This window comes from Drosophila innubila (assembly GCF_004354385.1).
Source record: "Drosophila innubila isolate TH190305 chromosome 2L unlocalized genomic scaffold, UK_Dinn_1.0 4_B_2L, whole genome shotgun sequence".
Classification (NCBI taxonomy): domain Eukaryota; kingdom Metazoa; phylum Arthropoda; class Insecta; order Diptera; family Drosophilidae; genus Drosophila; species Drosophila innubila.
Genome location: NW_022995372.1, coordinates 10,904,661 through 11,193,018, shown reverse-complemented (window position 1 = coordinate 11,193,018; position 288,358 = coordinate 10,904,661). Strand labels below are relative to the sequence as shown.

Here is a 288,358-nt window from a genome sequence, read left to right as displayed (position 1 = left end):
GTAGGAGTCGTAATCATTGAATATTTGAATATGAACTAAAAATAAGCAATACTAATAAAAAGAACTGGTATTACATTTTATTTCTAGTTAAGGGATCAACTAAAAATCTGTATCTAAATTAAAAATTAATCTCTTGATTTGAATTAAACGTAACTCTATTCTTTTATTGAACTGAAGTGCCTACATACATAAATTCCTGACTTTATTTCTCGACCTAATTATAACACTCTTTTGCTCTAAAAAGGTTGCTATACATTTTCGAACTTTAATTTTTATGAAACAATCAACCTGATGTTGTTACTTTAAAAATATTCCGTATTAAAGGCCTGCTGTAATAGATTTTCTACGATAAATATTTCTTTAAACGCCTTACAGTTCTGAAGTCTTATTTTTTTTTAAAAATACAATTTTTTTATTATATTCCATCTCTATGCAGTCATCCCTCAGTCTTTTCAGCCTTGGCGAGTTCATAGAGCTTTGCAATTTTGATACCCTTTCGTTGTGAACTCAATTGTCAATGCCCCAGGTAGACAGTCTGGGCTATGTGCTTGTCTGGATCCCGCTTCACAAATTTGCAGCTACACATGTTTGGCATGCGTGTACGAGTATAAAAATTGTGTTGGAGTATTTAGAAATAGGGGAGTTATGGGGAGACGCGTAATAAATACGGCTGGTGGAGCACGAGATTATATCATGGCATGCATAGCTCTAACTGTCTGATCCGTCACCCCCTTTCCCTGCCCGTCTCACAATCCCTATCCCTTACCGCCTTATTGACGACGCGCAAGGTTTGCCAACTAAACAAGTTTTGCGCCTCAAATGAAATTTAGGTTGCAACTGAAGCCCAACAAAAGCCAAACAAAACAAAAAGCACCAACAAACAACAACAACGATGAGCAAAAAAAATTAGAACTTTTACGCTGAAGGAAAGTGAATTTTATTTGCTCAACTTTATTACGTATACGTGCCGTTGTTCCGCCTGTGTAAATAACCAAAATGCAAAACGTGCCCCCCACAACAACAACAACAATATATGAGAAACTTGGCTTAGATCTCTAACCGTCTAATGAAGACAGCGCCGCCAGGTGCTGCTCGCACTTTTATGTTCATGCATTGTGGGCTGTTTAACGACTTGGTCCAATGTCTAGCATGAGAAATTTATAAAAAATAATATAAGAACACAGAAACTAGTTGAAAGTGCTAGTCTAAAAGATACCCTAGAACGAAGTTGCCAATTTAACATATACAATTTTCGAGCATCTCCAGAGTTTTGTCTTTTTCTATCTGACAGTCGGCCAGTATGCCCACTTATTTTATACATTTTATGATTACAGGGTATTTTAAGCAAGAGAAAGTGGAGATAAAGCCAAGCACATACACAATACTCTCATATGCCTAAGCTAACAGACCGTAAATATTGTTGAAAACGGCAGTTTATTTTTGGGACTCGCAACCGCAACTGCACATCAGTCAATAGCAGGACAACATGGCGAGGACAGACGTACAGACGAGTGGACAGAGGAACAGAGAACGAACCGCTGATGGATGTAAACGGCAACAACAAAGAGACAGCTGATTCAAGGTGCACGACCAAACAAGGGAGAGAGAACAATGTTAAAGACTTTTTGGCCCACGTCCAAAAGCGTCGACAACTTAAATAAGTACCAAATAAACAAGAATATTTTCTTTTCTCAGGCGAGTGTGTGTGCATCAGCACGACTTATAAATGCCCTACACTACACGAAGGTATTGATGGGGAAATCTATGTTAAGTTTTCACTTGGAAAAGCTCAAAAATGCTTATATATATAGAATTTAAAAAAAAATTAAGATTTATACTCAAAATATAATTAATTACTGAGACGCGATTATTGTCATGCTTCTTAACAGATAATGGAAAACTGTTGATTGATATGGGTAGATTTTTAGTAGTATTTCTAGTCAAAACCTAATGAATTTTCTTAATAAATCCACTTTCATAAAAAGTTTGTGGTATATTGAGTAATTTCTGTTATAATGTAATTTCAAAATTTAGTAAGTAGTAAAATAAAATTTTATAAAAAATACCCCAATTGGAAAAATTTAATAAAAATATCACTCATATGAGTATAGAATTGTTGTGTGAATCTCGGTTTTTTAAATTAACAAATTCAATTCGAATTCTTTATAATTTAAAAATGGCATAAGTCTGCCAACAATTATATTTTACAGATAGTTGAAATGCAGTACCATTTGTTTCAATTTGTTTATATGGCAGCTGTTTGCTCCACATTTATTTCATGGACATTTGTAAATTAAAGTAAAAACATGATTTTTTGAGCCGTTGCCTGAGCTAGAAAACTAATATGCCCCGCAGCGAGGATTTCGCCTTTCCTTCACATTTCATCTCATGCATTATAATAATAATAATATATACACACACACAGTCGGACATATGCATAACACTCGGCACACACGCACGCACATACACAATGCAGTCATAAATAGAGGACCAACAAAGAGTTGTTTTACACATGAAAATACATATAACATACTAAGTTATGTTTGTGTGTGTGTGTCTGTAATGCGTGTTAGTGTGTCTCTTGCGTGTGTCGTCCCTATAGCGTCTTCAGCATTTAATGGCCTCATTAATTTTCTATGCTTGGCCTTAAATTATTTTACTAGACTGAGAAGGAGATTCACCGACTACCGAACGAAGCGTCGAACGCTTCTCGGCAATTCCATTAACTTGACTGAGGTACTTAGGCATTTGCCCCCCTTCTCACCACTTCACATCGCCCTATTCATCACTGAACTAACGGCAATGCCAATGCCAATGTCTCTTGCCAGTTGCTATCACATTTAATTTACATAAACTTAATTGTTTTATTTAATCAATAAAAATAATTAAATGCCATGTGCGTAAGTAATTAAAACAAATCGCTTTTATTGCGCAACAAATTGAAATTGCATAAACATAAACCGTTTGGAACGAAAGTGCCACTAAAATCGGAATTGCATGCAAGAAACTGCTGCAACAAGGAGAACTGTTCGATGTTCGTGCTTGTGTGTGTGTGTGTGTGTGTGTGTGTGTGTACCTATGTAATTATGGCACATCAAACATTAATCAGGCTGGCAAATGACAATACAAAATAGAATATATACACACACGCAAACATTGCATGCATTAAATCAGCGGCTAAATGATAATTCTGTTGCCAGCTTCTAATGCAAAAATACTAATAGCAATACCAACTGCAACAATAACTAAAACAACACCATTTGACGACTCAACCGCAATATGCCAAAAACCAAATTACTTTGTGAACCGAGCACCTCTCTCCCCTCAACACGCTTCCCACTCATCATCCCTTCCCAAATATGTTCAATTTTTCAGCATAATTTATGGCTCCACAAAGCGTAAAAACCAAAAAGCCCGACCGAAATCAGTGCGGGAAATTATGCAAAAATATTTTTCCAACCGCGGTCGGCCATAATCTCTATAACTATATCTATTTATATGTGTGTATGTGTCTATATCTGGGTGTGCATATAAACAATGCGTTGAGCAAGTTCCTAAATCTAAATCACAATTTGCAATAGGTAAAAGCGATTTAATGCAAAACACATATACACACATACAAACACATGCATGCATAGACAGTAGCACATACAAATTAAACTAATGCCACTGATAGATACATTTATATTGATCAGCAATTTAATGTAAATTATACAGTCTATTGCGATGGGTTATTGCCTTATGCTATTTGTATTTGTTATTGTTATTGTTGCTGTGTGTGTGTGTGTATGTGTGTGTGTGTGTGTGTGTGTGTGTGTATGTGTGTGTGTGCATGTCTGTGAGTCTGTGTGTGGGAGCATTATGCAAATAAGTAACTGTACAACTGTATCTGTTGCTTTTTAAAGGCATTTGTTTTATTACCATTTCACATGAGCAACAAACAAATAGACAAAGCAGCGAGTTCCTTAAAATATATGCTGGCATTTCCCATTATCCAGAAAGGCATTCTGATTTCGCAATTCACTTGAGAAGCTGAATAGTGTATTGAATTTTGCAATTCAAATTTGTTGATTTTGATATTTCCACAAAATGATATTTAATGTTGCAGTTAAAATAAATGAAGCTAAAATGAAAATAAAGGCAGAATTATGTCTCAGAATAAAAACATAATTTAACAAGTTTTGGAATTTATCTAAATTAATTAAATTATACATAAATTAAATTAAATAAATGCAAAATACTTATCTTAAATAAGTTTATTTTATGTTAAAAATACACCAATAATTAATAATGTTGTTGAAATGTGAAATAAATTTATGGCAGTCCATGTTTGTGGGTCCTCAAATAAATAAATAAATAAAATCTCTGACATTATGGGGAACAAGGATGTTTGTCATTAAATGACTCTAAAGATTTGAGGAACACTCGCACACCTGAATAATTGAAATTTTATTGATTGCCTGAAAAGAAAATTTCGCGCTTTAACTCCAATTAAAGAGCGAAAACAGCAAAATACAACAAGCCCTTGAAAGTATGCTACATCAGGATTTAAATGCTACCAACACAACACGTATACGCACCGTGAGCCACAACACTGAAATGGAATGGGAAAAAAAGCGGGAGCACAAGGCAAATCAAGATCTCTGCTTGTCTTATTAAAAATTCAATACAAAATACATTGGCAAAGCGAAGTTGTGTTTTGTATCTGCTTGTTATTGTTGCTTTAGTTAGGCAAAAGCATGAAGAGGCGGGGCACGCCCCTCAACGACAACGATTACATTTCCATGCAAATCAAATTGGAAATAAGCACAAAAGAGACATTGAAGAGGCTCCGAGAGATAAGCCAATGCCAAAAAATTATAAAAACAATTTGCAGTCGTTTGACAATAATATGAAAATAAAAAGAAAGAAATAAAGATAAAAGATATCGGACTCAGTTAGCATGTTGTTACAATACGGAATAATTAGGAGCGTTGCCAATTGTTGACTTTGCTTGTGGTTTTTATTGATTCATCAAGTTCAACGCGAGTTGTGACTGAAATTAAATAATAACAACTCCCTACAGGTTAGTCGTTTGCTTTGTGCGTGTTTGATTTGAGCCACGTGCATAAATTTATGACGTATCGATTGTTATTAATTTCAACGCCAACCTAGAATATTTAGTCAATTTGTCAAAAAGCTCGACACCCCACAATTACCTGACACTGATATTGGGGTACTGTGATTCCATCGATGAGGATAGACAGAGGGGACAGAGTGTAGTGCGGAACATAAAGGGGTTAATAATTCATTTATGTGCAATGTGCTGCGGTTCGACGACTTTCACTTACGGTTTATCATCTGTCACACCTCATCAACACCGTGCGTGCTCCTCCATATCTACTCATCTCACTGATTGACTGATTCACTCATTGACTCATTGACTGACGACTGGCTCGACTCTCGTACTCTCGTAATTACTCTCTGGCAATATAGTTAATAATTATCATCATATTTCACACAAAAATTGTAGACAAATGCGGCTCTGTTGAATGTTTGTTTTTCTTTTTGTTGTTGGTCTCTGCCACTGACAAATACGTGTTAATGAAAACGGAAAAGCGCATGAAATTCGACAGAAAGAGAAAGTGAGATAGAGGGAAGAGAAATTGACCGAGTCCAATTTACACAATTTGCGTATTATCCTTTATTATCTTCCGTTTGGGAAGCAGCTCATTAATTGATATTGATGATGATGTCTCATTGTGCTAACGGATTGCTATGATCAGGTCATAAATGACAGATATATGTTTGTCAACCAATGCGAAGTTGTAAGTACTCTGTATGAGAGACATGAGATATGCAATGGTTTAATCAAATGGAATTAAATGATTAAAGATTCTAATAAGATAAAAAAGGTAATGAGACTTTAAATCAAATTTTTTGAATTTTTCTGCAGAAGCACAGGTTTTACTGTTACTTGGGTACATATTTTTTTCAAGGGATAAGCATTTTATAAAGTTGACATTATTTCACAAAATCTCTTCTTGAATGTGAATTTGAGTGGATGTATAAATACATAATCGATCAATCATTCAGCATAAAGAGTTTCATATGTCGACATTACGCATACGCCTCATAAGTCCATCTGCTGGTGACATAAAAGTGTACAATGTTATGTTGTGGTTTACGTCAAAGTGTCAGTTACGCTAAACTCATTATATATTAGGCAATGAATGTTTAACATATATTATTTGAATCACCTTTAAGTGTCAGGACATAGATCATGTGAAGTATGTGTATGTATGAATTTTAACTTACTTGAAACTTCAGTGTTTAACCTTTAAAACGCTAGGCTGATTTGCTTGAAGTTCTCCATTATTGGCGAGCTCTCTTTGTATTCCCTCTTCTTCAACATTTATCATTATTAAGGCCTTTAATTTATGATACCCAACATCGCAGTGGTTGTCGTTTTTTATGGTGTGTGTTTTACATTGACTATAACATCGGGTCATATACTACACTCACATGTGCTGTTGTAAGTACGGCAGCTGCTGTTGCCTGTTGGCTGTTGGCTGTCGAGAAGTTCAAAGTACTGCCTGGCAGGCATTCAGGCAGTCAGGCAGTCAGGTAGCACTCCATGCAGCACACATAAAATCGATAAATCTTAAAAATTCAATAACAACCGCCGCATGCGACTGAGCCTGGCCCAAAAGGAGCGAACAGCGTTAACCACCCAGCTGGTTATAGACCGCAACAGAAAGGTGGATTGGGGAAGGGGGTGGATATGTCAAAATCAAAGGCGAGGGTCAATGGCAAATCGGATTGCGCTAGCTTGCTTTATTTTGTTGTACAAGAAATTAAAGATTTATCATGCGCCCGAAAACAGGTTGAGTTGTCAGAGCTCGTTGAGCAAAACTTTTAATTGACGGCTTTAAGGGATTACGTATAATTTCTGCTTAAACTCTGCTAACAACAAATACCCCCCGTAGACAGACTGAGAATAAGACCACACCCACATTAGCCTTCATCAATTCAAGAAGTAGAAGCTCGTTGAGACGGAGCCTCTTCAACATCGTGAAAAACTTTTGCTTTCATGTTGAAAAACTTAAAGTGAATTTCATTATTGGCCTTCTTCGCCTCTGCACTTTAAAAGGTAAGACCGAGCAAAAGCAACAATTAGAGGGATAGGAGGTTGTCAGGTGGGCAGCAACAATTAATTTTATAACAAAATATAGCGGCTGACCAACTGGCAGGAGGTCGGTCCTGTTTTTGGCCAGGCCAACAGACTCTGGCATGGCAACAGGCAACAGGCAACAAATGACGAGGACAACGGCATTTTTTTTATGATTCGCCACAAGGCTGCGTATATGTATGTGTGTGCGTGCACTTGTGTGTGTTTGTGTGTGGGCCACTCGCATTTCGTATTATTTATTGCCCATTCATACACACATACTCTCACACACACATGTATGTAAATGCATATAGTATTTGTTTATTTTGGTTCTGTACTGAGATCGTCCTTCATCCTGTCCTTCGTCTGGCACTTTGATGCCGCCTCGCCATTAAAGTTTCCATTTCGAGCGAATTTTTATTTTTTTTATTTTGCATGACCAAAAAGAGGGGCGTTAAATGGCACACGCCCCTCTGACACCGCAACGTTGCCCACAATCAACGGCTCTTTGAGTGCATTTACAGCTATAAGATACTTTGGTAACTCAATTAAGTTCCAGCCATCGTTGGACGAGTATCTCGGGTATATTTCCCACAATTAAATATGCGCCACTCTAAATGTTCTTTTTACCATCTAATTAAAATCCTATCTTTGAGAATGAAACCAAATTTTAATTACAATTTAATTGATACTCTTTGGTTGAAAATTTTCGGCTTCTTATGCATTTCAGCTAAGATTGATTTATTTTTAAAAGAAATTGCAATGTCAATATAATATTGATATCTAAGGAGTTCATTGCTCATATCAGACGAGCTAAAGGCATCTTCTTCAAGCTGAAGAGAAAGTTGGAAGATATTTATCCAATTTAATTAAAAAACTTATGATTAAAAAGATAAAATGGAAAGTATTTAAAAAATATTTTATTGATTAAACTTTCCCCACAAGCATTGTGGAAAACCTAGAAAAAACTCAATCAGATCCGTAATCTCTTAATCACAATAAAAAGTTTTTACTTATAAAAAAATTGTTTGCAATATATAAAAAATCTGAGATAAAATAATGAAAGAGAAATAATAATAGAGCATGCAAAAAATTTGATCTGTGCATTCATATTAAAAACTTCGATTTCTCTAAGCCGAAAATCGATTGTACTTCAGTTTCTGTCACATTATATTTATGAAATATTATGAATATTTCAGAGCTTATTAAATGTGAAAGAGAATGAGCAACAGAGCTGGAGTTCAAGGGCTATCATTGAATTATTAGTGCTTATTTTAGGTTTATCTCCAACTGGTTTTGTAAGCGCAACTTGTTTTTATTGTCAATGCTTTTTGATGTTCTTGTTGTTAAGTGTTGCTGTTGCCTGAGCCTAACAATTAAACCATTTGCAGTTTATAACCATGGCATGCCATTAAACAGAATTAAGTCAGTCCAGCTAGCAGGTTCCGCTTTCTCTCCCCCTACTTCTTCTTCAACTGCCATTCTCCCGGCCAGAAGAGTCAGTCAGTCAAGCGCGACACCAGAAACTGGAGTACCGATTCAAGAGAGCTTCGCCATAAATCGCTTATCACGCGACATTAAAACAACAAAAAAACAACAATGTTAACCCTGCTGTTGTTGTTGTTGATACTGTTGTTGTTGCTGTTGTTGTTATGGCCCGCAGCAAATGCCAAAAATTGCCGCACACAAAAACAATACAAAAACACAGTCAGAAAATGTAACAGCCACGGAGTTTTAATGTACTGCCGGTTGACTACACTTCCACTTCCCCCCCTCACACCACAATCAAACACCCTTCTACAGCTCATGAAGCGGGGCAGCATTGTAAGGAGGCTGCGCTGTGCAAAAGGAAACCTTGAAAAATGGCAACAGCAGATTAAGCGCATAAAATGATTCTCCCAAAAAACGTCTGGAGGCTGAAAGGGTGACGATGGGAAAGGAGAAGGAGGAAAGAGGGCGGGGTAGCCCTAGCGAAATTGGATTTTTGTAGGGCAACCAACAAGAGAGATGTCGAGGCTGAAATAAAAATTAAGACGTCATCAAAATGCAATTAAAAGTGTAGGTAAAATTGAGAATAGCCGCAGATTTATTTAAGCCCAAAACCCAAAACCGAAACATTAAAGAAGGACCAACAACTGGGCCAGCAAAACAATAACAATAACAGCAACAGCAACAACCACAACAACAGCTGCTGTGCATTGTTTAAGTAACAACCAAATAGATTTATTGTTGATGGCATTATTAAATTTCTTTATTTTTTATTATTTTTCATTACATTTTGTTGCCTTTCCCCTTGACTGCTGCTGTTACTGTCATAATAAAAAGGCAAGCAAAAAGTGTGATGATAGGAAAACCAACCAGTCGCTCGCTGGCTAAAAGGACATTCCGCTCTGGGTGCCAAAACGTTAAGCAGCGTCGGCCATATTGGAGGGCCATGGCTAACGCTGATGCTCCTCTCAGTGGAAAGATAGCTTGGGTTATTGGGAGGCAACAGCAACAGCGATGTCAGCGCACGACAACAACACGCCCCGGGGGCTACAGCAACAGCAACAGCAACAACAACAGCAACAACAACAACAACAACAACAGAAAATGACAAAAATAAAAAGATGGGATTTAAGAGCATTGAGTAAAATTGTTAGCCTTGAAATTAATGGTGAAGTTGACAACACACTATGCAAAAGTGGCCATGAACAGGGTTTAATAATGATAATAATAGACATAGATGTAGATGTAGATGTGGATACGTACGCATGTACGTATAAAGTTAGATGCTGTCATGGCGAATTGTAGTTAGCACTATGACATACACTTATACAAATGCCTATGTGTGTGCTTAAATATAAAATAGCTGAAGAAAGGGGATGGTGAATAAATGGTAATATTGATAATTTGTTAATATAAATAGTCATTTATTATCTTATCATTCAAATAAATCTTTAAAAAAAAATTTTGACTTTGATGATATAAAATCTTTAAACTTATCAGAAAGTACTTGTCAGATAATTGCTTAATCTATCTGAATAAGTAAAAAAAAAGTATTGTGTATTTGTGATAAGCCAAACTTCCGAGCACAAAAGGCATTCATTTCAAATGAAATAACGTTGTATGAATAAGTTTAATAAAAATATATATACAAATTTTCATGATAACCTGTTAAATATTATTTAAAATAATGATGCCTATTTTAAAATCAATATGCAATTAATTGTGACCTTTAAAACATAATCATCTTTTTGGATCAAAAATGAACAACAAGGCAGGCGAAGCACTTTCATTATCGAAAAGGTGTTAAACCTTATGTGAGACATGCAGACAGACTGACAGACAGACAGCAAGGACAGCGATAGCAGACGTTGACAGTAATCGCAATCTCGATAAGAACACACACAGCACACACACGCACTTGAATATGGTTACTATAGTCAATAAGAAACGTTTTCCAAGAGAGAATCTGTTGCAATCAGAGCTTCCCCCTCCCCCTGGGACAATATTCGCTAAGCAGCTTGGCAGTGTAAGTAATCTGGATTGTGTGATTGCATTAAAGCCAAACAATATTTAAAAACGTTGTACTCATTTGCCACGCCCCCGCCCGCCGAATCCTCCTTCAGCCATGCCCCCTCTCCGCTGAGCACTGGCAATTGCTTTCATGCCCCAGAGACATAACTGTAATTACAAGAGTACACGACTGACGCGCTTTACCCTATATAAAGGATATAAAGAATCTCAGCTTCCAGTAAAGCTGCTGTGGCTTCGTCGTCGTCGTCTGCTGCGAAAATGCCGCGAGCGTCTAAATCGAAAATACAACAACAACAACAAAAAGAAGAAAATTGTACACATATATATATATATATACACTGAAAAAAAGACCAACTTCTTAAATCAAGAACATTCACCTTAAATAGTTTGTTCTTAAAATAAGATTATTTAAAGACCAAATTTCTAAAATTTAGATTATTGATCTAAAAAATCTTATAAACTTATTATAAGAATAAAAATCTTAATCTTATATTAGAAAAGTATAAATAGGTACTATTTCGTACCAAACAAATGGTGGCCCTGTGGCGCTCTGGTTAGAGAAGCCGCTTCAGTTGTGAAGCAATAGGCGGCGGCTCGAATCCCACTCCGTAACAAATTAAAATAACTTACTAAAACAGAATAAAATGTAAATAAATCAAAATTAAAAAAAAAAAACAATATTATAAATATAACAAAATATTTTTATTTTTTTTATTTTTTAGTATTAATTTTAAGAACATTTATTCTTAAATAGGAGCTTGGTCTTATTTAAAATGTTTTTATTTTTTTATTTTCATTTTAAGAACATTTATTCTTAAAATAAGAACTTGGTCTTATTTAAAATGTTCTTAAAATCAAGATGTGCTCTCTTAATTTAAGAATTTTATGTTCTCGACGCATTTTTTAGACCAAAAATCTTAGTTCTTAGACCAAAATCTTGATTTTAGAACATTATTTATCAGTGTATATATATACATATATATATAAATTAAAAAACGAAGCATGAAATAAGAAAATTTATCAGAAGCAACAGCCGAGCAGAAAGGAAAAGCGGAGAGCCAAAGCGAGGAAGCCGCAGAAATGCAGTCAGAAGGCGGGAGGCGGGAGGGAGATGAGAGATGGGGGAGAGTTAGCTCAAGCCAAGCTGCTAGGTGAGCACAATTTAATTTCTCAAGTTGGGTCTCTAATCAAAAGGATTTTTATCGCCTTGCCAACGACGTAGAGAAAGAGAACGAGAGCAAGTGCAAGAGAGAGTACGAGTTCGAGGACGTTGCTCGCCTTTGATAGCATTTTTATACAGTCTGCAAAACGTTGACAGACACCAGCTCCGACTCCAGCTCCAGCAACAACTCAGACTTCGACTCTGACTTTGAGTGCGACGCTAACTGAGGCGCTGTGACAAGGACACGACAGATTCGCAGGAGTCGTCGTTGCCGCCTGTACGACGCGTCGCAGGCAGCACGCAAAAAGCCCAAACCAATGTCTGAGCCAGGCTGTGAGTCTGCCTGCTGCCTGACTGAAGTGTGTGTCACAAACATGACAGGCGACGTCAACCGCCGGCAGCTCAAAAAAAAAAAAAAAATTAAACGAGATGAAAAAATACTGAGTAAATCCTTTGGCCAAGCCAAGTGAAAAGCCGAGTTTTGCCCTTTTTTTTCCTCAGACATTTTTGCCCATGTTTAGCCCAGTACCAAAAGGTGCGAAGTTATATAAGTTTGAGACAATGTCTGTCCTTATAAATATCTAGATCTCAGAGACTATCCATGTAGCTTTTTAACATGACAAGAGAAAATGTAGGAGGTGGGAGGCTGGAGGATAATACTTAAATAGACTTCTAAAGACTCCACGCAGTTAAATATTGCTTTAAATTTTTGACACGCATCTCTCCGCCCCAAAAAATCGCGAAAAAGCACCACATTCATTTATTTAAAGTTATCTATCATTATCTATCATCCTACATAATCGCATCAAGATCAGTCAAACAAATCGGCGGAAATAGCTGTTTTAATTTTTAAAGCAATACAAGCTCCTAAAAGTATGTAACGGGTATACCTATAGTCGGTGTCTCGACTACAGTCTTTCCGACTATATTTTTTTATTTTATTTCATATTACATATTATCTTTTTATTTTTTAATAAAAAAATAGAATTTTGAAATTGTATCTTAATATAAAAAAAATATGAATATTTTAAATATACATATATATATTTTTTTTTTATTTGCGCTTACTGGGCATCTATCAGCTGAGCATCTGAGCTGTAGTGTTCATAATTATTTTTCTTAGCTTCGTCTACGTTCAAGGCGACAACTAATTAAATTAGGCAATGCTTGCGCAATCCTTTTCGGCTGCTGCGGCTTCAAAACATAAATAAATTAGGGCAGAAATTGGCGACGCCGACGCCGACGTCGACGTTGGCCGCTGCCGTCATTGGCTTCCGCTTCCGTGCCGGAAACCATTTTGGCGTGAACTCAGCCAAGTTCTTCTGAGAGTTTCTCATTTGCAGCGCATTTCGCTTGAATTTTGCATTAGCCGAGTCTGAATCAGGGGTTGGCGCTAAGTGCAGGCTCGTTTGAAATAAATATGCCGCAAAGCAAACAAACAATCAGCAGACGCAGCTGGTGGTGGTGGACGTTGTGTGGCATGTGGCATGCGGCATGCGGCGAAGCCAGGGTTGAAGTACGGCGGCAAAAGTAAACGACGCGTCAGGCAACCGCAGTCAAAAACAGCCGCCGGGAATGAGCAGAATCGGGAGCAAGGAGCCGGGAGCCAGGAGTCAGGATCCAACAGGCAGAAGCTAAAGGCCATCAGCCGTGAGCGAGTCCTGAGGCAGTCCGTTCATCCCGTTCTACTGTACAGTAAGCCCATTGAATGGCAACAGTTCTTACATTTGATGGTCTCGCTTCCGTCGCCATCAGTTGGCAAACGACGCGACGTCAACGGCCGCCATTTGCAATTCAATTGCAAAAGCGCCACCTTTTGACGAACGCCGGAAATCGCTTACTATGCTGCTAAGCAGCAAAAAGGCAAAGGGCAAAGGATTACCAATACTTACCACTTCCTCCATCTCCACCTGGTCTTCATTACAGTTTTAGTCATCCAAGTTGAATTGTCGCTCCCAGAAATTGCACAATAAAGTGCCAACATTGTGCCAGCAACATGAACTAATAACATGTATAAGCATCTATTATCATCATCAGACTCCGTTATTGATGTGTATATAGAAAATTTACAATAGTCTGATATAAAGAGGAGTTTAAATAGCTTGTCTTTCTGTCTGCCTCCTTCAGAGTATTATCATTACTCAGCTAATGAATGGAACTTGGGAGCCAAAAAGATTAAAATAATATTTCATTTTAAATTTCAAGTATATTGTTTAACAACTTTTATAAAAGTAAGCTCAATTAACTAAAGTATTAAATGCATGTAAATACTTTTGTCTCAAATCGAATCGAACCTTTTTCAATGATTTCCGTTGCCGCAAAACTAATCCTAAACATAAATTTGGCCTTCGTTATACTATCATTTCACGCTGCCATCTCAAGTTGACATTATTAAGGCAATGGCTGAGCAAAAATGCAAGTCAATTAAGTAGCAAATGGTTGAATGGCGTCCGAGCAAACAATCGCAGCGAGAAGCATTTCAAGCATCTTCTGCATAAATCGAGAGCAAATTGAGCCAATTCCTGTATAAATACTACGCACTAACGAGATGAGAGATGAGATGAGAATTGCAAGTCTCAAGGAGAAGACGTAGTATGAGTTTGAAGATGAGGATAAGGATATGGATAAGGATATGGATGAGGATGAGGAAGCAGTGGAGCAACGATAAAAACTGGCGCATTACCAGTAAAAGTGCCATAAAAATGTGTATTAAAATGAGTAAAAACATTTATTTGCATAAAAGTCGGCCAGTAGTGAATGGGACAGCAATTGACAGAGTGCAATGGAAATAGAGAAAAGAGAGTGGGACGGAGTAGAAAAAAGAAAAAATAAAAACTATTTCAAGTGGAAAAAGTTTTAGCTGCGTACACTTTTAGCTCCCGAGTCGAGGCTCTCGAGTATGCACTTGAGTCACGCATAAGTTGCAAGCAAGCAGGTCGAAGGAAACACTAACAAATGACAGCAGCAAGGATACTCGTACTCCGAGCACACAGACTAAATTGCAAGCTAAGCCAAAAGGCCAAACACACACAAATACACCCACTTGCACACATACAGAAATACTCGTAGAGCAAAGTGCGTTTCAGCGTTGCAGCAATATTTAGTCAAGAACCTTCTTATAAACCAAATAAAATCGAAATTTCAACTAAACTCGAGGCTTGTAACGTACTTTTGGATTACACATAGTATGTTATTTCAACATAAAGTCATACCTCAATATATGAAATAGTGTGATAGTCAGACATGTTTTATTAATCTCTAACAGCGCCCATGTAACCAGAAAGCAGTTTTCGGTGTTTCTGATCCAAGCAACCAATGCATTCAAATATTATAAAAAATTGAAATAAATTAAGCAGGGAATAATTCCGAAACCGGTACCGGAACCGATTACTGAAATTAACCGTTTCATTTTGAGCACCGGAACCGAAATAAATTTTTTTATAAAATCCGAAAATCGAACACTTTTTCAAAATTGATTTGTTGTTATCTGTATGTATATCATTTTGCATATTTAGCTTTCTATTATAAAGAACTTTCAATTGACAAAATACAAACATATAGTACGTACTACGTATGTATGTACAAATCTGTTAACATATTTTCGTTGCATAACATTTAATTGTTTTTTGCTTTTATATAATTGCTGTACCCGTATATACCGAAATATAACCGTTTACCAAAATAGTTGTATCGGGACGTACCGGAACAGAAACCGGAAATTTTTTAATCAAATAAAACATACCTAAAATTTACAATTTTAATGAAATTGGAGATACACTTCTTTAAGCAACTGAGCAAAAAATCCCTTGGGACAACTGTTTTCGATACGTTTTTTCTTTTCACTAAACTTCAAAACGTCATTATACATATTACACATTTGAGTCTTATACACTGATAAAAAGAATGTTCTAAAATCAAGATTTAGGTCTCAAAACTAAGAACTTTTATCTAATTACATTTATTCTGTTATTTATTCATTTTATTCTGTCTATGAAATAGCACATATTTATACTTTCCCATAAATTAATTTTTATTCTTGTATTAAGAGCTTTGATTTTTTAAATTTATACTCTTAGTATTAGTAAAATGGTCTTAAAATGTTCCTTTTTTAAAAACAAAATATTTAAGATGAAATTTCTTGATTTTTGAAGCACTTATGAGTTTCAGTTACATTTCTTGAGAAATCGGCAAAATATCATTTGATTTGCAAACATTGATTGCGCATATAAATAGCCTCAGCTGCGAACATTTAAGAGTTACCAAGACTATCTCTGCTGTTGCGTGTTGCATGCCCCAAAACATACCTCAAAAATTTCATCAATATATATCATTGCTAAGCAGCAGCTGAAGGCAGCTGAAAGCAATTTTGAGTAACTCTTCAGTTGGCAAGACGAAAATGAAATGGTATTGCTTTCAATGCCATACAAAATGAAAATATACGCAATCAATTCTGTTAACCCCTGCAGCTCTTTACGCGTGTGCGTGTTAGTGTGTGTGTATGAGTGGGTGCATGTGTGTTTGGCTGCCAAGTCCAAGTCAAAGTCTCGTCAAAGTCGTAAAGGCCAACGGCGATTAACTCAAGTCAAACATTGAGTGATTGTTTTGCAGTGCAAGAGGAACATCAACTTCAACGCCAACGCCAACGTCCAACATTGACTCTCGACTCTAGACTCTAGACTTGGCCAATGGACAGTCTGCTGTTGATTAAAGCATTGCTGCATTTGTTATCTGTTATTGTGGAAACAGAGAAACGGATGGCAGTTGGAGTCCACAGGCAGTCCGGTTGCAACGCGGTTAACAAAGTGTCTGCGAATGAGGCACGCAAAACGCGTCAACATCAACGACATGACGACATGTAGACAGAAGTGGTGAAGCGATAGCTGGAGCAGCAGATATAGGATTTCCGCGGCATCCGAACGGATAAAAATAAATTCAGAAATTGCTACCGCTTCTGCTCAACTCACAACCAAGATGAAAAAAGCAGCAGGAGCAGAAGCAACACCATCCAGTTGGCAAGGACAACTGGCAACTTTTGCTCAAGTGTCGTCAATGATTGTTTCCTCTCCTCTCCTCTCCTCTCCCACTTCTCCACCGCCATTTACTACATTACCTCTTTCTATCCTGTTTTTAGATCCGGCTTCAGTCAATGCGATGCGTGTGCTTTAAGTCCTTGTCGCAGCAGGCAAATTCCCAACTAAATCCCAACTCGTTTGCGATTCGATTTGCGTCGCTTTAACCTTTTCCTGTCAATTGAGTTTTGCATTCTATTTTTAGAGAGACAGACGGGTGCAAGAAAATTCTGAAAATGCTGTACACATCGAATTTTCACATTTCCAGTTAATCCCAGGAATAATTTTGACTGTGGCAATCCATCAAAGTTTTCTGGAAATTAACATCAATTAGTTTTGGCATTTAATATGAACCAGTACGTCGTTTTCATTTGTTTGTCTACCATCCGCTGCTGGGAAAAAGCCCAAAAAGCAAATGGAAAATTTTGTCAGGCATCCTAGTTAAGTTATTTCAGCTGTTGTAATTATGGAAGCTTGAAGTTCTCTTATACTTGAAGTCAGTAAAAAAAATATACTTCATTTGCCAAAGAGCTGAGAGTTGCTGCCTCTAGTGTTTCCCTTCCCCTTCATCGCTCTCTCCATATCTCACAGCATCCCCCTTAAATATAGCCATTGCGCTAATGATAAATGGACATTAGGATATTGTCGATGCGATAATGAGAGGGCGCGTGCTTTCTCAGTGTACGTGTGTATGTGTGTGTGTGTGTGTGTGTGTGTAAGTGTATGTTTGCAAGCTGAGTCTTTACATTAATCATAGCATACTTATGAGCGTCAAGTGTAATTGAAAGACATTAGAAAACTTGTTTTAATGGCGTCAAGTTTGTTTTATGGATTTATAAACATTGCTTACGGGTTTTCGAAAACGTTTTTATTATTGATAGTTAAACTTACACTTGCAGGTTCATTATACCCTCATTATACCCCATTGAATATATGTCGAAAAATCTATTATAATTTTGTACAATGAAATGTAATCTTCGACTCGATTAAGCCGAAACTAATATCACATATGCATATAGTCTTTAATATAAACTATCTACAAGTCCTGTAAATCTCAATACAATCGTATAATATGGAATGGAATTATTCCATAGGTTTGGAACTTTCTCTTTCATTCAACTAAAATTTGTTTTGGTCTTATTTTTTTAACCCATAACTTATATCTGCGATAGTTTGACTTAACGTGGTTTCATATGTTTTAAATTCTTATTAACGTCTCTTAGCAATGAGTATCTCGTAGTTGAGCCCTTTCGAATAGAGAGCTTTAACATGTTTTGGAATCTCTTATCAGGCTCATTGACAATAATGCTTAACTCATTAGGATTGGTACTATGTCAATAGTGCACAGATAAATACCCTCACGCACACCTACAGCTGAAATGTGGGACATTTGACTGTGAAATCAGAGACATTTATTAGTTTTGGTTTTAAGGCCTTGGCTGTCTCTATTTCCCTCTTCCTTTCAGTCTACCTCTTTCGGCTAAATTAAAATAAAAACCACAGTTTTCATTACATTTTATTTGACTAGCCCGCGAACGGAACACATTGCTGTGTACAGTGGAATACAGTGGTTGAGTGGTGCGCGAAGTGGTGCGGCTTTTGTGGCCTGAGCCACTGATTGACAGAAACGAATTGCACAAATTGCATCACTTTTTAATCACATTCAATATTTACAGTACTCTTTTGAGGCAGCATCGACGACTATTTAAATTACATATATTTATTTCGCTTTAAAAAATATCAATGCTGTAGATGGCGAAAAAGAAGTTTAGAAAATTGCAAAATACGCGCTCGCGCACCGTTATTAAAAGTTTATGCGTAGAATCAGCAATAAAGCTGCCCTCTTAACTTTAGATATAATTAAATTTCCTCAACAATGTGCCCCTTATAAACATACAAACAAGTAAATATGTAAGTTAGTATATTTACGTTAGTATATTTTATGTTCTTTTGCAGATATAATTTACCAAAGCTTGCGTTACGTTTATTCCTCCTTTTCATTTTTCCGCTCTTTTTTTCTGCCCTGTTTTGCATAAAGTACAAAGGGCAAGAGGAACCGGCAGCAAACTGTGAACAAGGCTAATATCTTTTTAAATCATAACTTGGCTTTTTACATACGTATATATGTACGTATAGAGGAAGGCCAGAGTAACAGGAACAAAACAGGTGCCCCCTGAGGGCCCTGGATGAGAATCATCGCTCCCTTTTGCATAAAGTCCAAAGTTACAGTTCCGTTGGCGTTTGAATAATTGTTTGACATTTTGAATAATTTAATTCAGCGACTGTTTTTAAGTGTTGTTCGAGCGAAAATGAAATTGAAAACCAGATTTTTCCCAAGCATCTCATTCTTCCCCAATCTCTCTTGCTCTCTAGTTGCCAGTTCAAGATTATGGCTTTGGGAATTTGGTGACGCCGTTGACAGTGACGATGATGCCAGTTTTTATTTGGCCAACAAAGCGGCAACAGACCAAACGACCCTCGAGGGTTGGCTTTGGGGCATGGCAGTGAAAGTACAGGCTGGCCAGGACCACTGCTCACTAATCGAGCAATTAAACACGTCTCGCATTTCGACGGACGACTTGGCCAAGTAGCGAAACAATTGCCAACTGCCAGCTGGCTTAACCAAGCTCACGCCGACCAGGCTCAAGCAATTTACAGTTCTACACTTAAACCACCGAACTCGACCACACTGATCGACAAACTTCTAATAAATACTCACAACTAACTGAAATTTGTGTACGCAAAACTGACATGAAACCGATTAAAATTGTTAAAAATTCAACAAATGTCAGAAGGTATTAAAACACAGGTTTATCTATTCAAATACCTTTTATTTAAATTTATTGCTGAAGGATTTTCAAATTATAAACATACAATTTAAGCATGAACAATTTTATGTTAGTACTCGTGTACTTGGTAAAGTTTTAAGTATGTCACAAATTATAATTTTATAAATAAAGCACGAATAAAAGTAAAAAAACGCAGAAATAGGTTATTACAAACAATTATTTTATGCCACATACTCGTATATGAAAAAACCTTGGTATTTTTTAAATAATGCGAAATGAGTAGAAATAGATTTTAAATCAAGTAATTTATGCGAGAAGAATCACATTTTTAGACTATTGTGAAAAGATGTTCACTCTTAATTTATCGAATTATCTTTTATGATTATTTATAGTATTTTGTTTTTAACCAATATGCAATCTTGTTGTCCAGTGTATCTCGTAGTGTGGTTTCTTTTGCCACCTGCAACTTCAAAACAACGCACAAAGGAAAACTAAAACAGTTTAAGTGGCACTTTTATGGCATTGTTGAGAGGCCGTCGCAGTCGCAGTCGAAGTCGAAGTCGAAGTCGACGTAAACGTAAGCGTTAGCGTTGGCGTCGACGCCTTTGCTCTGATAATTGCCACACGGTAAGGAAGTGGTTGAGCCCCTAAAGACATTTGCAGTGGCTTATGGAAGCGTATTAATAAAAGCAAAGCCTGCAAAAGGACTAAAGACTCGACTCGACGCATAAAACCTTGGTATAGGCCAATTAAAGGCCCAGTAGGAAATGGATAAAGTGCTTATTAATTTGTTGCTTTAATTTCTTCATTTGTTTCTTACCTGCAAAAAACAACAATACAAAAGACTCAAGCTGACAACATATTCAGCTCTTTGGCCATGCAAAGCCAATTGTGTGACTAAGTGTGCTCCATTTCCATTTCCATGACCATTTCCCTTCGTCTTTCTCTCCTTCCTACACGACTTCCCCTTTCGCTGTCGGTTCGGCGTCTCCGTTTTTCCAACTGTCGTACATTTGACTAATGCACAACAAAAGTGGAGTGTTACAGGATATGCATAATACATCGGGTACACTTGTAAGTGAGACAATAATAGAAAAGAAAAAGCGCTCCAGCGCACACAGACAGAGCCAAAAACACTGAGAGACATGGCAGGCTCAGTGCAAAAAAAAAAAAAAATACGAAAAAATGAAAAAGTTGAGAAAAGCTAGAAAAATGGCAAAGCAAAGGGAAAGCGTACAGAGACAAAAAGTGACGGAAAAAGGATGACAATACAAACTGGTGCCACTTGCCTCGCACGCAGTCGCTAGGCCAACATATTTCTCATTTTTCGCTTTGCCTTTCTATGTTTCTAGGATGAGTGCGGCTCGACGTCATCGTCGACGTCGACAGTATGCCTGGCCTGTCGGATAGCAACAACAACAACAACAAGGACAGCATAGCAAAGTCAGCTTTAACACCTGACCTGGTCCTGCTGCCACTTATGCATGACACAGACTCTGGCAACTGGCAAACTGGCAACACGCACACATCATTTTTTATCCAAATGCAGCCCAAAGCAAAGGCTGCTTGACCTATATTTGACAGTATGCACACCTAATAAGCAGATGCACATTGACCTTACCTTTGTTGCATTTGCTGCAAGCGAATGTAAAAGCATGAAAGCTAATTAAAGTCGACACACGTCGCGTAAACACAATTTGTGTAAAATAAGGTAATTTTGTTCACTGTGCTAATGAATCTTTATATAATGTTGACAATTTTTTTTAGCACAACTGTTTGTAATATACAATTCCATATAATTATTATAACCAAAAATAATTAATTTGAAATTTTCATTTGAAATGATTATATATTTGATTCTATTTTTTAACTTTGTTCTGCAAATTATAATAATTTACTGATGACAAAGCGACTCAATTTCCGTATTGATAATACAATTTTATATTTTACAAGAAAAAAATTCGATTATAGCATGGGGGAATAAACAAGCTACCACAATATTTCTACATATTTTTAAATTATGTATATGCTTTTCTATCAATTACATAACTTTTATATATAACCTCTTTCACAAATCAAATGCAGGTTATATAATTGCAATTTAAGTTATTCAAATACGCAAACAAAGTAATATCCACAGATTCCACGTCATTAAAAAACATGACATATGTATTTGCAATGCTATTTTGGCACTGGTCTAAGCAATTTGTGGATAGCAATTGACTGCTAATAAATATAATTGAAGTTAACAAAAAGGAAACCTTTAAAAAATAAGCAATGTAATAAATTTGTTCAAATCTATATCTTGGGAAACGGTCAATGGAACTTGAAGTTAAATCAAATTATTGATTAGTTTAATTCTTCAATGGATTACGCAACTGATAAGTGAATGGAATTAACTTTAATGACGCGGTACTAATCTTATTTATAAATATTCTAGTAAACATAATTGATAAGAAATGCTTTGACTTCCTTAAGTGTTAAGTGTGTGATAATGCATTTTTTTACCATAAGAAAAAACCATGGGGTGTACTTGCTATGATAAGAAAACAAATCAAAGTGTATGATTAGTCGCTTTTGAAACTTTGGAACGAACAGAACGTTAAAGCTAATCGGCAATGAACGTAACTTGGGATAGTAGGGAGAAAATCTGGAGTGGCCCTCCACGCACTTCCATGTACAATGAAGACACATCTCTGGGTAAAATTGTATTCAATACAATGAGAAATTATCCAAAGAACGTGATTCAGGTGAGCACAAAATATGAAATGGAGCATACAAGAATTTTCAGAAAAAAATTTAACAGATATCGGATAATGATGGCATTGTTGTTACCAATGAAATGGCCATCACGTGGGCCGTTCGCATAGCCCAGCAACTGAAGAAACGTGGCCTGGATCATCAGAGTGTTGTTGGCTTTGTGGCTAAGAGTTCCACCTATGTAATGCCAGTGGGTGTTGCATGCCTCCTGAATACCACACCCTTTCATGCAGTTAATCCAATCTTCGATGAAGGTAGATCACACCATTTCCTCTTGACTTTGAACCGCATTCGATTAATCGATTATTTCATTATCATGCAGCGACTCTAAAGTACATGTTTGAGATAACTAAACCAGCTATGATATTCTGTGATGGTGAGGTTTATGATACTGTCCGTGAAGCTACTAAGGACTGGTCACCCGAAATTATTATCATATCCCATCCAATTGATGGGTTGCCCAGCATTGAGAATATGTTGGCTCAAACCAATGATTTACCAGTAATGCTTTATGAGTAAGTCCAAATGGAAAATTTATGAGAAACTTATACAAAAAATATAAATATATTTATTATATTTATTTATAGACCGGAACCACTTAAAAATGGCAGTGATCAAACAGTAGCTATCTTATGCTCCTCGGGAACTACTGGTTTACCCAAAGCAGTCTGCATTTCAAACAGTGTGCTAATTCAGGATACAATGTGAGTAATAAAAAAAAAAATTTGTTTAAAATTCAAACCAAAAACTTCTACAATTTTTTTCAGGCTGGTTGATAGCGAAACGATCTTCTATATAACCAGCGGATTGGATTGGATTAGCGGCTTGTGGGCCTTCATGTTTTGCATTCTCTTTGGCAGCACTCGCATCATAAGTGAAAACCCGTTTTCTGCTGAGTACTTTGTGCATTTGGTGAAGAAATATAAGATCACTTATGCAACCTTGGCACCAATACATTTAGCTGCAATTGGCGCTTGTAAAGATGCCACACCCTTTGCTCTCTCTTCAATGCGGAATCTGAACTATGGAGGAGGAATTCTTTCGCAGGCAACATTGACACGCATTCAGGAACTATTTAAAAATGCTACTTACAATTCGGCATATGCCATGTCTGAAGCTGGCATAATGACAATGAATTTTGGCATTAAGAATGCAGCAACGGCTGGACGACCAAACCCCGGGGTGCGACTCCGGATTGTCGATGAGTCTGGTAACAATTTAGGCCATAATGAAGTGGGTGAGATCTATGTACATACTGGCAAGCCCTGGAATGGCTACTATGGCAATCCATTTGCAACCCGACAAATACAGGACTTTAAGGGCTGGATTCATACTGGCGACTTGGGATATATTGATGATGATAACAATCTCTACATTGTCGATCGCATGAAGGAAACTCTCAAATATAAGGGCATACATTATTGGCCCACCGAAATCGAGAATGCTATACTGGAGCTGCCACAGGTCAAGGCCGTTTGTGTTGTGGGAGTACCCGATGAAGTTCTTTGGGATGCCGCCGGTGCACTGGTACTGAAGAATCAAGGTTGTGAAATAAGTGCCAAAGAAATCATTGATCATGTAGCTAAACGATTGCCGGTGGTTTCAAAGCATATTCATGCCGGAGTTAGATTCACAGATAAGCTCCCCTTTAATGCCAATGGCAAGTATATGCGAAAGACGGCTCTCGAGATGTTTAAGGCGCTGAATTGATATTGATAAATTATTTTAATAAATTTTATAAACTGAAATAACGTTTACATCTATAGTCTTTTCAATTATTTTCTACCTCAGATAGTTTGTATGTTATACATATATATTTAGCTCCTACCTAATCTAAAAATTTAATATGTAACGGGTACTAATAGTTAACGGTAATCACATTTCGTAAAAAAAAACTGATCAATTTAGCGAGTTTATTTTTAACGCGCTTTGAGTAATCTTTTTCGATTGAAATTTAATTAAAAATCCCGTATATCTTAAAGTGTAAGATATGCGATAAATCAAATTTTTTTAATATAAAAATTAATTATTGGTTGTGCTCGCTTTATAAGAAAGTGTCACCCAAATTTTTCCATTAATCGCATTAAAAACTTTGGAACGAACAGAACCTTAAAGCTAATCGGCAATGAACGTAACTTGGGATAGTACGGAAAAAATATGGAGTGGCCCTCCACGCACTTCCATGTACAATAAAGACACATCTCTGGGTATAATTGTATTTAATACAATGAGAAATTACCCAAAGAATGTGATTCAGGTGAGCACAATATATGAAATAGAATATACAAGAAATAAAGAAAAATTAAATAAAACAGATATCGGATACTGATGGGATTGTTGTAACCAATGAAATGGCCATCACGTGGGCCGTTCGCATAGCCCAGCAACTGAAGAAACGTGGCCTGGATCATCAGAGTGTTGTTGGCATTGTGGCTAAAAACTCCACCTATGTAATGCCAGTGGGTGTTGCATGCCTCCTGAATACCACACCCTTTCATGCAGTTAGTCCAATCTTCGATGAAGGTAGATCACACCATATCCTCTTGACTTTGAACCGCATTTGATTAATCGATTATTTCATTATCATGCAGCGACTCTAAAGTACATGTTTGAGATAACTAAACCAGCTATGATATTCTGTGATGGTGAGGTTTATGATACTGTCCGTGAAGCTACTAAGGACTGGTCACCCGAAATTATTATCATATCCCATCCAATTGATGGGTTGCCCAGCATTGAGAATATGTTGGCTCAAACCAATGATTTACCAGTAATGCTTTATGAGTAAGTCCAAATGGAAAATTTATGAGAAACTTATACAAAAAATATAAATATATTTATTATATTTATTTATAGACCGGAACCACTTAAAAATGGCAGTGATCAAACAGTAGCTATCTTATGCTCCTCGGGAACCACTGGTTTACCCAAAGCAGTGTGCATTTCAAACAGTGTACTTATTGAGGATAATTTGTAAGTTATAAGCAGTTATTTCTTAAATGTAAAGAAAATCACTAAGATTTTTTTTCAGATTGGTCAATGGTGAAACGATCTTCTTTGTAAACAGCGGCATAGATTGGATTAGCGGCTTGTGGGCCTTCATGTTTTGCATTCTCTTTGGCAGCACTCGCATCATCAGTGAAAACCCCTTTTCAGCTGAGTACTTTGTGCAGTTAGTGAAGAAATATAAGATCACTTATGCGACCTTGGCACCAATACAATTGGCTGCAATTTGCGCTTGTAAAGATGCCACACCCTTTGCTCTCTCTTCAATGCGGAATCTGAACTATGGAGGAGGAATTCTTTCGCAGGCAATATTGTTACGCATTCAGGAGTTATTTAAGAATATTACATACACTTCGGGATACGGCATGACTGAAGCTGGCATGATTACAATGAAAATTGGCGTCCAGAATGCGGCAACAGCTGGACAACCAATTCCTGGTGTACGACTTCGAATTGTCGATGAGTCTGGTAACAGTTTAGGCCACAATGAAGTAGGTGAGATTTATGTACATAATGGCAAAGCTTGGAATGGATACTATGGAAATCCAAATGCTACACGACAAATACGGGACTCTGATGGCTGGATTCATACTGGCGACTTGGGATATATTGATAATGATAACAATCTTAACATTATCGATCGTAAGAAGGAAACCCTTAAATATCAAGGCATACATTATTGGCCCACCGAAATTGAGAATGCCATACTGGAGCTGCCACAGGTCAAGGCCGTTTGCGTTGTGGGCGTTCCTGATGAACTTATTGGGGATATCGCCGGTGCTCTGGTACTAAAACATCAAGACTGTGAAATAAGTGCTAAAGAAATCATTGACCATGTAGCTAAACGCTTATCTTTGTTTGCAAAGCACCTTCATGCCGGAGTTAGATTCACAGACAAGCTACCCTTTAATTCCAATGGCAAGTACGTGCGAAAGACAGCTCTCGAGATGTTTAAGGCGCTCAATTGTCAAGAATGATTGCTCCTGAATAACTTAAGTAAATTATATTTTTTGCAAAAAACAAAAATAAATTTATATTGTCCATTCCCATTCTAAGAAATAGGAATTTTATGTTGTCTATTTTCTAAGTCGACCTTCAAGTTTTATATTGAAGAACTAAACTATTCGACATTGGAAAAAATAATAATATTCTTTTATTTATAGCGTACTACAGTCCTTATACATGACATACAACCTTTAGATAAAACTAGTCGGCCGGTGCTACAGTCGAGCATACTCGACTGTCGGAGACCCCGTACTTACTATCCAAAATCAGTCACTTCTAAAAACTAAATAATATTTAAGATTAAGATCTGTTAAGTGCACACATACATACATATGTTGGCACGCGCCAAAACAAAAGAAGTTTCTAGCTAAGCATTCATATATATAAACATGCGTTTATGCATATTTGGCTATGTTAAGCATAAGTGAAACCTTAACAGAGAATAAATTAAAACTGCATGTTAAACATGCTAAATGTTAAATCAAATAGTAAAATAATTGAAAACCAAAAAAAGACAAATTTACTAAAAAACATAAATTTACACAGTAAATTTATAATAAACATGAAATTAACATAGAATTTTAACTTAACGTTTATATAAATACCAATGTAAAATTATTTAAATGAAATTTTTAAACATGTATTCAATATTAAATGTCAGTATAACATTCATAAATAACAATTTCAATAAATTGTAAAAATTAAAAAAAAAGCTTAAATTCAGCTGGAAAAAAAGTTGTTCCCCGGAATCAGACCCGCGACAAAATTGCAAAATTTTCAAAGACAAAGGCTCAAAGTGTTGAGCCACTCTCGCACTTATGTCTTTATCCTCCTAAATGGCCATATTGCTTGTTTTAGTGCTCAATTAAAAAGTAAAAGAAATAATTTATATTTTAACATTTAATGTTAATATTACATTTTAAATAAGCACTGAGTTTGTTTTAATATAAAATGAAATTGAATTCGAACATAAATAAATTGAAAATCTTTCGCCCACGGCAGGACTCGAACCCACGAGCACTGTCCGACTCCGCGACTCAGTACACTGCGCCACCGAAGCTCACGTCTGAATGGACGCCAATTTGTTATATAATATGTTAATATAAATTTTTTGTTTTATCAAGATATTCAAGTTTTAATTACTGCCAACGCGCCATCAACGAATTTAACAGCAAAATTTATTATTTGAATATCTTCGCTATTTACTGTGCGATCAGAATGAAATTTTCAGCAAAAATTTAGGACAATTATATCTTCATCTGTGCAAAATCTGGAGTTTCTGGCTTTCAAAATGCTCTTATAATTTGGATATGAAATTTTCAATGTCGATTTGCAGGCGGTTAAGGGGGCGTGGCTGATTTTTGAAACAAACTTGATCTGCCTGCAGTATAGAGGAACCTACATACCAAGTTTGGTGTCTCTAGCTCTTATAGTCTCCGAGATCTAGGTGTTCATACAGACAGACAGACAGACAGACAGACAGACGGACAGACAGACAGGCAGACGGACATTGCTATATCGACTCGACTATTGATGCTGATCAAGAATATATATACTTTATAGGGTCTGCCACGCCTCCTTCTACCTGTTACGCACATATTCGGTAAAACAAACCCAATAGACCCCTGTACTTTTTTTAAGTACGGGGTCTAAAAAATATTATTTGGTTGTGATTGATTGTTTTCGTTTTAACAAATACCTATTTTATTCTTTCTTAAGTTGTCATATTTTAAATTTTTGATCACAAATTTCGACTATTTATACCCGTTACTTAAAAAATAAATAAAAGGGTATATTGTGTTCGTTGGAATGCATGTAAGAGGGAGAAGGAGGCTCTGACCCTATAAACTATATATATTTGGCACACAGGATTCTATATACCGTACGCAGATCAAGTTTGTTTCAAATTAAAGCCACTCGTCCCCCCCTAAACCCACGCAAATCGCGAAAAACCACCACACCGACAGTTTTTAAGATTATACGTTTTTTGTGGTCATAAACGTAATCTATCTTTTAATATTATCTATTATCCCATTGAATCGCAGCAAGATCGTACAAGTAGAAAGGCAGTTATGGTGAATTAAGTAATTTCTTTAAGCTACTTTTATATATATTGAAATGTGTAACGGGCATCCTATGGTCGGGATCTCGACTATAGCCTTTCCCGCTTGTTTTCTATACAACATTCAAAAATGATGAGAAAACCGGTATTTTAACATTCTCCAAAATGAGACTTCTTGTCAGCTAGTGAAATTTTAATTGACAACATGTAATTGACATTGCAATTAAATGTAATTTTATTGACATCCGAAACCCCATTGCTCATCAGTGATTAATCCATTGCTACAAATTGACCATAAACTGCGTTGAATGCACACAAAGCATTTGGATGTAAATGTTATTTGCATTTATGCAAATATCTAATGTTTCCGATCACATTGAAGAGCATGTAAAAGACGCGTAATTTGATCATAGTACATACTTACAAACTGTAACTGTGTAACTTGAAATGCGCGACACAACACAAATCCTTTTGCCCACACAAAGGCACACACACACACACACAGACATGCTTAGAAACTCAATCCCTTTATGTGCAGTTGAGTCTTTTCAGGCCTAAACTCCGACACAAGTACGACGCAAATGTGTCTTAAAAAGAAGTAATGCAAAAGGTTTACCAAAGTTATGGGCTAGCAACCTTCCCCACCCCTAACCACCTCATCCCGCATTCCAGCGCTACTCACATGGTTGTTACCTTTAGAGGGGGGTACAAGAGACTCAGTTGTGAGGCAGCAAGGGAAAAATGCAAATATTTGTAAAATATATGCGTGTAAAAATTGTTGTGCTCCATTATCCTTTTAACTGGATATGGGCGAGCACATGCGGGACCTGAGCCAAGGCAAATACCAAATACCAGGAGCCATCAGCTAAGCAGGAGCAACAACACGAGCAAAAGCAGGAACAGATGACAGCGTCCCTTTTCCAGAGAAGTCAACTTGAAGGGGTTTTTCGCGCTCTCTCTCTCTCTCTCTCTCTGTCTTTTGAGAAGTGTGTTTGTGTGTGCGTGTGATTTGCTCAGCAGGAATCAGGACAGCCGGGACAGGTGGCCGTCGATCTAAGTAAGTGGGTTGTCAAAGCAAACAGCAACAGCAACAACATCAAATAATAATAAAGTTAAAAAGAAGGCAGCCAAGTGCCGCGTAACGAGGCAGCAACAGCAACAGCAACAGAGGCCGCAACATGACACTTTAAACGTTTTACTGTCCTCCAAATGGAGCGACCGTACAGGAGGAGCAGCAGGAAGGGGAGCAGGAAGGGGAGCAGAAGGGAATTTGTCACTGATTGCCGATATATGTACAAGCTTTGGGGGCGCATGCCATTAAATTACACACGAACTTGTAATCAATTGAAGTTATTGCATAATTTCGACATTGATAGAGTACGAAAGTCATTTCGTACTGATTTAATATACACGCACATACATGTAGTCGCACACACACACACACAGATACACACACACACACACACACACAGTTACAGATACAGAGAGACAGTTATACGCCTCGTCGCATAATGTGTCACATTTCATTTGTTTCGCTCTGCTGGCTTCGCAGTCAACGACAATGCCAACTGCGACAGCGACATCGACAGCGATAACAACAACAACTAGAGCAACAACAACAACAATGAGAATAATAATAATAACAACAACAACAACATGGACTGTACAAATGAATGCCGCAGCATTTCCATTGAGCTCTCAACATCACTTTCTCTAACTATCTCTATCTTTCTATGTTATGTCTCTGTCGCTTACAATAAATGCACATTGTACTAGAAACACACACATGTGTATATGTATGTGCACACACACTCATACACACATGCATATAGATGTCATTTCATATATGGTCTATGCTTACAGCTTCAATGCTTGTAATATGTCTATACACACACACACACACAAATGTACATATATATGTACATATTTATATATATATATATATATATATATACATATTCACACACACATACGCTCTCATATAGGTTCTATTGGTTTGTCCCTCCATCCGTCTGTCCATCCTGTTTGACAGTAGTCAATCAGATCCTGCGATTTCCAGTCGTCATCATACTCGACATCGACATCGCGAATGATTTATGAGTCGCTTCTTCTTCTTCGTCCTCGTCAGTTGCTTCTACTTATACTTCGTACTGTTGTTGTTATTATTATTGTTGTCATTTGTTGTTCCTGTTTTGTGCAGCATTTTGTCAGCTGCCGGTTGCCGTTTGCCTTTGTTTGTCTCTTAAAGAAATTGAACTGTCATACCCCTTAACTTGTAATCGGTTAATTCCTCCAACTGTCAATTTATGCGAATAATAAAATGATCCATCGGATGGGATCAGCAACAGAAATTGAAATGTTCTTTCCTAAACATCAAATAATAAACTATTGAGATTCAGCAACAAATAAATAAATAAACAATTAATTCCATTGATTACGAAAAAAGACAGTTGATAATTTTCCAAATTTAAAAGCTGGTTTCGATTGAAAGACAGTAGTAATTTTATAGAGAACAACTATTGAAATTCAGAAAAATAACTAAATACTTATTAATAAAGCTGGTTTCATTGTTTAACAAGCCAAAAAGATAACAATATATCACATTTGAATGCTCTTTATTATTGGCATAGAATAGTTATGTTATAGAAAATTAAAAAATTTTTTAAAATTTAGCAAATAAAAAAAGATAAATAACTAATAAACTTATTACTTATGATATATATATGTATATACTCTTCTCGTACCTGTTATCTATAAAAGTGGCAAACGTGCTATCAAAATTTCAATTAAATCATCCAAATTTTAAGTAATTTTCGGACCATCTGGCAACCAGGTGAATTCATGGTAGCACTTGATTAGTTAACTTATACTTTTTTAAGATATTGATGCAGATTAATTAGATTTGTTCGAATTATCATAAAAATAATTAAAACAAATTGTCTGGCATGTTAATTAGTTATTTATCTTTTTTTATTTGCTAAATTTTAAAAGTGTTATCTTTGTAAATCTAAACTAAAGTTCTGTTTTTCCAAGTACTTCGATTTACAGATTTTGCAGCTTAATAGGATTTATTCTCACGTTTGTGGGCTGTATCAATGCTTCAATGTAATTGCTGCCACGTACAGACCTTTATGTTGACCCCAAAGAGGCACACAGCAACATCAGCATCACAGGGACTTTTCACAAGCTCCTATACTAAACTCTTTCCCACACACAGAGCGCGTGCAGTCGGCATATTAGCCATTCATTGAGCTCGTTTATAGCGCGCTTTTGTGCGCCTTCATCATACACACACAGATACAGGCACACAGACACACACACGTGCTCGTTGAGAAAGAACCTTTTGCATTCAAAGCAAAAGGTCCTTTTGGCGGATTTACTGATTGATGGCTATTAATTTATTTGTTGAGTGCTCCTCCCATCCCACAGACTTGACAGAGTAGTGGAACACTGTGTAAGTTGGCAGGACTAAAAGGCTGGCAGGCAGTCAAGCCGTCAGGCAACAGCTTCACAAAATAGTCGAATTAATAAAGATTTAGACATTGTTCGCGCCATTCATTGTTGTGCCAGTCGCCAGACTTCGACTTCTCCTTTGCCTTCGGCTTTACCATCGTCATCGTGATCGCATTTGCCATCGCCGGGAAGCCATAATGCGCTTCCTTGCCGCCAAAGCCATTGAAATTGTTGTGCACAAAGAAATCTAGCAGACAAATTCATTGATAGAGCCAAGTTGTATTGTTCCTCTGTATATACTATATACATAGACTTTATTGCATTGATGTGCCACTAATCGATAAGGTAAAAGACACTGTGTACTTCAATATATTGTACAGCAGCAATTTCTTTCAATTTTCATTCGAATTGGCTTATTTTACTATTTTTATCACTACTATGTATAGCAATGCTATTCCATCCAGGAATGTCAAATTAGAGTTAAGAGTTGAAATAAATCATCTGAATGATTGAAAATAACCTTAGATATATAGTGCTATTTCAGAACTAAGTATCGTTGAGAAAGAATAAAATTTAATTTTTAATTTTTATCCTTAAAAAGAAATTTAAAGCTGTTGTTAACTTCTTTGGAACTCTTCTATATTTTTTTATTTTGATTATAATAAAATTTTACAGCCAGAAATCGAAATTACAAATTCAAATTTTATTTTGCCAATCAAGAATGTTTTTTCATCGCTTACCAACTTGCTTTTCTATCACAATTTAAGTATTTAATCTTAAATGTTTGTCTTCACTTGCATTTATTTCTAGTTATCAATCGTATGTCTCTAGTTTTAAAAAACGCCATGCTTCGGCTAAGAACTAATTTAAAGTGTATCTAATACAACATTATCGTATCTACTTGTGACTTTTTGTCCAATTTGCCCCAAGCCATTGACCTTTGCTGAGCTCCTCAACTTTTAAAACTTTGAAATTAGTTTGTAAGCGAAAAAGTAGAAAAACTGAACTTGATGTAAGTACAATTTTGTTAAGCTGTTTTGAAGAGTTCGAAAGAGACAAGAACTTGATAAATTAACTAATGCCTTAACACCAGCAATGAAAGCAGCTAATTTCATTATTATTAATAGCTTAAATAATAACTGCTTAAGTCGGCAAATTCAGCTGAATCCTTGAACTAGTTCATGTCGGCCCGCGGTCTATTTGCAAGCTGCGCCTTAAAGGTCAGCCATTGAGAGAGTTTTGCACTAATTACCTCTTGGCATGTGACTTATGACATTCAAAATCTGTTTTGATGGCAACACGCAAATGTAGGCGCGGCATGCCTCTCACAAAATAAAAAAAGAATTAATACTTAAAATGAAAAACCCTTTTAGGCGATTTTAAACTGAATATTCGAAACGTTTAAGCTTAAATCAAATGACACATTTACGGGAATGGTTAAAATTCATTTGAAGCATTACAGAAAGTCATAAATATTTGAATTGATTAAAGAAATCAATTTAATATGGGCGTTATGAAAACAGATAGACAGTGACAACAACAACAAGAACTACAACAACTGTCGGCTGTCGACGGAAACATCGTGACTTACTTTTAGGCGTGTTTCTATGTGGGCTGTTCCGTGTGCCGTCGCTGGTGTGTGGGTGTGTGTGTGTGTGTGTGTGTGTGTATATCTATCTGTTTGTGTGTGGCCATAGATAATCAAATTTGGCACTAATTCACAGCAGACACGCAAAGCATAAATAAACTTGCCAAAGTCTTTTTACTCTTTTTTTCTCTCTGCTGTCGATTTTTTGAAACAAATTTGCAACCGCAGCATGCTAAACTAAACCAAAATACTTATTCAATCTGCGTTCAATCTGCAGCTAACCGAAGACAAAATACTCTCAAGATAGTTGGCATATACCTACTAGTCAAAGTATCTGCAGACAGTTATAGATACGGATACAACTACGATTCCACGTGTGCGATAATTCCAACTGCGGCATATCTTTGTTGAAAATTAAGTATAGGCAATTTAAATACTTAATAAATTATTTTTTATGAGTTTGAATGAGCAGCAACACTCTTTATCTATGAAATAATTAACTAAGCTATTTATTATCAGTCATGTCCAAGGTCCAAATGCGCTCAAGTAGGTACAATACATAAATATTATATGCGATTAAATTGTGAATCATTGAAATTTTTGATGGATTAGATATATGGCACCCATTGAACTAATATTATCTCTAATAATTTATAAACATTTTTTCAGTTGCCGTAATCAAAGCTGTCAATGCACAATGAGTTGATAAAGAAAGCGACTAGTGAACAATTAAAGCTTATTAGCGGAAATTATACTGTGAGATACCCTGTACAGGAAGGTTAACTAACTTAATTAAAAAAATATTCTTAATAATATTTATCTTATTACGAATTTTAACAACAAGATCGATTGTAGGATAGACTAGTACTGGTACTCTCTATAACCCGACTGTATTATAATGACTTTTTATTATAATTAACAGGGTATACACACTTTGCAGGCTAACCAAAGTGGCCAGTGGATTCAGCATGCTTCTGCAAACATTTTATACCCTCTACACTCTCATCAAAATGGCAAACTCACGACGATAACGACGACAGCTGCTCTTCTGGTTACCCAGAGCTGGTCGTGCCAAATGCTTGGCCAAAAACAAATTGAAAATCGTGAACAATGCATAAAAAAAATGAAAAAGAAAAAAAGAAGAAATTGTGGTGGTTGAGGCGGTGGCAGTGGCATGTTTGAGGCTATGGCTCATTTAAAAGTGCATACAAATTTGCATGCCACAACGGGGCTCACATGGCGTATGAGTAACATACTCCAAATAGCTCAAACAACAACAACGACAAGGACAGCAGCAGCAGCAGTAGTGGGAACAACGACATGAGGAGATGCAGGCCACAAAACAACAACGAAAACTGCAGAATTATGCGCAAAATCCAAAAGCATAACAATAATTTGCTGCAAGCGAAACAAAACATAAAATAACAACTGCAATGGGAAAGCAAACGCAGTGAGGGAAGGAAGGTGTACTCAGGGTAGTCCTGTTGTATGGGGGTGTCTCGTGTCGTCCAAACGGCTTGAACAGCTACCATATTGTCGCCTTTCCGCCCCAGTTTGTCGGCCTGTCATTTTGGTTTATTGACTTTAGAAAATAGTTGGCAGCACAGGTAATAACATCAATGCAGTTGCCATTTTTTGCCCACTTCACCGTCTCAAAATGTAGTTGTCGCTTTTTTCTGCCTCGCCCTCCCCCCTTTTCCTATCCCAGTCAGTTGTGGCTAAATTTATAAGCCGCCATAACGCTGGGCGAGCCAGTTAAGGCAGATGGGCATTGCATTTTATTAGCAACTATTACACGTCCTCAGAGACCGCAAAGGCCGAAGTACGAAGTACGAAGTACGAAGTACATTGAGCCCCAGTGGCCGGTCATAAAGCCAAGAATTATTATAATGTGATTATTATTATGATTATGCGATCGTTATCGTAAATAATTTTCAATGCGCCGCGTGTGCTTAGACTTAGACATCGATATAGCTCTTGAAAAGGGAACAGAAATGTGAAGGAAAAACCACAAAGACCTTCTTATGGTAATTCTCTTGAATTCTCTCTCGCTTTGAGCAACTGCAGCTTTTGCCGCAATCCCTGAAAATTGTCGTCGCTGTTCGTTGATGACAAAAACATGGAAAATGTAACTATTGGCCAGCAAAATTATCACATACTAAGTCAGCTTGTTAGACCAACACAAAATGTATGCAACAGTTCATAAACCATGACGTAGCCTAAGGTACGAGTTTGAGGGGTTCTTTTGGTAGCTAAAACTCATCATATTTTCCATATTTTCTTTTTTTTCCACTGGGCCACAAAGCAAAATGGAAATGTCGTACGACAGAACGAAAAGGAAACTATGCAAATGCAAATTAGATGAACATAAAAATGAGTGTGGAGACAAGAGCAATGCGATGCGCAAGTTCCGCAAAAAAAAAATCTATGGAATGGAGTAGACAAAGGTGGAGGACATAAAGATAAATGAGTACTGAGTCTATAACAGAAGTTGGGAAATGACAGTAAATTCAACATTAAATAAGATAAGATAAGATAAAGAAATTTAATGACTAAAAAATGTGAGAAGCTTAATAAAATTTAAAAAACCAATAAATGAAAGTAATTGAATTACATTACACAAAGTATCTTCGCATATTAAAAGTAAAGTAAAGGAACTTTATCTATATTTACATATTTTATCTCATCTGTATCTATAATTTGACTTTCATGTGTCTATTAGTTATTAGCTTAAGTCACGCTTCCTAATAGATATTGAACATCCACCTATTTATATGAAAAATCGTAAATACTTATTAATAATTAGAAAGCTAATATTAAACTGGCAGTTTCGTGTCTTAATCCGGCATAAAAGATTACTTTCATTTTAGTTTCTTATTTTTTCTAACTAGCATTGAACATATTACAACTTTGGGCTTTGTAATTCGCCACACACACTCTCACACACGCACAGTTGTTCACTTTAGCCTGGTTACGTCATAAACTGAAAGGAGAAAATGGAAGCAGGAGCTTGGCATCGTCAACTAATCGCCTAATGGTCACTTTGCAGATAATTACCAAGGCTTATTGTTGCTTGTGGGATTAGGAACAGCGGCGAAAAGGAAAAAACACCAGGAAAATGTCCTTACATCCTTGCAAGCAACAAGCTGCTGATGGACATTCGCTCGCACATATCAAAAGGGTCATATCAAAGCTGAACGCGAGAAGAAAAGAAAGCCAGCAACAACAACAGAAACGCAAAGCACAAACACAACAGCTGAATAGCAAAATAAGTGTAAAAGAAATAGGAAAACTGATGCTGGAATTTATCAAGGAGTTGTATTTGGTTTCTATGTAGGAGCATATCCGTCAGCTTACGTCTGAATCCAATTAGTTCATATTAGGATTTTCATGGTTTAATTAACTAAAATTGACATTCAAACTCTTACGCGCCCACTATACCTGAAACCAGTGGGAAAGGCTATAGTCGAGATCCCGACCATAGGATACCCGTTACTTATTTCAATATATATAAAATTACTTTAAAGAATTTACCAATACTTTTACGTGATTGTATTGAAATAATAACTTTATTAAAACCTTTGGTGAGCTATTCCTCCCGTTCTACAATTCCAATCTTCCTGCGGTTAAATGATATTAGATAAAAAACTGTATTATCGCAAAAACGATGGGTGTGGTGATTTTTCACGATTTGTGGGAGCGAAAAGGGACGTGGTATACATTTGAAACAAACTTGATCTGCGTGGGGTCTATAAAAATCTGTGCCAAATTTGGTTACTCTATCTCTTTTAGTCTCTGAGATCCTTGCGTTTGTATAGACGGACGGATGGTTTTTCGCGATTTGCAGGGTCGGGAGGGGGCATTTCAAAAATTTAAAACAAACTTTACCTGCTCCAACGCCTTTGGAGTCTATGGGTGAAAGTTTGGTATCTCTATCTCTTGTAGTCTCTGAGATCTAGGTGTTCACACAGACGGACGGACGGACAGATGGCTATATCGACTTGGCTGTTGATGCTGATCAAGACTATATACACTTTATACGGTGGGAGATACCTCCTTCTTCTGTTACATACATTCCAAAGAGCACAATATACCCTTTTACTTATTTTTTAAGTAAAGGTTATAAAAAGCGGAACTGAAAGCGGAGATGATACAAATCAAACAAATAAAATCGAGTTGAATTTTTAATATAATAATGTGATACACTTGAAATTATATTACATAATGGAAGAAGTCTTATCCGGAAATCTTCCCAAACCTTTTTCTCTCACTGATTGGTTTAAAATCAGCTCTCTTTTATCTGGCATATTATCAATTTAAAGTGGTAATTTCTTGATTGAATTTATAAATTGGTTATTTAAAACATCTTTTGTCATAAATCGACAAATCAATTGTCAACAAAACGCTCAACAAAACACTTTTACAAACTTTGAACTGTAGGTAGAGGTATTTGGTTTTTGATTTTGATTTTGATTTTGGCCTTCTTTCTACCGCAGTGGGAACTCATGCTGAGGGCACCTGAGTATTTTGGCTGTTGCGTTGTTGGCAAAAACGCGTGCAACAACAACAAACAAAACGCCGAGCACGAAGAACGCCAAAAAGCGCCGAGCACAACGAACTACTCGAAAACAACTGTGCAAAGTGGACTTGAAAAAGTTCGAGCACTTGAGCGGCAGCATGTGTAATAAAGGTTATTTATGTATATTTTATCGCTTTCCACCCTCTAAAGAGATGGGGGTGTGGCAACTTGAAATTGGCCGGGCAGCGTAACTTTTTGAGTAGTTTTAGTCGTCGGCTAAGATTTATTTTGGCAGCACCCAAACAGCAATTAGATGAATGAAAAGTTACCCATATAAATGCTAATGTTGGTACGCCGCAAAGTATGCAATGCAAATAGCACAAAAGGCCAATGTCTAAATTGCATTTCTCATTTCTGGCCAAGGCCGAAAGCTCATTACAAGTCCACAAAGTAAGAAAACTACAGAAAACTACTGAATTAAAATGCAAAAGGTGATAGAAATTAAGCGAATGCTGTCAAGTTGCAAAGTGTCGCAACGGAAGTAATAAGTGATAAAACGGATGACAAAGTAACACTCAGCGTTGAAGTACGCCCACTTGAAAACCGGATGCGGATGCAGATGCTGGTGCTGGTGCGGATGCGGATGCTGATGCTGATCCAGAGAGTGAACTATTGCCAAGCTAATCGTGACGTGATGTGACGTGACGAGCCAAAAAGTTCTGTGCGGGGGCAACATGCCAATTGACATGCAGCTATCGACCTTTATTAAAAACTTTTCTCTCCCTTCTCAATTTGATACGTTTTTTCTGATATTCTTTTCTTTTTTTGTTTGTTAGCCCTTGGCTCGCAAAAGAAGCCGCGCCCAAGACGCAATATATGAACCCGCTCCTTTCCCGCGCCATCGCCTTCATAAAAACCTTTTCCAGCCAAGGGCTAGCAACTGGCATCCAATAGAAAAATGTTTGTTTGTGGCAGCAGCAGCCGTCGTCCTTCGTCTCCTGGTACTCGTCCTGGCTTTGGTAACTGTTACTGCTTCTCTTCGTTTCCAAACGATGACAAAAGCTTATTGACAGATTATTCAACCGTTGGCACATATTGCCGCCATAGTTTGCTACCATGCAACAACAATAGCAACAACGAAAACAACGACAACAAACAGAGCAACAACATCAACAGCTACAAATCAACAGCAAAGTTGAACAAATCGACCAACGTTTCAAGCAAATAATTAAAAAAGTTGCCAATATTAAAACGGAGCGACGAAACGTTGCCAAATTTCGATGTTGGGTATCAAAAGGGCATAACTGTGTTGGCAAATGCTATAAAATTACTTATTGTTATAGTTTGTGCTGAATCTGTGTTGAAAAATCAAAGTCCAAAAAGATCCTAAAATATAAATCGGTGATAAATAGTACTATAGAAAATATTAAACAAATGTTAAATATATCATAAAAAATATACTTACTTCTGCATTGCATCTTTAGAAATGAGAGAAATAATAAAAAAAAAACTAGTAAATAGTCTTACAAAAGCTATAAATTTTTTTTTAATTATAGCGCTATCAATATACTTTATTAAGCTTCCAAATTTTATCTTAATGTAAGAAATATTTAGAGAAAAAATGAAAAGAAAAAAATATTGTAATTCTTATACTAAATTCTAATGTAATTAATAATTAAAAAAGGGTTAAATATATAATTATCTTTGATTTTATTAGCTAACACCTTAACTAAACATAAAAATAACTGGGTCTTAATTAAATTGTTTTTAACTCTATAAATTAGACAGTGTATATTTTTTTTAAATTACCTTTTTTAAAAAAAAAAAAACTTAAGTCATCGATCCTACACTACGCTTTTTAAGATGAAATCTACTCAACTTCCAAAATAGCAAGATTTTACTAAATTGGTTTTTTTCAGTCGCACATTGCATTTTACAGCTTAACTAAGAACGTTCTACTTAAGTGTGAGTTTGAAATGTGTTTTCTCTCCTTTTATAGGGTATAATCGTAGCGACTATAATGCTTATTTAGCTCATACCATATCAATTCATTGCTATTGTTATAGCTCTTGCGTTGGCTTCTGTTATAATCGGTCAATTGTTGCGGCCAGAAGCGTCAATCGTCTGCTTAATGCTAGGCAACCCCACTTCCTCCCCCAACTCCACCATTACAATCGTTGGTACTTTTCCTCCGGGTGTCTATCAGAGTGCCTCCCACTTATCCACACATGGAAAATCACCGAAAACCTCAGGAACTGGTAACGCCCACGTTTTATTGCCACTGTGCACTCAAGGATTTACTTGTTTTCCTCAGCCAAATAAAAACATATGAGTACTTATAAAAAATATATAAAAATATATATATTGTAGGTATACTTTTATATATTGAACAATATGAAATATTCTGTGAATTGATTGTTTGTTTCTACTATTTGATACTTTTCGACTACCCTCGATATATATCGTGGCTTGTTCTGTGGCATATTGCACAATATTCTGGGGTAACTTGTAGATGTAACGAGTTTTGTTGAAGTTGCACTATCTGTCTGTACTTTAAAGGCCCTCTCGGCATATGCTTTCTTTTGCTGGGCTGCCAACAAAACTAGATGGGGGCATTCAAGCAGTTGATTCAGTTAGTAGATTGGGTTGAGGCTAATGGCCAGAAAAGTGAGAGAGGGAGGGCAACAGGTCTCACAGTCGGTGTTGCAACTGGCTTGATTCATGAGCCAAATCTAATAAGCATTAGGCACCGAGAACGAAAGAACATCACCAAAAAGCCATAGATCCATAGGACCACCACAAAGGAGAGCAAACCAATGCAAACCAAAAACCGACAAGAAAATAACAAAAAAAGAAAAAAAAAACAAAGATGAACCTAACCAAAGCAGTTACTGAGAGTTGCTGAGCGTGCTGCCACTTCTGTTTCTGACCAGGCCCAAACCCAAACCCAACCCAGGCCAAGCAGCCAGTGAAAAACAAATCAAGTTGAAGTTTTCTCATTTCCATAACTAATGCAAAAATCCAATTTCTTATGCAAACATAAAATTTTCCACTCGCAATGCTCAGGCGACAGCGACAAGGGGTGTGTGTGTGTGTGTGTGAGTGTGTGGTAAAAAGAAGAAAAGAGAGGGTGGTATGAAGGAAGGGGGGCGACTTGCATGCATACTATAAAATTCAGGTCAAGCAAACCATAAAATCATTCATCATTTTCGTGTAAGTGTTGCCACACGTACAAACACACAAACGCACACATGCAGAGCTCCTTGCCGTGCCTTCGTAATATCTATGTACCTATGCGTGTGAGTGTGTGTGTGTGTGTGTGTGTGTGTGTGCATGAGTAAGGTCCTGTGGTGGCTTTAAAAACGGCCGACGTTCGCATTCCTGCAATAAAAATCAAGAAAGCAGCCAGCAAAAATACTCAACACAAACAGCAACAAGCATACATACATATAAAACAAAATAAAAATAATAATAATAATAATAATAATGAAGCACAAAACCGAATGAAATGTCTGCATGCGTGAGAGCGAGACAGGTGACATAGCCTGGCCTAGACATGAGCCGCATTTGCATATTAAGTTCTACCAAAAAGGGCCTAAAGTAAGGTCCTTGGCACGTTTGTCTGGCAGATAGGCCAAAGATGGATAGGAGGGTAGGAAATGTTGTCGGGGGAGGGGAATTGCCGGCAAGGGATAAGTGTCAAAAGAATTTAACAATGCGCCGCTTCGCTTCAGTTGTTGTTGTTGTTGTTGTTATTGTAAATTCGGTTGCCTTAGTCAGTTTTTGCCCATTTTTTATGCATCGAGAAATGTTTTGTGCGTGTGTTTGTTTTAATGTTCTCTTTGACATGAACTGGCAGAATGGAACTGGCAACTGACAACTTTGTACTGCTCCTAGGTTCCTTCTTCTATTTTTTTTTGAAGACTTCTTCGTTGGTCTTTTCGGTTTTAGCGGTATTGCCTGCGTGGGCAATTTAAGCATTGCTGACTCGGCCAACAAGCAATACTGCTTTGCTGTATTTTTTATATGCCAAGCCACTTATTTATCAGAATTTATTGTTGTCTACCTCAGCGAATAGATAAAAAGTTCAATTTGAATTCGCTTTCGCTTTTCGGTTAGGGTCCCCCATCTGACCCAATCTTAATTGCCCTACAAAGTCAGAGTTTCGATAGCGAGTTGAAATTTATTAGTAAATCAATTTTAATGTATTTCTTTTCCTCCTCTGCAGAGCTATAAACAATGATCGTAATCCCCAAAAAGTAGAATAAAATATAAAATGAGAACTCATTGAGCATTTTAATTTTTAAAAATGCTTCGAATTCCCCACTTAACAGAATTCTCTAGCACACTTTTCAATACAAAAGCATTTGCTTTTAAAGCGTTTAAGAAGGTTTGTGAATTTGATGAAGAAATTTAGTTAAAATTGCATCTCCAAAAATTAATTCTTTATTATTTGAATAATTAAATTTTTTAATAAGTACTGAACTAATACAAAGATTTTTAAAGAAGAATTATAGCTTTAAAATATTTCAACTGAGTTGATATGTTCTGTTCTTAAATTCATTGGATTTAAATTTTAAATTTATTTACTCAAAATAAAATTAAATGAAATCTAAAATCTAATTGATTCATGACTTATTTTTGAAACTATAAAATTAAATATTGTGTACACAATCTTGCTTGTTTAAAATTTACCTTGTAGCTTTAGTATAAATGTTTTACAGCCTATATATTTTTGCATATATCAAAATTTATTTATAAATATAACGTAACGTTTTTTTGCCATTTTGCACAAGCTTTTCCAATCCAATAATTGAAATTTATTATGATGCTGCTGTAAAAAGAATGTATTTAAGAATATAACTAAGTGGTTTTTGTCCTTTTGCTGCTTCTTGGCTAATTGTGTGTATATTGCTTTGAACTCTATACACGTGTATACTATACACATGGCCGCAACTCAATTATTTCATTAGAGAGAAGGCCTAGACGGCGCTTGCTTTGTTTAACCGCAAGGCTCACTTTCTCTTCCTCTCTCGGGAAAACGAGCAACCGCAACTATGATGAGGACGCATGGCGAAGATTGATGGAAAAAATGCGTTATGAAATGAATTGTTGGCCAGACTCATACTCAGACTCAGTTTCAAGTCGCATCGAAGTACAACTATGCTTCACTCTGCCCTGTCGATCTTAAAAATGTAACCGCTACGCTGATGATGGCAGCAATTAAATGGAAAATGCTTGGGTAGAAATTCTAGAGAATTTGTGGTACAAAAATTCAATTAATTTTGGGCGATGCGCGTCCTTCCATAGGCAAAGGAATTAAAGGGAGAGGGCAAAGTGGATTAAGGGATGCGGCATTGTCATGTGTCTTTCTTGTGGTTAGAAAACTATAATAAATTATGCTACGACATCCGCTTATTTGGTATCTTGCCTCTTGATTAGCATAGCAATCGCTAATCCTTCCCCTTAAAACACCCTCAAATTAAACTAAAATCCTAAAAACAAAAATTCTGCGTAAAATTAAATAAATTGCTTTTTATAGGAGAAAGCTCACATTACCCACAACAAAGGAGATTTTCTGTATATTTGAGCAAATTAGTTGCCTGTATCTGTAGAAAAACCTCAGCATACTTCAAGGGTTTCAGCATTGGCATCGGATTATTGCTGAAAATTAAGTTATCAAGTTGTGTGGAAACTATAAATTAATGAGTTTATTGTGTTACACAATTAAAAGAAGGCGTGCGGTGAAGTTGGACTAGATAGTTTCATAGTGTAACTGTGTGTGTGTTTCTAGGTATAATGGAATAATCAAATGAATCCTAATTAAGACAGCCTTGCAATCATATGAAACTAAAGACGCTTTTGATCTGGCAGGCAAAATATGTTTATAAAAAAAAGACACTGTTCAACAATTCAATTTAGATTCAGTTATCTACTAAAGGTAGACGAAAACTTTAAGCACACTCTCAAAAATTTATGAAAGTTAAGAAATTTAATTAAAACTATACCGTACCTAAAAGTATACCACACAAAATTTCTGTTGGCAATATTACATTTATCATATCCATGAATCGTTGCCTTTCCCATTTGCTCTTCCCTTTTTCACATAGAAGTAAATACAACATAATAACATTACATAATGTTATCATTTATTTGTAAACAAAAAAAATGTATATCATGTACTCGTATTATAACAATAAACCCCACTTTAATATTTAAATTACCAAAAGAAATTTATATTTTACATTATTTTTGCTTAAACACCAATAAATTCAATATTTTTAATATTTAAATAAATACAAAAAATTGTATTTTTCAAACTAAATCATCTAAATGGTAAATTTCAAGATCTGAGCTATGTAAAATGTATCAACTGAAGCACGCATAATAACACTCTCTCTCGCAATTACTAACACTATTAATTTGGAAATACTTATAGATATACAGATATACAAATTTGGTAGTTGTCTTTCAGAAGGGGCGCAGAAAGCCATTTAGGGGCCCGGGGCAAAAAAATATTGGATACACTTTTTTCTAAATTTTTTTTTCCTTCTCTTAAATTAATTACAAAATCTCTCTTTTGACCTTCATGGCACTGAATTCTTCAATAATCTCCTCGTAGCTGTTTGTGCTGGCTTTCTCGTGATTTGTGGAGATAGTCCTTAAATGATTTAGCCAGTCTTCGCTAATCGTAGACCTTAAATCTATATTTTATTAGAGCTAATATGATGACAGCCCTTCCTTCAAAAGCCACACGTTCAAAATAAAAAAAATATATGACAAAATGCATGACAAAAATACAACAACTTTACTGAGCTTTGTGCTTTTGTGCCTTAAAATAATAGGAGTCCCGACATGGGGCCAACTCTAATTCAATCGAATTCCAAAATTTATAAATTGAGCGAGTACCAAATTTTGTTTTCCACTTTTAGCGGATTTAAGAACGTCCATCGGAGGCCCTCGTGGCGAATTTCCAATTTTGCCCCACCCTAGCTGCGCGCCTGACTTTCAGGCCAGGAGTTAAGTAAATAGTAATGCAAGCAAACTTGTCTCATCTTTTGCACAGCAAATTGGAGCATTTTGGCTAGTGTGAGTGTGGGAGAGTGCAAGAGAAAGGGAGAAGCAGGAGTGCCTAAGTTTTAGCAGTACAGACATACATACATTTGTATGTAGGGTTTGCTATCTTCAACCGCAGTGGCGTTGAGACCACTCCACGCATATGCAAAATATTTTGAGTGCAGCCGGCAAAGAGCAAAGCAAAGCAGCTAGATTCAGCCACGCCTCCTTTCCCGCCTCTATGCGTCTCCCAGCGCCTTTCCCCTGGCCGCAATCTGTGCATTTGCAGCACTCAAAAATGTTAACCGTCTTATTTTTGTGAGAATTCCAACAACGTTGCACACACTCGCGCACACACACACACACACTCGCGCTCACATATTTGGAGTGCTACACAAACATTTGCACAGTCAAACGACGCGAGTAGCGACAGCCTCGTCAGGCTTTCCAGCCTTTCCTTTGCTCCATCCTCCCTCTTCATCCCCTTTTTCCTTAACGTTAACTTCCGGCACCTTAGCCCAAAATGTATGCAGCATAGTCAGTATAATTATTGATGGAGTGCAGGGAGGCCTCTTTTGGCAAACGATGAGCACTCCTCTCATCTCTCATCTCTCAGCTCTCATGTCTCTCTCACTTAACTCTCATCATCATGGTACAACACTTCACTTGATGCTAGTTAATGTTGTTAGCAGGTGCTCGAGACATTTGCATGTGCTTGCGGTTCATTGCGAGTGCGAATCCATTAAAATTAAGTGAATACCCCTACCTACACTCCCACCCTCTCGCGATTCTCAAGTGCAACACTCTGGTTCCCGCCTCCTGTATCCTGTTGTATCATTTGCTCATTAGTCGCAGGCAATTTTCTAGTTTTTTGCAATAAATTCCAATGGTTTTGCAAAAAAAATTAGTAGGATTGTGATAAAAGCGGGTGCTCGGCAGGTAAATACCCTGTATACCATTCTGAGATGAGCTAAAATGTTGTCAAAGTCCTCATAGAATTATTTTTTGAGCAAAATTCGCAAAATGATTTTTCTGATTTGTGCAGTACTCGTACAGTTTTGGGTTTTACTAACCGATATTAATAAAATTTTCCGAATATATTTAAAAATATTTAAATAATGTAAAAATTTATTATCACTATAAATTATCTATATGGTATATTTGAATTATTATACTGATTACGGTGTCTGTTGCTCTCGAAATATTATACTGATTACGGTGTAGCTCTTATATTTTCAAAGGACTCAACAGAAAAGAATCTAAGCTGCTCAAACTTTGATCACTTCTGACATGCAATTGAACAAATCGATAAAAAATAAATATACTTGAAATAATATAATGATTATGGTGTCTTAAACATAGATAATTTCTTACATGCCATTCAACAAATCAATAATATGCTATTCCTCTGTCATTTTTCAATGTCTAGAGGGTATAAATAGTTGGAATTAAACATGAAAAACACACTGAACGGATGGCATGCGAAAAAAGTCAATATAAGGAAATTAATTTCTCAGAGGTGGATAAGACGTGGTAGAGATGGTAAGAAGGCGGGGCAAGTTGGATTGGTGACCAAGACATAAAATTCAATTAACCCGCACACACATACACACATGGAGTATCTTGAAAGCACTCGTCAGATTCACTTGAAGGAGTTACTTGGACTTTGGTCGCCATTTCTGCAGCTGCTTGCAACATACATAAAAGCAATTGAAAGAACATGCGAAGAACAATAAAAAGAAATTAAGGTAAAGTAGCTGCAAAGCAGGGGGGCAACAAGCTAAGGATAAAGTGTAGGGCGAAGAAGCAATGAGGAAGGGAAGGGGAAAAAAAGATAGAGGAAGAGGGATAGCAGAATCATTGAATCATTTAATTAGCGTTTAGATTGCGCACAAGGCACACACATACACACACAGAAACATGTGTAGTTTATCGAATGTACATACATGCATATATATATATGTGTGTGTGTGTGGTTGAGCATGTGTGGGTGAGACAACCACAAGCACAAGAAGCATTTTCAATTAGTTGCCGACCAATTTATGCGGCTAACTGCGAAGGGGAGAACCAGGAATGTGTGTGTCTGTGTTTGAGTGAGTGTGCTTTTTTGTATATGTATAGTATGTGTGAAATAAATTCAATGCCTTCGTCACATTTTCACTTTAAGAGGCAACCAGCTAGCCAGACAAACGCCAGCCAGGCAACCAGGCAGCTTCATCTTTAGCAAGGATAAAACCACAAAACCGTCGCAACAACAAAGGCCCAGCGGGCTATATGGCCCAAAAAGGAGGATTTGTGGGGGAGTCAGGTCAGTAGAAGTAGCAGTAGCAGGCAGAGGCAGAGGCAAAGATCCGACAGCAGCAGCAGCAACCGCAACAAGCCAAATAAATGTGCTCGCTTTTCTTTAACCATTTTAATTCTTCACTGGCCTTGGCACAAAGCAGCCGCGGGCATTTAACAAAAAAAAAAATATGTTTAAAATTTATGTTCTCACATATATATATTTACAATGTCTTTAGCATTTTATACGTACATATATACACACAATATACCCAGCACTTTATATAAATATAAAGTTATAACCAAAAAAAAAAGTAATTATTTATCTATACTATGCCCTGAAGAAATGCTTCAAGTGAAACTAATGGAAACAGTAAATGGCCAAGCGAGCATTTGGGTCGTGACAGCAGATACAATAATAATAATATTTTTTTGGTTTAATAAACAAAAAAACTTATACTTTTTCACAATTGTTTTCCCAATTTTAAGCCGATAAAATTATCTAATAACCAATCCAATATTACTTAAGATAATGTATTATTATTATTTTTTCATCATTTGAATATTAAGTTAAAGTAAACATAATGATAGTAAAAAATAAAAAAAATTATGAAATGCATGTAATTACTTTTATCCAAACAGAGCTTTACTTGTAAGGGGTAAATAATATTGCCTTTGCAAATACAACTGTACAAATATTAACTCTTATGGTAGTTGAATAATATATAATATTACCACTTACACGGTGTGGATGCGATTGCAAATCATATGCGATAGTATTATATATGCATAGCCTGGTCAATTTAAATGAAATTGGATTCTGTCCATTCGGCAGCAGAAGCAGCGGCAACATGACATCGAATATCGATGGTTATCGAATAAGGGGGGAGTGAAAATGGGGCTGGTGTTCGCCACTCGTGCCAGTTGAATGACACAAATTTTTATTGCCTTTCAACGTAGTTGCCTTGATGATACGAAGTAAATTAATGTAATGTGGCAAACGAGCTGCTTCTACCCAATAAAAATCACGCAAACTGACCAATTCAGACATGCGGGCATTGGCCAGGCCAAGAACAGGTGGGCAAACAGGTAGCCACAGCATTGTAGATAACCGAACGGACCATGGGACGTGACACAGCCCCAGACAATAATGCATAATAATTATATAATGGAGCTATTACCCGAGAGTTGCAGGCTCAAAATTGGCTACGATGTGTATAAGCCTATAAACCACTGCCACAATTTCCACTTGCTTGATGGACTTTCGATTCGCAAACGCATTGAATTATATGGAGAGATGGGGAAAATAGGAAGCCGAAGAGCTGGGGAATTTTGGTAGAACAACCAACCCAAAACTGTCACAGCAAATATTTCAATGCGCCGGAATCAGTCAAACGTGGCTTGAGAGCGTCCTTCAACGATACACACACACAAGCACACACACACACACATGGCAAAGGACAAGCCAATGGCCCAAGCACGCTAGGCTGGATACAAGTCGAAGAGCCCGATACAGTAAAGCTATTTTAACAAGGGCCACCCCAGAACACAAAATGGTAAGATAGGCAACAACAACAACAACAGCAACAACAACAACAACAACTACAAAACAGTCAAAAGAAAAAGAGACGACAAAAAGGGTGAACAAAAAAGAAAGAGAGCAGGCTCCATTTACGCTTGCTTAGTTCCTTTTAGTATAAAGTTTAAGCTTAATCCAGCATAAAATCAACTGGTAAATTTTTTATGTCGACTGCGCACAGCCGAAAAAAAGGCTGCAAGATTAAAGAGTTAAGCGCTAAAACCCGAACCCAAAATCCCAAACCCTCTTAAAGGAATAAAATGTAAAATAAGGCTCACACGGCGTGTCAGAAACTATTCACATCGATTATCGTAATGACAACCAAAAATAGTAGATGAAATGAGATGAAGGCGTGGCTTAAACCATAAACCAGTTATGATAAGGACGTACTTCGAATCTACATAAGCCGTATATATAACATTATTTATATTTATTTAGTTAAATATATATTTATACTCGCAGAAAGTGTGCTCTGGGCATTGTGCATGGAATGCCAGGTGCGTATTGCTAAAGCGGAAGCACGTCTGTCGACCATTTTGTTTGCTATTTGAAATTAAACCGGATGTGCTTAAATATGCAGCGTTGCCGGACACAGACTCTGACAGTCCAAAGCGTTGACAAGCAGACTTTATCAGTCATATTTAGTATAGTGTAAATCACATCTATTCTATTGAATACATATGCAAAGTATCTAACAACATTTAACAACACTTGTTAGTTCTTGTATAGTAGTTCAATTGTTACTCTCATAATGTTTAATGCTTGGCTGCATTTCTACAGCTGGCGTCATAGTTCACCAGGGCTGCGCAAAAAAATATGTGCAATAAATTATTCATTCAGAATAAGCGCGTTTATCATTTTATTGGCTCGTATCGTATTTTATAACATTAAGTCGAAGATTTGCTAAATGTTTAAATAGATAAGCGGTTCAAAAGAGTCTGCGTAAGTTATACGAATAATAATTGTTATTCTTGATAAAATGGATCTCATAATCTAAAAGTCTTGGAATTTTTTGATAATTAAAGTTAAATTAAGGAAAACAAATAAATATTTTCTGATCTACTCCAACATAAATGTTGTTTTTTTTATTTTAGTCTGTTTATAAAAATAAAAATATGTATCATACATATTAATCGACATTACTTTAAGCTTTGTTTTTTATATAGTCCGAAAATTGAAATTTTTAGAATTATAATTCCACATTTAAAAGTAACTAATAAATCCATCTAGTTCTGTTTAAATTGTTATTGTCATGCATTTTTCACACCATTTTCCGGTTTTGTAGTAAAACTATTCTCGATACGAGTACGTTCGACACTCAGTTAGTTCACATGAATTATTCTCTGTGATTCCGTTCAATATCATCAATCGCTTTCAGTATCCCTTACAATGCCATTTACTGACATTTACTCCCCTTTTGCTCAACTCCCGTCATCTTCCGTCTCGTATCTTGCCTATTGCTCAACACAAGTAAATATAATTCCATTGCGTTGCTTTCAGGCGAATCGTAAAAACACTTTCGACATCGGTGTATATTGATCTATGCAGCTGCTGTTGCTGCAGAGGCACCAAAAAGTTTGTCCTGACATCATTTTGCTTTTGCCTTTGCCTTTTTGCCATTATAAACTGATTTATTGGTTCATTTCCCAGTGCCCAGAGTGGAGTAAGTGCAACAGCCGAAGCTCAAAGTGACCTCTCAGTCAAGGGTTAAAGTTGTTGCTTCGTAGTACTTGCTTGCCTGCCACCTATTTGGCCAGGCCATTTTCAGGGAATCTGGAGGGGGAATGGAGATGAAGTCTGAGAAAAAGGAAGTGTTGTTGGCTACTCTAAATTGGATTTGCCATTACCTCCTGATGATGATGCATGCGACAAGTGACTTCAATTTGCTTCTCTCTTGTGCTGCATATATATTTTTAAGGCATAAGGTGGCACTGTAAAAACACTCGATGAAACTGAAACTTTAAGCTGATAGCAAATCTTTCAATAATTAATATTGTATTCACAAACACACTCACACGCACACACATTAAGGCAGACTCATAAATAAACAACACAGAGCCAGGCAACTGGTAACTTTTTCCACAGCTCACACACACACACACACACACACACACACACACAATCTCTCGCACACACCTGTACACACTGACAGAGCACGTTTTCATTTCCGGCTATAGCACTTACCGTGCATATCCTGGCAACAGCGAACTAGGCAGCATCCTTTGCCCAGCCTAAAATACAGCGCATTGTTAGATTTGTAATTGTTGTTATGCTTGTTGTTTTCATCGTTGTTGTTGTTGCTACTGTTGCCAAAGCTGTGTGCCAACGTCGATACACCAAGCTTTCAGATTTAATTTTAATTAGGTGCTATTGAATTTATAAATTTTTCAACTGCTGTCGCTGGCGCTCGTAAAACTTTTACACCAATCGAAAGTTTTCTGGGAAAATTCGGCTTGGAATTGGGGCTTGGGGTTTTAGGGTTTTGGTTTGGGATTTTAGCTTTAGCACACAAGCAAGCCGTAATCATAGCCTGTTGCCTGACACTAATAACAATAATCGCAAATTATATTTTCATGAATTTTCAACTCGTAATTACTAATATTTTCTATATAGTATTTTTGACGCCGCCATTCGATCGCGCATAATTAAAATTTCTTGTCCAGCGGGAATTATGGCACAGGAAAGGGGAAAAAAGAGAAGGGAAGTAAGTACAATGAATAACAATGTACATTAATTTTGTTTATTAATTGTTTATTTGCGTAGGCTGCATATTCATATTTTGCGGCCCACTTCAAAACAGATTACTTATATTTTATTGATTCGCAATGGGAAAACTAATGAATTTGCATATTTAAGATTTTTATAATTGGCAAGTGCCACTTAATTCAAAAAATATAAATAGTCAGTAGTATAAATTGCCACATATTTAACTCGATTGAAAGCTAGTTAAATAGCTTATAATGTTTTTAAAAAAAAATTTACAAAATGTATCAATTAATCTTTGAATATGAGTTTGAAACTGAATGGTTTAAAGTGTCGTTTTATACAAATTACGATAAAAGGAGTTGATTTAAAGTAAAAATTTGAGATTTAAATTATTGAATTTTCAAAGGGACTCTTACCATCAACATGGAACCATGGCATCGATAGTCGAAAAATAATTAAATTTTCTAAATGAACGAAATTTAAATACAAAAAGAATATAGAGTCCAAATCATGACCAAAATGACATTCCGCTTGAAAGTCGGTAGAGTTTTGCCAAAGTTATGATAGTTCGAAGTTGCTCAAGCCTCTGATTAAGCAATTTTACAAGCTAAAATATTTCTTAATTTTCACATGATTTTTTACAAGAAAATGAAAGGCTTCAGAATCAAGTTTAAAGTGTCGTTTTATACAAACTACGATAAAGGGAGTTGATTGAAAGTAAAAATTTGAGATTTAAATTTTTGAATTTTCAAAATTTCAAAGGGACTCTTACCATCAACATGCAACCATGGCTTCGATAGTCAAAAAATAATAAAATTTTCTAACTGAACAAAATTTGAACACAGAATGAATAAAGAGGCCAAACAATGACCAAAATGGCAATCCGATTGAAAATCGGTTTAGTTTTCATCAAGTTATGACAGTTGGAAGTTTGTTACCTCTTTGACCTAGCAACTTTACCACAGCCGTACAAGCGTTTCGCTTTTCTGTTCTTGAACGATAATTTTTTTTTTTTTAGTTACGGTTTCAGTTCCAATACTAAAACTGAAACGGTTAGTTTCGGCTAACGGTTCCGATACCGGTTACTGTGTTATTCCCTGAATCAAATAAATAATAATTACAATAAATATATCTGAAGATACTTTTTAACAAAGTTACAATAGTTTTCGTTGTCATTTACAAATAAAAATGTTTGAGTAAATCAAATGATATCCTGCAAAAGATTAATCTAAATAAACTAGAATTAAACTACATAGTTAACGAAATTTTAAAAATTATGCATAAGCCATGTTGGCTGCTTATGATCTCCAGTCTAAGCCTACTCCTATGTCTTGCCAATCTGGGTCCAGTAGATTCTCAATCAAGAACTGATGGCGAATTTGAAAATAAGTTACGCCTACGACTGTGGATTAATTGTACAGATCGCAAATACGAATCCACAAATTTAGTGCACTCTCAATATTGGGTAATGGCTAACTATATTCGGGCGAATCACGGTGATTTGCGATGTTTCTCGTCTGTAACCTACACCACACATGCGGACTATCGTTATCTGGACAATGTGGTGCAATTGGTGGATCGCTGGCGATCTCCAATTAGCTTAGCTCTTTATGCACCCGGCTTGGATTTTAAGCCCACTGTCATAGGCATCCTTTGGCTACGAAAATGTGATCCGCAACGTGAATTGATCCAACAGTGGGTTAGTTTTCATATATATTTTAATGTGGATCAAATACCAAGCGATATACCGAGAGAACGAACATTATTGCAATGGCAAGTAAATTGCAAGCAACCGGCGCCATTTTTAAATGTTCCTAAGACCAAACTCTATAGATGGGAAAAAAGACTTGACTATCCCGTGAATGTTGGACGTAATATAGCCAGAAATGCAGCTCTAACTCATTTTGTGCTGGCTTCCGATATTGAGCTTTATCCCTCACCGGGTTTGTCAAATGGATTCCTGCAAATGCTTACTCGTTATCCAGATTTGCTGAAGTCTAGAAAAAAAATTGTTTTTCCCTTAAATATTTTCGAGGTGCACAAAACAATTGCTGTGCCAAATACAAAGCCGAAATTGCAATATCTGCTTGCCAAAGGACACGCTCAGTCCTTTCATATCAGACTATGTGCTTCGTGTCACAATGGACCACGATTACGAGAATGGATCAATGCAATTGATTTATCAAATACTATTAAAGTTTTTCATGTAAGCAAACGGAGTGCGCAATATAATTATTGGGAACCCATCTACATTGGCACAAATAATGATCCTCTCTACGACGAGCGTTTCACTTGGGAGGGCATGTGGGATAAACTAACCCAAGCCTATGCCTTGTGCGTTTTGGACTATGAATTTCATACTCTGGATAATGCTTTTTTAGTTCACAAGCCAGGTATTAAAAAGAGCAACAGAAATTACGCAAGATTGGCAAAGGGCTTACGATCTTATCAGTTCATACAAAGAGAGATTCTTCTTGAGTTCTATGAGAAATATGGAAGGCATGAGAATTGCACTATATAGTGAAAACCGATAATAACGTTCATATACTCAGTGTTTAAAATAAAAATGTATCTTCTAAATTGAATAATTTTCGTTTGATTTTTATTAAAGTTTGAAATGCTTTCTAAATGTAACTTTTATATTAAATTTGAAGTCAGTCGAAGCATTTTTAAGAGAAGATTTTTAAATTGATTCTTTTTAGAGAAAAGACTGATATAATTTTGTTCAGTATGTATTCAAAAATCTTCTTACAGAAAGACTTTCAGAAAGCAGATGCATTGAAATGTAATCTTCCTCAATGCCTTTAATAAAGTTTGATTTAACAACTCCATTTCAAAGCAAACATTTGTTGAAATTCAAAATTAATGGGATTTCGAAACTGAAAATTTTTTAAGAATCATAGTTCAAACCAATTTTTTGCTATACAAAAATTAAATGCATCATGTTGCTCGTATCTTATTTATGTGTATTTTTAACAACAATTTCAACCACATAAAATATTGTAAAATATTTACTGCAAACCTAAATAAATATTGATTATTTGCACTGTTGTGTTTTATATACTGTGGAAGGCGATTGCATTGGATGCAATTGGTAGAGGAATGATGGTAAGGGTGATTGCCACGCGCTGTTTAAACAATTTGTTTGAATTGGTGGAGAGTCATTGGCATAATTGAATATCAATTCATTTTAAATGCGTGCCATGGGCGTAGAACGGATGTTAGGAAATGACTGTTCCCTTTATTCTCTCTTACCGCCATCGATGGTCATTGCAAGCTAAAACCTCAAATTATGGATATAATTGTGAAGTAGAGATAAGGAAGGGGAACTGCAACAGGAGATTCTGTAATATTTATAACATAAATTATTAGCATACAAAATGCAATTGATGCCCTCTAGTGATTAATTAAAATGTTTTACAGCACATATAAATTTATATTGTTTAATGCGCTATATATGTGCAGAAAAGAGCGGAGGAAAAGCTGTGTATAATATAACCAATAATTTGGCGGAGTTCAAGCGCCATTTTTGTGGTCCAGTGCACAGTAAAAACGAAACCGAACTCAAACCCAAAAAACCTAATGTAAATCCAACCAGACGCGGCACAGTCCGACCCAGTTTTAAGGGACATCACAATGACATGGCAACTTGGCGAAACAAAGTGAGACGAAAAGTTTTTGCAAGAGACAAATGACCCTTAAAGTTAAAACTAACAGTGACTAAATGGAGACAAGAGCAAAAAAATTTGTGTGTGCTCATCCTGAGGCAAAAGCAGAAGATGAAGAAGACGAAGAGGAAGAGGAAGCAACAGAAAGAGCAGCTCCATCAGTTGCAAGAACATGAAATCCTTTAATTGCTGCCACCAGTACCCAAGCAACCCAAAGCTTCCATTTATCTTTCAGTCAACTGCTGACGTTACTAGAACTCGCAATGAACTAGGATATTGGATTTGAATGAGTTAACAAAAAGTGCGGAATGGGAAATAGAGAGCAGGAAGTGGGTTTCCAGTTTTGAGGTCCAGATGCTGGCCGCGTGAAATTGCAAAAGAGTTTCACCTGAATGCATGCAGTCAGTGTATTTCCAGATGGCACCCTTAGTACATCTGGGGATTTGAAAAAAGAAAGTATAATACAATGGCATTCTCGTACATAAAGAACGTAATTCCAGTTAAATCTAGTCGAAGTTTTTATACACAACCCTTTGCGAAATAGTAATTATATCAGCTGTTTCTAAGAAACGTTGGCAAAAGTTGGGAATAAATAGATAACAGTTTATGAAAATATTGAGCAATGAGAAAGTGTAATAGGCTATTTCCACGACCATTCACATTTTCCACATTTGCTCACATTTGAATGTGGCTCATATTTGGCTTTCCACGACCAAATGTGAAACTGTTAAGACACCCAAGGAAAATCAGCTGTTTGGCTTCTGTGCACAAATTATAAAAAGCAGACAATAACAACATTTTAATATTTATTATGATATTATAATTGGCGCAAATTTAATGCCTACCGTTTATATTGATGAAAACAGCTGGTTAGGGTAATAATTGCTTTTTTTCACCAGCTTATCGATAAACATCGCGTGTTCGATAAAAAAAAATACTGAAAATCGCCGTGGCGAATGACAAAAAATCGACTCATTCATTATGAATAAGCCAAAATGATCATTCGGATTTTGTACTGAAATGAAGTCCACATTTGGGTGTCGTGGAAATAGGCTATAACATGCATAGTAAAAATTGTACATTTCTTACACTAATTACAAAAATTGGTTCTCAACTCATTTCTAAGTGCGTCATAAACATGAATTCTTAAAAATAAAGACTTACTTAATAAATTATATTTTATTTTAACAAGATATGTCATTTGTTTGTTTGTTCATAAAATGTTCCATTCCTTTGGTTTACTCCAAACGAATCGGAATAATTTAAGAACACATTCAGTATAATTACGTACCGAAGTGTGTGGAACGGAATAACTTTAAAAATATTTAAAAAAAAAAAAAAAGAAAACATGGGGTCATTTTCAATCATCAACAATTGTGCTTAATATGTTTCGTTTACTTTTTTTCTGAGTGTAGATATTCTACGACATCTTTCTAAAATATATCGTCAATTTTTGGATTAAACCAAATGTAAGATTTCATTGTTGAATCATAGAACCGAGTATATAAATTATCCAGAATTCAAGCCTTGGTTAGACTATGAAAAGGTAAGTAAGAATATTACAAGTAGCTCCAACTTTTCGACCGTACCCTAAAGAAAATGGGTATAATAACTACATATAAAAAGTGCAGTAGAATACAATGAGAATGCAAACAAAGGAAACAACAAAAACAATAACATCTAAAAATAAAAAAATTTCAACAATGGGCTGGGAGCAGACGTCAAAGTGAGCGATTGTTGAACCATGTCATGGGGCATCAATGGTAACGAAGTGGCTACTGGACGAGGGCAAATTCCCAAACGCATTCAACACACACAAAAAAGGAGCAACACAATATGAAAACAATAGAAAAAAAGTGGGAAAGGCTATAGTCGAGTTCCCGACCATAGGATACCCGTTACTTATTTCAATATATATAAAAATGTACTTTAACGAAATTACTAATAAATAAAAACTAATAAAAACTACTGCATACTTTTGGGTAATTGTATTGAAATAATAACATTTTTAATAACTTTGGTTAGCTATTACTTCGGTTCTACTTGTCCAATCTTGCTGCGGTTAAGTGAGAGTATAGATAATATTAATAGATAACGTTAGTTACCATAAAAACTTTGTTGTCTTAGAAACTGTTGGTTTGGTGGTTTTTCGCGATTTGTGGGGGCAGAAAGGAACGTTCCAAAAATTTTAAGCAAACTTGAACTGATCCAACGCATTTGGAGTCTGTGGGTGAAAGTTTGGTATCTCTATCTCTTGTAGTCTCTGAGATCTAGTTGCTCACACAGACGGACGGACGGACAGACACACATGGCTATATCGACTCGGCTGTTGGTGCTGATCAAGAATATATATTCTTTATAGGGTCGGAGATGCCTCCGTCTCCCTGTTACATACATTCCAACGAACACAATATACCCTATTTTTTAGTAACGGGTATAAAAATACGAAGCGAAGAGCACTTTGGATTGTAGCAGGAAGGATTATTAAATATGCTTTCAATGAAAATGGCAATGCATTGTGAATAATCCCGAAGCAACAGGAAGCATAATTTTCATTTGATGCCAAGCAAACTGTGGTCATCTCTGACAAACGACTAAAGAAAAACAGATGGAGGGATGGGAAACAAAACTCTCCATCAATTTTCAATTTGCCTATGCAAAGAATGACACTTTATACAGGGATGTCAATCAAAGAGGCGTCTATTGAAAAACGTTAAAAGAAAAGGCGCGACATAAAAAGCCAATGCAAACATGAAGTCAAATCAAAAGGGAACCTAACTCTGCATCTTTAGAGACTATACAGCATCTTAAGAAAATTGTAATTTTGATGTCAAACAGCGATTAAAAGAAACGAGATTACCTTTTGCATATTGCATGAGATGCATTTTCCTCTGTTTGCTTAGCATCTACTTACTCAAGATGTGTGTGAAGGTGTGTGTGTGCGTGTGTGTATTTACCTCATTTGCACTTTGGCTGACTGCTAAAAAAGAAAATGTGCTGTGTCAGGCAGGTGCAACTGATGTCAATGATGACGTTAACAAGTCCAATAACTGCTATGCACCATTTTGCATCCCCATCGATGCAAATAAGAAGCGAATGACACAACCGAAAAGCGACAAATCTGTTGCACAAACATACAGACGGATCGAGGGATTGACTTTCTATCTGACTGAGTGACATAAGCACTCAGCGCATATATATGTATTACATTCATATATATGTAGTATATACTCGTATATTGGTGCAGTTTAGTGACAGCCGCTTTTGGCCAACCGCACTATAGAAAAGCCGCACACGCAAAAATCTGTTAAAATTTCATCATATGGAGAGCAGGAAGCGACCACGGCAATAGGCGCTTAAAAAAGCTAATGGAACGTACTGCAATGACTGTCCAATTGAACACACACACACACCGTATAGTTATACACACACACTTGAATTGAATGTGAGAGTATCAGCCCCCAAGCCAAAAACCGCCCACTTATGCACTCTCCACGTACAATTTCCGGTTGAACACATTTTGTGGTCGGTCGCAAATGCATTTATATTTGAGCAGCGGCAGCTACAACAACATCAACAACAACAGCAACTGCACAATAAAAACAAAAACACCACTAACAACAACGATACAGAAACAGAAACAGAAGCAGACGCTTGGCTCAAAGCTTAAGCCATTTCATTTTTGGTTCGTTGGCGCTTGCAGCATTTGCTATTTTGCGCTGTTCCACACACACACACACACTCACACACAGTTTTTATAACCACAGTGGTAGAGTGGTGGGGTCAGCGGTGAGTAGGGGAGAAGGGGTCGAGTGGGGATCGCAGGAGGTCAACCACAGTGCGCTCATATTTCTTAGAACTCATATAAACACTCACAGAAACTAATAGAAAGCAAGTAAACCGAATAAACATTTTGCTGAAAACTAAATAAAAGCTATCAAGCCATGGAATGCCGAAACTTTTTTTGCCTTATATAATAATAATAAATAATAGAGAAAATATATTAAATAATAATAACAATAAGTATTTGTATTACATGCGATGAATTCTAGAAGTGCAAACAGCATAACATGCTACATTTAAATGTACAATAATTTACAAAACTATTTGGTAAATTGAAAAACTTTTGAATTTGGTCAAATGACAAGCATTTAATTTTATTAAATAAAATGTGTAGTGACTTAATACTAATTGTACAGCAACTACTTATTTGGAAAATTTGTAAATCAGTTGTGTACCTAAAAGGAAGCATTTCGGTTTTATATTTGACAATTAAACAATACTTTGAATGAATTAAAAATGTTTACAAATTGCATATGTAGAATAAACAACTAGTTGTTGAAAAACTACTAATTGGAAAATTGGGAAAACTGATGTTGACAAAAGAAGAACAATTTCGGTTTGATTATATACAGACATTACATAAATTATTATTAAAAATGTTGAGAAATTTGCACAGACGTAAGCACATTTTGTAATTTTTAATATCAATTTGACATGAAACTATTTGTAATTTTAAAAGCATACTTTACTCAAAAATAGCCAACATACAAAATACAAAATACATATTTTAATAACACTTTGCAGCAGAGGTGGGTCTTAAATTAAGCACTTACTGCCAATTATATTTGCATTAAGAATGAGCTTATATAAGATATAGTTTGGTTAAGGTTGACCTGTTTTATTTTAAAAATTATATTTACTGCTGCATTTAAGCAGAATTACTCGGGTATTAAGAGGAAACCAATTAAATAATTATTAAACTTATTTATTAGATTCTGAACAGAATTCTATTCAGTTAAAACTTAAAAAAAGTTTCAAATAATAAAAAATAAAACACGTTAAGAGGTTAAAAAACGTGACAGAGCGTATCTCTTAGTAGAATTACTTTTCTCCACAGTAAAAGCAGATATACTTTATGTGTTTTGGACGCGGCTCGCTGAGAGTGTTCGAGTTGCAAGTTCATTTGTAATTTATTAAACGCAGCTATAAACAAATCGAAAGCGAGTGGCCGCAATGGCAGCATGAATTTCGATTTAAGACTGATCCAGACGAGGCGGATGCGGCGTTGGCAACAGCAAAATGGCAACAACAACAAATGGCAATGGCTTGCCCGAGTCACTAAGTCAGTTGGTCTGGAGCTCCGGACAGCTTTAGCAGTAGCAATGGGATTGTGGAGCGTATTTGTGGGTTGCAGGCACGCACAGTACACTCCTCACCCCACACCACCGCTCCTCATCCTTCTCATGCGTGTCAGCTGTAAAACTTGAACTGGGATTGGTATTGGTATGAGAGCTACACATACATACTAACATAAATAGCATGCGACAGGCTGTGCTACCAATGGACACTAGGCTAATTTACTTCCCATTTGAACCAAACAAACCGAACATCTATGCACATACATGAACGCACAGAAATACAAACACACATACACATACATACATATACATAACGGACGGGAGTGATTTTCTGTGTCATTTGGTTGTAATCGTGTCTGTAGTTTGTTACTTATTACTATGTGAGTGTGCCAAATGGCATACATGAATGTCCATATATGTGCATGTATGTGTGTGTGTGTGTGTGTGTATGCAGTTTGACTTGTCTTAATGGTCATGTTAAACAAATGTTTATCAAGCCATGCAGCTGCTGCAACTGCAACTGCAACGACAACGCCCACTTTCCCCTCCTCTCCCATCCTGTTTAGGCCCATTAGTCATTTTGGCCAGTTGTATTTGTTGTTCTTCTTGTTGCTGTAATACAGTTGGCATTAGCCACTCTACTTGTAGCTACTATAAAATGAGTAATGCCAAATGAAATATGCATAAGCTGCAACAGAAACTGCTAAGGTTAAGGTTAAGCGGTTTGTCAAATGTGAAAGGGCAGCAGAAGAACCACAGGACCGCAAACAACAAGCTTTAAGCTTAAGCCAAACAGCATTATATGCTGCAGCTGAAATATTAGACAAATTTCTTACACAAAGGTAACAGCAACAAGAAGCATACATATATTTTTCTGGTAACACACATACACACACACACACACTGATATAATTACAGAATGATGTGGGCAGATCATAACCTATAATTGGCATATTTGGCAGAATTATGCTATTATAATTTCTAATATATGTTTTCTAGTGTTATTAAATTATTTTGATTACAAAAAAAAAAAATCTTAAAATCAATATTTGTTATTTAATATAATCGAAAACATAATAGGAAATGTAACTTCCCAAAATAACAAAATTTGGCGTACAATCAATTAAGAATAAATTTTTTATTGAAAATTTGACTGAGTTGTAAAAGTCAATTTAGAAAGAAAAAATTAAAAAAATGAAATTTAATAATAATTTACCAAAAAAAAATTCACAAAAATTCTATGCATAATCAATTAAGTAGTCAAATTATGATCAAATTGACACTCCCCGCATATAAGCCTGCTAAGTTTTAGCAAAGTAATAAGAGTTCGAAATCATCAAACCAATTTAAAATTAAAAACAAGTTGAACCATGGTCAAATTGACATGCAGTTAAGTTTTGATAAAAAGATTTAAATTATAAATACTTACATATGCAATAAATGGTTTTTAAAATGTTGAAAGTGAGAATAAATAAACTATTATTAAATGCACAATTATTGAATATAATACTTTAAATATTTAAATTTGTTATTGAATTGTTTAGGCGCATAATTCGCACACAAAAGTACATAATAAAAGACAAAATCGGAAAATTTCACTTACCTATGTTAACCGTTAAGTGATTTCCCATAAATTGTATAAAATACAATGAAATTACCTGAATTTAATAATTTTAAACACACGCATGCATATGGTAATGGTATACTACTTATATTGAAATATGCATTGGTCTGCTTTTAATTTGAACAGCCTGTGTTGTTTTTGCCACCCCCGAAGTAAGAAACACGCACACACAATAAACACATTGTAGCACCTGATGTGCACTTGCAGCGTTTTACGGATTTACATTTTACAACTCAAACACTTGCATTTAACCAGCAGCAATAGCAAATAATAATAATATTAACAATAACACTTGTAGCAGTTAAATGTACAATTACGAAATAAATTTGCCAATTGGGGCAATACGATCATAGCAACATTTTGCAGATTTTATATTCTGGTTATTAAGCATCAAAATAATAGCTGAAATTGCGGATCAAAATATCCTAAATAAGTACACAACTTATTTCAACAAAAAACTTTATATTTATTTACAAAATTTGCATTATTTTTTTTATTTTATTTTATAATTAAGTTCAAGAAAAAAAAAGATCAACTCATAGTGATGACAACTTTTAACAAATTAGAGATGGTAATATATCAGAGTATCAATGCACACCAAATGTAATAGCAAAACATATATACAAACAAATGTATATTTAAAATAAACAGATTTCTGGATAATAGCATTTTTCAAAATTCATAGCAGTTCAACTTAAAAAGTTGCCACGGTTACAAAAGGGCAAAGTTGGCAACAGTGCAACGAATAAAAATATTTATCGAAACAGAAAATCTACCAAATAAAATCTAATGACTGGTATGGTGATCAATTGACATTGATTTAGCTTTGGAATTACTGTTTCGGTTCTCTTGCTATTTTGCTTGTGTATGTGTGCAAATCAAACTTGGGCAAATATGAGCACATTAATATTGCACACGAACGGAAGCTAAATGCTATAAACGAGTGCCAGTTGGCGAGGCAACTCTGCGATTGCCGCTGCGTCTGAAAGGCAAAATTAACAATATGCAAAATTCATGTTAAAATATCGGAAAAATATATTTCTCTCCTGCGCAAGCAATCCTTTCCCATCCATTCGCTTTTGCAGCCCTTTTATTTGGCTGCCTGCGCGCATTCTTTTCGTTTGGATTGGCAACAAAAGAGCGGGAAAGGAGTCGACACCCCGACTGGAGAAATACTCGTTACATACTTTTAAAATATATAAAAGCCATTTATGAGACAACAAAAATGTTATATCATAAATCAGTGGCGGTTTTTTGTGATTTGCGGATTTTTAGAAGTCTGTGTGCCAAATTTTCTGACGGACACGGGTATATCGACTCGGATGCTGATGATGAACAGGAATTTGTATACTTTACGGGCTCAGAGATGTCTCCTTATTATTGCGACATACATTTAAACGAATACAATATACCCTTACACTTATTATTCATGCAACGGGTATAATAACAGCAAAGGAAAGAAGCAAAGTTTCACAGGCGGAAGGATTCGGCTTGGATAGGAGGAGTTTATGTGTGTGTGTGCGAGTGTATGTATGGGTGTGTGGCATTGGCGGCGCTTTCATATGCTCCACGCCAAGCAATAAAAATGTAACTTGTTGTTGTTGTTCCGGTTTATGTTGTTGTTCCCGTTGCTGCTGCTGCTGCTGCTGAATGAATGAATGAATGAAAACGTCGACCCGTCGACGACTCCACGATGATGCGAAATCGAATCTCAAATGCTTTTGCCCGGCAAAGTGAGCGGCTCTCTGTATTAGTGTATGAGCCTGTGTGTGTGTGTGTGTGCGTGTGTCGGTGTGCATATAAAAATACAGTTATCTGTTCTATTTGCACATTTATAAATATTTGTTTGCTTCAGTTCTGCCCATGCACATTACACAGTCCCCGGCCATCTTTTTACATGTGTGTGTGTGTGCGTGTCTGTGTGTACCTTCGTTTTGATTCTGAATGGAAGTTATTGAATGGAGCTTTTTGCCAAGCCGGTTGCCGACCTTTGCCCGCCCTGGAGAATGAACGCTGACACCCAAAACTCTTTCAACACATTATTTCTTTTTTTTCTTTTTTTGGCTTCTCTTTTGTTTAGTTTTCGGTTGAACTCAGTCAGTCAGTGGAACACATTGCCAGAAAATGCCATTTTATTTGAGTTGTTAAGCATAAGTTTGTAGATATCTGTCAAATTTCAAGCAATCGAGTTGCGGAAGTGTATAAAATGAAAAGTATCTTTTAAATATACTTAAAGTCATGTGTCCATTTTGGGGAAGCAAACTCAATGGCAAAAAAGGGTCAAAGGTAAGAAAGGCCCAAAGAGTATGTAGATAATACTTACTGAATGTAAATAATAAATTCAAAATTACAATGGAAATGTGAAATGTGTCTCAAATATACAAAAAAAAGATATGGTATAATTACTTTGAATTAAAGTAGTAATTGTAATAGTAAAGTAAAATAGTGGACAATAATAAAAATAAATATTTATTATAATAATAATATCAAGATTAAGTTCGGGACATAATAAATAATTAATTACTTTTTACATACATTTGTTATGTACTTGTGTATCATAAGATTTGTTATGCTTTTTTCAAATCAGCAGCAATTTGTTTATCAACAGTTTTGTACGAAATAAATGCAAATTCTATCTAAATACATTTAAAATTCTAATTAGATTGATTTATAGAAAAGTCAAGAGGTGTTCTTAGTCAATAGCCTCCGACTTGCCATACCCATCCCTCGGGATTTATTATATGAAACCCAGAGACTTAGGACTAAGCAAACGGTATCCTGGGACTATGCCATTCATTGTTACTATGTCAGCATTAGCTAATTTTATGAAAGAGAGGGAGGGAGAATAGGAGAGAGAGTGAGAGAGGGACACGCCCATTTGGCAGAGCTTTCAAGTTTATGAAATATTGCGGATGTCGAGGAAAGATGCTACGAGTATACTCAGGATTCTGGATGCCGATGCGGATGCTGGATGTGAATGCGGATTCATCGTCATCTCGGGGGGCACGTACTTTGGTTAGCATTTCAGCTCAGCTGTGAAACGCGACAATTTAATTTATTTGGCGCTTTACGGGACCAAAGTCAGCGAATTTACGATTGACATTTGCGTTTAACCTACTTATGCTGATTTGATGGCAGCTCATAAATAAAATTTAAACCAATTGCCGGACACCATCAAAAGCAGTAGGAGCACCCATCAATCTGCAGCTGCTATCAATGTGGGCCATCAGCGGCAATGTTGCCTATGACCCCAGCCCCGTCTTCCCCTCCCACCACCACTGTCATCATCTTCATCATTGTGAGATAGAGAAGGAGAAGTTGAGGCTTGACGTAGTTCTCGGTAATTGAACACTTAGTGGGCCAAGCAATTTGGTTTTAGTACGCCAAGACAAATATTTAAAATCCGGCTGATGCACCACACGCAACTCCTTGACGCACCACACCCACATTCCACAGGCCTGGACAGTCTTCTTCTTCTTCTATTATTTTCCGTGCCACGCCCAACTTTAACCAGCCCAGCTGGTTTGGCAGCGCAAATTTGTCGTGTCAAATGATGCAGAAAGTCGCCGAGGAACCTAGGAATTAAAACGTGAAATGAGTCGTAAGAAAAACAATGAAAAACTCCTCTGCTCGCAATGGAAATGCGGAAAACGTCGCTTGAAAGTTTTTCCAATTGTCTTGGGAGCGTAGGTGACATTCTTGCAATGGGTTGAGATGAGGACACGGAGGAACGACTGGTGTTTGCTGTCCTGGATTGGATTCCAAATGTGTCACTGGGGTGCAATTTGAAAATGAAATTTTCTTAGCAGTTTTTCTTTTTGGTTATATTTTTTTTTTTACATTTGGCATGTGACGCTTCAATGGCTGACCTTGATAAGTTTATGGAACTTTCCTAAATCTATGTATATGCATTTATGCTTCAATATCTAACTGCTTGTATTTGGCAGTAGTCAGAAAATTGTATGAGAAAAGTCGAATCAGAAACCAAGGAAAATTAATAAAATTTGGTTAGGCAGAGTGTTTCAGTTAAAATTGAGTCTTAAGGAAACTAAAATATAGATTTTAGTTATTCGTTTTAACAATCTTTTGAACTACGAATGTGATTGGTAAAGTTTTGTAAGTGTCTGAAACCAAAGCAAACGAATGAAATTTAATTAAAGAAAGTTTTTCAGCTTAAATTGAATATTAAAAGAAAATTTCTCAAAATTTAGAATTAATCTTCAAACTGAAAGAAATTGGTTTAGTAAGCCTCGGTGAACGAGCCAAAGTACGTATAGCAACTTTCCTTTCTGTTCTTTAGCTACAACTTTATATTATTTCTCTACAGCTATTTTAAAAAAAATCTGATAATGGAACCTAATTTTAATTTTAATTTTTCCTAAGTAATTTGTGACCAATTTATGAATATAAGAACAATTTTTCCTAATTTTATTAATTTCTTACCCTAAAAATAAAATAATTTCTTATAAATTTTTAGGTCTAAATTTATATAATTAATTGTATCTTTTCCAAGTTTAAGGTACATCACCTAAAATATAAAAATACTTTTTCAAGTTCTTAATCCACCCTTAAAAAATAAAAATATTTTTTCATCAATTTAAGGCGAATTTTCTCAATTTACACTTTTCTTAGATGTTAAGGTACAAAAACTTGAAAGATTTTTTTTCATTAAGCGGTCTACAGGTGATGACATAAACCCTAACCCCACCAATATAATGAAGAATACAAGCCAAGTAACTGCATTAATTTAAAGCTAACGATGTCATGGAACGAGTATCCACTAGTCGACACTCGAGAAATGAAGAGAAAGTTCCTGCTCTTGCTCTTGGCAACAAGATGGAAGTTGAAAGGCAACAAAATCTATCAGCCAAATCAATCGTCTGCTAAAGACTCAAGTATGGTTCCAGTAATGATAAGGGCGGGTGATAAGGGAGATAGGGTGGTAGTGAGGTATGAGATCTGCTCGCCTAGCTTAACAGTCATGTCAGACTTGTCCTTAGCTTGGTTAAACCTGTTAACGTTAAGTTTCCCTCATTCTGGTGCTTGTTGGTCCATAAATTGACTTCGTCCTGGTAGCAGCTCAGCCGTGCGCACTACTTGACCACACATTGGCGCATTGTCACGCGCGCATCTCCGCTCACCTCCTCCCCCCCACCATTCTCCTTTGCAGTGAAGGGGAAGCCCAACCAGCATATTCATCAATAGAGCAAATGCCACAGAGCAGTCGGTAGGTGTGTGTGTGTGTGTTAAAGTTGGGTTAACAAAAAATCTGTTAAAATAAATCACAACAATTTGTACACTTTCGCCTCGTTGGTCAGTGAACGATGTTGTAGGAGAGACGGTGACAATGATGGCAATGTCGACACATGGCACATGGTATAAGGTATTGGATATAAGGATATGCCAACCAGCAGCCGTTTCTTCAGGCCCAAAGAAAAAGGACAATGTGTGCTTGCCTTGCTTTAGGTTTCTTTTTGGGCTATTAAGTTGTCATTTGGCTGCGGGTGTGCCTCTCTCTTCCTCTTCCTTCCACTCTCTAATTCCCTCTCTCTCTCACTCTCTATCCCTCTACGTGACCTCAGTTCACAGTGTCTCCCAGCATGCGTGGGCTGAACTTATGACAACTTTGATTGCAGTCAATTTATTAGCCAAAGTCCGACCAGGTGGCATGTAGCATGTGGCATGCGGCACGTCGCACATGGCATTTGAAAGTTGGCAGCAGATTGCTGAGCCATTACAAATGCCTGACATAATTGTTTAACGCCATGCTTTTAATTAGCCACGACGCACGGTCGCGGAAAAATACTTTTTGTGTAAAGTAAAAAAAAAGTCAAAAAAAAAACAAAAGAGCATGACAAACGGCGGCAAAGCAGAGCACAGATAGGAAACAAAAAAACCAGCCAGGATATTTGCTTAAAACCCTATTACCATGGTAATCCTTTTGACAAATGAATTTTAACATGCCCTTAAACACACACACACACACACACACACACACACACACACTCATACGTACAGTTCACCTTCTCATACATAGACAGTGACAGCTTTATGTCACTTTTGCCACGGTCATAGACGCCAGCGCGTAAAAGTATGCTATAAAATGTGAATGCTCCCTATTTATGTGTGCATGTGTGTGTGTGTGTGATTGCAACTTCAAGTGTGCGCTCGTGCGCATATGTCTTACTTCACTGTAAGCATAAACAGCACATACGTTTATCGCCACATTTAAGTGGATATCAAGTTAAGTTTAACTCTGATTCGATTCTGTGGCGATTTTTGTGATTTCCCACAAGCGGGGATTTCCACAAAATTATAAATTAAAATAAGCCTATCTTAATATGTAAGCTATGTAAATAAAAAACCCATTTAAATAGATAAAATGGTTATTAACCTTATGGAGTCAAATTAAGATGGCAGATGAAGGGGTCAGTCTTTTTTTTAATGCAGTGCCAGTGTACAGAATAATACCAAATCGAATAGCAATTTCAAGAAAATTTTCTACAATTAATGAAATAGGTCAGGGAGGTCATTGTTTTAATGATTAGCAAGAGGAAAGATCTCGAAGCATGTCAAAATAGGGAAATCAAACAATAAACGCAATTTAAAAGATTTTTGCATCCAATTTGACATATAGTACATCCAGAAATTATAGATCATAATAAAAATAACTTCAAACATATAAGAACACAGATATTATTAAAGAAACTATTATCTTTAGCTCATAACTGATTTCATTTAGAATTAATAAAGTGAATGTTTCTGAGTTCAGGATCTTCCTAATTTAAGGTCAGCTTAATTTCAAGAAAACTCAATACGAAATGTGTTTAAGTTTAGGTGAAGTTATGACATTTCCCATCCGATATATCTTAACGAAAGTGAAAACCGAAACAAGCCATATTTTAATAGTGTGGCAACGACCTGCATCAAATGAGCTTGGCACCACTTATGTCACTTCATTAAAACCACTAATAAATGTTTGAATGCTTGTTTAAACTACGCTTTGAAATCATGAGCATGAGTATATAAGTATACGTATAAATATTTTTTCTCCTTGGCTGGCCTCTATTGCTCTCCCAGAGCGAATATTGAGTAAGCCCAAATGCACACAGCGGGAAGCCAATTTCGGTAGCGTTTTGCACTACCTGTTTCCCCTCAACAGAGTTTTTCTCATGGTCCTTTTTTCTGACGAAAGGCAATAAAATATTCATTTACTTGACATTTGTTGTATTTTCTCTTTTTTTTTAGCTACTCAAGGTGCATCATTCAAGCAAAAAACAAGAAAAAAAATATGGCTTCTACTGGCGCTCCATTCATCGGTTGACACGCACCGTGAACTTTGGCACCCTTCATCAAATATGTAATTTTCAAAAACATTTGGAAATTTCAAATTGAATTTGCCGCACGCTTGAAGTGAAATGCCGCCTGCGAACCGAAAAACTGTATGCAAAGCGTCTTCAAGATTACAGCAGCCCTTCATACTCTGGGTGGTACATAAAAGCTTGAGCTCCAAGCTGGGTGGGATTGGAAACAAGGAAAGGCTCGGTTGGTATATGTGTGTGTAGAAGAAAAAAAGTGTAAGTGACATGAAAGGCACACAAAGCGCAAAAACCTTTAATAACTTTACGCTTTTTGTTTTCAAGTGCACTTGCCAACAGTGTGTGACTGTGTATAAGTGTGTGTGTGTGTGGATGTGTGTGTGTCACGCCCATTCATCAAAAAGCCGCCTTATTCCCTACCCTGAACGCCACACGACAAAAATAAAAGCAAATGCTGCGCAACTTCCGCTTTGAAGTTGTTGCCTCTCAGCTTCTTTAAACTTGCCCCCTCTCTCTCCCACTTGCATTCTCTTTTTTTATACACCTCTGAGTTTTAGGTAGAGTTCTTTAAAATATTTTCATACTGCTCAAACCTCGTTTTGCCCACTTTCTTGATGTGTGTAATTTATGACCTATTTATTGTCAATAAATGCAGCCTCCAAGCGACCATTTTGTGCGCCGCGACTAAATAAAGACAAATGAACCATCACTTTAGTGGGTTGATCGAGTCACACACACACACACACACAAAAACACACACATACATACACTTCCATACACATATATGTATGTGTGTACACTGTTCAGTGTATGCACTCTGCTGAGGTACTCATTAAATCGTCCAACAGCCAAATGGCCTGTCTTTTGTGCTTATAAAACAAATTTATGACCCAATTTTTATACACACAGTTTTTGTGTTCTTATTGCACTTTTAACAAAATTTAGTTTAAGCCATTTTATTTCCAATTTATTAACGTGTTTCTCGTGTATTGGGATAGAGAGTTGCCAAAAATTTTATTTTCATGCGTACGCTCTCCTATAACTAAATCGAAACCATTTTACATAGATTATTCTCTTTGAGTGCTAATATCTATTCAACAAATAAAAAAAAAAAAAATATCTCTTTAATAAAATTTAAAAACTTGGGAAAATTTTGAAGATTGAATTTGTAAATTCAAGTCCGATTAAGTGATTAAGCCTTAATCAGGGTGAAAATTTGCAGTTTAAGACCCGGGAACTGGAATATACCTCAATATAGAAAAGCCCCCAAAAATATAGAAATCCATATTAACATGCTAATTTCCAGAGCGTCTCACACTAAGAGTTCTAGAATAATTCGTTGGACCCTCGCCGATTTGACTTGATCTACAGCAGCTTCTATTTTCCTGTTTCCACTTTCCACCGTCCGAAGAGGTTTACACAAAGTTAAAATATCCCTTTAAACGTTTCGAGCTGCTCAATGCGTGTAAGTAGAAGGGCATCAAATATAATAACGACCACAACAATGCGTGACGTGAATGCAAAAACCCGTTAGGCAAAGGACCTTACGGCTCCTGCATTAGCTGAGTGTGTGTGAGTGTGTATGTGTGTTTGAAATACTTTACATATGTATATCTATATACATATGTGGCAAATCACTTTCTAAATGCAATGCCAATAAAAAAGCATAGCAAAAGTGTTGAAATATATAAATAGATATCCGAGTGAAGCAAAGGGAAAGGGTGCGACAGGGAAGATGAGTCTAAGGAAGGGGTAAACGGGGGATCAACGCCGATATTATTTGTTGGCGCTGACAGAAGCGGGTCGCAGCCTCAGGTCAAATATAGCTAAAAGAGAAATGGACGCGCTACGTGACAATAACAGGCTGACGATTAAAAAGCCCACAACACTTTCATATTGAGTTGGAATGTTATATGAAACTTGCAGCTAAGCCTAATACCATAAACATTTCACTTTGTTAATTAAATTCTTAATTAAAGAAAACTAGCTTTTTCAATATTTGACTTACTATGACTCTCCAGCAATAAAAGTTACCTCTAATATTCAAACAGGTTTACTTATTCAACTCTCTAATTTTCAGCTATTGGATTTCAATAGTGTTACAATAGTGTTGGCTATATATTTGAAATAAAGCATTATAGATGCATATAAATACCAAACATTTTGCTTAAATACACATTTTCCAACCTCAATTGTTTTTTAGTCAAATATTCAAGAAATTTATTTAGCACTAACAGTTCAACAGAAGCCCTCTATCGGGTAAGTTGCGCAACTTAACAGAACTTTCGTGCAAAAGCTTTTGCTGCCTACATACATGAGTCTGGAATAAGGCACTTGAAAGCTTTTCCTTTTGTACTTAACAGTTACATATTTGGTTCAAGTTCGACTTAACCTAAAACAATTTAACATGTTCACACACAACTTTACTTAACATTTACGCTTAAAGAAGAATAGAACCAAACGGTGATGGTAACGGTATTTGGTTTACACTTCCTCTACGGGTGGTTCAGTTGTTTGCGTCGGATTGGTCTCAACAAGTTCCTGCACTGCATTGGGAGGCTGTTTTTTAATCTAGGAAAATTATAATGCAATTTTTAGTTCAGAATATCTCTTAACAATTATGTAAACTTCAGATCAAAGCATATAATACTTAACGGAACATGCAGTTAGGGACCAAATTCATGCATTTTAGATGCATTCAGTATGTACATTCCAATAGGTTGTATCTTAAATATATTTAGTATTTATTTACTTAGTCTACTGTTAAGGTTTATAAATATTATTTTGGATGAACTTTACCATAACGTTATGCGGCGCATGGGAGCTTATTGAATTGTATATGGATCACTTAAATATAGACCAGAGCGAGGCGAGTTTAAATTTTATAATGTCCACATATTATTATTATATCACATACAAATTGTTCACCCCTTTTTGTCGTTGATCTCGATTTTTTTGCTTTCGATTTTTTTTTTAGTTAGTATGTAATTAGTTTCAATGGCTTTTCAATATTTTGTTATTGTTCTGTGATGGATGTAGTAATATCCCAACGGAATCTCTGCGCGATTTTCTTACTTTGAAGCAATTGATATTGAAATGATTACACATTTCCGTGACCTAGAATAAATAGATCGTAAAGATAAAAGAAATATATAAACTTTTTAGAAAAGCTAAGGGCTTTAAAGTGCTTACCACTCCATAGCCGTAATGCCAATGCGCCAAAGTGACGAAGATGGTTAATCCTTGGAGGATCCAACGTTCTTCCTGCGGCAACAAATCCCTGCCGAAAGCCTTCTCATACCAGGGAAAACAACAGACGCCTACTGTGGCAGCCAATGGCCACATAAGAATGTTAAAGCCATCGCAACGAGTATCCGACATTTGGGCAACTATCAGACGACACTAAAAAGAGAGAGCTTTAGCGAGATCCAAAAATATAATGTATCTGAAAACTTACAGCAATATTTGAAAAGATTGTGCCATAAAGAATCCATAGCAAACGCGGCTCGTTTTCAATCAATCGTGTTCTAGAGCAGTACGACCATATCGTCGTAATCACAAAAAGCCAAAGGAATGCAAAAAATGGACGTAGCATCTCCATCATAGGACGCATCTTTCCCGTCTTGTTCTTGTAAGATCTACAGAAGATTTAATAGTTTATACATTTGAATGTGTTCAATTATTCAATAAAAACACCTACAGGTAAATGTTCCTGATGATAAACGGATGACTGGAGAGAATGCCAGAGCCGATCAGGCCAACCTCAAACACATTTGCTATAGTAATTCCATAAAAGCTGGTGCGGTAAATTCCTGGACCCACCAAAGTTGCCACAAACATCATAATGCTGACACCCTAAGAGAATAAAAAATTTATTATGGATAGTAAAGTAAAGTTAGAACACTTCAAAGCCCGGAAGACTCACTCAAAATAATATGTAATAATTAAGAAGCACTTTAAAGATCTTGAAAACCCTTCAAATCACTTGAAAGCTCTTTAAAACACTTTAAGCACCACTTTAAAGCTTAAACAACTGAAACTTACCCACATGGTAAAGTCATATCCCCAGGGCAAAAACATGACGCCGGTATTGTACTTTTCAACATGAGTAAAGTAAAAGTTAAGAAATACGTTCCAAATGACGAAAAACATGCGTATCGGTGGGAGATCAGCCGTGCCAAATAATGAGAATATATAAATTGGAATAAGTGCTGCAGAATAGGAGTCTAATCCATGATCAAACAGTTCACCCAACGGGCCGCTGGTCCCTGTACGACGAGCCTGCTTTCCATCCATGCCATCTACAAATTTAGAATAATATCAAGTTAACTGTTGTAGAATGCGACTTTTAAGCAACTTACCCAAATTATAGTAGATAAGTATGTTTATGGCTGCAACAGTCCAGACCCAACTGGGTACTGTATTGCCCACCTCCTTATCGTTGGCCGCATCAAAATTCCAATCATAATACGCTATCAATATGAAGTTTACCACGGTCATCAGGAATCCCACAAATGTGAGAATATTGGGCGCCATCCACATGGGTATATACTACAAAGGAAGATTTGTGAAAGATGTATGCTTATTAAAGAAGAAGTGAAACTCACCTTTACAAGGAAATTCCAAAAGGGATGCATTACATAGACACTAAGAAAACTCGTGTCGACGCTGTTGTACTGTTGAAAGAAATATAAATTAGCGAAATTATCGATTAAAAATTTAAGAAATATAATTAAATCATAACCTTAAGTCGGAACCTTTTTAGCTATTCTTTTTTTACTTTTTCCTTTACATAAATTGTAAATATTTATAATCAAAGAGATTATAGGCATCTTTAAACTGTCCTAAAATATTCTGTGTTTTCTAGACTCCTTAAAGAATAATCCTAGAAAGAATAAAAATAAATCCCTCAAATGGTTGTTTTGCATATGGAATATCTTCTGAAATAATACTACCAATTTATTGTTTATTTAATACCAACGCGAATAAAAGTTCTTTATACATATATACATTTATTTTCAACTTATAAAAGTTACATATATATGAAAAATTTATAAAAATCTCTTAGCATGCCTCAATTCTATAATCTTTTAGGTACAAATTCCAGTGAGTGTAAGTTTACCAACTATCTCTCTGTCAACTCATGTTTCATATACAGTTCAATGCCTTCCTATAGGATTTACGAAACAATTTTGTTTGATTAACATCCGGCTTATTAAATTGAATGGCCCAGGCCTAGTCATACCGAGGCTCCCTGGTAAATATTTTGATAAGCGCCTGACAATGTTGAACACATGCCGCACGAAATCTTCAATCTTCTTTGTATTTCCCAATTCTTAGATTAGCTTTCAGTATATATAAATACATGCATATATATTAATTTTCTTATATACAAATGAATATATATTTAATTAAGACCAGAATCTGTCGTAAAACTATTTGTTACAACTATTGTCATATCAAAATTGATAAAATATTTTAAATGCGTATATCCATTGATTTTTCATGTTCGTGATTCACACTAAAAGGGCCAAATGCGAGTATATAATAGGTATTACAGTCCCCCAAGCCTTGACGAAGAAAACAAGCAAAGTGGCTAGTTTGGGAGATACCCTGTAACCAGGACTACACGTGTACTGCATATTCAAACATGTGCCTTGCTTGACTTGAAAAATCTTTAATAATATTTATAATGTTTTAAAAAATTAAATTAGGTGACTTTCGCTGACTGTTGCATATTCCCCTATTTCAATTGATTACAGGGTTGAAAAGCCGTTTTATGCTTACCTTGTAACGCTCGAAGCCCTTCAAATGAGTCTCCGTTAAATAGCGCATTTTACACATTTTGTAGTTGTTCTTGTTGTTCTAACGGTAATTATTGGTATATTTGTTGTCGTTGTTATTGTTGTAGTGATAACAGCTGTGTGTTAAACTTATAGTCACACGTGAAGTAAAGCAGGCAATTACTGTAATAATAATAATAATAATAACAGTAATGACCTTTGACTTTGATTAAAACGTGTTCCAGCACATTGTACAATTAAAGTGGGTTTGGCTCACCGACACGCACTTCTCTCCCTCTCTCTCTTCCTCGCACTTTCGTTCTTTTGTGTTGTACTAATATTATACGTAGGTAAATTAAATAATCGCCTGCAGAGAGACACACGGATGCGACCCGTTTCACGTTCCACAACCCACAGCCCACAATCCACGTTCCCCTTTCCACAACGCCAGCTGCTGCGCTTACAGGCGAACACGCAAAGATCCGTTATTTCTTATGTACATATACATATATATTTATATATGCAAATATATTTATAATACTCTGATTTATAACTGTAAAAGCACTTGAGACGTGAACAAGAAGCGACAACAATGAAAACAGTGCGACTGACTCGCTACTAAATATTGTCAAGACTGAAGACCAACTGAACTGGGCAGCCGGTGCGAGCGCAGCCCGAAATAAAAGTAACAACAACACAGCGCTTAATTTACAGCGCCGACTGCGGCTGAGCTCTGCCGGCGTCGTTGGGCTTGCTCTGGTTCCACAAAATCCCATTGCACACGATGTTATCGCATATTTTGTCTCTCCTCTCTCTCTCTCTCTCTCTCTCTCTCTCTCTCTCTCTCTCTCTCTCTCTCTCTCTCTACTCACACATACACATACACATTCTCGTATGTGAGTATGTGAATTCGCATTGAATGAATTAAAAATTTGTAAAACTGAAGCGAGCACTTGCTGCGCCCACAACAACGCCGACGTCGACAGCGGCAGCGGCAACAACAGCAACAGCAAGAACAACAACAGCTGACAGGCAGAGGTTATTGGTTATCATCGTGTTGCGCATGGGTTTGGTTAGAATCTAGCTGATAGCAGATAGCCTCAATCTCTTGGACATTTATATATAGATTCGTAAATGTGAGGTGTCGTTTTATTTGAAATTCTAACAATGAACCGTTAACGTGCACTCTGAAATCAACAAGAGCAACAGCAACAAAATCCAATCATGTGACTGTGGGAATTGTGGAACAGAATTCGCATATGCACTTGACTAAATATAGATCACATTAATTATACCACATATAATACCGCCACAATCTACTTATTTTTTTTTTTCAAACAGTTCAAGTCCAGCTGATAACCCCTTGAGTAAACGAGTTGCCATGTGGCTGACTAAATATTTTGGAATAAACTCACAATTATTTATGATCCACAAATTGTATATTTTATAAGCTCTATTTAAAGAAGCCTAATTGTCAAAAACTAAAAATGATTTTTTGTCACAATACAACTAAAAATCTGACTTTTTGATTTTAGAATATATATGAATAAGTATATTTTATATTTTTCAAAACGTACTTTCCCACTAATACTATATATTTGGATTTTAAAGTATTATTTCAAGCTTAAATTTGTATCTTTTCAATGTACATTTTCATAATGTACATAAATTTTAGTGTAGAAAAATTACAAAGAAATTTACTTCCAGTTCAAAACCCTCAATAATTTGTTTGTAATCAAATTTATAATGTAGAAAACTCTCTCTTTAAAATTAAACAAATTAGTTAACAATAAATTTTAAAGTTTATTCACAATTTCAAAAGAATTTGTCGTAGATAACTTGAACGTAATCATTTAACCGTTCTGCTGCTTTAAAATAAAAATTATAATCATAAGTACATATCATATAGTATACATATGTACATATACATACATATTTACAGATAACCAAGTGCAGTCTTATCTAAGTTTTGTTTGATATACGAAATGACGAAGAAAAAAGCATTTATAAACTAGAAGAATATTAACAACAGTCAAAGAAGTGCAACAATTGCGTACATTCATTGTTGAATTACATTTTTACAGGGTATTCAGATAATCAGGTAATTAGTTGAGCCATCTGGAGGTTTCCGTGGCAGTCAAACCCTCGGAGCGCAGACGCTGCAACATGGGGCGATAGATGTCAGGTGTGAAGGGCAGCAAAACACCTCGTTCTTGGATTTCACCTGTACAATAATAAAGAGTTGGAAATCAGTAAAATATCAAGCAATTTAGGTATAAGTTGAGCGAACCATCGAGAATCATTTTGGCTGCAATGGCGGCGGGTTTGCCCACAGTCATGGCCATGGCGGAGTGACCTTGCGGCTGACCATAGACCACAAAATTGATGCCACGCTCCTCACGGCGACCGTCGGGCCAGCGGATTCCCACCTCATGACGCAACACCACCAAATCACGCTCTTGGGGCGCTGCAAGAAAAGAAAACATTTTAGCCAGGACAAAGATTAAAGGAATCTCTGAGGATTACTCACCGAAAGCCAAACGCTTGGATAGATAATGGCTGAGCGTGTCCAATGGGGAGTTTAGCTTCACCACAGGTGTTTCATCCAACAAACCCAGACTCTCAATGCCATCCACATCGCCAAGACGTTCCACCAGTTTCTGTTTCAGATTCTCATAGAAGATGCTTGTGTCGGACATGCCTAGCAGATTGGTAACCAGCTGACGCCAAGTGACATCCGGTCCACTAGGATGGAGAAGAGCATGTGGCTCTGGATCGATCAAACCTAATAGCTGCATCGGTTTGATGGACTCTGAGAAGCCCTTGTAGCGAATGGTGCCGCGGAGAAGTGTGTGCACATCCCTGCCCAGTCCATAAAGTGAACCATATTTGGTGGAATCGCGATTGGGGAAACCCTCGAGTGCAAATCCTGGCAAGAAATCCAAGCTACGTGGTGTGGACATCAGTTCGCCGCCTCCCGAGATCTCCACAATCTGTCCCTGACTCAGATACTTGGCTGCCGATAGTGTGTTGAGGAGAACTCCACGCGGGGACCAGGAGAACTTGTAACGCAACGCATTGTCGGAGTGCTCCGGAGCAGGCAATCCACCGCAGTAGCTAACAAAGGACTCCACAACGGCGCCCTTCTCCTGCACTTCATGTATGCACTCGAGAGCCAAGAGATGATCAATGCCCGGATCGAGACCCACTTCATTCATAATGGTCACTCCATTGGCGCGCGCTTCATCGTGCAGTGCGGAAATCTCATCATTAACGTAACTGGCGGTCACCATGTGAGTGCGTTCCGCAACACAATAACGGGCAATCATGCCATGCAGACTATAGGGCAACAGGGAGACCACAACATCCGCCTTCCCACACAATTCCTGTAAGTGTCCTGTGCTCTCATTCACATCCAAATAGACACTATCGACTCCGGCATATTGTTGGGCCAATCGATCTGCCTCCTCCTTGACCTGTGAACACACCGTAATGCTGACATCCTTCTCCCGATGCAGCCACTCGACCAGAGGTGCCGACACCATTCCGGCTCCTAGCACCAGCACCTTCTTGTGCGACTCGGAGCGACCCTCCATCTTATGGCGGGAGCGGTTGCCCTGCGACTCGCGCAACTCTTGAATGTACTGGAAGCCCTCGGTCAACTCTCCATTGCTAGCGATAATGGCCTAACAAGTGAGAGAAAGAGAGTCAAAGAGAGATTGTGAGTATGAGAGAGAAGAATGCAAAAATACGCCCATTTTAATAACTGATAACTGATAAGCGCTGCAAATATTCAAATGCTATCAATAATTTTAATTACTCTAAAAGAGATAAGCTCACGATTTACTTTTTTAAATTTTTGTAACTTTTAACAATATTTAGACTAATTAAATAACTAATAAGATTAAGTTATTATATTCAACTTAGTATACAAATCACCAAGAATTTTATGAAAATAAGCATTGCATACTTTTTAGAGAGCTTAGAAATGAAAAAAAAACTAACACTTTTTTGACTAGAAATTATAATTTAAACAGACATTTTTTTTTACATATTTTTAATGTAATTATTATTTTTAATATCACACGCTTTTACAAATTTACAATTAATAATCATCAGAATGAATAACCTATTTTAGCTATAAAGTCTGCCAAAAGTATGTTCGTGAAGGTTTATTAAAATAGAAAAGCTACATCGTATATTAAACAGCAATTTAAAACTTTAGCTCAAAGAAAAAAAATTTAGATTTCAATATTACTATATGTACCATATATCTATTTGCATATTATCAAGAGTATTCCAGAATTACAGACCAGACAGAACACCAACCAATATTGTATGGGATTTTGGTTGGTTTCCGGTTGGTTTACATTTCTGGAACAGACCTGAATATACCAACAACTCCAAAAAGTATAATATTATAATATTTAAGTTCTAACATGTTCTAAAAGCAAGTTAAAAAAGGACTTTTTAGACTTTACATGACTCCAAAAAGTATGCTATAGAAAATTCTCTTAAATTTTAAACTTCAGAGAATTATTGATATATATTTTTCACCAAATAAAAATCAATGTATAATCTTTTCGACTTACCGACTGTATGGGATAGGAAAACTGTTCATCTTGGAGCCGCTTCTTGGCATCGCTTTTGATGATATCATGGACATGTGGCGACAGCAGTTCACCGAACAAATCCGTGGATTCACGTGGCAGTTGAGTGGGCATATTATCAATGGAGCAGACCAGTACGCCGGGTCCCTTAAAGCTCTTGGTGTCCTTATTGCGATCAGCATCATAAAGACAGAATGGTGTATCGATCGTAGTACACTCGTTCATGAATTCTATGGAACCACCGGGATCAGCGGAAATATCGCAAATGGCGAGCATACGATGAGGAAGTGCGGGACTACCCTTGCTGGTTGGCAGCCAGGGTGTATTAGCTGGACGTAATAAATTCTTGGCATCCGGAATACTGATCAACTTTGGACTGCCAACAGCCCAATAGATGCCATTGACAATAACTGAAGCATAAGGGGCAATCTTCTGATTAAATGTGGATATATAACGTTCTGGATATTCATCATACTCCTTGGCATCGAAACCGCCGCCCTCACGACGCTCCAGATGATCGGATCGGCTTACCTCGCATCCGTATAGCTTATTTTGATCTGATTGAGAAAAATTTCAAAAATTATTTCAAATGTTTGTAATCATTTTCAAGTCATTTAACTCACTGCCATGCTCTGCAACCTTGCGCAACATCTCTGGCGGCACATACTCCACAGGCAGCTCGGAGAACACTTCCTGTGCACCCTGAGACACATTGCCGGAACCGGTGAATACAAAAGTCAACGGTCCAATTGATTTTGGCATCATTCCCAGTGAAATCTCATAGCCACAATCACGTATCGCCTGGCGGGCCATCGACGAGTTCCGATAATTGTGGGCGGGTCCAATGTGCATGAAGGGAGTGTGGTGTCCCAGGGCCAACAGACGTAGTCCGATGCCATGCAATATGTTAACCATACCAGCGACTCCGGCGTACTTTCCAAATGCCACCAGGCGAGAGCCGCGTTCATCAATTATACGTTCATAGTCAATTAATCGGATTTTCTGTGAATCAGAGGAATTATATTTTTAGATTAAAATTATAGTATTAAATAGAAATTGTTTTTAATTTTTAAATAGTTTTAAAACTTTCAAATAATGTTTTCTGCAAGTTTTTTTTTTATTTTTGTTAATAATAGTTGAGTAGAAATATGAATTAAAGAACATAATAAATATGCTCACCTTTTCGAGTATAGCATCCAGAAGGGGCATATTAGATTCCTGTGCTTTAATCGTATGCGAGAAGAAGCAATAAGTTTTTCCTGGTATAAGTGCATCGATTGGCACCTGTTTGACTCCAAAGATAACCGAAGCATCGCTGATGTCTTCTTGTATCTGGGCACCAGCTTGCATATACGCCTAGGAAATGAAAAAGAGAGAGAGAGAGAACTGTTAGCTTATCTAATCGTATCAACAAATAAAAAACTAATCGATATTTATGCTCGTAGTTTATGCGGAAATACTTGACTTTTCCTATCGCTCAACTAATCTATGATCCTTCAAATTTCTCGATCAACATAACAACCAACATCATTGAATCTATCCGGATGTGTCATGCGCCAAGTTCCCTACATATTATATTGAGCTTAAGAATATACCGAATGCATAAAAATTAGCAAACTCATTTTATCTGTCAATTTTGCAATGACAATTCCTTTCAAGCAAAATGTCAATTCTATTGATTAATTCTCAATTCAATTCTTTTTCTTCGATTTTTACATTTCGATTTTAAACTCGATTTATAGTTTGGAATTAGATCACTAGTGGAATTTGAAACAAAGTATTTTAACTTTCAATAATTCGAATTGTATTTATTTTATTCCAAAATTTAAATTGACTCATGTTTGTTTCTTTAATTTTTTAACTTTCTTAACTTTCTAAATCTAGAATACGAGTATTAAAATTTTAAAATTTGTTATCTTTCAAAGAACATTATGATGACTTTTCTTTTTAAAAGATTGGTTTAATTTTTTTTTTAATTCCTTTCTGAATAATATATTTAATGTATCTTCCTATAATATTCAAGTGCTTTAACGTTTCTTTAACATATTAAATTTTGATTCTTAGAAATTATATGAGCTTATCTTTTAAATCCCGACTAATCATTACAATTTCGCGTGTGCTTCATTGAAAAGCTGGATCCACAGAACTGATGAAGTGATTAGATCATATGACTAGTAAATATTACCCGTAATAATTCATGTGCTACTTGGCAACTAATCACAATCTCTCAATTTGTTGTTGTAAATATATAAATATAAAAAAAACGTTTTTGTTTTGAAAATGCCAATCGTAAATTGGTTTTGCTTTTAATAAAAAGTCGATTATAAATATTTTATCTGTTAAAAAATCAGTTGACTATTGGAAATATATATATTATATATATATTTTTGTATGTATGTTTATATACACGAATGTATATTTATATAAAAACAGCAATTTAAATGGAGATAACATGAATTAGCTTTTTGTTTTTGGGCTTTGACTGAATTCAAGGCCAACAATTGCCAAATTTACGACCCACCCGAGAGGCTTATCTCCCAAAACTTTTACGATACACCCCATTTAGTGAACATACAAATACATATATAGTATATCATTTGAGTTGGTAGCCTGATATGGTTGATCTTTAATGACCATAAGATTTGCTCACCTGCATTGGGTAGGCGCGTCGATTGGAAGGCTGGACAATGACCTTGACACCCTGTTTAACCAGCTTCTGGACATGTGTTGGCCCAAACGGTGCACGTCTCTCCCAAACCGATTGATCCTCGCGACGTATGGCAATCACGCGACTATGCTAAAGATCGAATAAAATGAGATATATATATATGTATATCGGATGACGCCCACTTACATGACGCTGTCGGGTGAGCGAGGGCGCGATTGTTGCGCGTAGTTGACACAAACGCCACATCGCAGATTAAAATGCAAAAAAAGTTGACAAAATAAAAAAATATCACGAGATGAAGTCGAAAAAATGCCGAATATATATTAATCCCAACGCTGATGCACCATCCGTCTACCACGAGCACTCGTAACGATCTAAATCCCGAACAAGACGACGACGACGACAAGCCCCTATCAGCAGTCCGGGAACGGAGCGAGCCGACGGACGGATGGACGAACATGATGACTGATAAGATGAACACAACGCAACTCAATTCCACTGCGGAGAGCAAGAAAGCCTACTAAAGAAAATGAGAGTAAAGAGCGCTCTTTGTAAGATTAAGACTACTTACGCACAGTGAAAGTATTTTCAACTCGAAAATTTTCCATTCACAAAACTTTCCATTGAGAAGACCCCATGACGTGATAGCAAACAACATACATTCTTTTGGTTTTAAGTATAGTTTTTTTTTGTCGTTTTATTTATAATTGCAATTCATCGGTTTTCATAGTTTTGTCTACCAACTATAGCTTGTGTAGTTATTATTCACATCAAAAACAAATTTCCTTATCACTAAAAAAATACACTAAAGCTACAAGGGGAGGTTAGATCTATGGCGTAAGGGGGAAGCGCAGGGCTAGGACCCAGGCACCGAGAAACACACACAGACATGATAAGTATAAATATACAATAATTCATTTTATAGCTAGATAAACAGATATTGCAAAAATTCAGGTATGCAAAATGATAACATTTAATTGTTAGGGGGTGGGGGGGACTATTGTTTGGAAATCTAGAGGCCACAAAGGATGCGACGCAATTGGTCATGGTTGAATTTACAGCGCTGGCGCCTCTGGCAGCAGCGATGTGAAGAACGTTATGACAAAAGTGCGCACTATGGAAATCACAGAGTTATTGGCATTTGCCGGCTCAACGACAACAGCCTCGGCGGCGGCCACAGCGGCATCAGCTTGATTCGCCCCAGCACTTGCGGGTGTAGCGTCAATCGCATCTTGTCCAGCAACAGCAGCAGGTTGAGCAGCATCAGCAGCAGCAGCAGCGGCAACTGGTGCCGGTTCAGCAGCAGCTTGCGGATTATTGTCGTGCTCAACAGCAGCGTCCATCATGCGTTGGATTTGCTGCACTGCAGCAATGGCAGCCACATCATTGCCAGCATTATTATTCCGATTGATGTTGTTGTTGTTACGCTCTCGACGTCGACGCAACACACCAATATGATAGCTGCCACAATAAAAAAGATTGTTTAATTATATTTAAGAAAATGTAAATTTAAACTACTTACAGATAAATGACCGTGGCAATGAGCAGCACCAGAAGACAACGCATGGGAGACGAGTTGAAATACAATACAGTCACAAAGATGGCCAAACGTGTAAAGCTAAAGAAACTGTCCAGCCAATCGCGCATCTCCGGCTCCTCTTGGATATTAGGAAAATTGGGACCATCCACTTGACGCGCAGCTGGTTGTTGTTGTTGTTGTACCACAGCCGCCTCATTGGCCTGTGCCGGTCCAGCGGCAGCTGCCGCCGCCACAGGAACACCCTGTTGTCCCACAAGTGGCACACTCAAGTTGTTTGGTATCACAGGCAAGTTTTGCAACAACGGATGCAGCATTGGTACAGATGGTGCAGCATTCTGATTGCCGCTAGTGCTGCAAAAAATTATAAAATTTATAATTATTATTCAAGTTCAATAATAAAAAGAATTGTGTATCAATTATTATTAAGATGCTTTAATTTATTTACACTAATTTTATTGAAATGAATTAAAGCATATTAGTTATTATAGGTTAACAGTTCAATAATTCTTAATAATTCGAATAAAAATGTAAGAGTGCTTAACTACCCAATTTAATAATTGATCTCAGAATTTATTAGCTCAAAGAATTGCTAGATAGTATTTAAAATAAATACGATTTTAGTTCAAAAAAAATTGTTATAGCAATGATATTTTCAAATATAATTCATGAAGAAAAATTATTTTCGTTTACAGTTCCGTTTCCGCTACCACAAATGAAACGGTTATTTTCTGTTCACGGTTGCGGTATTATTCTCAGCTTCAAAATGTACATATGTTGTGAAAACATAATTATACAAACGTAGTTTCTTATTATGGAAAAAAAAATTGGCAGAAAACTAAACTAAACAGGGTTTATGAGTACTTAATGAACATCTGTTAATATTAATAATGGAAAGTGGGGATAAAGACAAGGCAACTCACCGTTGCATCACTTGTTGCATATATAAAGCATAGTACTGTTGTATCCAAGCATTGGTCAGCATCGCCTGTTGCTGCTCGAACGTCATGTGAGTATTGATGGATGCGGACGCGGATGCAGTTGCCGCTTGATGAGCAGCCATTTGATAAGCCTGATTTTGTAGATCGGATCGTTGCAAGAACTGCATCCAAGTGTATGCGGCATTTGGTTGCTGTAAAAACGGCATCTGTTGTTGTTGTTGATGTTGTTGTTGATAAGGAAGTTGAGCAGCGGCCGCAGTTGTCACATGACGTTGTCTAAGCTCATTGTCATTGGTATTGGTCTCCAGACGTGGCGGGGTAGCATTGGCATTGGTATTGCCATTGGCATTAGCATTGGCATTGATATTGTTGTCCTTCGCTGGCGGTGTAGTCTTATACGGCAACTTGTTTATATTCTTGTTGACGCAAACCAAGTGAAAGATGTGATGTTGCTGATAGACATCCTTATAGCTGCGTATTACCTCCGACAATTTCTGTGCATCGCTCACCAGTTTGCCGGAATAGATGAGCTTTTGATCTTTAATTTCCTGCAAACAGCAAAACATTTTGATATGTTAACAAAAGTGTGATTGGAAATGTGAGAGAATGTAATCCATATTAGTTGTATGAGCAGTGAGAAGATATGGATGGATATATCTTCAGATATAGCCTTCTCCCTGTATTGTCTACCCGTCTTGTTTTGTTTGTTACAGTGCATTTAAAGTGATTTGCTTTAATTGTTTTTATGCCTTATAAATTGATTGATATCATTAAATTATTCAGTGTTAATTCCCATCTTTAAAACAAATTTACTCAACGGAACAAAAGAAAATATTTAGTTAAAATGAAAAAGCGAAATTCAGATAATTTAACTAATTCTAATTCTAGCCGATAAGCATATATATTTCAATATATAAATGCTTATGTCTTTCTATATCTATAACGCCTAACTATAGATATCTTTCTTATCTATAGTTAGGCGTTCATTTTAATGCGGCATTTTTATTTAAAGTTTAGCTTATATATAAGCTTTAGACTTGAGCTGATTTCCCCATTAAGCGTGACGTGTACTTGTCATGAGCACAATTAAGACGCAAATAACAAAGTTGTCGCGAAAGAAGATATATGTACATAGGAATTTTCAAGATTGACTGGAAGTGGTGATAAGATAGGGCAGGTCTAAAGTTAGTATAAGACTGACGTAAATAAGTGGTTGTGTGTGTGTAAGAATACTTACTGGCTTGCCGGGATACACCACAGATAGCTGCTTCTTGAGCCTCTCCACCGTCCAGCAGAGATCACTCTCGATGTTCATGTCATCGTATTGTTGATTTGACGATTTTATTAAAAGTCTAACGCTGCTGCTGCTGCTGCTAGCGGCGGCAGAGGCAGCGACAGCGACGCCAGTGTCTGTTTTGTCTCTCGCAGCATCATAACCAGCGGCCGTAGCCGCTGACGACGGCGACGGCGTTGTGGCTGTTGTATCATCCATAGTTGAACCCTCCCCGTTCCCGGGCACTTTCTACAACGCGTTGCTAATTGCTATGCACGATTTTCAACAAAAACAACAACAACAGCAATGACAGCGACTGCAGCAGCGACAAGTGTTTGTGGGCTTGTGATTCGTCAGCGTTAGGCAGAGGAAAAGTATGCAAATGGGGCAGAGGCAGCCGTACTTTTTGTTGTGTAGTGTATGTAGACTTCCACGGTCACTTACTTCTTCGTCTCCCCTCTGGAATGATTTTCTTTAGACAAGTAATTTTGCTTTTCCAGATTGTGGATTATATTGTACTAAAAACGTAGCTGCTGCTGTGTTTCGTTATGCGTATTGCATTCAATTGAAAACTGTCGATTATGAAACGAATTTCCGAGCAGAACCGAGCTAAGCAAAATAAATAATCAAAGTCCCTTCGTCTACAGCAACACTTGTTTTAATACACTGCCACTGCCGCAGGGCTGCTTTGAGTGTGCCAGCGTTGCCACCCTTGTTGACATGACGTGTATCTACTGTTTGCATATAAATATTTTTATAATCACTTATATATTTACGTAAACATTTCGATTATTATAAAAGTAATTGAATATACATATATACACATATGCAAGTATCTATATGCGTATTCAATTTTTAGTGGTAGTTACAATATTTGGGCATATTTAGTGCATTTTAATTGCCGCATAAAGAGCAACACTGAGCATTTGCTTAGTGAAAATGAGCAACACTGGTCAATATCGACATATTTTAAAGTCTGCAAAAACATACACATTTGCACGAATTGCAGCAGCGGCGTAGCGGTTTTCTTGATTGATTGATTGCATTCACCTCTTGGTACTCAAATGTCCATGGAAAACAAATCAACAGTCTCAGCGCTGCAAGAGTTTTGTGCTCAAGCCAAGACTGGCAATCCCGTGTACGATTACATTGACGGCGAAGAGGGTGGCTATATTTGTAAAGTGGTGTTAATGGACATCGAGGCTTACGGAAATGGTAAGCGTATGTTTATTATACAAACACATTAAAAGGTTACTATGATCACTAAGCAAATAGCCTACTGAGTTTTCATTTCATACAACGAAAGTGTCCACAGACATTGCGTTCACGGGTGAAATTTACTATGGACCTAAAAAACGGACGCTTCTTTTTTTCGTGTCCATATTAATTTTCACTCGGGGATATTTTCGTTGTATGACATCTCTGATACTTTAGTTCAATGAAGAGGGATGCTGCCCTACGAACTCACTAGCGTGTCTCTCACGTTAGGGAATCCTCGAGGAACTCTGCCATATATTCACCAGGGATTCCCTAACGATTTTCGTTAGTGACTTATCGATTTTCACAGAATTTTTTCATGGATTCCCTAACGTTATACAGTTAGTTAAGTAATAGTTTTGACAAAGTGACTAGTAGTTTCTATTATCATTTTTAATAAACAAATTGAAATTGTTGATAAATTACTATTAATTTATATTGTTAATAAGTTAATATTGATAAAAATGATTATTTAGCTAATATTAATTTAAATGATTTATTAATAAATATTAATTAAATAAATTTATTAAATGTGTAACCAATTAAAATTATTACTTATCTTTATAGGGCGATCCAAACGTGATGCCAAACATTTGGCCGCCGGCAACATAATGCGTAAACTTCGCAAGCTGGGAAACTTTAGCAACCTGGGACCAGCTACAGATGAGAACAATGATGCGGCCAACGAAAGTTTGATAAATGAGCTGACAAACATGAATCGCGACATGTTAAAGGAGCTGCGAGATTATTGCGTGCGTCACGATATGCCATTGCCAACCATTGAGATAGTCCAACAGAGCGGTACACCAAATGCTCCCGAATTCGTGGCCTGCTGTTCGGTGGCATCCATCAAGCGTTACGGCAAATCTGATAAAAAGAAGGATGCACGCCAGCGTGCTGCAATTGAGATGCTGACCATTATATCGAGAGAAACGGATCTCTTGAATCCCGATAGTCAGCTGGTCAGCACAAAGCCACAAAACTCGTCTGATCTGGACTCCAATTTCGAGGATGTGGAGACAGAGCGACGTCGCAAGTTTAAAACATATCGTGAACTAACTGACGCTGGCGGCGATGAGAATCAATCCACTAGATTGTGTGATCGTCACAACTATTTTAAAAGCTACTATCCACATTTGAAGGAAGCTGCCTTTAAAGAGCTGGCATCCAATGATTTCGATTCCACTAAGGACAAGGCAATGGCAGTACTCAGCGCCCTAAAGTTGACACCAAAAACTACTATACTGGACACCACTTCCATGGAGCCTTTATTGTTCATCGAACTGAACTGCGATTTGGATTGTGTGTTCATGAATTTAGAGAGCAAGATCTATGATCAAATGATTAAATACTTTGGAAACATGCTGGTTTAGACTTAATGATCTCTTTTTATATAACATTAGTATATTTGAACTAATACTTAAAAACTATTATATACATACACAAGATGCACTCTTGCACCTCGTACACCTCTGAATTAATGTACATAATATATATAACTTTCTCTTAATTAAAATAAACATTTGTTTAATAAAAATACATACATATGTAAAATACGAAAGCGAAAGTACATTTTTTTTTTTTTGTAAACTTTGTACAATTCGATTTATAGCATATATGGAGTAAGGAACGAAACCGCATACTCATTCTTTATAAAGTATACAAAAAAAATTACTGCTTAAATGTATAACTAACAAATTATTGCTTAGTATAATTTGTATAATTGCTTTGTATAATTGTAACACTAACAAAAATTGCAACAACAAAATCGAAATGAAATCTTATTTTGTGTTTTTCCCCGTTTTATGCAATTGTTAAGTTAAATAAGCGATAAAATTCGGATTGACGATTATCGATGTAATCGAATTCACAGTTATTGAAGGCAATCGTTTAGCTAAAGTATTTGCGATTTCATTCCCAGCACTCCCCAAAAAGAAATACATGTGTCTCACTATTATTAACAATCCTGCAATTCGTTTTGTAGGGTCGCCTGTAAATTTTTACTATAAATATAAATACTATGTATTAATTTTTTTTTGTTTTGTTTTACAAAATATAAAAGGCAACAATAACAATTAGTAGCTAATCTTCTTGCGCAGCTTCAAATGCTGTTGTTGTTGCTGATCGCGTTCCGTGGTAAGACGACGTTGTTGTTGTTGCTGTTGTTGTTGCCACGGCAATGTGGGCGGTGCTGTGGGTGTTGGTATGCCCGAATTGGAGGCAGATGTCGATGTCGATGCCGATGAGCCAGATTCCGCAAAGATGCGTCGTGAGAGTCGAAAGCTGCCGCCGCCTCCTAAGCTGGTTGTGGGCGTGCCATTGTTGCTGTTGTATTTACTGCTGTTGCTGTTGTTGTTGTTGCTGCTTTTAGCTGCTGCTGTTGCAAGACTTGTTTTACGCAACAACTTTGTGTTATACTCATCGCATTTGTCCTTTTCAATGCGCGTTGAGCTTAGGGAACGTTTGCTCCTTTTGCTGCCCAGATTGAAATTCTGTTGCTCCTCGTTGTTGCTGCTGCTGTTGATCGTCATGCTAAGCTGGCTTGTGTCTAGGGGGGAAGGAGTAGGAAGTGTAGAAGAATGCGAATTACTCAAATTGCAGTTGTGATTGAGATTGTTGTTCATGTTGGGTATCTTTGACTTGGTGGCAATAGTGGACGATGTTGTTGTTGTTGTTGCTGCTGCTGCTGTTGTCGTTGTTGTTGTTGTTGTTGTCGCAGTTAGAAGCGGATTCGAGTTGAGATCAAGCGTGGCGGATGTGGAACGTGTGGCAATATTGTAACTGCTACTGCAAACATTCGCCAGCGACGATGACACGCTGGGAATGGCAGACACATCACGATAATAACGCGCCGTTGCCACCGTGCAGGGTTGCTCCCCCGACCCAGCCACACCCCCGCCCCCGCTCCCACCAGCCACCCCGGGTCGCTGTAGGCGTATACGCGATCGGCCCCTAAGCGTCATATGATGATGTGAGCTGCGCGAGACGCTGCTGCGTATGGGCGGTATGGTTGCCGAGCTGCCGGCACCGCCAGCAGCAGCACCAATTCCAATTGGAATTTTGCTCTCATTGATCGTTGTATACGGTTTCAATTGCTTATCAATAACAGCGGCTATCGCAGCAGCGGGCTGCTGTTCTTGTTGCTGTTGTTCCGCTTTGCGCAAGTGTTTCAATTCCATTCTGTACATTTTATTTGTATTTTTATTTTTTTGAAGGGAGTGAGCCCGCAGCCAAGCACAAGAGAGAGAGAAAGATATATATATATATATAGAGAGAGAGAGAGTTGATGACACAAACCGACACAATATAAACATAGAAAAAAATACAAGAAAACAAAACAAATTTTCGGCAAAAAAAAATTGTACAAACCAAACAAAAAGATATATATAAATCGCAAGCTGCATTAAATTTTGTTGTTTTTTGTTTTTATTTTGTAATTAAGCATGCACAAACAAATTGTAAGACTAGTAAAAAAAAATTGCAAATACATACTCAATAAAAAACATTAAGAAAATTAGATGTTAGATTAATATCGTTAATTTCAAAAGTTAACGAAACACGTTCATTACTTTTGTTCGACGCCAAAGACTTTTCAACAATTTATCGAAATAACGATAACAATTGCGTTAGTTGGCGCCATCTTGTTAAATTTGTGCAAAAACGGTTAGCGAGGGGGGAAAAGGAAATTATAAATAAAGATATACATATATGCTATAATTATAAATGTACTTTTTAGAATTCTTAAAATATTTACAACTGCCAAAAACAAGGTGCAAAAGTTGGACAAGGATACCAAAAATGGGATTCAAAATGCTAAAGCACTAAACGAGAATACAAAAACCGCCGCAAAATACGGGAAACTCAAATCAAATCATGTTCAAAATGTAACAAAAGTGTGTTGTAGTTGTTGTTGTTGTTGGAACAAGGAATAATCGAACTGCGGTGGGGGAGGTGGTTGTTGTTGGTGTTGTTGTTGGTGTTGGACGGCACTTACCTTTTGCTGTAGATAGCCAGACTTCGAGTGCGACTGACCAAGTTGTTGGTCTGCATATTGTTGTTGTTGTTGTTGATGTTGTTGTTAGTGCTATTATTGTTACAGTTATGCAAGGAGTTGCTTAGATTATTGTAATTATTATTGTTGTTGTTGTTGTTGTTGTTGTTGTTAATGTTAAGTGATGTTGCTGCTGCTGTTGTTGTTGTTATCGCCGCAGTGCTCGGCAAACAGCTTCCAGTTTTAATGGGTAATGGTGTTGTCGACACTTGCACCACATTGTTGTTGTTCCGAAATGGCTGAGACCGAGCACGGGTATGCCGTATGCCCAGATTGGTATCCGTCTCACTAAGGATAAGAACCGGCATTAAATACAAGTATATAAATAGATTGGTACAGTAGAGGATCACAAATTAGAACTCAAGCGGATTTTAATTTTACAAAAGATTTCAGCCTGAAATTTTCGGATAATTTAAATTTGTGCATTACTTTTAGAAAGTTCGGGGTCCCACTCTTTTCTAACTACATCAATTCTTTAGGTACTATTTTGAATTAACTCTTATATTCTTACAGTTGCAAAAAGTGCTTTAATTCATAAAATATAGAAGTGTTATAGGAATTTTTCTTGCGATTTTCTTTGAAAAAAAAATAAGGAAACAAAATTAAACTTTCTCTAACCTCTTTTCATTACGTGATATGATTTTTTATGAAAAAAAATCAAGAAAAATTAAAAAAACAACATAAATTAACTTTTAATACCCTATTTCTATTAAGTTTTCGAACTTTTAAATATTTAAATTTATGAATATTTTATCTTTAAACAATATAATAAACAACTGTTAATTTATATTTCAGAATTGAATGTAAAAAAACTATCATATTTTTATGGATAAAGGCAGATTTCAAGAAGATATGTATACTCGTATAATATAACTACTTAACTACCGCACATATACCAAAAACCAATCTTTATATAAAGTTTTAGTCTTTGGATCACATTTAATTAATATGAAAGTTCGAACTACCAATTGGTTCTAATTTGTGAGCCTCTGCTGTGTATTTATGTCTTGGCTCACCTATTGCTGTTGCTGGAGCGCGAATGATGTCTCCGCAGCGCCTTGATCTGATTGAGTTTATCGCCCTGAGTCTGCGACTGCTTCTTCTCGAGCGCCGTTTGATTCATGCGCACGGAGGAAGCAATTGTATGACGAGCTGCCTCAAAAACATTGGCACTTGGCTTGCGTAGCTTCTTCTCCGTGCAACTTCCAGCTGGCTCTAAGCTGGATATGGCATTGCTGGCGCTGCGAATGGAACCTGGATTGACCAGACGGCGCAATGTGTTGGCTATAACCGTTGGCTTATTGGCGCTCGATGGTGACTTGCGGCGTCTCGTGGAGATTGTGTAGGTGGAACTCAGCGGTTGATCGGCGGCAGCACTTGCCGTATCCGTATCATTATCGCTGACATTGCAATTGGTTTCATCCGTGGATTGATAGTGCAGCTCCTGCTCCTGCAGATCCAGCTGCTGCTCGGAAAGCTCCTCATCGGTCTGCTCGCTATAAGTCGCATCCAGCGTGTCCTGATCATGCAAATGCATTGTGTCCACGCGCTGTGAAATGCCCTTAACGCGCGTTAACAACAAATCTACATGGTCAAAGGGACTCGTTGATGTCTGCTGTTGCTGTTGTTGTTGCTGTTGCTGGAGCTGCTCGTTATCACTCAGCTTGGTCTTCAGATCCAAGCTATAGATGCCATATTTGTGCTGCAGCATCGGCAAGCCGCTGCGTCGTCGCATGCGTTCTCCTTCAGACCACAGCCAGCTCTGCTTACTGCAAGAATATAATTTAATAAGATACATTTTACACAAATTATAGTCGATTTACCGACTATAATAAACCTATTGCTTAATTTATATCTATATATCTAATTGTATATAAATTTATAAATAAAAACCACTGCATACCTTTACACGCTTAAAACTTATTCAAACTCGACGCAATTAGTTATAATGACTGATAATAATAAAGAGGAATTAACACTATTAAAAACAGGGAATCAAACCGAAACTAATATAGGTTCCGGTTTCAGTTCCGGTACGTCCCGAAATAACTATTTCGGTAAAAGGTTCTATTTCAGATTTTTTCTTTCGTTTCCGGTATCAGTACCGGTTCAGTTCTGATCAAGTTATGACAGTTTTAAGTTGGTCAGACTGCGGATTTAGCCAATTTACAAGTCCAAATTTTTGTTCAATTTCACATAATCTTTTACAAAAAAAATGAAAGTCTCAGAATCAAATTTAAAGTGTTGTTTTATACTAATTACGATATTGGGAGTTGATTAAAAGTGAAAACTTGAGATTTAAAATTTTGAATTTTCAAAATTTCAAAGGGAGGACCCTTACCATCAAAATCGAATCTTGGTCAAAAATAATTAAATTTTCTAAATGAACAAAAATTTAATACAAAATGAAAATAGAGGCCAAGTCATGATCAAAATGACATTCCGTTTGAAAATCTATTCAGTTTTGATTAAGTTATGACAGTTGGAAGTTGGTCAACTCTTTGACCCAGCAACTTTACCACAACCGTACCGGTACAAACGTTTCGGTATTCGGTTCTTGACAGAGAGTTTTTATTCGGCTACGGTTTCAGTTCCGATACTAAAAATTAAACGGTTAGTTTCGGTTTACGGTTCCGGTACCGCTTCCAGTGTTATTTCCTGATTAAAAATATTATCCTATCTAATAAACGGCATATGTGGTGGGATTTTTCTCGATTTGGGGACTCTAGCTCTCATAGTCTCTGAGATCTAGGTGGCTCAGACAAACGGATATGGCTACATCGACTAAAAAGTTAAAGTTAATCAGTTACACTTTATAAAATCGGAGATGCTTTCTTCTGCCTATTACATAAGGTGCAACGAATACAATATACCCTTCCACTCAACGATTACAAGTTTAATAACTAATCGATAACTTACTCCTCCATCCATTGCTGTTGGTGTCCGATCACAGAGCCAGGTCGACACAAACGCAGCCAGGCAATGGCCTCCAGCGCACTAAAGCCGTAATGCTTCATAATATAGGCACCTATAAGGCTTCCGGTGCGCCCCAATCCTGCCTTGCAATGCACCGCAATTGCACCCTTTGTCGTCTCGCAAATAGATAAAAACTTCTTGAGTATGGTATCGCTTGGTGTGCTGCCATCAATAAAGAACAAATCCTTGTGATCGAAGCCAGCATTTTCAAAGGACGAGGCATGATAGACTTTAGCATTCAATCGTATCACCGTCGTCACATAGTTATCCCGAAAGTAGCTAAAATAGCGTTCCGGCGCATGGCATGGATAACCGTTGGGTAGCGTCTTGGACTTTTGATGTGGTCCACAAAACGCGATAAACTTTTGCGGCACAATCCAATTGAAATCGCCGTTCTCGACACGCTCAAAATACTCGTACTCCTCTGCATCAAAGTCATTGAAATTAACAAAGCCCGCCTGCAGGCCCTTGTGTATGGCATTGAGGCAGTCGAGTAGCGAAATCTTAAAGCTACTGGGACCATAGCTGGCATCACAGAAACGTGTATAAGCGGGTATATCCCCGGCAACAAGTAATTTATATGCCTCCTCTGGAGTCTTATTCAGGTATATTATCTGTAAAAAAAAAAAAATAAATAAAATAAAAATCGATTTTAGTTTTTCAATAGTTGAATTGGTATCTAATGGATAAAGAGGTTACACTTACTGCATACGAACCAATCAGGTAGGCCGCATTAAGACGCTTGGCCGGATTCATGGAGGTGTAGTGCACGATTTTCTTGTTAGCGTGACTCTTGGCACTCAGTTTGGTGTTCAGCTTCATGCAGTAGCGATATAATATACATAGATTGAGTGGCCCGAAATCGTTGTAAAAATTCTCATACACAAACTCCTCATCAATGTTAAAATAGTGTGTATTTGCCGTATTCTTTGGCTTTATGTTCTTCTTAAAAACCACAAAGTACAAACGCTCTAAAAATGAAATCAATTTTAATAAAGATTTATTTATTAAAATAATATATTTACCTTGTTGCATCTCTGTGGCACAGACCAGCAGATCCGAGTTGTCATCGTCCATCATCATGTTTAGTTTTGAAGACTGTTTAAATTAATAAAAAAAAAAAATAACAACAATTTAATATGTGGTATATTCAATAAAACAGTTGCGAGTACAGTTAAAGCCCACACTTCTTCTCTAATACTTTTCTGAAATGCTTCCGCTTTTTACCATAATAAATAACTATTTTTTTTGCGTTGTTTTTTTTTCAAATCTCAAACTAATAAATTCGCCCACTCAACTGACTTTGCCTTTATTGGACAAAGTAAATGCTGTTTTCCGCAAAAGGTTTTTATATACCTATATATTACATATAGACACGTACGTCTAGTTATGTATGTGCCTCATAGTCATAAAATATAGTGAAAAACATGTGTTCAATATATGCGAATTGTCCTCCTTTTGCAGACAAGGAACAATTTGAAGCACCCTATGCCGCAGTTTCCTTATATGCCCCACTTCATAGGCATGTGAATAGGTATGTGACTACATACCGTGTGTACTCATAGGTGTTGGCTATATTGATATGCATGTAACTATGAAACCGTCAGTCCACACGTCAGGCAGTCATTTGCCGACATCCGCATCCTAATAAACAAGGGCAAAACTATAAAAGCACAGTAAAAAAAGCACAAATATAATGTACTACCAACTATTCAATACGCTTCAATGTCTAATTAATAATAATATTAAAAAAAAATAAACTAAAAAAGTTTCAATTCAATTAAAAACTTTTATTTTAAGCTAAAGTCAACATAACCTGAAAGTTAAGGGTTCAATCCTTGAACTACCTATAGGAGGTGTTATTCTTATCTGTAACCCAATTCAAGTATATTATATTTCTAAATATATTTTTCATTTAAGATTCAACATAGAGGAAAATAGCTTAAATAAAAGTTTTATAAAAATTATTTTTTTTTATTGACCAACATAACCTAAGCCAAGTTTTGACACTCTGTAATTCTATTGTGTATCGATTTGACATAACTTTTTGACACAGAACTTGTAACTAGTTCTAAGGGGGCTTCTCTTTTAGCCTCTAAACACATTTGATGGGTCTCAGTAGTGTGTCGACCCAACCCTCGAAAAGTTTATGATGTTTTCCCTGTATGAAATGGTTGAAATGTGTGTCGTTCACACACTTACGCACACACTAACACACACATTGTGTACAAGAAAGTACTGTCCATATAACTGTATTAAAATATTCGATTTTATGCAAATTTTTAACCTTTTGCTTAGTCATAGCGAAGAGGCAGTTAGCGTGCCGTTAAGGGATTTCAGTTTAGGGAACTACGTTTCCTTTTCCGGATTTAAAGTTTAAAAGTCAAAAAAGACGGAGCGCACCTTCTTTAATGCCGGATTTGCATGTCAGAGGTCAAAAGCTAAAACAAAAGCTAAAGATAGATTGCAATCAGTCTAAGATTAAAAATATATAGACAAAACTAGTACAGAAAGTGTGTGTATAAATGTGTGTAGAGCTGTATGAAATTCAGTTTGAATGGGTTTATGCCGAATATATTACGGCGCCTACTAACAGTAATCATATGTTACCTATATCATTGGATAAATCATCGGATAAAGAAGAAAAGATTTTCATTACTAGTAATTGGATACTATATCTAGATTCTTATATCTAAAGAAAGTATTAAAATTGGTAATCGAAATATATGTATGTAGTATGATATTTGGAGACTCTATTGATCTTTATCAGGGGTGTTCAAAAAATTTAAGCCAACCAAAAACCCAAAAATTCTTTATTGGTTTTCGGTTAATTTACATTTCTGGAAAACCACAGTGTTTTACTAAATATTTTTCAAGAACTTAAAAAATTTATTATTATATCTTAGTACTTTAAAGGATTTTTAATTGTTAGTATATATAAAAATGTCATGGGCAGTTTGTTTCTGTATAAAAGACCTTAACCTATACATAACCTATACACTTAAGAGTTCCCTTAGACAGGTACATTATAAGTCAACATACATATACACAAACACAGTTATTCTTTGCTTAATGTGTTGGAATTTTTGTTATTTGCTGTCGAGCAGATCGAAACGTTCTCTTCGCCTCTCTGAGTGAAGAGAAAAAAAGCTTTTGATGATATGTCCAATAAGAAAACAAGTACAACTGTAGACTCTAGCTATGAACGCGCCAAAATTACAAGAATATCTATGCATGAATATGTAAGTACATATGTACATATGTATGTATGTGCATATGAAAATTCCACGTGACGACAACAAAACATATCTCCAATAACAATCTCACGCACACGTACATACATATGTACATGCATACAACGCTTATCGGTGCACACAAACACACAGCGCGAGTAAACATTGAAAGGGAGGCAAAAACAACAAATAACAACACCGTCCAAGATGCATTGAAAGTTGAAGCTGAGATGGGCGCAGTAGAGCACAATAAAAACAATATAGCCATTTAAAACAAGTTTTTAAATATAGCCCAGCTAATGACGTCACCAAATTACAACAATAGTTAAGAACAACAAAAAATTTTTACAAAACACATATGGAAACATACATACGTATGTATGTATATAAAGCCACTCTGTTGTTGTCAACGTTAAATGAATGGCGATGGCGATGTTCGAGTCCGTTTCAAAGTTAGTTGTCAGTTATTTTTTTGTTTTTTTGTTATTTTTAATGAACGTTGCGGCAACGGCGTTGTCGGTCGAAGCGTAGATTTTGCCGCGCGCATACCATACAAACAGAAAGCAATTCACAACTACAATAACAACACCAACAACAACAGCAACAGCTCCCCCCAACTGACCCCACCCATTGACTTTGCCTTTATCCAGCACTGCGCATGAATTTATTCTCACTCTCTCTCTCTCTTATTTGAAAGCTACGCTCCCGCGCTCTGCGTTTTCTCTCCACCATTTACACTTGTTCATATTCGTTTATATGTGTTGTGTGTTTGTGTATGTGTGTGAGAGTGTTTGTGCTGTATTAATAAAAGCAACCAACGCACTTTTCTTCAAATCCAACAAAATGAAACTGAAACGCGAAATCGTCGAAGAAGACGTTGTTGGGTGCTATGTGTACTGCGTAATCAATTTTAGGGTATTTGTATGTATGTATGTATGTATGTGCGAAGAATGGGAAGGGAAATGCTTGCTGGACTATTTTCGTTGTAAAAGTTGGGTGGTAAGAGGTTGTAACAGTTGCACAGTTGGCAGGTTCATACAAACACACAAGCACACAGACATATTATAAGAATATGTATTTATGTAGCTTCGACTCACCTAAATGTTGTTGGATATTTGTGTATAGATATGCACAGCAGGATGGGGCAGCAGCAGTCGTACACACACCATGGAACTACAAATTTAGCTATGTATGACAAAAATTTGACTCTGCATAACACAGCACCACACAATTTGTACTGTTTTTTTGTTTTTTTTTTTTTTATGCGAAATACTACAAATTTAGATGACAAAATTTACATACAATGTTTAATACATGCTCTAAATAGTTAACAGCATTCTCTGTGTTAGCTTAATAATTTGGACACTTCATGTTTTTGTTTTATAGTTTATTTTTTTTTTAAATATCGTAACGACTTCACAGATAAAATTTGTTCGGCTCGAGATTAAAGACGATCGACTGCACTGTAAGAGCTCCCAAAGTGAACTGACAACTCGTTGCGGCGTTGGCGCTTTTTCGGTTGCATTTTGTGCGCTCTTTCGTCCCCCATCCAACCTCAAAACCCATGTTGGCGCTATAAAATTCACTAATACTAAGATAACCGTTTCTATTACTCGCTCTCGCTCTCTCTCTCTCACTCTATCACTCCCTGCCTGTTTTTGTGACCAACGCAGTGTTGCATAAAGACTAAAATCGCGTTGCCAACTCATTTTAAAAACAGCGTTGCCAATCACAATGTCTAATGTTTAGAATCAACGTTAAATTTAAATTTTTAATTACAAACCGCAAGAATGAGTTTTGTATAGTAAACATAATTATCTTATTTAAGTAATTATTTTCAGGAGTATTCTAAACAGTTCCACACATCGTCCAACTGGCTAAAATGAAGTCCACAAAATATAACGGACCTGCCGACCATGCAAGTCAGGTACACAACACTCCTCCTCTCGTTCTCACAAAGGCAGGAAGTTGAGCCGAGCATTCACTTGTTGCTGAGAATTGGTTCAAAAGAGAGGTCGATTCTCTTTAGGCAGGTACTCTTCATATCTACGTGACTGGGCCGGGTTCATATGCATTTGGTGTGAGTTTGACAAATAAAATTAAAAATAATTCATATTATTTTTATGAGTTTCTTAGTTAAATATAAATATTTAGAGTGGAATAGAAAAACTTTAATTACATTAAGTTTTTAAAAGTAGACCGCCAAATGTAATTTAAAAATCATCTTGCAATTAAATCTTTAATCACTCTGCATCCACACTCTTTCTTCTCCTCTCTTCGGATCTCGCTTAGAGTATCTGAAATACTTGGCAGGCCAAAGAAACAAACCGCTCGCGTTGCTCAGTAACGAGTGTGGATCTTTGCCGAACGGACGGGTTTTCGGTTGTACGGAGTTTTCTTTCGCCGTCTTCTGATTGTCTTGGAAAATATCTTCTGTGTTGTGTGTGATTGTGTGTATGTGTGTGTGTGCCTGCTCCCTTCAAGTTTAAAAAAAGAAGTCGAAAAGTGTTTGCTGCGGCAACACCACCAGCAACAACAATAATAACACAAAACAGTGCAGTGTTGAGTGTTTGTTGTTTTTGTGTATAACAGAAAATAATTTTTGGAAACTGCACGAAGTAGGAGTGAAAGAATACGGGGCATGGTTAGTAAAAATATGCATTTAAATTGCTGTGCACTTAGTTTAAGATAGTTTTTGCATTTAACATTAACTTCTTAACACTGAAGTTTTACGCATTGTGTGAGTGCGCGCAGCTGTTGCCTCGCAGTCGACGTCGCCGTCGACGTTGACGTCGTTGCTGCCTGCGTTTATCTGTTTTGTCCCGTTTGTTGTTACTACTTCTACTTTTCTGCATCCGTTGTTTCTCTCCTTGTTTTTGTTGTTGTTATGTTACTGCAACGCTTTTATCGCTTGCTGTGAGTTTTAATACAAACGATTTCATTTTGTCACATGAAAAAGTTTACAATTGTAAAGCACATGAGTTATTTTATATTATAATGCACAGACATAAATACATACATACATAAATACATTGGACATGTAACACGATACCTCCTACCCAAATCCATTTGAGAATGCCTTGCCTTGCATATGCATTTATGTACATATGTATGTGTATGCATTCATAGCTACGAGGGAAGTTCAGAAGGTTCTGTTTTAAAAGAAATATAATCGAAGATATTTCTTTTAAAATCTCTAAAAACGTAAATTTTTCGAGATTTCTTAAAATCAAGTCTTTAAAATAAGACAACGAAAGTAAATTGACTTAGAAATTATACTTTCATGTCTTTACTTAAGGACTTTCCATTAAATACTACGTTACTAATTACTAACTAAGTTTAAATAATAGGAATACAAATCTTAGTGGGCTCACTTGTAAATATTTATAATGCTATTTTAAAAGTATGATATATTATTTTTTTTAAGTTACAACCTGATAAATAAATTTAAACTGTATAAAAAATTGTATAAAAAGTTTAAATAAGAATTAAAATAATTTTTTTATTTTTAATATCTAAAAATTAATTATATTTATTCTAATTTTAAAAAATTGCTTTAAAAAACTGCAGTTGCGGTTTCAAGAACTTGCTGAACTTCCTCTGTGCTTCAGATACATAAGTATCTGTGTGAGTGTGTGTGAGGAGGGGAATCACATCATTCAAGGAATAGAATGCATTATGAATTGCATAGCTAAGCAAATTGTCACACAACGAGATTGCTAATTAAAATATGAGCCAAGCTTAACCCTGGCAGATTTTCTTTGAGATGCATCCAATAGATACAGCTATTAGCAGATACAAACATCTTTGTACTCTGTGTGTAGTTTTAGTGCAGTTTGTCGTTTGTGGGCAGGACTTAGTTAAAGTCTAATTATAGTTCTATTGCCGCATGCTGATCTCATTCTACGGGCGAGATTTCCACACATGTTCTCCATAAGCTAAAAACTGTTCCAGCTGAGGATGTTTGGTCAATTGATAGAATTGAAAATATAAACATGGCAATGCTAAGAAAACATCTACTAAATGAGCAATTTTATGAACTTGCCGAGAAGTACATATATGTACATATATATGTATAACTATATAGACATATGCATAAGCACATGTCGGAATGAAGTCGAAATCGTAGCGTTGCTTTTTGCTTCACTGCTGCTTCATTTTTTATACCCTTCAAGCCAACAGTACTATCGGGTTTTTTAAGAAGTAGGAATCTTAACATAAAGATCTGTAAGGGTAAAATCTATTAACTGGATTATTATCCAGAAACGATAATAAGATTCATTTAAATAAAATTTTTTTTTAATTTAAACACATACCTTTTGAAAAAATCTTTAAAAAGTTTTTTTTTGTTTATATTGTTAAGAAATTAATGTTTAATCCATTAAATAAATATTTACGTATACTCATTATTTTGTTTAAAAAAAAAGATAGCTTTTCTATTCCTAGAAATAATTTAATTTATTGTATTTGATATTATTTGTAATTTTTATTTAAGCCTATAAAAAAACCACAATATTCCCTTTACTTGTTATTAACACGTAAATGGCATTAATTTTCATTCTCTTTCTCTAGGGTATCTTTAGCTCTCCCATTTAATTGCTATGATTTCTCACTTGTTTACCCATACCAATTCATAAACAAACACAAACACATCTCGGCGTATCTTTTTGAGTCAATGTGTTTGTATGGTTGGTAAATTAACGTTTTGTTTAGTTCCTTGCTTATTTGTTTATTTGCCAGTCTGTTGTCTGTTGTGCTTTTTGTGCGCCCCAAACGAAAATGAAATTAACAAAGGCAAAAAAAGAAAGAAAAAAATTAAAAAGAAAAAGCATTAAAAAGTCTGCAACAATTAGAACGAGTATGAAGAAAATCGTACTGGATGCCGAGAATTAAATACCCTATTGGAATAATTTCATTAAGTCATACAACATAGGAATAGGCTCTTAAGTTAAATGTTTATGATCTTCATTATCAACTTCATGACACTTTTTACGTTTTTGTTCGCAAATTATTTAAATAGTTGATAATATTTTTAAGGTTTATTAAAATGGGTTTTATTTCGCTTATAAACTGATTTTAAACCGAACTGTACCTATGGCTACTATGTTTCACATATAAATTTGATGTATACTACAATTTAATCTATCTACCTTTCATGATTTTAAAGATTTTTGTTAATGCGCTACATGTTCGGTCACATAATAAATATACTCTCCACAGAGCTATATATCTGTGTGTGTGTGTGTGCACACATGTGTTGTGGGCACAAAAGTCGCATCTGTGAATGAACTCTTATCGGGCCATGTCACGCTTGAAGTTACGAAATAGCTGAGAAGTCTCCTCCTACTTCGAATTCTGTTGAATTGCAGCTTATAGATGAAAGATCCCAATTCCAAATCCACACCCTATCGACGACCACATCTTAAAGACCCATATTTTTTTTTTTTTTTTGTGTTTTTGACTTATGCTTATCAGTTGCTCTCAGTTTGTAGCACAGTTTTCATTTGACTTACTGAATTGCGTGTCCAATGGAACTGATAAGACGCATAGACCCAGATTCCGATTGAATAATAAGTAGGGAAATGGAAATGGTAATAACTGGGATTTTCAATTGTTGGTTTTCTTAGAATCATATCAAAATAGCTGCATTTTATTATTATACCGTGAGCCCATTAAAAAGGGGCATTAAAGGTTATAATGTGTTTGGCAGAATGTATGTAACAGGCAGAAGGGGTCGTGGCAGACTCCCCAAAGTATATATATTCTTGATCAGGATCAACAGCCGAGTCGATTGAGCCATGTCTGTCTGTCCGTCGACCATAAGAGCTAGAGAATTCAAACTTGGTTATGTAGGCAGATCAAGTTTGTTTTTATTTTTGGATCGGACCACTATATCATATAGATGTCATAGAAACGATACATCGAAAATGAAGTTTAAGTAATAAAAGTTTTTTATTTGTTGAAATATCAAAACCAAACTAATAGAATATACATCTGGACTGATAACATACATCATGAACAAGTTTGGTTAAAATCGGTGCTCTAAATCAGAAAGCTGCAATAGAGACGCTCAATCAAAAATTAAGTCTAAGTATGAATAAGTTTATTGTTTTTTGAGATATCTTAGTGTAGTAGTGTAGTATACCCTTTTTAAAACTCATTATTCTTTTAATGTATGGTTTAATTTTTTAATGAGAGACTTGATGCTGCGTCTGAAAATAATCATTGTGTCGAGTATTTCATTTAGTACTCGACTTAATGCTGATAAACAACGCACCAAGCAACAACGGATTAAACATTGTATACACACATAATTATTTACTCATTTATCGCCCTGAAGTCGAACTTATGTACACATATTATACGAGTATATATGTACATCTTTTTTACGGCCTACGATTCAATCAAAGAGACTCTGAAAGGCGCACAGTTTGTGCGTAAGAATCGTTGGGTAAAGACGTTCCATAACGGAGCTTCCAAAAGTAATAATTATTATATAAAACGATTGATAAGACTGAAATTGAATACAGAATCACTGAATATAAATATTCATTTAACAAAATATTCGAGTTGTTATCTTTACAGTTCCCAAGAGATTAGCCCCGACATGAGAGTTCGCCTTTGAATTGGAGGAAAGTAAGGAAAAATGTAAGTATTCTGAAAAATATCTGCTAATTTTGAAAATTTCTAATGATCTTATTAATTTATATGCATTTTAGCATCTCTATATCCACGTGCTAAACGCATATTCCACATCTATTCGAAGGGGAAACCATAACGAAAAGCTGATTATAAAACGGAGCCGGAAGCGCTCTACTGGGACACGACCCCAACTATAACGACAGACAGAGAAGAGAGCTAGAGAGTGAGAGAGAAAGATAAAGCGATGTCGCTTCGTTGCGACCTTATCGCGGTTTTCTTTGTGCTCGCCGTGCTGTGCAGCCAATTGGAGGCACAACGAACGCAACAAACACAGCACGGACGACGCGATCGGCCCCGTAATCCACCCCGTCAATATGTGAAGACTCATCCATGTGAACGCTCCTCGTGTTATCCGGCGACAGGAAATCTTCTAATTGGACGCGAGAATCGTTTGACGGCCAGTTCAACTTGTGGTCTACAATCTCCGGAGAGATTCTGCATCTTATCGCATCTTCAGGATAAGAAATGTTTCCTCTGCGATTCACGAGATGATACACGCAACGATCCGTATAAGAATCATCGCATTGGACAGATTATCTATAAAACGAAACCGGGTACGAATATTCCCACCTGGTGGCAGTCGGAGAATGGCAAAGAGAACGCCACCATACAGCTGGACCTGGAGGCGGAATTCCATTTCACCCATTTGATCATTACGTTTACCACATTCCGTCCGGCGGCGATGTACATTGAGCGTAGTTTTGATTTCGGTGCAACGTGGCATGTGTATCGCTACTTTGCCTACGATTGTGAGGAATCGTTTCCGGGAGTGCCCACAGTGCTGCACAACATTACGGATGTGATGTGCACCTCACGTTATTCCTATGTGGAACCCTCGAGAAATGGTGAAGTCATCTTCCGTGTGCTGCCTCCGAACATCAATGTTTCCGATCCTTATGCGGAGCATGTCCAGAATCAACTGAAGATGACAAATCTGCGTATCCAGATGACGAAATTGCATAAACTGGGTGACAATCTGTTGGACAATCGTCTAGAGAATGAGGAAAAGTATTATTATGGCATCTCCAACATGGTTGTACGTGGTTCCTGCTCCTGCTACGGCCACGCCTCCCAGTGTCTGCCCCTGGACAATGTGATTACCCAAGACTACGAGATGGTACATGGACGTTGCGAGTGCACGCACAATACAAAGGGTATGAATTGCGAAACCTGCGAGGATTTCTATAACGATTTGCCATGGAAACCTGCATTTGGCAAGCAGACAAATGCGTGCAAGAAATGCGAGTGCAATGGACACGCCGTCAGTTGTCACTTTGATGAGGCGGTCTTTGTTGCATCCGGACATGTATCCGGTGGTTTCTGTGACAATTGCCTGCATAATACACAGGGTCAGCATTGTGAGGAGTGCATGCCGTTCTTCTATCGTGATCCCGTCGAGCAACTGAGCAGTCCCTATGTCTGCAAGCCCTGCGATTGTGATCCCAATGGTTCCCTGGATGATGGCATCTGTGATTCGGTAAATGATCCGGATAATGGCATCGTTGCTGGCGCTTGTCATTGCAAGCCATTTGTGAAGGGACGTCGCTGTGATCAGTGCAAGGATGGCTACTGGCATCTCAGACCGGATAATCCCGAGGGCTGTGAGGCCTGCACCTGTAACACTCTCGGCACGGTTAACAATTCCGGCTGTAATATGAACACGGGAGAGTGTCGTTGCAAGCGTTTGGTCACCGGCAAAGATTGTAATCAATGCCAGCCGGAAACCTTTGGTCTCTCCGAATCCGAGGATGGTTGCACGCTCTGTAATTGCGATCCCGGCGGCTCCTATGACAATTATTGCGATGTCCTAACGGGTCAATGTCGTTGCCGTTCCCACATGACTGGACGCACTTGCTCGCAGCCGAAGCAAAACTATTTCATACCCTATTTGCATGTGGTGCACGATGCGGAGTCTGCTGAGATGTGCATCTCATATAGTAATAATGGCAACTGCAGCATTGTGCCACAGCCGACATCCAATTCCCAGAACCCACAGTCACCCGATTTCACGGGCATTGGTTTCGAGCGCGTTGGCGAAAACTCCGAGTTGGTTATCAAAGCAGATGATATACCCCGTTCCATGCCCTACGATGTGCTCATACGCTATCAATCGACATCGCGAGGTGACTGGGAGGATGCCTACATCACCCTGGTGCGCCCGGATGAGATTGATCCTGAGGGTGAATGCGCTCAGGCTATGCAATCTCCCATTACGGAGGCTCGTGTGCCCTTCTCATTGCCGGAACGGGATCGTCAAGTGGTTGCTCTACATGATGTCTGCCTGGAGGCGGGCAAGGTCTACAAATTTCGTATATTCTTTGAACGGAAGCGACATAATGAGGATAATCCCACAGCTACCATATTGATAGACTCTTTGACTTTAATACCCCGCATCGAGGTGACTCCCATCTTCCATGGCTCTCCAATCGCGGATCTTCGACTGCGTGAATATATCAACAAGAACTGCAATCAATCATTGTACGACATGCGTTACAAGGGACAAACTCCCGATGTTTGTCGCGATCTGGAGCAGGATGTGAGCAAGTATATCTACGATGGCGCCAGCATGTGTAACTGCAATCCCACGGGTTCCCTCAGCAAGGAGTGCGATGCCAATGGAGGTTATTGCCAGTGCAAACCGAATGTTGTGGGTCGTCAGTGTGATCAATGTGCGCCGGGCACCTACGGATTTGGTCCGGAGGGATGCAAGGCCTGCGATTGCAACAGCATTGGCAGCAAGGACAACAATTGTGATCTGCTGACGGGTCAATGTGCCTGTCATCCCAACACCTACGGCAGGGAGTGCAATCAGTGTCAACCCGGCTATTGGAACTTCCCGCAGTGTCGGGTCTGTGAGTGCAATGGACACGCTGCTCTCTGCGATTCCTTGACGGGACAGTGCCTCAATTGCCAGGACTCCACCACAGGCTTTGGCTGTGACTCCTGTCTGGATGGCTACTATGGTAATCCCCTGCTGGGCAGCGAGATCGGTTGTCGCGCCTGCCGCTGTCCGGATACGACAGCCAGTGGCATGTCCCATGCCGAGGGCTGTTCCCTGGATACACGCAACAACAATATGCTGTGCCATTGCCAGGAGGGTTATGCCGGCTCACGCTGTGAGATCTGTGCGGATAACTTCTTTGGTTCACCCGAGGATGGAGGCAGTTGCAACAAATGCGATTGCAGCAACAACATCGATGTCTACGATACGGGAAATTGTGATCGACTGACGGGAGCCTGTGTCAAGTGTTTGTACGACACAACGGGTGATCACTGTGAGCTCTGTCGCGATGGCTACTTCGGGGATGCACTGCAGCAGAATTGCCGTCAATGTGATTGCGATTTCCTGGGCACCAATAAAACGCTCGCTTATTGTGATCGCTTTACCGGACAGTGTCCTTGCCTGCCCAATGTCCAGGGTATCCATTGCCATCAGTGTGCCGTGAATCACTGGAAGATTGCCTCCGGCGAGGGCTGTGAGGCGTGTAATTGCGATGCCATTGGCTCTGTCCAGGAGCAGTGTCACACCTTTACCGGACAGTGCGAATGCAAGCCAGGATTCGGTGGACGCGCCTGCAATCAATGCCAGGCACACTACTGGGGCAATCCCAACGAGAAGTGTCAGCCCTGTGAATGCGATCAGTTTGGAGCTGCCGACTTTCAATGTGATCGGGAGACGGGTCAATGTATTTGCCACGAAGGAATCGGTGGTTACAAGTGCAATGAGTGTGCACGCGGCTATTTGGGACAGTTCCCGCATTGTGCTCCCTGCGGCGAATGCTTCAACAACTGGGATTTGATATTGAATGCACTGGACGAGTCCACCCAAGCGACCATCCAACGGGCCAAGGAAATCAAACAGGTTGGCGCCACAGGTGCCTATACCGCCGAGTTCAGTGAACTGGACAAGAAGCTGCAGCATATCCGGGATTTGCTCCAGAATACCTCGGTTAGCTTGAAGGATATTGATCAATTGGATGCGGCTGCCAATGCACTGAAGCAACAGCTGCAACAACAACATCAACGTTTGAGTGAAACCGAGTTGAACCTGGATGACATTTACAATTCGCTCAGCTTGTCGGCTGTGGAGCTGGAGGGTCTGCAGAATCATTCGCGTATGGTGCAGCAGCTGTCGAAGGAGCTGAAGGAGAATGGCATACAGCTGCAGGAGTCCAACATTGAGGGAGCACTCAATCTAACCCGTCATGCCTACGAGAGAGTGAACGGTCTGTCGGCTATGAAGGATGAGGCCAAGGAACTTGCCTCCAATACGGATCGCAATTGCAAGCGCGTCGAGACCTTGTCCAACAAGATCAAGGATGAAACGGATGCCATAGCGAACAATGACAAGACCATTGACGAGTATCGCTCGGAGTTAAGCATGTTGGCCTCACAGATCCCCGAACTGAACAATCAGGTGTGCGGCAAGCCGGGAGATCCATGTGATGCACTTTGTGGCGGCGCTGGTTGCGGCATGTGCGGCGGTTCCTTCTCCTGTGAGCATGGCGCACGTTCCCACTCCGCGGAGGCGCTCAAGCTGGCCAAGGATACGGAGGAGGCCATTACCAGCAAGAAGGATGAAGCGGATCAGATCATCAGAGCTCTAACCCAAGCCAAATTGAATGCGTCCGAGGCCTATCAGAAGGCCAAGGCCGGATTCGAGCAGTCCGAGCAATATCTGAACCAAACCGACGATAGCATCAAGTTGGCCACCAAGTTGATCAATGCCGTCAACGATTTCCAGCTGAATAAGACGGCATTGCCCGAGGAGAGCAAGCAGCTGGCACAGGACACACTGCTCCTCGATCTCACACTGGATCCCAAAGAGATTGAAACGCTGGGCACAAAGATTAACGATGCTGTGTCCTCTCTCAAGAACGTCGAGACGATTATCTACAATACTCGGCCCGACTTGGAGCGCGTTAACAATCTGAAGAGCCGGGCCAATGAGACAAAAGCCACTGCTAATAATATTCTCGAGATGGCCAATTCGGTGGTACAAAATTTGGCATCGGCCAGTGAGTCGCAACGCAAGGCACAGGATGCCATACAGCTGGCCAATGGCAACATTGAGTTGGCCGATAAGGATCTGGAGGAGATCGATTCGGAGACCAAGGAGGCTGAATCGCCGGCTCAAGCCACCGCCCAGCAGGTTGAGGAATTGGCCAACAAAGTGCAGCGTCTGCAAAAAAGTATATTGAAAAACGAACTGGTGGCCAAAGAGATTACCAAAGAGGCGAATCGTGTTAAGCTCGAGGCAGTCCGTGCCCGTGACGAGGCCAACAATCTTCAGTCATCCACAAGTGCCACAAATCAAACGCTCACGGATCGCGCAAGTCGCTCGGAAAACGCCCGAGAGCGTGCCAAACAGTTGTTGCAACGTGCCTCCAAGCTGACCGTAGACACCAACGAGAAATTGAGTGAGCTCAATCTGCTGCAAGACACGTATCTGGAGAAGAATCAAAAGCTCGGCCAGCTCCAGAATGACATACAGCCGCTCAATGATGAGCTCAACGTTTATCTGCGCAACATTCAGGAAAATGCCGATCGCTATCGACAGTGCACCATCTAAAAAGAGAGGTTGGTTTAAAATAAAAAGAAGTGGGACAGGCTATAGTCGAGATCCCGAACATAGGATACCCCTTACTTATTTCAATATACATATATAAAAATACTTTGAGAAATTACTTGTATTACTTTGAACACATTAAATCGCCATAACTGCCGTTCTACTTGTCAGATCTTGATGCGATTCAGTGGGATAATAGATAATACTAATAGATAACATTAATTACCGCAAAAAAAGTGTTATTTTAAAAGCTGTGGGTGAGGTGGGGTATATAGAAATCTGTGTGCCAAATTTGGTATCTCTATCTCTTATAGTCTCTGAGATCTAGGCGCTCACACGGACGGACAGACAGACAGACGGATAGACGCACATGGCGACTCGGCTGTTGATATGATCAAGAATATATATACTTTATGGGGTCGGAGTTGACTCCTTCTCCCTGTTGCATACATTCCAACGAACACAATATACCCTTTTACTTATTTATAAGTAACGGGTATTAAATATATATGAAATTAGTTGAGTGTCCTTGACTTGGAAATACTCTGCGAACATAAAAGCATCACACACACTAGATTATTTTATTTTATTTTATTTTAATTTAACTTACAATCTAGAAAAGAGGTTCATCCTTTAAAACGAACAACTAAGAACGGATTGGTCGAGTCTGCTCGACTTGAAGATTCTTACAAATAAAAACAAATACACACAAGTTAGCTGTCAGTCTAGTAGTTCGATTTTGTCCTTTAATAAGAACGAACAAGTAAGAATTTCTTGAGTGTGCTCGCCTTGAGATACTCTGCACACATTGTTACATTAGTGATTTGTGGATCGATTTTAAAATGGAAATGTAAACATAGAAAGCAAAAAATCGAGTAGTTTATCAATCGTTAAAAAAATACATCGGCTACAAATAGGAGTTTTGTTTTTAGTAGCAAGGGGAAATTTTGGGGGAAAAACTCGACAGTGATGGGAACAATTTAATTGTCAAATTTTGATGCATTTGAAAAATATATACAATTTTTTAACGAAAACTTACAAGTTAAAAATGTATGTTCCTTTATCTGTATTTTTCATAAGCAGGGTATAAAAATACTTTTTATAATAAAATAATACAAAAGCAATTTATAATTAAACTTTTGATTTTCCTTTGCAGCTGCCAGAATCCCACTGTGTGGACATCTCAACCCATTTGCCATATTTGATGAACAAATGCGAATAGAAAAGATCGAAAGAAAGAAAGAAAGAAAAGAAAAGAATATTTAACAATGTTAAGTGTAACCGTTACGTTTTGTAATCTAAGCAAAATCAATGTAAACTCTCTGCAGTGTTCATTTCTTTTTCAATTTATGCCATTTTTAAATAGAGTGAACAAAGTTTTTAATTTCTACTTAAAACAAAAGCAATATAATGCGTGTAATGCAACAAACTAAATACAAATACGAATACAATAAATATAATTAAAATACTACATTCGTTTCATTTCATTTGGTTGAGTGAGAGCAACAGACAATTCGGGAGACGTTTGTTTAACGAGCGAATATGTCCCCTTCAATTTCTGTTTGTTTATTTAATTATCAAAATAAACAGAGTACGTAACATTTGCATATGACGTGCAATGGCAAAGCTAAATAAATAATACTATATATTTACATATAAAAAATGCTGCTGCCAGTTGGCGGTTTGTCATTTCGTTTTGTTACAGTTCTTCGCAACGTCGCGTGCAGTTCTTTTTTTTGATATTTTCGCTTAATTATATGTATTTTTAAGCATAAACATTGTGTTTTAGTATTATTATATTTTGCAAACTATTGAAAATGGAAGCAAATACATTCAATTGTTAACCTTTTAAAATGGATAGACGCTATAAGCAATCAACGAGAAGCTCAGCAGGTAAAATTTAGATAGTTTAGAAATCCATTTGATGTGTAAATAAAAAACAAAGCAGAAGCCCACTCCAAAACTAAGACCGTGTAAGATAAAATAACATAATTCAATAATTAACGCTTTCATTTATCATTGTTCCCAGAGTTACAAATCATATAATGCTTCTTCAATTTGAAACCGAGTGTTTAGAAAACAGTGCTATAAAATTCATATTTTATCATAACACTGACATTTGAAATCATAAGGGTATTCCATAGTTTCATTTATTAAAGATGTGTTGTCATTTTATTTCAATGATCTGGACCAGTTTTGCAGCTGATCAAAATTTGATTGCTTTGCCATTTTAGAGTGACCGTTCGCTTTCAAACGATAATTTCAAAAAATTTACAAACTTTAAATGTAGGTTTTATGCAAATAAACATTCATTAAAACCATGGAATCCGCCTGTGCTGCTTATGTTATTTATAAATAAAATGTATCGAAGTAGAAAATAAATCTTTATTAAAACTGTGTTATCGATAGCACCGCGCAAGCAGCACTGTCTTCAATGGCCATATGACATGTGTATAATGGCGACGTGCGCACAGTTGTACCTCACTAAAGCGAATACATCTGCTAATGAATCGAAAGAAATTCAACAAATTTGCCAGCAGAAATCACCTATTCAAAGTAGGCAAGGCGACATTTACAACTAAATTAGACGAATAAATGACTTTTTAGGATAACACAAAGTTATACACATACAAATATTTAAATTATATGACGAGGCGTTGATAAGATGCTTTAGTGGAACTTTACTGTGATAGTACGAACATTTGTATGTAAGTACGTATGTATGTATTTACGCACAGCACGCACACACACAGATACGTATGCATGTAAATAGACAGATGTTGTTCTTGTTTCTGTTTCATGCAAGCAACAGAAGCTATTAATAAGAATATTCTGAAATAATATAATGCCACAAAAAGACGGGCGAATCTGCTGTGCAATAATACGTCAAATAATGGGAACGACACAAACCAAAAGTCTATAAGGAAAATAAAAATACAAAAATAAAAACGAAAGGGAAATAAAAAGAAAAGGGACGAACGAGACGCAAATAATAAATTGAAATTCCGATTTCGAATCAAGTGTTTTTGGCTCTGTTCATTTGTGCAGTTGTGTGTTTTTTATTCAATCAAAATTATAAAATCAGTTTCACGCAATTTGTTACATACATATATACCTACACAAATCCTGCTTAAAATACATTCATACATAAGTGTATAAGAGGCTCCTTCAATGGATGACGAATTGGAAGATAAAATCTTCTATCAGACATACGTATCGCATATGAAAATCCTGTCCAAGTTTGCAGTGGGCTTCTCGTCCATCAACTCGCCCCTGGCCTATTTATGGAAACTATGCCGCATCTACGTGCTCCGTCCCGAGGTCATATTCTGCGGCATCATTCTCTTTGTCTTGTTGCTCTATTTACAAGCGGTTGATGTCTGGAGTCGCACAATCTTGGGACGCATCCAGGCGACATTGGGACGCCAAAAGGCATCAGCGCGTGTCATGGAATTGGCGGGCAATGCCGGCGATCATCAGTCCTGGGAGGAAGTGCGTCAGCAAAGCGCCGCCTTTGCTGTCCTAGGACGTAGACCGCACATGGAGGACAGGTGAGTGTGCATGACAATTAAGCAGTCACTGTAAACATTGATTAGTTTAATAATAACATACAAATTATTCACTTTCTTTAAAAGATAATGATAAGATTAATTAATTATTAATTTTCATCATTTACCAATTATTTAATTTACTCACAAATTAATGTCATATTTTGAGTTATACTTTAAAACTTGAACTAGTTTTAATAAAAAACCCCTAAGAGTTTGTATTCAAAACTAAAACTTAAATTGTAATATTGATTTTTCGTGGGCAAAATGTATGAAAATGTTAAAACTACCACTTGGATCTTTAATTTTAAGCAAATAATATAATTATTTTTAAAGAAAAACTTAAATTCATTATTATTTGAGTTTTTTTTTTTGACAAAAAATAATGATTATTATTCGAGTTGTAAATCAAAACTCAAAACTAATCATTATATTGCAAGTAAATCATTAAAATTTAAAAAAATCATTATATAGTAACTTTTATAATAAATCTGAAAGTAAACTTTTTGAACATTGAGGGAAAATTAACAATTAAATAAAATACTACAAAATAATTAGTAATAATATAATAAAATATTAAATTTCCCTTGATATCCTTTTTAACGACTTATCATAAATGCAACATCAGAAAATACATTTTATGAAATTCTATAAAAGTGGAAGTGAAAATTTTGATTTGAGTAACATCGTTATAATTGTAAAAGATGTTTTTTTTCGTTGTGACTAGTGCCTTAAATTTAAGTTAAATTTAATAACAAATAAAAAATTACAATCTGCTATATAGTAATTATAATAATAAATAAATAAAAAATAAATTACAGTCTCTGCAATTAAGTGATGACTGATGGTGACTAATTATTTCCATTTTACAGATTTATCATCGAGGAGAACATCAACAATAACACGGCGATTTCGTTCTTTGCCGTCTTCGATGGACATGGCGGCGAATTTGCCGCTGACTTTGCCCGAGATATCTTGGTCAAGAATATCTACAACAAAATCATAGAAGCTAACAAGCTGCTCAAGAACGAGGACAAATCCGACTACAATGGCTACGACAAGAGTCCGTATCTGGCGCGCAAACAAAGCCGCAAGGATACGGCCAACAAGGAGAATGCGGAGCCAGTTGCCCGGCGGGACAGTCTCCGTAAGGCGCACAGCACCACAGTCGATTGCAGCGCCATCAAACCAAAGACGACGGAGGCATCGATTGCCGACATTTATACGGCGCAGTTGAACAGCGCAATGCGTGCCGCAAATGGAGGCAATTCCGCCAAAGAATCATTTCTAAATAACAACAATAATGCTCAGAATGCTGGCAATGCGCCGCCTCCAAGTTACGAGGCCAAATGTTATATCGAACATGGACGCATTAACTTTGGCAAACTCATCACAGACGAAATTCTCTCAGCGGATCATAAGCTGGTCGAGCAGGCCAAGCTCGCGGTGAGTATATAGAATTAGAGTAACCCACTTTTAAAAACAACAGTTTTTAGTGGGAACTAGGTCAAAGAAAAGAAAAAGACTTTTTCAAAAAAAAATATTGAACTTGAATAATGAACTCTTCTGTATAGCTGTAATAACTCGCTAAAAACAACTGTCGTTATTTGTAAATTGTTTAAATTTTAAAACTCGTTACATGAATTTTATTTTTATATCTAATAAAAAGGCATCAAATACATTTTAAATCCATACATTTTTTGTATAATAAACGGCAAAAAGTAATAACTTTGTTGAAACTTGAAATTGTTTAATTTAGCGCGATTTTTGGAACTAATAATATACGTCTATGACATTCTTTTGTTTTTAAAAACAATTACCATTAAAAACTCTAGATATTTGTTGAATACACCTCTATTAAAATATTTTTTGTAAGAGTTCAATAATGTCTACAATTTTCTAAAAGTTGAATTTTAAAGTATGGAGTCTAAACCTTTATTTAACATATCGTTCTAGTTTCTAAAACGTAATATTAGTCTAAAATTTGTCGCTAAACGCTGTTAAGCGATTATACAAATCTAATGATCAATTCATTATACTGTAAATTTATATGTTCTACCAAAAGATTTGCATATATTTTGGTTTGGTTAGTAAATGAATTTCCGTTAAGAGAACACTTTATAAATTAGAGCATTTGGAATTAACTAGTTGATGTGATTTATTTGGCTTTACAGACGAACATAGCAGGAACCACAGCATTAATTGCTATTGTACAGGGTAGCAAGCTGATTGTGGCCAACGTGGGTGATTCCCGTGGCGTAATGTACGATGCCCGTGGCATTGCCATACCATTGTCCTTTGATCATAAGCCGCAACAGGTGCGGGAACGTAAACGGATACACGACGCCGGCGGATTTATTGCCTTTCGCGGGGTGTGGCGTGTGGCTGGCGTCTTGGCCACGTCACGAGCACTGGGCGATTATCCGCTCAAAGATAAGGTATGCCCGATCTCATATATAGATGGCGTGACGAATTATACTATCTGTCTCTCTATCTATAAATAAGCCAATGCTAATCAACCTACACGTTTTTACCATCTATCTATATAGAATCTTGTCATCGCCACACCAGACATTTTGACCTTCGAGCTGAATGATCACAAGTAAGTACAACTGTCCTCCCCATTAATTCCCGACAAAGTAAATGAACTTTTTTCAATAACGTCATTCATTCTGAATGCTGAACAGGCCCCGTTTTCTGATACTCGCCTCGGATGGCCTATGGGACACATTCAGCAACGAGGAGGCCTGCACCTTTGTCCAGGAGCATCTCAAGGAGCCAGACTTTGGCGCCAAATCCTTGGCAATGGAATCATACAAACGTGGCTCGGTGGACAACATCACTGTGCTGATAATTGCCTTTAAGAACGATGTTTTTCGCATTGCCAGCGCAACTGGCAAAGTTGGTGGCGATGCTCCCTTGGCCAAATCCCCGTCGGCTGCCGTTGTGCAGCGCTCAAATTCGATTAAAACAAAGTGACAGATGTGGTGGTTCAACAGGTGTTCCCGATTCAAATAAGCAGCCTCCACAAGAACAAAAAAAGTGCCCAAAAACTTCTAAGCATTAGCCGCGATCGCCAGTTGTACGAAATTTGTCAATGCTTTTTTTTTTGGTTTCGATGTTTAGGATTGTTTTTAGAAATTGTTGTTTTGTACAAATTGTTTAGCCTTATCACGCCAGCGCATGCATTATGTTTTCTCCCCCACCTCCCTAAACAACACTCATTCATCAAGTTCATAAATAGTATATTTATTTAAATTATTTTGTTATGCACTTATATTTGTAGAAGCAAAAAATACTTTTTTCTAACTTATGAAACGCGTTTACAAATAAATACTCGAAAAGTGCAAGTATGCAAATTATTTGAACGACTATCCAAATGTGGGAATAATTTCTAACTATACAAGAAGAAAACTAAATGGTTAATTTGTGGTAAGCGTCGCTTTATTTACGTTTTTGGCATAAACAAATCAATTTGCGACCGATTTATACAAGCTATGTCAGATACTAAGGAGAACAGCGATCCGTCCGTCCGTTTAGTGAGCTGATACAGACACTTGCCAGACGCGGATGGTGTTGTCGGAGTAGCCGGCGAAGAGGGTCTGGCCGTCGGTGGACCAGGCCAGGGACAGGCACTGTGGCTGCTCGGCCTTCGATGTGGGCGAGACGACCTCGGGGCGCAGTTCCTCGACGGTCTTCTTGCATGCCAGATCCCAGATCTTGATGGATGGACCGTAGGCAACGCACAGCCAGTAGCGGTTGGGCGAGAAGCACAGGGCATTGATGATGTCATTGTGCTCCAGAGTGTACAGGTTCTTGCCGTCATTGAGATCCCACAGCAAAGCCTTGGAGTCCTTGCCACCGGAGGTGCAGAGTGAGCCATCGGGAGAGACAGTCACGGTGTTCAGATAACCATTGTGGCCATGATGATTGTTCTTCAGCTTGCAGTTGGCCAAATTCCAGACCTTAACGGTGCGATCCCAGCCGCAGGACACAATGATGGGATTCGAGTGGTTGGGCGAGAAACGCACGCACGACACCCAATCGGTGTGGCCATCCTCCTGGATGGTGAACTTGCACTCAGCCAGCGTGTTCCACAGCTTGATGGTCTTGTCCCGAGAGCCGGAGACAATCTGACGGTTATCAGCCGAGAAGGCAACCGACAGCACATCCTGAAAACGAATATCCAAAAGGGTTATTAGTAAGGGAATCTCTGAGAGTAGAGTAAAGTAAAAATAATGGAAAGAGCAGCTGGAAGATCTTGTTGCCTACTTACGGGAATGCTTCACGCAAAAGTACGTTAACTCAGGCGTAGAACAGTTATAGATGTCAACCAGAGATTCTGCCTCGCATAGGCGCAATATTCAAATATATGTATAATATACATATTAGCGGTATTGGTGTGTGTGTGTGTGCTAACTAAACCTAACCTTACTCTACAGGTCAGTGTTGCACCAATACCATTGGGAGGGGGGAAATAGCAAATTCTAAGCCCTGTTCAAAGAACCGTGTCGAAGCACTTGGAAACTTATCCCACCTTGGTGTGTCCCTCGAAGCGGCGAGTCGTCTTGCCGGCAGCCAAATCCCAGAGGCGCAGAGTCTGATCCCAGGAGCCGGACAGAGCGTAGTTGCCGTCGGAGGAGAGCACCACGTCGCTGATGAAGTGCGAGTGGCCGTAGAGACGCTTCTGGGGATAACCGTAGTTGGTGTCCTCATCGCGAGTCAGTTTCCACACAATCAAGGTCTTGTCTACAAAATGAAATTTACATTAATTAGTTAATCCATTAATATAGATATACATTTGCCGGATGCTTCAGATATTGTCAGATTTAATCGACTCTTTCCAACCTCACAGCACTCTTCTTTTCTTTTTTTTTATTTAAATACTTGCCACGAGATGCCGAGATGATGGTATCGGGATCCTTGGGATTGGTGGCGATTTGGGTGACCCAGCCATTGTGGCCGATCAGCGTACCACGCAGTTGCAATGTCTCAGACATGTTCAAATTAAATTATTAAGTCGCAACGGGAGCGCTTCAGAAACACGTCCAAAGGCGCTGCAAGCTGGCAGAAAAAGAGGCGGAAATGCCAGTGTTGTGAATCAAAAACAATCGTTGAAGCTATCGACGGGGCTGTCAACTTATAAAAGTATATCAAGTAAATATCGATACATCGCCAAAACTTGAGCAAAAAATGGGTAAATGGCGCCAAATTATATAAAAATTTAAATTTCTTTAACAATTGTTTATTGTTGCAATAAGATTATAATTAATGAACCAATTTAAATTATGAATCAGATGAAATGTTGGGCTCAAAATTAGGAGGAAATGCAAAAGAACATGCTCTTGAAGAAATGTCCTAAAATTTAATATCGTCCCATTTACGCCAGCCAGCGGTTTTTGTCGTTGTTTTATATGGAGTTTTCTATTCTATTCCTATTTATCACTATCGCACCTTCAGAATTGAAAGGCTACCACACGTTCAACTATCGGGTATTTTTCTAGTATTTGAATATCTTGAGGCTGCCACATCAGTTTATGAAACATTCCTCCTGCATCAGCTGTTTGCATTCATTTTACGAAAACAATTAATGGGACAAAATAAGTTTGCAATAAATTAATAATTTGATTAAAATTTAATATTAAAAAAAATTAAAAAGGTCAAATTTTTCGAAGTACCCGTTTTTAAGGTAATCAAAATAGAACCAGATCAGCAAGTTTTACTGGGTGGCAACCTTCGGCTTAAGACTGCAACTGAGTAGCAATTGGAAACCTGGTTACAATTTAAAATCCCTCCACACACTCGAAATGAGCTTAGAACAGCAACCAAATCCCCGGAATCCCCATGGTCTTGGTGAGCCACTTAACGATCACAATTATGAGCAACTGTTAATCAACTGAGTTGCCGGTTACAGGTGATCCAAGTGACACATCGTTGCGCAATGTGGAGCGAGAAGTGCTGATACCCAAGATAATGAGGGATCGTGCCCGCGCCGAGTTCTGCTCCAAGGAAGTGGCCGACTTTGAGGAATGCTGCAAAGCGAGCAGCGTATTCATGGTTGCCACCTGTCGCAAACAAAACTCCGCTCTCAGGGATTGTCTAACGCATTGGTATCAAAACGAAGCCTTCAAAGAGGAATGCAGGGCTATATATCTACAGGAACGATCGGAATACCGCAGCACGGGCATACCCAAAAAGCATCGAGTGGAGAAAATTTAGTTTAGTCGTATAAATATTATTGTTTTTGTTTACTTTGCACAAAAGATGTGTAGTTAAATCGGCGTATCACAGTCTCTTCTATGTTGAGGGATTCCAGGGTTTCCAGTGTGACGAGCGTTACATCAAAATCACTGGGTTGATTCAGACGCAGGACGAGCACATCCTTGTCAGAGGTTTCAGCAACACGTTGAATTCCTTTCAAATTCTTTGCTACATAATGGGAGTCCGGGTTCTTTGAAGGCGTTTGAACGATGACCAGGAAACTGGCATGATATTGACTTGGACCTTGCTTGTAGATGACTGCGAGAATATTTGATAATTTTACTGTGCCTTTAAAATGTAGCAATTTACTTACGAAAATCACCGCCGAATTTGATGCCACTTTTGATAATCCAGTTTTTGGATTTCAAATATAAATATGCTGCCAGTTTATAAACAAACTTATCATCGTATTCCAGTGCCCATTTCAAGTATGTTTCAAAGTTAAGTTTGCTGCCAGATAAGTCTCTAATTTCCAGTGCTTCCAGAAAGTAGCATAGCATACACGCCTCCTCTAGACCAAGCAGCAGAGTCTCAGATGTCATTCCAGTCGCTGGACCCCCTCTCGACCTGCTGCCCTTCCCGTAGCAACCATTTTCGTAAAGAGTTCCAATTTGCGCCTCTTCGCTGTCCTTTACCTCCACACAGAGACCGTTAAAGACTCCATGGTAGGGTTTTCCATTCTGGCAATGCGGAAATGGGACTAATTTCAAATAACTTTGTGAGCTTTTCCGCTTGCGTTTAAAATGCGGTGTGAATTCCATAGTAAATAGCACACTGTTTATAGTCGAATGACACTTTGTTGTTGTATTAACATAACAATAATTCACTTGAAAATAAAATGGGTGTTGTTACAGTCTAAGCCATATTATCATGTTGATAAACGTATGCATAGTACATACAAATTAATAAAATTATTAATTGTTTGCTTTATTTATTATTTAGTTTGTCACTTTTTCGCCGTGATAAAATTGCTAGTGTCGCTATCGCATGTTAACTGACATTCACAGTAAATTGCCAACACCTGACATATTGCAGCCAGGTGGCAACGCTGTGGCGCGGCGAACGCGGCGAATAAGTCACAAGACCAGTCAGCTGAATTTCGGTGCTGTCGCATTAGTGTGAAAAGACACTCGTAATTTGTAATATATTTTCTTTCCCTCTAGAATATATTGCTTGATATTTGTGTGCACATAAAACTGCTTTGCCACACGACACATCAATAAACAGCCATCAAAATGACAACCGCACTGTATCTGCCCGAGGAAAACATTGGTAAGTGCAAAACATCTGACCTCTGTGAAAAATCGAAGTGAAAATCAGTGGAGCACCCCCAGCCCAATTTTCATTGTCATTGTGTGTATTTCTTTTGTTAACTGGTGTAATTGCACAGATATGATTGCTGCCACTTCGGTGTTGCAGCAACAAGCGGCCGATATTCGCACCCGGACCATCAACTGGGCATCCTACATGCAATCGCAGATGATCAGTCAGGAGGATTATCAGTCCATTAGTGCTTTGGATAAATCACGTGCCGCTTATCTGACACAGAACTCCACACAGGTGGTGAAGACATTGCTGAATCTGGTGTCGCATCTGTCCAAGGACTCGACCATTCAGTATATACTTGTCCTGGTCGATGATTTACTGCAAGAGGATCGCTCACGTGTTGATCTCTTCCACGAAACCTCCGGCAAGCTGAAGCAATGCGTCTGGGGTCCATTCCTCAACCTGCTGAATCGTCAGGATGGCTTCATTGTCAACATGTCGTCACGTATATTGGCCAAGTTTGCCTGCTGGGGTCACGAGACCATGCCCAAGGCGGACCTTAACTTCTACTTGCAGTTCCTCAAGGATCAGTTGGCCACCAATGTAAGTACGGTAAATGCTTTCAAAACACTGCCAAAAAACCAGATACCAACAATCCCTTTCCAAAAAAAAAAAGAAAATTCAATTGCATGTTTATGTTGTAAATATACTCTCAGTTAAGATACATATCGAGGGTCCTTACCAATGTATATAGCATGCAGCATGACATTTCCCTCATTGAGTTAGTCATGTTCAAATTGCAACGATATCTGAATTATCAACGTTAAATTCAATTCGATATGCATGTATAAATTATTATTGCAATGTCATATCACTGAAAGCAGAAGAATTCAAAGCATGATGTGCCTGCTTGTGAAAATACTTTGTATATAATCATATATATAATCTTGAAAAATTTGAAAGCTTTCCTTTTTAGTCATGTTCCTAGCAAAAATAGAAATATTAATAAAAATACAGCTACAGATTTTAACTGATGTTAGTTCGAGATCTCATTAAAATTTTTGAAAGTATTCAAATCTCGTAGTATATAAAAATATCAATAATTAGATATACTTTAATGAAATAATATAATAATCTTTTGAAAAGTTTCTAAAGTATTTAAGCCACTTTTCTGTTACTAATTTATTATTGCTTTTTAACGTAATAATTTTTTTAAAATTAATTTGTTAAATAATTTCTAATTTCTAACCAGCACGCTTTGCTAGTTTTGCTTGCTTTATACTTTTTACTCACATTTTTAATAACTGATCGAGATTATACTTATATATGTACTTAATATTCAACCGTGAAAACTCTATAAATGAGCCATAAGATAACTCTGTTTAGGACAGGCAAAACTTGACTGTGATTGATTGAGAATGATTAAGATTATTGTTTGCCTGTCTGCAGCCCTGGTTGAAGTCACAACAATTTTTCATTAAATCATAAATGAATTCAATTCGATTAATGATGTTCGTATAACCGTTGCGAAAATTCCAAATTTTCAAAATATGTATATCGCCGCACCGCACCGCACCGCACCACCGCATTCACATTAACTATGTGGAACCACCAAAAATCACAACAAAAAAAGTATATATTTATATAAATATATAAATTTCAATAATCATTACGTTATCCGATATGTGTTCTTCGTCAAAGTTCAAATGCAAATGCAAATGCAAATTGACCTGTTGCACATTATTATTTGAATTACATTTTAATGTACTTTTTAATTTAATGCAATTCAAATTTACAATCCAAAATCCAACGAATCAATGTTAAAAACACCAATTACCGTGTATCCAATACCAACCAACGATCTCAATCTTGATCTCTGCGGATGCTGAACCTTAACTACGCACTTGACCTTGACCCTCTGAAAAGAGCACTTCCTATTTGCAAGAGATGGCCGCGATGGCCAAGCGGGCACAAACGATCATTGTGCACACGCCTATGCAACAAGGTAAAGATCATCATGGCAAAGATAATCACCACCAGTACAGTCCAAGTGTGGCACAGCAGTTGCAGCAACAACACGATCGGGCCAATGAAAGTTACCGTGACGTTGGCTCATACTCCTTCGATCAGCAAAAGGATGGCAAATATGTTATACCGGTATTCCCAAAATATAGCCCAAAAAGGCTGACATTCTCACTCACCCCAAAACTCAAAACACACGCAGACAAAGAAAAACAACTTCTAAAACTACAACAAAATACACACACACACACAAACACCTACAAAATTACACACACTCAAAACTAGTGCGAGTTTTCTGCGTTTATGCGATGAAATATGAAGATCTTCCTATTTACTAAGATCGTGTTATGTGTAAATACCCTGTTGTTATTCTACACCAAAGTTGTACCTTGTGTTTAATTGATTCTTACTAATACCTATCAATTAATGATATATAAATATAGATACTTTTGAGACTTCTAATTGTAGTTTTTGGGAGAGAAAGATATATAATATTGGTTCGATTTTTAGAAATAAAATAATTGTTAAAAAAAATGTATCAAAAAAAAAATACTCGTAGCTTATAAATCTGATGAAATTTAGTTTCTTTTGAATTCCTACTTATTAATTTCTATATTAAATATATCTAAAAAAAATTTAGTTTAATCGAAACGAAATATTGGGTGTATTTGTGTGTGTGTGAGTGTTGATCAATAGTTAACTGTTTACTAACCATACTAAATATCATTAAATTAAAATTGAAAGAAAGAAAGAATTTACGAGATGACATGATGTGGTAAAGGTAATGGTAATTGAATAACGGTGACGGTGTGAACGTAAATACAATAGAAAAAGATATCTTACTATGGAGTTATACATGAAGAAACTGCGATCTATTCGTATCTATTTATATATATTTTTTTTTTTTAATCTTTAGAGCACACCTTTTCCCATGTATCTTTTTATTATTTTCGCTCTCTTTTAATGTAGTGTAGCTGTAGTAACTGTAACTGTTGTGTTGCTGTTGCTTGTAGCGCATAGGCTCTACAACATTTGTTGTAAATCAGAAAACCAAAAATAAAAAAAACAAAAAAATGCAAAAAAAATAAAAATAAACAACAAAAAAATCTGTCATAACTAACTCGCTACTAAAACATAAAGCTTATCAACAGAGCCAATGATGAGATAATACTAACAATATTGATTGTTTCACAGAACAACGAGTATATCCAATCGGTGGCACGTTGCCTGCAGATGATGTTGCGCGTGGATGATTATCGTTTTGCGTTTGTGAGCGTTGATGGCATCAGCACATTGATTCGCATCCTTTCGACACGTGTCAACTTCCAGGTGAGTTTGAAATTGAAATGCGTAAATTGTTTGGTACAATTTAAATTCGATTTCTTATTCATAGGTGCAATATCAATTGATCTTCTGCCTGTGGGTGCTCACCTTTAATCCATTGCTGGCCGCCAAGATGAACAAGTTCAGTGTTATACCCATTTTGGCCGATATCTTGAGCGATTGTGCCAAAGAGAAGGTCACACGCATCATTCTGGCCGTTTTCCGTAATCTGATTGAGAAACCCGAGGATACATCGGTGGCCAAGGATCATTGCATTGCGATGGTCCAGTGCAAGGTGTTGAAGCAATTGTCCATTTTGGAACAGCGTCGCTTTGACGATGAGGACATCACCGCCGATGTCGAGTATCTTAGCGAGAAGCTGCAGAACTCCGTGCAGGATCTCAGCTCCTTTGACGAATATGCAACTGAAGTGCGCAGCGGCCGCCTTGAATGGTCGCCCGTGCACAAATCCGCCAAATTCTGGCGTGAGAATGCTCAGCGTTTGAACGAGAAGAACTACGAGCTGCTGCGCATTTTGGTTCATTTGCTGGAAACCTCCACGGATGCCATCATTCTGTCCGTCGCCTGTTTCGATATCGGAGAGTATGTGCGTCATTATCCCCGCGGCAAGCAGTAAGTGTTCAACCATATCTATTATTGTATCTATCTTAAATTCATGTATCTTTCGCAGCGTTCTCGAACAATTGGGCGGCAAACAGATTGTCATGCAACATTTGGGCCATGAGGATCCCAATGTGCGCTATGAGGCTCTTCTGGCCGTGCAAAAGCTGATGGTACACAACTGGTTAGTATACTTATTATAGTTCTCTTCTCATATTCGCCCAACTATACTTAGGTGCCGCTCGATACGCATACCCGCCTATATACAAATCCCAATTCCATTTCTGAAGCCATTTAATTTCAAGTCATCAATCCAAATTTTTAAATATGTCAACAAATTTTTCGTGTTTGCTTTTTCTTCTTTGTCTCCTCAAAGGGAATATCTCGGCAAGCAGCTGGAGAAGGAGAACGAGAACCAAAAACAAGGCGCTGCACCGATTTCTGGCAAGGCCTAAAGCCACTAATACCGCACAGCTACCATGTACAATCGTTAGCCAAGGTCGCCAGACGCCTAAAACTTAACTAACAATAAACAGTTGGGGACGTGTGTTCGTTAGTTCGTCTCTGCCTGCGTCTCCCACGCCCATTATTAACATTATCGTTTTATTCTTCTTGTTACCATTTAAGCGCTTATGTTTTTTCCTAATGTTTAAACTAAGTTCCGTAGAAAAAGAGAGAGAGTTGAAAGGTCGTCGAAAATTATTAGATTGTTGCTCTTGGTTGGCATTCCGAACCAGTTGCGTAAAAAAGATACATTAAGAATCATAGAGATTGTTAAAAGAGAGAGCGATTGAAAGTTTATTAGCAAAATGAAAAAAAAAGAATACATAAACAATTCTATATTCTTGTCGCATGTTTTTGTTGTTATTATTGTTTATATATGTGCTAGGCGCAGCTGTACAAAGTTTGTCTCACGATTTTTACAAGTCAATAGAAAATTTGTATTATATTCGCATCGGCGCACATTTCAAACCTATCAAGTATTTCTTTTCTTTAAAACAAATTATTATATAAATACAAAAAAAAATGAAATAAATGCAATATTATTAAATGCTATTAAGCGTGTGAAATCATTCAAGAAGAATCACATCAAAAAATGCAATAAATTGTTATTAAAGTGTATAATACATTTTTAAAAGTAAAAAAACCATAAACAAATATACATCTATTAATAAATGTAAATGAAATAATAAATATTAGTATTATTTATTGTTTTTTAAACTGAAATGAATATGCTGTATGATTATGATTGTGGGGATTTCCCTTAAAAAGAGGCTTTTGAGCTTTCGTCAAATTCCCCCTTGAAGAAATAGAACGCTTGGGATTCTTTTGTTGTTGTTTTTATTATTTAATTTTTGTTGTTCATCTTGTGGTCGTTACAATACGTCGGCTTTAAATTAAATAGTTCCACTTTTAAAATTAAATAATGTAATTGTCCTATTTAAACTTTATAATTAACATAATTGTAGTTTTACATAAGTTCTGTATTTTCTTCTTGTTTTATATGTGGGTTGTTGTTGTTGTTGTTAGTGTGACCGCTCCCATGATATCGACCATAATACAGAAAATCCAGTTGCTAAAGGTGGTAGCCTAGGTACTGTGGTGCATACAGATCGCTTCCGTTTACTTGGTGGCCGATTTCAGGTAGGCAATCAGATCGCCACGCTCATTGGGCTTCTTCAGACCGGCGAAGATCATCTTGGTGCCGGGGATGTACTTCTTGGGGTTCTCCAGGTATTCGAAGAGTGTATCCTCATTCCAGGTGATACCCTTGGCCTTGTTGGCATCTGTGTAAGCGAAGCCGGGCGCCTGGCCGGTCTTGCGACCGATCAGACCATGGAGATTGGGACCAACCTTGTGCTTGCCACCGGCCTCAACGGTGTGGCACTGTGCGCAACGCTGCACGAACAGCTTCTTGCCCTTCTCAACATCACCAGCTGGTACGCCCATTGTAGCTTGAATATGTGTGATGTGTTAACACCGACTCGACTGTGGAAGAGATAACAATAACGAAAAATCAAACAATTGTAGCTAAACGTTACATAAACAAATGGATAATATTTATTCTTTTGCCAACGTTAGTAACTCTTTATCAAGTTATCTATTTCCGCGTACTGATAACAACACACGCCAACTATTAGTAATGCACCTAGCTAAATGATTTTATTATCTAACGCTGAGCTTCTCGTTACACTTCGTTCGCCCGCTCAGAGTTCATTCATCGCTCTTCAGACGAACAACGTCATCAGACACGAGCGCAGACACACACACACACACGCACGCACACACCTACACCATTTAGTCACATGTTGTTGGCGCTCTCGCTGCCGCACAGCAACAGGCAAAAAGAATTTTATACAAATTCCCCACTTAAGTTCTCTCTCTCACTCTCTCAGGGTCTTTGTCGCGGCCAGCATAAAAACGGCTGAGCGACTTACGTTGTGACTAACTGTATTGCGTGCAGTTATTCGAACTTGAATCATAAATTGCATGTGACGTTGTAATGAGTAAATCACACTCCTCTTTCTCAGATGTGTTAGAGAGAGAGCGAGAGAGAAATTACATAAAAAGTGACAATGTCGTCTAGTTTGTGGCCTTGATGCGACCACTTTTCTTTCTACAACAAATGCATTGGAAGTGGGCCAACATCATTGTGTACACACACACACACATCTGTAAGCATCCATAGAAGAATGCGTGAGAGTAGGTGTGATGAAATTAGGCCAATGTTCTCGCGAAAGTTGAACTGCTTACATAACCGACCTGATTTTTATTTCGTCTGCACACAGCAGAAAACCAGAAAATTCTCATGGAAATTGCAACTTGCCTAACAACCACGTGGCGCGCAAAATAAATTTCTGCGAAATTCAAGTGATCTTCTCTTTTTCCATAGCAAAAGCGCGTGTACGAGAGAGAGGAAAGTTTTGTTCATTTGTCGTTGGTTTGTTCATGTAATCATCAACTCGCATTATTTTCAATGTCAATGTGTAAATTCATATTATACATATTCAATTTTTATGACGATCATTTGAGATATTTTGTATAATAACTAGCTGTCAACTTTGGCACCTTTGCACACACATCATCATATACATATATGCATAGATACACACACACACGCTAACAGCCACCGTCACACGTTTATGTAACGCAAACAACCCCCAAAAAAGGAATTTTCAGACGATAATTTGCTTTCACACTCACAATAATGAGAATGATCTCATAAATTTAATAATTCTATCAAGGTATTTATAATACTATCTATACACTTTGTTTTAATACACTATTTAATCAATATTTCAGGGATTTTGCACATAATATTTACGTCATTGCTAAACTCCCGCTACTTACATTGAACACAAACCGTCGTTTACTGCGAACAGTCAGCTAGCGAATGAGACAGAAAATCCCAATTGGTTGCTACTGAACTCAACATTTGAATGAGAACGATAATATATCGATAATATTCGACAATTACAAGTAGATTCTTGAAGTTTAAAAAATACACACACAAGCAGAGCCGCTTTAGCTATTTTATAATAAGTCCATAGCTTAATTAATTATATTTATTTTTTAAAATGTGCCTTCTTAAGAAATGCATTACCATTAGCTAGTTGTCTTAAAATTTAAAGAAAAAAAGATTTAACTTTTTTTTTCGCAGTTTTAGTTTACATTTTTTTTTTTTAAATAAAGTTGATCTATCTGTAATGGCATTTTTTTGGTATATATATATAGTAAAATATATCGATAGCTGCATGGTTTTATCACGTCTACTCTTCTCAAAGCTGACTGCTATAACACCCATTTGCAACAGTGTAAATTGCGCGCTAAACTGTTAATTTAAACAGCCAATTCAAAATTGTTTGAGAGTTGTTATTTAATAATAGTAAAAATTTTTTAGTTTAGTTATTTACATGATGTTACGGTTTATCCCAAATGTAATTTAATTGTAAAATAAATGCGTAAATAATTCATGTTAGTTTTTTTTGTCTTTTCAACTATTTTCCGCGCTTGAGAAAAGCGATCAAATCAGCGCGATCCTCCGCCTTCTTGAGTCCAGGGAAAACCATTTTGGTGCCGGGAATGTATTTCTTTGGATCCTTGAGGTATTCGTCTAGAGTTGATTCAGTCCAGGTGACAGCTCGCTTGATATTAGCATCAGTATATTTGTAGCCAGCAGCAGTTCCACATTTTCGTCCTACAATTCCACCTAGATTAGGACCCTGCTTGTGAATACCACCAGATTCATAGGTGTGGCATTGAGCGCACTTCTGTACAAAAATCTTCTTGCCATTATCCGCATCGGCACCCATTTTGGAATATGTTTTGCCTTGAATAAGAAACAGAAAAGACATATAGTTAATTTACTATACATTTCAATAGTTGTCTGAAAACAAAGGCTCGTTTTGCCCTCAGCACACGCCTCAAGGACATTGGTGACATGATAGTAGGTAGTGGGTGGTTCGGTGGGTGGTGGGGCATTACCTCTTATGTCACGACATCGTCAGCGTGAGCCACGCAGTCTGCCAAGTTTAATTGCCTATGTATGTGGTTGGGAGTGGGTGTGGGTGTGAATGTGGGTCGTTACGTGCGTGCCTAACAAATGTATTAAACGTGGCTAACTGCAGTTCACGTTGTTGGGTTTGCTTACTCATATGCAAAAAATAGAAGCAGCTGTCATAACTAGAATCTTTCACAAACATACAATAGATACATACACTCGAAGAAATATGACATTCTAAAAATAGGTATATGCGTACTTAAATGTATACCGTTTTGTTCTTGAAATTTTAAGATGGCTGTGTACTATTAATCTTAAATTAAGTATGAAACGACTTATAAAATTTTAATTTCAAATGTCCGTTTCTATGACAGCCGTATGATAATATTTTGATTTTAAAAAAGCTTAGTCGGAGTATTTAATAACATGGCATTTATTTTAAGATTTCTGGGATTGCAATGGGATTTTATAACTCAGTTAAGGAAATATCTCCTGTTATTTTTCTGAGTGTATCTAAATACATATGTACAGTTGTAGATGCATATGTAAGTATATTCAATATATTTGTGGCGTATTCACTTTGTTTTGTTCTATTCATAGTCATCGTCTCTCTTAGACAATTTAAATGCTGCCCAATAAATGATTGTCTGTGTGTGTGCGAGCGTCCACTTAAATTAATTTATATATGTATCGATGATGACAAACATGATGACAAATGCACGCTCTTTTTTAATATTTTGGCACTCTTCACTGCAATCCACGACTGCAAGAGACAGGGATGGCAATAATAGTACAGGAATTGGGTCAACCTAATGAAAATGGAATAACTAAAAACACAAAAATGCCGCACGACGTCCAACGGCAATAGTGAACTGCGGCCATAAAGTCAAAAGAAAAGTACACAAAGATACAACAGTACGTATACATAATTCAATTTGCAGCCCTGCAGCCCCTTTTGAGCATGTGCTTTGAACATTTCCTTTCAATTAAAACGCATTTTACACATGCTTTTTTTTTTTTTTTTGCTCTAGAGGAAAACAGATGCCACCAAACAAACACAAACAAAACGGGAAACAGTTAAGGCAGAGTTCAAAAAGCATACATATATATGTATATACCCAGCAAGCATTGGGAAAATCGTTTTAACAAAAATCTTCAGTATGAGTCTTTTTCGAGCACTTTTGCTTATTAAAAAAAACGACTCAAAAATTAATCATGCAATGTGATTTACTGCAAGAAAATAGAGTTATAAACGATTTTATCAAGAAGAGTCTGTTTAAAAATGCTTGCTGGGTATGTATGTATGTATGTATGTGTATGTATGCGTTTACACAATCGACTGGCATCATTCGCATCAGGTGTTTAACCCATACCCACTTTGGTCGCTGTGTCCTGCTCTGTTATATTTTGCTGCTGCGGCTGCTGCTCCTGTTGTTGGCTATTGTTGTTGTTGGTGCTGCTGACCTAACCCAATTTGTGCCAACCATAAATCTACCACAGACTACTGGTGTTGTGGCATGCGGTTGCCTCCTGACCGATGACCACTATAAATAAATGGCGCTTGGAATTGAATTACGCTACAGCCAACATTTGTGGAACGTATAATAGACAGAGAGAGGGAGAGACAAAGAGAAAGTTGATCAAAGGGGAAGGAGTAATATAATTGTTTGCGAGATGCATTGCTGCGGTAGTCTATAAAAGCCAATTACAGTACATCAAGTAATTGTTATGACAAAGTAAAAAATTTATATGTATATTTTTTGTAAGCTTCAATGGATCTTATTGTTTAAAAGGTATGTTAACTGGCTTTAAACAACTATAATAAAATCAGAAAAAAAGTAAGAAAAACAGTTACTTAACTGACTGTAAGTTTAACCTACGTTTATTCAGGTCGATTTGTCGTTATTTCAGTTTAATCAACTAAACAACGGTAAAGAAAGAAAAATACTAAAAAACATAATACTTGAAAAAGAAGTAGAAAAAGACATTTGCAATGCTCACGTGGCTAACACGGAGGTTTTTGTTGCTGTTGCGCAATATCATTTTGGCTTTGATGTCGCCCAACCACCAACCACGCCAAACCAGCCACCCACATTTGAATCACCCGCTGTTTTGGACTGTGTGTCGGTGTGAGAGTGTGTGTGTGGCTGCATAGAAAACCCTACATTTTTATTGTGTGTGTTTCGGAATGTTTATTCTGTGTGTTGTTCCTGTGTGCTGCTTTGGTGCTGCCATTTTTCTAGAACGAGGTCGCTGACTGCCCTTCAACGTTGCCTGAGACATCGACTACGACTACGACGACGTCAACGTCAAGTTACATAAGCAGCAGCAGCAGCAAAAGCAGCTAGCATCAACGTCGTCAGTTGGCTTTCTATGCTACTTTGCCGAAATTTCCCCAATTCACATGCACAATTGGCAGAGAGAAAGAGAGCCAAAGAGAGATGGATATAGTGAGAGCGTGCTTGACATTTGCAGCAGCTGCAGCAGCAGCGTGGGAAACGTGAATGAAAAATTGCCACAAAAATTTTATCAAACGATATGCATCAATTTTTTCTCGAGCAACACACACACACACGCATACATATTTACATTGCCCCACTGCATACGAGTGCATTGCGTGGGATGGAGCAAAAGCAACAACCCAAGACTTACCTGCTTCTTGTGGCTCTCTGAGTGCAAACGACTGTGCTTGTTGCTCTGCCTCCCACTATTATTCTGATGAGCGCCAAAGTTGCTCTCGCTCTTGCTCTCACACTCTCTTTTTTTCTCTCGTGCTTTTTGCTGCTGCTTTTGCTTTTGGTATTGCTTTTACGTTGAGGCTGCTGGTTGTCGCTGTCGCTGCGTGCGTTTTCATTCAGTCAGCTGAGCTCGCGGTGCAAGGTTCTCTCGTTCGCTGTAAATTTCTGTGGCCCCTGCTGCTAATTCCCAAACAGTTCGTTGTTGTTTGCGAGTAAATACGCGTCGTGTAAATTAGGAAAAACAATAAAAATATTGGTCAACGATTTGGTTTAACTGAACGAAAAATTTGTTTAGCAGCAGTAAAGTCGAAAGCTAGCTACTATTCTACTCTCACTGATTTCTTATTACATATTGACTGAAAATTAGGTGACATCTGTCAAAGGCCTACTTACAAGCCCACTTCAAACGTAGCGTCTAAAAAGTCGCTGCCAACTCGATCTTTACGGTAAGTCAGTGTACAGTGCTCTATAACGTCATTAATTCATCAGTACTCGTAGACTCATTGATACGAGTGTTGTGTAATGCGGTGTCAACCTAATGCTAGAAGGCGTCACTCCATTTACATGTCCTTGGGTGGCGCATGTCCTTGAAATCGTAAAACCAAATGCTAGTCTTTTTTTCGTACTATGTCCAAATGTGTGTGTGTGTTTGAGTGCCACGCAATTTACGTAATAAAGCCAACTTTATATTTTGCGTTTCACTCGACCGTAAATCTGAGCTCGTTTTTTATTTCTTTTTATGACCCTATTTGAAATTCACCCGCATTTCCTTCCTTAATTCTAATATAAATTGTACCAAAGAGCAGCTTTTTCCATTTCCAGTTAAACGTTAGCGTTATGGGTAAATTTTTGACACTGTGGCTTACAGAGTTTTTATAGTATTTGTAGTATTAGCCTGATTTTAGAAGTCGTTTAAAGGATGAAAGTTTTTCTTTAAAGGATTTGTGCAATCAAAATGAATGAATGTATATTTCAACCGAATGTTGAATCAATGAAAAACTTTGTGAAACCCCTTAACTCAACAACAGTTTATATCTTTTCAATATTTAAAATAATTCTTAATTTAACATCTTAAATTTAATAATATTATCGTAAATGCAATAAATTTGTTGCTCAACTGCTCTTTGTTAAAAAAAATAAAATAAAAGAAGTTTATACAAGAATAATTTTCAGAAATCTCTTTTATGAATGATTCATCTGAGAACCTTTTGAATTATGCACAATCAAAACTTTCATAAGAGCTCCTAACAGAATCTTAATTTAATCTCATACAATCTCTGCCTCACTGGGAGTCAGGACACAAGAGTCCTTCCACTTTAATTTTATTTGGCTAAAAGGCTTTATTTTTGTTGTGCTTGTTATGTTGTGCTCCATTGTTTGTTATGAATGTGTGCAAGTATGTATTGTACTATATGTATTTATGTATGTAGGCCAATGAGAATTGTGGCCTCTTTGTGGCACGCCCATCGCTCCAGAGCATCCATTAATTTTGCAGATATGCCGCAAAACATTTGCCAGAGCTGTGGTTATCATTTAGTTATTAATTTGTTTTGTACGCCAGCACTAAAAGTGCATAATTATTATTAATTAAGTGAGCTAGCACACTCACACTCACTCATACTCATGAATGTGTGCTGACATTCACTCGGATCGCATCACTCACATTGAATTCAATTTATTGGCATTTAACATTTAATTGAACGTTATTTGCACACTCAAGTCGAAACCAGTATATATGAAAATACATAAAAAAAACTTTTGATAGATATATACCACTATATGCTTAGCCAGCTATGCTCGTATTTGGGTCAACTTCAACTTTGACCACATTGCCCAATCATTCATGTGTTCCGCACTTTTTATCATGTCGTTAAATGCACTTGGCTTCAAACTATTTCCGAAATATGTGCACATCGAGTACCCGAAATACAATCATACCAATACTCAAACGAATACTCATGCTTATCGTTGTGTTATCGCCTTCGGTTACATTTCCAGAATGGGGACCCGAGGAAATCAATATTTATGTCCCAAATAGGTCCAATAAAACACGAAGAGAGAAACCCAAAAGAGCAACATTAAGCTGATTATATCGCTGCGCTTGATGTGTTGCGGGGGCGGTACAGGGGGCGTGGCCGATAAGACGCAGTTTCTGTATTCCCAAACATTATTATCTTATTATTATTGTTTTGGTTTAAGGATGCATTGGGGAATGTAATAGCTGTGAGATATGGAGAAAAAAAACAAACTTTAAAACAGATTTGAGAATTCTTTAAAACCACCTAGTTTAATTTGAAATTTTCTTAATCTCGCCACTTCAGACCTTTCAAAAAGATTTACAGTGTTAAATAGGACTTATAAAGGCACAGTAGAAAATTCAGAAATTTAAAGTATATTGCTTAAAAATAATTTCCTTTGATATTTCTAATGTGTGGAAAATTCAGAAATTACAAGTATATTGCTTAAAAAGAATTTCCTTTGATATTTCTAATGTGTCTGTTTTCATGCTGCACTTAATGAGTTGTAAATTTTGTGAGCCTCAATTTAAGGGAGGGAAAATAGTAGGATTTGTAAGGAAATGCAGTTTATACACTTTACAAAATTGAAATCTTTGTAGCCTGTAAAGTGAATTTAGATTTGACACAACTATTGATTGGCTAATTATTTATTTAGATTGTCAGCGTTTTAATTTAAAAATTTCATAACGTTTGCATAATGAACACATCAGTTAAAGAAGGAGTTTTATCAGTATCTATCAGTAGTGAAAGGGGTAAGAAAGTTTAAGGAGCAATCACTCAACAGTTCTATAGGGAAAACTAATTATGTAAGTCTTATTCACTTAGTTTGCGTTGTTACAAATGCTCTGGCATACAATTGACTGATTACGATTAGCTTAAAACAAATGACTGACACCAGCAGCAGCTGGAGCACATGAAGCTGCAACCGAAACCCGACCCAACTCTAAGAAACCGAAAAATCCTTTTGAGCCGTATGTACACCCGCATAAATGTGTTGAAGATGAAGATGGGTATTAATGAAACGCATAAATTATGTGTGCAAAATTTACAGATTAAGCTAAAGAAACAAACAGATGTGATGGTGGTTGGAGTGCTAGCATTTTGTTTAAATGTATATTTTACCACCCAGCGATGATGTTGGAAATGAAAAGACAATGGAAATAAACGAAATTCTCTCGCTTTACAATTTAAATTACGTTGCAGACATTCGCTGGGCGCGTCTTCAAATTCTGCTGGCGTGACGAATGAGATAATCATTTATCGTTAATCGTTAATCGATGATGATTTGCGTTTCAGTTGAAGCACAGGTCGGCACAAAGGTCAAGCGTGAAAAGGGCATATAGAGCTGAGAGTTGATCAAATATGCAAATGTGCTTGGGTCAGTTTCGAAGGTGTGGCTCAGGTGTGCATGTGTGTGTGTGAGTGTGTGTGCGTGTGAGATTGTGTGTGGTCTAAGGCACAACAAACTCAAAAGTCATCTCTGTTTACAGTCGCTGCCTCTCTTGTTCTCTCTCAAAGAAAACACTTGAGAAATGACAACTTGATAGCTTCAACTGTTCGCTTTTCCCACTCACTTTGATTTCAATTTCGATTTTTTCGGTACATTTTTTTAAAAAATATTTATATTAAAAAATAACATAAGATTTTAGTTATGTTTATCTCGATAAAATACTTGCAATAGTAAATTTGAATACGATATATGCTAAAATTTTGTCAAGTTAATATATGTTTTGTCTTGTAAAGTTGCTAGGTCACTTTCAAAACTTAGTCAAAGCTGTACCGATTTTCAAGCATTATAGAGTTTTTAAAATTTTTAAAAATCAATTTTTTCTACCGTTACTTGCCGATACTGCTATTGGAACCGATATTCGTTTCGGTTTGATTCGCTGGCTTTTAAGTAAATTAATTTAAGGCACATTTGTTTTCGTCGCCGCTGAGCGAGTTTTAAATTATGCTAAAAATTGTTTACAAAATGCCTTTAATGAAGGCCATTAGTTGCGCTGCTCCAGCAACACTTCTTATCAGCCGCACCATAAACAGTTTCCCATCATTATGTAATCATCTTGACCTGCTGTCCCCTTTCCACATACTTCAGACTGTCCGTTAACGAGTGACCACCAAACGATTGGGGGTCTATCAGCTAATGAGCCGCGAGGCCGTCGCAATTTCTTGTGGCCAACTTTGAACTTCAGGTTTTCTTTTCAGCTTTTTCTATTAGCTTTTTATTTTTTCTTTATTGATTTTCCTTCTTCATTATTTTTGTTTATTGTTGTAGCTGTTTCTGACTTGGTTGTGCGTTCATTTTATGCGCAATAATGATTAAATATTTGCATTTGTATTTTTCACGCGGCGTATGCGTAATATTTACAAAGCAGGAAATGGACAACGTCGACCAAGTAATGGCTCTGGGATGTGGCTGTAAATACTATATCTATATATATCTAAATGGCTGTTTCTTTGTCTGGGCTCTTCTATCGATTAACATAAATATACAAACGGTCAGCGGATTCTAATTCGCATTCTTTTGGGGGCATTCACAGTTTTTAAAGGGTAACAAATTATTATAGAAATACAAGTAAAATATGATGTTGATGCGATTCTTTGTTCATAAATGTTTAAGCTACTGAGTATGGCTTTTCCGTCTAGTAAATCTTTTCAAATATATTTTATTTGTTTCTAAATATTTTTACAGCTCTCAGCCTGTTTCTTTCTGATCAAAAGATAACATTTGTTATTTTGTGTTATCATCATACATAGATATATAAACTTTTTACTGCTTGTTCCTATCCGTTTTAAATTGATACTATACATAATTAATTTATTAACTACTTTTAGTTGAAATATATATTGTAGAACCTATTTAAATAATTTTTAAGTTTACAAATTACGAATCCATAACATTATAATCAATGAATCAAACCGAAACCAATAATGGTTACGGTTTCGGTTCCGGTACGTTCGGAAACTACTATTTCGGTAAAAGGTTCTAGGTTCTCTTCTTTCGGTATCGGTATCAGTATCAGTAGACGACAAACCATGATCAAAATGACATTCCGCTTGAGATTCGGTACAGTTTTGCCAAAGTTATGATAGTTCGAAGTTGGTCACACCTTTGACCTAACAACGTTACAAGTTAAAATATTTCTTAATTTTGACATGATTTTTTACAAGAAAATGAAAGGCCTCAGAATCAAGTTAATAGTGGTGTTATATACTTCTTACGATATAAGGAGTTGATTAAAAGTAAAAAGTTGAGATTTCAAATTTTGAATTTTCAAAATTTTAAAGGTGGGACCCTTACCATTAACGTGGAACCATGGCTATGATTGTCAAAAAATAAAATTGAACAAAATTTGAATGTAGTATGAATTAAGAGACCGAATCATGATCAAAATAGGATTCCGATTGAAAATCGGGTCAGTTTTGATCATGTTATGACAGTTGAAAGTTTGTTACGGTTTCAGTTCCGGTACTAAAAATGTAGTAAATATCTCTACTTATAGAAGATATTCAACTTCAGAGTCATTAAACTTCTTAAAATTGCTTTAGTTCAAATTCAGACTTGGCTTTAATAGTTACTGGTGGGTTTTTCCATGTCGTAGCTTGCAGAGCAGTGCATTGTCTGTTGTCTGTCGCCAGTCTGCTCATTATGTTTGTATTTCTCAGGCAGGCGGTGTTCTTTCTGTTTGCTCTATCTATCTGAAAGATATCTACAGCTATGTACATAGCATTTTTCGGTTAATTTACATGACAACACGTTTCGAAAGTCAGTCAGTCAACGACGACAACAACAACAACAACAGCAACATAAAGCGAACAACAACAAGAAGAGAGAGAGAAAGACAACAATATACAGCTACACAGTATTGTAAGTAACTTGCAGATACATTCGTTCATTTATACGTACAAAGTTAACTAGACTGTTACAACTGTTGCTTTCGTGGGCCGAAGGTAGTGAAGATGTGCAGTGAGGAAGGGAGAAGGGGAGGGGCAGGGTTACTGCCCCTTTAGGGGAAGGGAGAAGGGGAGGGGCAGGGTTACTGCCCCTTTAGGGCACTTGCTACCTTCTGGTTTGTAGCCCTGTGCTGCGCTGCTTCAATGCAATTCTGGGCCAAAACAATGCGGCGCATCTGTCGGATACGTTTTTTGTAATTTTTTTCTATATTTTTTTCTTTTTAGTTTGTTGTTTGCAGCTGTTGTGCGACTTTTCGCAGACACCGTCGTCATTTACAGTTGCAACAACAATAGAAACATATTGAAATTGGCACTGCTTTGAATATTAATGCTGGCTTTCCCGCCCAGCGCATCTTGTAGCTACTTAAAGTTGAATATGTATCTTTATTGTTAAGTCCCGTGCAGTGTGATTATCGCTGTAAACTGTAAATATTTATAAGCTGCCAATTCAAGTTGAACTGGAAACTGGTCGTCAGCATTGTCGACACTTTGGCGTCTCACTCTGATGTCATTGGTGAGCTCATGTCGCGCCCAAACAACAAAGTTGATCACTTTGAGTTTTGCTTGATCAGCGAGGCTAGGAAGAGGAGGTGGGAGGGCTGGAAAAGCTTTTGTCAAGGCGTTCAAGTTCAACAGATTTGGCAGATGTTTGCCCATAGCGTGCGACACAATTAAATAGACATATGGATAGTATCAACTTGATACAACTATGGCCATAAAAATAGAAATTATTCTTTTTGTAGTTTAAAGAAACTTTTGATATTACTTTTCAAAGCTTTAAAATAAATTGCAGTGCGTCCCTTGATTAATTATTTGATTATAAAATTTCATGTTATTTTACGAAATTAAAGATTGTTTCCTCATATATTGCTTCCTATTATATATCTGATACTAAACTAAGTAGTAGCTTCTGAGCATTATTTATTTTTTATTATGCCAAAAAAACATTTTTTTTACTTTTTATTTATTTTTTTTATTTAAACTCCCAAAAGAGATTCAAAATATTTTTGAAACTTTTAAAGTTAATATACTGCCAATTTAATTAACTATCAAATTGTTGCTTTTATTACTTATTTCAACACATCAAATATGTGCTATTCATATGACCATAGCTGTACATAAAAAGCAAATGTGTATGTGTGTCAAGCAGCTGTTGTCTATGTCTTGATCAGTTACAAGATGAAATCTGTAGCAACGAGCTTTTGACATGTGATATGGAAGCCACACCAAGACGGATGTCAACACAGCGTGAAGCTGGTGAGAGAGACAGAGCTAAAAAGAGAAAGAGAGAGAGAGAGAGAGAGAGAGAGAGAGAGTGTTAGGTTATGACTATCAGAGACGCGCTCAACTGGCACGCTTTTGATAAGAGCAGCCGCGTTTGAAATGCAATTGGAACAGATAGACCATCAGATACAAACATAAATACATACAAATAAATCTATACATTTGTAGGTATATATGTATCATGACTCTAGTTTGCCCCTAGGATCACGTCAACCCGTTAGCTCTCAGTCCACCTCACACACTCTCTCGCTCTCTCGCTCTCTTGACAACGAGTGTCAATTGAATTCAGTGCACGCCGCTGGCAATTGCAAATAAATGAAATAGACATAGAGAGAAAGAGGCTGATGAAATGAAATATATGCAAGAATGAAAAGCGCAAATTGATAATTGAGTTTGGCACAGGTTCAAACTGCATATTGCCTGACTGCCGACTGCCAAGTGGGTCAATGTGAGCCATTCCCATATGACACGCTGACAACAGCAACAACAGCAACAACAACAACACCTATGTAGATGCCAGAGGTTATATAAATATATGTACATATGTATATATGTATCTCCATAGGCACCACAAATTAGACTCTGCCTGTGGATGCCTAATCATTGATGGTTATTGGAATTTGAGACAATGCTGCTCATAAATTTCAGAACAGACTGGCGCCGTGTCATGTCCCCAGGGTGCGTTAAGTGTTAAGTATCTGCACATCTTCATCTTCATCTTCATTTTCAACGTTGGCTCTTTTTAATTTAACGGTAATAAAAACATCACGTATACGCCCCGCTGCTAAAGGCAATGCAATAAAACAAATGCTGCTCGCCCCCGCTTGGCTGGCCCAGCAAAAAAAGAAGTTTAATCATTTGTTTGCCACAGCGCCGACAAAGTGTCAACCCGAAAGTTTCGACGTCAGCAGCCGGGGAGGATGGCGTGGATAGCGTGGGTAGCAGCAGCAGCAGCAGCTGCAGCTGCATAACTCGCATCAAAAGATTAAAGCGCAACACGAAACCAACAAAAATTCCCACTTTTCCATTTCCATTTTCCAAATATCTAATGCCAGCAGAAGAAAACGAATGCAAATCGTTGCAGCGCAACGACCAAGAAATATTTCAAGTGAATTCAAATGAATTGTATTTTATTTTATAGCCTACAACGACTTGTGCATGCGCTTTCAGCATTGACTTTGCTCTTGATATATTTTTATATATGAATACGAAAACAAAAATCTTAGTTACAAGGCCACAATTTCTTTACTCAATTTTTTCTGAGTGCTCTCAGTGTTTTTTTTTCCATAATGTGTTGGCATATATACCGCTATATTATTAATAACTTTGATAAAAAAGAACATAAAACGGGTATCTATAGGTAGCCGAAGATTTACTCTACTCTACTAGTGTTATAACTTTTCGATTTTACTTTACATTTTGTTGGTATATACATACACATAGTAGAAAAATACGTTTTTCATAATGAAACTTGCTAATTATTTAACAAAACTGTTCTAACAATTTATTTAAGTGTAAAGACAGTTTAATCCTCGTATATACAATAGTTGGAAAAAGTCTTTTAATCAAATTAATATATAATAACCAAACAAATATTATTAATTAAATTGAATATTTTGATATAAACATATTTTTACCAAGATTGTGTTCGTTTTTTTTTCGGGAAATTTTCAAAATGAAGAATTTAATTTGGAAAAATATGAGTTACAACAATAAAGCTAATAATTTTGTATGCGATTGTTTCTATACAATAAGATATTATATTTTGATCTTTCAATAAAAATTGATATTTTTAATATGTAAGCTTCAAAATAAGTTAAGAGATTTTCTCATTACTCACTGGAAGAGTATTTTTTAATAAATATAAATGTTTAAATGTATGTGCTTACAGACAAAAAAAACTATTTTTTTTTTCTTTTGACTAGCTAAAAAAATACTTGTACATAAATAAAACGTTGTCGCGTGGTCTCTGCACATTCAGCTGTTGCGTTTCTTGTGCTTGTTGTTGTCGTTCTTATTATTGTTGTATGACACATATATGTAAGTTGTTGTTGCTGTTGTTGTCAGTTTGTCGACGTTTTTCAAAACAACAACAAATAAGCGCTGAGATTGTAAAGCTGAAATGAGAATTGAAATTAATTTGCTGCTGTGCGAGACGCGACAGAGGCGTGGGCCGAAAAGAGGCGAGGGGATAGCGCTGAGGGGCGGGGAGAGGCTGGTTAGGGTGTGGGGGGTGGTTATGTGTGTGCTGTGTTTGACGATTGCATTACATAATTGCAAATGACGTCGAACGTTGTCGAACAGGATTTCATTTAACTAAGCTTACATTTGTATCTGCAAGACACACAAGCACACACATAGATACATTCTCTTGCACACAGTTAGGCAAGCGTGTGTCTGTGTGTGTATGAGTGTGTAAGAGTCTATGTAACGAACCGTTAAGTTTGCCATTGAACCGCTTTTTTCTGGCTAGCATTAGATGGATTTGGATGGGCAATGAAAACTTGAGCACAACTGGTGTAGGAGGGGTAGAAGGGGTAACGGACAAGGTCGTCGTCAGTTTGATGGAATTTGACTTGTGACATGGGGCAGATTGGCTGGGGGAAGCGGAAAGTGGGAAGGGCGTAGCCAATAAAGCATTAACAAAGTTTTGCGTACACTGTCAGCATTTTCATCGATCTCTCGTTGTTGTAAGTTGGAGGTTTGTGGCAACTGCCGACAGCCGTTCAAATGTCACGCTCCATATAGCTGTCTTCCTTTCGCTACCCCTACTCCAGCTACCCCTACACTCGAAACAACCACTCAACCAAGCAGCTCTTGACAGGCCACTTGGAGTACATCATTTGACTAAAGCTGATAAGAGAATATTTTAAATTCTTGAGTATTGCTTTCGAATTTCCAGAATTCACATTGAAATCATCTATAAAACAATTTAATTTAGCTTAAAAAATTCTTAAACAACAAAGTTAATATGAATATAGTAAAATCAAAAGCAAATTATCTTTAATTTAAAATTCCATAGTAAATTAAATGGTTTATATATTTTAAAAGTAAACAAAACTTACAGTTATACCAATGCTTATTGATTAATTACATATTCGGTAAAAATATTAAAGTCAATTCATCTTCATATTTAATTAAGAATTCCTACTAACACTTAGAAATTACGATTATTGCGGATGTCTCAGAAAAATCACTGTCAAAACGCTAGTTAAATTCCCGAAGCAGAGATTAATTACGGTTTTAATCCTTCAGTCAATTGACTACTTCAATTTGGTTTTCAAGGGAAATTTGGTTAAAGGAGATTTTTGTGACACCCTCGTATATTATCTAAACTTATTCAAGCTAAATATAATTTGTATTTGATTTAAAACTTAAGCCATAGCATATAATATAAAAAGGTTCGATAGTTAAAACAGAGAGAAAAAAGCTAAAAATAACTGGATTTAAGTTTAAATGGTTAAATTTCAAATTGTTTTCCTCCGTGTACTCCCATTCTTATCTCACTTTCCCTCTTTCTCTCTCTTTTTGCAGCTCGTGCGCTCTCCTTTCTCACGCTTGTGCCCCCGTTGCCACGCCTTGTTGAGGCGTGCGCCCAGACAGCCGTCAAGACGACTTACTCAATTATGAAGATGAGCTCGCCAAGGATCATGCAGCAGAAGCGCAGTAGTAAATCCTCCAATTCGTCACGTGTCTCGATGACCACGTCGACGGCGGAGGAGAATCTCATTGAATCGAAGCTCTTCAGCTGGATGCGACTCTTTCGCTTTGCCTCGCTGCTCTGTCGGGCCGAGTAGAGAACCGAGAATTCTCCCAATTATTCTCTAGCTCTTAAGAGGCCAACCCCCTAACCCAATAAAGATAATGGAAATGCATTAAAAATAATGAATAAATCAGATAAAGTAAAAGATACTCGTGCTAGTTGCCGCTTTCGATTCAAGTTTTCCTATTATGATAAACAACAAAACTAAAGAAAATTATTAAATAAATCGATACAAGAAACAATAATCACCTTATAGATTCTGCAATGTAGAGCTTAAGAATTGGAATTTCATTATCAAATTAATCAGTTCACTTTGATTTTCTTTATATCTTTCACAATTAAGTCAATTTTTAGTGTACATTTCGCCAGAATTCCTTGCCGGAATCTGTGCGAAATTTGTCGCGCCTTTCGTACCTTTTGTATTGTAATAAGAAAAAAATAAGTAATCATATATGAACACGTATGTATGTGTGTGTATTATTGCGTTGTTTTTTCGGGATTAGTGCTTAAGTTGAATAACAACAACCAAAATATCCAAAACAGCAGCAAACACAATATTAAACCACAACATAAACGAAATATATTTTTGTAATTTACAAAACTGTTTTTGCATGTCACAAACAAATAAATAAACAGAAATGTTAATTCATGGCGAAATGTTAAAAATTAACTAAAATGCTAATCAGCTAAAATGCATTACTAACAATAATAATAATATTTTCAAAATATATGTATACAAGTAGAGCAGTATTTACAGATCCGAAATCGATGCAAGCAAAATGCGCTTACCGAAAACTTTAGACACACATTTACACCCACACATACTTATTTTCCCCCCAGTAATTGTAAATCGCATTTAACCCAAAGATGTTGCCAATCAAGAAAAAATATATATATATTACATAATTAGCGCAAAGAACAGATATCAGAAACTGGCATATTGTTTAAACAAATGTAATAGAAAACATTTTAATTCTACAAAACCTCAATGAAGCAATTGACAGTAAAATGACAAGAACAAATATCATACAATTTGAAACTAATTTTAAATTAATAATTAGTTAGTAAGCAATGTAATAAACATACAAAGAACAACAACAACTACCACTGGCAAAAAACCAAACAAAATAAATGAAAAACAATGCAAAACATTAGTAAATGTTGACAAAATGAAATACAATGCAATAAATCGATATCGATAAATAAATAAAGTCCTTAAGCATGTTGTGTGTTCAATGCAAATAAAATACAAATTGTGTTTTTTTTCTATCTTACGTTATATTGAAGTTTAAAATTAACGTTCACGCCTGTCAGAAGTCAATTTTTAACTATAGATGGCGTGTTTTGTTTTATGTGCCATAAACGCTAATGGCTGACAAAAGCTGATTGGCATAGCTGCTTCTCACTTAACAGAATTGACTTTAAAAAGAAAAGGAAACAATTGTCTCTTCTCTTAGCGATTTACAAAAGCTCTAAAGTTTTTTTTGGCCATTTTATATATTTATTTTCATCTCTCTAGTCAATTTATATTACACCGGCAATGAGCTTTCAACTGTGACTGTTATCGACATACTGTTATACTCACATGGCTCTGTTATTATATTGCCAGAGACTAGAGTGTTGTTTATGGCAGCTATAATTTAATTTTCAGTCAATATATTTACAACAAATTTGTAAGTAGGTTACTGACTTTTATAACCATATTACATTTCTTATAATGTGTTTTTCAACAACATTAATCGGATTGATATAAAACGATAAAATTTTAAATATCGATATATCTAAGGCCACATGCAACCATGCGGTGAGTTATATTTATTGCGTTTGTCTTTGAAAAACACCTTATTGCAGAATTCAACTTGTTGTAAAACGGATATACTTTATAATTATGATTTTATAAATGAATTAACCATTTCAACTGTATTCTTTAATTGCCAGGATTGAGACATCGTTACTTTAGTTCACCATATTGTCTGCACATTTGTAATTGGCGCCAACTTAATCGGCCTGTTGTCTTGCACAGTCGTTCTGTTTAGAAAACGATGTGTAAACAAAAGCAAGAGAAAATTTTAAATCTTCCCTTGGAGCATGCGCCCTAAAACTCGAATTTGCCGGCAAGGAAGAGAGCGTCAACATCAAGTGCGAGATACTAATTGAAAAGTTCGGCGTCGGCGTTGGCGTCAGCATCGCCATCGGCATTGCCGAAGATAATTTCGTGTCGAGACTTTTTCCTTCATATTTCCCCCAATTCCAATTTGCCTCAAGATCAGCCCGCAATAGTCACAGCAATTTGGCTCCTGATTCAGTTAGTGTTTCGTGCTCGTCGAGTGTTGTTCTCGGTTTTTCCTCAACAATATCGAAAGTTTTTCACAGCACAGTTTTCATTCTTTCTATATATATATCCACATATATATATATATATCCGTCTATATGTATATAAAAGTGATTATATAGAAATTGAAATAGAATTTGGAATTGTTATAAATTAAAACCATTATCGAAAATTTTCGTGTTGTGTGTGTTTTTCCGATATAAATCAAATAACGGTTGGTTTAATTACTCAATTTTCCACCAATGAACACGCATTCAGAACGGATTACATAATCACAGCATTGTTTTTGAGTGAGCCAAAAGAAACAAAGAATGAGAAAAAAGAAAAACGTGGAAAAAAAACACGTTTTCCACTTGAAAATTATTTGAAATCATGTGTTACTATATTCGAGTGCACTTCAAGCAATTATAATTAAACACCAATAAAATTGATGGCAATTAAGAATGGGCCGCAAGCATTAGTCAAGAAGGGGAAAAGTAAAAGAAAAATCGAATCATGCTGCTGCTGCCAGAGTGCAGTGTAGTAGCATCACAGCATGATTTTTCCGACCAAAAGTTTAACGAACTGAGTTCATTTCTATTTTTGAATAATTCGAAAGCACAACCAACGCCACAAAAGTGAAAAGTCTGCATGGTTTTTCCTCAGCGGGTGCCGGGACACATGTGCCATGTACAACACATATGAACATATATACATACATACATATCCACAAATACGTTTGTGGACTGATCTATAACACGCCTACACTGTGCAAATTTTCATTTTCAACTGGACATTAAAAGAAAATTTAGTGCATATTGAAAACAGATGACGAAAGTAAAATACCCAAAATAAAAAGGAAATTATTGCGAAATTGCTACAGTAGTAATTGTTTAAGTGTCTACACTTAAAATTAAATGTTTTTAAAAAAGTTTGAATATTTTTAAAACATCATTAAGGTCAAATTTTTCAATGTCTAGAAAAGGGGTTGAAAAACTCTTTAAAAAACGTTGTTTCAATGTCCAGTTAAGGGGTTTAATAACTATATCAAAAATATGATTTGACGTAAAATGTATAGAAGTTAATTTCAAATTTGAAAATATCGTACTGATAAGATTTAAGGAGACCGGCCCTAAGAGTAAAATGAGTTGATATTAATTTCGAATTTGAAAATATATGCTATAATAAAGTATACTTAAAAAACAGTTCTGCATAAATTTCCAAGGTTGTCATAATATGTCAGCAAAAATGTTTTCGAAATAAATGTTTGACAATTTGATGAAGTGTCAGCTCTTTCATTAGTTTTCTATATCGAATGCTTACTATATTTTGGTATTTGCTCACATTATGAAATAGATTGAGTTATTTTTTTCATGTTTGGGGTAATTTCACTTTCATATAAATCATATATAACAGTTTTGGGTAGTCTATTCACTTGAAATGCATTTAAAATAGAATTTGTTGTGAAAGTCATTAACTTAGCCGAAAGTTTTCTAGCAATTGAAATTGTATTTTAACTTTTGCTTATTTCTTAAGCTTTTTATGTTAATATATATATATATTTTACTAGTATTCTCTGTATTCACTTGAAAATAAATTGAAATATATTGTTTTGTGAAAGTCATTAGCTCAGACGAAAGTTTTCGAGTATTTCAACTTTTACTCATTTCTTACGCTATGTTTATGAATGATATCAGACTTTGTTGTGTCCTTGTATAGAGCACTCTCTAAGTTATATATCATACTTAGGTGCGTCTGCAGATAGAGACCTTCAAATTACTGACAGGCAGCTCTAATCCGCATAACTAGTCAGAGTCTTCTATGTATGTTTCGAATCTAATATTTGCTCGACATTAATATTAATATGGTTTGTAAATTATGTGCTTCATTTTTTTTCTCTAAATATTATATGTGACACCTAAAATAAATGATAAAATTGGCAAACTTGAAAACATCACTTCGCTACAAAATGTTGCCGAATGGCGTCAGCGCCAATTTTAAAAGTTGAAAAAAGTGGGAAAAAAAATAGAAAAATATCGAAAAAACTAAAGCAAAAGTCGAGTGCGAGAAAAAGTCGAATAAACATTTAGCCCACTTCCGTTTGAAAATAGCACAGAATTGATGCGTTAAGAGTCTTTCAATACAACAATTTGAGCAGACTGCGGACTCATTCTTTAGAATAGGTCATGATTTATTTGTGTTTGACATAATTGGGTTGGTTGTTCAGGTGGATCGTTGGCTAATAATGAGCAAATTGTGATTGATGTTTAGACCACATTATACAAGGCTAGACAACTTATATAGAGATCATATTTAAGTGCTTTAATGTCTCTTTGTACTCGCAGTGTAATATGTTAAATTGAAGTGCCATCGTTAAACGAAGCGTTTGTTCTGTTTTGCAAATCATAAGTAAATAGATTCGAAAATAATATCTGTAAAAAAAAAACCTGTGGAAGAATAACCATCTGCTAAAAGGCTGTGAAAAATGTCCGGGCAGCAACCGCCGTTGCCGCCATTTGGCAATGGGCCACGTGGCTGGAATCCACGTGCACCAAATCCCGCCTCTCCGTCGCCCTCATCATTTCTGTACCGTCCCCCATCGCCGTGGACAACAGCGCCCAGTCCACCGCCAATAATATCCGGACCACGTAGCTTTGGCCATGCCATGTCACCGGCACCGCAATTGCGTGGGCAGCGTCCGAGCCTTGGCAACAATAATATTAACAACAATATGCCGCATCCGCGTCCACAATGGCCAGGTGGTAATCAATCGCCGGCTCCTTATCAGCCGCCACAGCAGCAGCACTTTGATCAAGGATACTCATATGGCGGTGGAGCATCATCGGGAGCACCGCGTCAATATCGTCCAGCGCCATTGCATCAGAACTCATATGGAGCTCAGCCAACGAGCTCGTTTCAACTGTCGCCAACGCCATCGCCGATTGTCTGCCAAACGCCAAGTTCGGATTTCACCTACAGCAACCGACAGACTCCGTTGTCGCATCAGCAGCAACATCAACACCATCCACAATATCCTCAACCGGCACCGCCACCACAATATTTGCGCCAAACGGGCGCACCACCACTGCCACCACAACCGAGACAACAATACGCACAGGATCAGATTGATTTTGTTGGCGTGCCGTTAGAGCCACCGCAGCCCAAGTCCTATGTCATCTACGATGATGAAGAGGAATTTGGACCATCGACTGCCGAAATTATTGCGAACCAATCGCAAGATTACATCGATGAGAAACTCGCTGAATATCAAATGACGATATTGCAGTTGCAAGGTGAGTGATATTAAATAATTGTATAATAATTAATATTTGAATCTTATTAAAAAAAAGTTTATGTCGTGGTTTTACGCTTCCCTATTCCAGACACGTAGTATTTATAAGTGTTTCAACTGTATAAGGAGTTAATCAAGTAATTGTTTTGACTAAGAAAATTTTCACATATTTATTTTTAATAATTTTAAATTAATATTTATTTTTAAACATGGTTAAGCCCGTTGGATGTAATATTTTTAAAATTGTCCTTAGAACCAAGGGCATAGTCATAATAAATTTATAAAATGTGTAAATATTTTTTTGTGTTAAAAGAATTACTTGATTAACGGTATGTAGCAAATTGAACCTCTATCATTGGGATTCTTATCAAATCTTTGAATGATAATATTTTTTTCCTAACCTAACCTAATTATAAATGCAATTTTAGAGTCAATTCTTTGCTTTGTTGTACATTTTTCCTTGTCAGAGTTGTGTCTAAAAAAGACTGGATAGAAATCAAATAAGCTATTAAAGTCTATTATGTAGATCTCTTTGTAGATTCATTATATTGCAGGATAGTGGATCTTCATTAAATTAAACTTATTCTACTTCCAAAGTATAATAGAAAAAATTTGTAAGACTATTTAAATTGCAGTTTAGTTTTGAGTTTCGTTTACTTGGGCTTTACAATTTCAATCATAGGATTCGACAACGAAATACTATCGATGATATCTAAAAGCATCGCTACATCCTTTAGACAGGTGACCGTATCGGGGGCACCATTCAATTGGACAAGCTTGCCCTCAAAGTTAATGAAAATGTGCTGATTCTTGAAGATGATGATCCGATCAAAAGGCACAAAGCATTTGGTTTGGTTCTGAATAGATGTGTTTTCGCGACGAAGGATTACACAGGATGGCTGATACTTCTCACGATCCCTTTCGGGTATATTGTGTATCTTCAGATCTCCAGAGAATATGGTTAGAGTGTGACGTTTCAAGACTGCTGGTAATACCTTGTACAATGTCACCTTGCTGCTCCATTTGCTTGAGGGCAGTTTCATGCATGTTAACGCATTTGCCAATTTAACCAAAGGGAAGTCAAGGCATGGATGTTGCTGACGTGTCTCACTTGGCCAGGTCTTGGGCTTGATGACATGCCAGGTATCATAATAGATGATCTTCTGACCTTTCGGAGGCAGTTTCGACTTCATCAATTTGATACTCTTATTGGCTTCATTATTTTCCATTAGTTTATGCTTTCTGGCACATTGTTGTTGCGGTAATGGGTTTATGGATACCATGTACACATTTTCCAATTCATTGGAATCTGCCTCCTCCTCGGTCTCGGCATCAGATGTCATTGGACAAAGCTCCTTATCCAAGGTCATAAGTGGTTGCATTTCTTTCCTATTTTTACCAATTTCCTTATTAAGAATACGTTGCACCGGCTTGCTGTACGGCTTTACCGACTGCTCTTTCAACTTGTTGTCCTCTACCTCGTCATTCACCTTAATAAATTCGTCGGCAAAAAATTCCTTAAGACTCTTGGCTTTTGGGCCGATGAAGTCGCTTCCGCTAGCTGCCTTTGTATCCATTAAATTAATTTTCAGGCTTTTAGCTGTTAGGAATCTGCAGCGTCGATTTTTGATGAAGTCGACAGACGACATTTTAGTCTTGTCATCATTTTTAAAGATGCACCTTAATAAATTGATCAAAATGAACTCTTGCGCTCGGCTTTTCTACCAACATAAAAAATGACTCTGCAATTTGACACGTGTCAATCAAAAGTTATCGATATTTTTAGCTCTGATGTCCATCACTAATATAAATTCAAATATCGATAGAAGACAATATAATTGCCCAAAACTGGACGAAAATTAACTAAATCTCTTAGTTTTATGAGAAAAAAATTAATTTTAATATAAAAACTACGCTTCTTAATTAATGAATTTTTTCGCTTGAAATGCTCGCAATATTTTTTTTTATATTATTAAAAGCCGATACCGAGAGGACTTTTTTGTGTTTAATTTTTGAAAAAACAAACAACAAAACAAAAAATTATTTCCAAATATGTTCGATCAGTTTAAAGAGTATTTAATAAACATAAGTTGTTATGTAAGTATCTATGTGTGCATTACATTTGCTTGTAAGTCTTTCATTCTTGGCAAGTTCAGTGCAAAATGTTGAATCAGCTTGCAGACCGGCAAATGTGTCATCTGAACTTGACCCAGTCGCCCACGTCGATCAATGTGGCAGCTTTTTAGCGCCCAATTCCCAAAATAATATATTCTTTATTTCTCTTTTTACAACATTTTTATTGCATGACAAGATTGTTTATTTATTGTAGTTTTGTGCAAATGTGCCAAAAAGCTTATTATAACAAGTACTATAACGTACTTGAATACATTCTTGATTCGAATTAATAGCATAGGCAATATTATTATATTCTAGTACTTTAATAAGAAAAAATCTGACTTTTTCGGTCAAGTTCGAGTAGTGGAAAGTCGACGAAGATAAATATTTATCAGTTTCAAATCTGATTACAATCCTTAATATCTATCGATCTCTAGTACAAAACTAAATGTTAAATAGAAATTTCTCTCAGTTAAAATTTGACTTTACTAAAAAATAAAATAGCCCCAATTTATGGAAAAGGATAGTTAAAAATCTGGGAAGTTCTTTTTAAAAGGCTGAGAACTTTATTTATGCCACAGATAATTTGTTTTGCTTTAAAAATCGGTTTTTTCTTTTTTTTATGTAATATGTTTTTAATGATTAGTTGTTGATTAGTTTAGTTAAAATTTAGTTATTTTTTGCTAGGGATAGTGTGCTGGCCATGCTTACACAATCCGTAGCATTTCCATCCTCAGCTTGATCTAAGGACTCCACAGATTGAGTGAATTGTCCACTTGAATGTAGTTCCTGGTTGAGAGCATACATGTTATAGCAAAGCACCAGGCGAGTATTCAAGCCCTCAAAGATGCTAACAACGCTAGGTTTCAGGTTAAAGAATATTATCTTTTGCTGGCGACGACGAAAGTCATCAACCATGGACGAGATGACTTTGGCGGCGGTGAAATCAGCTGCAAAAATGTAAGTGCAATCAATGACAACGGGTAATGTGGATTTGCTGCCAGATTTGAGCACCATGTTGCGCAAAAACTCCACAGAGGGAAAGATCAGACAACGATCGGGTGTTATCTTAATAAAGTGAATGCCCTGCTCCGTCTCCAGTTGCTCCAATGTGACCTTGGGCCGTGCCGAGTGATAGAGTATAAATAATTGATTGGCTGCAATGGCCACCAGGATGCCAATTTCCAGTGGCAGCACGAGGCACGTTATAAAAGCGAGAATACCAGGCACTAGATCCGATCCTGTAGAGAAATTAAAGTAAAGTCATAAGAATATGTCACATTTTTAATACTAATAGATTAGCTGTGAATTCAATCATGTCTCACAATCAAGGGATTGTATGAAAATCCTTTAAGATTCTCAAATAAGAACATTAGTTGTGTACTAAGTAATATTCAATGCATCATCATAGATTTAAAAAAAATTATATAGCTGTTAAATTGAGTTGTTTAATGAAAAATACAATGGTTTTCAATTATAAAATGTCATATGTTAAATATAATTTAAATATCCCAATAGTAACGATAGGTGGAAATTGATTCTATTTGAAGAGGTATTGTTTGAAAATCTCATTCATACTGACAAGTTGTGAGGTACAGCATAAATTAAATATCCCCAAGTACTATTTTTTTTTATTTTTTTTTTTTAAATATTAACACAAAATTAAACTACTAGTAAGCAGGGCTATCAAGTCTTTGACCTGCTGAAAAAAACATTTCTATTATGTTCATACTTACGTTTGCTCCTCCACATGGGCAAGATGATCTGGTATTGCACCTGGAAGATTACCGCCGAAATAAGAATCGCAGCGAGCACAGCTCTGGGTATGAAAGAGAAGTATTCGGTGAGAAAGCTGAGAGCCAAGACGACGACAAGGCCAATGTAGAAATTGGACATGCTGGTGCGACAGCCGCTGGCATTGTTGATAGCAGAGCGAGCTAATCCACTGTTGCTTCGATAGCCACAAAACAGGGAGTTGGCAATGTTGGCCACACCTGTGGCAATCATCTCCTGTGTGATATCAATTTGTTTGCCCTTGGCGAAGGCCTTGCAGACGGAGACATTCTCCAGGAGCGCTATAAGGGGCACAATGATCAAACCGTATCCCAAACTCTGAACCATCTCTAGAAAGGTTTCTCCTTTCACGGCAGGAATGCCTGCCGTGGCATTGCCTGGTTGTGCTTCAATGGAAAACGGTGGCAGTGCAAGGGATGGCAATCCAGGTGGTATATAACCAGTCAGTACAAAGGGATTCCTGCCACTCGCCTCTAGTTGCATGGCCATCAACGTTGCGACAATCACCACTGTAGCATTTCTTGAGATGCCTATAAACTTGATTAGATGATTTATGCCCATTTGCAATTTGTTGCATTGTGAACCATCTTTGGGTCCAATGCTCTGTCTGCCCAGATAACGCATCAGCAGCAATAGGATCACACAACCACAACCCAGACAACTATCCGCCAGTCGTATATTGCCAATATCCCGTATCATGCTGATCCATCTTTGAAGAAAGGACACTCCATCGCTGTTCACGCCCAGAATATATTTCATCTGCGAGGTGCAGACGATTAGAGCAACGGCACTTGTAAATCCGGCACTCACAGGTCCTGAGACGAACTCCACAAGGGATCCAAGTTTAAAGGCGGCCATCAATATTTCTATGAAGCCAGTTATAAAGGTGAGGAGTACGGAATGCTGCCAGGATCCCTTGGCAAACTGATATGTCATCAATGAGGCAACAGCCGTGCTGCCAATGGTGCAATCCTTACAGGTGCCCAACAGCACATAGATAAAGCAGCCCATAAATGAACCGTACAGACCGTACTGTAAATTAGAAATAGGAAAGATTTAGTTGGGGACTTAGGATAGTATCAACAGCCTAGTCGATATAGCCATATGTGTCTGTCCGTAAATTTAAGCCACGCCCCTTTCCGTCCCCACAAATTGCGAAAAACCACCACACCCACAGTTATTAAGATAATACAGTTTTTATGGTAGATAACGGTATCTATTAATATTATCTATAATCTCACTTAACCACAGCAAGATCGGACAAGTAGAACGGTAGTAATAGCTAACCAAAGTTAATTATACATTCACCTGAAAGTATGCAGTTGTTTTATTAGGTAGTAATTTCTTTAAAGTACTTTTAAATATAAATTGGTTGGTTTGGTGACCTTTCTAATTGTTAAGCTTACCAACTTAATTTACTTTTAAATATATTGAAATAAGTAACGGGTATCCTATGGTCGGGATCTCGACTATAGCCTTTCCCACTTGTTATTTTGGAGACGCCTTCCTTCACACTTGTATATTTTAAATCATAAATCACAGCAAGGCTTACAAAAAAAAACAACTATATTTTACTTTTATTTATTGGCAAGAAATGTAGAGATTTTCTTTTTATTATGGCCGGCAAAAATCCTTACTATGTGCACTCCTAAGTTACGAGTACTTTCCATTCCTAGAAACTTTGACTGTTTGATTCAAATTTATTATGTAATTTACGTAAAGGAAAATAAAACCTCTTAGCATGAAATGAAATTCTATTCCCATTTTATTAGCTTTATCCTTCTAACTCTAAAATTTTTCTAAAAATTCGTTTACAGACATTGAAGTTATTCAACTAACTAAACTTTTCTAACAATCGCATCAACAACTTTATTATTTGTTTTGGTAATTTATTTTAGTTGCTCAAAAATTCTATTAGTACTGGTAAAACAATAATATTTTTGTAAAATATTCTACCTGTTTACGACAACTTATTTCCTGCCGTTCTCTATATACGCAAGTATCTGTATCTTTATAGCTCACATCAACCTTAATATTCTACTTACATCGTGAGAACTATAAAACCACAAAGATAAGTGTGATAATTTAACAAAGATTTTATGTGCAATGCGACATATATAATTCTCTTACCTGAGCGGGCAATCCCACAACGCCCGAATAGGCAAGACCTTGGGGAATGACCGTAAGGCCTACAGTGAGACCTGCTATAAGATCGCCAAGGGCATCGCTTCTGTTATATTTAGGCAGCCAGCTAAAAATGGGCAGCCTCTTCTTCAATGTCTTCATGCGACAGATATTTTTGGCATAACGATTGCAACAGGAATCCGTAGAATCATTCTCCTGCTTGGCAGCTTCCAATTGTTCGAGACTCTTATATTTGGAGGTACGATGATCTGTGATCATTATAAACTCTGTGGATGAGTTGTTAAATTGTGCCTCCAGATGTTGATTGAATTCCGTTCGACTACGAAACGTTACTTCATTCTCCAGCATGGACATTTTGAAGTCTTTCAAATGCTAACCGTGATCTTGAACTGAGAATAAAATGTAAATGTGACTGATATAAATCGAGGTCCGTAGATTACTGATGCTGCTGCGCTGCTTCAGCTGTCGCTACTGCGATGCGCGATTCTGTTATCGGTAGACCCCGACTACCTGTCTGTACAGCCAATGGCGTAGATGTGGGAGCGGGATATAGGTTGTATGTTTCAGTTCAGTTCAGTATTTAGTTATCTTTGCGTGCAGCGATCATAATATCACACTTGACAATGACCAGCCCCCGTTGTTACGTACCAATTGTTTGCCCAAGTGTCACAACGGTGTCAACGTTGCTCCAAATTTTTCCATTTATCAATCGGGCTCTGATTATATTATACTTGTTTCTTATTGACTATACAAATATTGATATATACCGATTTCTATCGTTGTTGACAAGTACATATAACGATCTTCAATATATACAAAACAAAAAAATAAACTCCTTAGCTATTTCACAATTATTCGAAAATAGTTAAAACACTTGAATGCCCACAATTTATTGATGATGTACACAAATGGATGCTACTTGCCTAGTCGTTAAGACTTATGTTACTTATTTTATGCAGACTTCAAACCATATACTGAGTCATTCTACTCAAAGTAGAGTCCTTACGTTTGTTAAGAGATCTAAGATTTGCTATCTGAAGGTATTTTGTTTCCATTAAAGAATGAGTATGAAAGCTTATGATACCCTTTGGAGCTATATTTACTCTTATAAAGTATGTATATATGCAATCTTAATCAGTACTAATAGACGATTCGTTATTTAGTCATTTCAGAACGTTTGTATATCAGTGCCTCTTTTTACGCTAATTACATCTTGCAATTAAACGGGATACAGCTTTGATACTCAAACAAGTTAATGACTGACCCAATTTGTTTTTAGTTTTTGTTTTTAAATATATAGTGTCATAGATGTTTTATTGTGCATTGTGCATAAAATGCTAGGCACAAGTCTATTGTATAAGCCAAAACTAAATACAAAAGTGATCACACTTTTTGTGTTGACAAGGCTTACGAGTATTTAAGCCTTTTGTTGAGGCAATGAGATCACTTTTTATATTGAAACGCAGCTCGTCTTTGCCTCTCCTTTGCCTTGTCTATGGATTCATGTACGTATGTAAGTGTGTAGTACGTTCATGGGTAATTTGAAAAGTTGTTTATAGGTAGACAAAGGCATTGAGCACAGATGATGCTGACGCTGATGTCACAGGGGAAATGCCTTTACTCGTATTTTGTTATTTATAAATTGCATTTTGGTTGTGTTCTTTTTATTGTTTCAGGGAATACAATTCTTTCTGAATTCACTTTCTGCTGATTTTTGTGTATTTATATTTCATGTTTGGTATAAAATGTCGCAAGAAAAACAGAGTCTATGACCAATTTTATTTTTAGAACCTTTTTGTTGCCCTGCATTTCTTGTTATTTTCAATTTTAGCCGTTTTTCACTTAGCTCGAACTTGTCTTGTCACGGGACAAAAGTGATTAAAAATAAAGTTTTCAGCCTTCTGTGTATTTCTTTCTCTGTTTTCTCTGGGTTTTCTCATTGCATATATAGATATTGAATTATATTTTGTCGACTTGTAACAGCTTATTTTTTATTTTAAGAATAAAGAACTTTGATAATATTTGTTTAAAATTTCGGAGAGATATTCTTCAGATTTAGGGGCATTTTGGAAACTTATTAGGTTTTAACTCATGTATATTTCATTATGTTCAATAAATATCATCTTTATAAAACTTTTGTCAGAGGTTTAATCCTGGAAATATATTATGGAGTTTAATTAATATTTGTCTAAATATTCTTTAAATCGTTTCAATATCTTCTGAAAATGCCTAAAATTTGATAATTGAAATTTCTGTTGCACAATTAACATATATGTATGTCTAAAAATATATAAAAATCTGACTGAAAAGGTACTATTTCAATTGCGCCCACTCATGCCACACCCACTGCACAAATAGCAAGGGAATGAAATACATTTCTATAAATAGGAGATTTCGAAACTAATTTTAATATTTTTTGCACGATTTCTAGACATATGCAATTCGAACAAATCAAATTGTGGACAGTTCTCTGAAGAATTTTTAATTGCTTTTTTATGTGTTTATGTTGCCATATATACGTGTATTTATATATATGGCTAATAGTTTTGTAATTTACATAGCTTAATTTCTGTGCAAATATCTTGGCCAATCTAATAAGAAATCGAGTCCATTTGTTGGCAGTTGCTTTTAATTGACTTTGCATATCTTTCTTTTTATTGATCTTAAGAATACTCTGGGTGTATTCAGCTTTGAAACTAGATGAATGTCTATATACAAAAGCGCATTTAGCGCTAAAGTCAATATTTGAAAAATTAAACAAAAAGAAATGGCAGCAAAAGTGTAGCGTTTGTCTAACCATTAAAATGGGCAACTTTATGGCTAGGTGCGAAATAAATAGAATCGCATCAAATTTATTTTTAGGCAAGAAAAAATATTGAAATGTTCTGAAAACTGAAATTTGCAAGAGGAAACAATTGTTTATGCAATTTTTTCATCTATTTGCTCAGTGGCAAACAAAACATCTTTGCAGATTGATCTACACAATTATAACCCAGAGTCAGGGACGAATGTGGATGGTAGAGAGAATTATTTTTATTTGTTTTTTAACCAATTTTATACCTAGAATACCTTCATTAATTATGCCAAGTATATTACTGAAGCTCCTATCAAAAACTGATCCGCATTACGATTCCGTCCCAAATTTGCAAAATTGTTATTCAAAGTGATTGTTATTCAAAGTGAGGCAAATTTAAGTAATTTACTGCTTTTAAGCTTATGCAACAATATCATTGGATGAATTCAAAATTATATCAAAATTCGTAACATTATATGTACTTTATACTTAACAATATTAACATAGGCACTCTTAACTATAGTCATGGTGAAGCAGAAGCTCTTCTAACACTTGAGACTGTTAATTGTGTGGTCTCTGTTATCATTAGAATTACATAGGCTATTTATAGCATCACCTCTGTTGGCCTGTCAAGTGCTTCCACTTAACATTTTACAGCCGACAGAGGTTCCCACAGCGGTAGCACTTCGTAAACAAAAATTGTGCCATAAAATTAACATGTAACCCGAATTTTATTGTAGTTGTTGCTTTTGTTTTTGTTTTGGGTGTAGTCCAGATGTTATACCCACTATTGTTTACTTACCAATTAATTCATGTGTTTTCTGTTGTTTAATGGATTTAAGTGCTTGTTTTTATTGGCTAATATGAGTACAAGAGGAATATTTGAAGTGATGGGAATTTAAAATAGATTGTCTGCAAAAGAATTTGCATTTTTAATGTCTGTTAACAACTGTTGTCGTAACATAACAGCGGAGTACGGTTGAATTAACATAGTCGATTATTTTAAATTTGAAAATAATAATCCCAACATTGGGCGATGACCTTATGAAGAAATGAATGTACTCATATTTAAATTAGAATATTTCTATGCATAACTTATTTGCCAAGTGGCAACTTTACTTAATGTAAGGTCAACTTCTAGCTTGAAAGCAATGCAATCACCATTAGTCGCACTCGATGTCTGTTTACAAAAATAAATACATATGTATGTACATAGGTTCGAAAACTTGTTTGTCTTAATGATAAACATAAGCCGCGATTATGTAACCCCAAAAATAAACATTTGTTTTGGTTTTGTGGCCTGTCGATGATCGTTTTTATGAATGACTTTCATTAAGTGCTGTAATCTGAGCATTATTGTGCGTTGACCCATATTTTCCCATTTGCTGAAACTGAAACTTTATACATATGTATGTATGTACATATGTAATTGCTTTAAGAGTACACCATTCATCCAGGGGGTTCTAAATAATGCTTATAATTGGTATTTTCTCACGTTTATGATGTCACACACAGGGCGTAAGGGAATAACAATAACAATGTAAAGCGCAATAAGAAGTCAAAAGTGCTTAAAAGTCACACATACACATGCAGAAGTGCAGGCAGAGCACGAAATGATGATTGAGAGAGAGAGAGAGAGAGAGAGAGTGAGAGCGGTAGTAATAGAATGCCAGAGAGCGCGTGAGCATAAATGATTTATTACAGTGAACGTGAATGTAAGTGAGAGCGTATGTTACAGTTATCATTTAAAACTTTACCACCCAATATAAAAGAGCTTTCGTGAGTACCGTCTTTTGGAAGATTTAAAGGGCAGATGTGTAAAGGGCGTTGGAAGCCTAGTAACGAAATCATTGCCAAGCCCCAAATCTTAATTATTTACGAAGGATTTTTAATTAAATATACATAAAAGCTATTATGAAATAGAAGAAATATAATAAACAATAAATTGCAAACAAGGGTTATGCTGGCGTATATCGAAACGCTGAAATTTTAAATTGTTCACAATCATTTAATCAAAATCGACAATTTAATTTAACTTAATTTAACTGATTAAAAAGAGAATTGGATTAATTTAATTTTATTAATTTAACTGATTAATAAATTCGAGGTAATATTTTGAATTATTTATACTAAACAGGTTTGTAATTATAAACATTTTATATAAGTTCTGTTTAACTGTTGAAACTTGTTCAATTGTCGCTGCTTAAAACAAGTCTAAAATGTTTTATAGACTATGTATTTGTTCCTATTGTAAAAACCGGCAACTACGCCACTGTTATGATAACAAAAGCTGTTGGTTCAAAGGTAGTACGTGCTGCCAAAGCGGAAAGCACGGAGTGGGTAAACATCTATCGAAATGCGTAAATAACAAACATACATATGTACATAGATGTGCTTCTCTCTCAAACACCATTGCTCTCCGACTCTCACGCTTGAATTGCGCTCTCCCGCTCTCACATCTTGAGCTTTACTACGATTACTACACTACAGTCCAGCGCTCTGCTGGGCTGCTGCTTCTGCTGTTGTTGCTGCTGTGGGTCTCTGGACAAGGCGTAGCACATTGACGAATCAGTATCGAACCGGCTTTCTTCAACAACGGATTGGAATCGGAACAAATGAATGACTTAAAGCTCGGCTGAAATGTGATGTGTCTGCCTGATGAAGGCATGCCATATATAAACGAGCATAAGAATAATTATATTGTGTGGAGAAGTGGAATCTTGAATTTGTCCGAAAACTAATTAGAATTTTGTCCAAGGTTATTATTTTGGGCATACGAATAAATTCGTGTTTTTTTCCACTAACGAGAGAAATACAAACGACGCGTGTGAAGTGTGGGACAAAACTCGACGTCGTATGTGTGTGTGTGTGTGTTGTTGGTGTGTCATAAAAGACCGAAAAATCTAAAATCCAAAAAAGCTTTTCCTGCACCGGTGATTAAATTAGTAGTGCTGGCTTTTAGTAAATTAAAATTGAATTACGAGCAAAGGGCGTAAAGCGAAGGCCGCTCGGGGGTTGTTCTGAGCTGCGGAAAACTCCACACTCCGTGGAAAAGTCATCGTATATTGTTGTTGTTGTTGTCGTTGCGTGAGAAAAATCAATTTTGCACTTAAGCTGCCAAAGAGAAGCAGGACAAAAAGGCAAGAGTAACAACGCACTCAAACGAACCTAATGACATTTTGCCATAAGCAGAATCAAATTATAAAACCGATGCTATCATGGCTGATAGCACAGAACCAGGCAGGCATAAGGATCCAACCATAGATGCCGGCGGTAGTCAAAGCGCTTCGGCAGATGGTGGAATCCAAGGAGTTGGTGCCGATGTCGGCATCGGCGTCGACGTGCCCCCAATACCAGCTGTTCGACGACGACATGCGCATGAGCAGAAAACCGTTGAGAATGTAGAGGAAGGACAGGAAAGCAAACAGCTGGAGACATCCACGGTGACGCGTACGTACATGAAGACCATTACCACGTCACTGACCACCTCCAGTGAACACTTGGAGACGCCACCGCAACGTCTACGCCAAAAGGTTGCCCAATATGAGAAGGTCTGGTCCGATGGCGCCGCCAAACGTCCGGCCGAGCAATGCGCCGATGAACTGCGTCAGGAGCAGGCCGACGATTACGATGAGGAGAATCCCTTTGATATTGATGTGCACGAGATCGAGCGACGTCTGCGAGAGGAGCGACAACGCGGCTTAGCCGAGGCGGAGGCAGCAAAGCTGGCTTTTCAGCAGGTTCATCTACGGCATACACCGCAGACGACACCACGCCGTGTGGAGGTGACCAGCGAACAGACGCCGAGTCCGTTCAATGTGACACTGAAGACCACCAGCAAGCTGAGTCCCGGCGTGGAGCTGAGCAACGTTGAGGATCAACTATCGCCGTTCAATGTAACGCTACGCACGACACGACGAACCACCGTAAAGAGCGACCGTCAAACGGAACTGGAGCGTTTTCTCGATGGGGAACGTCTGGTGCGTGAGGTTCCAGCTGCTGATGGAGTGCGTACAATTATCACCTCATCCATGACCAGAGATGGTGGCTACACCGAGGAGAAGATTTATCGTCATGGCGAGGGTTATGTCTCACCAAGAGATTCCCCCTCCTGGTCACGTTCCAGTTTGTCCAGCGAACGTTCAAGTGTTACATCTCCGCACAGCGTTGATATGACGGCTGGCGGAAGACGTATACTCATCAAGCTGGAGGATGACGTGGAAACAATGAGCGGTAGGTGTGAACATGAGCGACATCACGATGAAACTGATGGTTCTGTGCGCGCACGCATACGACAATTTGGTGGGCAGGACAATGATGATGCTATGGCAACGGCAACGACAACGGGTAACATTGACATTACCGTGGGTAGCAACCCCCGCAGGCGGCGTTTGTACCAACAAACAACGTTGCAAGTGGGTGGCAACGAGACGCCACAACAACAGCAACAACCACGACAGGAACAGGAACAACAACAACAGCAACAGCAACAGCAACAGCAACAACAACCGAAGCAACGTCCAAGCGAACTGTCATGGCAAACGGGTAAATCAACAACAAAGACAATGCTAACATCCACGCCGATTGGCACGAAGGAGCAACCGCAAACAGCAACGCCGGACGAAATTGTATTTAGTCCAGCTGCAACGTGCCAATTGCGCGGTTCTTCAACGGAAGAATCCCGGAAAATTGTAAGCCACAAAACGATAACCACCAGCAAAACGACAACATCCAAATCCTCAACCAAATCGCAAACGTCTCGTAAATCCGTCGGTTTCGGTTCGATTAACAATCCTTCAACCTCATCCGATATTTCGTTTACTGCAACGCGTATTTGCATTGTCGATGACGGCAACGATAACGATAACGCGGACGTCATCGATAACGATTCCGATACGGAGGGTGTGCCGGCTAGCAGTCTTGTGATTGTATCGACACCAACGCGTTCCACAACACCCACAACAGCAACAGCAACAACGCCCTGTACACCGCATGCATTAAGCGGCATTGGCACTTTTAGCAAGAGTCTGCGCCAGGATTATCAGACTCAAGCAACACAAAGTAGCAGGGGCAACGAACACGAACACGAATACCAGGAATTCCAATCCACAATGGCTTCGATCAATTTCCAACGAAGTAATTCCCAGTACGATAGCCACATCAAGGAGAAACGAGGTAAAAATCTAGTACCTTGTCGGAATCGAGTTTCTTTCGAGTAATCGATCATCTCGCGTCAATTTTTTTGATTCTACATACATATGTTTCTCGACTTGCTTGATTAGCTTTCTGCTGCTCTCTCAATCTTCTGTCATATCATATCATTTGTTTTTGCCTAGTATACCTTATCGCAGTTATATAATAATAATCCATTTGCGAAATTCTTTCCTGTTTTTTTTGCACAAAATTATTTTAGCAACTGATAAGGATTGCACATTGAATTAGTAGGCGAGTATCACATGAGACAAGTTCGAGCACATAAATGTCATGGGTGTAGCTTTCTACTCCAAATTTATACAACTGACTTTCTACAAATAATAACTTGAAAATTGGGAAAATGCGAATAAAATCATTAATTCTAGACATAAAAAATAAGCCTATAATCATTAAATGGCTAATAATTTATTTTTTGAAAACTTTTCGAAATAGAAATGGAATATGTTCTTAAAGATATTCTGTCTGTCAATATTTGAAGCTCTTATCATTGGACTTAATTTTCTGTTGAGATTTAAATGCCATATTTGTGGTCTGTACAATGAATGTCAAGGTCAATTTGACGCACTTGACGGTTTGGGTTTAGTCTCAGTGAGTTTTTTTTTTCTTTTTTGCTATTTGTATATTTAGTAAATTAATTATTGCAAAGCGATCGATAAAATTGTGCCCAAAATGACATCATTTGCTGTTGCGCCTGTTTGGTTTCAACTTCAACTTGTGTAGCAGTCGTTGTTTAGCTTGTTGTTGTCGTTGTTGTTGTTAAATATAAATCGGTTTATTGGTCGCGTCGTGCACAACTTTTACTTGTCGATTTATATTATTTATATATGCGCACAGTGCGTTTTGTTATGTATTTACTCACAACTGTTGGCAAGCACCGCGCTCTGTTACCTCTTTTTTGTTGTTGTTGCCTTGTATTTTATTGGCAGCCAAAAATACTCGAAGCAACCACCCAAAAGAGCATGACGGCTGCGGGTAGAGAAGCATAGAGAAGGTAGAGCGAGGGAAAATGAGGGTTGCCACTAAATTGAGTGACGTCTGCATCTTACTTGACTGTTTGGCAAGTTCAGCTGTCCGTCTCTGTTATGTGACCTCCTCCACTGTTATTATGTTAAATACAACAAGCAATTAAATGCCTGATTCTCGCACTTCTGTCCTCTTAATGTCTGGCGTCTGCACTTGATACCCGTGATACCCGTTCAGATACAAATGTATCTATATCTCTGATTAGATTCTGACATTCATGCGTATCTATTTATAATTTTAATCTATAGTATACTTATGATGATGCCACTTTTTGTGTTCTACTTTTTTGCGGGGTCGTCTTGTTGTTGTTTATGTAATGGATTTTTCTACTTTGCATCGATTGAAGGGCAATTAATAAAAGTTTTATTGGGTTAAGCATGACTTGCAAAGTTAATATATTATTTAAATTCTGAAAATTCATATTTCATTTTCCTCCATCAAATGAGTTTAAAAAAATTATATCATTGAAAGTCAGCTATGAAATTGTCCCACAACAATTGCTAATATATATTAAATATTAATAATAATAATTAAATTATAATCAAATAATCTTTATATAAGATCAAGCTTATCTATTTGAATTGGGGGTTGAGTTATAGTGTACGTTTATTAATTAATAATACGTTTATAATTATAGTATTAATTAAATTGTTTGACTTATTTATAGAGTTTTTGATAGTCGGCCTCTGATAGTTTGTCAATCGTTTAGTTCGCTAGTCAATTTAATGTGACAATAAGTGGGCATAAATATTCTTTGTATACCCTGAACTTTAAGTTTTTATTGTTTGTTGTTCTTCTTCGTCTTCGACTTCAAGGTTCGTTGTATCCTGTATCCTGCCAATATGTTTATATTGCGTGATTTGGCCACTTTTTTCAGTTATTTCTTCGTTGCCATAAATTTGCTTAGAAATGTTTTTATTTTGTATGGGCCTTCGAGCTGAGTGATTGAGTGTTATAGGCCAGATATTGGGACGGATGTTGTGCGGTATACGAGGGGCTCTTAACAAGTTATAAACTGAAACGTCATGGCATGTCAAACGTATGCTAATTGACATGACTCGTCTTAAGGCTTAGGAACACAATAGAGTATGCAAGTATATAGAACTATTGATTAGTTTCGGTTGCCTGGTTGCCTTTTTGCTTCATTTTCCCATTGACTTTCTTTCGATAAGTTTATTTGCGTGGGATTGTGTTCAATTTCAGGTCAATTAGCAGACTGAAGAGTGCAGAGTTGGCCTAATGCAATTTTAATTGTTAATCAGTTTGCCAATTTGACGAATTTGATGTGCCACATTTCAATGCCAATAAAAACTTTCGTCATTTGAATACGCATGCGATTTGTATGTTGTGAGTGTGAGAGATATTCAATTCCAATTTCAATGCTACAATGAAAATGAAAATATATAAACAAACAACATTTGAAATAACAACGACGTTATCTATCGCTTAAATCTGTCTGTCAAATGTCCAGAATAGAATCAGCAAAGCTCCCAAGCCGTACAACTGTCTCTCCACTGTGAGATCATCGTTGAATTATTTATTGATGCTGTTCATTGGATTGTCGCTGTTTTGTTGTTTTTGTTGCTATTGCTGTCAGTATCAATATTTATTGTATACGACTTTAGCGGCTTTTAATTGATGCCTAAAATGTGGTTACGACAACTTGAGCGAAGTTGGCGCCCCCTGTTGTGTGCTATTGAAATTTGAACTGCGATCTGTAAAATTAGAAGTGAAACAAGTTTGTGAACGAATTTCAAGTGCACTTCTACCACAACTTGTGGCAAATACTTAACCCATAAAGCGTCAGTTCAAAAACAAAAACATGCTTCACCCACATGAAAAAAGGGGGCAGCTGTTGCGCATGTGACTGAGAAACTTCTATGGGAAATCTCATCATCTTTTATCTTACAGTTCGTGGGCAGTCTTTTGAATTCTTTTTATGGTTAGTTATGGTTCTATCTTCCCTTGAGGTTTTTGTGGTTATTTGTTTGTTTAACAAAAATTGGCTAAAAGAGAAGATAAAAAATTTTCAGTTGCGAGTGCTTAATCATTTATTTGCGTTTTGCTATCGCTATCTGCTGCCTTAGTAAATATTATTAATAGCAAAAATAAATACTATTAAATGCCTTTTATTTAGCATACCAGATATGTACTTTTGTATATACTTTAAGGCCATGACGCAATCCCTAGGTTTATTCTATCTATTTATTTACATACAATATTTTCAAGTAGTTGCGAGATACTTACAATTTATGACATGCCACTTAACCATGTTGTGGGCGTGTGTATCTGGAAACCTGTGCAACGCATTGAAGCGTTAAATTCGCCATATATGAGTACGTTTTGAATCAGTGTATCTTTATGCATACTTTCTTCAATTTGACGATCATTTGTCACCTGCGGTCACAGCAACAGGTGGACACACCTCAATGAACTCAGTGTAAAGACAGCTGGAAACGAATTTAAACTGTTGATATTATAATTATGTCGAGAATTGTTTGCGACATTCTGTACGATGGGCGGCTCAACTACACTGATAAAAAATATTTCGGTTATTGACGCAATTCTATGACAAAAATGGCTAGTTTTGTGACAAAAATCGTAATTTAAGGGATGCAAATTGCAACGGATGTAAATTATTAAAAATTTACAATTTTGGATTTTTATTTTTCTGGATATTATCAGTAAACTGTTTTTTTTTATATGAGCCAAGCGACATCATCTCCGTAAACACTTAATAACCACATGATTCACAATTTTCACAATAGAATTGTAGAAAAATGTTTAATATTAAATGAATGAATCAAGATAAAGGTAAACTCAGGTTTAAGCAAAAAGAAGAATGTAGAATCATTTACTCGATGATAATAACTTGTTAATTTAATGCAATAGCTTTGCTACAAGGTCTGAGCTCATAATTCTCAATTGGCTAAAGCCGCTAAATTAACTATAAGTAAGACATTGACTAAAGACGGACATGACTTTGTTTAAACGACTTGGAAAATAATTTCCCATTTAAATTAATGTCAGATATGCTTAAAGCTTACCAACGAAGTTTATATTGCTAGCTTGGTTTCAATATCTTTCGCACATACTTTAAAACCATTTGATTTCATTGTAACACACTCAACAACAATAAGTTCTTGCCACATTTCTGCTTTAAGCAAATAATCAATTTATTTATACAATTACGGAAATGTTACATACTCGCGCATATAGAACATTTCCGTTGTATCAGAACCCAGCATATGGTTAATATCTTACCATATACTTATGTATATACCATATAACACAACTCGATGACCTAGTCGACCCCTTGTGTTACGCTTATTTACAGACAGGGGAACATTTTCAATATGTGTGTTCTACTGTGTTTTGTTTATGCAAATGCGGAGAACATTCGGTTTTCTTCTTTGGGCGTGTTTTTAGGGGGGAAATCCAAACATATAAATAAACTATTTTTACAGTACATTCTTTACGCTCAGTTTGTAATATCTTTTCTATTTCCGTAAGTGCAACTAGGCCAAGCCAGACACTGAGGAGACAACTGTTCACCTTTTAATGGTGTTACTTTCTTATTGCCTATAAATTTACAGTTTGTTAACTGCTTTTTATATTTTTTAAATAGAAACCCTTTTTCGCGCTAAATATAATTTGCAAAATATATTAAATTGAATGCACTTAAAGTATGTAGAGTTTGCCCATTAGAGAGCAAAATAAACGTGTATAATAATCACCAGCCGAATCATTATAATTATCATAATTAACTTACTGACTGACTGAACCATTCACAAAAAAGTATTCATTTTTATTTTACATTTTGCTTCTTTCTTTTTGCTTGTTTATAATTTATGTTTGTTTGGTCTTTGGCTCTGCCTGAGGGTTTTTTATTTATTGTTGTTTTAGACTCTGTCCCAACTGGTTTTTGAACATCATTATTGAAATTGAAATTTTAGTTGGTAACCAAAGTCATTCAACCCAAACGCTTTATTCGAACTACCTTTTAAATAGGGCCTGACCCTGTTCGCTCTGTTAATTGTTCTTCACATTTCTCTACGCTTTTTGTGTGACTGATTTGTATGTGAAAATCTAGAATTTCTATGCTTTTACTTTTTATTTTGAGTTTATGAGAGTTTTTTAATTCTTTATTAGTTAAAGATTAATTATCTTTAAACTATTTGTCATTCAAATCGGACAATATTGATAAGTTGGTGAAAATCAGATGGAATTTCTTTTTGACTAGTGAGTTTTAGAATGGAGGTTGAATGGTTTGACTAGGACTATCTCAGCTATTGACCTACATCTTCCTTTGTATAGTTAAGTTTAGGTTCATAAATATACGATGCATAAACTATATAAATATTGTTGTATCTGTTTAAATGCACTTTACAATATATACGTTAATTCTGACCTTATTTATTCTGTCTACACATTTGTCTACATTTGTATTTGGCGTTATCTCAAAAAATTTCAAGTGCATTCTATCGCTTATCGTTGGAACAATTAGCGAAAGTATTTGCTGATTATTAAAACTTATAAAGTGTACACATTTTATGGGCTGAATAGAAACTTATCAACACCTTCACCTATGTCACAGGCATATAAATCTATTTTTGTACGGCAAAATACAAATTAAGAATACTTGTTTATCTATATGTCAACATTATTCTTAACTAGTTTTCAAAATTAAGAAAATCAAACCTGTAAATACCAAAAACAGCAGCTGACTTTAATTTTTTCCCGCAGCGTCGGTTTTTAGTTTGACAAAAATCAGGTTTCAAAATTTGCAAAACGAGTAGGCAACAATCAAAATTTTTGGCCAAAACAACTTTATATTTAATTGAATGTTGCCGACTTCCATACAAATTGTTTTTAGTATTCACAATTTTTTGATAAACGTTTGGCTTGAGGCAAAAACGCATACGATTAATTTTGAAAGTTATAGAATAATTTCTTGATAACTTTATTTTGGTATCCTCATTTATTATTGATGCTTTTTGAAATGAAAACAATGAAAATAGTGCTGAGCATTAGTATACACTCTTTATCCAATCCTTAAATAACTCATCAAACCGACCTTAAAAGAAACACGGAAGTTTTTCATGTGATTATCCAAAGTGTAGAGCTGTGTATATCTGTGGCTGGGGACTTGGAATATTAGTGTGTTTTTATAAGTTATAAGAGCACTTTCCCTGCAGCATTCTGGTCTATTTAATTAAATAAACATAACAAAAAACATTTTTGAATACATTAACAATGATGTTATTTATTATAGGGCTTAATACGTAACACATTTACAAGCCATTAGAGAACTTTTAAATTGTCACATAAAACTACATAAACTTGCAGACATTTTTGATGTTTTACCTTGTGCCAAGTTCAATTTATTTTATTGCTTAAAGTCTTTTCTTTAAAGATTTGTATGCATAAATTTATTTGAATTTCAAATACAATTTTAAATAATTTTCGCCATTCTCTGTTGCTTGCAAATCGTGCGACCTTGAACTAATTTCTATTTAAATAATCTTTTCTTAAATGTCTGGTTAAAAATTGCGTCATATTTGAAAAAATTAAAACATTTTTGAAAATTGTCAAAAATAAAAATTAATTGTATTCAATTTAAAATTACATTTGTCGGGCAATCGAAAGTCTTGTAGCTTGTAAATGTTGCTAACAATTAGCTAGTCGAAATCTGTCTTAATTTCGTGACATTATTTATTTTGTGTAATATTTTTTCCACACATTCTTAGTTGACTATTCCTACAGTACAAAATTTTCCATTTTGAAAAATGTGGTATTTATTACGCGAAAACAGTCTATTTTTGATTCATATTTTAGGCATGCGTTTGGCTTACTGCCAGTTTAAAAAGACCACGCATTGTGCCATCTCTTTGTCCGTCTGTCGCGGAGTAAGGGGGTAATTAGACAGCTGCCGTTTTATGACAGACCGAGAATCCATTCAACTGGCCATCAATGCTTCACTCACCCTTCTTGGCTATAATGAATCACAGCCGAAAGTTAAATATGTCTTGCTTTCATTTTGATAATTATTTACAAAAAATTCTCGTTTTTTTAACGCATTGTTTATTATTTTAATTTTCTGTGTGCTGAAATTAAATGGAGGCAATCAAAAGGAAATCTGTTTAAATGAAGTAAATATTTATGTTTACCAATTGACGTAAAGAAAAGATGAATGAGTTTTGGTTTTATAGAAAATATTTTCAGATAGAATCTGCTACCATTTTGAGTAAAAGCACTCAGATAAGATACGAAAGTTTTGCATTAAGAAACAATCGTATGTGCAATTTGGCCATTATGATGTCATTGTGTTAATTTTATTTACTGTCTGACAACAAAACTGATAATTCAATTAATGCAAACATTAGATACATGCGTTGGCAGCTTTTGCAGGTGAAATACCCGTCTAACATAGGTATCTGTTCACTCGCAAATGTATCTTATCGTTTGTCTTTAGCCGGTATCTTCTGCAGTGTCATGTATGCGTTTGCCTTTTATGGCACCGTCTCGACAATCTTTTAGCTTGTCTTACATTTAATTACAATTACACGAAAAAACAACTATCTACCATTTTCTTATGTTTTCGGTTTGTTTTCTCTCTTTTTTCTTCACAGAGGAGCAAGAACGTGTGCAGAAGAAGACATTCACTAATTGGATTAATTCATACCTATTGAAGGTGAGTTATTTGTTATTTGTCTTTGTTCAATGCTATTGACGGGTTTAATCGATTCGACGTTGCAAAATTTATATCTTGATTTTGGTGACTTTGAAATTTGCATATTGATTTGCATTAGTTTTAAAAGCAAAATCGTGTGGCTTGCAAATTACAAGGAGAATTCAAATGCGTGAAATTTATAATTAACAATTTTTATAATTGCAGTGAAATATATCATTTAGTTGATTTAGAGTAACAATTGCCTTGTGGCTCTACAGAAAACTTGTACAATTGACGATCTGCCATTTGGCAGCTACATTTCAAATAACAGATGACAAACAACTGTCTTCTAGCCCCACTTTCACATTTGCTGTATCCTTTCTAATTTAAGCACCTCTAAAAGTTTTAGTTTATCTTTTTTTTTTCTATCCATTCACTTTAATAATTGCGATACATTCCAGTTGACTTTAAACTGACAGTAGATGTACATTCAGCATGGTATCAGAGGATTAAAGATAATATTATTTATTTTTAGAGATATAGGGAATAAAATATCTGGCGGGTTAACACTTTTTATTTGAACATACTTTCAATTTTTTTTTGACAAGATAGGAGATTAGATTACACAAAATGTACAAATTACAATAATTAATTATTTTAGTCATACATTTGTTAAATGCTAAGCAAATCGCAGGTCACAAGATGATATATCTCTCTAAAGGGGTACAGAAATCACACCCATAACACTCAGATTAAAGCCAGTCATCACGCTCATGTCAGCCTTGCGGGTGAGCGAATATAGACAATAAAGACGCAAGATCCGCACGAAAAAATGTTGGCATCCGACAGGCGTTTGTGTTGGAGGAGCTATTGTTATTGTTATTGTTGTTATTCATGTTGGATTAAGCTTATAAATTAGTTAATAAATTTTAATCAAACTCTGCGAACAATAAACAGCGCACAGCGAATAATCGGGTCACCGAAATTTGAATGAACGAATGAGTGAATGTCTGACTGAATGATTGAGTGAATTGAATGACATAACTGGCTCACCTTGAACTATCTTGCTTACATAAACTTATCAAATCTTCTCTGGCAAGAGTATCTGTGAGATACATCGATATGCCTACAGGTGATGTTTAATTTGAAATTGTTATAAAAACTGAAAGTATTCGACAAATTATTGTGTATCGACACCTCATATTTATATCTAGAGAAAGAGAGAGAGAGAGAAAAGTGCAAGTATCTGTGAGATACATCGCCCTTAGGCGATGGCATGTGAGGCGTAAATTGACAGGTCTAACAAATAGCCAATAAACAAATACAAATTAAATAAATTAGTTTTGATTAGCACGTTGTCCCGGTAAGATTCGGATACATAGTACATACTCTTTTATTTATTACTTTTATTTTTATTTTTTGTTGAAATGTGCTAATGAAATGTTGTGCAATTGCAAAGTTAACAAATTGCTCCGTCATTCTGAGTCATTTGCATATTGCATAACAGACTTCATGTCAACTAAAATATGGCTTCAATCAACGAACTTATGAACTGCCCACGCCTTGAAATGTCTTGAAAGCCAGCCTGTATGTATCTGTATCTGCAAATGCAACTCCTTTTATTGCCAGTCACTTTGTCAGTCGGAGTCGAGTTCTCAACGCATTGCATTGGCATTTCGAGCCTGTAAAACTGGTTTCTTTCCTTATGACCAACTAGCAGGTCGGCAGCCGGCCGGCAAAATACGACGTACAAGAAATGCCGGCTCATGTCTACAGATTGAAGTTGTATTAAAAGATAACACGTTAGATACAACAAAAACATATGCGGGAGAGAGAAATGTGCATTAAATCAACGTTCAAGGTAAAAGTAAGTCAGTGGGCGGATTGTGTGGGTTCTCTCTGTGTGTGCGAGGGTAAATCGCAGCTGCAACTTAGTTTTAGCCAGGCCAAGACTCTTTTGGGCCACACATGAAACGGAACTGTTTCGCTGTCATTAATGCAGCATTGTTTTTCCTGACTTCGAGCACTCTTTATTCTTTTTATAGGCCAACCAACGCATAGCTGGCTGATGAACTTGGCTTACAGCCGTTGCCATTTCCATTCCATGTTTTAACTGCGGCATGCGGAATTTCTCGCACTGTCGTATTCCATGTGGACTTCTTGGTCTTTGGGTGCACGTGCCCAGCAGTTGTCTTGTGTCTTGGAAGTTGAAGTTATTCTTAGAACCAACGCACACACCGCAGACATTTTCAAAGTGTTTAAGCCAATGTGTCTGCCCTAGAAGTACCATGTGAAGTCGAGACTCTAGCCAATGTTTGCTAACCGCCAGTGGAATATTAAGTTGGAGTCTTTGCATAATGTGGCAAACTTCTATTCTGGAAACACGCAAATAATTCTTAGACTTTATATGACCAAAATTTTTTTTAATTCTTTCGTTACTGAGACTTAAGACTGATAGAAATATTTTAAACAAGTTTTGAGTCAAATTATTGGTTTCAAAGATTTTATTAAGATCGTTTTGAATGTTAATTATATCCAATTTTTTCAGCTACCATAAAAGCAGTTTGCTTAGAATACAGAAACTAAAAATATAGAATCTAAATTACAATAAAAACTGAAAATATTAGTATATTATTTTTAGAATCTAGTGAAAACACTTTCTGAGTCCAAAATATTTGGAGCTCTTCTAGATCTTTTAGTTGCCATACAATTGTATGTATGTAAAAGAGTTACTTTTTATATTGTACTGTATAAAATGGAATTCTTTTACTTTATGAAATAATACACGTAAACCAGAAAAAATGAAAACGTTGCAAGACAAAAAGCAGTTAGAAAAGTTTGACACAATTGCCAGACAACACCATAAATTAAGTTGGTTGCAAGGGAGTGTCAAAGGGGGTATGTCGGAGGAGGGTTGTAACAGGAAATGCCGAAATTGATTTCGCATTGTAAGTAGCATAGTTTTCAGAAGTTGCATTAACCCAACTTTTGCGACTTGAAACAGACAGAAACCGACAGAAACTTTACCGTCATTTGCATGTCCGCAACAGTTGAGACAAAGTTTTTCACAAACTATTTGCCTTGGTTTTGGCCCCGACTTTGTACCCCTCTTTCTCTCTCTCTTCAACTCCTACTCAGGAATACACTGGTAAAGCTCAATTAAATGCTACACTCAATTTTAGAATGCCTTGCTGACTGCCCTTAATATCTTGGTTTTGTCGGTGCCACTTCCGATTTACCGTCTACGAATTAATGATATTAACTTAATTCGCAATCTATTGCGGTAAATTCAACCTAAACGCCAGCGCGTGTCATTGGCCAATTTGTCGAGTAAATGGCTAGAAAGCTAAAGAAAACAAATTATCGCATAGCAAAACAACTTAAACTATTTTAATTGATACTGCATATTTGTATATATGGTGCGTTTCGTGTTGCGTCTTAATACCCTGTACAGCAACGTTGAAAGACGAGTACTGTGTTCGAAAGTGGGTTGACTAAATAACGTGAAGGTTTTTTTTTAAAATAGTTGTTCACGTTTATTTTTTTTATCAACTTCAACTGTTACTCGGATGTTAGTCAATATGAAGTGTTTCGAAATTTTTAAGTCTGATTTCTAAACATATTACAAGTTTGGCAATGAAATTATACCGTAAAGATATTACAAAACAAATGTTACAATATTCTAAATTTTATTCTTTTAAGCTGTATATAAAGTATCAGCACTTTTCAATAACATCGTCTTATTTCCGAAAACAGATATATATATAGTAAATGATATTTGGTAGATAAAGTTTTGTATATAGTTCATGATTGGGAACAAATTAAGCAGTTTGTAGGGTATCTCCTAGTCGAACACACTTAAATAGTAATTATAAAGTTTACTTTTCACGTTTTTAGCGACACATTAAACACAATTAATCGAGAATTTTGTCAATATTCGTAAGTTACGCGTGAATTCGATTAATTAAATGGATTGTGCTATGTATATATTTGTATATGTATAATGTGCATACGTATACATTTGCATAATGCACATATTTAATGGGGCAATAAAAATGCCGTTAAAAGCTGCAGGCAAAGGAACTTCAAAGTCGCTGTCGACGTCTGCTCGTTTGGCTTTATTGATCATTAAATTACTTGATAATACATATATTTAAGTATGTATTGTAAGTATGTGCTGACCGATCTAAATGTATGTAATTACTTACATCAAGTTTCACATTTAACACTTTTCATTATATTTGTAATATTGGTCATAAATCTACAAGCATTTTCTTTAGTCGGTTTTTCACTCTGCTTGCAATTTAAGCACTAATCCAAATCTGAAAAACTTTGAAAGTAAAATTATTAACTAATTTTGTTTCGTTATATAAAGATTTAATTCGAATTATTTGCAAAAATTATTTAGCTTTAAAGTAATCTTATTTTAAATAAGATTATATTATATAAATTTAAATAAATTTAAAAAAACAAGATTCTTAAATACAATATTCACAACTTAACATTTAAATAATATTTTATTCTGTGTTTCAAAATTAAAAATATATAAATTAAATGCAGAAAATAGGTTTACTTTCTTGGCCGTATCATCAATACGGCTTTTTTAAGTGAGTAATAGGACCCCCGAAAAGTGTTCCAAATGACGCCCTTGTTGTAAACAATATCCTTATATTTTCCCGCCAAGTTGCTGTAAAAATTTTAGTTTTTTAACGAAACTTTTAAAAAATATAATATAATTTCTTTTATACCTGTCGTGGCATTGCTTGTACCACCAGGCGCCAGTGTACATTTCGGCGCAGTTAACCGAATCAAGATCATTATCATTATCAAAGGTAGAAAATTTACTGCAATGATGAACTCGGAGTGAATCGCCAGCAGTTCCATTGGCTCTGCCAAGAGTGTGTAAGACATATAGTTCATCCTCATCGCCGATCGCAAATTTTTCATACGTCTCAAACTTTTCCACTCCCTCAAAATCTTCGAGAATTACAAGTAACTCTTGACTGTGCACTGCCGTCAGGGCATGTATTTTATCCAAACCCAAGAAGAATTCGCCATCCAGATCTCCGAATCCCTTTTTATAAACATTCCATTTTCGATAAAAGTCCACACTTCCATCCATACGACTCAAAATGACAGTCCAACCACCCCCTCGAGTGTCCGCATCGCAAGCTACTCTAAAGGGGTGTTTACTGTAGCTGGGAATAAGTATCTCGTAGATCCCACTAGACTTTGAATTGACAGTTGCTTCGGCGCAATTGCGTTCGTGTGATCTCAAATGATGTAGTTCTGTTTTCTTGCCTAAATCATTCAGCAACTTTTCTTGCCTTTCTAACTCCGTTCTGTAAGAAGTTTAGTTCGGGTTAAATTTTTGTAGATTTTAAGCACAGAAATCTTACCTCAATTCGGTTAACTGATAGTTTAACGAAGAAATCATATTAGTCTCATTAAACTCGGAAATATAAATAGCATCAGAAAGTATTGCATGTGCATTTATTATTAATGTTGTGCAAAGTATTTTAAACCACATTTTGTGACTGTAACTAACTAAACAAGTCGAGAATTAAACTGACCGATAGCTTTAGACTCTGTATTTATACCAATTTGTATAGCAAGTGGAAAAGCTTCTTATCATTTATTTCCATACGATAAATAAAAAAAAGATACCCAATAAGTTTTTATAATCCAAGACTTGAAAAATATAAGTCTAATATATAATAATAATGATGTCATGAGTTGGTCATACATTGCCTGATTTCTAGACATTCCTCTAATATTTAGAATTTTAAATGCTTTAAAATTTTGAAATGAAAATATGATACTTGGCACATATTCTTAAAATCTATGAAAATTAAGAAAAGTATGCGAATATAATCTGCAGAAGAATATGTATACTTTAGGAAATTATATTATGTACAAGATATTAGAATATACTCGATTATACTTCTATATAGTTTATGTATATCGGGCAATATTATGTCGTTGAATAGTTGCTAGGTCAAACAGTTGTCCAACTTCCAACTGTCATAACTTGATCAAAACTGAATAGATTTTCAAACGGAATGTCATTTTGATCATGATTTGGCCTCTAAATTCATTCTGTATTAAATTTTTTGTTAATTTGGAAAATATAATTATTTAATTATTTATTTATTTAATCATGTGAAAATGAACAAAAATTTTGACTTGTAAAGTGACTAGCTCCGCATTCTGACCAACTTCAAACTGTCATAACTTGATCAAAATTGAACCGATTTTGGTCTCTTAATTCATTCTGTATTCGTTCAAAAGATTTTTGTTTGCCCTAGGTCTGTTTATTTCGATGTTATATTTATTATAAAACGAAGTCGTAACATTTTAAAATGTTTCAAATTGATTTGCTGAACTGTTACGTACCTTTACTGATACCGGAATAGAAAGAAAAAAAACTGAAATAGAACCTTTTACCGAAATAGTTATTTCGGGACGTACCGGTACCGAAACCGTAACCTATTTTTGTTTCGGTTTGATTCCCTGCTTTGCATACGTTTCTTTTTAGATTCTTATTAATTTACGCAAAATTTTCTTATTATTTACAGCGTGTTCCACCGCTTCGTATTGATGATTTAATCAACGATTTACGTGATGGCACGAAACTGATCGCGTTGCTCGAAGTTTTGTCCGGTGAACGTTTGCCCGTGGAGAAGGGCCGTGTTCTGAGACGTCCACATTTCCTTAGCAATGCCAATACAGCTCTACAATTTTTAGCCAGCAAACGAATCAAATTGGTCAATATTAATCCCGCAGATCTGGTGGATGGGAGACCACCAGTTGTGTTGGGTCTGATATGGACAATCATATTGTACTTCCAGGTGAGTTGCAGTCCATAATTTAGTATAAATTGAGTCCTTTCCCACACCCAACACATACTGTGCACAGTATTGCCACAAATTGTTGCACATGAAAAGCTCAAAATTGGTTGCTAGTTGTACACTTTGATGTCACCCAAGTTTAGACCACCAACATCTGAAAGCACCAAATAGTTAATCACAATTTTTTAAAATATTAACTTAAATAATTCTAACTATATCTTTACTTTATTTATATTTACTCGTAATTAAATGAAAATTTCAAAAACCAACACAAGCTTCGTAAAAAGAGGCGGAAAAACTTAGTTGTAGTTATAAATTATGCGCCACAGGTAGGTTAAAGTCGATGTAAACAATTGTTGGTGTTGTCATTCGTAAATCATAATTTATTCCGTTAGTTGAAATCTTCAGTTGGTAGTTCCAGTTTATAAAGCACCCAAAATTATAATTTTCCCCATTACATATCAGTCCTTAATGGTATTTTAAGATATGAAACTAATGCAAAATCTTTTCACAGATCGAGGAGAATAGCCGCAACCTAGAATATTTGGGTCATGGTATTGGCGGTTCGGTTAGCTCACTCGACAGTGTTGGCAATCATAAGGCTGGTGGTGATCTACGGGCTGAGAAATGGAAGCAAGGTGCCAAGAAAACGCTACTCAATTGGGTAACAAATGCCTTGCCAAAGTAAGTAATTTTATATAATAATTATGAAAATTAATTTTAATCAAATTACAATTTAATCATTGCAGAGACAGTGGTGTGGAGGTTAAAGATTTTGGCGCTAGCTGGAGAGATGGCGTCGCTTTCCTCGCACTCATTGATGCAATTAAAGCGAATCTGGTTAATTTAGCTGAGCTAAAGAAGACCAGCAATCGTCAGCGTTTGGAGACAGCTTTCGATGTGGCCGAAAGCAAATTGGGTATTGCCAAACTTTTAGACGCTGAGGATGTGGATGTACCGAAACCGGATGAAAAGAGCATAATGACATATGTGGCACAATTCTTGCACAAGTATCCTGAACCAAAGGTGAGCTGAAAATATTTATATTACTATTTGTAAGACATTTGCTAAATAATTCTTTATTTTATTTTTCTTGTAGGGTGCAACTCGCGACGAATCGCATGTGCAACAAGAAGTGGACGAATTACGTCGTTTCCTCGTGGAAAAGACCAATGAATATGAGCCAATGGTTAGAATGAATTCGTTTCCACGTGATTTTAGTGAATATCTTTTGGCACGTTCTGAAGTCGATGCACATTTGTCTGCTTACAACCGTCTGAAGCAATTGATTGAGACTCAGAGCGGTTTTCTGCAGGTCTCACGTCAATCGTGGGATGAGATTAATGAACTGTGGCAGCGCCTTCAGTACCAGATGATGTACTGGCTCTGGCTATTGGACGCCGATCTGCCCGGTGAGTTTGGCATTGTGGGCAAATGGTTGGCCGAGGCCGAAAAACTGCTCATGGATAATGATATACCCAATGCAATGAATGAAGATACAGCTGCTGTGATCAGCAGAAAACTAGAGGAGCATAAACTTTTCTTTGCCGATCTGCCACGTATTTTGGCCATGTTTGACAATGCCAAACGTTCACCGTTGGCCCAACAGTTGCCCTTGGAGCAATTACGCAACATGGAACGACGCTTACAAGAGGTTGGACCTAAAGCCGCTGAACGTAGAATTCGTTTGAAATTCCTCGAACATAAGTGCTGTCTGATTGCCTTCTTAAATCTGGTTGAGAACAAAATGCGGGGCTGGACTGGAAAGTATGGACAGGAGGAAAAGGTTGCCCAACAGTTGGAACAATACAAGAACTTTGTGTCGCGCAACAAGATCTTCCAGGAGTTCCAGAAGGCTTTCGTTGATATGCAACAGGTTGTAGATGAGTACAAGCGCGAGGGAAATGTTGCACGCAAGGACATCAATGAAATTGATCGGTTCATGTATGAAACTGAGGAGCGTTGGAAGCGTGTCTCCATGGAGTTGAAGTGCTGCCAAAACTCACTCGAAGAAGTCGTCAATTGTTGGCGCAATTGGAATCAACTCGCACCCAACTGTGAGGAATGGTTGCTGTTGGCCGAACAGAAGTTGAATCAAAGCGAAGACGATCGTTTGGAGTTCTTCCAAGATATCACCGTGTGGAAGGATAAATTCGATGCCTTGGCCAATGCTGCAAATTATCTAATTGCATCCTGTGAAGAACCCATTGCCCAACAATTGCGACAACGTCATGGCTCTCTTGCTGAACGCTTTGAGCGCCTTTTTGCCAATACAAAACAATATATGCATGCTGGAGACATAATACGTTCTCGTCAGGAATACAAATCTGGCATTGAGAAGCTCTCCAAGTGGTTGCGAGGAGCTGAGAGCGTCCTGGATCAACGTCAGGTGCTGGGCAACAGCGAACAGATTCGTCGTTATGGTGAACAATTACAGCAATTGGCCAGCGAAATCGATGACAATGAGGAACTCTTCAAGAACATCAGCCGCACCTTCCAATCGCTTATACAGGATTTGTCCCGCGATGAGGTGGACAAGATGATGAAGCTGCTGAAGCAGGAGAAGGAATCGCTGGTGCGCATTCGTGCCCAACTTCCAGCAAAGTTGCACTTATTCCATCAGCTGCAGATACAACAGGAATCCCTTGAGGCTGGCCAGAAGGAGATCCATCAATGGTTGAGTGAAGCCGAACAACTTCTAGGCACACACAATCTCTCTGGCGGTCGGGAAGCTCTCAACGAGCAACTGCACAAGCATAAGACTTACTTCTCACGAACTGTATACTATCGTTCCATGCTGGAGAGCAAGAACAAGGTGTTCCAGAGTCTTGTTAAGGCTGTGGCAGCTGATGATAAGATCGACACAGCTCCGGCTGCTCAGCAAATGCAGCAACTAAATGAACGCTTCAATTATGTTATACAGAATGCCGGAAAATGGGAGCAGAGATTAAACGATGCTGCAGGAGGTTGGAGTAACTTCAAGGAAAATGAACAAGTCGTCACGGAATGGTTAACACAAGCCGAGTCCATGCTTGTGGAGAAGCACATTGAGTCGAAGACAACAATTGAAACACAGAAATATTTCTTTGATCAAGTCAATGATCGTTGGATGAACGATCTCGTGCAATCCGCACAACAACTGATTTCAACGCTTCCTGCACAGGAACAACCAGCTGTGGTTCAGAGCGTAGAACATTTGCAATCTCGCTGGAAGAATGTACTTTGCCAGGCGCCTCTACATCTTCTCAAACTAGAGTTCCGTTTGGATGAGAATGCATTCTATCAATCCCTAAAAGATGTCGAAAAAGAGCTGCAATTGGAGCAGCAAGCTCTGAATCGCAATGAAGATGTCGATTCCATCCTGCAACGCAATCAACAGTTCCTGCTGCAACAGGATGCCGTGCCACGTTTGGAGCGTTGCCTGCAGAACATGCAACGTCTCGCCCAAGCGCATAGACAACATCAACCAGGAGATATTAGCCTGGATCAATCCTACGATAATGCCAAGGCTCAGTGGGAGTTGATGTCCAGCAAATTGTCCGATATGCGACAGACTCTGCAACAAATTCCCGCACAATGGCAGGGCTATCATCTGAAGTTCAATGAAATGATCAATTGGATGAACAGCGTGGATCAGAGCCTTAAGAATATTGTTAATGAGGTCAACACCATGGAGGAGTTTGAAAAGGAGAAGGTTGTTTTCCAGGTGAGTTCAAATTTACGGCCGAAATCTTTTTTCTAACTAAAATATATTTATGCTTGCATGCAGCTAAGGGAACTTGTGGTAACTAAAATGCTTTTGCTTAACAATTTTTATGAGATTCATTAATTTTTGTTTTAATTTATAAAAGTTTTAAATTTAAAGTATATGTTTTAGAACTTAATTTGTTTAATTTCAGTACAAATTTTATTCTCGCTACTTAAGTTGTAGAAGAGAATTATAACTTAGTAACAGATCGATTTATTTTTTTAAATTTGCCAGTCTCGCAAATTGGAAAAACGATTTAAAAGCATATATAAAGAATGTATATCTTAAATGTCTTACAAAGTATCCCAAAAATGTCATAAATAATCAAGTTTTCTAGAAACATATTTTTTTTATTTTACCATTTTTTAAATTCCTTTAATTTGTTTTTGTATTCATGGCCGAGAAACCTCGACTATAAAGCTCTCAGTTTTTTTATAAAAGTACACAAAATTTAAAATACTTAAAGAAATTGTGAAATTGAAATAATTTCTGTAATTTGTTTTATAATTGTATATTTTAAAATTATTGTTTTAGTTTTTCATGTATAATTTTATTGTTTGATTCTATTAATTTTTTTTTTCCGAGTTAAAATTTCTTATTAATATTGCTATTTCTTGTTGTAGAAAATCTGCCAGGATGCAGATAACAAACGTGAGGACATGAAATGGTTGGTCAAAACGTTGGATTCCCTGCTCAGCTATACAACCGAAGATGAGGCGAATTTGGAGCAGAAGAAACTGGAAGATTTAATTGCACGCTACAAGAATCTGATACCCACAATTGAGATTACAATGGTCAAGACGGAAGTATTCTCCAAGTGCTACACATATCGTCGTGAGGTGCACGAAGTTGTTTGCCTGTTGACCAAGGTTAAGGACCAGACAGCTAATATACCCGCTCCCGATAGCTTGGATAGAGTAAATCGCCTGATTGAGGAGCAACAATATGCCATCAATCAGCTTGATCATCAGCGGCCTCACATCATGTCGATGCTACAACGTGGACGAGATCTCAGCAAGGATGTCCATGCTCCTGCCTTTGTTAATACCGAAGTGAAGAATCTGGAGACAGGATGGAATCAGGCCTACACCGAGACCTCCGATAAACTGCAGGCGTTGAAGGGAACTCAAGCGGTGTGGAGTGAGTTTGTTGATCAGAAGAACGACATTTTCTCCATGCTGCAGACCGCAGAGACAGAGCTGAGGGCCCTAACACCACTTCAAACTGATCCGAAGAATGTTAGCCAAGATCTGAAGTCGAAGCGTGATTTAAATGTGCAACTGCAACAGGCATCGCATCAATTGTTGCCCAAGTTGCATGCCTTGAAGTCGGAATTGGCGCCACTTGCCGCCGCTGATAAGCGTCCCATACTGGAGAAGGAAGTTACCGAAGTGGAGAAGATGTTCTTCAACACAATGGAGCATGTGAAGGATCGTGTGGGTTACTTGGAAGACTACAGTGCCAAGTGGAACAACTACAAGACGCGTCTGGCCGAGCTGCAGGAATGGGCCAATAAAGTGGCGCCCAAGAACATTGAAGCCTTGCAGTCGGAGGATCTGACGCCGGAGGAGCGTGTGGTCAAGGTGCAATCCTTTAAGCGTGTGCTGGGTGAACGCATGAAGCAATTGGATTTGTTGGCCGCTGATGCATCAGAGTTGGCTCCCAAGGAGGGCAACGTTGCCGAAGCGAAGCGTTTGAAGGGTGAAATCTCGAAATTGCAAGAGGTTCTCAGTGCCATCAATCGCAATGTGGATCATCAATCGCAGGCCGTGCAGGAGGATCTGGTGAATTGGCAACAATTCCAGGCTGGATTGCAACAGATCAAGCCGGCGGTGGAGCAAAGTGAAGTCAAGGTAAATAACATAGTTCCTAAGCCGATTACACTTGATGAAGCCGTTGCCATGCAACAAAATGCCAAACAATTTGAAACACAATGCCTGGAGCAGTTGGACAAACTCCATGGCATATCAAACATCAGTCATAAAATGTTATGCAAAACCAATGCCCCCGATGAATTAGATGCCATGCACTCCCGTTGGACGGCAGTCCATGAAAATGCAAAACAGGCGAGCGCTAAGCTCGAGAAACTCGTTGCCAATTGGCAATCATTTGATGCGGATACTGCCAAATTGGAGGATTGGATATGTCAGGGTGAAAAGTTGATGGGTAAGCGTCCAGCTGTTCTAAATACACCGCACATTGATAAGCTCGAAAAGGAGCTGGTCAAGTTGAAGTCCTTCAACAATGAGATATCACAGCAACAGGCTAAACTTGTTGCACTTGGCCAAAATGCCGATCAAATTAGTTTGCATCTGGCGCCAGAGGGCGCTGCAGCTGTTAAGGATCGCGTCAACGCGATGAAGGCAAAACTGCAAAAACTTTCCGAGGCAACGCGTGGAAATATCAACGAAGTCTCCGATGCCATAATTTCACGTCAAGATTTCAATGCCAAACTGGTTAACTTCTCCAATTGGATGGAACAGTTGCGTAATCAGGTGACTCAAGTGGAGGAAATCAATCCAGAACGCGTGGAGACAAGTCTACATGTGATACATGCTCTGCTCCAAGAACATGCCGATAAGAAGCCCAGTTTTAATGCCATCTACGATGAGGTGAAGCAACTTGCTCTTGGTGCTACTCCAGAGGAATCGAATGCTCTCAATGATGCCTACACTGCTCTCGTGGTCAACTATCAGAATCTTGAGTCCAATATGCTGCAAAAGAAGGCCGCTCTCGAGAAGTGGACGGAGCTCTTGGGCTGGAAACATGACACTGAATCCCATTTGAATTATTTGAAGCATCAGCTGGACAAACCCGAGGGTCCTGCAGTTGAAGAACTCAAGAAGGTTGTCGATGAAATCGATCATTTGGGTCAAGGACTAAGTTATTGGAAGGATCAAGCCAAGCAGATTGACGAGAATCCAGCTATACAATTGAGAGATGCACTTTCTCGCCGTCCCTTGATTGCCACGCAGATTGTCAACGATGTGGAGAACAAGCTGGAGAATCTCAAGATGCGTTCACAGAATCAGCAACAACAATTGCAACAGATGACGGTGCGCAAGGATAAATTCCATGCACTGGAGCACAATTTCGGACAGGCACTGCAGGAGAATCGTGCCAAGCTCGAGGAGATCTTAAAACAACATCCCACTCTAAATAATATTGATCAGATTATTGCCGATCTTGTAGCTCTCAATGATGCCCTCAAGTATCAAGCGGATCTTAAGGATCGCATTCATGACGAGGGATCTCTGTTGATGAGGGAAGATATTGCCAGCATGCCGGCCATACAGGAGAGTCTTCTGATTCTCGATAAAAACTACGATTCTTTGCAAAATGAGATCGCCGATCGCATACAGAAATACAATCTCATTAGTCAGGCTTTGAGAGAGTATGCCGAGTCTAAGGACAAGTTCTCAAAGGAGTTGAAAAAGGCCGAGGATCTGTTTAATGCCATACCACAACAGCCTGGCGACGAAACTGAACTTCATCAGGCTTCCGAGAAGACACGCAAGACCATGGAGCAATTGCGCAAGTCCAAGATGAATCTCGATGAGCTCGATCGTCGTGGCAACAATGTCTGTAAATTGTTTAGTGCGATTGGAGAAGCTGTGCCACAAGAGGTGCCCCAGGAAGTTGCCACAGCAAAGCAGCATTGGCAGGATCTTCATGATAAGACAGCCAAAAATGCGCATATTTATGAAACGGAAGCTGTCATTTGGTCGCAGATTGAGGATGCCAAAAAGGATCTGCTACCTTGGTTATCGGAAACGAATCAAGGACTCTGCGATGCTGCCGATAATTCGATTGAAATTGAATTCGGGCCAATGCGTTTGAGCAAATATCGCACCGAATTGCCTTCCTATCAGGCACTTAAGGATACAATCACAGAGAAGACCAACGATCTGATGAAGATCAACAATGGAGCGGAGATTCCTGCTCTAGCTGCACTTAATCAGCTACTCTCTGAGCAATTTGCTGAGGTTAGCAATAATGCAGAGAGATTAAGTGCAGTTACAACCTCATTTAACGATCAAGAACAAGAGTTAAGAAGACGCACAAAGATCGCAGGGGAAAATGTGAGCAAATCACGTGAGCAACTTATCAAATGTGATGACATGTCCGGCGATAATAACAAGATCATGGAACGTTTGCTTCAATGTCGCGTTCTTCGTGCTCAATTGGAACACAGTGGCAATGAAATTGAAAATATCAAACAAAATGTCGATGAATTGCGTAATCTTTATCCCACATTCAATGAGTCCATCATACCCAAGGAGTTGAATAATGTGCAAAAACGCTACGAGGGCGTCGATCTCTATGCCAAAAAGATCGAGAGTTCCTTGTTGCAGTTCCTCAAGAAATTCCATGCAGATAAGGTGGGCATGTTAAAGCGTCTCATTACGACACAGCGTGAAAAGGTGGCGTGGTGTCAACCTGAATCATCCAGCGATAAATACAACTTGGATGTGAAGAAATCATCGCTGCAGGAAGTCAGCAAGAGCATCGATGATTGCAAGTTGCGTCATGCGGAAACATTGAAATCTCTGGAAATGTTAAAAGCTGTGGAATCGCCACAAAATCTCGCCGAGCTGACAAACGATGCTGAGTTGATGGATAAGGAAATGAAGGCGCTGCAGGAGAGCTTTGATCGCATTAAGGGTATCCTAGATGAGAATGTTGATCTCTGGTCTCAGTACGAGCAATCAAATGAGCAGATATCGAATTGGTTAAGAGATGTTGAAGGTCGTGTTAAAGCAGAGACAAGTGGTCAGGTAAATCTACCTGAGGTGCCACAGAAGTTACAGGAATTAGCCGTACTCCAACAGGATGTGATCTCCCATGAGCCCATCATCAACAGCTTGGAACAGACTTCCCAACAGTTGATTGAAAAGAATCCGGAGGCGCGTATTGGACAATTTGTTACACATCTCGTCCAGCGTTATCAAACAGTTGCCAAGAGTCTGGCATCCCATATTGATAAAATACGTGGCGCACAAATGTCGAATGCCAACTTTGCAAAGGCATCGAAGGACTTTAATGAATGGTTCGGTGATGCCAAGATTGACTTCCAGGAATTGGCACGCATGGGCTCTCCAGGTTCATCTTCGGCAACGGCACAGCAATTGCAGACTATAAAGAACTATCTCAAAACCTTTGATAATGGTCAACTTTTGCTTAACAATGCCGTCGATATTGGAGAGGCTCTCTATCCTGTGGTTTCTCCCGAGAATCGTGAAAAGATACGCGCGGAACTGCGACAAATGAGGGAGAAATATGATTACTTGAGGGATGAGGCAAATGCATTGATGCAACAGGTTGAAGGAGTCCTCATCCAAAAGACTTCCATTGAGGAGAGTTATACTCAGGTCTCTCATTATCTGAATGAATCCAAGGCCAAGGTGACAGCAGGCGATGAACTCTATCCCACTTTGGCGACCAAGAAGGCAGCTCTACAGAACTATAAAACTCAGTTGCAAGAAATTACTCTGCACAAGAATGCTCTAAAACAATTACACGACAAGGCTGTAACCCTCTGCGATGATGAGTCGGAGCGTAAGACGGATGAATCCATTCAGGAATACAATACACTCTCGAAGAAGATTTCCGATCGCATTCAAACTGTGAGCAATCATGTTGTCAAACATGAAGCTTATGATCAAGTGTTGGAGAAGGCACAAGATTGGTTAAACACCATCAAATCGGAAGCGATTGATATCTTGAATGAGACTACGTTCGAGAAGGAAGGAGCCGAGGAGAAACTGATTGTTGTGGAGAATCTATTGCAGCACAAACCAGAAGGAGATTCCATCTTTGAGACTTGCCACAAGCTGCTGGAAACGGTGCTTACACAAACCCATCCCAATGGTCATCCGGCTTTACTTAAAGGTTTCGAGGAGCCCAAGCAGGCGTGGGAGGAATTTATGTCGCTGTGCCAGGATTCGTTAGTGAAACTCAAGCAACTCTGCTCGAAATGGGATGAATTCGATTCAATTATTGAGGAGCTCGATAATTGGATGAAGAACGTTGAAGCTGTGGTTAAGAATCAGAACCTTAAGAGCACAGCTGAAGCAAAGAGCGCTCATCTCAAGCAACTTCAAGAGAATGCCAAGGACATTGATAGGAGAGGCACCGCTATCAACGAGCTCATGGATCAAGGTCGTGAAATTGAGGGAGAAACTGATTTGAATCTCAAACTGTCACGTCTTAACACACGCTATCAGACCTTGAAGAATCTGTGCAAGGAATCGATTGCCAAGTATACAAACTACGTCAAGGATCACGATAGTTTTGACAATGACTTTGAAAAGTTCAAGGAGAATCTACAAACCAGTGTCAATGAGTTGGCCAAGGCCAATGAGATTGTCGGCGATCAAAATGTGCTGCAAGATCAACAGAATAAATTGCGTGAGATGTCGGACAAAAGGATTACGGACTCTACAATCTTTGAAGGTCTCATTGATCGAGGCGAGAAGCTCTATGGACACACAAGTCCCGAAGGCCGTGAGATTATAAGGCAACAGCTGAGAGCTCTGCGTACCATGTGGGATAATTACACAGATGATCTCAATTCGGCCACGCATAAGATCGATCAGTGTTTGTTGCAGTTCAATGAGTTTAGCATTGCCCAGGATCAGTTAACAAAATGGTTAAAGGATGTCGACAAGGCCATGCAGAGTCACACCGAACCGAAGACTACTCTACAGGAGAAACGAGCTCAGCTGCAGAATCACAAGCTGTTGCATCAGGAAATAACCACACACAATGTCCTGGTTGATAATGTCTGCGATAAGGCTCAGATTTTGGTGGATCAAATCAAGGATAACTCGTTGAATGTCTATCTACAATCGATAAAGCAATTGTTCCAAAATATCGTACAGAAATCCGATGAGATCCTTCACAATCTTGAGAATTGTGTGCAGAAGCATAGTGAACTGAATAATGCCCTCAATGGAGCCAAAACCTGGATATCGAATGAGAAGGCAAAGCTACTGGAATGCGACGATGCTTATGGTGAAAAGGCAGATATCAAGAGGAAGATTGAGACCCTCGGACAGTTGGCCCAGAATAAGCCGCAAGCCATGAACCTCATCGCAGAAATTCGCTCCCAGTTTGACAATGTGAAGCCGGCCACCTCGGAGAAGGGTATTGAGGTGCTTGAGAAGGAAATTGATGAACTTGAGACGACCATGAAGAGTCACTTCGATGACATCGAGGGAATTGAGGGCAAACAAAAGGATGTGCTTGCACAGTGGGACAAATTTGAAAGTAATCTCGAGGAACTTACAAAATGGTGTCGCAATGCCGAGGCCGTTTTCCGAGATCAACAACTCAAGTCGACACTCCATGAAAAGGTCGAGCAGATGGACAAGTATAAGATACAACGTGAGCTCATTATGCAAAAGGAGAAGGAGATCGATGCTTTTGGAGATATGGCACATGCGCTTTTAAACAACTGTGGAGCCGATCGCCTAAAGACTTTGACAACACAAATCACAACTCGTTATCAAGTGCTGCAGGTGTTGAGCAAGGAAGTTGTTAATCGTTGGTCGAATCTCGTCGATGATCATCAGTTCTATCAGGATAAATACAACGAGGTTGACTTGTGGCTGCAACCAATTGAAGCGCAATTGGAGAAGGCTCTCAAGGATGAATCCCCCCAGAGCTCGAACATCCTGCAGGTCCTGTTGTCCGAGAAGGAACAGGCGGAGAGTTTGTTTGGCTCCTTGAATGCAGCTGGAGAAAAAGCATTGCCAGACACTTCAACTCAGGGTAGAGAAAAGATACGCAAGGATCTGCGTGATATTCGCGATCGTTGGGACAAGCTTGATGAGGGCATTCGCAATCTGGAGAAACGGCAAGAAGCCCAGACAGTTCAACTCTCTAGTTATCAGGATATTCTCGGACAAACGGTCAATTGGTTGGATCAGGTTGAAAAGCTGCTTCACAATGAGAATCCCGCCAGCTGGACAAGCGCACAGGAGATACGCTCCAAGTTGTACAAATATAAGGCGACCAATCAGGATATTAACTCCCATAAAAGGATTGTCGAGGCTGTGAATGAGAAGGCTGCAACTCTGCTGACAAATGCAGCTCCTGCAAATGCTGATGAGATTGCCAAATCTGTAGTTGAAGTTAATAAACGCTATGAACAAGTTGGCCAGGATTGTGCCAAGTTGGTAGCCGATTTGGATGCCGCTTTCGATGTCTATCAACAGTTTAGTGAACTGCAAAAGGCACAACAGGATTATCAGAAGAATCTCTGGGATCGTCTAACTGGTTACTCCGATTACTCCGGAAACAAGGCAGCACTCCAAGCGCGTCTGCAAAAGATCAATGAAATCCAGGATGCATTGCCCGAAGGTGTCGCCAAATTGAAAGCGCTCGAGGAACACATTGAAAGCCATACAAGAAATATTCCTGCACGTTCCAAGGAAGCCATGACTCGGGATTTGGCCAATTTGCATGCCGATTTCGAAAAGTTCAGCGGTTCTTTGACGGATGTCAAGAGCGGCCTGGAAAATCGTTTGCAACAATGGAATGACTATGAAGTCGACTTGGATCGCTTGATTAATTGGCTGGGAGAAGCTGAGAATGCGCTCAAGAACTACAATCTGAAGTCATCTTTCGAGGAGAAGGAGGAACAACTAAATCGCTTCCAATCTTTGACTCAAAATCTGCGTCAGAACGAGGCAGACTTTGAAAAAATGAAGGATGATACCTCGGAGTTGGTTCAGAGTTCCGGAGAGACAAGAATCGCTGTCAATGTGCAGCAAGTTTCTTCGCGTTTCCAATCGATACAAGCGACGGCCAAGGAGATTCTCAAGAAGTGCGAGCAGGCTGTTCAGGATCATGGACATTTCAATGAGAAGTACAAACAATGCTCCGATTGGTTGGCCAATGCTCAGGCACGTTACGACGACTGCAGTGATCTGTCCACGGTGGCATCTCGTGATGATCTTCTCAAAAAGCAACTCGTTGTACAGGAACTGTTGGCCCAACAACCTACAGCAACTCAGCTTTTGAACAGCACTGTCGAGCTGGGTGAAAAGTGTTATAGCTCCACGGCAACGGATGGTCGCGATGCAATTCGCAGTCAATTAGATGATTTGACCTTTGATCAACTTTTTGACAACATTGCCAGTACAGCACGTAAGATTCAGGATAAGATTGCCAGATGGTCTGGTTTCGATGAAACCGCCGACAGTCTAAAAGCGTGGTTGGACAGTGTGGAACAAGAGCTGCCTGCAGAAATTGAACTCAAGACAACGCTCGATGAAAAGCGCAATAAATTGCAAGCTTATCGCGATATTATCAACGATATTAACAATCATCAAGTTGAGGTAGGAAATCTGCAAGAAATTGCTGCCAATTTACCTGAAAAAACTGAGCATGTTGATCGGATTATCAAGGATATCACCGATCGCTTTGGCAAACTGCAAAAACGAGCCCAGGGCTACGTCGAACGCTACGAGGGCATCGTAAGTGCTCATCAACAATACTCTAAGGCTGTCATGGATGCCCAGGAGTTCATTGATGCTACAATGAATACTGTACATTATTGGGGAGATCTGGACTTGGAGCAGACATCTCTTCACACAAATCTTGATCGTCTGAAGAATTTGAAGGCAAGTTTGGCCGATGAATTTCCACGAGTGGATCAAGTTCGGGCGTTGGGTGAGAAGGTTATACCCGGCACTGTGGATGTGGGACAAGTGAATATCAAGTCCCAAATTGACACTACACAGCAGGAATGGGAAGGTCTCCTGGCGGCCATCAGTTCCACCATTGAAGCTATCGAGGCACGACTCCAACAATGGGCGGAGTATGAGCAATTGAGGGATCAATGTTTGGCTTGGATTCGTGATACGGATAACGATCTGCATGCCATTGATCTGAAGGAAGATCTGTCCAAGAAACGTGCCCAATTGGATGCCCTGAAGGCCCTGCAAGGTGAGGTCCGTGCCAAGGAATTGGAAGTGGATAATGTCACTGAGAAAGCACAAACTCTTCTAAAGGGAGCCACAACAACGAGAGCATCGGGTCCTGAATTGGTTACCAAATATCAACAGATCTTCCACAAGGTCAAGGATTTGAACAATCGCTGGCAACAGTATGTGACGTCACATGAGGACTTTGATAATTCCATCTCGGAGTGTGCTTCATGGATAAACAGCATTAAGGAAAAGTTGGATTACTGCTCCGACATGTCTTCGATGAGTCAAAAGGAACTGGACAAAAAGTTGGCTACAATTCAAGATGTTATTCTGCTCAAGGACGAAGGTTCAGCTCGTGTGCTTAAGATCTTGGAGCAGGCTCAACATGTGCTGGCCAATACTGCTCCAGCAGGCCACGAGGCCATCAACAAGGAGTTGTCAGAGCTGCAGGACCTTTGGTCTGGCATTGCATTACGTATCATGGATGTAAAAGCGAATCTGGATGATTCTATTACACAATGGTCTGGCTTCTTGGATCAAGTGCAAAATGTGCGCAAATTCAACGAATGGTTGGATACTATACTCAAGGAATTAGGTGAACATCAAACTACGATGACGGAGAAACGTGCACAGCTTGATCGTGTTAAGTCCACGGAAGAGAAAGTGCGTGTGGAGAAGATCGATGTGGATTCATTGAAGATTCAGGCTAAGGAAATGATTGCCAGCGGTCAACAGAGTCAGGCTGCTTTCCAGGCCCAAAAAGTGCTGGACAACTTTGATGAGCTCTTTGGAAAGACACAGAAATTGCTGTCCGATCGTCAGGATCAGTATAGAGATCATCGGCTGTTCAAGGAGGCCTACGATGATCTTGTCAGCTGGATAAGTCGTGCCCGGGAGAAATTCCCTGCACTGAAACAGAGCAGTCTAAGCGACAAATTGGCCATTGAGAATGCCGTGCAGGCAACGGAAGCGTTGCTCAATAAACAGGCACAGGGTGAGCTTCTGGTGGAGCATTTGGTGCACACGGGCGAAGTTGTTCTGGCAAGTACGTCGAATCAGGGTCAAGAGATCATTCGCAATGATATACGCGCTTTGCGTGATAGCTTCGAAAGTTTGTTCCGCGAGATCAATCAGCAGAAAGAAAACTTGGAAGTTACCATGGTGCAATGGCGTGCATATAAAGAGGAGTATGAACGTCTCATGGAATGGCTACAACAGATCGATATACTTGTCAAGAACCACAAACTCAACCTCTGTCCCAACCTGCCCGACAAGGAGAAACAAGTTGCCGATATGCGTGAGGTTATGTCGCGTCTGGAGAAAGGAAAGGATGACATTGACAAGTTTAATGCCTCTGCGGCTGGATTATTAAAATCTCATCTCGACAGCTATGTCAACAATCAGCTTAGACACTTGGGTTCCATGTACCAAGTGCAGGTTAATCTCGGCAAGGATGTCCTCAAAAAGGTCGAAACGAACCGTGATCAGCATCGTGAATACGATGCCAACATGAAGTCGGCTAAGGAATGGATTGCCAATGCCAAGCAAACTATTCAATCAGCCGGAGAAGGAGCCGGTTCCAAAGAGGCCTTACAACGTCGCTTGGAGCATATCCAGGACTTGATACGCAATCGTGAGCTGGGTCAAAATCTTGTACATACTGCCATCAACAACGGAGAGAAGATCATTAGGAATACACGCTCCGATGGACGCGATGCCATCAACAATGAAATGAAGGAGCTGCAAACTGACTGGGATCGTTTGGTCAAAAAAATGTCAACAGCAAAGGTTCAACTCGAAACGAATCTGCTTCAATGGGCCGACTACAGTTCCAGTTATTCCCAACTCCAGAAATGGATCACAGACAGGGAGGCGAAGCTCCAACAGGCTTGTGAGCAGAAGATCATTAAGTCGCAACGTGGTCAACCTGGTCTTAGCAGTGGCCTCAGTGAACGCAAGGCAAATCTTCGACAGACCAACAATATGGTTCAGGACATTGTCTCCTTTGAGCCGATGATACAGTCGGTTACATCGAAGGCATCGGACTTGCAACAGGGTGCACCTGCAACAGAAATCTCCGATAAGTATGAGAATTTAACGAAACAAGCCAAGGATCTGTATGCCAAGCAAAAGAATACAATTGATAGTTATCAGGCTTTGATCGATGCTGGCAATGATTTTGCCACCTGGTTGAGAAATGCCAAGGAAAGGTTGAGCAAGTGTTCTGAACCAACAGGAGATAAACAAGCTCTGGCAGAGAAAACACATCAGTTGAAGATTCTACAAGGAGAAGTTCCCGAAGGGGCGACAAAACTCCAAAATGCCTTGGCTCAGGGAGAGATCGCTTGTCGCACTGCAGAGCCTGAGGATTGTGCGATCATTGAAGAAGAGGTTGCTCTACTTCAAGAGGAATTCGATGCCTATGTCGAGGCTCTAAATAAGGCCAAGGATTATCTGGAAGTGGGCATTGTCAAGTGGTCTGACTACCAGGATCAATACACCGAAGCACTCGAATGGTTGACCAAGACTGAAGCCTTGGTACAGTCCTACAACAAACTGCAGGATAGCCTAACCCAAAAGAAGGTGGTGCTGGAACAATTCCAAGGACATCTACAAACACTCTTCGATTGGCAAAAGACCTTGGATCATCTCAATATGAAAGCTCAAGTTTTGTTGGAAACCTGCTCCGATACGAGAATCAGCAATGCCATTATGCAATTGACCACCAAATATAATGCCCTACTGACTTTGGCTAAGGAGGTTATGAGACGTTTGGAGCTGCATTACCAGGAGCATCAACAGCATCATTCACTCTACGAGGAGTGTCAATCGTGGATAGAGAATACCCGGGAGAAACTCGCGGATTGCGAGCAGATACCCGGCACTTTGAATGAAGTGCAAATCAAACTCAATACGGTTAAGAATCTACGTCAAGGTTTCGAAACTGGCCAAAACAAACTGCGCTATTTGCTGGAACTCAAAGAGAAGGTCATCATGAATACGGAACAGAATGGTGCAGCAAAAATACAAGAAGATACGGAAGCCTTAAAACAGGACTTTGATAAACTTCTCGTGGATCTCAACGAGGTGCGTCAAAAGTTGGCCAACCGTTTAGCTCAGCTGGAAGAGATCTTCAAGCTGTATAAGATTTTACTTGAATGGCTGGAGGATATAGAACCAAGTGTCAAGGCTAGCGAAGAGTATCTGAATGATTTGAGCGAGAAGCGTGCTGCTTTAGAGAAGTTCCGTGTTACGCAACGTGACATCAATGGACATAACGATATTGTGGAGAAGATCAATGTCAGATTGCGTGAAGATAACAGCCTGGACAAGAATGATTTCCAGCCGGGACTAAGCAAATTTGAAGTTCTGCAGGCTGAGGTAAACAAGATCATAGAGTCGCTGGAGAATCAGGTCAACAATCATGAGAAGTACAAGCATGCCTATAATGAACTTCAGGATTGGTTGCGTCGCACACGCATCGAGGTGGAACAATGTGCCGATTGTCATGGCGAGAAGGATCAAGTTGAGGATCGTCTGAATCGCCTTGGAGAAATACAGGCAACTTCCATGCAAGGAAAATCTCTATTAGACGCTTGCGAGGAACTCAGCCAGGCTGTGATTGCCACCAGCGGAAACGAAGGTCAAGATAATGTTGCCCAGGAGATCAAACATTTGAATGGCGAATGGGAAACACTTCAAGCTTTATCTCGAGATGCACGCAGCGGTCTCGAAACGTGTCTGTCTGCCTGGCAGACTTTCTTGCAGAAATTCAACAAGATTCATTTGTGGATTGAGACAATGAGCAAGCGCGTTGCCAAATCTCACGAAGGCGATAACAAAACCCCCGAAGATTTGGTCAATGCCAAGGTAAGCCACAAATGTCGCACGCAACGCTAACAAAAAAAATAAATCAAATTACTAAAAAAAAAAAGAGAGTGCACACAGTAGTTCACAAAATTGATATATATATATATAACTGATCCGTTTACTAAAATCACACTAATCCAAATTGCCAATTCTTTAGCTAATCCCTTAATCACATTTGCAGCTAATCATTTTACACACAGTCTAATATGCTTTTATGTGCCTTTTTCTACTCAAGTTTGAATAAATCGACTAATATGCAAATTTCCTTTAGAAACTACTGGATGAGGTCCTAGCTGAAAAGGAGAATGTTGAGGATTTGAATGACAACTGTGAGCTATTGATGGAACAGAGCGCCTGCACTCGCATTCGCGATCAAACCATTGAGACTCAGGCCAGTTATACCAAATTGTTGACAGCTGCTCAGGGTCTGGTTGCCAAGATCGAAAAGAATCTGTCGGATCACACAGAGTTCCTTAACTATAAGAAGGAAATGGATGCCTGGATCGAGAAGGCTCAGCAAGTACTCCAGGATTGCAGCATCGATGGTAATGCCACGGTCATTGCCCAGAAATTGGAAACTGTCAATGTAAGTTGATCTTATAATACATCAATTTGACGACTTAATATACAACTATAGAAATTTATTTTTATAATAATTTTAAATTTTAGTGAGAAATATTAAAATAAGAATTGCATTGTAATAATACAAATAATTACTGAAAAAAAAACACTCTTAAAATGTTTAAAAGTTATTTAATTTAACAAAATTTGTCGAATCTAAGAATAGAATCATGATCAAAAGTTCTTTCGGCTTGGAGAGCGATTCTGTTTTCTCAAAGTTGTTTAACATTTTTTCGAAGTTCACAAAGACTTAAAAATTATTGAAATATTGAAAATTGTTGTTCTCATATTTTTTAACAAGTAGAGATTTAATGGAGGAAGATCAGTAAATAATATTTTCGTTTTTCTTTACAGTCTCTATCCTCCCATCTGCCTGAGGGTCAGCATTTACTTGCTATGGTCCAAGACGCCTACTCGAAGGCCTCCAATATTACACCCGAAGACAAGCAGGAGAGACTGCGTGATCTGATGACCAAAGTGCGTGAGGATTGGGATGCCTTGGGTCTGGCAGTTAAGCAGAAATTGAGCGACTTAAAGCAAGCACAAAATCGTTGGAACGACTTTGCTATCAATAAGGAGAAGCTTGAAAAATGGCTCGTCGAAACGGAGAAGACCATGAAAACGGCGCCAGAAACCAAGGGAGAGTTGAGTGAGATGAAGACGCTTCTGGAGCGCTACAAGACGCTCTCCAATGAGGTCAAACAGAAGGGCAATGATTTGGAGCAACTGATGTCGGAGGCACGGGATCTGGGCACCGAAGTGGATGCCGTGAATCGTCTTCAGTCACGTTGTGACAAGCTGAAGAACGATTGTGCTGCATATATTAAGGATCTGGAACAAGAGATGCTTGATTATAACGCATATCATCAGAGTCTGCAGGATGTTGAGAAATGGCTTTTGCAAATCTCCTTCCAACTGATGGCACACAATTCCCTCTTCATTTCGAATCGGGAACAGACCCAGGAGCAAATCAAACAGCACGAGGCTCTTCTCAGCGAAATCCAAAAGTATCAGACTAATTTGGATGATCTGAATGCCAAAGGACAGGCCCAAATTAAACGCTATGAGTCCACAACTCCTGAGATACGTCCAACCGTTGAGTCACAGCTGAAGAATATACAGGACAGCTACAACTCACTGCTGCAGACATCAGTTCAGATCAAGAATCGTCTATTGGAATCGCTTGCCAAGTTCCAGGAGTACGAAGATACTCTGGACAACATCATGCGCAATCTGGAAGCTTACGAGCCAATTATACAAACGGAACTCGATGCACCTGCCACCAGCTTAGAGTTGGCTCAGAATCAACTCAAATGCGCTCAGGACATGCAACATAAGTTGAACAATGAAAAGTCTAGACTGGCAGCTGCAGTTCAGGCTTGTGAGGCAGCCACAGCATCGATAAGTCGTCCCAGTTCTCCACTGGAGACGGCCATGCATGCGATTCCCGAACGTGAACTGATGGTGCGCGCCAAGCTCGAAGATCTGCTGGATCAGGTGGGTCTTTTCATATTCAAGAGATTGTCTTATTGTAGTTTTTTGTATACCTATCCACAAAATTAACTTGACTAGAAAAAGATTGAAGTTTTTTAAATAAAACGTAAATGGCTTATTTCAAGTTTCTTTGACATAATTTTATTTAATTCGTAGAACTAATTCTATCTGAATTCATATACAAAATATGAACATAGCTGTTTAATAGAAAAGTCTTAAATATTGCATAATTTTGTTAAAGTTTATTTGATTTTTGTCCTGTTTTACGTTGAATTTTAAAAGCTCAATCATTGATTTATAATTTGCTAACCCAAAAAACTTTTCTTTTAATTTTTTTTCTTTAATTTTAATTTTACCACTAACCCCCAAAATCCGAACACCGCTCTAACTTTTTGTTGATTTGCCGCACCGTAACTGTTGTTAAACCGCACTACCACGCCCACTTTTTGCTCCTGCCTGCCTGACCAAAACTGCCTGTGCTTAATTTATGGCTTAACAAAAGCCAACGCCAAATACTCAGAGCTCAACGAAAAATGATGGCATTGATGATGATGTCGATGACGTTGAGCTCAGTGAAGTAAACGAGGCGTTAATGGATCCAATTGCTCACGAGCGTATTGCCAACTATCGTCGCATAGTACGCTTGAATAGTGCACACGTGAGCAAGCTGCATGCACTTGTCGCTAAGGTAAGAAGCCCCCAGATCAGTTAACAAATGGTGGTGGCTTTGCCTTAAACATGCTATAGCTTGATACTAACAAGTTTACTTTTGTAGCTGTTGTAATTTATATACTTTGTGTACTTTATAATATTTTAATCATTTTAAAATTGCATATTTATAATCTTTATTTAAACGTTGAATTTTATTATTAATTAAAAAAAACGTTTTGTTAAAAAAATGTGGTGCTTTATTTATTTATTTACCTTAAGTTGGTTCGACTCAATACATTAATTCAACAATAACATTTTTAGACGATAATACATCACATTTAAAATAAAATAAATAATTTAAATCAATAATAAAAATTCTTAAAAAAAAAGTATTACAATTAATGTTGAAAATTTATTAAAAATATGGAATTTATAAAATCCTAAAAATGTATATATAAACTTTAAAATGATAATAAAAAAAATCAAATATAAAGCAATTAATAACGAATATTGGTTCATTGCATATTCACAGGTGCAATCCCACTTGGGTGGTTTGACTGCATCCGTTAGCGAGCTGGAGCAACAGCAGAAACAGCGCGCCGAGCTGCAGGATTGGGTTAAGAAACAACAGAGCTCCGTCTCTGATTGGTTAATGCGTCCTTGCAAACTTCGCTCGGAGGCCGCACAACAAGAGCTGGTGTCCATGAATGATTTACTCAATTCAATTGGAGACAAGCGTTCCCAGCTGATGTTGGAGATGACAGGCTCATGTAAGTTACTTAACAAACTCAAGAAAACATTAAATAATAACTCATTATCGTTTAGTGGGTGATGATGATACAGATTTGGATGACAACATTGATAAACTTGAATCAGAGCTGATGGACGCCATTGCCAAGAAGCAGGCGGGTCAGAATGTCATCGATGGTTACCGTCAGGGCATGCAGGATGTGCAGAATTGGTTCGATACCTTGATAAAGCGCATGGATGTCCTTGATCGCGGCTCTGGCTTGAACTGTGCACAAAAGATGGCAGCGATTAATGAGATCAAGAACGAGTACGAACTGCAGGGACATCCCAAGATACAGGAGCTTAAGGGTAAAGCAGCTCAGGTGGCAGAAGTGATTAGCAATCTGGATGGCCAACAGGTGGAAGAACAAATGAAATCGTTGGATCGTCGTTTTGCTGATCTCGGCAAGCGCATCGATCGCAAGGCCCAATTGTTGGATGTGACCAACAAGGGAGTCGATGGAGCCAAGGGTGAAATCGAGCAACTCCAATTGTGGGTGAAGCAGCAAATCGATGATCTGCAATCACCTGCAGCACTTGGCTTCTCCCCCAAAGATGCCGAGGCACGTCAGCAGAAGATCAAGAGTTTGATGAAAGATGCAGAGGCAAAACAATCACTGGCTGATGTTTTAGAGAAGCGTATTGCCAACATGCAACCCGAGTTGGAATCCGCAGAATACGCACAATTGGAGTCAGCATTGCGTAATCTGAACAGCGAGAATCGCAATTTATCTGGCGTCCTTAAAGCAGAGTTGGATAGAGCCTTGGAAGCCAGCAAAGCACGTAAAGCCTTGGAAAACGATTTGGACAAGGCGCGTCAATGGTTGAAATCGAAGATCTCTGAAGTGCGCAAGTTGCCCGTTTATCATCCATTAACCTCCACGGAGATTGAGAAGAAAATTCAGGAGAACAAGAAATACGATGATGATGCCAAGCAATTCAATGACAGCGTTCTTAGTGATGTTCAACGCCAGGCAGCCAATATTATGAAGGATTGCGGAGATGCTGATAAGGCGGCATTGCAGAAAATATTGGATGAAATTGCAGCCGACTATCAGACGCTGAAGGATGAGAGCAGCAAACGTGGCAAGTCCTTGGATGATCTGTTGCAGGGACGTAAAGCCTTCGAGGATTCAATGAAGAATATGGGCGATTGGTTGAATGAAATGGAAACCGCCACCGAAGGTGAATTACGTACCACAAGTCTTCCTGTCCTCGAGGAACAGCTGGCGCATTACAAGAAACTCTTGCAGAATGCTGATAATATGGGAGGACTTATCAACGATGTGTCCGAACAGGGCAAGAGCATCTTGCCCACCTTAAGCAATGCTGACAAACTGAAACTCAACGATGATATTAAGAACATGAAGGATCGTTATGGACGCATCAAGCAAACGATTAATGATCGTGCCAATACATTGGGGGATCACATCAAGAAATACAAGGATGCCAAGAATCGTTTGGCCGATTGCAGTCAATTCCTTGGCACAATCCAACAACGTTTGCGTGAACTAAACCGTCCCATTGGCTCTAGGATTGAGGATGTGCAAGATCTGTTGGGATCCTATGAGGCCATACTGAAGGAACTCAAGGATAGCAAGAATAAAATGGGTGACATGCAAATGGATGATCTGCCCGAGTTGCAGAGCATTTTGACTCAACAGGATGACATGATCAAGATGATTGAGGATCAATTGGCACATCTCCGACAGCTGCTGCTTCTGCGTGAACAATTCATTGCTTTAATCAATGAAATAATTACCTTTATAATGAAGTACACCGATGTTATCATCGACATTGAGAACTCACCGGATAGCCTGGAGGATAAGATTAACAAATACGACAATGTCATTGTAAAGATTCAAGAATGCGAGGGTCTTTTGGCTTCAGCAAATGATAAAGGACAAAAGATTGCCTCTGAGGGAAATGCCGCCGATAAGAATAGCATCACTGAGCAATTGCAATCCCTGAAGAATCAATTACAGAATCTTCGCAAGGCTGTTGAATCGCAACGTCAGAAGCATCAATTGCAGCTTGAATCCCACAAGAAAATGGCAGCCGATTTGAGTGACATTCTCGATTGGTTGCACAACAACGAGGGAGCTGCCAAATCACGTCCTTTGCTGGATCGCGATCCCGAGTCTGTGGAGCGTGAGCTGCAGAAACATCATGCTCTCAGCCAGGACATTGATGCCCATTTGCAAAAGTTCAACAAAATCAACGATGGCGTCAAAACAGAAATTGGTATGCCAAGTTCATTGCTGGAAATGCTTTCCGAAGGTCGTTCCCTGGTTGCCTCACTGCCCCACGAATTGGAGGAGCGCGAAAAGTACTTGAAAAACAATCGGGATTCACGTTTGGAGTACATGCAACTCGTGGCCAAGTTCAATGATTGGGTGCACGAGGCTGAACTTCGTTTGCAGAATAGCCAACATGGCATTGACTACGAACATCTTGTGCACGATCTTGATGAGCACAAGATCTTCTTTAGCAACGAGGCACCCATCAGAAATTTGGTTCACAAACAAATTCAGGATGCATCCGACAAGATTTGGTCCTCATTAAACAACTACGAACAGTCTGAGCTGTCAGCCGAGTTGGCCCACTTCCAAACGAAATTGGCCAACACTTTGGCCAATGCTAAGACCCAACAAAGTGAGCTTGAGAAGGAAGCGGAACGTTGGCGTGAATATCAACAGTCCATTGATCGCGTCAAGGCCACAATTGAACGTACCAAATTTAGCGATGAGCCTGTACAGAATTTGGCCGGTCTGCACTTTAATATTCAGAAGCTGTCGCATGCCATTGGAAATGTTCAGGTGAGTTAACATGATACCTTAATAGACATAGATATGTAGATTTTCTTCACCAAAAACTATATGAATTCATCCATTGCATATAGGGCTTTATTAAAAGTAACTACTTATAACAAAGTTAAAGTAAAAGAAACGATGAGTTGATAATCCAGTTTATCTATGATAAACTTGTTTCTGAAAATATATCTTCAGCAATAGCCTCTTATAATTTGCATAAAACCTTAACGACTGAATCAAGATGATATAGATTAAATAGTATTTGCCTTACATATTTCTGCAAAAGGTTTTGAGTTGTTGTTCATTTTATTTATATTTGAATATCTGTAATTTATAAAATTCAAATAGATAAGAAAGCCATGGATAAATTAATTTTTGGTTTGACATATTTGAGTTTTAATTTTTTTTTTAAAAAGTCGTCGTAGTCTGTAATTACAAACTGTCTATAATGCCACATAATTGTATATAGGACTTCTTTTAACTTGGTTTTATTTATCATATTTATGCATATGTAAATATTTATATGCCCATATACCTCTGTATTTAAGTTCAAGTTGTGTGTATTGGAGAAGACCTGTTTTTGTTAAGTGTGACACAGTCACTCCTCTCAAAAAACTGGAAAGCAAAGCGAGAAATATGTATCTGCCAGTTTTTTTGAGAATGTATCCCCAGTCGTGATTACTTTTACCCAGAGTGCAATGCAATTTGCCGGCCGGTAAAAGCAAAACTTAAAAGTTTTGCTGCACTGTTGACTCTTTAACACGTTCTCTTTTCTCTCTCTCTCTTTCTCACCCTCTCTTTTGAACTCAATCTCTCTCTCTTTCAGTTGTTCACACTCGGCATAGTTGTTTACTTTCATATTTACGCCTTCGTTTTTTACCTTGAAAACTAATTAATGAGTTCAACTATTAACCTGCACTTGACAGTCTTATCATCTACTGTTTTGACTGGCAAACATCGCTAATGCCAGACAGACGCATGTTTCATATACGACTATGAGAATTTGTTGTTTAATCTCAGCTGTTGTTGTTGTCATTGAGTTAGGCCCATGACATCATCAGAGGCAGCGACTGAAGCTGCCGAACTTTAGCGTATAACCAGTTTACAGCTAGGGATGGACAAACAATGTAATTTTTCTATAATTCGTAACACTTTAAAAAGTTATCTTTATTAAGTATTTTTAAATTAAACTATAAATGTATATGAAAAGATAATAAGTTAAAGGTCTTGAATTCATGATACTTAATAATTAAAAAAAAAAAAGGTTTTGATATTAATTTTTTTGATTTTATGAGTCAATTTTAATTTTTTTTTCATACTTTCGATGGTTTTAGCCATAGTTTTTTTTTTAATCGAAACTAATCTAATAAGTACAAATAAATAATTCAGTTTTAGAAATTTATATATTGGTATTATCCTACCGTTTTTAATATCGATAGGTTTGCTACAATAAATAAATTGTACATAAGTTTTAAAGGTCTGTTATTCCATCTCTAGAAGCAATCACATTGTAACAGCAACAAACACATGTTTAGCAGCTTTTTTTGACCGAGCTTTAAGAGCGAGCTTCGTTTAGCACTCTCTCTCTCTCTGTCTCTCTCTCTCGCTGTGAACAGCTGTTTTGTTGTTGTTGTTGAAAATACCGGCTTATGAAACAACCAATTGAGTTCTATGACGATGGTGGCGTATGCGTGATATTGCTTACGTATTAGTGAGATGTGTGACGTTGTGTGAGCAAAAGTATGACGGTTCTCTCTTTTTTTCTGACTCTACTGCCCACGCCTTTGCTTCCGCCCACCCAACAACACTGACCCCCCTAACCGGAAAGTGTTACCATGTGGATACAAAACGTGTTTGTACAACACAAAAGACCAAAATTTCTATTGAATTCGCGCTCTTTGTTAGTTGCTGCTCTTAAGTGTTTTCGCTCTTCCTCTCTCTCTCTCGCATTCGCTCTCTTACTTGGTTCTAACTCATGCTTTCGGCATTGCCGTGTGAGGCTTTTGTGAAATTCACTTCTAGTTGAGACGTTTATCTGTGCGGTTGCCAGTTTTTTTGTGCATATTATGCAGTCTATATAGTGACGAAATCAGCGACAAAGCAAAAGCAAAGCAAATAAGAATAAAGAAACTCGTGTTATATTTGTTGTTTTTTTTTCGTGCGAGAAGCTTTGTTAAATTTGAATTACCCGTTTCGGTTGCCGTTTTAATACGCGTAATACAAAAAAACCATGTGCTCGAAAAGCGCAAATTGAGAAGAAAAAAGAACAAATAGAAGAAACAGAAGCACCAGAAACAGACAGCAACCGAACTTAAAGCTAACGTCATCAACATTAGAAATAAAAAGAAGAGCAGGAAATCTATTAAAGAAAAATATCAACATATGTACAAATTATATATGTATATATAAAAAAAAATTTAAAAAAAGTACTTTAAAGTGCTACAATTAGCAAGTGCCGTATAAGATACATTCGCCAGTGCCTGTGTGTGCGTGCGTGTGTAGCAGTGTGTGTGAGTTTCCAATTTAGGTGAGCAAAGTTGAGCACGAAGGCAGCTTGTGGCAAGCTGTTTGGGGCACACGCATATGTCAAAGTTGATAACAACAAAGTGAAATTAAAATAAATGGAATATTGAAACGCAGACGGCGTTGTCAAAATAACTCAAAATATTTAGCAAAAAAACAACAACAACAAGAACAAAATACATATTACATAGGGAGTATTCCATGCATACTCTATAGTCTATTTATATACTTCATTTATAATACATCTATATATAGATATACTTATATATTAACCTAAACACTCACCAAAAAAGTTAAAAGTGCAACAGTATTATTTCTAAGCAAAAATTTAACGTTTATTTTATCGCTTGTTGTTGTCATTGTTGTTGCAGAGCCAAAACAGTGACCTTGCGCTAGTCAATCAGCAGGCGCAATCTCTGATCCGCCAAGCCGACGCCCGCAATCGACAGTTGATTGAACAGGATAACGCTAATCTAAATCGCAGCTGGCAGGATCTAGTGCGCAGTCTGGAACAGAGACGTGACAATTTGCAACAGTTGGCCGAACATTGGGATACATTTGAGAATAGCTTGCACGGCTGGGAGAAGGCATTAGGACGTTTGGAAGATAAGTTCCGCAATGTCGACCCAACTGTAAGGTCCCGACGTCATTTGGAAGATACAAAGAATGCCATTCAGGTAAGTCCACAAAACTAGCATATTCACATACAAGCCAACTTTTCAATATCATCTTCAATTTACATAGTTTTGAAATACTTATTTGGGGCTTATGAGCTCATGGTCTGACTTAATTGATTTATTGTTTTTGTTGTGATGACTGTATATACCAAATACGAAATTTCATTCATTTATTTAACAGTCGCATCCCCCTGCTACCCTTAACACTTGTTTTTGCTAATGTCAACCATTACAAACACTATATATAAGTGTATGTGTACTATGTATAACATACTTACAAATGTATGTATTTAATATAGTATATCAACAACACTACGACGCCGTCAAGTTCATGGTCATCGGCAAGTTGACAAAGAGCTTCCGCTCTCTTTTGTAAGGCATGGTCTCTCTCTCTCTCTCTCTATTCTCTGCTTTGCCTCTGGTTCTCTTTTACGGCAAGCTTTAGCAGCTGTTCAAATCGGTCTTAATGACGGGTCGCTTAATGATTAGCAAAAATTCGAAAAAATACATATAAACAAAACTCGACAAATTCTTAACTTTCATTTTCAATAACTTTTGTTTTTCGACTTGGTTTAAAATATTTCAACAATATTAATTACAGTCTTTGAACTGTACACTATGTATATGCAAATTGACATTTATTGCATTATTATACAACTGAAAAAAAAATTATAAACGCGGCAACACTTGACGGCATTAGTTTTGGTTTTTGTTTTGTTTTTGTAATCAACAAGAAACTGAATTGTTGTTTTTATTTACTGTCTTTGCATGACCTCATACTTAGTTAGCGATAGTTGTTGATTGTATTCGACTTGAGGAGAAATACAGACTTATCAGTTTATTAGCTAAAAATAGCGTCAAGTTATTAAAAGAATTAGTTTGTGCTGAAGCATAATTATTATATTATTAATAATAGCTTGTTATAACTTGTTATTATAAAAAATAGGTTAACAGTTTTTAATGCTGATTTATTTATTTCGTAAGTTGCCTACAGGTTATCTCCAATTTAGCATTAAAAATTACTTACACGTAATTGCTTTTGTAACTTCAAATTGAAATCAATTTAAATGAAACCAAGTTCAGGCCTTAAAGGCCTCGGTCTGTTCAACTGCTTTTAAATATTATTAAATATTTACGATGTTGTCATAGATGACCATATAAAGCTCTCAATAGTCAAACTAAACCACATTTTATCCTAGTTAAACAATTAAGCAATTAATATTAATCGCAGAAACTTTTTCAAAATCAATAAATATTTTTTTATTGCTTTCTTTGAAAATTGGGTTTTGTTTTGCTTAGCACAACTAAATAATATTGGCTTTAGGTTTTTCTCTTATAAACCCCATTCAAAATGTTGCTTTAAAGTCAAGTCAATGTTTATTGGTGTTGACCTTCGTTTGTTTCGAACGGCCCCAAAAAACAAAACTGGAATTGAATTGAATATGTAGAGAAAACTTTATTTTGTTTGTGTTGCTTTTGTTTTTGTATAAGTTGTGATCGATTGCAAAAGCAAAACGTGACTGACAAATTGTAAATTTAAATTTGGTTTTGGTTTGCTTTTATTTTTAGGAACTGCGTGAGGAATCTAATGAACTTAAATCATCACATAAAGAAATCGAGGCGCTCTCAAAATCCATCCTCACATTCCTTGGGGAAGTACACAAACCCTCGGCGGAGGCCATACAGGCCAAAGTGGATAAGTTAGTTGAACAACAATCAAAGTGAGTACCTCTTAAAAACCTAAACAACACATTTTGAGGAAACTCAACAAGTGCCATATAACCCCTTTATATAAACAGTGTGTTTAACTGTGCGTGACGTCTAGTTAAATTTATCGAAATAAATTTCGAACGCCGGAAATCGAATTCGCTACTAGTTCTATAATTGATTTGCATTTCATGGAAATTAATGTGGTTAAATTAACTAGTTTTGTTGTATTTACTTTTATTGATAATCGGCATTTAAACGGGTTCCACTTGTGGATCCGAAAAACAAATCATTTATTTGTTGAAACTTCTTAAACTTATATCACAGGCTGAAATTGTATTTGTGACATCAGTCAACACTTTGTAGCTCAGCTCTGCTGAGCTCAGCAAAGCCCTCGAAATTCCATATCAAAACTCACGTCAAAAACTGACGTCATTTCAACGGTTACGCTCCGTTTGGGCTTACATAAGCTGAGTTTTCTATGTATAGCTTTAAATTGCGCAACATAAAAAAAAGTTGAATTTCTGAGAATGGTAAATCATTAAATTTAAAGACATTACACATTACTGCAGTAACAGTCTGTACCATAAGTTCTTTTACCTTTTAAATATACCTATGTATGTATATAGGCCATATCAACATCTGATACCGAGTCGGGGCATACCCAATGTCTCTGGTAACTGTGCCAAATCGTTGGCCTTATCAGTTGGCTGCCTTTAAGACATTTACGATAACAGACAAACGTAGCTCACCCAATAATTGTATCACTCTCAATACTAAAAATACATACATATGTATGTTTTGTTATACATATATACTTTGTTGTTGATAAGCGACAACTAAAAGAATTCAAATCAATGTTGATTCTATTGTTAATTTTTTTTTTTGTTTTGCGGAAATTCTTTTGAATGGCGCTTGACACAAAAACAACAAGCGAAACGTTGCCAATTGGCCAATTGGTTTTTGTTTATACATTTTTTGGTTTGCCTTTTAAATTGGGCAACATGTTCTTAGCAACATTTTTACTGGCAACATTTCTAACAGTTCGTTAACAGCCTGATAAGTTCATTATGAAAGAAGTTCACCACAGCTGACAGGTCTGAGTGGTGAGGCTGTTGGACGTCTGCCGGCGATCACGTAAACATTTCGTTGGAAAAAGGAAAAATATTAAATAAAAATTAAAAGAAAATGGTTAAAATAAGAAAAAAAATTAAACGAAATCATGCCGCGGCCTTTCTTAATGCAGCACTGACACAATTTTCACCCAAGACATGTGTTATAAGTATTTTCAGCATCAGCATCGTCATGTTGTATTTTATTTTTATACACATTTGTTTCATCCGGCTATTTGTTTGACAGCCGCGGTCTGCCTTTGCTTGTCTGCTTGTTTATGAAAAACGAGACCAGCAGCTGTTATTTTCTTTTTATTTTCCCTCAATTGTCTATAGCCAACAATTCTCTAGACTTGTTTTTTAAAAGACTGTCCGCAATATCTTGTGACGTTGACACTTCAAATATATGCAGGCAAATGTACAGAGATCACTTTTATTGTTTTGGAGATTGCCAAATCTTTGTATTTATTTTGATACCGTATTGAATTACAATCTTAATAGCTTTTAAATAGAGTATATTTCGGGTTAATTAAGGAGATTTAAACGAAACGTATTCGACTGTATTTGAAATTGAAGATATGTACATGTTTACGTATTAACTATACTATATCCGCACAAAAAAATATGTGGCTACCTGTAACTATAACTAACTTATAACCTAATTTGTCTCCAGCTGTAACTTACTTTACAATTAACAGAAATACATTTTATGGCCGAGTAAATGACAGCCCTTTAACAATTCTGTTATGTAAAACAGCTGTAAGTTGTTAGCGTCACATCGTAACATTTTTATTCATTCGAATTTAATTAAATGGAGCAAGATCAATTTATCAAACTGTAAAAATCACTGATAGGATACCTAATTTTACTTTCATTCGTTGAAAAAGATATTGACAATGCCATCATCGAACCAAAAATGATCTAATACCCGAATGCTGTGTCATCGACAATTATACCCACAACTACATATGTACATATATACGAGCACGAGTACATACATACATATCTTATAAGTATTATTCCTTCAACTGCGACGCAAAAATTTAAATGCAATTTATACTTGAGATTTACTTTTTGGTATGGGCAACATGCAAAAATCTAATCAACATTTGGTTCGCATTCAAAACAAATCACTTAAAATGTATTTTGCGTAAGCTTTTGCATTTAAAGAGTATTTCCATGTATTTCATAAGAATTAAATAATTTGTTTATAATATATAGATAACAATTTCCTTCATAAGGCTCAATTATTTTTTTTTTACTTTTTCGCAATAATTAAAAATAAACCAATAACCGGCACTATGCAAAATGCAGCAAGTTAGAATTAATCGAATTGGAGATACTCTGCTTATGATAAATTTATAATTTGAGTGTTTAGCTCATAGCTTCGATAGCTGATCTTCCCTATCATTTTTTGGTTACCGAGTATAAACAATGTTAACAAAGAGCCCACAATAATGTATAAAGTAAACAAAATAAATAAACTGAAAATCGCATTGCTGACTTCATTCATATTGTGCAAAAAAAAAAGCGAATAATAATGTGCAAAAATGTGAACAAATTGAAATGAATGAATACGATATGCAGGGTATTAAGATAAGCAGCAAATAATTTTGCAATAAATACAATATAATTATTTTAGCGCCTTGCTTTAATGGCCACAAAAACCACAACAAAAATCCAAATAAAGCCGAAAATAAAACTGCTTGGCATCTGCAGTGACAATTTGTCATTTTGCATAAAAAATTTAGAAAAATAAAGAGAAAACAATCGAAACAGCGAAAAGACAACAACAACAATTAAAGCGAAAACTTTGCCCAAATGAGGTAATCGCGTAATTATAAATTTATTTCTCGCCTTGACTGGCGCTCACACTGTTAAGCTGTTGCCGGTGCTGCTGCTGTTAACGCTTAACAGAGCGCTGTAAGTGAAGTGCTTTTGCTGTTCCAATGCCATTTCATTTCCAAAGCAACAACTGTCACTGTCGCTCTCTCATGCATATTTTGTGTGTGTGTGTTATTTATAATGCCGGCGTCTTGTGCGGCCCTCTTATCTAAACCGGCAAACTGAATTGTTGCTGTCTTTATCAGTTACTTTCCATGCAACATTTGCTTGTTGCGTGTAAAAGTGTGTATTAATTACAATGCGTCGTACACTTTATTTAATTTGGAATTTGATTTTATTTTGATGATTTTTGCAACATATTTGGCAGCTGAAGTCAGCGCCGAATTTGTGTTGTTAATGAGTAACGCAAACTTTTGCCATTTGCCTCATTTTCAATGCCAAGCGCATATGCAAACTTATAATAATAATAATTTTTAGTGTTTCGCCTGCTCGCCTTTCTCTTTCACTCTTAAGCAAATTGATTTGTGTGTGTATGTGTGTATTTGTATCTGACTGTGGTGAGTTGCGGTAGCAGTTTCGTTCTTTTATTTTCGTCTCGCGTTCCTCTGTTAACGATCGACGGAAACGACACAACGAGTGAAACAGACATTTTGGCAACTTTTTCGCTTTGAGAATATTTTAGTTTTAATTTAGAGTTAGTTGCAAGCGGACGTGTTTTTTATAACTGGATGGCTGGAAACTAAATACGAAGAAGAAGCGACCGCCCGCCCGAGCATTAAATACATATAGACGCATATTTTTAAATCAAATAATATAAATCTTAATTAAGAAAAATAGAAGCAGTAAAATCACACAAAAGCAGCCGAGACACCAAAGAGAAGAACGAAAAAGTATTTAACTCAAAATAACTGTGTAGTTGTTATAAAAAATAACACACTATACGCTACTTCCCTTTTCTTTTTTTAATGTATTTTCATGCGATTGGATGCACTTGAAAACGCCGCTTTGTGGATTACCAGGCGTATACGCAATAAAAGGAGTAGAAGTACATAGCTGCTGAATTTCGCAAGAAATTCAAGTTTTAAGCAAAAGAAAGATATAAAAAAGAAACAAAAAGAAGTTAACAATTGTTAAGCACACATCTGCCTCCCCTGTGAGGAGGTGCGATTGTTGTCGCTAACAAGTTGGCCAGAAAAGACAGCAGCTGAAGCGCAGAAGAAAAGAGAAAGAAGCGAATGCTAATTGCTAACACGCACTCTCGAAACAACATCGTCAAAAGCAAAAGGTGAATGTTTATATCAAGACGATGACACTTTCAAAACTTTGAGTTGCTTCCACCGTGTGGCATGATTAAGTCATCGGCGTAAGAGTTGCCGCCGTTTATGCTAAAATCAGCCTCAATCTTGAGTAAAGTCCCAGCCGGCTGAAGGGGTGAGTCCGGGCCACGGGTCCGGTCTTTAGCGAGGTCGTCAGGTGTTGTTGTCGCTTTTATTTATTTTTTATTTTTTTTTTATTGAGAATGTTTGCGATTCGGCGCGTGTCTCTGATTTAAAACGATGACGTCGTTGGCTTTACAGCAAAAAAAATTGAGAAAAACAAACAGCTAAAAACAAAACTCAAAATTACTTATCGACAGAGAGACGTTGATTACAATAATTGATCAAACTATGACTGTCAGTTTGTTGTTATGGGCATTAGTTCTGGTTTTTGTGTTTTTTTTTTTTTCATATACGAATAGTACATAAATACATTTGTTATTTATAAACACTCGTGTGTATTTTGCTTTTGCTTTCGCTTTTCACATTGGCGCTCGCATTTTTTGCATAGTTTGCCATTTAAATCCAACAAATGGACTTAATTTAATACGTTAGTTTGTACATTAGCAAAATAGCAAACGACTCTGTAAATAGCAAAAGGCAACCCAAATTTTATTGAGATTTTTTTCTTTATTTTGTTTCCCCTGCTTTGTATCGTTGTGCTTTTTTTTACGCTAAATATTAGTTAAGAGTTTTTTCTTATACCCTTTAACCTTAATAAGACATAGTGGGTATTATGAGTTTATATAAATGTTTGTGAAATGCAGAGAAAGTTTTCTTTCAGGGGAATATTCTCAAAGTATATCTTTATTTAATTTGAAGCATATTTCTTAGTCGTTCATTTAAACACCTTTAGTTGCTTCTCTAATTTTTTTTGTTGCTCTTTTACAGTTAATTCGGTAAAAACTTTTTCGAAAATGTGTATCAGCCTTAATTGGCCGCCAGCCAAATGTGTTGACTTGGCCTCATCATGGCACGTTGCTCTTCCGTTGTTGTTCTTCATCTTCTTTCTTCATCTTGTGCTGGCTCTTGTTTTTATTTTTTTTGTAAAGGGTACAGGCGGCGTCCTTCATGAAGTATCTGGCCGACATGACTTTAGTGTTCCTGCGATGTTTTAATTGCGGTCTCAAGAGAGAAACACTTGTTGGCATTCAATTTCTAGCGCCCACATGGCGGATGAGCAATATTCGTATATGCGTCACAGACTGGAATAGAGAAAATATCTTTATGGAAGTGAAAAGTAAATACAAAGTCTTATTGGAGAGTGCAAACTGAATCATTGCGAATGTGCAGCATGTCCGATGACGTCAGTTGCAGTTGGTTCACTTTGACTGCAAATAAATAAACATAAATACAACATTTAATTATAAATTTAAGCATAAAAATAAACGCAGGCATTAAGCAGGCCAGCGGACAACATAAATAATATTAGCAATAATATTAATAGAAATAACAGATTTAAAAGACACACAAAAGACCAACAAATTTGAAATATTTTCGAAAATCTCTCTCCCTCTCTTACGCAGTCTCTCAAACAGTTCAAGGTGTTTTAGAATTATGTAGATTCTCATATAAAAATTTTGTTTTCGAATTTCGAATTCGAATTATTCATGTGTCTGGTAGTCAAAGTGTTCGCATTTGGTTCAGTCATTTAGAAAACTCTCTTGTAGCGAAACGGCAGCATTAATTTTCACGGAAATCTTCGCAGTGCCTCGAGGCCAACATCATCATATTTTGAGCATTTGGATATATAGAAAATTGTTGAAAACTTCAACCATTTGCCTTTGTGCTTTCTTCAAAAAACTTTTTGTCTAATATATATTAGATATATATACATCGATATATATTTATATATGTATAAAAAACTTTTGTGCAGCACGCGTAGCTGAATTCTATTCTAGAGCAAAGACGACCGCGTGGTTTTCACACACTGTTTACATATTATAGAGGCATATATTTTGCTTATAAAGATACGTCATTGACTAATACGCCCCGGGCAAAATTTTCTTTCTCTTTCTTCAACAGATTGAACGATACGTTACGCGATAAGGACCAACAGGTTAGCAAGGATCTCGAGGAGATCGAGCAAGTGTTCCGCCGCATCTCGCAGCTGCAGGATAAGTTGAACGCATTGCACGATCAACTGCAATCCGTACACGTCTACGACGAGCATATTGTCCAAACGGAACAAGCCCTAATCACTCTTAATAGCCAGGTGAAACAGGCCGCTGAGGAAAGTCGTGCGCTTATAGCGCAAACGGAAGCGCATTATCAAACCAAACAGAACTTGTTGCCCAGTGATATTGGCCAAGAGTTTACCGCCCTCGAATTGTTAGCGGAACGCGTCCAAGTGACCATGGAGACCAAAGAGAAGGATTTCAAACGTGCGAAGACCGTTCGCACCGAATATCTGGCCGGTGTCGATGAGATTCAACGTTGGCTCATGCAGGCTGAGGTTCAGGTGCAGGAACGCACCTTGGAACCGACACAGATGAAGGAGCTGCTGCAGCGTATTAATCATGAGATTGGCACCATCTATGAACGCTTCACCCTGGTCAAGACCAATGGCCAGCTGATCATTGAAAATAGTCGCAACAGCGAGGAGAAGACGCTGGTGCAGACAACAATTGATCAGTTGGCCGCTCAATTGGCCCAGGTACGAGGCTGGTTGGATGAAAAGAAACAGGCTGTGGGCGATAGTTTGGATGCCTGGACACGGTTCATGAATCTGTATCAGATTGTCATGTCCTGGGTGGCCGATAAGCGTACGTTCATTGATCAAACCATTGAACTGCGCACTCTGCCTGAGGCAAGAAACAAGTTGAATGATTATGCGGCGGCTGTTAAGAGTATTAAACCGATTGTGAAGCATTTGAGCGAAATGGACAAGGAACTGGAGCACATTGGTCAAGTGACAACTGTGGGCGATCTCAAGGACAAACTGCAGCAAGCCGAGGATGCGAAGATAGCCGTGGAAGCGGTGCTGCTGGAGAGGGTAAACTTTCAGACTGTTATATCAAATATCTATTTAAAGTCCCATTTGTTCACTCTTTTTATTTATTTTGCCTTCTTTAGAACTCGCTGCTGCAGGAGGCCTGCGAAGAGTGGGATCAATGTGAACGCAAGATCAAGGATATACGACAATGGCATGAGAAAACCAAACAAACATTGGAATCCTCGCCACAGCTTAAGAAACCACTGCGCGATCAGCTGGGCTACTGTGAAAAGACTCTGGCCGATATTAACGTGCAAAAAACCAAACTAAGATTATCTATTGAAAAACTGGAGGTAAGTGGAAGTCATATAGCTAATAGGGGAATCCTTTTCCATTCGTATCTCTTTCTAGGTACATTTCCGCAATGGCATGGGTGGTGATCCACGCCTCAGCGAGAATGTTGATGATTTGGTGCGACTGCTCGATGGACTTGGCGATGTGGTTAAAGCCAAATCGCAGAGTCTCGAGCAAACGTTGTCCCAAATCGATGTGTATCAACAACAAATGCAAACGCTACGCCAACGTATCATTCAGGAGGAGCAGCAGTTGCGCCTCGTCATGGCGCCCACGTACTTGCCACACGATCGTGAGCGCGCATTAGCCGAGCAACAGGTACGTCATTCTCTCTGTTTTGCATCAGTTTTCTTAAAACTGACTCTCGAGTTTATGTGTAGAGCAACCCAGTTAGCAGTTAGCTAGAAGAATTCAACAGAATACAGATTAGGATCTCATTTTATATATCTCTATCTCAATATCTTAATCTATGTCTCTTTTAGTAGCTCGTAAATAACAATTGTAAGCTAAGCTGAGATCTCGACCCCCTTCTGATAAAGTTACCCTGCATCATTATCATGCTGTATTGAACGATTCTTAATTCTTTTAATGCTATACAACGGTTAACAGAACAACCAGTTTGTTGGCCAAACAAATATAAGTTATTAACCCTAAAGTAACCAATTTATAGACCATATGATATTCTATTCAAATAATACTTTAATTATTTCACAAAGAACGTTCTACAAGACTCTAAAAAATATGTGCGGATAGGTCCGAAAAAAAAGTTGCACGGTGGCTGCGTAAATTAAACTAAATAACATTATTCTTTTTATTTCAATTATCTATTTTGTTTTGCTTTATTTCGTTTCTCAAGTGCGCATTTTATCAAATTTCGTAGAATTTTCTGTTTTCTTTGATTTTGCTCAAAATTCTCTTACGTTTTTATTATTTTCGAATTCGATTTATGCCATTTTCATTTCATCAACTTACAATACACACAAATACATTACATTTGAATTCATCTTTGTTCTTTTTGCTTTGTTTTGTTTACATTTTATTTTAATTTTTGCAAAATATCATGTCATACCAACCGTGCAGCTCTCATTCCTCATCAAAAAACAAACCCAACTTGCCTCTCATATCATTGTTTTGTCTCTGCCATACATTTGTTGTGTCTGTAAAAACCAATTCATTGTCACGTGCCAAATCATATAAAAAATTTATATATAAGCAAGATAATTCAAATAAGTTCTTGTTGCCGGGGGTAGCCCATATAAAAGAATAAAACAGAACAAAAATAATAGAATCACTAAATTCTTTGTCCAGTTCATTATTCAGAGGAGCTATTTTAAGCATTGCCAGTTTTAACGCCTTCAACTATTTCACACAAACAATATCATCATCTAAATATATATACATATTTGCTATGCTAAAGCAGCAGGGCATAGTTTACTATATAGATTTAGTTTTACACAAAATTTCGTTTTAAGTTTACATTGCGAATTGCAATGTTGGCGGTAAGTGGCAATTTTAACAAAGTCCAAATTTTAACAATTTTGTATAATTTTTTTATTAAAATATTTGTTGTTAGTAAAGAAATTTTAGTAGTTGGGGCAACTCTTGCTATGAGAACTTATATTATTTTGATCTTGCCGAAACACATACTCACACATACAGTACGTACAGTCGAAGCATAATTACAATATGGCGGCACTCATTTAAAAAAAAAATACAGTCATAACCAAGAGATCACAAAAAATCACAGTCACTTGACATCACATTAAATATCACAGCTTTCGCTTAGACATTTTTCATTTATGATTTTAGTCTTTTGTTTATTTATTAGTTAGCTTTATGGCCGGGCAGACATAAAATTTTCACCAAAAAGCCGCTCGATGTCACAGCTACCTTTCTCTTCCTATTACTGTCTCTCTCTTTATCTTACTCTCAACCGTAATAGCGCTCAGTTATCTTTTAGTTACAAGTAATGGTTACGGTTTTCATTTGACTTATATATTTTATTTTTGACATTATGTATTTCTTTTTATCTTTTCTCTTCGTAAAAAAAAAAACAAAATCTGGTGTCGTTGCGCTTTAATCTGGTGTCGTTGCGCTTTACAACATATATAATTAACTATCAACAAATTTCCCCACACATGAATAATCATAATTTACTAATATTTAAAATATATATTCAACTTTTAACTGGATTCTTGGGCTTTTGCTCGCTTGCCTCTTGTGCTAAACTAAAACTAAAACATGTGACTAATTTCAAATCGATGCCTTTTAATCAATGTAACTTTTGCCATAACTCACACACACACACTCACACACATGACACACGCACATGGGTATTGCGTACATCTTTAAAAAACCTGGTAAATGGTTGCTTTATCTTATATGGCATAATTATGCTCGCTGCATTAAAATAAATTGATCATAAATGATTATTACGCTGACCTCTTGTATTTCTTCTCTATAAAATGCTCACGCCGAAACAAAATGCACCAAACGCATAAACAATATATACTCTCTCTCTCCTCCTACCCTTCACTCAAATATAAATATATATATATATATATCGATATAGGCATGTCGTGAACGTGTCAAAAATTTGCATTCGAAAATAACCGCACGTAATGAGCGCATCAAATTGTTAATACATCGCGGCACGCCGGACGATGCTAAGCTAGAGATCTAAAAGTTTTAGATGCCGCACACAGCTATGGAAAATTGCAGTACTTTTAAGCAATAATTATTACCTATATCTAGACTAGATCGAGCCAAAGAAAATCAGAGCAGCCACCAAGTGGCATCTGGGTTTTTTTTTTGTTGCTGCCACTGCAACAGTCTCCCAATTTGTGGCAGTGGCAGCGGCTAAAACCAGAGCCAGGCCTACTTATATTATACTTACTGTCTTACATGACCCAATGCTTAAGAAAAAAATCTAAAAAAAAGAGAATTATTAACTATTAAAAATATATTTTTAAAATGAAATCAAAGAGTATTATTTTTATTAGGTGACCCGTCCCCCCTCAATTTGACAGGTAGAATTGTTAGGCCCATTGAACTTTCGAAAACGAAACTGAAAGCTAACGTCTTTTTTGGCAAATCTTCCCCCAATCTCTCTCTCTCTCTCCCACACTCTCTCACTCTGTCGGTCGCTCGCATAGGCAATGCGACAATCAATCGATGGCATGCAGCAAACGTATGACGCAACCGCCGCCCAATCCTATGCTCTGGATCCACATTCAGTGGTAACCACTTCATCAACTGTCTCGTTGCTTATGAAGCCAATGGCAGTAGGTCTAACCTATGCTGAAGTGTTATCAGGACAAGCAAGTCCGGTAAGCGGTAATGAATTGGCGACGTTACCAAGACAAGAAAAACGCGACACGACCACGACAATAACGACAAGGCAACAACAACAACATGAACAACAACAGCAAACGAACTTAAACCAACAGCAAACAATTATTACAACGACAACAACCACAATGACGACAACAACACGCACACTTGAGGATCAATCAGAAGCATCTGAATCTAGCTCTCATTTACCATCTGTGGTTTATGAACGGAGACAGCAACAACACCAGCCGCAACACCACCAGCAACAACCTTCCAGCAGCAACATCGCTACCTCTGACTATGAAGAAACAAGCGATCCCATTGTCAGCAGCACACAAATTGTAACAACAACCACTCTGATAGATCAACAAGTTCCTAGCAATCCCAACACTCAGTTTATTGAAAATGAGCGACATTTGCAGCAACGCTTAAATACGGGTAAGAAATTGCAGCCACCACGTGCCGAGCGTCGTGGACGTTCTCCAAGACGCAGACGTGAACCTCACGTGGAAGCCACACAAGTAGAGCAACAACAACAACCGCAACAGCTCATACAACAACAACATCACCAACTCTTTGTGCCCCAAGGGGATCGTGCACGTTCGCGTAGTCCCATGTGGGTGCCAGGCTCAACCTCCTATGCGGAGGTGTTACGTGGTCTTGAATTGGAACGCATGCAGGCCGAAGAGCTGGCCAGGCAGGCGACACAGCCTCATGTGGATTTGACCATTCAAGATGTTATCGATGCCAGCTATGTGCCACAAGTTGAACCACAGCACCCAGAGCGGCAGCAAGAGTTGCAGCAGTTTGTAAGCCAATCCGAACCCGAGTTGACTTATGTACAGCAACAACATTCACAACTGGAGCAGAAGCAACAACTGTCCAGTTATGAAGTGCCCATGACTGCGGAGGAGATTACAGCAACTTATTTGCAGCCCGATCCTCAGCTTTATCAGACCATGTATGAGAATGTGGCCGATAGTGGACAGTGGGGATATGTCACCACCGAAACAGGCAGCGAGGCACAACAGCAACAACAGCAGCAGCAGAATTATTACGATCAAATTATGCAGATGCAATATCCTATACAATACCAACCGGTTGCGGTACCTCCAACCAATCCCCAATATCAGCTTCTGACTGGTTATTATCAACCTGTTGCCCAGACGGAACCTTATCCCACAGTTTACACCACGGAGTCGCAGCAAATCTATTACACACAACAAACAGCCCCGGAGTATACGGAGGAGTATCAACAACTGCAGACGGAACTCAATCCAGAAGTGCCTGCTTATCAGCCGGAAATTGTAGAACAATCCTATCTCCTAGAGCCTTATCGCACGGAAGTCAATTTATCTGGTGCGTCAACAACAGGTAATAGCGTACTCGATCGTGTGGTAACCACACTAGCATCCATGGTGCAACAAAGTGCGGAACCTTTGACAACGAGCACACAACAAATTCAACCAGCAGTTGTAACGCAACAACAGGAAATAGAGCAAGTACTTCCACAACAACAACAGCCACAACAGCAGGTTTATATTGAGGAGACTGTGCAGATGCTACGTCCTGTCGAACCGCAAGAGTTTGAAATGAATGAACCACGTCCGGATATCACATTCGGACAATTTGATGTAGATGCAATTGAGACTATTCCAGTGGATGTACCTCAACGACTATCTCAGCCACAACCTCAACCACAATCCCAAACGACAGTGACTACAACGAGATCTGTGGAGGAAACAATTCTTTCTCAACAGATACAGCCAACTGTGATAGCACCAAAGACTCAAGAGATTGTTTTAGCCCAAGACACTGTCATTGTGCGTCCTCAGGTGCAACAGCCCAACCAGCAACAACAACAATTAAGCCAAGATTCAAGTACTGGTAGCACGTATGCCGAAGTTCTATTTGGTCAACAACATAGAGCACAATATCCAGTTTTCCAGCCATCCAGTCAACAACAGATACCAGTACGTTTAGTTGCCCCAATGCCGCAAATTCGCAACGTTGAACATGTAACAACCACAAAACATACAACAATTAAGAATCAACACGCTAAACGGCCTGAGAAGCCCATTGAGATTACCAAGCCTAAAAGACAACGACATGAGCAACAACAACCCGAGCCTTTGCCAATTAAGGTGAGCACCAGAAAAGACTTGAAAACAAGCAGAAAACACAAATCTCCTGAGTCAAATGGTTCTCATGTAGAGAAATCAACGATTATGGAGGATGCACCTACTGAAATCGTCTTGGTTGAGGAGCCAACGCACAAGCAACCGGAACCTAAAAGTCGTAAATCAAAGAAAACAAAGAAGACAACGGAACATTTGGTTGAATCCACAACTGAGCCCGTTTCAAAGATTTGTATGGAGAATATAGTCGAGCCGGAGAAACAGAAGATGCAATCTGTCAACGTTGTGGAAACGACAACAAACATCACTAAAACCACATCTACACCAGCTGTTGAAATCGTTAAACAGACAGAAATTATCACTGTGCCAGAGGTACCTGTAGATGCACCTGGAAAAAATGATAGAAAGAAGCATTCAAGTCCTCTGCAAATTCTAGCTGTCAAGAAGGAACCGATTGAGTCTATTGTGGAGGACATTAAACAAACAACTGTAGATCAAGTCTCAACGATATCGAAAAAGGAGAAGAAGAAGTCCAAGACTGTGGTTGAAACAACGACAACCACTAAGAAAATAGTTCAACCAGTTGTGGAGGGCATTAAACAGATGGAAAGTGTATCAGTAGTTGAACCAATTGCTGAACCAGCTCCGATTACCGCTCTAACTAAGAAGGATAGAAAGAAGACAACTGTTGTGGAAACCACGACTACTACTAAGGACCCTGCCGAAGCTCCCTTAGAGGTTGTTAAACAAGTCGAGATTGTACGTATTATGGAACCTGTTGTGGAAACGACGAAGCCAGCTATCGAAGTCGCCAAAGAAAAGGAAATTAAGAAACCAGTTTCTAATGGCAAAGCTCCATCAAAGAAGGATAAAAAGAATACAAAAACTGTTGTAGAAACAACGACTGTAGAAGAACCAACGGCTGCGGCAACCACGACTATTACAAAAGGCATAGTGACGGCCCCCGTTGAGATCATTAAACCTATTAAAGAAACTGTTGTAGAAACGAAAACTAACGAAGTCTTAATAAAGCAAGAAACTAATGAGACTTCGAAACCAGAAATTAATCCAGTTTCTAATAACAAGGCTCCATCAAAGAAGGATAAGAAACATGCGAAGGCTACGGAGATAGTAAATCAAGACACAGAAATAGCACCAGTTATGGAAGTGCCAAAAGAAGTTGAAATTATTCAGCAAATTTCGTCTACAAAGTTAATTGTAAGTGAGCCTGTGCAGGAGATAGCAATTACTACAGAGTCAACAGATTCAGTTCCTGAGGTGTCGGCAAGTATTGTAGACTCCACTCTAGTAACTGAGCCAACATCAACGATTATGACAACAACCGAAGTTAAAGAAACCTTTGTCGAAAGCGAACCTACAGTTACCACATCGACTAATACGATTTCCACAGAAAGCGGCACTACAACAATTACGACCAGAACTATAACCAAACACATTACCAAGCGCATTGTCAAGCGTATTATCGATGGCAAAGAGGAGATTGTTGAGGAAGACGTCGTCGATGATTTGCCAGAGGAAAATATTTCCGTGGAACAATTTGATTTGCCTGCAATTGAAACGACAACTCTAACTATGCCCGGTAGCGCGAACGTTTCTGGACTTACTTCAAATCAGGATACAACTGTTGTTCAAGGTGGATCCATTACGAAGACAACTATAACCAAGACGAAACGTATTCTTAAACGCATTACCGCCGATGGTGAAGAAGTCGTTGAAGAGGTCTTTGAGGACGAACCAGAGGTTGAAAGAGACATTACTCTACTTCCAACTACAGTTGTTACTTCGACGGCAACTCAAGAGCAACCGATTGTAACTCATGAAGAGATTCGGGATGCTGCTCAAAGTGCCATTGCGGAAATCGTAGTCAAGGCCGAGAAGATAATTGAACCGGAGCCACAGAAACCATCACCTAAGGACAAAAAGAAACTAGAAGTCAGTTCTATTGTGAAGGATACTGTTGATTTTATCGCTGCTGAAGCTGAGCAGAATCCACAAAAGGAAAGCCGAAAGGATAAGAAGATAAAGCAGAAAAAATCGAAAAGTGAAGAAGTCGAAACAATCATACAAAAATCAGAAAATCCTATTATGCAAAACGTGGCTGAAATAACAGAGCCACAATTACCATTAGAAACCACAGAGCCCCTGAATACAACAAGTGCAATTTCAATTGATGATAATCAACCTCAATCAACTGAATCATCTGTTATTAGCGATGATGGCAGCCTAATTAAGACAACCGTTATACGAACAACAAAGATCGTGAAAAAGATCAACCAACACGAAGGTCAAGATATGCCAACATCAACACATTCGGATGTACCTTCAATGGATTCCTTTGAGCTCGCCGAAGAAGCTGCAGAGCAACCCAAAGTGGAGAAATCCGAAATGAACAGTCGTGAGATAAGCGATGAAGGTGTAGTTAAGACAACTAAAACAACAACTATTCGTACGATCAAGAATGCCAAAGCTGAAGATAAAGAAGTTCTCATTGAACCTATAAGCATAGTTGAAGGCACACCCGAACCGAAACCCACTGAAGATACTTTCCAATCTGAAGACGGCTCTGTTCTGAAGACAACAACAGTGCGCACAACCAGAATTGTCAAGAAAATCTCCCAAGATAGTGAGAATGTCAGCGAAACTAGCATCACATCTGAGCCCATAGTTGAGAGCATCATTCAAGATGCACCGGTTGTTGCTGAATCAGTTACCACCGAATCGAACAGTGAGGGTATTACCAAAACTATAACCACACGCACCACAAAGGCTGTTAATAAGTCATCTGGACAAATTGTTTTTGAACCGGAGCAGACTGTTGAGGAACTATTGTTCACACCCATAAGTACTACAGAAGCTACCAATATAAAGACAACTACGTTCGATTTATTAGCTTCTGAACAGCAAAATGTCGTGCCAGTACCCGATAAGAAGTCTAAGAGGTCTAAGAAACAACCCAAACAAAAGAAAGCTCCAGTTACAGAGACGGCTAAGGATGTTCCAGTAGTAGAGGAACCTAAGGAAATTCAGGACCAAACCAAACCCAAAGAAGTTGTTGCTGCTCTACTTGTAGAGGTACAAGAGACAGAGGTTGCTCCATTTGTAGAGGAACCAAAGCAAGAGTTCATAGTAACTGACCCCCTCTATGAAAATGCTAGTAACGATGTTGTTAAAACAACAATTGTGAGAACAACGAAGATTGTTAAGAAGGTCTCGCAAAATGTTGACAATCAGACCGTGAGTGAAACTGTTGCAACTCCGGATTTGGACAACCAGACCCTTGACAAACCAGTTGCTGTTGTTGAGGAACCAATAAGTGAAGAAGCTGGTGGTGTAACCAAAACAACAACTGTGCGTACTACGAAAATTGTGAAGAAGCTGAACGAAGATGGCGAGACAACAACAGAGGAGAGCAGTACACTTAGCGAGCCGATCACCGTTAGGGAAGGCTCTCCAACAATTTCGGAAGTACCGAGTGAATCTTCAACCACGTCTAGTCAAACAGATGGTGCCATTATCAAGACAACCACAATTCGCACAATGCGAATTACAAAGCGTATTACAAATGACGGACGCATAGTTCTTACTGAAAGTGACACACCCAGTGATGTTGTTGTTACATCCAGTATTGAAATGCCCGACCAAAGACCTATTAGCCCAGTTTTGACTTCAAGTACAACTCCTCTAGTTGTCACTTCAAAAAGCGAACATAAATTAGAAAATGTTGGTGTCAATATTGAGCTGAATCTTAGGGACACTACGAGCAAGTCGGGTGTTAAGGTCATTGGCATTGAAACAACTGAACTACCGACTGTATACTCCGAGAAAACAACGTCTAATGGGGTTGTAAACGAAACTGATACCATTGCCACTACTACAACAACTACCAAAAATACGATACTTACAACGACACAACGACGTAGCTTCGAAACCGAAGATGGCACAAATGTTCTTTTCGTGGGAGAAGGCATTGACGGAGCCTATCCACCAGGTACAGTTCAAAAGATTTCTCTCATTACTCATGAAGAGAAGTTGAAGACTCCAATCGTGAAAATGCATCTAGATTTTCCGGAGGTTAGTCTACGTGTGACTGAGACTTTGACAGAAAATTTAGAGTCCCTGCAGAGAACTGCCGAATTAAGTGAAACATCCCTAATTGAGGTTGTTAAGTCGGCTAAGACAAATACCATAGAGTCAGTTGATCCCAACACTTCTGTTACTAGTGTAGAATCCACTTTAAAACAAGCACAGGAAGATCAAGCGGCTAAGACCGTGTCGATAGAACAAGTTGACAAGCCAATTGTAGCGGAAAAGAAGGATAGTGAACCCCCAATAGACTTGAGTTCAGAAGAGCAAAAGCTTTTCGAAGACATTCAAAAGAAACTTTCTAAGAAAGATAAGAAAAAGCGGCCCGCAATACCCGAAGAATTTATAAAGCAAGAAACAATTCAGGTCCTTTCAGAAGAAAGTAAAGGTAATGAAACAATTGGTATACATCCTGTAGATGAAAAACAAATTCTAATCGATATTACCTCATCCATTGAAAAACCAGTGCAATTAGTTCAAAATCTTTCACAAGACGTGCAATTGATTTCCAAAGCAAATACAGTCGAGCATGCCAATGCTGATATATTTTATCATGAAAAACTGCAAGAATCGACAGAAATTCCTTCTTCTGAAACTCCAAAAGAAACGCAATTAGAAATTCCATGTGATATTCAGTTAATCCCAGATCCTACTAACACCGCTAATCAAGTTGTTCCTGCAAAACCAAGCGCATTAATTGCTGAAGCATTTGTGGTTAACACGGTAAGCACTTTAAATACTACTAATATTATTCAAAATATTATCCCATACGAAAAAATTTATGAAATTCCCAAACACAATTTATCTGAATTTAATATTGCCGAGGGTAATTATCACATAATAAATTCTAAAACAAAGTATGTAGAAACTCCTTCCCATGAACCACAACAAACTGTTGAAGAGGTTACACCGATTGTAAGTTTGGTTGACTCTATCATTACAAAGACTTCTGTGGAAGCGTCGAACGTAGAAATTGTAAAAAAGGTTCCTACTAAAATTGACAAGATATATGAAATTCCAAAATATGATTTACCTTCATTTAACACAGCTGAGGGTATTTATCACATAATCAATTCTAAATCAACTGAAAGTAGTCCTGCACCTATCGAAAAAACAAAACAAATTGTCGAAAAACAAGTTGCGGTTGAGAGTTCTGTGGATTCTTCAGTAAATAGTCCTTCGGTGGAAACTATAGCACCAACTAAGATTGCAACTGAAACCCCTTACTCTACTGAAAGCGAAATAATTGATACCACAACAATTGTCAATAAAATCATCTTAACAACTGTGGATAGCTCGAGTCAGTGTCAGAATATTAAGGAAGATAAGTCACCTGTCTATATATTCGAGGTTCCGAAATACAATATCAAAGAGCAAGAATATGCTGAAGATTTGTACAGACAATATCTTTCCAAATCTGAGGAACCTAAGCAAAGTGATCCGGAGCCTATCGTAGAAGAAACTATAACGCCAATAACACTAATCGAAGCTTCTGTTGAGGAAGAAGTTTTGCCAGCCCAATCTGAAACAGTCGTTGCAATAACAAATTCCGCAAATGAGTCAATCAGTACAATTATCACCTCGACAACTACTACTGTGACTAAGGCCGTCAGTAAACATTTCGATGGAAAGACAACGAAACCTGAGCACCTAAAGGCTGCAGAACCCGAAAAGAAAACTGAGGAGCCCAAAAAACCAGCATATGCTGGTTTGCCCGTAGATGAGTCTAGCAGCTCCTGGATGGATGTTCTGGATGAGCCCATGGTCTTCTCGGATGAGGAAGAAGAAGAAGTTGTCCCCGAAAAAGTTAGCAAGTCAGTCGCCGAGAAAGAGATCGTCAAACCTGTCGAGCCTGAAACATTCTCCGAATCTTCAATTGCTGAAGACACCCAGATTACTGTGACTGTCACGACAACAACTTTAAATGAAACTGTCAGCGAATCTGCGGTGTTGGAAGAACCCAAAGCAGTTGGACCCGTAAATATTCCCGAGGAGCCAAAGAAACCAGCGTATGCAGGCTTGCCCGTAGATGAGTCTAGCAGCTCCTGGATGGATGTTCTGGATGAGCCTATGGTATTCTCCGATGAGGAAGAAGAAGCAGTTGTCCCTGAAAAGGTTACCAAGACAGTTGTCGAGAAAGAGATCGTCGAACCTCTCGAGCCTGAAACAGTCATCAAATCTTCAATTGCTGAAGACACCCAGACTACTGTGAATGTCACGACAACAACTGTGACTAAAATCAGCGAATCTGCGGTTATGGAAGAACCTAAAGCAGTTGGACCCGTAAAGATTCCCGAGGAGCCAAAGAAACCAGCGTATGCAGGCTTGCCCGTCGATGAGTCTAGCAGCTCCTGGATGGATGTTCTGGATGAGCCTATGGTATTCTCCGATGAGGAAGAAGAAGCAGTTGTCCCTGAAAAGGATACCAAGACAGTTGTCGAGAAAGAGATCGTCGAACCTGTCGAGCCTGAGACAGTCATCGAATCTTCAATTGCTGAAGACACCCAGACTACTGTGACTGTCACGACAACAACTGTGACTAAAATCAGCGAATCTGCGGTTATGGAAGAACCTAAAGCAGTTGGACCCGTAAAGATTCCCGAGGAGCCAAAGAAACCAGCGTATGCAGGCTTGCCCGTAGATGAGTCTAGCAGCTCCTGGATGGATGTTCTGGATGAGCCCATGGTCTTCTCCGATGAGGAAGAAGAAGTTGTCCCCGAAAAAGTTATCAAGACAGTCGCCGAGAAAGAGATCGTCAAACCTGTCGAGCCTGAGCATTCTCCGAATCTTCAATTGCTGAAGACACCCAGATTACTGTGACTGTCACGACAACAACTCTGTCAGCTCTGCGGTGTTGGAAGAACCCAAAGCAGTTGGACCCATAAAGATTCCCGAGGAGCCAAAGAAACCAGCGTATGCAGGCTTGCCCGTCGATGAGTCTAGCAGTGCCTGGATGGATGTTCTGGATGAGCCAATGGTATTCTCCGATGAGGAAGGAGAAGCAGTTGTCCCTGAAAAGGTTACCAAGACAGTTGTCGAGAAAGAGATCGTCAAACCTCTCGAACCTGAGGCAGTCACCGAATCTTCAATTGCTGAAGACACCCAGGCTACTGTGACTGTCATGACAACAACTGTGTCTGAAACTGTCAGCGAATCTGCGGTTTTCGAAGAACCTAAGGCAGTTGAACCTGAGACAGTCGATGAGAAAGAGATCGTCACACTCACCGAATCTTCAATTGCAGAAGATACCGAGGCAACTGTAGTTGTCACTACAATCCACTGCGACGAAAACTGTGGGTGAATCTGCTCTTCCTGAACAACCGAAGGCAGTAAAGCCTAAAAAGAAGGTCACAGAGCTTGTTCAAGTATTTAAATCGGAAGTACCAGTTAAAGTGCCAACTGAGCCAAATAGTGACATATCGGAAACAACTACAAAAGTGACACCAGCAAATATTGCGACAGAAACGATCAACACAACGTTGACGGAGCAGAGTGAAATCGAGGACAAACCAGTTTATTCTGGCTTAACACTTGAAGGTCCAATTGATACTTGGTCTAGTGTTTTGGAGGAAACAACACCAAACTCAGGAAGCATTGCTTTTACATCAACATTGTCAGCAGATGCTCCAGAGTTTACTCCATCTTATCTAAGGAATGTATATGCAGATCAAACAAATACATTCCTTGCCAATGAGAGAGTATACAACGAATTCATTCCACGAAATAGAGTAGAGCAGACAATCACAATTCAAAAGAAACAAAAGAAAGTTAAGCCAGCAAAGCGACAAAAGAAAACAGCAGAAGAACCTCAAGAAGCTCCAATTATACCTACAGAACGACCATTTGTCTTAGAGACTGATGAGACAGTCGAGCACAGTGTCTGGAAAAGAATCGTGATGGAAAATCTTATGCGGATGTCTTGTTGAGTTCAGGCTTAATTAATGATGTTCAAGTTGGGGAATCTCCTATTGTTGAACAACAAAAACCAGTCAAAGCCGTAGAGCAGTTGGCTAAGACAGACAAGCCAAAAGAGCAGAAGACGGAGCGAAAGCAAGAAAAGCAGAAGCCTGTGAAGCACGCGGAGGATGATTCGAGCACTGAAATGTCGAAGCCCACAACAGAAAGCTCTAAACAGCCATCTTCTGATGAGAAGGATGTTCCTAAAGCACCTGAAGTAAGTTGGTCAGCGTTGGTTCGAAGACCTGGCGAATGGTCTGATACAACAATAACCAAAAAGGAAATTGTGCAGCCTCCAAGTATAGCAGAAGAAAAGAAACCCAATAAAGAAGAAAAAGTGGAGCGAAAATCCATGAAAACAAGAAAAGCCAAGAAGACAAAGAAACCAGTTGAGGAACCAATTTCGACAACTTCTGAGGATGAGAAGCAGGATGTCAAACCGGAAGCGAAAAAAGAAACAAAAGCAATTCAACTAAAAGAACCAGTAACAAAACCAGCGAAGGAAGAGCAACCGGCAAGCACTGGCTTTTCATGGGCATCGCTTGTGAAGAGACCTGGAGAATGGGTTGATACAACTGTAACTTCCATCAAAACTCCAATTACATCCTCAGTAGACAAACTGGAAATTGAAAGTAAGGAACCGGAGAAGTCAAAGAAAACTCGCCAACAAAAGAAGAGCCAACGTGTTGAAGCTAAAAAGCAACAAACTACAAAGAAAGAAGAAATAGTACCTGAGCCAACTATCAAGCAAGCTACTCCAGTCGAAAGTGAACTAGAAACAGTTGCAACTGAAGCCCAGATTAAAAGCAATAGTAATGCGTTCTCTTGGGCTTCACTAGTTAAAAAGCCAGGCGACTGGGTGGATGATATTGAATCTCGCAAGAAGTCAGTTGCAGTTTCAAGAACGGACTCGAAACCAGAACCTAAAGCCCGCAAAGAACGTAATACTCCCAAGAAAGATCGCCAGTCGGACACAGAGGAAAAGAAATTACCGGAGCATAGGGCAAAGAAAGTAGAAACAACTAATGTCTCTTCAACATCAGACGATAGTGATGTTCTCGTCTCGTCTTCGTCCCCCACTCGTGACGATAATTTAGTAACGTGGGCCAAAATCGCTAGCCAAATAGATACAATGTCAGATTTACCCTCAAAAGAAAAGAAGGAAGTAAAACAAATTAAAAAAGAATCGATAAAACAACAGGTTAAGTTAGATCATACCGAAAAGAGAAGAGAAACTGTAAAGGAAAACACTCGTTATCAGGATCTGCCGTTCAACTCGTGGGCATCAGTTGTAACTCACCAAACCATTGACTTTATAGATACAGAAAAGGTGGCTCCAAAGGCAGTTCCTGGTAAGAAAGGCGTATTAGTAGAGTCCCAGACTATTTACGAATCTCGAAAAACCGAAGCTCTGGATGACTTCAAATGGTCTAGTATCGTTGACAAACCTAAAGAGAAATCACATAAATCTTGGGCAGAGATGATTGATGATGGCGGCGATGATTTAGTTGTTGAGCACAAATCATGGAAGGAAATAATTGAAGATGAAGTTGAAATTCCCCTCCTTGCTGAAAATGGCGATGAAACTAACATTAACAAAATAATTGAAACCATTCAAGAAATTAAATCTGATAAATCGTCCGAGATAACCCCCAAGGAACAAACAACATCATATACCGAGACATTTACTATTGAACCAGAAACAGTCAGACCAAAACAGTTAATGATGGGCGAGATAGTCAAAAAACCAAAGGCCGTTGAGCCCGAAACAAAACTCGTGGAGCCTAAGAAACCACCATATGCAGGTTTGCCCGTCGATGAGTCTAGCAGCATTTGGATGGAAGTTCTTGATGAACCAATAGTATTCTCCGATGAGCAAGAAGAAGCAGTTGTCCCCGAAAAGGTTACCAAGACAGTCGTCGAGAAAGAGATCGTCAAACCTGTCGAGCGTGAAACATTCACCGTCGCTTCAATTGCTGAAGACACCCAGACTACTGTGACCGTCACGACAACAACTGTGACTAAAACTGGCAGCGAATCTGCGGCTTTGGAAGAACCTAAGGCAGTCGAACCCGTAAAGATTAACGAGGAGCCAAAGAAACCAGCGTATGCAGGCTTGCCCGTCGATGAGTCTAGCAGCTCCTGGATGGATGTTCTGGATGAGCCAATGGTATTCTCCGATGAGGAAGAAGAAGCAGTTGTCCCTGAAAAGAATACCAAGACAGTTGTCGAGAAAGAGATCGTCAAACCTCTCGAGCCTGAGACCGTTATCGAATCTTCAATTGCTGAAGACACCCAGACTAACTGTGACTGTCACGACAACAACTGTGACTGAAACCGTAAACGAATCTGCGGTTTGGAAGAACCTAAGCAGTCGAACCGTAAAGATTCTCGAGGAGCCAAAAAACCTGCGTATGCAGGCTTGCCCGTCGATGAGTCTAGCAGCTCCTGGATGGATGTTCTGGATGAGCCAATGGTATTCTCCGATGAGGAAGAAGAAGCAGTTGTCCCTGAAAAGGTTACCGAGACAGTTGCCAAGAAAGAGATCGTCAAACGTCTCGAACCTGAGGCAGTCATCGAATCTTCAATTGCTGAAGACACCCAGACAACTGTGACTGTCACGACAACAACTTTGACTGAAACTGTCAGCGAATCTGCGGTGTTGGAAGAACCCAAAGCAGTTGGAGCCGTAAAGATTTCCGAGGAGCCAAAAAAACCTGCGTATGCAGGCTTGCCCGTCGATGAGTCTAGCAGCTCCTGGATGGATGTTCTGGATGAGCCTATGGTATTCTCCGATGAGGAAGAAGAAGCAGTTGTCCCTGACAAGGTTACCAAAACAGTTGTCGAGAAAGAGATCGTCAAATCTCTCGAGCCTGAGACAGTCATTGAGTCTTCAATTGCTGAAGATACCCAGACTACTATGACTGTCACGACAACAACTGTGACTAAAATCAGCGAATCTGCGGTTATGGAAGAACCTAAAGCAGTTGGACCCGTAAAGATTCCCGAGGAGCCAAAAAAACCAGCGTATGCAGGCTTGCCCGTCGATGAGTCTAGCAGCTCCTGGATGGATGTTCTGGATGAGCCAATGGTATTTTCCGATGAGGAAGAAGAATCAGTTCTCCCTAAAAAGGTTACCAAGACAGTTGTCGAGGAAGAGATCGTCAAACCTCTCGAACCTGAGGCAGTCACCGAATCTTCAATTGCTGAAGACATCCAGACTACTGTGACTGTCACGACAACAACTGTGACTGAAACTGTCAGCGAATCTGCGGCTTTGGAAGAACCTAAGGCAGTTGAACCCGTAAAGATTCACATGGAGCCAAATAAACCAGCGTATGCAGGCTTGCCCGTCGATGAGTCTAGCAGCTCCTGGATGGATGTTCTGGATGAGCCTATGGTATTCTCCGATGAGGAAGAAGAAGCAGTTATCCCTGAAAAGTCTACTAACACAGTCGTCGAGAAAGAGATTGTACAATCTCTCGAGTCTGAGACAGTCACCGAATCTTCAATTGCTGAAGACAGCCAGACTACTGTGACTGTCACGACAACAACTGTGACTAAAACTGGCAGCGAATCTGCGGCTTTGGAAGAACCAGTCGAACCCGTAAATATTCACGAGGAGCCAAAGAAACCAGCGTATGCAGGCTTGCCCGTCGATGAGTCTAGCAGCTCCTGGATGGATGTTCTGGATGAGCCTATGGTATTCTCCGATGAGGAAGAAGAATTAGTTGTCCCTGAAAAGGTTACCAAGACAGTTGCCGAGGAAGAGATCGTCAAACTTCTCGAACCTGCGGCAGTCACCGAATCTTCAATTGCTGAAGACAGCCAGACTACTGTGACTGTCACGACAACAACTGTGACTGAAACTGTCAGCGAATCTGCGTTTTTGAAAGAACCTAAGGCAGTCGAACCCGTAAATATTCACGAGGAGCCAAAGAAACCAGCGTATGCAGGCGAGGAGGAAGAAGAAGCAGTTGTCCCTGAAAAGGATACCGAGACAGTTGTTGAGAAAGAGATCGTCAAACCTCTCGAGCCTGAGACAGTCATCGAATCTTCAATTGCTGAAGACACCCAAACTACTGTGACTGTCACGACAACAACTTTAAATGAAACTGTCAGCGAATCTGCGGTGTTGGAAGAACCCAAACCAGTTGCACCCATAAAGATTCCCGAGGAGCCAAAGAAACCAGCGTATGCAGGCTTGCCCGTCGATGAGTCTAGCAGCTCCTGGATGGATGTTCTGGATGAGCCTATGGTGTTCTCCGATGAGGAAGAAGAAGCAGTTGTCCCTGAAAAGGTTACCAAGACAGTTGATGAGAAAGAGATCGTCAAACCTCTCGAACCTAAGGCAGTCACCGAATCTTCAGTTGCTGAAGACACCCAGACTACTGTGACTGTCACGACAACAACTGTGACTGAAACTGTCAAAAAAGATGAAGTTCCAAAGGAAGCAGAAACCAAACAGGAATCCAAAGTGCCGAAACATATTATCCAACCCCAGGAACCTGAAGACACTAAGAGTGCAACAACTGTTCTCACTTCAATTACGGTGTCTGAAACTATTGACGATTTTGTACTTCCAAAGCGAAACAAGGAACAAGAAATGCGAACTAACGTGTGGGAACTGAATTCGTCGTATGCAGATGTACTGAAGCACACGATGAACTTCATAGATGGTGAAAAGAAAAACGTTGAGAAAATTATGGAAATCAGCGAAACTCAGCTCATTCCACATATTCAAACAATGGAAGTTGTTGAGACTGCTTCTAAAAAATCCAAAACAAAGAAAGACAAAATGCGGAAACGGGCTGACTATGAAAATGAAGCTAAGACTGAAGAAGAAATAATAGTAAAACCGAACAAAAAGGAAGTTTCAACGGTTATCGAAGAAAATACTACTATTGTTGACTTAGTTCAAGGTCAAAAATGGTCGGAAATGGTTGACGATGAGAGTCAAAGATATGTTGTTCAACCACAACCAGGACGTCCGACTTCATGGTCATCAATAGTTCGACAAGGAGGTGAAGAACCATTTACAAAGATTACTCAGCGAGACACAGTAGAGCTTGAGGTTATTGATTCACTATCAACGACAATTCAAACCCCCGAGCCCGAAACTGAAAAACCTACTAAACAAAAAACAAAGAAGTCAAAGAAATCGAAAGTAGACAAGGAACCACAAATTATTGACGAAAACGTCACTCGTGAGGCATTTCTACCTGCTTTAGTCGATCGATCGAGGACATCTATTGCATCAAAAACTGTAGTTGATGAGCTTAAAGTCTTTGCATCTCCAACTCGGGACACAAACGACAACGAGCAGAATATCTTTTCCGAAAAGGCAAAGAAACTCTCTCAAAAGGAAAAACAGATTGCTAAGGCTAAGCACGTTCCAGTACCCAATGAAGAAGTTTTTAAGGTTGTCGAAAAAATTCCTGATCAGATTGAAAAGGAACCAACTGATCAAATAACAACTACCCAAACTCAATCATGGTCATCGATTGTTTCACAAGCTATAGAAGTTACTCCAATATGGACTGAAACACATCTGTCTGACTACCCAACTACTGTCGTTTCCTCTACTCATGACATTCAGGACTTCATTCACAAGGAGCAGAGTTTCTCAACCATTGTGAACGAAAAATCCAAGAAGCAAAACGGCAAGAAGGAAAAGAAATTGCAGAATGTTGTTGAGGAGCCCAAACATAAGCAAAAGTCTAAGAAGCAAAAGGAACTTCCACAGATCACACACGAGCCAGAAACAGTTGTGGAACAACCGATAGCTCTGATCGAGCGGCAAGTTCCGAAAATTGTCAATACGCTGTCCTCAACTCAATCGTGGTCCTCAATTGTTTCGCAGACAATTGACAATTCAGCTGCTAACACCATGCCCTCCACACAGGACTTCATTCGCGAAGAACAGAACTTCTCAACCCTTGTAAACGATAAATCCAAGAAGCAAAAACCAAAGAAGGACAAGAAATTGCAGCAGAAAGCAGAACCAGTTGTTGATGAATCAAATGTTGTTAAAGCGCCAAACGTTGTGATTGAAGTAAACGTTTCGGAAATTGACGATACACAATCTTCAATTCAATCGTGGTCGTCAATTGTATCTCAAACAACTACAATTGAAGCTGTTACCGAGAAGACACCTTTAGCTCCATTCAAACCAATTGAGGAGCCCATTCCTATTACCACATTTGAAACTGAGGAGATATTGTCGATTGTTGAACCAATTGTTGGGAAACCTACTTTTGTTGAGGAGCCGAAAGAAGTAATTGAACCTAAGAAAAAGTCTAAGAAGGAGAAGAAACTGCCTAAGGTTCAACAGGAACCAGAAATAATTGTGACAGAGGCGATTGACGTCGAACAGCCCAAGGATGTGATTGACTCGAAGGTTTTGGATATTGAAGATACACAATCTTCAACTCAATCGTGGTCTTCAATTGTATCTCAAACAACTACAATTGAAACTGCTACCGAGAAGACACATGTAGCTGAGGAGATATTGTCGATTGTTAAACCAGTTGTTGAGAAACCCACTGTTGCTGAGGAGCCTAAAGAAGTGATTGAACCTAAGAAAAAGTCCAAGAAGCAGAAGAAACTGCCTAAGGTTCAACAAGAACCAGACCCAATTGTGGAAGAGCCGATTGTTGTCGAACAGCCCAAGAAAGTTATTGACACGAAGGTTTCACAAATTGACGATACACAATCTTCAACTCAATCATGGTCATCAATTGTATCTCAAACAACTACAATTGAAACTGCTACCGAGAAGACACCTTTAGCTCCATTTAAACCAACTGAGGAGCCTATTCCTTCTACAACAATTGAAACTAAGGAGATATTGTCGATTGTTGAACCAGTTGTTGAGAAACCCATTGTTGCTGAGGAGACGAAAGATATGATTGAACCTAAGAAAAAGACCAAGAAGGCGAAGAACCTGCCTAAGGTTCAACAGGAACCAGAACCAGTTGTGAATGAGTTGATTGTCGTCGAACAGCCCGAGGATGTGATTGAATCAAAGGTTTCGGAAATTGTCGACACACAATCTTCAACTCAATCGTGGTCTTCAATTGTATCTCAAACAACTACAATTGAAGCTGTTACCGAGAAGACACCTTTAGCTCCATTCAAACCAACAGAGGATCCCATTCTTATTGCTACAATTGAAACTGAGGAGAGACCCTCTGCTGTTCAGGAGCCTAAGGTTCAACAAGAACCAGAAACAGTTGTGAGAGAGGCGATTGTTGTCGAACAGCCCAAGGAAGTTACTGACTCGAAGGTTTCACAAATTGACGATACACAATCTTCAACTCAATCTTCGTCATTAATTGTATCTCAAACAACTACAATTGAAACTGTTACCGAAAAGACACCTTTAGCTCACTTCAAACCAACTGAGGAGCCCATTCCTATTGCTACAATTGAAACTGAGGAGAGACCCACTGTTGTGGAAGAGTCGAATGAAGAGATTGAACCTAAGAAAAAGTCCAAGAAGGAGAAAAAACTACCTAAGGTTCAACAGGAACCAGAACCAGTGTCGAAAGAGGCGATTGTCGTCGAACAGCCCAAGGAAGTTACTGACTCGAAGGTTTCACAAATTGACGATACACAATCTTCAACTCAATCGTGGTCTTCAGTTGTATCTCAAACAACTACAATTGAAGCTGTTACCGAGAAGACACCTTTAGCTCCATTCAAACCAATTGAGGAGCCCATTCCTATTACCACAATTGAAACTCAGGAGATATTGTCGATTGTTGAACCAATTGTTGGGAAACCCACTTTTGTTGAGGAGCCGAAAGAAGTAATTGAACTTAAGAAAAAGTCCAAGAAGGAGAAGAAACAGCTTAAGGCTCAACAGGAACCGGAACAAATTGTGGAAGAGGCGATTTTCGTCGAGTTGCCAAAGGATGTGATTGGATCGAAGGACTTGGAAGTGGATGATACACAATCTTCAACTCAATCGTGTTCTTCAATTGTATCTCAAACAACTAAAATTGAAACTGTTACCGAGAAGACACCTTTAGGTCCTTTCAATCCAACGGAGGAGCCTATTCCTATTGCTACAATTGAAACTGAGGAGAGACCCACTGCTGTTCAGGAGCCTAAGGTTCAACAAGAACTAGAAACAGTTGTGAGAGAGGCGATTGTTGTCGAACAGCCCAAGGAAGTTACTGACTCGAAGGTTTCACAAATTGACGATACACAATCTTCAACTCAATCTTCGTCATTAATTGTATCTCAAACAACTACAATTGAAACTGTTACCGAAAAGATACCTGTAGCTCACTTTAAACCAACTGAGGATCCCATTCTTATTGCTACAATTGAAACTGAGGAGAGACCCACTGTTGTGGAAGAGTCGAATGAAGAGATTGAACCTAAGAAAAAGTCCAAGAAGGAGAAAAAACTACCTAAGGTTCAACAGGAACCAGAACCAGTGCTGAAAGAGGCGATTGTCGTCGAACAGCCCAAGGAAGTTAATGACTCGAAGGTTGCACAAATTGAAGATTCAAAATCTTCAGCTCAATCGTGGTCGTCTATTGTATCCCAAACAGCTATAGCTGAAACAGTTACCGAGAAGACACCTTTAGCTCCATTTAAACCAACTGAGAAGCCCGTTCTTATCTCCAGAATTCAAACTGACGAGAGGCCCACTGTTGTTGAGGAGCCGAATGAAGTGATTGAACCTAAGAAAAAGTCGAAGAAAGAGAAGAAACTGCCTAAGGTTAAACAAGAACCAGAACCAGTTGTAAAAGAGCCGATTGTCGTCGAAGAGCCAAAGCAAGTGATTGAAATTGACGACTCACAATCATATCAATCGTGGTCGTCAATTGTATCCCAAACAACTATAGCTGAAACTGTTACCGAGAAGACACCTTTAGCTCCATTCAAACCAACTGAGGAGCCCATTCCTATTGCTACAATTGAAACTGAGGAGAGGCCCACTGTTGTTGAGGAGCTGAAAGAAGTTCTTGAACCTAAGAAAATATCCAAGAAGGAGAAGAAATTGGCTAAGGTTCAACAGAAACCAGAAACAGTTGTGGAAGAGACGATTGGCGTCGAAGAGCCAAAGCAAGTGATTGAATCAAAGGGTCCAGAAGTTGACGACTCACAATCTTCAACTCAATCGTGGTCGTCAATTGTATCCCAAACAACTATAACTGAAACTGTTACCGAGAAGACACCTTTAGCTCCATTCAAACCAATTGAGGAGCCCATTCCTATTACCACAATTGAAACTGAGGAGATATTGTCGATTGTTGAACCAGTTGTTGAGAAATCCACTGTTGCTGATGAGCCGAAAGAAGTGATTGAACCTAAGAAAAAGTCCAAGAAGGAGAGGAAACTGCCTAAGGCTCAACAGCAACCAGAACCAGTTGTAAAAGAGCCGATCGTCGTCGAACAGCCCAAGGATGTGATTGAATCAAAGGTTTCGGAAATTGACAATTCACAATCCTTTACTCAGTCGTGGTCGTCAATTGTATCTCAAACAACTACAATTGAAACTGTTACCGAGAAGACACCTTTAGCTCCATTTAAACCAATTGAGGAGCCCATTCCTATTACCACAATTGTAACTGAGGAGATATTGTCGATTGTTGAACCAGTTGTTGAGAAACCCACTGTTGCTGAGGAGCCGAAAGAAGTGATTGAACCTAAGAAAAAGTCCAAGAAGGAGAGGAAACAGCCTAAGGTTCAACAGCAACCCGAACCAGTTGTGAAAGAGCCGATTGTCGTCGAACAGCCCAAGGATGTGATTGAATCAAAGGTTTCGGAAATTGTCGATACACAATCTTCAACTCAATCGTGGTCTTCAATTGTATCTCAAACAACTACAATTGAAACTGTTACCGAGAAGACACCTTTAGCTCCATTTAAACCAATTGAGGAGCCCGTTCCTATTACCACAATTGTAACTGAGGAGATATTGTCGATTGTTGAACCAGTTGCTGAGGAACCCACTGTTGCTGAGGAGCCAAAAGTAGTGATTGAACCTAAGAAAAAGTCCAAGAAGGAGAGGAAACTGCCTAAGGTTCAACAGCAACCAGAACCAGTTGTAAAAGAGCCGATTGTCGTCGAACAGCCCAAGGATGTGATTGAATCAAAGGTTTCGGAAATTGTCGATACACAATCTTCAACTCAATCGTGGTCTTCGATTGTATCTCAAACAACTACAATTGAAACTGCTACCGAGAAGACACCCTCACCTCCATTCAAACCAATTGATGTGTCCATTCATGCAGTTGTTGAGAAACCCACAATTATTGAAGAGCCGAAAGATGAGAATGAACCTGAGAAAAGGTCCAAGAAGGAGAAGAAACTGCCTAGGGTTCAACAGAAACCAGAACCAGTTATGGAAGAAGAGGTTGTTTTCGAACAGCCTAAGGTTCCACAAATTGACGATACACTATCTTCAACGCAATCATGGTCTTTAATTGTTTCACAAACAATTCCAGTGGAATCCTCCTCCCATGACATACAGGACTTCATTCAGAAAGAACAGAACTTCTCAACCATAGTGAACGACAAACCAATGAAACAAAAAACAAAGAAGGAGAAAAAATTGCAGCAGAAAGAGAAGAAACCATCCAAACATGATCTTGTTTCAGAAGTCATTGTTTCCAAATTGACTGACAGAATTGATGATCCGGAAATAGAGGAAAAGCCGTCTACTGAGAAATTATCTCTTCAACCCATGTCTTGGTCATCAATAGTTACACAATCTGTTGAAATATCTCCAATAACACCACAAGCACACGAAATACAGGAATTCATCTCCCACGAACAAAAATTGTTCCCCGATAAAATCGAGAAAGAGACGAAACCAGTAATTAAACATGTTGAAGAAGTTGTTAAGACGGAAACTTCAGAGATTGTTGATCAAAAAGAACAAAACATTGTGGACGAGAAACTCAAAAAACAAAAACCAAAAAAGGAAAAGAAGTCTGTCAAAGTTGAACACATTCAGAAAGCAATGGTTATTCCTGAAGCTCCTACGTTTGTAGTTGCGTCCTCTCCAAGTGACTTCAGTATTCAATTGCCAAAACCAAAACCGTCCGTATGGTCTCAATCCGAGACTTATGCCGAAGTCGTTAAAAAGTCTGGTTTTACAGACAACACAAATATTCGATATCAGGACTCGGAATCAGACTCTCCCAGCAGCATTGACTACTCAGAAAATAAACCCGTTTCCCGAGTTATAGAACGACCTCAAAGCTCATCTGTTGTAATAGTAACCGAATTTCCAGATCCCATTATTCCTCCGACAGTCAGGACTCCGGAAGCTGAAACTGTTGAGTTAAGTGAATATCCTGAAAAGTCATTCACATTGTCCTGGAAGGAAATGATGGATGATGAATTTAATCCAACAGATGTTGATTTACCATCATGGTCTTCAGTTGCGCAACCCTGGGAAGTAAGGGAGGAACCTATAGAGAGAACCTCACGCACAATAAGCCGACCGATTATAGCAGTCACTGAAGTAACTAAGATCGAAGAAAAATTACAACCACAAGAAGAACAAGGGTTCCTCGAAATAACTTCAAAGAAACGAAATCGTTCGCGATCTCGTTCTCAGCAATCTCAAAATTCAAATGTCGAAGAAAAGCCGAAGAAGAAGAAATCTAAAAAGCCAAAAGAAACCAATAAATCAAACCATGTGAAACCTTTCGCTGAACCAGCTTTTGCAATTCAACATGCTAAGGATGACAAACTTCAATCTTTAGCATTAATCGATACCAAAACAGAGGTAGCTCCCGCTCCAATCCCAATTACATCGGGCATGTCATGGGCTGCTATCGCTGCACATAATGTTCCAGAACCAGCTCAACAAATCCGTCAACTTCGAATCGAAACCAAAGAAATTATTTTTGAAGACGTAAGGAGACCATTAACAGACAATAAAGTAGCAATACAATTTAAATTGGAATCTGAGCCCAAACCCAAGAAACAAAAGCAGATGTCTAAAAAGAAACCTTCAAGTGATATTGTTGATTTTATAAATGCTGAAAAGGAAATCATCCACAAATCAAAGACATTCGAGCCCAAATCAACACATGTCCACAATCAGGAACATGTTCATGTCGAAACAACCAACCTCATTTCAAATGCTGTAGATATTTCTGCCGAACAAGTTCCTGTTACGCATCCGGAAGCAACAATTACATCTGAGACACCTTCAATTTCATTCAAAACCACTGAAGAAACTGAGGAGAAATTGTCGAAGATTAAACCAGTTGTTGAGGAGCCGAAAAAAGTTGTTGAGCTTAAGAAAAAAACCAAGAAGGAGAAGAAATTGGCTAAAGTTCAGCAGGAACCAGAACCAGTTGTTGAAGAGACGATTGTCGCCGAAGAGCCAAAGCAAGATATTGAATCAATGGGTCCAGAAATTGACGACACACAATCTTCAACTCAATCGTGGTCGTCAATTGTATCCCAAACAACTATAGCTGAAACAGTTACCGAGAAGACACCTTTAGCTCCATTCAAACCAGCTGAGGAGCCAATTTCTATTGCTACAATTGAAACTGAAGAGAGGCCCACTGTTGTTGAGGAGCCGATAGAAGTTGTTGAACCTAAGAAAATATCCAAGAAGGAGAAGAAATTGGCTAAGGCTCAACAGAAACCAGAAACAGTTGGTAAAGAGACGATTGGCGGTGAAGAGCCAAAGGATGTGATTGAATCAAAGTTTCCTGAAATTGACGACCCACAATCTTCAACTCAATCGTGGTCGTCAATTGTATCTCAAACAACTACAATTGATGCGGCTACCGAGAAAACACTTTTAGCTCCGTTCAAACCAACTGAAGAACCAAATAAGCCCATCGAGACTGTAACAGCAATTATTTTGCAAACAACATCTGCACCAGAACCAACAATTGAAGAAACAGTTTCTGTAATACCAATTGAAACTGTTGCTGAGTCAACACCATTAAATTTATTCAAAACTGATGAAATCAATATCCCTGCCTATGATTCGCAAAGTACAGCCGAAGCTGATGCATTTATATGCGAAACATCATACTGGTCTGCTACATTGAAACCCGGTCAGAAATCGATCACGGATACTGTTGAAATGGAAGAGACCGATCAAGTGGATACAAAAGAGGATTCTCCAATTACTATTGATATACCACTAGATAATAACCTTCCAGAAGTTGCAGTACAATCGCCAACCGATCAACCAACAACGTGGTCAGCAATTGTTCAAACTGAAACTAAAGTATTCCCCCCTGCAGTCCCTAATGATAAAGATGAGAATGAATCTGACTTACCAGCATGGTCCTCAGTTATTGTAAGCAAAACAACAAATTTCCAAGAACCTAAGCACCAGATTGATCTTGAAGATGAACAATCATCAAAGACAACAACCTATGTAACAACAACCGTGACAACACACAAAGATGTACAAACTAAAGAGGCTGTTAAGAATATCATTGATGAACAACCAACATCTTATGTCTCTACTGTAGTGACATCTCATTCAAACGAACTGACAATTCACCCTGAAATCACGGAAATTGAAAGCGAAACCGTAGAAACAGACTCTTCAAATAAACTGGAATCTCTGGTGAGAAATCTACAATTTGAAACGACTCATCTACGTCCCAGATATGAATTGATTGAAACACAGTATCAATTATTGAAGGCAAATGTACCAAAGGTAATCGAACAACCAATCCTTGAATCGCCAAATGATGAGACACTAATGGATGATTATGTGATAATTGAACCCGAAGCTCTGCCAGAGCTTAACTCTGAGATTCTTGCATACAATTTACATCTTGATAGGCATACATTATTGCGTTCCATAGCAGAGAATGCTATTGATGAAGGTATTAATCAGTTGCATTTAATCAAAAAGTCCGTTGAACCCAAATTAGAAACAATAACTATAGTTGAAGAAGTTAAACCTGTCGAAAAGCCAGAAATGAATTTAGAGGGAATTGTAGCAAAGATTGAACAGGTAACAGTAGAGGAACCCAATTCAGTAAGCGAAGGGAGAACAATACTCGTTGAGAAGTCTGAACCGACAACCTCGATAACACTTGTAGAGCAGGTATGCTTGCCCCAAACATTGACAATAGAGCCCAGAAGGCCAAGTGAACTACTGTGGCATCTCAGTCAAGACAACTTCTTGAAATCAATTAATCATCATAGACAAACGGCAGATAACGCTTATGCCCTATACAAAACTATAACGACGACAGACTTATCTAAGACGGATACGGATAGGAAAACTCAGGAAACCCAAGACGATAAGCAAAAGACTGACATCATTACGGAAACTGTAGTGAAAACGACTACGATTACAGAATCAAGTAAATTGATAGCTGATAACGTTGTAGATAAGACTGAACTAGAAGCATCGTCAATTGTAAACATTCCTAACGTTGAGGTGACACCAACAACAACACCAATTAGCAACATCGATCAGTTGCGTCTAAATCTGTATATGGATGACTGGCAAACGTCTGGCATCGATGTAGATTTATTCGATAACAGTATTGATAGACTGAAGCGTGATGATGATGGTGTTGTCGATACAAAACTTGACAAAGACAAGAAACCCGACGATGTGAAACCAGACAAGGACAATGACAAAGACGATGATGACGTTGACGATGACGACGACGATGATGATGATGATGATGATGGGGATAAACTGACAGTGCCTGAAATTCGTAAGCCGCATGACGATGATGACAACTCAAACGACCGCGATCCTGGTAGTGGTAGCAGTGGCAATGCAACACCGACACCCGAAACAGATACAACTCAGTACGATCAGAATCGCAGTTGTTCATCGGAATATATGTCAACCGATTTGCCAGGTGGTGTAGGCCATTGGAGGGACCAAAGTACTTACTTGGCTTTAGAAGCCGAACCTCAGGTTAAAGTTGAATTGGCACCAACAGTCGAGAGTAAGGAAATTGTAACAAAATCGATTGAGTTGACACCCTCAGTGTCACTTGATCAACAGCAAATGTCCTCCCCTGAAACAAATCCCCCTGTTCTTTCCACAACTAACGTTGCAAATGCACTAATCCAATTGGCGAGCGCCACAACTTACACTTTAAATGCTGCTGCCAATGCGGCAGCAACAGCAACACAAGCGACAACATTGGCGGCCACCAGCGCCATTTTGCCTGTGGCAACAGCCGTAATTAATAAGTTTGCGGCATCAACCCCGAAACCGACACCGACAACACCACCAACAACACCAGAGGAGACAACACCAGTTCAGCAAGCGCTCACAGCAACAGTTGCTGCTGAGACGCCTGCAGCAACAATCAGCGAAACGACAACTACAACAACGAGCAGCGACAACGACTCGGTGGCGCCACAAGCTGACAACTTGTCAAGTGTCATAAAGCGCACAGTTGTGACAACAACAACAGTAACAACAACAACAACTACTGAAGCAGCAGCAGCAGCAGAAGAGCCAGCAACAACCAGCAACGTCACCACAACAACAACTACGACAACAACTGCTGCTGGCAATGATTTGCTAGAGCGACAACAGCAACGCCAGAAGGTGAAAATCACATTGAGCCTTCGTTTATTCCTAATTCTAATATTTGCAGCTTTTGTGTGTGGTTTTGGTATTTGTTCATGGCTTTTATACGGCAATTGCTGCTCCCCTTCCACCTCCTGTTGTTGTTGTTGCGGCGCTTCAGCCACATGTTGCCACCTCATGCCACCAGCAGCAGCAAACCCTGATAATGGCCTACAGTAAGGTCGAAACAAGGCGACTGCTGCTTGCTGTTGGATCTTTGGCAGTTGCGCCAAAACAATAACAATAAAATACAAAAAAAAATATGTATCTATTTTTAAAATTTTTTATACTAACTTTAACCAATTGTTAATTCTTATAGCTATCTTTTGATTTATGTTTTCTTTAAAATGTATCTTTTTATGTTTTGTTACCTTAAATTGCATCCGTCTAAATACTTTATGACATAAGTTTAACAGTAATATTAATTTGAGTTTATATTCTATATACCTAGTTTTAACACTCGTTAGTTTGATTACATTGCTTATGTTCCTTACTAATTGATCTTAACCATTGTAAAACCAGAAAAACAACTAATAGTAGTAGGTTTAACTATTATATTTACAAATATTTCAGTAAAATTTAACTAAATAAAATAAACTATTAACCAAGTTGCACGTTTTAATATTTGAAATCTATTTTTAATACTTTATTTGCACAGTTTTTATTTCTGAATAGGCAAAACACGCAGACATTCCCGCACACACACAAACACACAGGCATTCGCACTTGCACTTGCACATGCACACACACACACAAGTACGAGCACAGTGCTGCTCAAAAGTGCGCACCCCACACAGTTTTCAAGCAGAATATGCCCATTTGAAATGTAACAAATAGTATGTTCTTATGAGTTCATTGCCTTCTGCATTGCCGCCCTGCAGATCTCGTCAAATGTTTTCTTTTTTTGTTTTTGCGGCATTTTCCCTCTTTGCTAAAAATATAATTAAGCATCCATCTATATAGAGATCCATGCGATGCAGCCCCGATTTACTTACTTAAAAATATCTCAGTGCGCCAGTAAATTTTTAGTTTTAGTCTAGACCGTGAGTTCAATGCGGACTGCAATACTTTTCGCATTCACAATAGCTTTGTTACATCTGAAGAAATTGTTTTTAATTTTTACCGAAAACTGTGTGTAAAGCAATACAAAAGTGTTTATGCATAGTTAAAGAGTGTAGTTTTTACTCAAGTGTGAAAATCTTTGAAAGAATCAAACAAATTTATAGGAATTATTTATTGAAAGTAAGAAAGAAGTTTTTTATTTAGTTAAGAGTACACTGTACTCCAAATCCACGAAAAAAGTATATTAGATTTAAATTAAAAATATTATAAATTTTGATTAAAACAAAAAACATTTCTATATGCGATATAAATATGACCCAGTTAAAGTAATCTAAGGTAATCTTTTGTATTAGTAAAAGATTTGTGTAATTTATACACAGATCAGTTAAACTAGACCAACTCCTCAAAGTTCCTTCAATATTGTATTTTAAAATTGGTTTTAATGATAGAATTAAATCCTGAAGTTCATTTTAAATGGTATCTTAAATATTTAATTTAGAAGTATTCTAAAATCAAAGTACGTAGCTTGACAATAATTAAGATTACAGACAGATGTGTGTTTGCATGTATGTGATTTCTGTGCGTAATCATGTGAGTACATGTATTTGCTGCATAAAGAAATAGTAGTTTGCTATACATCTCATTGAGGATACTATTATTTTATACATTTTTTTTTCGGATTTAATGCTTGAGTTATGTAAGCTATAAAATTAGATTAAATTAGTATCAATTTTATTATTTAAAAACCAAAAATTATTTAAAAGTTTATGTGAATATAATAAAGTACAGGGACTTTCGCATTTGGTGCTTTTGTCTATCCGCTGTCCTCTTGCCAAACTCATTAAATGCCGCTCATATAATAACTAAGATATATACATATACTTTATAATATATGCGCATGTGTTACATTTAAATAAGTTTATTAAATAAAATTCAAGCTAAGTTATTTTCAATTATATGGCTGACTGCATTGCATCCAAGTTTAAAATGAAATATGTTATACACTTTGTTTAATGTGTAAAAATGCTGTAACTGTATAGAAGCCGGCAACAAATATTTACAAAAAAAAAATAGAAAAAAATCTATCACTGTTTATTTTTATTAACAATTTATTAATATTCCTTCCCCACCCCCCCAAATGCAATTGTACAATGCAATTTTATAGGAATTAATAACACAAGAACTCGACGAACTGCTACAATCGCTCTCAACCGTCGAGGATGGCATTGGAAATATGAACTACAGCAGCTTGGAGGGCATGCTACAGGGATTAAAGGTAATGATCCAGATACTCTTATAGCGAACTCTATAGCAATCTAACAAAAGATCTCTTTGGATGCACGTGTTCAGCAATCTTTTTAACAACCATATTTAGTAGATATTAATTACTTGTACTCACACTGTAAATATAGTTAATGAATTGATTTTTGAAACGATTAATGGATGCTGGCGTGTGTCACATAAGTTAAATAACACAATCGCATCATTCCATAAAACAATCGTACATTACTTATAGATAATTCGAGTTCGAAATCTATAGATAGTATAGAATACCTAGTTGAGTATTAGAATTTGTTGTACAAGTAGTCGAAACTTTTTCCGTCTTACAAAAACTATTTTTTATTAAAGGCTAAACAACATTTTGCAAATATCAGTTTTTGTTTTTGTCAAGTTTTGACAAAATTCGTGTTAAATGAATTCTTTTTTGCCCGATGCGCAGCTAATCCAAGAAAATCTGGAAGTACATGAGAAGGAAGCACGCAACCTCAAGGAGCAAGCAAAGGCATTGCCAACAGATCCTGCCACTGAGCGTCTGCTAAACGAGACTACAGATCGCATTGATCTTCTCTTGAGGCGGACACAGCAAGGCATCACTATGATAGCCGTAAGTTAATAGATTTCTCATAGTTATCAGTTCAAGTTTTAATATAAAATCTTACTTTTAGAACGCTATGCATGGCCAGAAGAAGCGTGAGCAAGAGATTGATGAGTATCAGCAGCATTTGTTGGAGTTGGAGCGCTGGATCAACGATGTCTCCGCCGAGTTGGCCTCGTTTGAGACCACAACGGAGAGCAGCACCGATGAACAGATCTTGAAATCCCAAGTTGAGCGCAGTCAACAATTGTTACGCACGCTGAAGGAACGTCAACAGTCTATGGATGATTTGGTTGAGCAGACACGTCAGCTCCAAAGTCAACCCGATGTGGCACCCCTCGCAGATACCCTAATGGAGCAACTGCAAAGCATCATTATCATATTGCGGGAACAAATCACTGTGGCTACCACACGCATCTTTACCATTGAGAAACGCATCGTGGAATTGCGCAAGGCAAAGAGCGATGATGCACAGCGTCAACGTGTGCTGGAGGATGCCAAAATTCAACCTCCTATCAGCACCACTGCAGCACCAGAATCGATTGAATCCAATGAAAATACAATTGACTCTAGTTCCATGCCAGAGGAAGAGATTAAACCAACTGGCGTTTATGTAGAGACGCAGACTTCCTTCAGCTTGCAGCAGCCAGAGATTCCAGCCCAGGCTCAACCACAGATAACCACAAGCAATGTGGAGGCGCAGACAAGCTTCCAGGAAGCGTTGCCCGTAGAAACCGCTGAAGTGGCGCTGCAAACGTTGAGGGAACGTCAACCAACTGAGAATATAATGGTAACGCAGACTGTGCAACGTGGACAGGAGACAATACAGATTGACACCATGTTGAACAAGAATGTTGATGAACCACCAGAGGATGTGGAAATCGAGGCACGTTACCATCAGCAACCCAGAGGAGATGTAGATCGTGCTACCGAGTTGATACTGAAGAATGTGCCACAAGCATTTGAGACGACATTTGTTGAACCAGACGAAACAACTACCGAGGTGGTTGTGGGACCCGATGGCACAAAGCATATTTTGGTGAAGAAGATCACAACTCGAACGCGTCAACAAATTGTGCAACAGCAGCAAATTAGCTCCATTGAAACAGTCAGCGATGCCGATGGCAATATTGAGGTGACTGCAACTGGACAAATCAATCTGGAGAATGTACAACACACAGATACCATAGCTGATCCAAAGGAAAGCAGTTATCGCACTGTGGTGACGCAACAAACGAGGGGAACACTGTTGGATGGCTCTCAGCCGGAGACGGTGATCGTCAGTGAATTCGAAACGGAGCCGGTTGTTGAGCAATACGAGCAACTCCTTAGTCCCGATGTGGATGGTAAGATGCAACCATTCCGTGCCACAGCTGGACAGTCGGAAGTGGAGACACATGGCAGCATACGCACCGTAATGCAACAGACGACCCGTAAAGTGATACGCAAAACCCGCAAGATAATCAAACATGTTGTGATTATCAACGGCAAGGAACACATAACCGAGGAGATTGTCGAGGAGCCCGAAGAGATTGAGATAACCGAAGAGGAAACATCGCCACATGTGAATATCAACATTGTGCGTACGGTGAATGGTAAAGAGGTGAGCGAGGAGGAGTTCCAAAGGATGATGCAGGAGCCGGGAGTTCTCATCGAAGAAGTTGCAACGGACCTGTCCCAATCCGAGACAGTCGAGCCGCAGCAACAGGTATTTGATATTGAGTCTATCAACATCAGCACCACAACAACAACTACACCACAAGAACAACAACAACAACTAGAACAACAACAACTCGATACAGCACCAACAACAACAACAACAACAAAAATAACAACAGCAACAACTACAACTACAACAGAAACGATTAAAGAAGCACCTGTAGAATTGCCAGCACCTCAAGTAGACATTGAAGAAATAGTAGAAGTTGCAACTACCAGTCCCGTTCATGTTACAGCAGCGGCAGTAACAACAGCAGCAATAACAACCACAACAAAAACAACCACAACATCTACAGCACAACCTACACAAGTAATCCCAACAACAGAAACTGACGCTGAGATTGAGCCTTTGTTGGAAGATATCAATGAAATTTGGCCGTTGGAACATCATCTGCAACCCACAAACATTGATTTCTCCCAGCATGAAACAACAACTCTCATACGCCAAGCAGCTGGAGCATCTCCCAGAGATTCATCAATGCCTGTAGACACCATTTGGCCAACAAGTCCTGAAACTGGCAACTCGGTATCACTTGAATCTTATGAATTTGAGCCAACATCTCCGCGAGCTGAGACTGAACAACCAAAAACTGAGACTGTACCTTCACCAGAGCAATCTGTAACAAAGGAAAAAACTGAAACTGAAGCTTTCCTTGAAGCTGAAAAATCACAAGCTGAGCCTGCAAAAGAACAACAAAAAGTGGTAGAGGAACAACATCAGACAACTCAAGTAACTGTAGAAGAAGAACCCCAACAACCTCAGACATCTCAAGCAACTAAGCACCTGGAAATATCCCAAATTGAGCCTGCAATTGTGGACAAGAAGGTGGCTCAAACAGATGTGCGTGTTGCCACACAACTGTTCATCTCTGGCGAGGCAGCTGACTCGGAATCTCCTCGCAAAACCTATCAGATTACCGCACCCTCCTTAGAAGCTCCAGGAGTTGGTGTACTCAAGGTGGCAATAGGAACAACATCCGCTGTAGCTGAACCCGACACTCAAATGCCTGGTAAGGTCACCATGTCCATTGTAGAGACTGTAACGGCAATGGAAACTCGCGACGATGATGCGACCACGAAGCGAAGTCGAAAGAAAAAGAAGAGAAGAGATGCAGAGCCAGTTGAAGAGCAAACACAAAATAAGACAGAAACAAAAGTGGAACCAGTGGCCGTTTCCGTTCCCGTTCCCGAACCAGAACCGATTGCCGTTTCCGATATCGAAGCGCAATCTGTACATGAAACTGGCTACGAGGCAGAAGAAAAGACTGTTGCCGATGATAATGATGACTCCTCAGATTCCAAGAAGAAGCGCCGCAAGAAGAAGAAGCAAAAGGAAAAGGCCGAGGAGGAGGATTCACATGCTCCAGTCTCATCCGATAATTCGCCACGTGATAACAGCGCCAGCATTGAATCGGAGGGTAAAGTGCGACACGAATCGATTGTGGAGATCAGCGCTGAGAGTGATTTGTCCAGCATGGACATTGATACGACCGTAAAAGTAATTGAAGATGCGGTTATCAGCTCTCCATCAGAGTCACCACGCAATCCCTTCACTGAGCTGGTTATCCCCACTGAAGTTGTTGAACTCGCGCTAGTTGAAGACGTGGAACAGCAGACAACACCACGTGCTCCCACTCCAACAGCTGTTGAGGTAGAGCACGAGATTAAGTCTTCGCAAACTTCACCACAGCATCAGCCTCAACTCGATGAGACAGCGGTGCAAACGAGCCTGGATATCCATCCCGAAAATCAGGAAAATGAATCGCAAACTCTCATTGTGGAAATTAGCGAGACTGAAGCTCAGACAACGCCACGTGGCCAAGACGATCAGCCTGAACCCGTCGAGATGTCCACCACTGAGATTCAAACCGATGTCAGTGGACAACCTCGGGAAACTGTGGAGATTTCCAGTCAAACAACTGTGACGACCACAATTGAAAAGGAACTGCAAACAACGCCCAAAGAATCTCCAAGGGAAGCTGAGCCAAAGAGCGATCAGGTGGTCCCAGCTCTTGTCACGGATCTGGTTAAAGATATGACCATTGATTTGCCAGTTCCCACGGCAGAGCAATCGACATTCACCGAAGCAATTTCGACAACTGAGACACAGGTGCAGACAATGACACCAGAACCAGCAGAGCTGATTGCCAACACTGTGGAACCAGTTGAAGTAAGCGATGTTGTGGTGCAAACCACACCAAGGGACGAGCCACAGCCAGTGTCACTTGAAGATAGCTCCCTAACCACGACTTCTATTTCGGAACCCTACGAGTTGGAGGTGAGAACTACAGTGGCCATACCTGCAGATTCAGATGCATCCTTGGTGGAGCCTACACTCTACGAGTACACGCAGACCATGGAGCTGCCCAAGCCGGAGAAGCCAAGCAGAAAGGGAAAGAAGAAAGCAAAGGGTATACCCGCACCACAAACCACTTCCGATGGGGATCCACAAATCAGCGTAACAGTTGAAATTGCTCCAGAACTGCTTTCCGAGTCGGGCATTGTGGTGTCAACCAATCAGGGAATTGAAGAGGTGCCTCATTTGCCTCCAGCGGCTGATCCCTTGGAAGTCGATCCCTTGAAGCCTCAACGTGTCCAGCTGCAAATCACAAAGACCACTGTCTACGATGAGTATCCTGATCTTCCCGTGCACATTGTCGAGCAGAACAAGGTGAGCATCGCCTCGCAACAACAGAGCGGAGTAGGAAAGTCACGCACTGGACCCACTTCGTCTGTGACAATTGAGGAAGTGGCTTCACCCACCGAGGAGCTCATTGTGCCCATTACCCCTGGACCCGATGTCAATCAAGAGCAGATTTGGGTCAGTCCCACAAGCAGTGTGAATGTCGAGAAGTCTCCAACTCTAATGGATGCTTCTCAAGCCTTGATCGCGAGCGAAAGCTTGCAGCTTTATCCGGGTAAGCCACAAGTTATCTGGACAGAAACAAAGGAAGCTATCGACAATCGTATTCGACACCTGAAGCAAGCGACGCCACAACAACAAACTCCACTGAGTGATGTACTTCATTTGGCAACGCTCTCCGAGCAGATTAAACAGGTGCCAACGGAACAACGCTTGGAGGAGGTCAACGACGGGCTGAGAACCTTGGATGCCGCCATACGCAGTGGGGATAAAACCATTATACACACCACTGTCATTACGGTCATTGAGAAGGTTTCGACTTGGCTGGAAACCATTGAGTATCGTGTCTATTTGATACGTCAAAACTCCAATGAAGGACCCTCCGAGCAGAAATTGAACAATTACACCACGTTGAACGAGGAATTGGACACCATTAAGGAAAATGTGGTTACCTTGGAGGAACAGCTGTCGGGAGTCGATAAACCGACAGCTGAGGAGCTGTTGCAATGTGTGGACACACTCAAGGAACACGTGGATGCAGTAAGGCAAGTGACACAGCAGAATCAAGCTCAGGATAGCAAGGATCTCGATAAGTGGCATAGCTTTGAGTTGCTCTATCGGGAAGTTACCATTATGTTGGATCAGCTACAGATTCGCTATGAGCAGGCTATAAATCAAGAGCATCCGCTGTCGGTGAAGCTAGCGATGCTCAATGAGCTGGAGCAACAGTATGTGGGATCACAACAACAACTGGGAGAGCTTTTGCAGAGTGCACGCTTTTTCCAACGCGATTTTCCGGGCAAGAAAATGCCACAGGATATTCACAGTGTCTACGAGGCGAGCATGAATATTGGCAACAACATCGAAGCGGAGCGTGATCGTCTGCTCCAAGTGCAATCCCTGGCCGAGGAGTACGAGCAGACTCTTAAGGAGTTTACCAACATTACCGTACTAGCCGACAAGATGGTGGAGAGTCCGATTGTGTCCAGTTCGTTGGAACTGCTGAACAACGAGGTGCAAAAGCAGCGCAAGTTCTTTGTCAATCTCAGCCATTGTCGGGCCATGCTCGAGTCCCTGGAGGAGAATATCGACAGTGAGACAAGGGAAAAGCACTCGGAACTGCACAAGGAACTCTATCAGAGAGCAACCCAGTTATTGGAGCGTGCCTCGGAGCGATCCTCGAAGCTGGTGCAAGCTGCTTCCCGCTGGACTGTACTCGAGAAGGGAATGCGGGATGAGCTGCAATGGTTGCAGGTGGCACAACAACGTGTGCCCGATCTATCGGCGGTTACCTCAGCCGACTATGATCAATATGCCACGCTCTATCAATCCCTAAGCAATGACATCTCCCATCACTATGTGAAAATGACACAACTCTCGGGAATTGCCAACAAACTGCAACAGCTCGTCCAGGCGCCCAATCTCGTAGAGGAAACCAACGAGGCAATAATTGTGCTTCTCAAGCTGCGAGAGGAGGTTGCACTCTATCTGCATCGCCTGCTGATCTTCAAGGAGATCTGGGTGCAGTACGAACAGCAGACGGACAAAATGGAGGCATTTGTAAGGGAAGCGGAGCAAGAATTGCGACAGATTCAAATACCATCGAAGCCCACAGAGGAGCCCATACCTCATATCCGTCAATTCTGGGAGATCAAGGCACGCTTTGAACTCCACAACAACATACGCAATGATGCGGGTCACAGTCTAGAGAAATCCCTGCAGGTTATCCCTCTGGCGGATGAGATGCTGCAGCGTCAGTTCCATGCCCAACTGGAGGATCGCTGGCAAGCCGTTGCTCAGGCCATTGAGCTCATCCAGCACAATATCGTGGAGTGTCTGTCCTCAGAGGATATGCCACCCGATGAGAAACTAAAGCTCGTCGAGCGAGAGTTGCAGGAAATCTATCTGACAATGACCAGCATGAAGGGTGTCATCAAGAACGAGGAGGAGCTCAGTCTTTATATCGAGAGGGTGCAGGTGCTCCGCACACGCGTTGGCTTCATTGGCAACGAACTGGGTAGGATTGGTCTCCAGGAGCCTGCGATCGAGCCCGAGAAGGTTGGCGAACTCTTCGCTCTCTCCCACAAGATTACGACACAAATTGCCGAGGAACTGGAGTTCGCTTCCGTTCTACGGGATCAGCTCCAAGCCATCCATGAGGGCATCAGCAATCAACGCAAGCATCAGGCCAAAATCTCAGTTATCCTCGATGAATGTGAATCCGCAGAGCGTCAAGGAGCCGATGTCATTGAAAAGGCTGTCGCAGATTGTCAGGCTGCGGGTGAGGAACTCGTTGCCAGCTGGCAGGAAATAATGCGTATACGCCAGATGCTCCACACTCTGCCCATGCGTCTGAAAATGTCCGTGTCGCCGGTGAAGCTGGAACGTGACATATCCCAGCTGCAAGATGATCATGCCTTCCTCGAGAGCAAGTGCACCAACATTATGGCCATACTACGTAACCGTTTGGCAATGTGGCTACGCTACGAACGCCAGTTGGAACAGGTTCACGGCTCTGTTCAGGAAACGGACTTCATGATGGAACTGATACGTGTCCATGGTCAGGTTGACTATGAACGCCTGCGTAAGGCCACCGAGAGATTGGAGGTAAGTTCTCAGATGCATTTATGATACTTTTGAACAGGGAATCAAACCGAAACAAATATCGGTAAAAGTTTCGGATCCGGTACGTCACGAAATAACTGTTTCGGTAAAAGGCCCTATTTCAATTTTTGGCTTTCGGTTTCGGTATCAGTTCCGGTACGTTACGGTACAACAAATCAATTTTGAACCCTTTTATAATAAATATGACTATATATTTATATTTAAATATTTAAAGTATTGTTTTATACTAATTGGGAGATAAGGAGTAGAAAAAAAGTGAAAACTTGAGTTTAAAAATTTTTGAATTTTCACAGTTTCAAAGGGGGGACCCTTAGCATCGAAATCAGTATCTAGTAGAGTCTAGAGAAAAATATTTTTTTTTAATTTAATAAAATTTGAATGCAAAATAAATTTAGAGAAATTAAGAAAAAAAATAACTTTCCGCTTGTAAATCGGTTCAGTTTTGATCAAGTTATGACAGTTTGAAGTTAGTCAGACTTCGGAGTTAGTCACTTTACACGTCAAAATTTTTGTTCAATTTCACATGATTTATTACAAAAAAAATGAAAGGTCTCAGAATCAAGTTTTAAGTGTTGTTTGATACTAATTACGATATAAGGAGTTGATTAAAAGTGAAAACTTGAGATTAAAATTTTGAATTTTCAAAATTTTAAAGGAGGAAACCTACCATCCAAATCGAATCTTGGTCGAAAATAATTAAATTTTCTAAATGAACAAAATTTGAATGCAGATTGAATTAAGAGGCCAAGTCATGACATTCCGCTTGAAAATTGGTTCAGTTATGATCCAGTTATGCCAGTTGGAAGTTGGTCAACTCTTTAACCACAACCGTACCGGTACAAATGTTTCGGTGTTCGGTTCTTGACAGATAATTTTCATTCGGTACGGTTTTAGTTCCGGTACTAAAAATGAAACGGTTAGTTTCGGTTAACGGTTCAGGCATCGGATCCGGTGTTATTCCCTCCTTTTGAATATGCCAAAAGACCTGACTACCTGCGCAGCATACAGAGACCTGCACGTGTACAGACGTGTTCACAATAATAAGAAGAGTACTCATAAAACCTTAAAAAAAACAAATAAAATATTAATAACTTTTTTATAATATGCAGCTTAATATAGAATGTATAAAATATTTTCATATTTATAAATTAAAATGAGAATTTTTTAAAGTTTTCTAAAAAATTTTAGCATAAGTCATAAAAAAAAAATTGTATATCGCGTATTCTGACTTTTTTATAGAACATTTTCTCAATCCAAAATTTTTAAATGTTAAATGTTGTACTTAAAATTTTCGCGAATTCTGTTATTAAAGTCATATTCCTATTGTTATTTTGAACACGTTTGTATGTTCATCGCCTTATCTGCGCTGCTTTCAGTTCTATGCTGTCTCAAAAACGCTATAAAAACCGCACGCGTTTTCTGCCTGCTCTCAGTTAATCGCGCGCATTCAAATCTTACACAGCACATCGAAAATTAAAGAAGAAAAGAAAAAAAATCAACTTCAGCATAAAGATATAGATACAATAAATATATAATTTTTCCTTTAATCTCTGATCTTAGTTCGGCGTTGTTTTAAAAACGCTACAAAACCGCACGCGTTCTGTTTATTCTGTCATTAAACGCGCGCAGTCAAGAACTTTAGCCGTTATTTTAAAAGTAAATAAAGAAGACAACAAATACAAAAAGCTTTTCAAGCAGCTGCAAAGTTTTATTAGTGCAGGAAAGCTTTTACACAAAGCTTTCTGGCACGTTGCGTTACGTTTCGTTTCGTTATGTGTTGCGGCGACCGCAGTTGACGTTAGCTTCGAAACGCGCGCATATCGTCGCGATAATTGTCGCTCCACACAAAATATTTAACTAATCTCGGGCGCTCTTCGTCTCTCTCTCTCTCTCTCTATCTCTCTCTCACTGTCGCAGGGTTTGGCTGGCGATCTACATAATCGAGAGCAATTGCTCGACGAGCTAAAGGGCGCCGCGAAACCGTTAATCGAAAGCTGTGATGTGCAGATAGTTGAACAAATTGAATCAGCCGTACAGGATGCAGTAGTTGCCTGGAATGATACCACCGATAATCTGCAACAGCTTTGCACACGCTATCAGCGAGCCGTTGAGCTTTGGGATAAATATCGTAACGCCTCGGCCGCGGTCAAGAGCTGCATTGAACAGCAAATGGATAGCGTCAAGTCACTGGAACAGCCCTTGGATTCCATGCAACAACATGCCAAGGTAAGTACACAGAGTAGGATTCTGAACTTAAGATTCATAATTTTAGAAAACATTTTTCAAGTATATTCTCAAGATATATTTGTTAATCTGAGACAATATGCACATTAAATGGCAATCACTTAGCCTTAAAATAGACAAAAATCCTAAATTAATCGAAAGAACCCCGATAGTCAAAATATTTGATCAGAGAGCGATTTAAAAACTCTTACTTGAACCAAATATTTCCTACTCAAGGTAAGAATATCCGAAATTACCGAATTAGTTTTTTTCTATGTAAAGATAGTTGCTGTAGAGTGGGAAAGATGTTTGTTCTAACATACTTCCGCTCTCGCTTTAATCACCATTTGATTTTGGCGGCAAATAAAAAATAGGGAAAACAAAACACAACTAAAAGTAACGACCACGTTTAATTAACATCCTTTGACCGACAATAGCAGGTTGTAATTACATTGATTTTCAGGCGTAACACTCGGCCCAATCAATTTTGGACTCGTTGCTATAATCGGTGGTAATAGCCACCGTGTGGAGTAACTTTGCTGTAAATATGTACGTACATGTACATGTCCATGTATGTGCCTCTTTTTTGTGTCATAAATTATTTTGTTTGACACAAATAGACAAACTGCAGATGGTAAAGGGAAAGGGGGAACATTTTCGAGTTCGTTTCGATTTTTTGGTTTTTATTTGCTTTAAAAATTAACGCATAGTTTTGTTATTTATATTTATTGATCATTAGGGTCATTATGAGCGTCCAACAACAACAGCCAACTTGCGTTGTAATTATTTTTCCAACTGTCGCTTCACACGACGAAGTTTATCAACCCGGGAGAGTCGTAAGCTCCATATTTATATAGCTGCTTTATCTCCCAGCAGTCGAAAAACAAAACAAAAATGCCTAAAAATTATATAGGAATGGCACATACATTAACACATGCCTGTCCTAAGCCTGTCCGAACTAAAGATAAATGTAAAACGTATTTCTTCATTTCGGGTCTCTTAAGTTTTGAAGGTCATCGCTAAGCGTTTGTTTGCCTTGTTGTGATAAAGCATGAATATTTTACAGATGATATCATAGGGCATTCAACATGCGTCAACATGCCCTTTTAGATTGGATTATGTTTGTGCAGTGCGCTTGTTATTTAAATAGATCTTTGCTAGCTGCGGGCGACCTGTTTTCTAAATTGAAAATGTAAATGAAATTGAAAGTGCACTCGACGTGCTAATTACGTATTGAAATGGGAACGATGCGAACAAGAGTAGAGGCAATTGATAAGACCCATTACGGGGTACTGACTGACCCGACCGGCTTAAGCTAAATATAAATATAAATGACATTTGCGTTCCGCTAAAGGTTGTTCTTACAGATAGTTCCTTAAGCTGACTTATAGATATATATTTAGATAGAACAACTTCTGCTTGCAGCTCAACGATCATTAATTTCTAATATATATAGACTAGATTATTAAAATCTAGTTTATACATACATTTCTTTGAACTGAATTTAAAATTGTGTTAAATTTGTATTCATTAAAAACTTCAATTTCTAAATTCAATTTTATGGATTATGTTCAAATAAATTCAGTAAATAGATAATAAGCTATCTAATATATATATTGAAACTAAATTCAACTCTAACGTATTCTCTACTTTTAAACAGGTCTGTCAAGACAACCTCACCACCCAGAATGACCGTCTGTTGGAGCTGCGGGATATTGTGGCCAAAATAGCCGCCGATGTTGGCCTAGATGCGTCATCTTTGATGCAAGGCGAATTGGATGCGTTGGGTCAACGTTTGGCCGAGTGCAAGGATGCAATCACGACGCTGGCGAATGTGGCCGAGACACAGGATAAAGAGCGCAAGCAGCTCGACAAGGAGGTGACACAGGCCAAAGTTTACTTCAACAATGTGCAGCAGGTGAGTGCAACCAACTGACTGAACTGCGAGTGTAAACCGCGTCCAACCGAGACACATCTATGTGTACTCCATGCCATCTATCGATTCCAAAGTATGACTGATTTGCATATGTTATGGTTAGCGTGTGGAAATTCCCAACGGGGGACAACAACAACATTTGTAACAAGAACAAATGTGAAAACAGCAATGAAAGACAAAAAAAAAAAAAGGAACCGGCAACAGTATTTTAATCCAATACGAAGGACATGCTATTTTAAGTGGGTTAAAAGTGGAAAAACTTTCTCTCCTCAAACGTGTAAGAGCCCAAAACAGCACACACAACAAGAGCCACATTGGTACTCGCATGCATATAGCTTCATTATAATCATTATTGATTGATGAGCATCGTGAATGTATAATATTTTGTGGGAGCTTCTTGTGTGCAGGCATATTAAATGTCCATTGACAAAGTCGCGACCAAATGAGTCCTTAACAAAATATTCGGTTATACAGAAAACCATTCAGAGAGTCAGTCTGAAAATGTGTCAGTCTGTCAATCGTGCACTCACACATCAAAGTTTGCTTAAAAATTAATAATTAAATAGATTCCTAACTACGTTAACAAATATTAGTTATGAGTATACAATATACAACTACTGAGTATATCAGTTTTTAAATTCTATTAAATTCTGTTCACATAATTTTTACAATTAAAGAAGTAGTCGGTAATTCCATCAGTCATATATTGTAGATATGTAGTAGAGTTCATATTGAATCAGTCATTGGAGTTTCACTCAAAAGCTCTTGATTAAATTTTTTATAACTTACATAGTTCAAATTAGAATGTTGGCATAGAAATTCTTTTCTAAGAGCTCTCTTTAAAGCTTACTATCGGTGATTGCAGTTGTCAGGCTTTTTCGCGCATACTTGCACCACTGTGCACGCATTTGAAATTCACATTGCTAACCAGTCGTCACCCTGTCACCTCCCCCCTCTTTGCCCCTTCTTCTTTGCTGGGTGGCCAGACAGTTGAACAGTTGAACAACGAGCTCGTGTGTATTTGTATTTGTTTGCATGAGGTCATTGCCAGTTGGCGGAAAGAGTTGCCGTTGCAAGGTTGTTGTTGCAATTGTTGTTGTTGCACATTGTGAAGCCATGCAGTGGTAACTGGAGACGTTATGGTTATTAGGGTCATGCTAATTAGCCAAGCACTAAACGTGGCCACTAACAAATCTGTCAATATTCGCATTTTGCATTGCAGGACATTTCACGTGGTGAGCCGCAGACGCCCAAGGAGAGCGAGGAGCAATTGGCGGCATTGCGTGCCCATTTGCAGACACTTGCCCGCACCGAGGAGCAACTGCGTCAGCTGCGTGAGCGGCAGCAGGACAACAATCATGTCTTGACAACGGCGGATGCAAATGCCGCCGATGATAGCATATTGGAAGTGTTGGCCATGTGGCAGAAGATATTCCAGGATACGTTCCAGGAGTATCATCGTCTGTCCACTCGCCTGGCAAGGACACAAAACAGCTCGGAGGCACTGCGCTTGTGGCGTCAATATCTGCAGCATGTGCAATCCTTCCTGGCCTGCGCAATACCCGAGGACTACAGCAGTCTTCGGGAGCAACAACAGCTGTGTGCCATTCACCAGAATCTGTTGATCTCACAGCAGAGTGTGCTCTCCGAGACGCCACTGGAATCGGAGCTGTCCGAGCAGTACAAAGCCCTGACGAATCTGCACAATGAAACGCTCTCGAGGATTATGCAACGCAATGATGAACTGGAGCGTCGTGTGAGCGGCTGGAATGCCTATCGCCAGCAGTTGGCATCTCTGCTCGACTGGCTGCGTCAGCGGGAAGCGGAAAGGAATGCCCTCCAATTGCGCTACATTCATCTGAAGCGTGTGCCACATCTGAAGGCACGTCTGGATGCACTGCTCCTGCAACTGTCGCGGGGTGAACAGCAAAGTGCTGCTCTGAAGGCACAACAGCAACAGTTGCTGATGTACTGTGATGATGCCCTGGCCACTGCCATGCGTATGGAACAGGCGAGCATCAATCAGAGGATTAGCAATCTCCGTGCTGCACTCGAAACCTGGCTGAATTTCCTGCAACGCATCAAACAACTCTCGGAGACGTATGAGCAGCGTGTCCAGCAACTGCAGATGGAGTTTGAGAAGGCTCAGCAATTGCTGGACATTGATACACTGCCCACACAGCCGGCGGAGATTGAGCAGCGACTGGGAGCATTGCGGGCACAGCGTGTCCAATTGGCAGCTCAGGCTCCAGCGCTCGAGAGTCTCACGGTCAGTCAGGAGGAGCTGAAGGAGTGCATCAGTCCGCATGACATGAAGGCCATCAGGCAGAGGAGTTTCCTGCTCTGGCAACAGCATGCGGATCTCGATTACCAACTCTCCCTGCTCATCAACTCCATTGAGGAGCGCCTCTCACTGCTGTCCAACTACCAGACACGTTATGCCCGCATCTCGCAATGGCTGCGTACCCTCGAGGAGCGTGTGGAGCGTGATGCCGATGTGGCAGCCATGTCCAATCCCGAACAGGCAGCCAAACAGCTGGAGCAACAGGTCAATGGTGAACTTCAACTGCGCGATAAGGAGCGCGAATGGTTGCTCTCGACGAGTCGGGAACTCCTAACGCTCTATGCGGATGCCACGCCCCAATCGCAGGAGGTTCGCTCCCAGGTGCAGCACCAAAGTGACGCCCTCATCGATCGCTGGAATCGCTTGAAGTTCCTCTGCAAACAGCGTGCCACAAAGATTGGCGAACTGAAGCAAACATTGTTGCGTCTGGAGGAGCGCATTGCCCTAATCCGTGCCTGGCTCTTTGAGGTGGAGTCCCAACTGGACAAACCGCTGAGCTTTGACAGCTATACGCCGAATGTGATCGAAGCGAAGCTGCATGAACATGAGCAAATCCAGCGTTCGATTGAGCATCATAGCAGCAATGTTGGCGAGGTTCTCAACCTGGTCGAGATGCTGCTCAATGATGCGGACAGCTGGCGCACCCAGGTCAACACAACGGGTCTGGCATCATCTGCCCAAAATCTCGAGCAGCGCTGGAAGAACGTGTGCAGTCAATCTGCGGATCGCAAGCAGCGCATACTCACCACATGGAATCTGCTGCAGGAGCTCATCAAACTGACCACGGAGCAAAAGTCCTGGCTGGCCAAGCAGGAGACCCAACTCTCCAGCTACGAGCGAGATCAGAAGTATGTCAACAAACAGAAGCTGGAGGAACGTCAACAGGCGTTGCGTGCCAAGCTCGAGGAACTCCAAATTGAGTCCGTGAATCTTCGCCAGCTGGAGCAGACCTATGCCAAGCTGACGAGTAGTCCGGGCGTGGAGCCAGAGAATATTCAGAAATTGACACTGCCCACCAAGGTGATGGTCAGCAAGTGGCGCCAATTGACGCCACGCTTCCAAACGCTGCTCGATGCCATCGACAAGGATGCCAAGCTGATGAGGGACTTCAACAATGCACAACTGGAGCTCACAAAATCCCTAACGAGCATTCAAAAGGCGCTGGAACAAATGCCCAGTGCGGCGGATGAAGCGGCCAGCGTGGAGCCTCAAGCGGTGTTGCAACGTCTCGAGGGTTTGGAGCGCAAGTTGCAACAAACCGAGCAGCAGGTGCAACAAGCGGATGCCCTTGGCAAGGAGGCTGAGGTGAGAACGAAACAGCAGCCGGCACAGCTGAAGCAGCTGCTCAAACTCATCACGGAGTACACCACACTGTGGAAGACGGTGCAAACAAATCTTGTGACCGTGAAGACCACTTGGATGACCCGTGCTGCCAAGCAATTGGCTGGAGCCGTCAGTGAGACACACGCCAGTGTCCAGGTGAATACGCTATCCCAGCGAAAGCTGAGGCAAGCTCAGCTGCAGCGGGAGACCTCCATAACGGCCAAGGATGCGTACATCATGGAACTGCAGACGGCCATTGCCGAGTGCCAGAGTAATCTGGACGAACTGCAGCGCACAATTGCCGACAAGACGAGGAAACCGGGTCCCCAAAAGATTGCCAAGCTACTAAGCAATGCTCAATCCTCCACGGAACTGGTCAAGCATCTGAGCCATCTGCTCCTGACCGAATGCAATGCGGATAACCAAGCTGCGCAGGTGGATACCGTGTCAGAGCTGACGCTGCGCTTCGAAACGCTGCAGTCGCAGTGGAAGGCGCGCCAACAGCACGATCAAAATGCAAGGTACGTGTTAACTTGGCCAAAACCTCTCTCTCCTAGTCATGTCTATCTATGAGCTACTAAATCAACTGAAATACTTGCAAACTATAGTTCAGAGCGATTGCCGATTTCTAATTGAAATACTGATTGATTTTAATCGTATTAACATCATTATCATACAATCTTCTTAAATTGAAATTTAATTCATTCAAATAATATTCACTTTTGCAATCTGCAATTCTTTTTTAAATATTGATAAATACAAATCTTTAATTTTATTTTAATGTCCTAATGTCCTTTTTGGTAATTCAAATTATAAGTAGTTGATTTCAATCAAATGTACACAATTTATCTTATTGTGCCTTACACCTTACATTAATTATTAATTGATCAATCAATTGTTCAAATAAAATTATATGCAATAATGATTGATATCCAGCAAATATAAATGTTTTTGTAACATTTAATTTCTTAATTTAACACATTGCTTAAAATAATGATTGATATCAAATATACATAAATTTCAGAGTATCGTTATATTTTAAATCTCCTAAGATTCTTACATTAAAATGCTTAGAACTTGTATTCAATCAATGAAGTATAAATTCTCCAGATAATTTTGTTAAACTCAATTAATTATATATTTAAATTAAATTCATGTCTGTTGTCATAATAGGCTTTTGATTGATGTCAATCAGGTTTACAAGTATTTCTCTCCAATATCAGCTTTTCCTTAACATTTATTTGGTGATTTGGGCGTATTTTATGGCTAACAAAAATGTTTTATTGCTTTATGTCTCGCTCACACACACGCACACACATCTGCAAACCTCACACACAAACACACTCGATACTCACATTTCCACATGCTTCAATCGAACGTGCGCATTCATGATGCTGCGTGCAGGTGCCTGTTACCTGCGGCCTACAAATACACATGCATACAGTAAGTGTTAACCCAGAGATTGTAACTCTCTCTCTCTCTCTCTCTCTCAGTATTTTTCACACTCTCTACCCTGCAATTAAATATAAGAACAATCCAGACAAGTTCCAAAATTTGTATGTTCTCCCCTCTGTTCTTTGTTCTGTGTGCGTTTATCCACCAGACAAAAGCTGGCAGCTCTGAAACTTCGACTGCCAGACTCCAGAGTGAAGCATACTAAGCACTTGGAGCTTGGCTGGACTGTACACGATTAAGGTCACTTTATAGACTTTAATTGAGCAGCTACAGCTTACATGATTAAAGATTACCTACCTATTTGATAATTTGCTAATGATTATACCCTATTGTTTTGGTTAACAACAGTGAGGTCGGCCGACTAACGTGTCCGCTCTGCACGCAACGCAACTGGCAGCAGATCGACAACGATCTGTGGCGTCTGGAGCAGTGGCTGCAATTTGCCGAGAGCACCCAGAAATCCCAAACAGCGCCGCCCTCAAACATTGAACTGTTGGAGGATGTGACGCAGGATCATCGCGAGTTCTTGCTGGATCTGGAGAGTCACAAATCGATCATATCATCGCTGAATGTGGTGGGTGATCACCTGGCCACGCATACCCTGGACACGGAGAAGGCTCGACAATTGCGTGCCCGCCTCGAGGCGGACAATGAGCGCTGGAATAATGTGTGCATCAATGCCACCAAATGGCAGGGATTGCTCCAAACGGCCCTCATGGGCAACAGCGAGTTCCATCAGACCATCGGTGAGCTCGTCGATTGGCTGCAGCGCACCGAGAGGAACATCAAGGCCTCGGAGCCGGTCGATCTGACCGAGGAACGATCGATACTCGAGGGCAAGTTCAACAAGTTTAAGGATCTGCGCGCGGAACTGGAACGTTGCGAACCTCGAGTGGTTAGTCTACAGGATGCAGCTGATCAGCTGCTCCGCTCTGTCGAGGGATCCGAGGAACAGTCTCAGCACACCTATGAAAGGTAGGTGTACCCGGCGCCAGTGCCGAGGGCGGAACGAAATAAATTTGTGTTTCCTGTATATAGGAGAGGAAGGATATCGAAAAGAAAGCGGGGGCGAAGTTTATACTTTCAATTCTATTATTTTAATAGGGTATTTTTGTGTAGAGTATGATATTCGTCTACATATTTCAAATATACATTTTACATCTATCTTATTTCTACAAGCTTTTCCTTTATCTACAGTAATTTAATTTAACTTGTCTTGCCATTTGAAATCCACATTTTATGCCACATTTTCCCACACAAAATTGTACTAAAAATGTTTCTTGGAACATCCTACTTTTGGCATTCAACACTTTCGCACTTTTTCTACACCCAACGTAGCTTGTGATCTACTGTAGTCTTTATAGTCAGTACACTGTATTGTTTAGCTAAAACATTTTGTATGCTTATTTTATAAATATTCAGAAACTGTTTCGAATCTTACTTTCTTATAAATTTCTATCAAAAAAGTATGCTATATATTTTTTTGATTGCTAATTGATTTATAAGTGATATTCGTTGATTTTCTGCTTATGTATTTATTTTTCAAAATTTTCGCTTGAATATTTTTGTATTCTTTGCTGACTTTTGTTGCGTATTTATGATTTGTGTTATTTTGGTACTCAAAATTTGTTCGTCCGCCCATTCTAACACTTCATCAAAACTGACAACGCCAAGAGCCGCCAGCAAATGTTTTAAATATTCTAGAACACTTTCCAGATTAACCGATCTCCGTCTGCGTCTGCAATCCCTGCGTCGCCTCTCCGGCATCTACATTGTCAAGCTGGGCGCCGTTCTCGGCTACGAGGGCGACAATCTGGGCGTGCCACTGCACATGTTGTCAAGTGAGGTAAGTACTAGCCAAAAAGGTTATTTTAATAAAAGAAGAGAATTTGTCCTATACCAAAAAATATGATTTTAATTATTTGTGAACGCACCGAAGTAAGTGAACCTTGATGGAAATTGGCTGTAAAATTATACATAATAATTATTGAAATTGAATTGAATGCAAAAAAAAAAAAAAAAACGAATACATTCTTAGTTTTATATAATTTTATTTTTATATATAATTTATTTATTTTGATTTTTATTTTCCTGCCATTTATCTAGCTTTTGGATAATACTACATTATCAACCTCTTCTATGCAGGCCGCCGCACCCAACACAGAAAATGCAAAGTAAATATTCATAGAAATTTGTTTAATTTGTAATTTTTGTAGTTAAATGAACGTATTTATCGTAGAGTTTAATTTATGATTTTAAAAAGCAAATGCAAATTGCACTGTTGTAAAAATCTCTAATCGGCACTTGATCTATATATTCAACTGCCTCTTGCATGAACTAAACTTCTTATCTACATGTATCTAAACTGTTTACATTAATGAATCTAATAATAATGTATAATTAATTCGATTTCACAGTCACAACACCACCACCGAGTGCGATGCTGCCGATGGCGATGTCATCAATACCACGGTGCTGGCGCGAGGTGCTCGGTTCCTAGGACGCGTTGCACGTGCCTCACTGCCCATACAGGCGTTAATGTTGCTGCTTTTAGGTGTGGCAACACTGGTGCCCCACGGTGAGGATTACACCTGCATGTTCTCCAACACATTCGCCCGCAGCCTGGAGCCAATGTTGTCGTATCCCCATGGACCGCCACCAACATAATAATTATAATAATAATAGGGTTGTCAGGTTGCCATTGGATTAGTGCAATAAATTCACAGTCAAAACAGAAACATATAACAAACAGATAACACCAACGAAAATGTACCAAATGTATAAGAACAGAATCCAACACGAATATGCCTTTAACCAGATAATATGATATGATAATTGATTATGATATATGATACGATATAAACTCAGTATGCATATGCAGTATGTTAACAAAATTCTTGTACAAGTTGTAAGACGTAATGTCATGTAAATTTTTGTAATTTTCCACATTATTGAAAAGTTGTATTTTTATTTTTGTTGGGTAGCTAGAAACATACTTACAACCAATACTGTGTACATAATGAACTCGACGAGATGAAACACTAAGAAACAAAATCAAATCAAATTGAAACTAAATGAAACTAACGACAAGTAACGAAAGAAACACTTTTACATATACTTATATATATATTAACGAGATATATACATTATACATATATATTTGCACAGCAAACATTTAACATTTATATAACTATATAAAATATCCTTATGCCCAAAAAATGAATGAAACTATATAGAGAAGCCCAACATTTTGTATATAATATTTAAGCTGACAGACAAAACGAAATACGCACACACGAAATTTTTATACTCAGTTTTCGCACGTTCATCTAGCAATCGGAGAGTCTTGAGATTTTATCCAAATTTCGTGGAACATTTTTGGATAGAACTCTCTCGTCTCAAGCTCAAGTTAGCTGACTAGCCATAAGACAAACCATGACCCACATAGACCAATTGCCTGGTTAACTATTTAAAAGTACAATTTCTCATTGGGAAGCTGCACGTTCATCTCCCAAACTCAGGACGTTGCAGCTGCCCCAGCGAGATTGGACTTTTCAATAGCTCACCTGGCGTTTGACAGTCAATGTTGCCAGAGAGTGAGAGTTTCTCTGCCATAAGCCAAGCTCTCTCCCACGGCTTATACGGCAGAAGTTCCTCTTAATACGCACCAGCCACAGGTGACTCTCTTCCATCAACCATGGGCAGCATTGACTTTCACACCTTTAAGCATTCCTATACTCATTTCCAAAATTCGTACCATAGACAAAAAAAAAACAAAGTATAGTTAGCTAACGGTTGAGCTATAACCATTGCTGAAGAATGTGCGGAACGGGAGGATTGATCAAAAAAACGAAGCAAGTGTCCTATGCTGGTGCTAAACCAAAACTATAAAAATTGATTTTCCTAACTAAGAAAATTGTCGAGTTGCGTAACAGAAAAAAGTTGAAAAAAATCGCAAAATATTGCAAACGAGTAAAATGTTGAAAAATTTGCATATAGAAATGGAATAAAGTTATCCATCCAGTAAGAAAAAAAAATGAAAAGAAATCAGAACTATAAATCTAAACTTTTGTTGTTAATATTTTTTGATAATACCTATTCTATTTGCCTTATAAAATATATTTTTTATTATTTAATGCCATCGAGCAATTATTGAGAAAATACATAAATATTTATTTATTAAGTTTACACGATATACTATACTTTAATTAAGTTGAATTAAATGTTAAACTTTTGTGTGTTTTGCTGCTTCTGTACTTTATAAGATTTCCTTTCTTGTGAACAACTGTACCTTTATGCATATAATAAAGAAATATTTAAAAATTAAAGCCCGCAAAATGTGTTTTGATTTGGAAGTGTCTAAGGAGATTTGAAGACCTTTAAAGTACGATAGCTTAAATTTAATTTGGAGGGCTTTGTATATTATTTAATTGCTTTATTTCTTTCAATTCGAAAAGATAAAAAACACTGAAGTTTTATGTAGAAGAATATATATTATCATAATTAAACATTATACAAAATATATATGTATGTATAGAAATCTTAACCTTGGTTTAACCATCCCTCAATAATGGTTGCTTCCATACGACGAGCCTCCGTCACGGATGCCGGATCCGAGGGATTGCTTGAGCGCAAGTCCAAATGATGGGCACCCTCTGGCAAAATGATGACGTGAACTTGATTGTTTGGTGCCTGGAGAACACCGCCACCGCTCCAAGGATCAAGTAGGCCATTGCTGAAGATGATGTTGCTCACTGATTCCAGATTATTGCCACCATAGCGTAATATAATGTCATAGGGCTTGGGTGTAAGGTGGAATTTCTTGTAGCAGTTGTCGGAGTACTCCTTCAAATTCCATGCCTTGGTGCGATACATGGTTTCGCTGCTGTTGGAGCAGAATGGCATCACCATTTGGTTACACGACTGAATATCCCAGCCTTTGTTGTCCAACGTGGTGCTGGAAGAAGAGTACTTGTAATCCACGCACTTTTCGGTGCCCGTATAGTTCGTATAGACGGCAAGGGCGCTGACCATGCTGTGGATCAGATCCGCATCGTTCTGATGCAGATCCTTTAGGTAGAAGCAAAGCTGGCGCACTGGATATGCCGGAACTGGAGCCAGGAAGGTGCTATTATAGGGATAATTAGTCATTGCCAGATTGCCATAAACATCCTCTAGGTAATTCATAAACTGATTCAAATCGTCAGCGTTATTGATGGGATCACACAGGCGAAAGATGTCGCCCAGCTGCTTCTTTCCCGCATCGTTGGCAGCTAGTGTCTCAAAAGCTTTCCAGGATTTGCCAATATTAACACTGCAGTTGGCATTATACGCAGTCTCATACACCGATGTTGTTATCTTGTTGAAAATATCACACGGCGTCAGTCCGGGAAATTGTAAAATGGGTGCGGAGGCAGCCAGTGCTCCGATTACAATATGTGGATACTTCATGCGGAACCAGGCTGCCAGCATGCCACCGGCAAAGCTTCAACGCCTCCAAATAAAGCTCAAACAACAAAAAAATTCAAGTGCTGTCGCAAGTGACAAAGCACAGATGATAATTATTACTGATCTTTTGTTGCTCGTTCACTATTCCAGCCGCCTTTGTTTTCTCTGTTCGTCGTCGTTCTTATCTCTTTCAAGCTGGCCTTATCAAGTCGGCGCAGCCTCCTCAAACCGAGGGCTGCCCATCCAGTAAAAATTTCCGATCTGGTTTGATTTTTTTTTTCTTAAAAAAATAAGTACATTTCCAAAAAAGGGACTCTGCATATTAGTACCATTTTTTTAAATTTTTTTTTACTTTTAAGCTAGAATTTTTTAAATTTTTGCAAGCTTTTGCTAGAATTTTTTCGATTTTTTGATATATTTTTTTTTTTTTGGAATTAAAATTTCTAACTTTACTTCCCGAGGGCTGACGAGTTTAAAACCTTCCTTAAAATGTTTACCTTAATTTTGTCCAATTTCAAATTTAAAATTTTCATCAAACTTATTAATTTTGTATTGAGTTTCTTGCTTTTTTAAATTTTCCATTATTATTAGTGATAAAAATAATAAGATTAGTTCATCCATCACAAATTGAACTACTGGACTAAATCATTCAATTGAACTACGAAGAACAACTTTTCTTGACTTTAGTTCATTTAGTTCAGCTCAGCTGATTTATTCGTTCGCTTCGCTCGTTTGAGTAAGTCACATTCCAAGCCGATAGGTGTCGTCAACTCTTCTCCCGCTTATTGGAATTTCAAATTTAGCTCATATTCATTAATTTTAGCTACATATTAAAAGCTCAAAATTATTGAGCTTGGTATATTTGGAACGCAGTAATAAGCATGTTTTAATTATTATAATCTAATGTACTTTTTTAAATATGTTTAAAATCATTTGTTACCCGTTTTCCGAATACTTTAAAATACTAAAAAAAAAATATTGGACGATTTTTTTGTCATTCCAAATGAAATTCGAATTTCGGCATACATTGCTATCAAAAGATACTAGAAAACCAAATCTTTGAATCGCATCTGATAAAGATGACCAAATGCGCCAACCTTTTCGCAAAGCCTCTGTATATATTGCACTCCTGCTAATATTTGAGGCCTTCACAGGGCTGCTGATTATAATCATAACTGCTATTTATCAGTGGATTTTAGCCAGTTATTTGGATGACATAGAATTTGGATTGTTATTCAGTTATCTGTTCAACGTATACATCTTTGGAGCTCAACTTGTGGTCACATTCCTTTGCAGTATCTCCTTGTGGAATCGCTTGTGGAAAAGACGTTGTACACCAAACGTTCGATTGATGATTTCTATTTGGTTATTTTATTCCTGCGTCATTATAGCGTCAGGATTTGGCACCTTGTGGAATCTTTACTATAACATTGATGTATTGGAAAATTCGGCGGAAAGTGCGCTTTTTCGCGGCATTGATGAGTATTATTCGAACCCGGAGTGGAAGCTTCTATGGGACGGCTTGCAGTTGCGGAAACATTGCTGTGGTGTCCATGGTTACAAGGACTGGATGAAGGCGGATTGGATGCCAAGACAGGTGTTAAACTGCTCTGGAAAAGCTGTTTTGGCTCCTATTGCCTGTTCCAAGAAAAGTCACGAAAATAGCATATCGAATTATATGCTGGGATCTGAAGACTCAGAAGGCAGGCGGGAACCTTTTCCATCCTTAACACTAGATTCCATTAATACAAATGGATGCCTGCCTGTTTTTACGGACGTTGTATGGCGTTACTTTTACATTCTGCTTCTATTTACACTGTTGGCTTTGAAGTTTTTGGTAAGATTCGCGTGAAAAATTAAACTTTTTATTTAAAAGCCAAATTTTCAGATATTCCTTTGCTGTTTTATCAAGTATATACTCCAACGACAAAATGTGGGTGACGGCTGTGATAATTCAGGTCTTACGGACGAGGATGGACGACCCCTTGTAATGGTCAAATATCCACGGAATGTACGATGTGTTATTGTTGGTGAGGATGATCTGGCGTCTGATATAGCGCCTGATGTCGCCTATTGTAATTGCGACGATGCTGAAGGCGAGCATGGCGATTACTGTGAAGAATAAAACAAAGTGTCTTATATATTTTATTATTATTGTAATTCTAATTTATTAATAATTATTATAAACTTTACATTTATTTAAAGTAACATTTTTATTAGTTTCCTATTTAAAGTATTTCGTAAATAATTAATCCTTTTAAAATTTAAATGCCGAAACGCTTTAACTTAAAAAAGAGATGCAAATTGTTGCCAGTGAGAACGCAATAAAACGGCAAAGATTTTCCAACACTGCTTTTGGATCGATTTGCAGCACTTCTGACAAAATGCTTGAAAATAACGCTTTGTTAGAAGTTTGACATATCTAGCAGAAATCAAGGAAAATTGTGAAAGACAATGTGAGTTTAAATACTGAATATGTTAATTATTATATAACTCAACATAACTATTGAAATGCAGGCCATTTCTACCAAATGTACCGCACATTGTTGGCGACGAGGACGAATTGAACGAAGCCGATGATCGAACTCAAGTGACAAATGGGTATGTACACACATTTATCAAGTAATTGTTTTGACAAAATTAAACTAGTTACAAAACGAAATGAAGTGAGATCCATTGAGATTAATTATTTTTTTTTAAATGAATAACAAATGTATGTTTTTTATATTCTGTCAAAATAATAATAATGTTCAATCTTTTATATTTATGCGAATTTATTTGGCAGAAGTGACAATGAGGGAACATCCAATTCCGTGACGTCTTATGATCTTACCGAGTAAGTGTTAAATGTAAATTAAGTGTACTTGATGAGCATTCAATGTTTACAGTGATGAGGAAAGCAGCCAGGAGGAAGAGGAGGAGGACTGGTCTAACAACATCTCGTATATAGTGCGCACTCCGTAAGTCACATAATATATATCCATTAGGGCTGCCACTTCCATTAACTTAATCTCTTCAATTCTCAAGGGAACGTGTGCCATATCAGGAGAAGGAGACACCAACGACTAAAACCGTTGTAGAAGTTGATTTGACAGAAGACTCACAAGCTGGAAATGATTGCTCCGATTTAACAGAAGATATTCAAGCTCATGATAATATTGAGGATGAGGAGGACATTCAATCAAAGTCCCTTCTGAAAGAGGTGGTCCCTAATGAGCCTGACTCTCCAGTCGTTTTCAACAAAACTGACTCACCAAAGGCCTCCCATGAATCTAGCTCTCCCGTGGCTGTCAGTGTCTCTCCAGTGGTGTCCAACGATCCGGATTCGCCAATGCGTCCCTCTGATCTTGTCGCTCCTGTGGTTCCCAATGATCCTGCCTCTCCGGTGGCAGACGAGCCTACGCATTCTTCTCCAACCCCACCGGAAAATGATTCCGATAAAGACGCTAAATCAGATGACAAAAATCTAAAAGAGGATGAGGCATCGACTCTCAATAATGCAGCATTCATTGGACCAATGGAGGAGTCACGTCGTCTATCATTACGTTCCGCATATCGTGCAAACCCATCAAAATCCGAGGTGCTATCGTCTAAAACTATACGTGGTCGTTCGCGTCCGCCAAAGTCCAAGTCAAAGAGCGAAATTGAGAAGCCGGCAACTTTATCGAAAACAACTGAAGGACGAGTCGCTAAGCGATCCAGACAGGACCTAAAAGACAATAGTTCGCCAGTTGGGAGCAAGTCGCCAGAGAAGCTGGCCAAACCTGTGGAAGTTACCGAGTACTTCAATAGGATTTCGGCCATCCTCGTTAGCCATCGCGTCAATTCGCTGCCTTTCCTGGACATGCGGCAGCGCATTGACCTCCTGGTTGGAGAGGCGATTGCCAAGACAAAGTCGAATTAACACCAACAATACATTGTCTTTATACAGTGCCATCCAGCTTATTTGATACACTGCATATTTCATTTTGAAATGAATTAATTCTTTAAAACTTAAGCTTGAGCTCAATAATTCCATTTAATTTTAGTTTTAACAATGTAATATAATTTATCAATTTAACTAAAACATGGTCAATAACGTAGCGGATCAAATTAGCTGTTAGCCATTGTAGGAGTCAGGTCAAGTCATAGTATCAATGGTAAGCCAATATATCTCTATACTATACGTTTATACTAATTCTATTTCATTTGTTAGCTCTTAGCCTTAAGGTCAACCCAGAGGATTCCAGTTTAATGGTCAAGCCCTATTTGATTTCCAAGTCGGATACTTTTTTGAAAGAGCTTTTTGAAGATTCTGCCACTATAATAATAAAAATAATTAAATCTCACAGACAGACTCTTGCTTAAATGATTTATTTAATAAAGGCACAGCGCTGCTGTTGATTGCTTCAACTGGTTAGGATACACATTAATCCTTAACATTAGGGACTGCTCTGATTGTGATCCGAGAACTCGGACACAGCTGCGCTGCTCGTGCTGATAAGGAGGCGACTGGGCATCTCACCAATCGACGGCATGGTGCTGTGCTCACTAATGCTGGACAGCGTTCCGATCTCATCATTGCAACTGACTCCAGAGTCGCCGTTGTTCAAGGACATGGCTTCGGCGTTCGACTCGGATTGTCTCTCAATAAATTCGCTGTTCTGTCTGCGTTTTGTGCTCGTTTCGCAGGCGGTGTCGCTAGCCTGACGCTTGGGGGGACGGACAGCGCAGGTTGGACTCCAGTTGAGCTCATGGTGCACCACAGCACGCACTTCGAAGTGAACGGGGTTACTTGGCGGACTCTCACAATCCCGATCAAAGTCTGCACCGTTAAAAACTTCCATAGACTCCGAGGAGGATGTGGGTGCCGGATCAACAATCATTGTTGAATTGACCATCAATTGAAAATCGATCTCGCTTTCCTAGACACACACAATTCCAGTTGTTAACGTTCATTTATTGTTCACACATAAATTACAACTGTCCACTTACCAAAAGGGCGCGTTCGAGATCACAACTCTCGACGGCGTCGTTTGACTCGGCGGATAATTCCATGGCCAGCGCCACTTGACGCATTTCTTCTATTTCCATGTCATCTTCATACACCCCGGCGGCCTTAAGCACTTTTATTAATTCCTGCGTTTTATTACTGCGCAATTCCATTTCAAAACTATATTTTATGCCGTCTAAATTGTTCCATACAAAAACCCCGTTATTTGAACGTCATCCACATGCAGTGTTGCCAACTTTTTAGAGGGAAAAGTAGCTGTTTCTGGCTGGAAAGCATCCGAAAAATAGATGAAATTGCGATGCAAATTAGCTAAAGAGCTAGCCAACTTTTTTATAAAAGAGAATCTACTAGTTTGTCTAATTCGACAAAATCCTCATCCAGCTCAAATTTTACGTTGCTGAAAGTTGGCTGCAAGAAAATACTATGTCACTCAATTTGCGCTTACGTTCCGGTCACATTGTTGAATTTAGCAACAAGTTAATAATCAAAGAAAAATTTTAATTTCGAAATTACATAAAATAAAGGTGGTCATTCCTATGAATGTTCTGAGCTCTTCACGCATCGGGGGGAAAGTTGTTTCTTGCACAGCACTTATCTTTTGTCAGCTAGCAACCACTACAGCTAAAAAAGCTTTATCAAGTTGCCGGTTTTGAACTTCACTTGCGAACAGCTTTCACGGAATATATTATCACATACTTTCAGGATCTACTACAAAATAATTATAAGTTTAAGGGAAAATAAGCTTTGCAGTTCTCAGTAACACCCATTAACCATGTGATATGTATGAATGGATGATAAATTCAAATTCCAATGGCTAATAGCATCCTGTGTTAGTTATATCACCTACTTTTAGGATCGCATGCAATTAAATAGTATCAGCCCTGATTTGAGCTTTTAGTTTTGTTTAGCACCAAAAAGTACTCAATATCCATTTCTTTGGCGTTATTTTAAAGTTGAATCAAACCACCAACATTTGAAAATAAAAATTGAAGATTCTTTTGATTCTTTGACTATTAATTTAATTAATTTTCTTTCATTTATTTTTTAATTATACAACGTCAACTTGATTTGGATTAAGAGCAATTGAAAATTAAATTTAATACTGTTAAGGTTCGTAAAAGCTGTGCTTACTCTCTCTCTCTCCATTTATCTTTCAGTCCCTTGAAATTCGGCATATACTTAATTTCACTGTGCACTGGTCGTCGTGCGTGTTGCATGCTTCCTTGCATGCTTGTGGTCCATGTTGTCCCAACGCTAGTTGCAAGTAAATATTACCCCTTGCTTAACACATTTTATTAAAACATTTAGTTGGTAACATACGAGTATAAAAAAACTAACTAAGCCGAAAAAAGTAAAAGAAAGAAGAAAAAAAAGTTTGCTTTGCACAAATATTTGCATAGTTTTTGTTTTGGTTTTTTTTGCATTCAAATTTTTTTTTACTTAATCCTTATGGTGGCATACATTGTACATGGTATAAATTTGCTAGGGCAATTTACGGGCAAACATTAAAAAATAAAAAAAAATGTTGCCACCCGCTTTGGGTGTAAAAATTATGCAATATTTCAAAAACAGCGCCAGCACACACACACACATTCATATGCACATACACATATACACTTTATGCATGCACATACATAGACGCCGTTCATTAGCACAAAACCTACACATTAATTTGATATATATGTATGTATGTATATGTGTCTATCTATGTGTCTGTTTGTGTGATTGTTCTGCTAATCTTGAGGGAGTGAAAAAGCATGTGTGTCTGTGTGTACGTTACCCTCTGCGTGTTAGTGTTTGCTTTTGTCACCATAAAGGACATAAGCCATGTTTTTACTGCTTCATATGTGTGAGTGCAAGTGTGTGTGTAGGTGTGTAGGTGTGAGCAAATGTATGTGGCGACATTGCTGCAGAAAAAAGTGCAAGCTTTTCTTTCGTTTTGGCGTCCTTTTGCTATGCCTTAGTCGCCACTCAGCTAAGCAAGAGGAAAGCAGAAGCGACAAGCCAACCAGGCCAATTTCAGTTTCGGTGATAAATTTCGTATAATAAAGAAGACATTAAGCAAACCCTGGGCGAGAACGACAGCGACAACGACAACGTCAACGACAACGAAAACGACAGGAGGATGAGCTTAAGGACGACGAGGATGAGGACAACGGCAACAAGGATCGCCCGCTGCTATCTGTCCATATACATAAGCTTCACAGTTTACACCTTGCTGCAGGAGATAGCACTAAAAAATAATATTATGCTTGCTTTTAAAAATACATCAAAACACACACACACACACACACACACATGTATTATATGTGTGAAAGTCTCACATTTTTTAGTTTTGATGCGTCATTTAGCGGCTAGTAGATCCTTGAATATCATTTAAAGCGCATTAAATATCATTATGGAATAACCACAAATTGCACTTAATCGCGATGCGATGAAAAGTAAATGACATTTAATATTTATGCATATTTATTATTGATCATTGATTATGATTATGAAACTCATCGCCCTTAAATGGAAATGCTAAGTTGCCTAAGGGGTCAAAACAAAGCTCATTGCGCAGCTATTCTGAAATACATTTTCTCTAAAATAATACCGACAGATTACTTAATTAAATGGATCTATATTAATATAATTATTATTATTTAAAAAATGTAATTTTTGCTTCATTTTAATATTTGACATTGGCTTGAAAAATTTCAAGTGCTAACAAATTACTTATTTAAAAATAGCATTCGATTTTATAATTCATTATTGAATATCAATTTCTTTATATTTTGTAAATTGTCGGATTAAATGGGGGCAACAACAATACAGACTATCAATAATTTTTTTAAAGTAAATCAAATTTGTTTTGATCATTACTTTGATATTACATATGAATTTAACGAATGCAAGAAATGTACACAATTACTTGTGACGGTGCCCCCTACTCACTTCCCTTACCACCACCCCTTATGTTGTGGCTACTTAAAGTAAATAAGCAATGGGAAAAACAAAGCATAAAGCTGTAACAACATAACTGACAGCTCACAGCTGGACATGCACAATAAACACAATTGCAGTATGAACTACCTGTTTCTACCTGTTCTGGCTGCCACCTTTTACTACTTCAAACTAGCGAGGCAGGCAATCAAAGTGCTTGGTGACGGAGACAGAAACAGAGACTTGAAAGTGGCATCCACATAAAGGCAACAAACTAACAAAGCGCCCTGACAGCAGGAAGCGAAAAAATCAAGCAAAAGGTTAGTTGCAGTTGTAGTTGAAGTGGTAGTGTGAGGAGAAGGAGGAGGGGGAGGGAAGAAAGCGGTTTAAATAGTGGTCAACGTCAAGTATGGGGCATGCAACAACCACAAGCCAAACAAGCAGCAAAACAGCAAAAAGAAATTACTAGCAAAAGAGACAACAACAAAGTTGTCTACATCAGTTTGAAAATTTCCATTTCTGGAGCGGCTCCTTAACTGGATATGTCGACTGTTGGACGGAAAAACTGTTGCTGCTTCTGCTGCTTGCATACGTTGCCTGGATAACAGTTTTTGGTCCCCACATTTCAGCTACCTTCCCCAACCGACACACTGTCAAACCCAACAAATATTAGCTGCTAAACAAGCTGTGGCACATTTTGTTGCATGCTTTGTATACCCTGTAGTAAAAGGTACAAACAGTCGCTCAACATTAGAGTTATTATAAAAATTTAAAATGAAACACCACCAAATAGGAAAAAAAAATCCATGTTCGAAAAATGTTGAAAATTCCAAAAATCCATAATGGGAAAGAGTAAATAAAACCAAATATTAGCCCATCCTACATTCAAGAGTGGAAAGAATTACTATGAATAGATAATGTTGAAAAATTCTACATACCAGTTATCTACAAGTTGAGTAAATTGGGTAACATTTCCCCACATAAGAGAGAAGAATTCAAATACATAAATGAAAAAAAAACAAATCCACATTCAACTAAGCTAAATAAATAAAGGCGTAAAAATTCTATATCCAATTAATAAATTCATAAATACTGAATAATCTAATAAGGGGCAATTTTTAATTTTTAAATAACGTCACAAAAAATAAAAATTATATTCTTTTACTACTAACAAATATTCTTTCTACTTTTCCTCGTCTACTTTCGCTGATTTTTGTAGGCTTACGAATGCGTATTATATTACTTTAGCCCCGGCTACAGGGTATATACCTAGTCTGACTAGTGCAAGTTCACTTCTATTTATTTTTTATATTTGGCACACACAAAATTTACAATTACATATGCAATGCCATACAAAAGACAAAAGCGACACGCGTTGGGAATTAAGCAACATGAGAGAGTGCAAAGCGAGGGAAGAAAGAGTGACAGAGATAGATATATGCATAGAAAAAATTGGTATAAAATGCAGAAATGAAATGCAACAAGCAAAAAAAAGATTTCGCTTCGTTAAGTTTTTAGCGTGCATGCGAAAACATGAACAACAACAATAATGTGTTAATGCGCACACACACAAGCTTACTCACACATTGCCATTGGCAAATACGCAGACACACTCATGTACAGAGTACAGTACACACGAACGCATGTGTAAATGCAACCACAGAAAATGCAAAACACATGCGACGAAAGAAAGATGGAGTGAAGGAGAATGAGGAGGGAATTTTGTCGAAGCTACATTTCAACATGAAGCAGAATAAGGAGTAGCTGAAAGAAAGTGTGGAGAAGAACGAGAGAGAAAGACGGAGAAGAGGGAGTTTTGAATGCAAATGCAATAAAATAAAATAAGAAATTTGCTACCAGGAAAATGCGAATGTGTATGTGTGTGTGTGTCTGTGAATATGAATACAAATACGAATATGTGGTAAATTTAATGTGAATGCTGGCTTCAGATGAACGGGAGGGGTATGGTGGGGAATAAGGTGTGGATTCAATGCATTCAGCATACAGGTTAAATTGTACAGATTCCTGGGTTACAGTTCTGCTTTTGATTACGATAAAGTGCAGTTCTTTGAGCTGTGATACACTTGTCGATTATTTGAATGCGCAGGCGATGATTTATCTCAACTATTTATTTTCTATTTTCTTTCAAAGTTTAATTGCAGCTTGAATGCCATAGATTTGGTGTAGGATTTGTGCTTTTTGTTTGCTCCAATTTAGAGCTTTAATTTATGCAATTGAATTTTCTTTATCTGAGTTACATTTTCGTATATAATTCGATTTTAATTGATTTAAAACAAAAGTTCAACAATTTAAAAATGCTTTAAATCGCCTGCTTTAAGGGCTAATTAACATTTTCTTGCTGAAAAAGAAGTCGCTTAATCAACACATAAATGAATTCCCAAATGTGGCGCCAAAGGCAACAAAATCTACCCAAATTCACGTTGCAACAAAGCCTGCACAAATTTGCATGCACACACAAACTACACATATGTATATGTAACATTCAAATATGTATAAGCCACAAGCGTTGCTGCAACACAAACTTATATACATATTTACACACACTGTTATACAAACACATATACTTCATCATTTTCGGAGGATTTATTTCTTCCCGCTTCTCATTTTATACACTTTTCACTGTTAGTTATGTCTGCTTGCGGCCGGTTACTTGCATCTTATTTATGTATTTTTCATCTCCATTTTGTGCATATAAATATTTTTTTATTAAGCACAAAAAATAAAAAAATTCTATTAAATTAAAACAAGCAGCAAATTCATGCATTTGTGCGCATGCACAAAGTAATTTTCGAATAAAGTATAGCACACTTTTAAGCGCCTTGGGATACGTGTGTATTTTTTATGTGTGGCTGGTTAATAAGTAAACAAATACACATAATGAGCTGTATACTAAAAGAAGCCGAATTAAGGCACATTAAGGCAAGTTTTTTGAGCTCGCTACTTAAAGTTTTAATAAATTAATGTTGAAATTTTAAGTAATATGTATCAAAAGCAGTTGCATTTGTTTCAGCCTATAATCTTAGATTTATCAATATAAAGAAAAGGAACAAGATTAAGTATCCATTGAATAAATAATCTAATACAATTAGAAGTCATTATTATTATTATTTCCATTTGATTCACTTGGAAAGCACGTTAAATCTGTATAAGTGCTAAGTTTATCTTTTCGATATTTCCATTCAAAATGCTAATGCTACATTCGTTGGCATGTGTAAGTTGCATTTAAGGCTTGTGTTATTAGTTGCGAGAGCAATTGCCGGTACTTAAGCTGCTTAAGTTTTGACCGACCACCAATTAAAATGTTTAATGCGAGAGATACTTAATAATAAGCTTTAATAATAAGCTTTAGACGTGAAGTTGTGGATAAATGTTACGACCATTTTCAAGCACTTTACTTATTTCATTACGAGAGTTGATTATTGTATAAAGCAAGGCTGCAACCCGGTTCTGAGTCGAGCCTCGCTGAACTGGTTCGATTCGGATTTTTAATCAATCTGAACTGGAAACAGAACCTGAACCGAACCCATTTCTTAAATAAAAGGTTCAGTTCGAATAAAACAGAATTACATTCTTTTTATTAGTGATGTAAAAATACATCGAAATATGGACAACTTAATTTTCGCGAAAGCGACGATCAATCGAGTTGATTGAATCGGTTTCCATGAAAACATCGACAACTCACTGGAGTTTGTGCAACTAAATGATCTTCAATCGAAACTTTTTTTAAAATTTAGTGCTTATCGATAGGTTAAGTGAATTCAATTGCGCGGAAGCAAAATAAGCTCTCTTAAATTATATTATTACATAAAAATCATAAAGTAATAGGTCATCTTAATACTAATTTAGACTTTAATAAAATTATATTTTTTTTTAAATTTACTTCGATATAAAAATCAAGAAAAGTTATATACAAAAACATATTTTTTTTTTCACCATTGAACCAAGGCTGGAACCCAAACCGGTTGGTGAACCGAACCTAAGTCTTGCTTTAGGGCTCGAACCATCGAAACAAACCTTTGCGAAAATTTTGGTGTTTTGCAAGATTTCAAGATTGATTTCGAACAGCAAGAACACTCTGGTTAGTATTAGATTTTCTTATATATTGATGTTTAGCTAATTGGCTAAAGCATCTACGTATCAATCAACTCTCGCATGTAACTACAAGTAGTTTTAACTTCAAAGCACTCTACAATTTAAAGTGCATTTAAGTGTGGCCAACCAAAATATTTTAGCCACATACGTACAAATATTGTAAAATTTTCAGTCTGTTTTATTGACTTTTTTTTACAATACAAAAATCTGTTTGGTTATTTGCATAAACAACAAGGAGAACAACAAATGTTATGAATTATGTATAAATATTGCATTTTTACAAAATGATTATACATATATTGGAGTCGGGGGAACAATGAGCTTAAAGGCCTTTAGAAAATTGCAGTCAAGACAACAAGTTAGGCAGCCACTGAGGCAGTCCAGAAAGAAGCAAAATCCAAAATTCCATTCAGGGAGCAACAGCTGTGTGTTGCAACAACACTGTGAGCAACAACCACAATGACAACAAGCTTTTCTACACTTTACGTTGAGATGCAGTAAAATATTTTTCTTCTCTATGTTTTCCAATGCTCCACTCCATCTGCACAATTTTCTATCCGTTTTGTGTTATTTATTTGCATTTCCCATTTGTATGTGTACACAGTCCTTTGCTGTCTTTCTTACACTCTCTATTTCTCCATTTTTCCCTTCGTTTGGTGTGTTGTATGTTTGTCTGTGTTAGAATGTGTCGCTTAGTCATGTTTGATTTGCAATTTCGCACAATCAATAGTGAAGCACAGTCGGAAAATCCCAAAAATTGCCAATAAATTTGTCCTATTGACTGTCTCTGACTACAAATTTGCTGCTATGTCGCTTACTTTAGACACTGTTCGAAAACAAAGCCGAACTTTCAACAACCAAGTAACAAAAATAAAGAAATTGCTCAAATTCATTGCCAATTCTACGTTACAAAATGAATGACTTCTGCCCGGTATTTCTATTAGCCAGGCCATAAGAAAATAAGTAGCTGTTATGCTATTTCGTAAATTTATCCATTGCACACAATGAGGCTTCATTCAATATGGAGCTTTTATTTGATTAGAGATTTGCCAACCGCCCACAATTTGCTAATGTAACGTTGCCTGTTTCTGGCCACGTTTTATGTTTTCATCGACGGGAAAGGATTTGCCATAAAATTAGCTTGCCAGCTTTCCGCCACATTAGGCACCTATTATTTGGCTAATTTTGCATCTTTCGGTAATATAATTTACACAAAATAGCACACGACTGCACACAGCGCCACACAAACACACACACATACCGACATACCGACACATACCGACACATTGGCTAATAAAATGGCCTACAGCCGAGTCGAGTTGGGCGTCCATGCAATTGTAGCAGCTGTCATTTTGACTGTCTGACTGACTAAATTTTCGCGTAGCACTCATACGACGTGTTGTACACGTTACTGAATGCTGCTTAATCAATGATTTGGAAATACCTTACGCAACATTAATTTCATGCTTCATTTTTTTCTTCCTTCATGCACATATATTTCTAAGATTTCCAATTGACTCAACTGAATGCATTTCTAATAAACGAAATAAAATTAAAGTAAAGAAATTGTGGCTATCGAAAATCGACAGTTGATTACTTAATTATTACACGACTATAAAGTAAATGTAATTTGTGATAATATCTGAAAATAAACTAAAGGTAGCACTCTCAACAGAAAAGTTTAATATGTGGTTTAAATGAACCAATTTTATTTTTATATATAGTACACAGGCAACTCAAAGAACGAATGATGTTGCAATGTTGTCGCTCAAAGCGGACACAAAAGGCAGACACACAACGAAGCTCAAAGTAAACGCAATTTGCCTAAAGAGCCCAAAAGGGCTTACAACGGTTTTCAGCAGATAAGCAAAACGTCAGGCAGCTGTTGTTGTTGGTAACCGGCGGTTTCACAGAGCCGAGGGGATGTGAGGTGTGCGTTGGTGTGAATATTTAACTTTGCGCCGCTTCACATTGGCCAAAGGCGGTGACTACAATACCAACAAAAGCAACAAAAGCAGCAAAAACAACGCATCTGACAGCAAGGATGCACAAGCTGCTCCTGGGACAATTGCAACCATCATTTGTGGAGTTTTCTTTTTTTTCCTTGCCTCACTTTTGGCCTTGCGATCTTCGCTTTTCGTGTATTTTTTCTTGGTATTTTTTGTTCACCTGCCACACGCGACTTTTGTACGCATGTTGCTGTTTTTTCAGTGCTCGCTGGCCCAAATTGAATTTGCATGCCTGAAGGCTAAGACCAGATGCAGCCGGATAAGGAATTGGAGTCGGAATTGCAGTCGGAGACGTAGACGCAAATTGTCGCTTAACGTTCAACGTTTAAATGCTATTGCATTTTTCGTGTGTTTTTTTTCACTTTTGTTCTTGTCGCCCGTTAACATAATGAAAATCCATTGCACTTTTTTATGCAACAACGTTGAAGTCCGCTGTCAAGCTCCGTGGACCTCAGTCTGCATTTCGGCAACTTTTGGTACAATGCATGTGCTGCAATTACTTTCGCATTTTGAGGCAATTAAGCGAATCAGTTTCTTGTGGCCACAGGTGTGGCATACCGAGCAGAGACCACAACTAAGCTGAACATTGAGATAAGCTTGCTTGCAGCTTACAGCTTGCAGCTGCCATCTGCCAGCTGGTGTAAATGCATTGTTAACCATTTGCCCTTTCCCCTTCCTTTTGCCTTCGAAATCACCTCTTGCTCGCTATCTAAGTGCAAATAAATTGCGGCTATCCCGTCTCGTTGGCCTTTCTCTCGAATGTAAATGACATGCAACAAAAGGTAACAGCAGATGCTGCATAAAAGCACTGAAAGTTGAGGCACCAAAGAGTCGAAAAGAAACAGAAGCTGAAGCAGAAGCAAAAGCAAAGCAGAAGCAAAAGCAGAAGCTCTGCTGACAAGCGGCGCGATAAACCGACACAACCATGTCAAAGAAAACATTTCAGTTGGTTAGTTTTCAACTGAGCTGTAACGATGATGATGAGCTTGAAAGTCACAGTATTTAGCGGTGACTTTCATTTAAGTGACTTTGAGAGACATTTTTCAGTAAGAGTGTTGGGTATGTGATCCAAAATGAATAAATTGATCAATTGTTCAAATTATCTTTATTTTTGAAGTTTCTCTACGATAATAGAATTACTCATCGAAACGACTTTTAAAGATCTGAGATATCCTTCTCTCTCTCTGTATATATATATATATTTTTTTTTTCAAAGATATTTTGAATTATTGAAGTATATATTTTTTCTTAACATTTCTTAGTCTAGCAAACACATCAGTCTTCAATTCGGATTCTTTTTTGACACCATTTTTTTTAGTGAAGTTTAAACGGCCATTTATCGAGCTATTTCAGATCTTTATGTTGAGTTTTATAATACATTTACAATCTTCACCTTGCCGCCGACTATAGTTAAGTCCCAAGCTACCGACTGTCAAATATTTGCATTAAAATGTTGCTCATCTCTAACTGGAAATGAGCGGATCACTTGAGTGGCTAACTGGCCAAATCCCCTGTGGTGGGACAGGACAGTAAGCCAGCCAAGCAAACGACTTGACGCTTCGCTTAACTTAAGCGGTTTTTTATGTGCTCTTCGACCAAAAAGCACTAGAGAGAGAGAGCGATAGAGAAAGAGCTGGATAGTAGTATAGAAAGAGATAGATGCAAATATATGCCATTCCACTTGCGTTCTTGTTGCAACTATTGCTGAGCGTTTGAGAAAATCTGCTTGAAGATAATTAGCTGGGTCCAGAGTGGCAAATGTCGACATCGTGTATACGCCCCGTAACACGCGCCAAGAAAATTGCAGTCGTTCTGCGTAAAACAGAAAAGTCGGGCTGCTTTTCTTTTCTTTGCTTTTTACAATTTGCTGGCCGACGGCGACCCAAAAGGAACAAGGTAAGAATATTTTTACCCTGAGAAATTGCACTGAGCCAAGCACCTAGCACCTCCCATTTTTCAGTTTCGGAAAATGGAAAATTGCATTAAGCTCTATTGAAAGTAAACTGCGTGGTGGTTTCTCTTGGCCAACAAAAGATGGAATGAGTAAGAACAACAACAGAGGGAACTCCTGAAATGGCACAACTTTCCAATTTGCCAGTGCATTTTCTTTCGCTAAATTTATGTGCACACTTTGACGCACCCACACACATACAGACACACTAACTTACACGGAAGAAAGGCTAATGAAATATTATCGATATATATTATGGGACTTACATGTGGCACAATGTGTTTGCCAAGTTACAACATATGGGGGCCATCATACATGCTCTCCAGGGTCCTCTTTGTCGTCCTCTTCTGCTGGTTTTGCTTTCGAGCCATTTACTTATGTACTCAGGGAATTTAAGGACCTACATTTTTGTCATTAAACTGTCTTTGCAGCATGGGTATTTATAGTAGATTTGTTTTTAAAATGGAATTAAGGATAAAGAATAAAAAATAATTATAATGATGGATAATGAAGATAGTTTAAAAATTTGCTACATTAATTGACATTTATTTCCATTAAAGGGTAAGCTTGGAATATAAATTTAGAATATGATGTTCATCAAATAATATTGATAAATGATGAATAAATTTTAAAATGTGTACATGAGAAGATATAATGAAAATGTAACCTACTTTCAATTGGCGATTCAATTGCTTTCGCTTTTATGTGCTGCCTGGCAACAGAAGAAAGCACTTTAAGTGGAGATTTTGTTTAATTGGCCACTCAGCTGTAAATTCATTGGACTGCATCAAAGATTTACAACTTGACTGGGGGAACTGAATCGTGTTGGAATTGGAATTGCCTGCTTCGTCGGGTGGTGGGCCAGATGTTTTGGTCCTTGCAAGCGGTTTGCATTTGGCATTTACTGCCGCATTGTTATGGTAGCCCCCAACCCCAGCCAAAACCATGTCCAGAATCCGTATCTGGACCAGGACCAGGACCAAGACCAGGACCAGGACCAGTATCTAAAATTGAAACTTGAACTGAAACTGGTCTGGCGCCTGTTTACTAAGCTGAATTGAGCAGCTGCACTTGGCTTTTGTATTGTTTGCTATGTTGTTCGTAGCTCTCTCTAAGCCGGCAAATTCGAATGGCATCGGTTGAATCATGGCTATACACGTATAGTAGTGTCATGGCCATAAAAGCGAGCGCCTATTGCTTGCAACGGTTGCAATGCTGGTCAATTGCCACCAAGTTTTCAATTAAATAAAGCTTATAACACTGATGCAATATGCATAGAAATGCGATGGACGCTTTCTCGCTCAAATAGCTGCCACACACATTCAGGTGAGGCATTCGTTCGACTGTAAATTTGTATTCAATTAAAAATAATTTCTTTGTCAATTATTCATTCACTGTGAATACTTATTTATTTTTTCCAGAAGGCCAGCGCCATTCAGTCGCGCAGTCAGCAAGTCAGCCAGACAACGTGCAGTCGGCCATTCACAAAAGTTATGAAAAATAACAATAATAACAAGAATACAATTTTTTTTATTTACACTGATAACTGTACATGCGACAACACACAATTTGCAGCCTGCTGAGAATATCGCATATTTATTATATACATTTTGTTTTCACAATTTTTTTATTCCTGTTTTGCCACACATTTTCCGAATTTTATTCCCGCGTATGCGTAATTTTTTTCATTTTTTTTGCAGCAGATTTCATAAATCAAAATAGTTGTTAATCAATACAAGCGAGTGTGTTCACAACCAAAAAATTAAAAAGCATATCAACTTTTGAGTGCCTGTCAATAAATTCGAGTACATATAGTATGTTCGGATTTTTGTTGATTTTTAAAGCACAATACACAAAATCCATATGCAGTAATAACTCTGCTGATGAACACCTGCTGTTAACAGAAAAATATGGCGGCTTCGTATCAGTGAATTCATCGTTGATATTCGGTTTTATATATGTATATTTTAAAATAACACAACAGCAATGAGTTTGCAAAAATTAACCAAAACTTTATGAAAATAGATCAATCCCTCAAAGGATGTAAATTTTGCTTAAAAATACAGTGGTAGACAGATTGTTCGCTTTACGCAGGCTTCGCTGTGCGTTTTTATACATTTGCATTTGCTTTTTTTTATTATTTTTTTGGAATATTTTTTGCTTTATTCATTTATTTTCATTTAAAACGCAACGACACTAGTCAAATTTGGAAATTATTAGCTTAATTAATAAAAAGGTTTTTTGTTTTGAATAAAATAAATAAAAAATAACAGAAATTAATAAGCCAATTTGTGGTGCACTCAAAGCCACTTCTGATCTGTAATTGCAACACTACAGTCAAGTGTTGTAAAAACCCAAGCAACTTTTGCTATTTGTCCTGGCATCCATTTGTGGAACTGTACGAAAAAACCAGAAGACTTCAATAAATAATTGATAAAGCATTGCTAACAAAATGTGTGTGGCCAAACTGCTGACCTGGGACCAAGATATTCAGCTACAGGGCAAGAGAGAAAGTAAGAGACAGAGAGAGAGAGAGGGAGGGAGCAGGAAATCGCACACAATGTTGGCTAATTACTCAACGGTGCTCATTAAGAGCGCTGCATTTTCACTTTTCAACGCTTTGCACCTCGCACAGCGCTAATGAAGATTTATGAAGATCCTGGGGCTGCTTAGGGGTAAGCAGGGTAGGCGAAAGGGAATCGTTGTCGTAGTTGTCCTTAAGGTTGAAGTTAACTGACTGGCGACTGGAGAAACTGGTGGAAATTTCTTGCTGCTGTTGAAAGTTTAATGCGTTTTTTAAGGATTCGTTTGTATTATTTTTTTTTTATATACCAAGACTAATTATATGGCAAAATTGCAATGCATTATGCATCTGACAGCAGCTGGCATTGTCTTCATACAACTGCAAACTTTAATCAAGTTCTGCACATCGAAATGAAGCAGGAGTAACAAGAGACAAGGCAAAACAAACATTCTTAATTCAGCATAATTCAAATTCAAATACGCCAAAACGTTTCAAAAAGAAACGAAACAAAGGACAGACTAAAAAGAAAAAAAAACGAAATGTGTACAAACAAGAATGGCAGACCAATCGTCTACAGCCTCTCCCTCGTCTCCCTCGGCGTCAAACATTGTGTTACATTTCTATTTAATTTTGCTATCTGCCAGGCAGCTTGAAGCAACTTGAAGTGGAGCTGAAACTGGCTTTGTATGCTGCCTGATAAAAAATGCGCAAGCAAAAGCAATTTAAGAGCTGCGCTGAATACGTAAAAACAATACGAGAAGAACTGAAGAATTGCACAACTCAACCACCCAGTCAACAGTCCACCTTATACTTAACTCGGACTTGGCTAAGAAGATATTTCGAAAAATGAACTGAAAAGAAAACTCAGCGGTCCGCTTACTGCCTTGTGGGTGTGTCTGTGGGGTGTGTTTTTGTGTATGTGGCAGCTAATTTTCATTATTCTTTCAAAATGCAATCAAGAAATGTTGCTGTTGGTTTCCCTTTTACTATTGTTGTTGCCCCGTTCCGGCAGTAGCAAAGCGGTTATGGCCAGCGGCCCAGGTGGCCCAGACCCGACCAGTCAAGACCATACCAACTAGGGACTAACGGGAGATGTGTAGCCTTGGCTACTGAATTGGACAACGCGCTTAAAAGTAAATGAGTAGTTTACAAAATTAGTGGCAACGTGGCTACAGTGCCAAGAACAATGTGCAACATAATGGATTGCATTTAAATTCAGAAAATGGAAATGACAATAAATTAAAAAGGTGCTCAGAAAATGGAATTGCTTGAAGCATTAAATAAAATGCAACCAGTTGGTTAATTTGAATAATAATTGTCTTAATCACTAATCATTTCTCAGCTCCAAATTTAAAGAGGGAATATTTTTTCTATATAATATAAAAATAAATTGTGTGACGAGAGTACTTAATTCTTAATATTTAATGTATTAAACATAGAAAAATATGTTGAATAAAATAATTTTCTAGCCAACATTTAAACAGATAAAATTTTAAAACTATTTGCTATTCTTGCTCTACATTTTATTATTCTATTTTATATCCATTATCAAAACATCTCATCTTAAATATTTTCACTTTGAGCTTTTTAAAGCCTGTGATTTTGTTACTTAAATCGGTTTTATAAGTTCAATTTAAATAATTTCAGTCATGCTTATTAAATCAGCAGTCACATTCATTTCATATTCTGGATATTGAACTGAAGCACAAAAGGTAAATTCAATTAGACATCACTTGATCCGCTTGTCTATTGAATACTTTCCAAATGCAGCCAACTGCGAACAATTGAATTTTTAGAAGCTATTCACTTGATAACTCAATTTGACAGTCAATCAAGCATAGAATAACACGTATGTGCTTATGTTTTATGCAAAACCTGTCCTAACTTAAACTTTGCTTCACTAC

General features: G+C 38.1%; 24 protein-coding genes and 1 long non-coding RNA gene across 39 annotated transcripts; 13 read left to right on the top strand and 12 right to left on the bottom strand.

Annotated features, from left to right (window-relative positions):
* Nucleotides 1–22,260: 22,260 nt before the first annotated feature.
* LOC117781931 (4-coumarate--CoA ligase 1-like) lies at nt 22,261–24,209 on the top strand. Its single transcript, XM_034618816.1, has 5 exons — nt 22,261–22,439; nt 22,496–22,703; nt 22,772–22,964; nt 23,037–23,153; nt 23,217–24,209. Exons 1-5 carry the CDS (start codon nt 22,308–22,310, stop codon nt 24,157–24,159), a joined length of 1,593 nt encoding a protein of 530 aa, XP_034474707.1. The 5' UTR covers nt 22,261–22,307; the 3' UTR covers nt 24,160–24,209.
* A 350-nt stretch (nt 24,210–24,559) lies between these two features.
* On the top strand, nt 24,560–26,498 carry LOC117780899 (4-coumarate--CoA ligase 1-like). The gene is made up of 5 exons (XM_034617588.1): nt 24,560–24,706; nt 24,765–24,972; nt 25,041–25,233; nt 25,306–25,422; nt 25,481–26,498. The coding sequence occupies exons 1-5, from the start codon at nt 24,575–24,577 to the stop codon at nt 26,430–26,432; spliced, it is 1,602 nt and encodes a 533-aa protein (XP_034473479.1). The 5' UTR covers nt 24,560–24,574; the 3' UTR covers nt 26,433–26,498.
* Nucleotides 26,499–52,979: 26,481 nt separating this feature from the next.
* LOC117780964 (beta-1,4-glucuronyltransferase 1) lies at nt 52,980–54,292 on the top strand. Its single transcript, XM_034617665.1, has one exon. It carries the CDS (start codon nt 52,980–52,982, stop codon nt 54,222–54,224), a length of 1,245 nt encoding a protein of 414 aa, XP_034473556.1. The 3' UTR covers nt 54,225–54,292.
* Nucleotides 54,293–71,647: 17,355 nt separating this feature from the next.
* On the bottom strand, nt 71,648–75,874 carry LOC117781057 (ethanolaminephosphotransferase 1). Of its 4 annotated transcripts, none has more exons than XR_004617139.1 (10): nt 75,516–75,872; nt 75,243–75,421; nt 74,063–74,131; nt 73,817–74,006; nt 73,500–73,756; nt 73,156–73,310; nt 72,913–73,093; nt 72,648–72,857; nt 72,255–72,572; nt 71,648–72,181 (listed from the first exon to the last, which is right to left on the bottom strand). XR_004617139.1 is itself a non-coding variant. In XM_034617777.1 (10 exons), the coding sequence occupies exons 2-10, from the start codon at nt 75,297–75,299 to the stop codon at nt 71,940–71,942; spliced, it is 1,248 nt and encodes a 415-aa protein (XP_034473668.1). In that variant the 5' UTR covers nt 75,300–75,421; nt 75,516–75,874; the 3' UTR covers nt 71,648–71,939. The 4 variants fall into 4 exon arrangements, 2 of the variants coding, with proteins under 2 accessions (XP_034473668.1, XP_034473669.1); XR_004617140.1 differs by having other exon boundaries at nt 71,648–72,026; XM_034617777.1 differs by having other exon boundaries at nt 71,648–72,026; nt 72,531–72,572; nt 75,516–75,874.
* Nucleotides 75,875–77,021: 1,147 nt separating this feature from the next.
* On the bottom strand, nt 77,022–82,898 carry LOC117780642 (alpha-aminoadipic semialdehyde synthase, mitochondrial). The gene is made up of 8 exons (XM_034617255.1): nt 82,703–82,898; nt 82,499–82,645; nt 81,028–81,204; nt 80,472–80,850; nt 79,831–80,405; nt 77,769–78,924; nt 77,529–77,705; nt 77,022–77,462 (listed from the first exon to the last, which is right to left on the bottom strand). The coding sequence occupies exons 1-8, from the start codon at nt 82,760–82,762 to the stop codon at nt 77,344–77,346; spliced, it is 2,790 nt and encodes a 929-aa protein (XP_034473146.1). The 5' UTR covers nt 82,763–82,898; the 3' UTR covers nt 77,022–77,343.
* A 282-nt stretch (nt 82,899–83,180) lies between these two features.
* LOC117781103 (homocysteine-responsive endoplasmic reticulum-resident ubiquitin-like domain member 2 protein) lies at nt 83,181–86,938 on the bottom strand. Its single transcript, XM_034617818.1, has 4 exons — nt 86,232–86,938; nt 84,977–85,542; nt 84,039–84,407; nt 83,181–83,977 (listed from the first exon to the last, which is right to left on the bottom strand). Exons 1-4 carry the CDS (start codon nt 86,484–86,486, stop codon nt 83,572–83,574), a joined length of 1,596 nt encoding a protein of 531 aa, XP_034473709.1. The 5' UTR covers nt 86,487–86,938; the 3' UTR covers nt 83,181–83,571.
* A 292-nt stretch (nt 86,939–87,230) lies between these two features.
* Nucleotides 87,231–89,063, top strand: LOC117779781 (double-stranded RNA-binding protein Staufen homolog). Its single transcript, XM_034616091.1, has 2 exons — nt 87,231–87,482; nt 88,092–89,063. The coding sequence occupies exons 1-2, from the start codon at nt 87,332–87,334 to the stop codon at nt 88,895–88,897; spliced, it is 957 nt and encodes a 318-aa protein (XP_034471982.1). The 5' UTR covers nt 87,231–87,331; the 3' UTR covers nt 88,898–89,063.
* Nucleotides 88,911–99,351, bottom strand: LOC117779780 (dual specificity protein phosphatase CDC14C). 2 transcript variants are annotated; one of them, XM_034616089.1, is made up of 8 exons: nt 98,882–99,351; nt 95,577–95,649; nt 95,257–95,522; nt 94,495–95,165; nt 92,592–93,344; nt 91,519–91,863; nt 90,242–90,704; nt 88,911–90,163 (listed from the first exon to the last, which is right to left on the bottom strand). In XM_034616089.1, the coding sequence occupies exons 2-8, from the start codon at nt 95,632–95,634 to the stop codon at nt 89,600–89,602; spliced, it is 3,120 nt and encodes a 1,039-aa protein (XP_034471980.1). In that variant the 5' UTR covers nt 95,635–95,649; nt 98,882–99,351; the 3' UTR covers nt 88,911–89,599. The 2 variants fall into 2 exon arrangements, with proteins under 2 accessions (XP_034471980.1, XP_034471979.1); XM_034616088.1 differs by lacking the exon at nt 90,242–90,704 and having other exon boundaries at nt 89,965–90,072; nt 98,882–99,350.
* A 777-nt stretch (nt 99,352–100,128) lies between these two features.
* LOC117779926 (laminin subunit beta-1) lies at nt 100,129–111,297 on the top strand. The gene is made up of 4 exons (XM_034616275.1): nt 100,129–100,428; nt 104,370–104,432; nt 104,504–110,066; nt 111,212–111,297. The coding sequence occupies exon 3, from the start codon at nt 104,671–104,673 to the stop codon at nt 110,056–110,058; it is 5,388 nt and encodes a 1,795-aa protein (XP_034472166.1). The 5' UTR covers nt 100,129–100,428; nt 104,370–104,432; nt 104,504–104,670; the 3' UTR covers nt 110,059–110,066; nt 111,212–111,297.
* Nucleotides 111,298–111,867: 570 nt separating this feature from the next.
* LOC117782393 (protein phosphatase 1L) lies at nt 111,868–116,862 on the top strand. 2 transcript variants are annotated; one of them, XM_034619502.1, is made up of 6 exons: nt 111,868–111,948; nt 113,426–113,606; nt 114,476–115,049; nt 115,778–116,041; nt 116,153–116,205; nt 116,291–116,862. In XM_034619502.1, exons 1-6 carry the CDS (start codon nt 111,909–111,911, stop codon nt 116,580–116,582), a joined length of 1,404 nt encoding a protein of 467 aa, XP_034475393.1. In that variant the 5' UTR covers nt 111,868–111,908; the 3' UTR covers nt 116,583–116,862. The 2 variants fall into 2 exon arrangements, with proteins under 2 accessions (XP_034475393.1, XP_034475391.1); XM_034619500.1 differs by lacking the exon at nt 111,868–111,948 and adding an exon at nt 112,618–112,763 and having other exon boundaries at nt 112,829–113,606.
* A 163-nt stretch (nt 116,863–117,025) lies between these two features.
* Nucleotides 117,026–118,680, bottom strand: LOC117782394 (guanine nucleotide-binding protein subunit beta-like protein). Its single transcript, XM_034619503.1, has 3 exons — nt 118,495–118,680; nt 118,141–118,352; nt 117,026–117,775 (listed from the first exon to the last, which is right to left on the bottom strand). The coding sequence occupies exons 1-3, from the start codon at nt 118,601–118,603 to the stop codon at nt 117,140–117,142; spliced, it is 957 nt and encodes a 318-aa protein (XP_034475394.1). The 5' UTR covers nt 118,604–118,680; the 3' UTR covers nt 117,026–117,139.
* A 628-nt stretch (nt 118,681–119,308) lies between these two features.
* Nucleotides 119,309–119,883, top strand: LOC117781743 (COX assembly mitochondrial protein homolog). Its single transcript, XM_034618559.1, has 2 exons — nt 119,309–119,456; nt 119,518–119,883. Exons 1-2 carry the CDS (start codon nt 119,411–119,413, stop codon nt 119,820–119,822), a joined length of 351 nt encoding a protein of 116 aa, XP_034474450.1. The 5' UTR covers nt 119,309–119,410; the 3' UTR covers nt 119,823–119,883.
* LOC117781742 (tRNA-splicing endonuclease subunit Sen2-1) lies at nt 119,818–120,746 on the bottom strand. Its single transcript, XM_034618558.1, has 2 exons — nt 120,178–120,746; nt 119,818–120,122 (listed from the first exon to the last, which is right to left on the bottom strand). Exons 1-2 carry the CDS (start codon nt 120,623–120,625, stop codon nt 119,839–119,841), a joined length of 732 nt encoding a protein of 243 aa, XP_034474449.1. The 5' UTR covers nt 120,626–120,746; the 3' UTR covers nt 119,818–119,838.
* A 192-nt stretch (nt 120,747–120,938) lies between these two features.
* On the top strand, nt 120,939–126,043 carry LOC117781768 (V-type proton ATPase subunit H). Of its 2 annotated transcripts, XM_034618591.1 has the most exons (7): nt 120,939–121,136; nt 121,255–121,733; nt 123,057–123,287; nt 124,347–124,481; nt 124,546–125,108; nt 125,167–125,280; nt 125,473–126,043. In XM_034618591.1, the coding sequence occupies exons 1-7, from the start codon at nt 121,100–121,102 to the stop codon at nt 125,549–125,551; spliced, it is 1,638 nt and encodes a 545-aa protein (XP_034474482.1). In that variant the 5' UTR covers nt 120,939–121,099; the 3' UTR covers nt 125,552–126,043. The 2 variants fall into 2 exon arrangements, with proteins under 2 accessions (XP_034474482.1, XP_034474483.1); XM_034618592.1 differs by lacking the exon at nt 123,057–123,287 and having other exon boundaries at nt 120,942–121,136.
* A 377-nt stretch (nt 126,044–126,420) lies between these two features.
* LOC117781770 (cytochrome c-2) lies at nt 126,421–128,556 on the bottom strand. The gene is made up of 2 exons (XM_034618595.1): nt 128,448–128,556; nt 126,421–127,085 (listed from the first exon to the last, which is right to left on the bottom strand). The coding sequence occupies exon 2, from the start codon at nt 127,044–127,046 to the stop codon at nt 126,720–126,722; it is 327 nt and encodes a 108-aa protein (XP_034474486.1). The 5' UTR covers nt 127,047–127,085; nt 128,448–128,556; the 3' UTR covers nt 126,421–126,719.
* A 399-nt stretch (nt 128,557–128,955) lies between these two features.
* On the bottom strand, nt 128,956–132,409 carry LOC117781771 (cytochrome c-1). Its single transcript, XM_034618596.1, has 2 exons — nt 132,250–132,409; nt 128,956–129,426 (listed from the first exon to the last, which is right to left on the bottom strand). Exon 2 carries the CDS (start codon nt 129,407–129,409, stop codon nt 129,095–129,097), a length of 315 nt encoding a protein of 104 aa, XP_034474487.1. The 5' UTR covers nt 129,410–129,426; nt 132,250–132,409; the 3' UTR covers nt 128,956–129,094.
* Nucleotides 132,410–132,640: 231 nt separating this feature from the next.
* Nucleotides 132,641–144,601, top strand: LOC117781769. 2 transcript variants are annotated; one of them, XM_034618594.1, is made up of 2 exons: nt 132,641–132,781; nt 143,126–144,601. In XM_034618594.1, the coding sequence occupies exon 2, from the start codon at nt 143,218–143,220 to the stop codon at nt 143,386–143,388; it is 171 nt and encodes a 56-aa protein (XP_034474485.1). In that variant the 5' UTR covers nt 132,641–132,781; nt 143,126–143,217; the 3' UTR covers nt 143,389–144,601. The 2 variants fall into 2 exon arrangements, with proteins under 2 accessions (XP_034474485.1, XP_034474484.1); XM_034618593.1 differs by lacking the exon at nt 132,641–132,781 and adding an exon at nt 138,204–138,221.
* A 1,258-nt stretch (nt 144,602–145,859) lies between these two features.
* Nucleotides 145,860–266,795, top strand: LOC117782395 (nesprin-1). 8 transcript variants are annotated; one of them, XM_034619504.1, is made up of 34 exons: nt 160,391–162,980; nt 170,675–170,736; nt 177,294–177,566; nt 178,081–178,250; nt 178,316–178,592; nt 178,666–181,272; nt 181,938–195,125; nt 195,397–195,711; nt 196,101–197,243; nt 197,743–197,928; nt 198,424–198,661; nt 198,717–201,499; nt 204,388–204,693; nt 206,263–206,414; nt 212,699–213,668; nt 213,749–213,961; nt 214,020–214,280; nt 217,118–225,151; nt 225,221–225,454; nt 231,900–232,569; nt 233,050–233,988; nt 235,186–235,530; nt 236,389–237,709; nt 240,290–243,044; nt 245,293–245,403; nt 245,848–246,012; nt 246,074–253,192; nt 255,128–255,436; nt 257,094–257,351; nt 258,592–261,557; nt 262,840–263,466; nt 264,196–264,337; nt 264,598–264,665; nt 264,909–266,795. In XM_034619504.1, exons 1-34 carry the CDS (start codon nt 161,024–161,026, stop codon nt 265,156–265,158), a joined length of 51,414 nt encoding a protein of 17,137 aa, XP_034475395.1. In that variant the 5' UTR covers nt 160,391–161,023; the 3' UTR covers nt 265,159–266,795. The 8 variants fall into 8 exon arrangements, with proteins under 8 accessions (XP_034475397.1, XP_034475399.1, XP_034475398.1 ...); XM_034619506.1 differs by lacking the exons at nt 160,391–162,980; nt 217,118–225,151; nt 225,221–225,454; ... (3 more) ...; nt 236,389–237,709; nt 240,290–243,044 and adding exons at nt 145,860–145,900; nt 148,011–148,958; XM_034619505.1 differs by lacking the exons at nt 217,118–225,151; nt 225,221–225,454; nt 231,900–232,569; ... (2 more) ...; nt 236,389–237,709; nt 240,290–243,044 and having other exon boundaries at nt 160,385–162,980.
* Nucleotides 151,619–155,444, bottom strand: LOC117782396 (sodium-independent sulfate anion transporter-like). The gene is made up of 3 exons (XM_034619513.1): nt 154,997–155,444; nt 152,809–153,898; nt 151,619–152,313 (listed from the first exon to the last, which is right to left on the bottom strand). Exons 1-3 carry the CDS (start codon nt 155,363–155,365, stop codon nt 151,742–151,744), a joined length of 2,031 nt encoding a protein of 676 aa, XP_034475404.1. The 5' UTR covers nt 155,366–155,444; the 3' UTR covers nt 151,619–151,741.
* Nucleotides 175,211–176,278, bottom strand: LOC117782397 (ryncolin-1-like). The gene is made up of 3 exons (XM_034619514.1): nt 176,115–176,278; nt 175,464–176,057; nt 175,211–175,402 (listed from the first exon to the last, which is right to left on the bottom strand). Exons 1-3 carry the CDS (start codon nt 176,243–176,245, stop codon nt 175,285–175,287), a joined length of 843 nt encoding a protein of 280 aa, XP_034475405.1. The 5' UTR covers nt 176,246–176,278; the 3' UTR covers nt 175,211–175,284.
* A 169-nt stretch (nt 266,796–266,964) lies between the features above and the next one.
* On the bottom strand, nt 266,965–268,182 carry LOC117779804 (lysosomal Pro-X carboxypeptidase). The gene is made up of 2 exons (XM_034616125.1): nt 268,169–268,182; nt 266,965–267,976 (listed from the first exon to the last, which is right to left on the bottom strand). The coding sequence occupies exons 1-2, from the start codon at nt 268,180–268,182 to the stop codon at nt 267,034–267,036; spliced, it is 957 nt and encodes a 318-aa protein (XP_034472016.1). The 3' UTR covers nt 266,965–267,033.
* An 806-nt stretch (nt 268,183–268,988) lies between these two features.
* Nucleotides 268,989–270,112, top strand: LOC117781142. The gene is made up of 2 exons (XM_034617872.1): nt 268,989–269,776; nt 269,828–270,112. The coding sequence occupies exons 1-2, from the start codon at nt 269,027–269,029 to the stop codon at nt 270,062–270,064; spliced, it is 987 nt and encodes a 328-aa protein (XP_034473763.1). The 5' UTR covers nt 268,989–269,026; the 3' UTR covers nt 270,065–270,112.
* Nucleotides 270,113–270,207: 95 nt separating this feature from the next.
* Nucleotides 270,208–271,937, top strand: LOC117779803. Its single transcript, XM_034616124.1, has 6 exons — nt 270,208–270,245; nt 270,349–270,392; nt 270,441–270,540; nt 270,725–270,775; nt 270,828–270,899; nt 270,967–271,937. Exons 1-6 carry the CDS (start codon nt 270,208–270,210, stop codon nt 271,841–271,843), a joined length of 1,182 nt encoding a protein of 393 aa, XP_034472015.1. The 3' UTR covers nt 271,844–271,937.
* A 27-nt stretch (nt 271,938–271,964) lies between these two features.
* LOC117780383 lies at nt 271,965–272,269 on the top strand. Its single transcript, XR_004617077.1, has 2 exons — nt 271,965–272,078; nt 272,135–272,269. It is a non-coding gene; the product is annotated as an uncharacterized LOC117780383 (long non-coding RNA).
* A 7-nt stretch (nt 272,270–272,276) lies between these two features.
* LOC117780382 lies at nt 272,277–273,120 on the bottom strand. The gene is made up of 2 exons (XM_034616895.1): nt 272,914–273,120; nt 272,277–272,843 (listed from the first exon to the last, which is right to left on the bottom strand). Exons 1-2 carry the CDS (start codon nt 273,082–273,084, stop codon nt 272,361–272,363), a joined length of 654 nt encoding a protein of 217 aa, XP_034472786.1. The 5' UTR covers nt 273,085–273,120; the 3' UTR covers nt 272,277–272,360.
* Nucleotides 273,121–288,358: the final 15,238 nt, after the last annotated feature.

Excerpts from the sequence above, each read along its gene's own strand:
- LOC117781931 (XM_034618816.1), top strand. The coding sequence starts at position 22,308 with ATGAACGTAACTTGGGATAGTAGGGAGAAAATCTGGAGTGGCCCTCCA. Across the intron at positions 22,704-22,771 it reads TAATCCAATCTTCGATGAAG|CGACTCTAAAGTACATGTTT; the intron begins GTAGATCACACC and ends ATTATCATGCAG. Across the intron at positions 22,965-23,036 it reads TTACCAGTAATGCTTTATGA|ACCGGAACCACTTAAAAATG; the intron begins GTAAGTCCAAAT and ends ATTTATTTATAG.
- LOC117780899 (XM_034617588.1), top strand. The coding sequence starts at position 24,575 with ATGAACGTAACTTGGGATAGTACGGAAAAAATATGGAGTGGCCCTCCA. Across the intron at positions 24,973-25,040 it reads TAGTCCAATCTTCGATGAAG|CGACTCTAAAGTACATGTTT; the intron begins GTAGATCACACC and ends ATTATCATGCAG. Across the intron at positions 25,234-25,305 it reads TTACCAGTAATGCTTTATGA|ACCGGAACCACTTAAAAATG; the intron begins GTAAGTCCAAAT and ends ATTTATTTATAG.
- LOC117780964 (XM_034617665.1), top strand. The coding sequence starts at position 52,980 with ATGCATAAGCCATGTTGGCTGCTTATGATCTCCAGTCTAAGCCTACTC.
- LOC117781057 (XM_034617777.1), bottom strand. The coding sequence starts at position 75,299 with ATGTGTAAAATGCGCTATTTAACGGAGACTCATTTGAAGGGCTTCGAG. Across the intron at positions 74,132-75,242 it reads AGGGCTTCGAGCGTTACAAG|TACAACAGCGTCGACACGAG; the intron begins GTAAGCATAAAA and ends TTCTTTCAACAG. Across the intron at positions 72,027-72,530 it reads TCAATATCAATTGCTTCAAA|ATTAAAAAACAGCCTCCCAA; the intron begins GTAAGAAAATCG and ends TAATTTTCCTAG.
- LOC117780642 (XM_034617255.1), bottom strand. The coding sequence starts at position 82,762 with ATGTGGCGTTTGTGTCAACTACGCGCAACAATCGCGCCCTCGCTCACC. Across the intron at positions 80,851-81,027 it reads TGGATGCTATACTCGAAAAG|AAAATCCGATTAATTGACTA; the intron begins GTGAGCATATTT and ends TCTGATTCACAG. Across the intron at positions 78,925-79,830 it reads TTTCCTATCCCATACAGTCG|GCCATTATCGCTAGCAATGG; the intron begins GTAAGTCGAAAA and ends CTCACTTGTTAG.
- LOC117781103 (XM_034617818.1), bottom strand. The coding sequence starts at position 86,486 with ATGGATGATACAACAGCCACAACGCCGTCGCCGTCGTCAGCGGCTACG. Across the intron at positions 85,543-86,231 it reads TGGTGTATCCCGGCAAGCCA|GAAATTAAAGATCAAAAGCT; the intron begins GTAAGTATTCTT and ends TGCTGTTTGCAG. Across the intron at positions 83,978-84,038 it reads ATTGCCACGGTCATTTATCT|CTATCATATTGGTGTGTTGC; the intron begins GTAAGTAGTTTA and ends TTATTGTGGCAG.
- LOC117779781 (XM_034616091.1), top strand. The coding sequence starts at position 87,332 with ATGTCCATGGAAAACAAATCAACAGTCTCAGCGCTGCAAGAGTTTTGT. Across the intron at positions 87,483-88,091 it reads CATCGAGGCTTACGGAAATG|GGCGATCCAAACGTGATGCC; the intron begins GTAAGCGTATGT and ends TTATCTTTATAG.
- LOC117779780 (XM_034616089.1), bottom strand. The coding sequence starts at position 95,634 with ATGATGATGGACGATGACAACTCGGATCTGCTGGTCTGTGCCACAGAG. Across the intron at positions 95,166-95,256 it reads ACCTGATTGGTTCGTATGCA|ATAATATACCTGAATAAGAC; the intron begins GTAAGTGTAACC and ends TTTTTTTTACAG. Across the intron at positions 90,164-90,241 it reads ACTCGAATCCGCTTCTAACT|TCAAAGATACCCAACATGAA; the intron begins GCGACAACAACA and ends ATTGCCACCAAG.
- LOC117779926 (XM_034616275.1), top strand. The coding sequence starts at position 104,671 with ATGTCGCTTCGTTGCGACCTTATCGCGGTTTTCTTTGTGCTCGCCGTG.
- LOC117782393 (XM_034619500.1), top strand. The coding sequence starts at position 113,227 with ATGGATGACGAATTGGAAGATAAAATCTTCTATCAGACATACGTATCG. Across the intron at positions 115,050-115,777 it reads TCGAGCAGGCCAAGCTCGCG|ACGAACATAGCAGGAACCAC; the intron begins GTGAGTATATAG and ends TTGGCTTTACAG. Across the intron at positions 116,042-116,152 it reads ATTATCCGCTCAAAGATAAG|AATCTTGTCATCGCCACACC; the intron begins GTATGCCCGATC and ends CTATCTATATAG.
- LOC117782394 (XM_034619503.1), bottom strand. The coding sequence starts at position 118,603 with ATGTCTGAGACATTGCAACTGCGTGGTACGCTGATCGGCCACAATGGC. Across the intron at positions 118,353-118,494 it reads CATCATCTCGGCATCTCGTG|ACAAGACCTTGATTGTGTGG; the intron begins GCAAGTATTTAA and ends TTCATTTTGTAG. Across the intron at positions 117,776-118,140 it reads GCTTCGAGGGACACACCAAG|GATGTGCTGTCGGTTGCCTT; the intron begins GTGGGATAAGTT and ends ATTCGTTTTCAG.
- LOC117781743 (XM_034618559.1), top strand. The coding sequence starts at position 119,411 with ATGAGCTTAGAACAGCAACCAAATCCCCGGAATCCCCATGGTCTTG. Across the intron at positions 119,457-119,517 it reads CCGGAATCCCCATGGTCTTG|GTGATCCAAGTGACACATCG; the intron begins GTGAGCCACTTA and ends TGCCGGTTACAG.
- LOC117781742 (XM_034618558.1), bottom strand. The coding sequence starts at position 120,625 with ATGGAATTCACACCGCATTTTAAACGCAAGCGGAAAAGCTCACAAAGT. Across the intron at positions 120,123-120,177 it reads CAAATTCGGCGGTGATTTTC|TCATCTACAAGCAAGGTCCA; the intron begins GTAAGTAAATTG and ends ATATTCTCGCAG.
- LOC117781768 (XM_034618591.1), top strand. The coding sequence starts at position 121,100 with ATGACAACCGCACTGTATCTGCCCGAGGAAAACATTG. Across the intron at positions 121,734-123,056 it reads AGGATCAGTTGGCCACCAAT|AGCACTTCCTATTTGCAAGA; the intron begins GTAAGTACGGTA and ends CCCTCTGAAAAG. Across the intron at positions 123,288-124,346 it reads ATGGCAAATATGTTATACCG|AACAACGAGTATATCCAATC; the intron begins GTATTCCCAAAA and ends ATTGTTTCACAG.
- LOC117781770 (XM_034618595.1), bottom strand. The coding sequence starts at position 127,046 with ATGGGCGTACCAGCTGGTGATGTTGAGAAGGGCAAGAAGCTGTTCGTG.
- LOC117781771 (XM_034618596.1), bottom strand. The coding sequence starts at position 129,409 with ATGGGTGCCGATGCGGATAATGGCAAGAAGATTTTTGTACAGAAGTGC.
- LOC117781769 (XM_034618594.1), top strand. The coding sequence starts at position 143,218 with ATGAAGATGAGCTCGCCAAGGATCATGCAGCAGAAGCGCAGTAGTAAA.
- LOC117782396 (XM_034619513.1), bottom strand. The coding sequence starts at position 155,365 with ATGTCCATGCTGGAGAATGAAGTAACGTTTCGTAGTCGAACGGAATTC. Across the intron at positions 153,899-154,996 it reads TTGTGGGATTGCCCGCTCAG|TACGGTCTGTACGGTTCATT; the intron begins GTAAGAGAATTA and ends TCTAATTTACAG. Across the intron at positions 152,314-152,808 it reads GCCCATGTGGAGGAGCAAAC|GATCGGATCTAGTGCCTGGT; the intron begins GTAAGTATGAAC and ends ATTTCTCTACAG.
- LOC117782395 (XM_034619504.1), top strand. The coding sequence starts at position 161,024 with ATGGCTGATAGCACAGAACCAGGCAGGCATAAGGATCCAACCATAGAT. Across the intron at positions 170,737-177,293 it reads TTAATTCATACCTATTGAAG|CGTGTTCCACCGCTTCGTAT; the intron begins GTGAGTTATTTG and ends TATTATTTACAG. Across the intron at positions 195,712-196,100 it reads AGAAATTGGAAACTGTCAAT|TCTCTATCCTCCCATCTGCC; the intron begins GTAAGTTGATCT and ends TTTTCTTTACAG.
- LOC117782397 (XM_034619514.1), bottom strand. The coding sequence starts at position 176,245 with ATGTGGTTTAAAATACTTTGCACAACATTAATAATAAATGCACATGCA. Across the intron at positions 176,058-176,114 it reads TATCAGTTAACCGAATTGAG|AACGGAGTTAGAAAGGCAAG; the intron begins GTAAGATTTCTG and ends AACTTCTTACAG. Across the intron at positions 175,403-175,463 it reads TACAAGCAATGCCACGACAG|CAACTTGGCGGGAAAATATA; the intron begins GTATAAAAGAAA and ends AAATTTTTACAG.
- LOC117781142 (XM_034617872.1), top strand. The coding sequence starts at position 269,027 with ATGCGCCAACCTTTTCGCAAAGCCTCTGTATATATTGCACTCCTGCTA. Across the intron at positions 269,777-269,827 it reads TGTTGGCTTTGAAGTTTTTG|ATATTCCTTTGCTGTTTTAT; the intron begins GTAAGATTCGCG and ends CCAAATTTTCAG.
- LOC117779803 (XM_034616124.1), top strand. The coding sequence starts at position 270,208 with ATGCCGAAACGCTTTAACTTAAAAAAGAGATGCAAATT. Across the intron at positions 270,393-270,440 it reads CAAGGAAAATTGTGAAAGAC|AACTATTGAAATGCAGGCCA; the intron begins AATGTGAGTTTA and ends ATAACTCAACAT. Across the intron at positions 270,900-270,966 it reads TCGTATATAGTGCGCACTCC|GGAACGTGTGCCATATCAGG; the intron begins GTAAGTCACATA and ends TCAATTCTCAAG.
- LOC117780382 (XM_034616895.1), bottom strand. The coding sequence starts at position 273,084 with ATGGAATTGCGCAGTAATAAAACGCAGGAATTAATAAAAGTGCTTAAG. Across the intron at positions 272,844-272,913 it reads ATCTCGAACGCGCCCTTTTG|GAAAGCGAGATCGATTTTCA; the intron begins GTAAGTGGACAG and ends GTGTGTGTCTAG.